The following is a 288,358-nucleotide window of genomic DNA, read 5'->3' as shown; positions in this document are numbered from 1 at the left end:
GCAGCGGCCGGTCCCGCTTCTGCCCAGACGAAAGGTTTTTGTGCTCCCTGACAAACGACACTCACATTTGCACCGACGGCTGCTTCCTGCTTTGTTTGATGGTTATGTAATAATAACATAACGTCTCCATCTCGAAGCTGGAGGCTGCACTGAAAGCTGCGGCAGAGCTGGTAAAATGCCAAAGACAAAGGATATTAAAAGCACTTCAGCTTATTCAGGAGCACCAACGACTCACACCTCCAACGACTTTTACTGAAAAGCAAACACAGTGTCCGAAACAGGCTGAACCTGGATCAGATTATAATAATGCAAACACAGTGTGAGTGTGGAAGGCTAAGTGACTCCAGCCTGAAAACTTGATCAAATCCTCCCTCACAGGATTAAAGGCTGTCAGCTTAACTCACCTGTGCAGGTTTGTTAAATATGCAGGCAGCGCTGAAGCTGACAGTCGGCCGGCTGTGATCTGCGCCCTGATGTGACTCAGGACATGTCTGATCAGCTAATGTTGCTTAAACCCTGTTTTTATACCAGGACAGATGACAGAGATGTAAAGTAGACTTTAGAATATTTTAACGTGTTTTTAGAGTTTGTGAGTCGATACAGTGCCTCTGAACCTGAGTGCCTGGTTTTGAGGCTGAGGTGCACACTGAAGGGGCTCAAATGGATATTTTGAAAATATGTTGATAAAAGTTAATACTTTAGTCCTGCATTCCTTGTGATGGTCAGCAGGGGGCGTTTCCAATGGTGGATATTCATTAGCATGGCCAAAGTTTCTAATAATGAAGCCACTGGATGAACAGCCTGCTCTGACACTCAGTTCCACACAGTTTTTTCTACTCTTTAACTGTATGATGTCACAGATGGGAGATATCCCAAGATCCACCCATTGGCCTTTTGGTTGCAATGGGCGGAACTAAAACAACCTGTTTCAGACAGAGGATGAACTGAGGGACCAAGGCCCAGAATCACATAAAGAAGGATTATTCTGAACTGTGAGTCATGCAAAGCTGCTCTGGCAAAATCTAAGAAAAACAAGATTTCACTATGAAAAAGCAAAGAATAGAAAAAGTCCAATGTCTGCAAACCTGCACTCTGCAAGAAGCTAAAGGAGCGACTTCAGAGCAGGAAGTGAACGCTCGGGTCTGCGTCCTCCTCATTTCTGCTCCTCGGGTCTGAGACTCAGGAAGGAAACGCCCCGTCGGCCTTTGTTGTTATGGTGAACTTGTCGGCTAAATGTAGATATTGATCGATTTATGCAACCGAGCGGGAGCGAGAGAGGCCGAGACCCTTCAGCTCTGAATCACAACAAACACAACGCAGGGAGGAGGAGGAGGAGGAGGAGGCGGAGCTATTCTAGAGCCCAAAATAAAAAAAGGTTCAACACGGGGCTCATGGTCCTCCCACACACACACACACACACACACACACACACACACACACACACACACACACACACACACAGTTTGGTTTGAAGCTCTTTATAATCACACCTGCAGGTCTGTGTGTGTGTGTGTGTGTGAAGGCCTCCACCTGCCGATCTCTTTTAAAAGAAGCACCTCATCTCACACACACTCCTGACTCCAGCATCCATCACAGTTTTCCTGTGGAGGCTAAGCGCCCCCCCACAGCCACTGACCAACACATGACCTGTGTATCACTTCCTGTTTTCACACATGTCCACAGGTTGGATGAGTGCAGCAGGTGCGACTCACCTGTTTGACCTTGCTGAGCTCTTCCTCCATCTGATGGTGGACTCTCTGAGACTCGACCAGCTGCTCCTGCAGATCAGGATGAACACATTACAATATTTAATGAAGCCGACTTTTCTTTGGACATGATTGAATTCTACAAAATGACTCAGGTGTGAGTTTACCTGCAGCCTCTTGATCTCCCTCAGAGCCTCGATGTGCTCCTTCCTCAGCCGCTCCATCTCCTCCAGGTCCTCCGAGTCCGACAGTGACGGCTGCACGAACACACAAACACATCAGAAACATCTGGGACAGAAAATGTCTCGTTAGCGTCTCGTTAGCGTCTCGTTAGCGTCCCTCAGGTGAGTGTCAGGCTGAAAGTGCCATAAATGACGAAGAGTAAGTGAAAGCAGCACGTGGAGGCTCGTGTGATGATGACCTGAACATGTATCACGCCTGTATCCTCTCAGAGACGCAGCTGCTGCTGCTCTCAAGTCCATCGACCCTGTGTGACCCCATGTGACCCTGTGTGACCTGTGTGACCCCATGTGACCTGACCCTGTGTGACCCCAGCACAGCACACGCTCTACTGATAGGACCCTCCTGTTCAATGACAGCGTCCACAGTGGAGCGGACGTGGAGTCATTACGTGCTCCTGTTCACTTAAACCTGGATGATCCTCAGTCTGATTCATTCACTTTACTAAGATTCCACCTGCTGATTCCAGGTGATCTCAACCACACGCAGCAGCCTCATCATCACAGACTGGGCTGAAGGTCCCAGCATGCTCGGGCTGGTAGTTCAGCTCCACATCTGTGTGCTGAGCATCAAAAACATCTGGAACAAGCAGCAGAGTGGGACACTGGGAGCTGTTCTTAGCTTCACTGTGGCTGTTAAAACAAGCCTGTGGTTCCTCTGACGTCCACCAGAGGCAGCAGTGAGTCAGTCCCCATAGACTCCCATATTAAAACTTTACAGCAGTGTTTGTTCTGTTGGAGACTTTTGGAGCATTTTTAATGACATCATCTGATGACATCATCAATCATACTGCACTAACAGACTTATAAATATAGTGACTGCTCACCATGTCTGCGTTTTTCACAGACTATAACATACTACAATATTCGACATATCACTGTTTGCACTGCAAAACTGAAACTGTGTATTTAGTACAGTGGCTGCATATACCTGCAGACATCCAGGAGGAGTCACTCCTCCTCTTTTCTATGAGTTTAAAGTAATCTACAGTAAAAAGGTGTTTTATAAAGCTCAGTAACTGTGTGACATCAGACGTGTGCGTTGTGCTGCACGCTCCTACCCTCGGGTCGCTGGGCGACTCCAGCAAGCTGAACAGGTCGTCGGACGTGAAGCGAGACCCGGGCTGGGTGACGCCCAGCTCCTCCAGCTGAGGCTTGAACAGCTCCTGGATCAGGCTCTCGAAGTCTGGGAACAGAAAACAGACACGAGCGCTCAGCAGGAGGCAGAACGCCGACCCGAGCCTGAATCTGCAACCACACCTTCTGTTTTTTAACAGTGAGATTAATGGATCGCCTCTTTGTGTGATGGTGACGACCTGGCGGCTGCACAGAAGAAAAACCTGCTCAGAAGAACTTCACAGTCACATCCAGGACTTTTAACTGGACTCGTTCAGCTCGAGCACCGTCTGCACGGATGACTCGATCTCAGGTCACATCGGGAAACGCTCTGATTCTGAATCATTTCATGGAGGCTGTTTAACCTCAGTTCAAACAGCTTTTCTACGTTTCTACTCTGATGTCAGGCAGCAGACGAAGACATTTTATTTACTCTACTGAAGCTCTCTGCTTTTCCTTCACTTTTTCAAACAAAGCAGAATAAAAGCACTAAGTTAACACAAGTGAGCAGATAGTCTGCAAAGCTCGAGTCAAGTGAAGGGAAACTGGGAACGACACAGGTGAAACCGCCGAGGGCACAAAGGAGGAAAGGAGGCGAGTAAAGCCGAACGCAGGAGAAACAGAACTCCAGATAAAAACCTCAGAGCTGCGTTTAAAACCTTCAACTATGAAAAGAAACACGAGCTAAATACAAATAAAAGAAGATCAAGTACTTCAGTAAGTACTGCAAGTACGTTTAACTTTCACTCCATATGATGTACTGCACAGGTGTGAGGATGAGGGACACCTGCAGGCGGACAGCCACAGGTGAGCTGAGCGATGATGTCTTACCTGTGAAGGCCACCGTCCCGGCCGGATCAGCTCGCAGTCTGGACCGGAGCGCCTGCCGCTGAGCGTCGGAGGGCTTCAGGCCAATCAGCTCCAGAGCCTGGACACACACACACACACACACACACACACACACACACACACACACACACACACACACACACACACACACACGCTCGGATCGATACACAGCTCACATGGGGCAAACACACACTGACAAACAGCCACTGACCAATGAGAAGAGAGTGTCGGCTCATGAATTTGATTGGTTCATGAAGGCCAGCTGATGTGACCTGGGCGATGTGATGTGATGAAGTACACAAACACATTTTGTGTTCTGGTTGGATTTGGAACAAAAAGTTTTTTCCTCTGATCCCATGAAGCTGAATGATGTTGCTGGCGTTCCCGTCAGCGTGCAGGTAAATCATCACCTGATTCTGTCACACTGAATAAAACCTCAGAGGGTCTTGATGGTTTCTGTGCAGATTTACATGTTTGGCTGTTTTCTTGCCTGCTGGTTGGTTCATCCTGCTGACTCTGCTGGTTCAAAGGTACGAATCACAAACACTCACCTGCTCCAACCTTTCTATCTTGAGGCGGCAGCTGTCGCTGAGGGAGCTCTTCCTCTGAGGAGGCTGACTGCTCGGAGACTCTGGAAGCAGAGGAACACACACGGCTTTTTCTCTTTAGTCGACGACAATGAAGGTGTGCAATGATTGCAAAGAAACAGATGACAACTACACACCAAACAACTACAAGGACCCAACAAATGCTGATGAAACGGCAGCACACACAGAAAACAGGGAGAGAAGGACAGGAAAGACGTCAAAGTCCACAAAGGCACAAAAAAAACTCCAAAACAGAATAAAAATACACAAAATATCCACAAATCAACTACACAATGATGCGAAATGACCACAAACTGTGACAGAGAGACACAACAATCACAAAATGTTCAAAAATAATTACAAAAAATATTTAAATAAACAACACGAGTGAACATGAGGAGCCAACGAGTATAAGAATCACATGTTTGCTACCACATAACCACAAAAACAGGAAATCTGAATTTGAAACAATTGTGTAACATTATTTATCTACACATATTTAAGCACTTAAATGAGGAGGTAACAATCACAAAGAAATCATGAAGTCATGTTAAATATTGAAAGAAACAATTAGATTGCAAGAAAATGTAAGTTCTGCCTAAATTCTGTGTATTTTACAGGAAAGCAGACACGAATTATACTTTAAATAACTGTAATCACTGTGCAGTGTCATGATAATTTTGCAGAAAACAATCTTGTGCTCTCTGTGCGACTGTTTTATGGAGGTTTTATTTTTCCTTTTATGTTCTGTTGTCCTTTTATTTTAGTCTTACTCACTACTTACATTTGTTACAGTTTCATTATTATTATCATGAATTATTTCTTGTATAAACCTGATTGTGCCAACCTTTAAACATTTGTAGGTAAATATAATTTGTAATTTTAAATAAAGTACCTTTAAATTCTGTTCATTGCAGGGGAGTTATGCCTCAGTAATCGCAGATAAATAACAGAACACAACCTTCCTGTGTCTCTGCAGGTGGTGTTACAGGTGTGTTAGCTTTGTGACCCTAACAGCGTCTTCTTCAGCCTCAGACATCACCATGGAGACGCCACAGGTCAGACTGGTTTGCTGGGACAGCTGGAGCCTCAGGTCGTCCATCTGTCCTGCCTTCAGGCTTTAAGGGTGACGACGAACAGAATGATTTCCCACATGGACAAAGACCTCAGCCCTCCTTAAATACAGGAACCCAGCGATGCTCCGCACCTCTTCAGCCAGTCACAGGCCAGACCTCCACTTACCTCACTTCCTCCTGTGACAGGAGAACATGAACGCGCCATCTGCCCCCCAACCCGCCTTCCAGACATTTATTAACAGCTCACGGCGGCTCGTCTGTGCACACACATTTGCCTGCATATGTTCACATTCTCCTGATGCTGCTGTACGATTTCCTGACATCGCAATTAGAAATGATGTCACAGATGTTTTGCACCACACAGCTGGATTTTTGAGGTTAAACTGTTACTGCATGAACTTCAGGTCTGAGCTACTTTATGCAAATCAGAGCTGTCGAGTGTCTGGAAACTCCTCCAATGTTACCTTCAGTTCCTAAAACTACTGAAAACCTCTGATGGTCTCCGTCCTGCGTGGTGTTAAACGCTGTCACAAGGCTGCAGCTGAACAAAGCAAATAAACCAGACGTCTGACGTTTGAGGCTTTTGTGTTTCCTGAGCGGTGGATACGTACCGGGGTTCGTCTCAGGCAGGCTGTGACTCTCCGGAGGCGAGGACACACGTGTCTGCTCTGCTCTGCTCGGAGACACTCGCACCTGCATTCACACATTAACACAGCATGTTAATGACTCTGTGTGTGTGTGTGTGTGTCAGATATGCTGCTATATGATCAATGAAAAGTTTTCTGTGTTTTTAACGTGTTGTCTGTAAATCTGTGATCTCAGCTGTAGAGACGACACGCTTCTCCAGGCCACGCTGAAACACCTGCACAGACAGGTGAGGGGTTATCATAAACTATGTAACAGACTCTTGTTAGTGTCTGACTTTACGCTCAGTGCCACCATGAGGCTGAACTGATACGGTTCTTTTGTTAAAGCGGTCTGAGACGTCCTGCTTCCTCTTTAATCTAACCTAACTTTAGAGAAGGGAGAGCTCAAATCCGAGTTCTGTGTTTGAAAGAACTTTTATTTGGCGCTCCGAGTCGAAGCTCTGACCTGTGTGACGTTGACCGACGGCAGGGTCTCGCTGGCGGGGTTTCGGCTGGAGGTGATCTTGGTAACCACGGCCGGCTGCTGAGGCACAGTGCCCAGCGCCGGGGCCCTCATCTGGGGTCCACCCCCACCACCGGACCCCTGCAGGGAGATGGGGCTGTGGGGCCCGCTGCTGGAGCTGGAGGATGACCTCCGCCTGATGAAGGCAATTTCCACGGTCGGGTCGGGTCTAGAACACAAGACTGGTTCTGAGTTAAACGTCTGGATTTCAGTGATCAGAGACGACCTCCAGTTTATGTTTCTATTCAGTTTTCATCTTATGGTTTCTGAATATTAAACAATGCTGCATCTTTGAAAAGCACCTGAAACAACAGCTGCGCCGTGTCTTTATGTCCTTGCTGTGTGCTATCCTGTCATTTGCATAATGTATGTTTGGTATCAGGTGTGCCGTACCTGAGTTTGGTACGTGTCAGGATGCCCCTGGCCTCCTCGTATGTCACTCCGATCAGCGACTCTTTGTTAATGGACACCAGCTGGTCCCCAACCTGCAGCCTGCCGTCCTGAAGCAGCACAGTCAGACAGGAGCAGTGAGGCCGCATGCTCAGCAGCATGCTCACATAAGCATTATTAATATAAGTCGGTATGATTATTATTAGATGAGCATAAAACGAGTGCTGTAGTCTGGCCTTTTATTGGCATGAAGCTGAGTCTGCTGAGGACTGACATGTCACCTTATCTGTTATCAACCCACTGAATCACCAGAGGATCAGTTAATATCAGATACATTTAGTATCTGCTGTAGGCACAGCAGGCTGCCCAGTGGGGTTCTCACTGAATCCAGAATGATCGGAATCAAACCACCGGACCACAAAGATGCTGACCTTCTGGCAGTCTCCTCCAGGCACGATTTCCTGAATGAACACCATTGGTCCTTCGGCACGGTTGGCTCCGCCCTTGATGATGAGCCCCAGGCCTGTTCCCTTGGCGACACATATCAACTGAATGACACTGTCACTGAGGACACAGAGAGAGAGGCGGTATGACACTGAGCGTGATTAAAAAGCACGCTGTCATAATCTCTAACCCTCCTCCAGCTTCGAACTGCTGAAGAGGCTTTTCACTATTTTTAGTGGCTGCTGGTGTTTCCATGCAGCTGAATCATAGTTTATTATATAACCGCCGTCCAATAACAAACTGCCTGGAACCACTGAATGTACTCGTAGTTAAAGTACTGCAGTACAGCAGTATGGATGTCAGTACTGCGCTCTGCTAACATGTTATAACTACAGCAGGCTGCCTGTATACTCAGGCTGGAACATTAAACTGATATATACCATCATTAATCAATAATATGATCCAGTTCCATCGTGGACAGGCTCCATCATCGCGAGTACTTTTACTTTCAGGACTCTGCTGTCTTGTTATTTAGTTTGGATCAGTTTCACTTTTACATACTTTTTTATTTCTGTCTCTCCTTCTTTAAAAGATCCTGTTTTAAACATGGCTGATCTCTCCTTCAGAGAAAACAAAAGTCCTTCTAACTGGACGATGTTGTCACGGTCCTGGGACGGTGACCCTGGATTTCAGCGTTGCTGTCGTGTCTCTAGTGAAGGTTTAGTTCTGTGTTCTCGTTCTCCTTATTTGTCTCTGTGATCGTTCCTCTGTGCTCCATGTTCATGCATCTCCTCTCTCCTCCGTCAAGTCTGCGTCTTTATGAATGTCATGCTTCCTGTTTTATTTTGATAGTCCCTTTCCTGTGTGCAGTCTATCTAGTTTTGCTCCCCCTTGTCTCGTTAGGTCTCATTTGTCCCACCTGTTCACGTCCTCTCATTGTTCTGCTTGTCTTTCCTCGTTAACCCTCATGTTCCCTCTCCGCTGTGTACGTTTCCTCGTGGTCCCAGGTTTCCTGGCTCCACGTTCCTTGTCCCTAGTTTCTTAGTGTTGTCTAGTTTTGTTTTTGTATTCAACGTTTTTCTCCAGTGAATAAAGCGTTTTCAGTTTAACCTTTCGTCCTCGTCCTGCTGCCACGCAGCGCTACATGACAGATGTGACGCAGGGGCAGCATGTAAAGAAGGAGACGCTCTAAAACACCAACAAGTGGCAAAGAAAGGACTTCACAGATTAACAGTCGTGTTGGTTTCTTTACAAACTCTGAATAAATCAGCTGGAAAGTAGAAATTACTCATGAAAACTCACTGCAGGATGGGTTTAGCTCTCTATGTGTTTTTATGTCTCTGAGACTTTTTGAAAATGCATTTTAATAATAAATATAAAACAGCCAATCAGAATCTGTGTTGAATGTTTTGTGGTTTACAGGAAAGTGAAGGCATCACTGTGAGAGGGAGTTATTTCTGTTCTTTAGATCCTACCTGAAGGCGTGCGCAGGTGTGTGCACGGCGTAGGCGGGGTTAGCGGGGTAAGGGGCGGTGTGGGTGTAGGCCGTGACCCCCTCTTTAGGACTGAGGAGCTGGGGGCTCTCGGACCGGGAGGAGGAGGAGGAGGAGGCCGTGTCCGTCAGCTTCCCTTTAAAGAAACAAGAGAAGAAGAATGAAGAGAGGTGAGGTGGGAGAGAGAGAAGAAAAGGAATGAGAGCGGGAGACGGGGGGAGATGGGGGGAGGCGGCGGGCCGGAGAAAAACTGGAACACGGGATCAATTTAGTGACTCAGGACTGAAACTCGGATTTGCACTTTGTGAGGACGAGACTGACGTGAGGAGACTTTATTTTGGAAAGTGAGAAGATGTTTAGAGCGTGAAGATATTTTTGGAAAATTTGGACATTTTTGAGAATTGTTGATGTTTTGGAAAGTCGGAACACCTTTGTGAAATTATGATTTTTACTTTTTTGGAACTTGGGCACATTTTTGGGTCAGAACATATTTAGTGAGGATGTTTGGAAAGTTGGGACGTTTTGGGAGGTGGGAACATCTTTTAGAAACTGGAGACATCTTTGGATTTTTTACACAGTTCTGGGAAACGCAGACACGGAAGTGGAAAGGTAAACTTTAGTAATGGAGGACTTTTTTTGAAAAGTACTGTCAGTTTTGGAAAGTGACCATAAAGCGATTTTGTAACATGCTGTGAATTTTAAGGCATTTAAGCCGTTGGAGTTGGGACATCTCCTATCTGAGGGTTCGGTTTGTTCTGGGTCGAACGTTCATGTCCAACGTGATGGGGGGGGGGTTACCTGTGGAGAGCTGCGTGGGAGAGACTCGTCCTGACGCTGTGATGTGGTTGGAGCTGTACTTCTCCATCAGCTCAGCGAACTCCCTCCTGAAGGACACATGAACACATCACAGCGCCCTGTTTCAGATTCACTTCTCAAAGATCCTCGTCCTAACCTCAAACCCAGTCCTTGTGGTGAAACTGAAGGAATTAAGGACATTTCTGTCTTCTCCAAGACTTTAGTTCACATGTAATAAGCATAAAATAACTGCTAATAACTGTTAAACCAGCATGGATGTCTATGCAGTTTATTTCACAGGCCTGGATTTAAAATATCTGTTTGTCATTAGTTCATGAACACGAGCTTTTCTTAAGCTGCAGATTCCAGGAAAAAAAATGGGTTCCAAGAATGTCTTGATTGGACGATAAGTGAGAACTCAGACAGAGTCGGGCTTTCCTGGAAATATGAAGAAAAGCACTTAATGATGATTGTTGGAGGCTGTGAGCTGACATACATTAAAGATGTGCTTCATTTAAATGATGGTCCTGCTGCGTGCTGAATGAGCTGCAGTTCAAAGACATCGTTTTTCATGTCTTTCACTTTGGAAACACGGCGGCCTGCGCTGGACGGCGTTCAGCACTGAGGCGTTTGAGGTTTGAGGCGAGCGAGCTGTGAGATCTGTGAGAGTTTGTCTCCCTCACATGGACGCTGAGGAAACCGGACGTCAGTCTCACTCAAACCATCAGCCATCACGGTCTGATCCGAGCCTGATCTGATCAGCTGTTAATGCCTTTTTAATGGGATCTGCACGATCATTGAGAAAAACCATTCAGAGATCAGACGTCTGTGGTTCCATCCAACCTCAGCTTTCATTCAAACAGCTGTTGGAAAAACTGGAATTCTTTAAGTATGTTAAAAAAAACACAGAAAATGTTAAAGCCAGAAGTCTAAACTGCAGCCATCCACCATTTCCTTTTACACCACTAACCAATCACATGAGAGATCACCTCGAGGCAAACCTGGAATAAAAAGACAGAAAGTATGTTATGAATCAGCAGGTCATATGACTCTTCACCCCGACGGGACGACGGAGCACGTAACACTGTTTGTATCTGTGAGAGCTTCAGTGGAGACCAGGATAAAGTCCAAAATCAAATGTATTTGAAGGATGGGGTCAAACGTGGAGCGTCAGGCAAAGCAACCAGGAAGTATCGCGTAACGGTCAGAGACCAGGACGCCGTCCTGAAGACCTGAAGGTCATAACCTCAGAAAAATGATTCTTCACCCTCAATAAACACAAATCAATCATTCAGAGTGAAACTGTGCTTGGAATAAACTTAATTTACCAAATTTCATTTGACCAGATTCCATTAAATGTAACAGTTTACTCTGCAGTTATAAATATGTAGTTACTACAATATGGAAAATATTGAAATAATATAATAGTAAGTTAGTCACAGTCAGCGTTTTAGGGCAGTTTTATTTTGAGTGTAAAGGGGGAGACGAAACAGGAATACAGACGCTGGAATGAAACATGAAAAGAAACAGTGACAGGGAAATGTCACATGTGTGGAGGAAAACTGGAGGGAAACTAAGAAAATGAGGCGGTCGAGGATCAACGGAAACGTGAAACCCAGAAGCCGAGAGTTCCCATCAGGATTGGAACCAGCTCCACGATGAGCTCGTGAACAGCCAGCCTGCAGTGGGACAGCTTAAAGACCTCGAACAGGAAGCCAAGTGAACGACTCGGAGCTAACGTTTAGCTTCTTCTGTGGGGGGTGGGGGTGGGTTGGTGATGGGGTGGTCATAGACTGCAAAAACCCAGAGACCTAAATGAACTCAAAACATGAAAGAAAGAGAAAAACTCATCAGATCAGTGATCGATTTTTAAACGTGTCCTCGAACCACCCGAGGATCCGCCCCCCGACCGTCTGCACAACAGCTTAAAAATAATCTTCCACAATATTCCCTCCAATTCAAGCCTCCATCAATGAGCTTAAACTCCACGCTTGTTTTTCTGGTTTTCTCCACCGAACCTGCGAGGACACCAAATCCACCCGCCCCTCCCTCCTCCCGCCTGATTGCATCACGGCGTCCTCAGCAGCGACCCGCCGTGCAGCTGCAGATAATCATCATCATTAGTTTTAGGTGTGAAACAAAAGGCGGCAACAATGGAGCTCGAGCTGTGAGGCAAGTATACACACACACACACACACACACACAAACACACACACACACACACACAGAAACACACACAGACGCACACACACACACAAACACACACACACACACACACAGAAACACACACAGACGCACACACACACACACACACACACAGACGCACACACACACACACACACACACACACACACACACAGAAACACACACAGACGCACACACACACACACACACACACACACACACACACACACAGAAACACACACAGACGCACACACACACACACAGACACACACAGACACACACAGACACACACACACAGACACACAGACACAGACACACACACACAGACACACACACACAGACACACACACACACACACACAGACACACACACACAGACACACACACACACACACAGACACACACAGACACACAGACACAGACACAGACACAGACACACACAGACACACACAGACACACAGACACAGACACAGACACACACACACACAGACACACACAGACACACACAGACACAGACACACACACAGACACACACACACAGACACACAGGTTTCGTAACAATAGGGATGAAAATGAAAGGACTCTGTGCCAGAGGTGGGACGACCTTTCGTCTGCAGTCACAACAACGCGTCACTTCCTGTCAGCGGCTGTAAGCTGCTGATCTCTTTGTTGTCTTTAAATCAGCTTCTGTTCCTCCGCGGGCTCTGAGCCTTGCCGAGGACACCGGTGATGACTCCTGACCCGTCCCCATGGCCTCTCTGCTCATTTAAAATGAACGTGTGGTGATCCGAGACTGAGGTCAGAGTTATGTTAAGGTTAGCAGTGTGTATTTATAATTGTCTGCCCCAGGGCAGCTGTGGCTACAACTGTAGCTTGCCTTCACCGGTGTATGAATGTGAGAGTGAATGAATAGTGGTGTTGTAAAGTGCTTTGAGGGGTCCCGAAAAGCGCTATATAAATGCAATCCATTATTATTATTATTATTATATAGATGTTGCTGTTAATTTGTGAAATACAAATAAAATCATTTATAGTTTTATTTTAACACCGATCTGTCCCCATAGATTAGCTGCACTCAGCCAATCGTATACAGCAGAGGTGTCCAACTGGCTGTGAGGAGGCGGAGCCTGCAACATCGTCGACCTCTGAGCTCAACCTCAATACTGCTGATTTCAAAGTGACTGCACAGGTCGTCCAGAGTGACCGCAAACTCAAACAGATCAGCAAAGGTCTGCAAATACCTGCAATCAGTCTGAGTCAGTCTGCAACAGGAGACGCAGCTCACCTGTGTTCTGGTTGTGATGTGGAACACCTGTTAAAGTGTTCCAGTTAAATCCTGCAGCACTACGCCACTATTTCTGTTTGACCTTTGAACATTTGTTTCAAACCTGTGAGCTTCTGGCTGGACTCAGAACGTAAGGCGTTAATATGGTGCTTTTCAAATCAAACACACATTAACACAAGTGCTGTTTTAAACACAGTGATGCAGACACACACTCTGATGGATGGAACTCAGGGTTCAGTATCTCAGCTGAGGATCAACAACATGCAGGCTGGAGTTTTGTTAAAAAAAGCCGTCAGTACGTCAAAGAACCACCTTACCATCACCTACTGGATTTACAAGGCTCCTTTTTGGAGTCCATTTTGGTTAATTTAATATAAAATGCTTATGCAGCTAACATTAGCAGGCTTGGCTGGAAAACTGTGTAATAAACTATACTACTGCTCCACAAAGCAACAGCACCTGTCAGTCAAATAGGCCACACCCCTAATGATGCAACTTTAAACCTATAAACAGGCGAGCTATTAAACATGTTATAACTATGTTTATTTCTTCTGTAGAGCTTTAACATGGGCGTCTATGAGGACTGACTCGCTGCTGGAGCCTCTGCTGGATGTCAGAGGAACTGCAGTGTTAATGACATTTTTCATGTTTGACCCTTGAAGTGAATCCAGTTCATAAAAACAAATAAAACCTGTATCTTGCTTTCACAGACTGACGGTACAGTTTCATGACGTAACTGTCTCCCCACAGAGAAAGGCGGCGGTCTGCTGAGCGCCCGGTGCAGCAGGATGTCACCGAGGCGGTCTGATTCCCGGTCATGTCTCTGTGCTGAGCAGCTGCAGCTCTTTCCCAGAGCAGAGACCCTGTGGACAGACAGCCCCGTGTCCCTATTGTGTCAGGCTGTGTTTGAGCTGACGTGGAAAAGCACAGGGGCCAGCAGAGTGCCAGGTCAGTTTACCTCACAGCTCGCTGCAAGGGCGAATCAAACCACTGACGAGCCTCGTTTCCAGGAGCACAGAAAGCTAAAAGCCCGTCCTCGGAGCTGCAGAACATCAGCGTCGTCTCAGTGGGAATAAAAGCAGATTCCATCTTTATGAAGAGCCACTTTAGAAAAAGCTTAAAACCCGACTTTTCCTCCACTCACACTGAACGAGGGAGCGTAAGAAGCTTAAATGCTCCATTCAGTCATTAAAAATGTGACTGGAGAAGTGTCTGCATACCTGAACTTGTGACCCTGAACACTTTAACGCTCTCTTGTCTGTCCACCCTCTGCAGGAATATAACCCTGACTGTCAGCATCTAACCCCCGGCCTGGCAGTCACCCCTGCAGCTCAGCTCAGATGTTCTGTTTTTAGATGACTTTCAATCAGCTGCTCTGCTGATCACAGATCATCACGGTCAGACAAACCGAGTTTGTCCTCAGATAACCTCAGAAAACTTTAAAACATGCTCAGCTGAGCCAAAGAGAGAAAAAGCAGAAAAATCAGAGGGATAATTTCAGAATAAAAGCACCTCCTTACCTGGATTCCTCATCTCTGGCGATCAGCAGGGACATGTGATTGGAGAGCGAGGCCGTCCTTAAGATCTCCACCGCCCTATCAGGAAGCAGAATTGAGCAGTAAACATTAACAGCGTGTGATGGAAGAGAAAGAGTACATGTGTGAAACTCAAGGACATCTCTGCCCGGTGGAAACGTCCTCTGTGGAGCTGTTGGACAAGTAGACTGCAGTACCACCGACAGCCACTAGATGCTGACAGCAACTGACTCCAGCCCAAAAGTTAACAGTAACCTAGTCATCATGAACTAACCTCAGTCCTGCAATAAGTGTGCTGGTTGTTATTTTAGACATTTTTTGGGCCTGTTAATAGACCTCTCTGCATCGAATCATATCTGTTATTAATCTCTGTCTCTCTTCCACAGCATGTCTTTATCCTGTCTTCCTTCTCTCACCCCAACCGGTCGCAGCAGATGGCCCCGCCCCTCCCTGAGCCTGGTTCTGCCGGAGGTTTCTTCCTGTTAAAAGGGAGTTTTTCCTTCCCACTGTCGCCAAAGTGCTTGCTCATAGGGGGTCATATGATTGTTGGGTTTTTCTCTTTATGTATTATTGTAGGATCTACTGTACAATATAAAGCGCCTTGACTGTTGTTGTGATTTGGTGCTATATAAATAAAGTTGAATTGAATTGAATTGAACTATTTAAAAGTTCGAAAGGACTTTAGTATCTGTCATGTGGCCGATGATCAATAGCTGTAATTGTCGTTACATCTACGACTTTCTGAGCTTCTGTTTAAAGAATAAAACAGTTTAACCGGAACTGTGATACTTGGTTATCATCAGTGTTTATGACATTGGTGTCTTCAGCTTATAAAAACCATACTCCAGCAGGTAGGCCGACTACCATCCAGTGTCAGTTTTGACCAGTAAGTTTCATCAATGACACTTTTTCTGATGAAAACAAGATGATAACAAAATAAAATCTAATCACAAGGACACAAACTGTGATGAAATGCATCAACCTTTGTCAACGAATAAAAACGAGATGAAAATATTCTGGAGAAACGAGATCCAATCAAAACTAAATAAGCTGAGCAGAAAGGCGGGACGAGTTTGGAAGTTATCCAATGAGAAGTAATCTCCTGGTGCAACGAGGTTAGACGTGCCTTTGGACTTTAGTCAGCTGAAACAATTTTAGATTTAGTCTGCTATAAACAAAGTTTGCACTCTGAATGAACACTCGGGCTGCAGTTTAAATTACCTGCAGTGCTTTTAAAGTGAAGGTGAGATTATTGTCTGTCATAGACAAAAATCGGGATCAGGAAACTGCTGCGTTTAGCGGTCGATGCTAAACATGACATAAAAAACAGAAAACAGAAAACTTTCTGTTTTCCTTGTTTCCTGCACATTAACTGCAGTTTCTCCCTTTATAAAAACACTACAGAGGAGAATGTTTCTACAGATCACCTGTTTAAATTGCACTAAGGCTTGTAGTTTGCATCATTAGGGGTGTGGCCTCTTTGAGTGGCAGGTGGATGGTGACACTGGCGGCCGTAGCTGCTAGCCGTCTGCTTGCTTCACCTGAACTGGACCGTGTTTGTGCTGTTGGAGCCTTTTTAATGACATCATGTGACCAATAACGTGGCTGGTGTGAGGTCACTGTACTAACAGCTTTGGTGCAGTACGAGTTTATTTTGATGTTAGCAAGATTAGCAAGTATCTGTGTCTGTGCTCCCATACACTAACTTAGGTTCAAAGGGGAGTTTTTCCTTCCCACTGTCTCCAAGCGCTTGCTAATAGGAATTCACGTGATTGTTGGTGTTGTTTTCTCTGTATTATAGTAGAGTCTTAGCTTTATAAACTAAAGAGCCTAGAAAAGACTGTTGTTGTGATTTGTAGCTATATGAATAAAACTGAACTGAATTAGCTAAAGTAGCTGATAACACTCCACGCTCTTGTCCAAATATGGTCACTTTTACTCAAAAATGCCGACATGTTGAAGACCTTAAAGCAGATGTTGACGCTGCAAACGTGCAGCATTCACATAAAGTGTGATGGAAACCAACACTCTACAGTCCGTGCAGCTTCACAATTCAAACAGTGCAAATAAACAAGTGATGTCAGACCGCCGTGCTGCATTTTCTAAAATACCTCAACAGTCAGACTCACCTTTCATTGGTCACCCCTATCAGGCTGATGTTATTGACATCCAAAATCAGGTCACCTGACTTAAGCCGACCTGGAACAGAGTGACAGACAGACGGACTGAGAGAAGGCAAAGTGAAGGAGGATAACAGCGTCTGTAATAACCGATCCACAAAAAATACCAGAAGAATAGCTACCATCCAGAGCGGCCAGCCCACCAGCGATCACTCGCTTTATGTAGATGCCAAACTCCTCTCCTGTCAGCTCTCTGTAGCCCCCAATTATTTTAACACCTGTGAACGCACACAGATGAGCTCCAGTTAAAAAAGAGCCTGGCTTTGGAGTCGATCGCAGCATTTTCAGACTCTGAGCTGCTGCTGAAGGAGGAGTGGTTAATAAGGATTCAGAGGTCAGTAAGGTCGAGGGAAAGATGCTCACCGAGTCCCTTCTTGCAGTCGCAGAACTCCAGCCTCTGTACGGCTCGGCTGATGCCGTGCGGGCCCATGATTGTCCTGGCAACAAGCAAAAACACAACAGATTTAAACACATATCAACATCCTCCCTCAGCCAAAGCCCCTCTCACTCTGTTTCCTCAGAGCGCCGCTGCACAAAATAATCAAATCATCACAGGATTTTGGCATTGTCTCCCTCCCTCCCTCCCACCTCCACCCGGCTACATTCAACCAATAAAATCTGTTGCCTCCTAAACGACGAGGCGGTTGAACCATGTGGTGACCTGGATGTTTGGAGGCTCGGGCGAACACAAACAGTGATTAGAAATAATCAAAGGAACATTACGGAGCAGTTATTTTGTGCTCCTGCCGAGAGATTTGTGGGTGAGAAGGTTTCAGATTAAAGCTGAAGAGAGTCCTCGGACGTGGTGAACATGATCTTGCTGTCTGCTGGTCGTTCTCGAGTCTCAGCTCAGAGGCAGTGCAGAGTCGGTCTGAGCGGCAGTTTGAGTCACATGCTGATGTCTGAGCGTTTCAAAGGTTCGTGTAGAGGCAGCAAAGCCTGTCACAGACAGACTGACATGAATACTTGAAGCTGGGCGCAGAGGCTTTTTAAAAAAATCTTTGGGCTCTAAGCTCAGTTTGATGCCTCCCTCAAACGCCCACCAAAGACATCGAAACAGATGCTGTGTCAGTTTTATGGGAGTAGCAACAAGAAAGAGCTGATCCTTTAATTTTTGTTCACCTACACTCAAAATAATCATGCTGACCACTTCCAAAAATAGCGAATCAAAGGTCACACCGTGCATCTGCTGTTCTCTCTCTCTCTCGCTCTCTCTTTAGTGACACATATCTCTGCACAGATGACATGTTTTTTCATACAGCGGACATGAAAATGATCCAGTTAGTTCTTTGTGTATTATATTGCCCCCTTGAGGACTGACAATGATCACTTCCACCTAAAAGTCTTCAGAGGTCCACTGGATTCAAACCAAGCACCAAATAAATTCTGCAACTTTACCTATAAGCCCTTTCTTTAGATTAGGAAAGGTTTAGGACACCGTGCTTCGACCAGCTGCGATAGAAAGCTTTTCATATATATGTTGATTTAACAGTCATGTTTGCAGTTCAGATAGTTAGGTTAGGATGGATGGTTGCATGGTTGGATAGTTGCATGGTTGGATGGTTAGGTGGATGGTTGAATGGATGAATGGATGGTTGGATGGATAGTTGGACAGTTGGATGGTTGGTTGGATAGTTGGATGGTTAGGTGGATGGTTGGTTGGATAGTTAGGTGGATGGTTGGATGGTTGGTTGGATGGTTAGTTGGATGGTTGGTTGGATAGTTTCATGGTTGGATGGTTAGGTGGATGGTTGGATGGATGGTTGGATGGTTAGTTGGATGGTTGGTTGGATAGTTTCATGGTTGGATGGTTAGGTGGATGGTTGGATGGAAAGTTGGATGGTTGGATGGTTAGGTGGATGGTTGGTTGGATAGTTGCATGGTTAGGTGGATGGTTAGTTGGATGGTTGGTTGGATAGTTTCATGGTTGGATGGTTAGGTGGATGGTTGGTTGGATAGTTGGATGGTTGGATGGATAGTTGGACGGTTGGTTGGATAGTTGGATGGTTAGGTGGATGGTTGGTTGACTAGGTGGATGGTTAGTTGGATGGTTGGTTGGATAGTTTCATGGTTGGTTGGATGGTTAGGTGGATGGTTGGATGGTTGGTTGGATAGTTGGATGGTTAGGTGGATGGTTGGTTGACTAGGTGGATGGTTGGTTGGATAGTTGGATGGTTGGATGGATGGTTAGATGGTTAGTTGGATGGTTGGTTGGATGGTTGGATGGATGGTTGGATGAATTGATGCTTGGAGATAAAACAAACAACAAAGATCCAAAGCAGCGTTTGCTTTTGGAAGCTGTTGCTGTGAACCTACAAGCTGCAGGTAAAGAAGCTCCCAGAGCAAGAGGAACAGGCAACACTGAAACTGTGCAACCAGAATGTGTCACGGCCAGGCGGATCAGCTGCACGCTGATCAGCACTCTCTCTTCCTCTCTCTCTCCTCTTCTCTCTAAGGTGATCAGCACTTAAGCCAGGAGGTGACTGCTGTTCGTCGCTGGATCGTTGTCTACCACGCGTTAGTGAAGCCAAGCTACAGCAAGTTAGTTAAGAGTGTTTTCCTGTGTGTGCGTCGTACTTAACCCTGTCTCCCTGTCTACAGAGCTCCCTGGATTTTCCCCCCGTGTGATTCCCGTGTGGCAGTGTCGGAGTGTGAGCCTGTGATCGTGTGAGTGGATATTCTGAAGAACGCGTGCTTTCCCCTGGACTTCCCTGGAGACCCCTTCTCCCCTCACTCAGCTGTATATAGCACCCCCCCGCACATTCTTGTATATACACCTGGTGCATTGTAAATAAACCCTTCTTGTGAGCATCAGAACAGGAGTCCTGCGCTTGAGTCCTCCTCCAAACCGTAACAATAACGATCCAGCCATCATGGACTCAGCGGACTCAAATCCCACCCAGCAACCCGTCCTCACCCCGGAGGCAATTCTGGAACGCCACGAACACATGCTCTGGCACATAAATCAACAACTGGCTGCACTCACTCAAGTCCTAGCTCAACATCTACCGTTGGTAAGCCCACCCTCACCTCCTCCGTCTGTTTCCCCTCAGCTATCGGCCCCGAATCCATCTGCAGCCGCTCCACCTGTTCCCCCTGCACCGGCTTCCACTGAACCTCCAGAGCGATCGTTACCGGCGCCGGAGCCCTTCTCGGGTGAGTTCAATAAATGTGGTGGATTTTTGACTCAGATCACGCTGCAATTCCGTCAGTTACGAAGAACGTATGAGACAGACGGGGCCAGAATCGCCTTTATGGTTCAACTGTTACGTGGGCAGGCATTAAACTGGGCGCAAGCCGTTTTAAGAACAGCCCCTGAGATTTCTTACGAGGACTTTCTCACCAAATTTAAAAGTGTTTTTGAGAGGGGCACCGGAGCGGAGGCGGCCGCCCACAGACTGTTAAATTTGAAGCAGGGGAGGCGGAGTATGGCGGAGTTTTCGGTCGAATTCTGGACCTTGGCCGAAGAGACTGGGTGGGGGCAGTCGGCATTGATAAGTACTCTCTTGAATAATGTTTGTGATGAGTTAAAGAGAGAATTGATGATGAGGGATGTTCCTAAGACCCTGTCTGATGTGATTACGCTATGTGTGAAGATAGATGAGCACCTACGGGCGCGCCGGGGAACCGGAAACTACACTTCCCAGAGGCCCCCGGGGCGCATGGAGACGATGTCAGGGGGAGGCGCGCTTAGCGGCAGCCACGCATCGGACAGCATGGAGGAAGGTGAACAGCCCATGCAACTGGGCCGCTCCAGACTGTCACCCGAGGAGCGGTATCGTCGCTGGAGAGCCGGTGAGTGCTTTTATTGTGGCCGCAAGGGCCATATTGCCATGGATTGCCCGGCTCGGCCAAAAGACAGCGCCCGCCAGTAGTGAGGAGTGTACGGGTGGGCGAGGTCACCTGTTCTCAGTTACCTCCTCGTCTCATGATTGCAGCTAAGCTAACGGTTCGTCTCAAGACTCATTCTCTCGACGCTCTGATCGATTCCGGGGCAGAACAGAATTTTATTGATGCCTTGCTGGCGCTCAAATTAGGTTTTATCACGGAGCCTCTGTCTCATTCACTCCAAGTCACAGCCCTTAGTGGCCAGCGTCTTCCGGACATTACTCATGTCACAGAACCGGTTTCCCTGACTCTTTCTGGCAATCATGTTGAAGCCATACAGTTGTATGTCTTTAAAGCCCCGCTCACGCCACTAGTCTTAGGCTATCCCTGGCTATGTTTACATAACCCTGTGATTGATTGGAGGAAGGAAAGTATTTCGGGGTGGGGGGAGGAGTGTCACATGTCCTGTTTAAAAGCCGCCACCCCCGCCATGAACCTATCACCCAGTAAAACTATTTCGGAACCGCCTGATCTGTCCTCCATACCATCTGTTTATCATGACCTGGCGCAAGTGTTTTGTAAAGATAAGGCACGCTCCCTCCCTCCTCACCGGCCGTATGATTGTGGGATTGACCTCCTCCCAGGCGCGCCACTCCCGACCAGTAGGTTGTACAGCCTGTCTCGACCGGAGCGGGAAAGCATGGAAAAATACATCAATGAGTCACTTGCCGCCGGTCTCATTCGCCCCTCGTCCTCACCTGTTGCCGCTGGTTTCTTTTTTGTCACCAAGAAAGATAAGAGTCTACGGCCCTGTATTGACTATCGCGGTCTCAACTCCATCACAGTTAAAAACAAGTATCCCCTCCCTCTGCTAAGTTCCGCGTTCGAGCTTCTCCAGGGTGCCACCATTTTCACAAAGTTGGACCTGCGCAACGCCTACCATCTGGTGAGGATTAGGGAGGGAGACGAGTGGAAGACGGCTTTCAATACTCACCTGGGCCATTTTGAATATCTTGTAATGCCTTTCGGTCTCACCAATGCTCGAGCTGTGTTTCAGGCTCTTGTGAATGATGTGCTCCGAGATTTCATCGACCATTTCGTTTTCATCTACTTGGACGACATCCTCATCTTCTCCCGCTCCGTCGCCGACCACCAACGCCATGTCAGGCAAGTCCTTCAGCGTCTCCTCGAAAACCGTCTCTTTGTTAAAGGGGAGAAGTGTGAGTTTCATGTCTCAACTGTTGCCTTCCTGGGCCACGTCATCGATCATGGTAACCTCAAAACTGATCCTGCAAAAGTTCAGGCCGTTGTTGACTGGCCGACCCCTTCCAACCGTAGACAGCTTCAAAGCTTCCTGGGGTTTGCCAACTTTTATCGTCGCTTTGTTCGCGACTACAGTAAACTTGCCCTGCCTCTGACCCGTCTTACTTCTCCCAAGGTTCCCTTCCGCTGGGATGAGCTGGCTCGACGAGCATTCGCCCATCTGAAGGACCGCTTTGCCTCGGCGCCCATTCTCGTCCAACCTGATCTCGACCTGCAGTTCATTGTGGAGGTGGACGCCTCGGACGCTGGAGTGGGGCGGTGCTTTCCCAGCGGCAAGGAGGTAAGCTGCACCCCTGTGCCTACTTTTCACGCCGTCTCTCCTCCGCAGAGAGCAACTATGATGTGGGAGATCGAGAACTACTAGCCATCAAGCTAGCCCTGGAGGAGTGGCGCCATTGGCTTGAGGGCGCTGCCCAGCCGTTCGCGGTCTGGACCGATCACAAGAACCTGGAGTACATTCGAGCAGCAAAACGCCTCAACGCCAGGCAAGCCAGGTGGGCCCTGTTTTTTACTAGATTTCAGTTCACGATCACTTACAGACCCGGTTCCCGTAATGTCAAGCCAGACGCCCTCTCACGCCAATTTGCCGCCTCCGAAGACGCAGCTCGGGACTCTCCCATTCTACCGCCCACCTGTGTAATCGGGGCTCTGACCTGGGAGATCGAGTCGGCCATTCGAGAGGCTCAACGGACAGAACCAGACCCCGGAACGGGACCTCCAGGGTTGCTCTTCGTCCCCTCCTCTGTAAGGTCACGAGTGTTACATTGGGCTCATACGGCCAAGTTCACCTGCCACCCAGGGGTCCACCGCACTATTACCTTCCTTCAACGTTTCACCTGGTGGCCTTCCCTTGCCAAAGACGTCCGCGAGTATATTTCCGCATGCTCGACCTGCGCTCAAAACAAGAGCGTCCATCAACCACCGTCTGGCCTCCTCCAACCTCTGCCGACTCCGAGTCGCCCCTGGTCGCACATCGCTGTTGACTTCATCACTGGTCTGCCCGTCTCATCAGGTAACACTGTCATTTTCACCATTGTGGACCGTTTCTCCAAAGCTGCTCATTTTGTCGCCCTCCCTAAGCTCCCCACCGCTCTAGAGACCGCCCGGCTACTCACGGACCACGTTTTTCGCCTCCATGGAATCCCCACGGACATTGTGTCAGACAGAGGACCGCAGTTTACGTCACGTGTCTGGAAGGAGTTCTGCAGTGCCCTCGGAGCTCAGGTCAGTCTCTCCTCTGGCTTCCACCCACAGACCAATGGCCAAACGGAGCGTGCCAATCAGGAGCTCGAAGCGGCTCTCCGGTGCCTGGTATCCACTAACCAGTCAACTTGGAGCGAGCAACTGTCATGGATTGAGTATGCTCATAACAGCCTTACCTCCTCTGCCACCGGTGTGTCCCCTTTCGAGGCGTCCATGGGCTACCAACCGCCACTCTTCCCAGCCGTCGAAGGTGAGCACTTTGTTCCCTCCGTCCAACAGCATCTTCGGAGGTGTCGGCGCGCCTGGAGAGTGACTCGGGCCGCCCTTCTCCGCACGGTGGAACGCAATAGGCGCCTGGTGGATCGCCACCGGACCCCTGCTCCCACCTACGCACCTGGACAAAAGGTTTGGCTGTCCACCAGATTCGTCCCACTCAGGTCTGAATCCAAGAAACTGTCTCCCACTTTCATTGGTCCCTTTGAAATCGACTCTGTGATTAACCCTGTCTCTGTCCGCCTCAAACTGCCCCGGAATATGAAGATCCATAACACCTTTCACGTGTCACAAGTGAAGCCGTGCCTCTCTAGTCCTCTGTCCTCCACGGTATGGTGCGGGCGTTCCATGCGGCTCACCCTGACAAGCCTGGGGGTCGCCGGGAGGCTCCCGTCGGGGGGGGGGGGGGGGGTACTGTCACGGCCAGGCGGATCAGCTGCACGCTGATCAGCACTCTCTCTTCCTCTCTCTCTCCTCTTCTCTCTCGCCGGGGCGGAACTCACTGTGGGTTCACGCCCTCGGCCCACGCCCTCGGGAGATGAGACACCTGGGTCTCGTTAAGGTGATCAGCACTTAAGCCAGGAGGTGACTGCTGTTCGTCGCTGGATCGTTGTCTACCACGCGTTAGTGAAGCCAAGCTACAGCAAGTTAGTTAAGAGTGTTTTCCTGTGTGTGCGTCGTACTTAACCCTGTCTCCCTGTCTACAGAGCTCCCTGGATTTTCCCCCCGTGTGATTCCCGTGTGGCAGTGTCGGAGTGTGAGCCTGTGATCGTGTGAGTGGATATTCTGAAGAACGCGTGCTTTCCCCTGGACTTCCCTGGAGACCCCTTCTCCCCTCACTCAGCTGTATATAGCACCCCCCCGCACATTCTTGTATATACACCTGGTGCATTGTAAATAAACCCTTCTTGTGAGCATCAGAACAGGAGTCCTGCGCTTGAGTCCTCCTCCAAACCGTAACAGAATGAGGTTCCTACAACTTGGAACTAAAGAACACACAGTTAATATCATTGATGGAAACAGGCCTCAGAAGCAAGACCCAACCAAGTGAAGCCTACTCTCCAGGAAGTAGACATATCATTATCCTAGTGTAAAGAGAAGACTTCCTGAAAGAAGAGTGTCCTACAGTTTGACAGATGAAAGTAAAACCATCCAGCAGAATAAATAGAATAAAGCAAAACAACTTTAAGGTTTTGAGTGGATCATGATCAGAGTTACAGAAAATCATTCCAATGACACTGAGTCACTGCTGTTTATAGATGAAAGGAGTGAGTGTAGTTAGAGTGCATTCAGATTACCTTTAGCTGCTCTGATACAGCGCAGGGAATAATAATTTCATCTCCTGCTGAATCTGTTTTTTTCTCTAATTTTTATGGTAGTTTTATTTTAACGGTGTGATACAGATACAATCAAAAATCCAGAAAAAACCCCCACATCACATAAAAGTTATAAATTGCTTTTAATGTCATTGAGTCAAAGACGTATTTGATCTCCAAGCAAAACATGAGTACTTGGTGGAGAAACAGCTGCTTCTGCACAGGGGTGTGATGTTTCTTGTAGTGGGTCTCCAGATTTGCTCACATCTCGGGGGGGAGACAGGGTCAACTTGTCTTTACAGAAACTCTCTGAATCCTTTAGGTTTCTTGGTTGCTGCTTGGAAACTCGAAGCTTCAGCTCCATGCACAGATCTTCTTTAGGACTGAGCTCTGGGGACTGGGTTAGTGGTAATATTCTTCTTTAGCCACTCCTTTGTTCCCTTAGTCGTATGTTTGTGTCATTTTTATGCTGGTGAATAAAACCAACCACTATCCATCTTCAGTGTTCTGGCTGATGGTACATGGCCTTGTCAATTGGCTCCTCAATGTGGTGAAGTCACCCTGCAACCTTACCATGTCTCTTCATCCAAACTCAGCGGGTAGAGTTGATGCCAAAGAGCTTGATTTTGGTTTCATCTGACCGCAGCACTTTCTCCGAAGCCTTCTCCGAATCGTTTAGATGGTCACTGATAGACGTAAGACAGGCCTGTACATGTGCCGTCTTGAGTGTGGGTACTGCAAGACTTTAGTCAATTATGGTGCAGTGTGTTACCAATGATGTTCTTGGCCTTCAGATCATTACCAGATCCTCCTGTGTAGTTTTGGGCAGATCCACCACCCATAAGATGAGATCTTGGATGGAGCTCCAGAGTATGATGTTCATTTTATATTTATTCCACATCTTCACATGTTGGCACCACTGCACATATAAATATAAATTTGCTGCACATGTTGTTATTGTCAGTATTGCATGTTGTCTATTCTGTAACATACGCTGAGAGCAAAGACATGCTCAGAGCCCAGTTCCTTGGTCAATAATAAACTCTCATTTCTACATTTCTCAATCAAAGGAATTTGGAAAGAAAAGCGTCTGGACTTCTTTGAGTTGCTTGAAGACGTTTCACCTCTCATCCGAGAAGCTTCTTCAGTTCTAAGGTCAAATGGCCGAGAGTCCCAGATTTAAACCCAGTGGGAGTATCCCCCCAAAGAGGGACAAAGGACCCCCTGGTGATCCTCTAATCACATGAGCCAAGGTGTGAAAGCGGGTGTGGTACCTAATCAGCCAGGGTTTCGGGTGAGCTCATTGTGAAACCTGGCTCCACCTTGTCATGTGAATTCCTGAGGTCAGATGGCCCAGGATATGTAGCCGGTGTATCAGAGAAACTCGGGAGAGTTTTCTCCAAGCATGACATCCCAGTGTACTTCAGACCCAGCAACACACTCAGACACAAACTGGTTCACCCGAAAGACAAAACTCCAAAACACAGACTGAACAATGTGGTGTATGCTGTACAGTGCAGTGAGGAATGCCCAGACCTCTACATCGGAGAGACCAAACAGCGACTTCACAAGCGCATGGCACAACATAGAAGAGCCACCTCCACAGGACAAGACTCAGCAGTCCACCTGCATCTTAAGGATAAAGGTCACTCTTTCGAGGATGCCAATGTTCACATATTGGACAGAGAGGACAGATGGTTTGAAAGAGGAGTGAAAGAGGCCATCTATGTCCACTGTGAGCGACCATCTTTGAACAGAGGTGGTGGTTTACGACACCAACTGTCTGCCATCTATAATCCAGTTTTGAGTTCCCTCCCCAGACGCCTTAACGCCCACTCACATCCTGGGCCATCTGACCTCAGGAAATCACATGACAAGGTGGGGCCAGGTTTCACAATGAGCTCACCCGAAACCCTGGCTGATTAGGTACCACACCCGCTTTCACACCTTGGCTCATGTGATTAGAGGATCACCAGGGGGTCCTTTGTCCCTCTTTGGGGGGGAAACTCCCACTGGGTTTAAATCTGGGACTCTCGGCCATTTGACCTTAGAACTGAAGAAGCTTCTCGGATGAGAGGTGAAACGTCTTCAAGCAACTCAAAGAAGTCCAGACGCTTTTCTTTGCAAACTCCTTTGACTACGATGACCTGGATGACTGAGAACCTTCACAGACATACATTTCTCAATAATCCATCAACAGCTGTCACCAGTGAGCTGTCACGTTCTTACTGGGTTTCGTCTGCAATCTTCTCCCTGATGTCCTTTAACAGCTCTTTGGTCTTCTCCGTGGCTCCGAGGTTAGAATGGATCAAACTGATTCTGTGGACAAGTGTGTGTTATACACACCAATAGTGATTTGGGATCAGGAGTATCTGTAAGTGACTGATTGATTGAAGTCTGTGTGCCACATGGGTTAACAGGCAGTCTGTAGGAACCTGAATTCTGGTTGGTTTATTTCACTCACTGACATCAAGTCATTATATAATTTTTATCGAATGCCTTTCCTCCATCAAAATGAAACTACCATAAAAATCTGTCTGTGAAGGTTCTCAGTCATCCAGGTCATCGTAGTCTTTCCAAGATCCTTAGACTACCATAAAAATCAGAGACTGTTCATTTTTCTGCAAGTGAGCAAACGTACAAACTCAGCAGGGATTAAATACTTATTTCCTCCACTGTATGTGCTGAGAAGCATTTGAGGATGTCTACCAGGTGCTGAGACGTCGTGTGAGGGCAGTTTCAAAGCTGTGATATTATCTCAGTTCTTCAGAAGCTTTGAGCAGTGCGGCTTTCAGGGCGACCCCACATATACTGTGTTATGTAAGGGATAATGTACAGTGAAGTCAAGGTCACACTGTGAAGAGGATTAGTTTGAAATCATAATCCATCTTAAGGAACCAAATATATTGTAAGAAGACCCGATGCACGCACATCATACAGCCGGACAGTTTTCTAAGCAGCAAACGTCAGTCGAGCAACCAGTGACTAATAATCACTTCTACATACGCTAACCAAATATTTCCAGAAGATTCATCAACAAAGTAGATCAATAATCAGCAAAATAAATAAATCATGTGAAACCAAATGGCTGATAATTGAGATTCTACGTTTGTCGAGTTACTCAGCTTGAACAGAAACCGACCAACACGTTGGGGCCACAGGCTCTTTCCCACCATCCCAGATGAGTCTGTTTATTTCTTTGTTTATTGTACTGTTACTGTTAGATGTTACCTGAGGGTCATATTGGAGTCTCCACCTTTCTCACAGGTCATCATTTTCTTTTTCCAGACTTCACAAAAGTTAGCACAAAGCCACAGAAAACATGGAAACCTCTTCAATATGACAGCTAAACAGAAACAGAGGTCATTTCTCAGCAGCTGTTTCATAAACTGAAATAAACTTGGTGTGTGTGGCACTCTATCGAGAAGCTGTTAACGATGAAGCGTGAGTTGAGCACATTTTTCCAATCAGTGCTTAGATCAGGTGACCAGCAGGCTTCGTTAAAAAAATTAAGCCAGCGTGAACGTGCCCAAGCCTGCAGCTCCTTTAAAGGCCACTCAGTCATGTTAAAATGTCCAACCATTTGGCTGCTGTATGGCTAACAGCTCCAGTTTTGGTGCACAGTGAAATTCTGTGTCCTAAAGATGGTGTGGAGTCTCCTTTTATTCAGGTTATAGGTTTCCATTATAGTTCATTTATAGTTTGATTTTTCTTTTGGCCAATGAGAATCTCTCCTGGCTAATACATCAGTGCACAAATGAACTCAGATCTAAATGCTCGGACTCACTCGGGTACTTGATGCATTCACTGTAAGCCTGGATCAGTACAGCGAGACGCTGCCAGATCTGATCACTCTGTGTAACCTTTGGCTTCCGCCTGGCCCCGGCTCAGCGATGAAGAATCATTATCGTGAGTTTATCTACTGCACGTAAAACAAACGTACCTTTCCACATCCGTAACCTGACAGCAGCAGCTCCCCCAGCCCCACAAACAGACAACAGCAGCTGACAATGTGCAGCAAGCCAACTGCTGGGACACAAGGGAGCAATTAAACTGATCACTTAATACCTGATAATCTGCACGACCTGTCGCAAATGATTAACATCGCACAGAGGCCGGGCGCCAGCGAGGACACGCTAACACTGCTGCAGAGCCTCTGGACCACCATCGCCTACACCTACGCACCTCATCTGTAGCTTTAGCTGCAGAAGAAAAAACTTTCCACTTAAACCTGCAGTTTAGTTTAGTGGCTGCATCATTGAAACTGAAAGAGATGTCCCCGAGGATTTGTGCTGTTATGTAGATATTAAACAGATCCATGTTTCACAGTTTCACACGACCTTTTTCTACTTTTAGTAACTGGTCATTAATGAAATAATGGAACTTTCACCAGTTTAATGTTGTTGGTTTAAAGGGATCCATTCAAAGCTAACAAAGTTTTACCTTAACTGAGCCCACCTCAGGGCCTTTGTCCACAGGCAGCTGTTTTCGCACAGATGACTGAATGTTTTACCTGATGGTAGGTTAAAGTCTTCTAGCACTTCCTTCACAGTCTTCATCAGCTCTTTGTCCACTTGGGAAAAATGTGTGTTCCTGGAGTGGTTGTGGATGGTTTCAGGAGGCTGTTGGGTGAGATCGGTTGCACCAAAAACCTGGTTGCAACTGCTTTGATCAGAGGCAGACTGCTGCCAGCAGCTGAAGTTTTTAATGGACGATGCAGACCTTTCTGCAAAATATTACCATTTACACTCTGAGGAAAAGTGTAACTTGAAAACATGCAGTGGTGGAAAGGTGGAACTTTTACTTTGAAGGGGAAAGGTCTCCAGTTTGCGTCAGCATTTTCACAGTGTCACTAGCGCTTGGTGAATTATTCTTCCACGTGAGCAACATGTGATGCTGATTCTGCTAGAGACCAAAGCAGCACTGTGCACCTCTTTGCAACCAGCTGGAGAGTTACACCAACTTGTATCTGACACCTTAAATCCAAAAACCAATGAGGACTGAGAACTGAAAGGTAAAAATCGCCGAATTCTTATTTGTCTTCTTCTTGATTAGCTGCATCCTTGGACTGCATGATTTCATCACACAGACTAATTCCACTTAGTGAAGTCTCCTCCAAAGTTTGGGAAAATGACCTCAGCTGGTTTAAGTTTAGATGTTATTGCTGCTGTGAAGTCGGACATTTAAACTGAACATCCTTTATGTGGACATTAAAAGAATTGCAGTTTCTGGCTCACTTCATTTTTCAGCCCTTGAAGTTGCTGCTTGAGCGTAACCCCACCAACAGCTTTGAATGCCAGGATTTAATTTCATTCAAATGTTCCAGCAAAGAGAGGATAACATGAAAATGAAGGAAGTTAGCTCAGGTTTGAATATTTGCTTTCAGTGTTGTGTTAAATATCTGTGCAGCCAAATGAACAGATAACTTCTTTTATTGAGTCCAAACTGATGAAAATGCACGCTGATCCGTGAGCTATGCAAATCTGCAGAGAGCTGCACAGCGTGAGGATTACTGTTTGGTGTTTGCATATTTAATCTGTTCCTGTCTGTTTGCCGTCTTTCTCTGTATGTTCAAGTATCAAATAAAAACACGAGAGGGGGAACACAAAGAGGAGACTCCCTGCGGTGAAGCGCAGCAGATGTGTTCACCGGCATGAGTGATGGGGATGGATCCATACGCTGACAGGTTATTACCAGACACAGGAAGCTGTGCAGGAAACCCGAGCTGCTGGTTCACGTTTCACTTTCATGTCTCATTCACAGCCAGTACATAAAAGGAAGTAATGGAGGTTTATCGTGGAGTGTGTTTGTTTGATTTCCAGGAGTCATGCTGTTTAATACAGTCAAGCTGAATACTTCATAACACTTGGAAAACTGCAGTTCCTGTTTTGTTTTGTCCAACATTCATATCGCTGAATCAGGATACGGGGAGACACCAAAACAGTGAACACGTCAATATGTTTCCAGCACCTTGTTGAATCTGTGCCATGGAGAGTTAATGCAGTTCTGTAGCCCTAAAACTGGACCTAACATGCTGTGTATAATAACGGTGAGTCTACATTAGAGCTGCTTAAAGGTGCTCAGATGACTGAAGCAGAAAGTTTACATTTGTAAAGCTGCGTCTGAACAAAGCAAGCATCTGCGTCTGCAGCAAACAAGACCAGAGTGGAGATGTTTGTCCTTAATGCACAGCAGCATGTTTGGATAAAACCAAACCTCATACCGACCGTGAGCACGGTGGTGGAGGGATGATGATCTGAGTGCACCGTAAACTTCTCTGTATACCAAAGTATTCTAGAGCCAGTGTGAGGCCGTCTGTCCCACAGCTGAAACTTGGACCAAACTGGGTCATCAACAGCACAGCAGCAGATTTCCAACAGAACAACTGAAAAAGAAAAGAATGGAGCTGCTGCAGAGCTCAGAGAGCTGTGCATGAATGAATGCTGCAAACCTCAATGAAATGAAGCAACACTGCAAAGAAGAGTGGACCAAAACTCCTCCACAACCCCCTGGTGTACTGATGAGATCACACAGAAACTATCACTGCAACGTGTTACTGTTGAATCATGGGATGGACTCAGTTTTTCACAGGACAGCAGACTGTGAAGAGTTTCTTTCTCTGAGGAATGTAGTTCCTCTCTGTGGAGACCTGGTGTTGTACTGTCATTGTTCTCTCAAATACTGTAATATACTATCAGTCGATCTGAGCTAACCAGGTGATATCCATGTGTTTACACCTAACCTGGCTAGTCTGTCCATCAGCAGCAGCTCCCTTTACAGCCGTGCATTTTTATTTCTTTCTAAACCCAGAACATGTTTGTTGTTTACTTCAGTTCCAGCTAAAATAATGGAGGTTAACAACGTTCATCCAGAGGAGGCAAACCGAAGCTTTCTGTAGGTGAAAACGTGGAACGACTGTCACTGGATGTCTTTTCATCAGGGTCACTCATGGTTTGGTGGTTTGATCCCTCGATGTTCCACTCTGCATGCCAAAGTGTCCTTGGGCCAGACACTGAACCCTGATGGACTCATCGCAGTGTGACTGTGAATGTGTGCCTGCATGTTTTAGACAAGACATCGATTCAAATGTGCGTGAGAGAAGTACTAAGGATCAGTTAGAGTAGAAAAACATTACATAAGGACCGATCCTGAGGCACGTGAGCGTGCTGATCCCTGGACCTCTCTTCACCCCACTGCGGAGGTAGACCGGCAGGAGGTCCGGACTAATTCCTGACCCTATGTCAACTTTTAATGCCTTTAATTTAAATTATCCTTCCACAACTACAGCTGATATGATTGTTTTCCTATAATCAAGCAGCTGTCGTGTTGGAGGGGTGATGACGCGTTAAGTTGTAAGTCTGCGACCTGAGGGATGGTTGTCAGAGATGGACCATTTTATAGTAGCAGCCCATAATCTCAGAGTCCGTGCAGGTATTCGTTTGTTCATTTTAGAATAAATTCTCTGGTTTGAGCTTCTCGGCTGTTATTAACGCACGTTTTGTTAAACTGTGCAGTTCTAACTTGGCCTATCGAAAGCTTTCACGCATGCAAAGACATGCAAAGACGAGTAACAACAACAGAGAAAATTCACAGGATTAAAACATCATCTGTACTTGCAGCCAAACTTAGGTTCTCATAAGCTAAGAGTTCATTCTGCTCGCTCTTTCACCCAATGACAGCAGTACTGTTTTATCTGAAATGTGTGACCTTCAGGTGCAACATGAGTAAATCGGAGCACTGGGTTAAAAAAGTATGTGCCACTAAAATCTGGTGGAAGGCAAAACATTAGAATAAGAATGGAAATCTGTGCGGAGCAGCGAGCGCTGCATTGTCCTTTAAAGCGTCTCTGACCCAGAACTGCGTACAAGCATGTGGACTTAAACTCCGCGGCATCTGGCGCCAAGCAGCCTGTAAACCTGCTTCACCTCTGAAGTCTGCGACCCACATGAGCAGAGAGCGAGAACGAGGCAGAAAAACAAAAGCACTGAAGCATGTACAGGAGACAAGTTTCTCTATTAAAACAAAAAAAGAGAGAGGATGGAGGAGGAGGAGGAGCAGAGGAAGAATTAGCTTACCAGTAGAGTAGAGACAGCCCATCGAATCGCTCAGCGTCCTGGGGGAGGAATGGCATCGCACGATGGCCTCAGACAAACAAATAAAGAGCTCTCACACAAACACACACACAAAGAAAAAAACAGGAGTGAGACGGGCGGCTGAGAGGAGGAGACGATGAGATGAGAAGAGACGGCGGCGGCGGTTCAAACCGGGACGGTGTGTGTGTGACCGCACAGAGAGGAGAGGAATGGAAATCCGCCTAGACAGGGAGAGACACGCTTACCTTTACTCACTAATCCGCGCTGATACCCGTCCCTCACACACACACACACACACACACACACTAACCAAACTTTAAAGTTTCCTTCAGCTGCAGGATGAGAGCATTAAACAGGAGATTAAATGTGTTGAAATGTAGCCTCTGTGGGTGAAGATCACCTGTAAGCAGAGACAGGAAGTTCAGTTCAGGCTCACATTTAACCTCCAGACAAATGCTGGAGACTAAGAGACCCGGTAGGATGCTCTCCTGGTTCATACGTCATCACAAAGTTTGATCTCTTTAAACCACTGCAGCTGAAATCTATGCAGCTGCTTACATCAAACTAAAGTGTCAGACGTGCTTAATGTCTCATTCTGCTGCTGAACAGCGACTCTGCTGAGCCTGATACTCAGATCATGACTTTAAAGCAAAGACTGGACTTGCTTTCTCCTTTTAAATGTACGTAGTTTGTTACCCAAGATGGACTTTTTTCATATTTGGGTATAATCTATGGCTCAACACATTTATCACTGACAAAGAACTTAGCATTGAAGCCAGGACACCCTGGAGAGATTATATCTCTCGGCTGGCCTGGGAACGGCTTGGTGTTCCCCCAGACAAGCTGGAGGAGGTGGCTGGGCAGAGGGAGGTCTGAGCTTCTCTGCTTAGGCTGCTGGCCCTGCGACCCAACCCCAGATAAGCGGAAGAAGATGGATGGATGGCTGGATGGGTATAATGTATATAACACACTGTGTCATTGCTACAAATACAAAGATAAAAATTTAAAAACCAACCCCTGAATTATTATTACGTTTTAATTGCTCATGATCTACATCTTTTTGAGGTTTGATCATTTTCTGATCTTAATTCCTTGACGTGATTAAAGGTGTTCCCCAGGGTTCAGTCCTGGAGCCAATATTATCCATCGGATATGTTAATAATCTTGATCAAGGAGTATTGAACACTAATTTCCATTTTTATGCCGATGACACTGTGATGTATTCCACAGCTCAGCAGGCACTTCATCAGCGCCAACAATCCTTCAATACTGTTCAGTAAACTTTGTGCCGTTTTCATTGCTAAAAAAAAAAAATCATGTTGTTTCCAACACTAAATTAAATTCTTTGAATTTTCCATCTATCACAGCTCTTCACATGTATCTCTCTTCTCTCCAAGTCTCATATTGAACAGTTGGTGTCATGAACGGCTGCTGCAGGCAGGACCCAAATGCAGATCTGGATTCAAATGTTCTGTTTGTTGAATTATTTGATGACACTGTTTAACTTTTTATTTATATTTTTGTGATCACTGATGTTTCATAATTTGTAAATTTTATATGTGTTGTATTTTTTGTGCTGTTTTTTTCCAGGTCACCTTGTAAATGAGATTTTAAATCTCAGTCGGTCTTTCCTGGTTAAATAAAGTAGTAATGATATAATAAAACATTTATGACATGCTTACATTTCAGATTTGTTATGAACTCTTAAACATCCAGCATCTTTGTTTTCACTGAGACTGAAAGCTTGGAGTGATTTTTAATGCTGCTCTTTACAGACGAGTTCAATGAGACGACAGAAAAGGACACGAGTGTTTTACAGCTTCACCATCTTTCCTTTATGATTTTACGGCTTTATTATCAGTTTCTGTTTGAGCAGCAGCTGAGTCGTCTTTTATTTTCAGCTCTTATTCTGAATCTTATTTCCTCTGGTCTGGTCAGTAACGGAACAGTTTTTAGTTCCTTCCTTAATGCAATATGAAATATTTCCAGTTCTGAGCTGTCAGGGTTCAAAGTTTAGCTGATATTTATACAATCAAACACTCATCTGTGTGAGTCACGGGAAATCTAAAGCAGGAGAAAACTCCACACCTCTGTGGAGCCGCCAACCCACAGCTCAACAGAAACACCAGTAAACCCGAGATTTCAACACTTCCTCATTCTTCATCGTGTTTGTCCCCACAGAAGGAAACAAGTTTCCCCCTCAGGTCATCAGCAATGACGCATCAAAGACGACGGCTGGCGAGAATATCAGTAAATGTGACGAACTCTGACCCAGAAACGCTCGCTAAAACCACAAAGGTCTGTTCGTTACCTGGTTCCATGGTAACCAAGCAAACTATTAACAAACCTGGACTGTTTATGAGCGCAGATTCACGTGTCAGGGAAGTGTTCGCTGTCTTAAACACTGATAAAGCTCACGTATAAAGAAAGCTTTTTTTTTAATATATCTAACTTTATAACAACATCATGAGGTCAGAATCATGGAGAGCAGCTCTGATGGAGTCCCAGAGAATAATAAAGAGCAGTAATGCAGTAAAAAGCAGAACAGGCTGTAAAGTTTTCAGTAACTTGGACGCCTGGAAAGGATTCACTGAAAAATCTAAATATTTGTATAACCAGTTAAATGCTGCTGTTAAAGTATGTCATGTTACTGGCAGCACTCTTGGCTGAGTAGTTTTCTTCGGCCCCCTCAGTTTGTGAAATGTGTTGTGAAATGTTTTTGACTCTGTTCACACTCTGTACCAGCCTCTGTGGGGCAACGGGCTGACGAGGAAGATCCTCCCGCGGGAGACATAAATACCCGACAAAGATCATTCCTCCTCGGACACTTTATGAATGAAGGTCTCGCGTCGGGACTGGTGAGTACTGGATTAATCTAATCTCCTCTGATTCTCTGGATCAGATGTGGAAACAAACACTGTCCTGTTTAATCTGCGTGTGCTGACATATATTCTCAGTGTAAACTCTTTAAATGTGCCACATGCAAAAGCCAAAAACATTTTTAAAATGTTATTTTTCCTGATACAGCTGTGATGATATGATTGAGCTATCTGTGTTTATTGTAGTTTAATAACTGAATCCTGTAGCTGGGAACTTCAGGCCATTAAAACTTCATGTTGATTGAATATTATGTGGCACGATAACACAGTAATGGCACACTCCTTCATTAAATCAGAATCAGAATACTTTATTAATCTCTGAGGAAACTGTGGGTTACAGTTGCTCCAAGACAGTAACAGTAACAGACTCAGCTGTTTAAATATGTTACAGAGTTTACAAATGTAAGAAATAGCACTAATATAAACAAATCACTCAATTATAAATATCAAGAATATTACAGATGTGAGAATGTATGTGACTGACATTTGACTCTAACTTGTGAACTTTGTCATTTGCTGTTTCACTGTAAATGGAAGTATTTCGATTTCATTAAACATTGTTTTAGGTCTTTCTTCTGTTTGTTTAATATTTTGGATCCCAGCATGTCTAAGACTTGTGAAAGAGTGGAAGTGATTCATGTCATCTTTGATAAAAATCTAAATTCTGCTGTTTTAAAACAGACCTGTCTGCAGAACAAAAGGAAGAACGTGAAAAGAGGAAGTTTCAAATTTCAAGAGTTTGGAAACTTTCCACGGTGTGGTCACGCAGACTTCCCCCCTCGCTCTGATTTAACCACCAAACCCACAGATATTTTTAACAGTCAAACTTAAGAATAATCCTCAATAAACTTCAAGGTTTTTCTGACCGAGTCACCAAAATGACCTCAGAGCCAAACTTCACCGCCGCCTTAAACCTCACCAGCCCCACTGCCGATGGTGGCTGCCCACCTGTCGGTATTGGGCTGGAAGGTAAGATCATGCCACCCGTCCTCATCATCGACGTCATTCTGGGGCTGCTGGGAAACCTGGTCGCTCTGTGGATCTTCTGCTTCAAACTGAAAGCGTGGAACCCCAACAGCCTCTTCCTCTTCAACCTGGTTATCGCAGACTTCCTCGCTCTAGTGAGTCTACCTCTGAGGATCGACGCCTTGCTCAGGAGTCACTGGGTGTTTGGAGACGGCATGTGCCGGATCAACCTCTTCCTGATGTTTTCCAACCGCTCGGCGAGCATCGCACTCATGACCGTGGTGGCAATTTATCGCTACTTTAAGGTGAGAGAGTCCTCGTGGTGATGGAGTTGTAAAAATGCTTAACAAAGTTTTTTGTTGCACCTCGTTGGGCCATATTCCTGGTAAAGAGAACAAACCTCTGACTGCATTTCTAATATTTTTGAATCATGGAGTCCCAACACGGGAAACTCGTGTGCCGCAGGTCTATTAAAGTGATACAGGTTGTTTTTATTCATGGGGCTCCAAACAGGGAAAAGTTGGTAGTAAAAAAGTAAAAATGGAACAAAAACAAAAGAAACCACGCCCTCCTTAAAGCAACCCTTCTCTTGGTGCATCAAGGTACCGACACCAAAACATACCTTGTGCAAAAAATTGTTGTCTTAATAACCAATAAGCCTCTAGATACAACACTACAGCTCAAAGTGTCCACTAGCCTAGCTTGATGACATAACTGGGTAAAACTAACGGAGATATAAGCCAACATGGGTAAACAGCTGGTATGGCTAGGTAGCGGTATAAAGAGCAGCCCATTCAGCTAAATTAATGGATAAATAGCTGTAATCATATTCTACAAGTAATTTATAAATGAAGCCGAAGGAAGGAAGACTGAAACTGTTTTAGGAAGTTAGGAACTTTACTTGATCGAGCTCTTTGAATCCATCCATCTATCACCTGACACTGTGACACGAAAACTGGTTTCCTGTTTAAAAATGGTCCAATAACGCTGCGGGAACAATAATGATTGGCCAATCAGTGCCATGTGCACAATTAATTTCACCATCAAACATTTTCAAGATTCAAAAGATGATTTAAACAGAAACTGCAGCTTTAGTTTTGGCACTATCCAGACATACCAAAAAGAGGAACATGTTTTGATGTTCTTCTGCCCCTAAAACCCAGGAAAACCCATCAGGTGACGGTGCAGGCTGTGCCAAAATAACTTCAGGTGTGGGTCTACCAACTGGCTAGAGAAATGTTGAGCTAGTTTTTAATTTAGTCCCAAATCTGATTTTTTGTGTGTCTACTGGAGGAGACACCAAAGTAGATGATGGAGAACAGAAACAGAAACAACAGTTCCTACTTGTTTATCCAGGTTAATGTATTCAGGTGGAAGTTTCAGAACCAGTGTCATCAGTGTTGTTTTCTTCCAGGTGGTCCATCCTCACCACCGCTTCAACCGCATGACCAAGCGACAGGCGGTGTTCGTGTCGCTGTTTGTCTGGCTGCTGGTCATCACCCCCCGGGTTCCTATGCTGGCTTACAACCACATCAAGGGCAGCGGCAACACAACCCAGTGCTTCTTCTTCACGTCTTACAAAGAGGCGTCGCGGGCCATCATCATCCTGGTGGCCATGCATCGCATCCTCACCGTGCTGGAGTTCATCTTCCCGATGGCCATGCTGCTGTTCTGCTCCATCCGGATCTCCAGCTTCCTAAAGGAACGACGTATGGGCAAACCCGACAAGGTGCGCAAGGCGATGCGAGTGTGCATCGCCATCGTTGCAGTATTCATGGTATGCTTTCTGCCCACCACGGTGACAACCATCGGAGTGTGGATCATCCGCTCGTACCGCCCGTGGGACTGCACCAGCTTCTACAGATTCACCCAGCTCAGCATCGTGTCTCTGGGGTTGAACTTCTTGAACTCGGCCCTGGACCCCATCATCTATGTCTTCTCCAGCTCCATGTTCAGGACGGCCCTGGTGGGTGCGTTGCCCCGGGCACTGCGCTGTGGGCAGGAAGCCGAGGACAACAATACGTCTTCTTCGGGAACTCAGTCGACCACCCAGGAGGAGATGAAATCCATGAGGCCTGATAGAGGAAGCGAGGCGAAATAGTAAACTGCTCCTTGCTAATAAAGACTAAACCAAGCAGTGAAAACTTTTCCCTGCTCTGATTTCCTTTATTTTTGTATAATTTTGCATAAAGTTATATCTTTGGCTTGTTTTCTGATGAATCTGAAAATCTGTCGCATAACCATGTAAACATATATTCAGTCAAGTTTGAAATATTTTTCCTGTTGAACTCTTTAAATGTAAGTGTCTGGTGCTATATTTTTTATATGTTTTTTAAAATTTTGATAAAATAAATTACATTAAAAACAGAAATAAAAAAACATCACTGAGGTCTCAAAACCTGCAGTTCCTCTGACGTCCTGCAGAGGCTCCAGTAGTGAGCCAGTCTCCATGGAGTCCCATGTTAAAACTACAGCAGAAGAAAACATGTTTACAGCCTGACACTGAAACTGTTTTGGTCTCTGCATAAGTCAGCTTAAAATGTTTTTATAATTTACGTGTTTGAATTGAATTAAGTATATTCAGTAAAATTTTTTAGGTTATTTAATAGAAAAAAGGATTCTGCACTCCTAAATATACAGAATCCTGTTGTTCTGATTTGCTGCTATATAAATAAAGCTGAACTGAAATCCTGCAGCTTTCAAAGGCAAACAAACACTGAGGCTTAAACACCAGTGACCAGAAGTTTGCATTTTTCCTGTTTGGATTTTACATACAATTTATTCCCACCACATAATGGAAACCAGTGATCAGTTCATTTTGAAAGAACACATAGCAGGACATAGTGCCTGCAGACAACCTTTTCTCATCAGCAGTCCTAAAATATCAGAGTTCTGCAGAGGCCTCGTATCACCCCGTATCTCAGCCTTCAGGTCCTCTTCTTTGGAACCAGTTTGGATTCAGGACACAGACACACTCTCAACTTTGATATTAGCCTTAAAACTTTCCTTTTTAAGAAAGCATATAGCTGCTGTCAGCATAACTGACAAGTCACGATTTACTCAGCTGCGGTCAAAAATCATATGACAGTAAATCAGTAACTCTTCAGTGAGCTCAGTAAACGGTTAAAAACTGCATCAAAGATTCATTCATGCATTTTGTTATAAAGGTAATAATTTTCAATATTAAATCTGTATCTGTTATCATTATGGTGTGCTATAATATTAATATCTGCCATAAACTATCATCCAGCATTCAGATATTTTTATGCAGAATCCCAGCAGATCGCAGCCAGCAGCCAATTATCTTTGTTCCTCATTCTGAACTTCAGCAGGTCGCCATGACCGTGTCTACAAGTTTAAATGCACTGAGCTGCTGCCATGTGATTGGCTGATTAAATATCTGCATTCATAAATAAAGTAAAAATGAACCCTTTCATGCATAGTGGTCACTACAGTGGACAGCTATTCAAAGGCTGCTTGTATTTCTATCAATGTTAATGGTATACTCAGGATTTTTTTTTCTTAAGTATTTTTATTCATCTTTTTAAAAATACTTAATAAATAATAAGAAAAAAATCCTGATTGAGGTTGTCATAATTCATGCATGAAAGGGTTAATAAATAAAGAGTCTGGCGATTGGTCTACAGCAGCAACATCAACATGTAGTTTGTGTTTCTGCCTCCTTCTAGTGTCTGACTGTGAAAAGTGTTCACACATGGAGGCAGTGAGTGTTAGTCCTGTGCTGCAGGTCTAAAGTGACCAAATTACAAAATGTTTAAAAAATATTAAATATAATCCTCTTTAATATAATATATGGAAACTGGATATTATTAAAAGTGTGATTCACCCTGAGCTATCATTAAATGTTTGGTAGTAAAGCCTAACATCTACTGTGACATCGTTTTATAAAGGACATGCAACAGTTGTGAGTTTTGCATATGTGGTCTCTGCAGTCGTGACTGGTAGAGAGACAGAGACGTACTCGTACACTGTAAAACATAACTGTGCTTCATTAAAAATATGAAGTTAGCACTCAGTTTAAGCAAGTTATCAGTAATTTTAGTTCAAAAAGCTGATCCACTCAGTTTAGTCGCCTTAAAATAATAAAACTAAGTAAGCTGGTGGAATGTAAATAAGTACATTTACATAGTTACATTCTATTGGATTCCATCCACAATCTGACACGTATCCTAGGGTTGCGACAAATTGTTGGTATGTTACGTGTCGGGAATAACAACGTGAACCTCCGCCCCAGTCTCAAGTCTTTTGCAGACTCCAAGAGGTTTTCTTCCAAGATTGCCCTGTATTTGGCTCCATCCATCTTCCCATCAACTCTGACCAGCTTCCCTGTCCCTGCTGAAGAGAAGCACCCCCAGAGCATGATGCTGCCACCACCATATGTGACAGTGGGGATGGTGTGTTCAGAGTGATGTGCAGTGTTAGTTTTCCGCCACACATAGCGTTTTGCATTTTGGTCTCATCTGACCAGAGCACCTTCTTCCACATGTTTGCTGTGTCCCCCACATGGCTTGTGGCAAACTGCAAACGGGACTTCTTATGGTTTTCTGTTAACAATGGCTTTCTTCTTGCCACTCTTCCATAAAGGCCAACTTTGTGCAGTGCACGACTAATAGTTGTCCTATGGACAGATTCCCCCACCTGAGCTGTAGATCTCTGCAGCTCGTCCAGAGTCACCATGGGCCTCTTGGCTGCATTTCTGATCAGCGCTCTCCTTGTTCGGCCTGTGAGTTTAGGTGGACGGCCTTGTCTTGGTAGGTTTACAGTTGTGCCATACTCCTTCCATTTCTGAATGATGGCTTGAACAGTGCTCCGTGGGATGTTCAAGGCTTGGGAAATCTTTTTGTAGCCTAAGCCTGCTTTAAATTTCTCAATAACTTTATCCCTGACCTGTCTGGTGTGTTCTTTGGACTTCATGGTGTTGTTGCTCCCAATATTCTCTTAGACAACCTCTGAGGCCTTCTTCTTCTTCTTACATTTGTATTGGCAGTTGGCAAACAACTGAAAGGTGCATTACCGCCACCAACTGGTATGGAGTATGGTCTGGAACGACGCTCAAAAAAAAAAAAAAAAAAAAAAAAAAAATCCTGCCAAACAGGTTCCCCTCTTTTAAAAACCGAAATACGGCCTGATAACTTTTACTTCCCGATTCCTTTTGCAACAAATCAACAAGATCCAGTTTGATTTTCAGGTTACTGAGATTTTGAATCAATTGTCTCCTCTCAACTTGATACCTCTGACACTGCAACATGACATGTTCTACAGTTTCCTCTACCCCACAGTAATCACATTTTCCGGTACTATGTTTCCCTATCAAGAATAATGTGTCATTCAAGCCAGTGTGTCCAAATCTCAGTCTGGATATGATCACCTCCTTCCTCCTAGTCCGTCCTGCGTTTCTCATTCCTCCCACCCTCCTTTGAATCTTATACAACCATCGTCCTTCCTTTCCTCCTCCCACTGCTTTTGCCATCTAGCTCTCATAACTTGCCTTATCATACTCCTTATCTCTGCTTGGCCAATACTAACAGCCATGTCAACCACCCCGTGCCTTACGGCCTCCTTTGCAACTCTATCTGCCTGTTCATTTGCCCATACTCCACAGTGCGCTGGAACCCATAAAAACACAACAGCAAGTCCCATCATGTGTAGCCGGAAAAGTGTCTGCTGAATTTCCCCCAAAACATCTGCCCTACTGTCTGAGTGACTATGCAGTAAACTGACTAATGACGAACTTGAATCTGAACAAATGACAGCATGTAATGGCCTCACGTCTTCCACCCACTGAACAGCTAATAATATTGCGATCATTTCCCCAGTGTATACAGAAAGCCCATCACTAATCCTGTTACCCATTTCCACCGAAAACTCTGGGACCACAACTGCAACACCGGTTTGTCCGGTTGAGTTCTTTGAGGCGTCTGTATATATTTGAACATAACTATAATATTGGTCAATGTAAGCCTGTACCGCATGAGAGTTCAAAGTAAATGCCTTACCCTCATTCTTCTTGTTCAACAATGTTAAGTCTACTACAGCATCAGGAAGTAGCCATGGAGGCACTGCTGGTAACGGCACTCTGTGACTAATGTTCAACTGATCCAGATTAAATTCTGTTGCATGTCTCCCCACAATCCACCCAAAGCTCTTCGTTTCCCTCTTTTCTTTCTCCCAGCAAGGTTTAAGTACTTCATGCGTTGGGTGATCCTGCCCGTGGCCCTGTAAATTAGCCCAATAATTAAGTGTGAGCTGCTCCCTTCTCAGTCCTAATGGCATCTCTCCCATCTCCACCTGTAAAGCTGCTGTTGGAGTTGTTTTAAATGCACCCGTGCAAATTCGTAGTGCCTGATACTGAATATGGTCTAACTTTACCAGAGCTGTGGCTGCTGCCGAGTTATATGCTACACACCCATAATCCAACAGTGATCTGACCAACCCAGTGTATATGGCCCTCAAAGACTTCCTATCCACTCCCCAGTCCCTCCCAACTAAACACCTCATTATATTCAACACTTTCTTACATTTGTCCACCACCTTCTGAATATGTGCAGCCCATGTTAACCTTTCATCAAACCACAATCCAAGAAACTTAAAGTTACTCACCCTTTCTAATTCTTCATCATACAACTTAAGCTTGATGTCCTTACCAACTCTCTTCCTTGTAAAAAACATCACCTTGGTTTTATCAACTGAAAATTTAAAACCCCACTTATAAGACCACTCTTCGACTCTTCTAATTGTTCCCTGCAGTTTCTTCACAACCTCTGAGGCCGTCACAGAGCAGCTGTATTTGTACTGACATTAGATTACACACAGGTGCACTCTATTTAGTCATTAGCACTCATCAGGCAACGTCTACGGGCAACTGACTGCACTCAGACCAAAGGGGGCTGAATAATTACGCACATAGTAATTCTCTTCACTCTGCTGACCCATGACAAGAGATTCAACCCCCATTATGAGCACCTTCTACAGAGGCACCATTGAGAGTATCCTCACCAGCTGCATCACTGTGTGGTATGACTCCTGCACTGGGTCCTGCAGGAAAGAAATGACAACAGGTAGTGAGAGCAGTGGAGAGGATTGTGGGGACCTCTCGTGCCTCCCTCCCCAGGAGATCTACTGTGCCTGCCTCATCTGGAAGGTTCTCTCCATTACAGGTGACTCCACTCATCCCTTCAACAGCTTCTTCAATTTGCTGCCATCAGGAAGGATACTGAAGAGCCTCCGGACCAGAACCCACAGACTGAGAGACAGCTTTGTCCATATGGCTGTCAGGATGCTGACCATCTCTGAATCGAGAAGGGGGGCCCAAGGGTACATCTTTCACCATCTTTCAACTCTCTGTGAATGGTACTCATTGCCATTCGAGAATCTGTGTCTTTGATTAGTTGTCATTGATCAATGGTCATAAGAATTTGCATACTAACAATCATGGAACTAACCCCCCAGCACATTGTTCATTCAGTGGTGCTAGTTTCCTTCGCTGTGCAAATGTACTGTTTATAAGGTTGGAGAAACCTGCAGTCAGCTGAGACTGAAGAAGTCACTTGGATGAGTGACGAAACGTTTCCTCCCACTGAAAATGTCCAGATGAACAGAATCAACCTTTTGGGATTTACTTACCTGGATGATTAAGCACGCATCAAGACGTTATTTTATTAATATTTTTTAAATGATAGTAGCACAAACGAAAATTTTTGCAGCACAAACCAGCACAAATGTTTGACATGATTTTTATTTGATTTGGGTAATGTGGGGGGGCTGGTTGACCTTTTGACCTTTACATTTTCGTTAATATCTTTAAAACAGAAGCAGCACAAATGAAGAATTTTGCAGCACAAACGTAGCACAAACGTTTGATACCACTTTTGTTGGATTTGAAGAAGGTGGGGGGGCAACTTCACTCACATGACAGTGTGTGTCTGTTGTAATGGGGGAGGAGAAGAGAACGGGATGGAGAGATGCACGAGGATTAGCATAATAGTGATGGGAATTCCGGCTCTTTTTAGAGAACCGGCTCTTTTGGCTCCCAACCGACTCTTCAGGTTGTTTTGTTGCTTTAATTTATTTATTATCAACAACAATATAAAATTATTGCCAAAATGAATTACTAATGTTAAAAAAAACATGTTTTTTATTTATATGTTTATATATAAATATGCTTTTATTTATCCCTTTGAGACCTACCATAGAGCCAAGTCCACCAGAGCTTATCTTTATATTTGTATATGCTGTAGTGCCATATTTTAATAATATGTATGCAATAAGTCCATAGTAACTACATAAATTTCACATAAAAGAAATTTCAGAGGTTTACCCTCAAAACTGTAAATACAAAAAAGTTAGAAATTTATTTGGAGTGTTTTCATAGTTTTATTTTTGAGATATACCATTTTTTTTTTCGGAAAACCGAAAATAAATATTATAATGTAAATTTGCAAAAAAGAAAAAAAAAAAAAAACCCAGCATGTGCATCAAAATAAACTATTTCCAGCATTGCAATTTGAGTTCTAAGCATCCCAGAAACTATTCAGCAAAGCATAAAGTCAAACATGACTTTTAAAAACACCAGTATAGGCTCATAAGGCCCTGAAGGTAAACCCCCCCCGAAAAACCTACATTTTGAAAATGACGTCACTTCCGGTTTGGGGCAGACAACATGCGATAGTTCACACTGATGTCTATTTAAACGTAGAAAGTGTTATGAACAGCTCATCGGATCGGCAAAGCGCGTTTCTGGAATATTATGTTTTTGTTGCTGCAAGTGGTTTAGAAAGTCACAGGAGACTAGACAAGGACATGAGGAACAAGATAGGGAAAAGATGTGACCGCCTTCGCCAAGAGCAAAGAAAAAGACCATGTCTATTAGATTTGTCACTGAATATATTTATTAAGTAACTCTAGAAACTCAGTATTTGTATTTTTGCCCCTGAAGAAGGTGAAGCTGTAGTTTATGACTGTAAACACTAGAGGGCAGTAGAGAAAGACTGAGGAAGCACAGAGAGCACATCAGCTGATTGCTTCTCCTTTAATATCAGGATGCATCAACCATTGGATATCGTGAGGTTTTTTCCACACAGCTGCTCGATCAGACTCTGACTGCTGTTCTGAAATATTCATGTCATCTACTGATTTTGAAATTATTACACAACAGAGGAGAGAAAAAAGAGAGATCAACATGTGATGTTCTGCTGTGTTTGTCCTGCAGATTTACTGCACAGGACGGATCTTCATGCTGATGGTCTTCAGGGAGTAGTTATGACCTTTCCACAGTGCCCACTCCACTCCGACAGCATATAAAGTGCTGTCAGCTCCCCAGCGATAAGCTCCATTGGGGTTTGCTAGGTGACAGCTGTTGTACCAGAACGCTCCCTGGAAACTTTTGGCACAGTTTCCTGGCCAGCTGTCCTGGTCTTTGTCAAACGTAGTGAACTTCTGTCCGTTGTGATAACTCAGTCCGTCTGCTACAGAAACACAGATGTACAATCACAACATTACCATTTATCCCAGTCAGACTGATCAGCAGGTGTACTGGGAGTGTTTTCAGTGGACTACTTTTGGACCAGCCTCCTGTATTTGAGCTCCTTTCCCCAGGCACTGATTCATGACCTGCTGTTCCCACAGACTCTCCACAAGAATCCAGCACAAAATGTCACTTTAAACTTACTTAAATATGTATTCACCCACCTGCCCCTCCATCAGTGAATCCAGACACATTCAGCCTGTAGCCGTCAGACTCTCCATCGATGGAGAACGAGGAGTAACGAGCAAACACTTTGTTTCCATCAAAATCTTCCATGTTGACCATCAGCTCGTACCTTTTTCTCTGCGTTAGGTAGAAAACATTTTCCAAACCTGGAGAGAATCAAAAACATTTTAAACTTGTTGATCAAGTCTTTATGCTTATACCACTACCCCTGAAGTCCCATAAGAGGTTCTACTTTATAAAGAGAGAACTTAATGACTGATAAACAGCACCCATTCCTCACCGAGCCAGTACTCTCCTGCAGCGTTACCAAAGCCCGTCTTGTACTGATCCCAGGGTCTGTAGAAGTTCACCGAGCCGTCCAACCTCCTCTGGAACACCTGGGGAGGAGGCAGGAAGGTGGTTAGTAAACTCTAAAGAATGATCCATGAGGTTAGTAAGGAAAATATTAAGTGTGTTTTTAACATAAGAAATTTTGTTACAACTGTGGGTTTCTACAGATGTTGTTGTGGTTTTAAATTGATGCATGTTGATGTTTAAACCAAAGGGCTAGTTCACTTTGAGGATAAAACTGTTTAACTAGCTAAAGGATGTTCTGTAGACGTGGGCACATTGATCCAAATATTGACAGTATTGATTTGGTATCTACACTTTGCTTCTATTCTCTTAGTTCAGTGTGTAGCCCAATGAATTGTGTTAAATCAAAAAGTCAAATTACTTAACATTAGCATATGAAAGCTCAGCTACTGTTGCCACTGTTTGTGCACCATTTCTGTCTATTGATGTTTGGGTTTAGAAAGTTGGGCCATCTTAAAACAGTTTAAATGCTTATTTAGTTTTGTTTGCTTGTTTTTTTTAACAGTATAGTTTAAAAGGTTTGAAATGTTCTTGCAGTATAGTTTGCCTTAAAAGTTTGCATTCTGAAAAGAGACAGATAAAAGAAAAAGTACATTAAATACATAAATACATTCCAAAATGATTGTGTGCACTTTAGTTCTGAATTACCCAAAATTCAAGCTTGTGTAATTTAGACCAAACTTTGGCTAGTTTTAAAAAATGTGAGTCGTAAAAGCTGCAAATTTGAAACACAAAGAGAGACTGATGTCTTACTACATTATACATTATGTTACATTACAAATTTAGACATGGCCATGCAGGGGAATATCTCCCTTGTCTTTATTAGGGGTGTTACTGCTCATTTAAAATTTAAGGTTCTCTGCGAACAAAAGAAGTCTGTAAAACAGTGACATATGGACAAGTTCATGTTGCTGTTTAAATAATAAATTTATGTAACAATGTACGTGGACAGTTTTTAGCAGGAAAAAAATTAGAATCTAGAATAACTTAAATTTAAATAATTTGATCACTTAATATCACCAAAACTTTTCACTGAAATTAAGTTGTTTGACCTTAATTAAGCCTTTAGAAGAAAAAGTAAATCATGTTGTTTGCAGCAGAGTAATTATGTTAGGCTAACTAAAATTGTCTAATTGGATTTACTCAGTAGTGGCTGAGGTGGAATTACTTAAAAACATCAATGAAAACTGCTACCTGTTTTTTTTTTTTAAGTTTAGCCAGCGTATTATTTTTTTAGAGTGTAGTTAAAAACACAACAATAAAAAAATAAATCAGTAAATATTTAGTATGAAATGAGAGACTGAAGGTGGCATGATGACAGTCGCCTCACAGCAAGACGGTCCTGGTTTTAATCCATGTTCTTCACTTTCTCTCCAGGTCCTCCGGCTTCATCCAGTCCAAAGACATGCAAGTAAGGATGGGAAGTAATACAAACCGATCGTTTTGATTCTCTTATTGATCTTTCTGAGTTAACTTCAATAATTACTTCCTCCAAACCATCAACGTGTCTTTTAGACCCCATTCCTACAAAACTGCTCAAAGAAGTCCTGCCATTAATTAATGCTTCAATCTTAAATATGATCAACCTATCTCTAATAATCGGCTATGTACCACAGGCCTTCAAGCTGGCTGTAGTTAAACCTTTACTTAAAAAGCATCTCTAGACCCAGCTGTCTTAGCTAATTATAGGCCAATCTCCAACCTTCCTTTCATATCAAACATCCTTGAAAGAGTAGTTGTCAAACAGCCAACAGATCATCTGCAGAGGAATGGCTTATTTGAAGAGTTTCAGTCAGGTTTCAGAGCTCATCACAGCACAGAAACAGCTTTAGTGAAGGTTACAAATGATCTTCTTATGGCCTCTGACAGTGGACTCATCTCTGTGCTTGTCCTGCTAGACCTCAGTGCTGCGTTCGATACTGTCGACCATAATATCCTATTAGAGCGATTAGAACATGCTGTAGGTATTACAGGTACTGCACTGCAGTGGTTTGTATCATATCTATCTAATAGACTCCAATTTGTACATGTAAATGAAGAGTCCTCTTCACACACTGAGGTCAGTTATGGTGTTCCACAGGGTTCAGTGCTAGGACCAATTCTATTTACATTATACATGCTTCCCTTAGGCAGCATCATTAGAAGACATAGCATAAATTTTCACTGCTATGCAGATGACACGCAGCTCTATCTGTCCATGAAGCCAGGTAACACACACCAATTAGTTAAACTGCAGGAATGTCTTAAAGACATAAAGACCTGGATGGCTGCTAACTTTCTGCTTCTTAATTCAGATCAAACTGAGGTTATTGTACTCGGCCCTGAAAATCTTAGAAATATGGTATCTAAGCAGATTCTTACTCTGGATGGCATTACCTTGGCCTCCAGTAATGCTGTGAGGAACCTTGGAGTCATTTTTGACCAGGACATGTCCTTCAATGCACATATTAAACAAATATGTAAGACTGCTTTCTTCCATTTGTGCAGCATCTCTAAAATTAGAAATATCCTGTCTCAGAGTGATGCTGAAAAACTAGTTCATGCATTTATTACTTCCAGGCTGGACTACTGTAATTCATTATTATCAGGATGTCCTAAAAACTCCCTGAAAAGCCTTCAGCTGATCCAAAATGCTGCAGCAAGAGTCCTGACAGGGACTAGAAAGAGAGAGCAGATTTCTCCTGTTTTGGCTTCCCTTCATTGGCTTCCTGTTAAATCCAGAATTGAATTCAAAATCCTGCTCCTCGCATACAAGGTCTTAAATAATCAGGCCCCATCTTATCTTAATGACCTTGTAGTACCATATCACCCTATTAGAGCACTTCGCTCTCACACTGCAGGCCTACTTGTTGTTCCTAGAGTATTTAAAAGTAGAATGGGAGGCAGAGCCTTCAGTTTTCAGGCCCCTCTTCTGTGGAACCAGCTTCCAGTTTGGATTCAGGAGACAGACACTATCTCTACTTTCAAGATTAGGCTTCAAACTTTCCTTTTTGCTAAAGCATATAGTTAGGGCTGGACCAGGTGACCCTGAATCCTCCCTTAGTTATGCTGCAATAGGCTGCCGGGGATTCCCATGATGCATTGAGTTTTTCCCTTCCAGTCACCTTTCTCACTCACTATGTGTTAATAGACCTCTCTGCATCGAATCATATCTGTTATTAATCTCTGTCTCTCTTCCACAGCATGTCTTTATCCTGTCTTCCTTCTCTCACCCCAACCAATCACAGCAGATGGCCCCGCCCCTCCCTGAGCCTGGTTCTGCTGGAGGTTTCTTCCTGTTAAAAGGGAGTTTTTCCTTCCCACTGTCGCCAAAGTGCTGCTCATAGGGGGTCATATGATTGTTGGGTTTTTCTCTGTATCTACTGTACAATACAAAGCGCCTTGAAGCAACTTTTGTTGTGATTTGGTGCTATGTAAAGAAAATTGAATTGAATTGAATTAATTATCATTTTGCTGTCATACCATCACTAAGCAGTTTAAGCACTTCAGACAACAAGACATGGAGCTGGGAGTTCAGATACTCACCGTCCACTGTCCTTGTGAGTCCATGTCACAGTATACCTACACACACACACACACACACACACACACAATGATTACAAAAAAGTGAAAGATAAATACATCAATAATACACATGTGATAATACATTATAACGTGATACACTAAATCAAAGTGCCCCCTTGTGGTGAGTGAATGTGCTGCATGTTGGCTGGAGGAGGTTTCGTCTGGAGAATGAAATGTAATGATTTTGGTGCATTTTTGGCCTGAAGACCAAATGAATCAATGAAAACAAGGAAATGAATCTTCTGCATCTTTGGATGGGTCATGATGGTCTGGAGTTTAAAAATGGCAACACTAAAGAATCAGCTTATCATTAGATTAAATAGCTCCAGTCTACCAGGACAGCAGACGTGGCTCCAATGGGATAGATGGTGTACACTCCACTGGTTCGACTGGTGTCTTGGTTATAGACATCGCTGCAGTCCAGTGGAAGGATGAAAGGTTCACAGCAGGTCAGCAGAGGAAGCAGGAGGAGGATGAAGGCTGACAGCAGCTGGAACAGAGGAGGTGTTCTTATTTTACTTCAGTCAAAGCTTCATGTAGAGCTGTAACGTTTGTGACTGTCAGACTGTGGTGGTGCCACACAGACACAAACTATAGAGGTTTTGTATCATGCGTATGTCGCTCAAGAGCTGTCCGCCATATTGGACTTGATAAGTGGTATTGATCACGTCCGAACATTCATACCAGGTTTACATAGAAATGATCACTATTGTCCCCCTCACAACGCTGGTATTCTGCCGCGGGGTCGAGTGCAACAATCATAAAGGACAGAAAGAGGATCTTTTTTAATCACTTTCCTGTTTCAGAAGAATCCAAAAAAATAACTGATACAGGCATCAAATACTATTACAGTATAACAGTTACAAGTTACAATATTTGACCTTTTTACATTTTAATTTTCTCTTTCTATTTTTTTCCTCCTCACCTGAAGCCTCACTCCTGAACTGAAGTTAGTGTTCTAACATAAGAAAGCCTACATGAACATCTCACTATTGTCACAATTATTTATCAGCAGGAGATCAGACATGTGACCCTCTGCTCACGTTAGATTCATTTCAAAAAAGTTTCAGTAACAGCCTCGAATAGCAGCGAACAGGAGCTAACAGCAATGCTTACTGATGGAAAATTACAGATATCCTCAACAATTCACTTTAGTATCCCTTTAATTAATCACGAATGAGCTACGCTGACTCATTGACAGTCTAATGGATAATGCAAAGAGATGTGTCAATGTCAAAATGTGATTAAAATCAGGTAAATACCTGAGCAGGGACCGAGTCACAACTTGATTCAGTGACTACAGATCCAGGCAGAATCCAGTTTGATACCCATCTTGGCATAAAATCAGGGAGACATTGTTAATCCCAGAGGGAAATTGAGTGAAAATACTGATAAGCATTCAAACTTTTGTAGCCCTCCAGATCTTGTCCATTATCATTTGAGAGGTTGTTGATAAGATAATGATATTAATTATATGGTGTGAAATCAGAGAGAGTGCCAGGGTTACTCTTCACAACAGTAAACACACTCTGAGGGTGTGTTAACAACCATCTTCACCCCTCCCACATAACAAGCAAGATGCTAGTCAGGAAAGTGTTTTGCTTCCTCTGAGAGTGTATATACACTAGTTTGTTTACTCATAGTTTATCTCATCTACATAATGTTTAGCAGGTTTTTCATTATGTTTTGGGATTATTATATGTTCAAAATGGCTGACAAGTTGTAAGCGGTCACATGTCTGCAAAACCTCTATAGGACTGATATATATTCAGTCAGAAATGTAAAGATTTCACTTACCTTCATCATTGCAATTCTGTTGAATTGATGTGATGAAAATCTGATGACTCTGAGCTGTAGTTATAAGCAGAAATCAATAATTACTGATACAATACAAAAGTGTGGTTTAAAGTAGTTGCATTAGAGCATGGAGACAGATCTCTATAACAAAGCAACAGATCCCATCTCTTCTTTTTGCAGATGATGCGGTTCTCTTGGCTTCATCAGGTGATGGCTTCCAGCTCGCACTGGACGGGTTTGCAACTGAGTGTGAAGTGGTAGGAATGAGAAATCCTCCAAATCTGAGGCCATGGTCCTCAGTCGGAAAAGGGTGGATTGCCCACTCCGGGTTAGGGTTGAGGTCTTGCCCCAAGTGGAGGAGATCAATTATCTCAGGGTTTTGTTCATGAGTGACGGAAGAAGGGAGTGGTAGATCGACAGACGGACCGGTGCAGTGGCCGAAGCGATGTGGACACTGTACCGGTCCGTCGTGGTGAAGAGAGAGCTGAATGTAAAAGCGAAGCTCTCAATTTACCGGTCGATCTACGTCACTACCCTCACCTATGGCCACGAGCTGTGGGTAGTGACCGAAAGAACGAGATTGCGAATACAAGCGGCAGAAATGGGCTTCCTCCGAAGGGTGGCTGACCTCTGGCTTAGAGATAGGGTGAGAAGTTCGGCCATTCGGGAAGGGCTCAGAGTAGAGCCGCTGCTCCTCCACATCCAAAGGAGCCAGCTGAGTGGTTCGGGAATCTGATAAGAATGCCTCCTGGACGCCTCCTGGGTGAGGTGTTGCAGGCATGTCCCACCAGGAGGAGGCCCAGGGGCAGACCCAGGACACACTGGACAGATTATATCTCTCGTCTGGCCTGGGAACGCCTTGGTGTTCCTCTGAGCAGGAGGAGGAGGTGGCCGGGGAGAGGGAGGTCTGGGCTTCTCTGCTTGGGCAGCTCCTCCTGATCTCCACATGAGTCTCAGTCCTCAGGACCTCACACAGCCCCAGAAGTTTCTAATTTAAGTTCAACCTTAAAGGAAACTGATTCTCTTTCAACCTCCTCCAATTCAGCTTAACTGCCACAATGTTTTCAGAGAGAGACATTTAAAACCTGCAAAACAGCTGTTGTATTACTTTTGTTGACATAACTTGCTCCCTCATCTGGTGTGCTCATCTCTGGGCTACTAATCTGTGCTGCTCTTGGTCGGTACTTATTGAGATGAAATGACTCCATCTTTGTCTATAAATTAGTGCACTGATAACTCACCCAAAGACTTTCCACTGCTGTGGGCACATTTCTGCCAGTGCATTATCAGGCTAATTTGTCCTCTGGTTTTCAGTCACTGTGCCTCTTCAGTAAACCCCAACAGCAGTGTTTTGATGCCAAAAGGTTCTATGCTGCTGTAGACAGTTACTACATGTGGCCCTGAATATAACGACAGCTTTGGCTGAACTTTCTAGCATGAAATGATCCTGTAGCAACTCCTTTGTTTTCTAGCAGGAATACATACTCTGAGGATGAGTAAGGCATTAAGGCAACACTTGTTGTATTCATGTTAAAGGAAAATTGAGAACACACACACACACACACACACACACACACACATACACACACACACACACACACATACACACACACACACACACACACACACACACACAAACAAACATTTTCTAGAGTCATCAAGACAAACTAAACTTGCTGTGATAGTGACTGAAGCCTTCTAACACTAAAAATAGATTTAAATACTTTGTCAAACAGCTGTTGGAAAAGTTTCAAATGAGAAAAGGAAAAAGGAAGCAATCCCTTTTTTTCAGTTTACTCTTACTTCGACAGATTTCTTCTCAGCTCCACACCAGGATTCCACCTGCAGCACAGACTCAAACAGGGCGAGGAAGGCAGAGGCCACATTTACTGGAAAAACAACAAGAGTGACTCCAGGATCTTCACCGTTCAAGGCTAGTGGGTTCAAGGGTCTGTTTACATTTGACCACAGGGAGATAACATGACTACGAAATATCCAGTTTTATTTATACAGCACCAAATGACAACAACAGTCGCCTAAAGGCTCTTTATATTGTCAGGTCGACCCTACAATAATACATACAGAGAAAAACCCAACAATCATATGATTTCAGCCTGGGGCTCGGTCACTCTGGCACAGCTGGCTGTCGGCGGAGCTCACGGGCACGTCACTGCAACCCCCCTGGCTTCTGCTCCGCGGCTGCTGAGTGACCCCTCATCTGGGACTCTCCTCAGCTCTTTCTGGGATAGTGGCGCGGCTGCCCCTCTGTTGGTCTTCCTTGGTCTCTTGTGCTCTGAGGGCCTCTGGATGTCTGGAGTCTTGATCTCCTCCATACCTGCTTCATGCCCTGGAGGACGGGGCAGTGGCCCCCCACACCCTCTAGCAGTTCATTACATGAAGGAACCTTTTAAATACAAGCGCGTTCATGCTCACAGGTGTACACACGGGTGCTCACACACACAAACTACACCCTTTTTGGCTCCTACCTCAAAGCACACTGGTTAATATTACGGAGATGAGAGTAGGAAGACCGAGTGATATTATTTATATGTGCTGTGAAGGACAGAGTGCTATCTATACCCTATATATATACACTATACGGCCCGATGCTCTGATGCGACCTGAGTGCTCACACTGTGCCTCCATAAAATGAAGGTTATAACAGAAATTCTGTCACTCGCTCTGCCTCTCTGTCTCTCACTCACACAGACTCACACCACCATCAACTTTGCTAAATTGCTAATGAAAAACATTGATCAGGCAGCTGTGATTGAGCAGCAATGTAGATCCAACTATTTTCACGGTTGTTGTGGTCGTGATAATTTTGTGAGGCCACATCGAAAAGGCTCGGATGAGCTTTCCAAAGTCCTACAAGTTGTGCCTCCATCGCTTGTGTCCAGATCACACGCTGCACAGCCGTGCTACTCCGTCTTTTTCACCCACATTTTTGTGTTTGCGCGTGCGCAGTGTGAGAAGCTGCGGTGACACCCTCACGACGGTTGTGAGGATTTCAAACGACCAAGCGATTGATGATCGGGAGCTGGTTGTGAGGTGTTAATCGCATCTCGTTACCCCACGTATACTACACGATGCACGACGCACGATGAAGGCCAAAATCGGGCCGATCACCAAATCGGTCGCACGACTGAAAAATCGTCTCAAAATGGGCCAAAAATCGCACAGTGTAAGCTGTGTATGATTTTTCCCTTTGGAGAAACAAAATGAAAAACTGTAAGATGCATCGGGCTACGAGTTACTTTTCCACTAACTTTTTGTCAGAAAAATGTAACACACAGGAAAATTCTGAAAAGGTCTAACATAACGAAAGTAAAAGAAAATAAATGAGGTAAAATGTTTCTAAAAAATGAGAGTACATAAAATAAACACATTATATGATTTGTTTAGTTTTTTTTTTAAACTTTATTAAAATTAAACAGATTTACACAAGAATTCAAATGTCAAATGTCTGAATATCAATCAAATTAGCAACAAAGATCATTTATTATGGAAAGAAATATGAAAAGTCAGCTCCAACGATAAAAACTTCAAATATAAAACAAAGGAATAAATATCTTCTAATTAATCAGCTGATCAAATGCAACAAGTTAAAATTAAAACATCGGAAAAATTATTTTAACTTCCACTCATTCTAATCTCAGGAAGAAAATAATACAAAGAAAAAGCAGAATTCATCAAACCATCACCAAGAAAAAAAGAAGAAGGAGCTTGAATTAACAAATCATGAACTATTTAAAGGCTTTAATCAGGATTAAACTGCAGGATCAATGAAAGAATAAATGACAAAAAAGAGAAAAGGATCACTTCAATCAATCTGAGGGTCAAACAACACAACACAAAAGCTGCTTCATGCAGGAAACCATGGAAATCTGCAGGTGAGGCCTTAATCTCCTAGGACCTGGCATCCACATATGTGGACATCACATTTTGGGTTGTCTAGACCAGAATAATAATATATATGGCTCTACAAGGGCCTGATATCCACTTACAAGGACATTATGCCACTGTTCTATCGAAGTTTTAAACAAATGTCCTCATATGTAGATCTCATTTTTCTCAGAAACATAAATCAGGTAAAACAAAAAAGAATCAGGTAATTATTATTATTTTTTTGTTTTTTTGTTACATTCATCAGGTCCCAAATAGCAAAGAGAAATTCAAAATGCATGCAAAATGAAAGAGTTCGGGTCTTGGGAGGTTAATGTGGGGCCCCATTTATGTGAACACAACTCCAAATATATCTAGGAAAAACAATTTCAGGAAAAGATGCTCTAAGTGTCTGTAAGCTGTGATCATACAGGCTGATTGGTTGTATAACTAAATGTGACCGACATGATGGCACATTTATACAGGGAGTGCAGAATTATTAGGCAAATGAGTATTTTGTCCACATCATCCTCTTCATGCATGTTGTCTTACTCCAAGCTGTATAGGCTCGAAAGCCTACTACCAATTAAGCATATTAGGTGATGTGCATCTCTGTAATGAGAAGGGGTGTGGTCTAATGACATCAACACCCTATATCAGGTGTGCATAATTATTAGGCAACTTCCTTTCCTTTGGCAAAATGGGTCAAAAGAAGGACTTGACAGGCTCAGAAAAGTCAAAAATAGTGAGATATCTTGCAGAGGGATGCAGCAGTCTTAAAATTGCAAAGCTTCTGAAGCGTGATCATCGAACAATCAAACATTTCATTCAAAATAGTCAACAGGGTCGCAAGAAGCGTATGGAAAAACCAAAGGCGCATAATAACTGCCCATGAACTGAGAAAAGTCAAGCGTGCAGCTGCCAAGATGCCACTTGCCACCAGTTTGGCCATATTTCAGAGCTGCAACATCACTGGAGTGCCCAAAAGCACAAGGTGTGCAATACTCAGAGACATGGCCAAGGTAAGAAAGGCTGAAAGACGACCACCACTGAACAAGACACACAAGCTGAAACGTCAAGACTGGGCCAAGAAATATCTCAAGACTGATTTTTCTAAGGTTTTATGGACTGATGAAATGAGAGTGAGTCTTGATGGGCCAGATGGATGGGCCCGTGGCTGGATTGGTAAAGGGCAGAGAGCTCCAGTCCCACTCAGACGCCAGCAAGGTGGAGGTGGAGTACTGGTTTGGGCTGGTATCATCAAAGATGAGCTTGTGGGGCCTTTTCGGGTTGAGGATGGAGTCAAGCTCAACTCCCAGTCCTACTGCCAGTTTCTGGAAGACACCTTCTTCAAGCAGTGATACAGGAAGAAGTCGGCATCCTTCAAGAAAAACATGATTTTCATGCAGGACAATGCTCCATCACACGCGTCCAAGTACTCCACAGCGTGGCTGGCAAGAAAGGGTATAAAAGAAGAAAAACTAATGACATGGCCTCCTGGTTCACCTGATCTGAACCCCATTGAGAACCTGTGGTCCATCATCAAATGTGAGATTTACAAGGAGGGAAAACAGTACACCTCTCTGAACAGTGTCTGGGAGGCTGTGGTTGCTGCTGCACGCAATGTTGATGGTGAACAGATCAAAACACTGACAGAATCCATGGATGGCAGGCTTTTGAGTGTCCTTGCAAAGAAAGGTGGCTATATTGGTCGCTGACTAGTTCATGCATTTATTACTTCCAGGCTGGACTACTGTAATTCACTATTATCAGGATGTCCTAAAAACTCGCTGAAAAGCCTTCAGCTGATCCAAAATGCTGCAGCAAGGGTACTGACAGGGACTAGAAAGAGAGAGCATATTTCTCCTGTTTTGGCTTCCCTTCATTGGCTTCCTGTTAAATCCAGAATTGAATTCAAAATCCTGCTCCTCACATACAAGGTCTTAAATAATCAGGCCCCATCTTATCTTAATGACCTTGTAGTACCATATCACCCCATTAGAGCACTTCGCTCTCGCTCTGCAGGCTTACTTGTTGTTCCTAGAGTATTTAAAAGTAGAATGGGAGGGAGAGCCTTCAGTTTTCAGGCCCCTCTTCTGTGGAACCAGCTTCCAGTTTGGATTCGGGAGACAGACACTATCTCTACTTTCAAGATTAGGCTTAAAACTTTCCTTTTTGCTAAAGCATATAGTTAGGGCTGGACCAGGTGACCCTGAATCCTCCCTTAGTTATGCTGCAATAGACGTAGGCTGCCGGGGATTCCCATGATGCATTGAGTTTTTCCCTTCCAGTCACCTTTCTCACTCACTATGTGTTAACAGACCTCTCTGCATCGAATCATATCTGTTATTAATCTCTGTCTCTCTTCCACAGCATGTCTTTATCCTGTTTTTCTTCTTTCACCCCAACCGGTCGCAGCAGATGGCCGCCCCTCCCTGAGCCTGGTTCTGCCGGAGGTTTCTTCCTGTTAAAAGGGAGTTTTTCCTTCCCACTGTCGCCAAAGTGCTTGCTCATAGGGGGTCATATGATTGTTGGGTTTTTCTCTGTATTTATTATTGTGCTATCTACTGTACAATATAAAGCGCCTTGAGGCGACTTTGTTGTGATTTGGCGCTATATAAATAAAATTGAATTGAATTGAATTGAATTGAATTGATTTGTTTTTGAATGTCAGAAATGTATAGTTGTGAATGTGGAGATGTTATATTGGTTTCACTGGTAAAAATAAATAATTGAAATGGGTATATATTTGTTTTTTGTTAAGTTGCCTAATAATTATGCACAGTAATAGTCACCTGCACACACAGATATCCCCCTAAAATAGCTAAAACTAAAAACAAACTAAAAACTACTTCCAAAAACATTCAGCTTTGATTATAATGAGTTTTTTGGGTTCATTGAGAACATGGTTGTTGTTCAATAATAAAATTATTCCTCAAAAATACAACTTGCCTAATAATTCTGCACTCCCTGTACAGCTCTGGTGTAAAAAGCTGAACTGAATTATGTGGCATCAAGTTTACAGACAGAGCAACACGGAGCTGTTTTTGCTGCAGACCTTGAAGGCTGGAAAAACGGGCTCAGAGAATTTGGTCCTGAAGGTGTGAATGTGACTCAGTTTATTAAATGAGACTGTGTAGTAGGACAGAGTCCCTGCAGGCCAATCCAGAAACACTCCCAGTCGGGTGCAGCCAGAAGGTGGAAGTGGGTGATAAGTGGTCTTCCCATCATGCTCTGCATAGTAATTTGGGTCTGGGTCCCATTTAAAGCCCAAAGACCAGGAGATGTTATTCCACCCGAACCCAGTCAATCTACCTCGTCCCTTTCTCTCTAATTTTCTGTAGCAAACAGCAGCAGCAGCATCTGCACCTTTGTTCATATTCAGCTCCACCTCCCAGTAATGGCGCCCAGTCAGAGCCTCTCTGCACAGAATGTGAGGCCAAACATCAAATCTCTCAGGATGGTCGGGATACGACTGCGACTCTCCGTTTATCACCTTCTTGTTTCCTTCAGACAGGATGAGGTTGTTGTTTACTGTGTTTGGATCCAGGGTGAGACCACAGGCATCTGATGGAAATAACGAGACCTGATCAAATTCATTCAATTCATTCATCGATCGATCCATCCATTCGCTTCCGCCTATCCTTTTCAGGGTTGCGGGGCGCTGGAGCCTATCCCAGCTGTCATAGGGCGAGAGGCGGTTTCCACCCTGGACAGGTCGCCAGTCTGTCGCAGGGCTAACACACAGGGACAGACAACCATTCGCACTCACATTCACTCGCACATTCACACCTATGGGCAATTTGGATTAATCAATTAACCTATCCCCACAAGCTGCAGGTCTTTGGACGGTGGGAGGAAGCCAGAGTACCCGGAGGGAACCCACGCAAACACGGGGAGAACATGCGAACTCCACACAGAAGGACCCGGCCTGATGGTGGAATTGAATTCAGGACCTTCTTGCTGTGCGGCAACAGTGCTAACCACCGTGCCACCGTGCTGCAATTCATTCATTCAATTATTTGTGATGATGTCACTGACTGAATCTGTCCACTGCAGATGTGCAGGCTGTTTTTAACACGTCAGATCTCTGTCCTCAAACCTCAGCTTGTCTGAGTTTGATTATGATGATGGATTTTATCTGCATGTTTCTCTGATTCTGTGTTTCACACTGTGCTGCCTTTGAGAGCTGATCAGAATCACAGTTCAGCCTAAACATTAAAAGGCTTTATTAACAGAAAGTTACTGTTGTTAATAAATGCAACAACATGTTTAAGAACCTAAACCAATCAGACTGACCCACTGACAGCACTGCTTTAATAGCTCCTGTCCTGAAATCCATTAATCTGGTGGCAGGGGAGAATGCTGGACAGGCCTGGCACACCCAAACGTACAGTGAGGGTGTGCTGGGAATGCCTAGAACAGGCCCTAGTCCGCGAGATCTTCAATGCACTTCTCCAGCAGAGCTTCAATAGCATTCTGAGGGAGACTGGGGACATTTAGTTCAAATGGACCATGTTCAACATCTCCATTATCGAAGCCGCTGCCCTGAGCTGCTGACACAAGGTGGTTGGTGCCTGTTATGGTGGTAACCTCTGAGCACAATGGTGGACACCAAAGGGAGAGGGAGCCAGAGGGTGTGTTTCTACTACAGGTGACCCACAATCTTCAGCCTCCCTGGGAAAGTCTATGCCAGGGTGCTGGAAAGGAGAGTCCCTCTGCAAGTTGAACCTCAGATACAGGAGGAACAATGAGGTTTTCATCCTGGTCATGGAACACTGGACCAGCTCTTTATCCTCTCAAGGATACTTGAGGGTAAATGGTAAATGGTCTGTATTTATATAGCGCTTTTACTAGTCCCTAAGGACCCCAAAGCGCTTTACATATCCGGTCATTCACCCATTCACACACACACTCACACACTGGCGATGGCAAGCTACGTTGTAGCCACAGCCACCCTGGGGCGCACTGACAGAGGCACACATTGAAAGGAGCCAGTTGAGGCAGTTTGGGCATCTGACAAGGATGCCTGCTGGGCGCATCCTGCGTGAGGTGTTGTCCCACGGGGAGGAGGCCCTGGGGCAGACCCAGGACACGCTGGAGAGATTATATCTCTCAGCTGGCCTGGGAACGCCTTGGTGTTCCCCCAGACAAGCTGGAGGAGGTGACTGGGGGGAGGGAGGTCTGGGCTTCTCTGCTTGGGCTGCTGCCCCGACGACCCAGCCCCAGATAAGCGGAAGAAGATGGATGGATGGCTGGATAGTTGAATCAATGGGAATAATTTCACTTTAAACAGTTCAGATAATTTTAAGATGAAAGAGTATTATTTTGTTAGTACTTACACCACATCAGGACTCCTCTGTTAATTATGTTTTCCACATCAGTGACATCAGGTCCTGAGAAATAATCAGTGACCAGGTTTGTGTTCCTGTAGTGGTAGATAGTTGCTCCTTTGTATTTGTCATTTTCTATGGCTGTTATAAACAGTCTGCTGCAGTTCTTCACAGCTTCTGCCTTTTCTTTCATTTTGGCTCTAACTTCATCTGAGCGATACCATTGGTCCTGGGCAGGTGGAGTGTTACCATCAGTACCTTGCAGTTTCTTTTTCTCCAAGTAGTCAGACATGTTCTGCAGATATGGGTCAGTGGATTTCAGGGAGGTGAAAACAAAGCAGAGAACTTCCTCTACTCCTGGTTTAAACACCTCTCTGTCCAGCTCAGACTGATCTGAGATGATCTTTGTTCCCTCCATCATGTCTACAAAGTACCTGATGATGGTGACTTCTCTCTCTTCATCTTTGATCCACTTGGTTAATCTCTCCTGACTGAACGGTGACTTGTCTCGGTCATCAAGCACTTTCGCTAATTCCTGCTCATCTTCCTCACCTGCCCTGATGGAGGGAAGTTTCTTGGCCATTTTCTGCTGGAGTGAAGATCTAAAATCTATGCAGAGCTTTTTGAGTCTGCTCAACTTTTCTTGTATCTGTGGAAAGCTTCTCACCACTCTGTCCTCCAGCAGATCATTGCATCTTATTTCCATATTATCAAGGTCCTGTAGGGCATCTTCAACCTTTCTAACAAGTCTGGCACAGATCTCTTTCTTCATCGCAGCAGCTTCTGGATGTAATTTCTTCAGAGGCATCAGTGTGACCTTCAGTGGAACACAGTTTTTGCTGTTTTCTCCCAGTAGTTTTGGAAGTTGGATGTATGTCTTCACTGCGTCTTCAAATGTTCCAGGGTTGCTTTCAAGAATGAAGTCTCCATAGAACTTACAGGTGAATTTATCAGTCACAGCTTTTTCTTCATGACTCAGCTTGATGTCAACTTTCCCTTTACCTTTGAGAATCTTCTCTATCACTGCTTGCATGCTGCCCTCGATGACTTGAATGCTGCTATCATCTAACTTCTCACTGTCAAACACAAAGAAAGCATTTGCTCCATAAAGGATTCCTGTGACTACATGTGTCGCCAAATTCTTCACATCTTCTGCTTCTTGAGTGTTCTTGGTTTCATCAGGAGTCAACATCAGCTGTTTGAATTTGGTGGTAGCTTTGTACTGAAGCGTGACTCGACTCTGATGGTGAGATTTCTTCTTATCATTCAGATATTTGGCTGATCCTTCAACTTCAATGAGTCCACTCATTAAACTGGCCTTCAAGGAAGCATTAACATCCAGCTGAGAGGATTTGTTTTCAGTGGAATCAGACGCACTGACTTCAAACTTACTGGTGTTTTGATTATTCTCCACTGACTTCTCCTGCAGCGTTTTAGCATCCCACAGTGTGACACCTTTAAGACATGAGATCAACAAAATGGTTGTAAAATATAATGAAGAATAAGAGCAGCAATTTCAGGTTAATCAGGATTTTATTTCAGGTTACACAGTTTATTTACACATACAAATCTAAATTTCTTAGTTAAGACACATCTGAAGTAATTCAATAAGTTTCATAATTGTTTTATATGCTAAGTAGTTGCCACACAGCAACATATCATAGTCATAAATATATGGCCTGTAAAGAAATTTGCAATTTTAAACATTTCTAAACACTTAATCCTGAGAATGTTACACATGTTATTTAATTTAATAAAGGTGATAATCACAGAGTGCTGAACAATTACACTCCAATTAAAAAAAAAAAAAAGTATTTCTGTGATTTATTTTCAACCTGTGTTTTGCAGCCAGGATTATGATCTGAATATATTGCCAAGCTTTTCCAAGGTGATCTTTGTAAATTCTCTATAGACTCCTCTTCTTTGTGTGTTTCTTTTTTCTGTTTATTCATTAACTTGGTTACAAGATATATATGTTGTTAGGTCTAATTGTTGAATGTTGCCATTGTGTTTCTTAAATTTGTACAGTCTTATTTCAAGCAGTAGGATCAAAGCCATTCCTTTGATCCTGAACACCTCTAACCACTTTGTGTTGGGGGAGGTTTTATTGTAGATACATCCTATCTGAAAGATCTGTTTCTTGTGTTGTAAGCTTCCTGCTTTTATGACCCTTTTGGTCATCAGGAGGTCACACAAACGCACCCCCAAAACACACACACACACACACACACACACACACACACACACATTCTTACTTACATACAGAAGTTCACACATATACATACAAAGCCTTGTCTTAGAACCATGTGGGCGTTGCTTTGCTGTGTGAACTGTCTCTCAATAAAAGGCAGCAGGAGGAGGCCATCGTCGGGCTCATTTTCGTGCTGGACACAGACAGGCCTCCCTTGCGCAAGTAATCGATCGATCGCTGACTGTCTTGTTTTCTTTCATGATGAATAAGTCTCTAGAATTAGCGGGTTTGTGGGAACAGACCCAACATATATATATATATATATATATATATATGTTGTGGCATGCAGAGGAATCTCAACAAAGAAGCTCACAGAGAGATTGCAGTTCAACCCCAAACTGGTAGGGGGAGCTCTTTATTAAACACTTCTCTGTACCACACTGTGCTTCAGAGGGTCAATAACCACAAGCCTGAACTCACTCATGGTACTACATTCTTTCATCAAATAACTGTCATTGAAATCACTACAGCATAAACACAACATTCAATGCAACAGCCAAAAGCATTGGAGCAAAAAACAAGGAGCACAAGAGTCCAAAGCAGTCCAAAAACATGAAAACAGTTCAAGAACACAGGAAAACAGATCAAAACCAAAACCAAACTAGAGCTCAACAAGAGTCCATAACAAGGTCAGGGGGTCGGCCACGCACACGGCAATGGGCAGACAGTTCAGGGGGCCGACCGTGCACACAGCAACGGCGGCGACGGGCAAACAGTTCAGGAGGCCTACCACTTGGAAGGCAGTGGCGGCCACTGAGCAGATCCGGAGGTCGGCTGCGATGCCAGCAGCGGCGATGAACCCTCTCCGGAGGCCGGCCTCGACGGCCATAACGCCCAACTAGAGGCCTAGAAAGCGGCCAGCAGAGGCGAGGCGGAACAGGACGAGCTGGGTCCCATGACAGTGTGGCAACCGCAGGGCCAGACGTGGACGAGGCAGGGCCAGACGTGGACGAGGCAGGGCCAGACGTGGACGAGGCAGGGCCAGATGTGGACGAGGCAGGGCCAGACGTGGGCGTGGATGAAGGTGGAGCAGGAGCCGGGCCAGACGTGGGCGTGGATGAAGGCGGAGCAGGAGCCGGGCCAGACGTGGGCGTGGATGAAGGCGGAGCAGGAGCCGGGCCAGGCGTGGGCGTGGATGAAGGCGGAGCAGGAGCCGGGCCAGGCAAGGGCGTGGATGAAGACACCGAGGCCGGGCCAGGCGAAGGCGTGGATGAAGACATGGAGGCCGGGCCAGGCGAAGGCGTGGATGAAGATACGGAGGCCGGGCCAGGCGAAGGCGTGGATGAAGACACGGAGGCCGGGCCAGGCGAAGGCATGGATGACGGCAGCGGGACAGCTGCGGAACCTGACGGCAGCGGGACGGCTGCGGAACCTGACGGCAGCGGGACGGCTGCGGAACCTGATGGCAGCGGGACGGCTGCGGGCGGTGATGATGATGCTGCAGGAGATGATGCTGCAGAAGTTGCGGGGGATAGTTCAGCAGGTGACGGCTGAACAGACTTCCCCGGACCGTCAGCTGACATGAGGATGTGCTGGGTGGGCTCCTCGGACCCACCAGCAGACGTGGCATGAGGCTGGGTGGGCTCCTCGGACCCACCAGCAGACGTGGCATGAGGCTGGACGGGCTCCTCGGACCCACCAGCAGACGTGGCATGAGGCTGGACGGGCTCCTCGGACCCACCAGCAGACGTGGCATGAGGCTGGACGGGCGACTCGGACCCACCAGCAGACGTGGCATGAGGCTGGACGGGCGACTCGGACCCTCCAGCTGACGACACTTGAAGCTGGCTGGGCTCTCCCGAACCCTCAGCTGACGAAACTTGAAGCTGGCTGAGCTCTCCCGAACCCCCAGCAGACGAAACTTGAAGCTGGCTGGGCTCTCCCGAACCCCCAGCTGACGAAACTTTTAGCTGGCTGGGCTCTCCCGAACCCCCAGCTGACGAAACTTTTAGCTGGCTGGGCTCTCCCGAACCCCCAGCTGACGAAACTTTTAGCTGGCTGGGCTCTCCCGAACCCCCAGCTGACGAAACTTGAGGCTGGACGGGCGACTCGGGCCCTCCAGCTGACGACACTTGAGGCTGGGCGGGCGACTCGGGCCCTCCAGCTGACGACACTTGAGGCTGGACGGGCGACTCGGGCCCTCCAGCTGACAACACTTGGGGCTGGCTGGGCTCCTCAGGCCCTCCAGCCGACGAGGCAGGATGCTGGCTGGGTTCACCTGAACCCCCAGCTAACGTGGCTTGAGACTGGACGGGCTCCTCGGGCCCTCCAGTGGAAACTGACACTGAAGCAGCAGGTACGCAGACCTCTGCCAGTGTGGACACTGGCTGGGACTGAGCAGCACAGTGGCTAGACTCAGGCAGCAACAGTGGGATGCAGTCCTCAGAGAGCTGAAAGTGTTCCCCAATACACTCAGCAGAGGACGGAGGCAGACGGGTGAACTCACTTGACCTTACAGTGGGTGCTGAGAGCCGAGAATGTTCTGGTGAGTTCCCCGGTGAAACTGCTGGCGCTGGCGTCTTGACCTCTAGGGGTCCAGAGTTGGCTGGTGACTGACACCCAGCCTCTGGGGAGGCCCTAGAGGGAGTAACTGTCTCTGAGGTGACCAGCTTAAGAGAACCAGCAGATGTTGTGGTGAAGTGTGTTCCCTGCTTAGAATGAGACAGTGAGGATGGTGGCTGAATGGGTGAGTGAGCAGACAGATGAACAAGTGGCAGCTGAGCTATAGGCAGCGGAGCGGCTACAGACTGACCTACAGGTAGCGGAGACGACTGTAGTGGAGGCGTAATAGGTGGTGGAGAGGCTAACTGAACTGAGGGCAGCAGAGCTGCTGACTGAACTGAGGGCAGCAGGGCTGCTGACTGAACTGAGGGCAGCAGGGCTGCTGACTGAACTGAAAGTGAGGATGGGACAATATGGCCAGAAAAACCTGTTTCAGAAAGGTTTATTGCCTTCCCTGAAGGAGCTGACGGAGACAAGAAAGCTTCCCTGACACTTACATTCCCTACGTTCGTAGTGCTAGGCTCAGTTACTCCAGGCTTGGAAACAACAGCATGAACACAGTCATTAACCCCGAATGTGGGCTCAGCAAAGGCAGTCTTTGGAGCAATGGCCATGGGTGAGACGGAAAAACCACTATTACCCACAGAAAAAACAGTCACAGAAGCAACAGAAAAAGTGTCCCTTTCACTCACCACAGCCGGCTGCTTTGACATCCTGGAGTCCGGCTGTGGGGTGCCGCGCCGGTGCCGCGAACGTCGTTTCCTCCGTGGAGACGGCTCCGATGGGCCGGGTAACTCCTCATCCGGCTGTTCGGATGGCACGTCCTCCATAGAAGCGAGCGGGGGAGCGGTAGCGGCGGGGGGTGAAGGTGTAGTTCGTGGAGAATGAAATCTTGTATGAGCGGGTGCAGTGAGTCCAATAGCCAGGGGTGACCGGAAATAAGGTGCTGTAGCTTAGCCTCCACAGAGCTGAGAAATTCCTCTCCCTCATGCTCCAGCCATAGGCTAACTAACCTGGAGGCTGCGTCAATTATGACCTCCTGGAGCTCCTTGGGAGGGGCGAATGCCGCTGGATCCATTTGTGGCTGGTCCGTACTGTCACGGCGAGTGAGATGGGCCGTGTGGAGATGATAAAGGAGGATCCAGTCGCAGGCACTCGTGAAGGTGAGAAGGTGGTTTATTGAATACAAAGCAAATAGAGAAACGGCAAACGGGACAGGAGAGTATCTAAACTGAGAACAACTAACCTACTGAACACAAACCAGGGCATGAACATGAAAGGGGATGGACGGAGGTAAATGACGGTTGACAGCAGGTAGAACACACAGAAGAAGCATGGTGGGTACACAGATGAAGCAGGGTAGATACGCAGACGGACCAGCAACTACAAACACAGAAGACGCAACTTAAATACACACAGAGAAACACAGGGAGATTACACACAGGTGGGGAACACAGCTGGGAATAATCAACAAGACGAGACAGGGGTAAAACTGAACACACTCACATGAGACGCGGACCTTCACAATAAAACAGGAAACGAGAACACTACACCAAGACGCAAACCTGACACAGAGACAGACAGAAAATGACACATGGAACTAAACCCACACAAAACATGAGAACACAAATCCTAAATACCAATAAACAGAAACATGGAACTCCAATAACAATAATCATCATCACCATCACCACAAAATGAGAAAACAATCCAAAACACCAAGATAACTGAAACACAAAGTGCCAGAGAAACAAAGAACAATCCATAATACAAAAGTAAACCAAAATATAATAAACTCAAAATACTGGGTCCAAACTGACCCCGAACTGTGACAAAAACAAGAACATGAAAACAGCAGCACATGTCCCAAGGCATGATGGGAGAGAACCAGCCTCTCCCCCAACATGCCACACAGCCCCCACCTGAGTGGTTAGCTGTCCCCAGCAACCGGCATGTCCATAGCAAAGTCTCTGAGGTGTTGGGGAAGGCGACGGCGTCGTTGAGGACGTTCCGTGGGTCCCCCAGCCGCCTCTGAGGCCAGGTTGGGGGCCTGCAGTTGAAGCTGGGACCCTGGCTCCTCCCTGGGTGGACTCAAGGGCTGATAGGGCGCCAGGCGATCACGATGGAGTACGACCACCCTGTTCCGTTTGACCAGCCGCACCCTGTAGACCACGTCGGACAGCCTCTCGAGAACAGTGCAGGGTCCAACCCACTGGCTCATCAGTTTGGGGGAAAGCCCTTTCTTCCTCTCCGGGCTGTAGACCCACACATGCTGACCTGGCAAGAGTCCTTCACCCCTGCAGCGGGTATCATAAGCTCGCTTCTGCCGGGAGCCTGCATCTCGGAGAGCCTGCCTGGTCAACTGGTGCACCTCCCGTAGCCGGGCGAGGAGGTTGTGGAGGTAGCCCAACCCGGGGTCCCCGCACACTTCCTGCTCGGGGGGGGATCCAAACACCAAGTCCACTGGGGTACGAAGCTCATGACCGAACATCAAGGCCGCTGGAGTGCACTTAGTAGATTCCTGGACTGCAGAACGGTAGGCCATTAGGACCAGGGGAAGGTGTTGATCCCAGTCACGCTGCTGGCGGGAGGTCAGGATGGCAAGCTGGGTGGCCAGGGTGTGGTTGAAGCGTTCCACCAACCGATCGCTTTGGGGGTGCAGTGGCGTCGTCCGGGTCTTCCTGATACCCAGCCGCTGACAGACCTCCTTGAACACCGCAGCCTCAAAATTCCGGCCCTGGTCGCTGTGCAGTTCCTCTTGTACCCCGAACCGGCAGAACATCTCATTGACCAGACGCTCAGCGGTGGTAACAGCACTCTGGTCAGGGACTGCATAGGCCTCAGGCCACTTAGTGAAGTAGTCCATGGCAACCAGGACATAGCGGTTCCCCTGGTCCGTGGTGGGGAAGGGTCCCAGGATGTCCACACCAACCCGCTCCATGGGAGCCCCCACCTGATACTGCTGTAAGGGGGCATGAGAGCGTTGGGAAGGCCCTTTCTGAGCCGTGCAGGCATCGCACCGATGGACATGGAGCTCTACGTCCTGGCGACATCCGGGCCAGTAGAACCGAGACCGAAGTCGCCGCAGAGTCTTGGTAACTCCAAAGTGTCCTGCCCCCGCCGCACCATGGACCAGCTGGAGGACCCTGGACCGCAACTGTTGTGGTACCAAGAGCTGGAAGACCTCACGTTGACCCCCGGGAGCCTGCCAGCGGCGATAGAGGAGGCCGTTTCGGCTTGTGAGGTTGGCCCATTAGGAGTAGAGAGCCTTGGTCTCGAGGTCCAGTGCAGATACTTCTGGCCATGATGGTCTCTGACCGGCCCCAATCCAACACTGAACCCGGGAAAGGGCAGGGTCTTGGTTCTGGTCGTGTTGCAGCCGTTGGGGATCCATGGCCTCCAGACCCTCGGTATCCCCTGCGGTGGACTGGACCTGAAGACTGCTACAATGCCCACCCGGAACAGAGTCATTCTCATGGCCGCCCTGTGGTGACGCGATCACTGAAGTCATGCCCTCCCGGTCCTCCAAGCGTTGGCAGTACCTGCACTGTTTTTCCTCACAAGGGCGTCGGGAGAGGGCATCTGCATTGGTGTGGAGATGTCCCGCCCGGTGACAAACCTCAAAGTGGTAATCTTGCAACGTCTCCAACCACCGGGCTAGCTGTCCCTCCGGTTCTTTAAAGCTGAGCAGCTGTCCTCTCTGGGGACATCTCAGGCCCTCCAAGGTTTGGAGGCCCATCTCCCCCCACCACTTCCCCTGCCGGTGGCAGACGCCCTCAGACATCGGTGCATTGGTGGTTCTTTGTGTCCGGGGTGGGCGCCCAGGTACCCACCGGCTCACTCCTTGGCGGCTGCTTATCGGGGCATGGAGCCTGGGGCTCGCTCGAGCCACTTCGGGGATGGGGTGCCCTCGGCCTCTCGGCCCGGGGCTTGGTCACTCAGGCACAGCTGGCTGCCGGCGGAGCTCACGGGCACGTCACTGCAACCCCCCTGGCTTCTGCTCCGCGGTTGCTGAGTGACCCCTCATCTGGGACTCTCCTCAGCTCTTTCTGGGATAGTGGCGCGGCTGCCCTCTGTTGGTCTTCCTTGGTCTCTTGTGTTCTGGGGGCCTCTGGATGTCTGGAGTTTTGATCTCCTCCATACCTGCTTCATGCCCTGGAGGTCGGGGCAGTGGCCCCCCACACCCTCTAGCAGATCATTACATGAAGGAACCTTTTAAAAACAAGCGCGTTCATGCTCACAGGTGTACACACGGGTGATCACACACACAAACTACACCCTTTTTGGCTCCTACCTCAAAGCACACTGTGCGCTGTCGATCTTACGTGCTGCACAATAATGTTTAATATTTAGTATTTACTGTCATATTCCCATATATCATTGTGATCTTGTTTATTACTCTCGTCTTCTTCTGCTTGCTTTCTTTTTTCTTTCTCAACAGGTGATCCAGGTGATCGATATGTATTTTTTGTCTGCTTATTCTGTTGGTTTTTGTTTTTTGCCCTTTTTCCCCGTCCCTCTTCTCAGGTTTATTTTTTCTTTCCCTCTTTCTTTCTCCCCTTTCTTTCCACCAGTCAAGTCTGTCCCGTATTCAGTAAGTGAAAATAAAATAAACAATAAAAGGTGAATCAGATGGACCATTACGGCAAGGCTGGGATGGTCCATTTGGTAAAGTAAATCCGTTGGGCATCTTTCTTCGCCTTTAGACAACAATTCTGATGGCAAAAGAACCAAACGGGACAGGTTAAAAAAAAAAAAAAAAAAAAAAAAAAAAAAAAAAGCTGAGCAGCTAAGTGAGGGACGCATGGTCTGTGCGCAGGAGGAACTTCTTACCGTAGAGGTAGGGTCTGAAATGGAAGAGACCCAGGATGATGGCCAGCAGCTCTCGACGGGTGTTACAATAGTTCCTCTCCGGTCTGCTGAGGGAACGGCTGTAGTAGGAGATGACCCGCTCCCCTCAGGCCTTCCTGCGACAGTACAGCCCCCACACCCGTGTTGCTGGCATCGGTGTCCACGACAAAAGGAAGCTGCAGGTCTGGGTAGGCCAGCACCGGTGCCTCAACCAGTGCAGATCGGAGCCGATCAAATGCCACGGCACAGTCCCCACTCCAGCGGAACTCCCGGCCCTTCTGTGTGAGCTGGTGCAGGGGGCTTGCAATGGTAGCAAAGTCCTTGACGAAACGCCGGTAGTATGATGCCAGGCCAAGGAAGCTCCGCAACTCAGCAGTGTTGCCCAGAATGGGCCAGTCCTTCACAACAGCCACCTTTGCAGGGTCAGTGGAAACCCCTGCTCCGCTGACAACGTGACCCAAGAAGGTCGTCTCCTTTCGGAAGAGGTGGCACTTTTTGGGGTGGAGACGAAGGCCAGCCTGGCGGATAGCATGGAAAACCGCAGTCAGGTTAGCCAAGGCTTTCTCGAAGTCTGTCGCGTGGACGAGGAGGTCATCCAGGTAGACCACACAGCGGTCGCGGGGAATGTCAGCCAGAACCCTCTCCATTAGGCGCTCGAATGTGGCTGGGGCATTGCAGAGGCCGAAGGGCATCACCTTAAACTGCCACAGTCCCTGGCCAATGGAGAAAGCAGTCTTTGGGCGGGCCTCTGGCGTCAGCTCCACCTGCCAGTAGCCACTGCGCAAATCGAGGGAGCTGAACCAGCAGGACCCAGCAATGTCGTTGAGGGCATCGTCAATCCGGGGCAATGGGTAGGAGTCCTTGCGTGTGATGCTGTTGAGTAGACAATAGTCGACACAAAACCGCCAGGTACCATCCTTTTTCCGAAGCAGTACGGCTGGGGCTGCCCAGGGGCTGTTTGAGGGTTCTATGATGCCTGCCTCTGCCATTTCCCTGACCTTCTGCTCTGCTGCGGCACGCTTGGCAAGGGGAAGGCGACGAGGGCGGAGGCGGATGGGCCGTGCATCCCCAGTGTCAATGTCGTGTTGTACCAGGCTGGTTTGCATGCAGTCCTCATCCTTGGCTGCAAAGATGTCGGCAAACAAGTCGAATATCTCCCGCAGCTGCCGTTGCTGATCAGCCTGGAGACCCTCGCAGCTCCTCTGGTATAGGTCCTCAACAGCTAGCTTGGTCTCTGTGGACAGTTGCTGTACCGCTGGTGAAGGAGAGGCCCCTTCCACCGCCAGTGGTGACAGGTCCTCAGGCTTCCTGACGCTGGCTGAAAAAGTGGAGGCAGGCAGCGGGACTTCCTTGGTGGTGTGGAGCTTCACAGCCTCCGTGCCCAGGTAAAGGATTGCTCGGGACACGTCCACTGTGGCCTCCCATTTGGCTAACAGGTCCAGACCAATGATGCATCGGTCCTGGATGCTGGCTAGCCAGAACTGGTGGTCAACAGTGCAGTTAGCCACAGTCACCGGGAGGGATCTTTCCCCCTTAACCTTGGCACGCTCCCCCGTGACTGTGGTGATGTGGAGCTGAGTAGGCTGCCAACCCTGCGGTCTTGGGCCGTCAGTACCAGGGAGGACTCCGGCCTGTACCAAGGGAAGCGTGGATCCAGTGTCTATCAGGGCTCTACAGGTGGTGCCGGCAAGGTCACAGTCCAGATACAGTCCCCGTGCCTGGCCGAGCCGGCCAACCCGCAAGTGTGATTCGGAGGGCAGAGTGGTTGCAGGGGGCAGTTCCTCCGTTGTGCCACCCCGCCTTAGTTTAACGGCAGCTGGGGTGCCAGGCTTTGTGGGATTGGTGCTGGACAGTAGCATGCGATGTGGCCTGGTTCTCCGCACCGATGGCAGTTACCCCTGGATTGGCCTCCTGCTCGTCTATTCCCTCGCCGAGATCGCCAGGGTGGTGTGTCGGTGGTTTGGCGGGCCTCCTCCTCCTGGTCGCTCCTTTTGTAGTCTGTTTGGCGCACTTGGTGACTTATGCCAGGGCTGCGTGCACCTGGGCTGAGCACATGCTCCACTCTTTCGGCCTCAGTTAGAGCTGCCGCCAGGGTTTCTGGTGCATTCAGACGGATGTGCTCTTGTAGTCGTTTTGGCTGGAGACCCCGGACAAAAGCCTGGAGAGCAAGCTCTTCTTGTGCTGCAGCATCAAAAGCAGGGTACCCTCTACGTGCATAAAGACGTAGGTCAGCAGCATAGGCACCCAGACTCTCCTCTTGTCTCCGTGGGCGGCTAGCAAGTTTATCTCGGGCATCATCTGCATGTGTACGGAGGCCAAACCTGCTCTGCATTGCTCTGGCAACAGCAGGCCAACTTAAACGCTCTTCTGGCTGAAGATCTGTGAGGATCTGCAGTGCCCTGCCTTCCAAGGCGAGGGCGACTTGAACAGCTGTCTCCTCTGTTGACCATCCATTTAGCTGAGCAGCCAGCTGTACCTGGATAAGGTAGGTCTCTGGAGGTGCTTCCCCATTATAGCGTGGCAGCTTCATACTCCCCCGGACAGGAGCCCCCGATGGCAGCGGCGGCTGCACTGGGTCCTGGAGACAGTTGGCGTTGTCCCCCTTGGCTGCCAGCAGTGCGGGTATGCTGCTCCCCGGCATCACCATGAGTGGAGGCTGGCTGGCTGCTCGTGGTGTTGGAGCCTGCAGCATGCCTTGGCGGCTCCGACAGCTTCCCAGTGGGCGGGGCTGTGAGGTTCCATCTGGTAAGCCCCATAGATCTTTCACTGGCTGGCTTGCTGCTGCCCGGAGCTCCCCCTGCTTCTTCAGTCGGGCTCCATTCACCGCTTCCAGGCGAGTGATAAGCTCCTCAATCTTCCTCACCTCCTCTTCCTCTTTCAGAATAGTGGCCATGCTCTTGGAATCCCACTTCTGACACCAATGTGGCATGCAGAGGAATCTCAACAAAGAAGCTCACAGAGAGATTGCAGTTCAACCCCAAACTGGTAGGGGGAGCTCTTTATTAAACACTTCTCTGTACCACACTGTGCTTCAGAGGGTCAATAACCACAAGCCTGAACTCACTCATGGTACTGCATTCTTTCATCAAATAACTGTCATTGAAATCACTACAGCATAAACACAACATTCAATGCAACAGCCAAAAGCAACGTAAACATAAACAACAAAACAAGAACATGAAAACAGCAGCACATGTCCCAAGGCATGATGGGAGAGAACCAGCCGCTCCCCCAACACGCCACAATATATATATATATTCTTAATGCTTATTTTCTGATTATATTGTTTTATGTATTTTAATAAGAGAGGCCTTTAGAAACCCAGAACCCTTAGAAGCCCAGATGAGACAAAAACAAGGTCAGAGGGTGACAGGTCGCCCTGGCAACAGACTTTAGAAAGGGGAAGTTTAGTGCAGAGCTGCACAGGAAACCAGACACAAAAAGCAGAACTAAGTAAACTGTCTGTGTGACGTAGTGCAGAAATATATATATGGATTTAGCTGCAGAGAATTCAGACCTGAGCATATGTGTTCGTGTGGCGGGCCTCGATTTCCGGAAATGTAAAATAAAGATTATTTTTTGAGCTTGACCACTCTGAGTCCAGTCTTTCTCTGTCGTCAAAAGAATTCAAAAGAACAGAATTTAATAACTTCCATTAGTTTTATTTCTGTTATTGCAGCACATGTGTATTTTGACAATGTCAAGGTCAAAGGGAAGATATAAAAAGTAAAGAAAAGAATGACAGAAAGACAAAATAAAGGAAAGAAAATAGGAGAAAATGTAATAAAAGGATATGTCTGTGAAGGTTCTCAGTCATCCAGGTCATCGTAGTCTAAGGACCTTGGAAAGAAAAGGGTCTGGACTTCTTTAAGTTGTTTGAACATGTTTCACCTCTCATCCGAGAAGCTTCTTCAGTTCTAGGGTCAAATGGTGGGCTACATGACAACAACGAGAGAAGAGGGAGGGGGGAGGCCCATCTGAAGCGCCGACAGCCAGAGGCCAGCTACCTTGGCATGAGCTGAGACCAGGGCCTCATATTTTATTACAGCGATCACATCATGTTGTAGATATTGAAGATATATACATGCTTCCATTGGACAGTATCATCACAAGTCATAGCATACATTTTCGCACATGTCCTTCAACGCACATATTAAACAAATATGTAAGACTGCTTTCTTCCATTTGTGCAACATCTCTAAAATTAGAAATATCCTGTCTCCCCCCTCCCTCTCCTGTTGCTACTTCAATCATGAAACTGATCAATGATCAGCTGATCGGCTTTTCTCTCTTGTTTGTTTATCGCCCACTTTGCGCCAGAAAGAGGAAATCAGCGGATGTCGCGCTAAACAACAGCAGCACGTTTAAGCTTGATCAGCTGTTGTTAGAATTTATTTAATATTAATTTCTAGTATCAGCTGATGTTTGCTGGAGCCACAGCTGTAAAGCTGCTGGTCATGATATCGGTTTGGATATGTGGTGAGAGGGAAACATGCAGATGAAACCAGGAGATGTCCTTACTGAATCATCAGAGCTGAACAGGTGATGGAGAAACAGGTTTACCTTTTAGGTCACATGGATGAGTTGAAGGGAAGTTATGAACTGTTTCTGAGAGACAAATAACACCAGGATCCTTTTCTAAGTAGCTGACAGCTGGTAACTGTGCAGGGGCGGGTCTAGTAAAGCTTTGCCAGGGGGCCAGGTAGGGCATTAACAGGGAAAGGGGGCCACAAAGGAATACTTTTCTCTGGGGCGATCGTGGCTCAAGAGTTGGGAGTTCGCCTTCTAACTGGAAGGTTGCCGCTTCGAGCCCCGGCTTGGATAGTCTCGGTCGTTGGGTCCTTGGGCAAGACACTTCACCCGTTGCCTACTGGTGGTGGTCAGAGGGCCCGGTGGCGCAAGTGTCAGGCAGCCTCGCCTCTGTCAGTGCGCCCCAGGGTGGCTGTGGCTACAATGTAGCTTGCCATCACCAGTGTATGAATGTGTGTGTGAATGTGTGGAGGACTGAATGTGTAAAGTGTTTTGGGACTAGTAAGGTGCTGTACAAATGCAGGCCATTTACCATTTACTTTTGTTTCTTATTATGTGTGCCTATGCCAGGAGGCACACATATTACTATTCCTCGGATTTATTATTATTATTATTATTATTATTATGTGTGCCTATGCCAAGAGGCACACATATTACTATTCGTCGGATTTATTATTCTTATTATTATTATTATTATTCTCCATCTTCCGCCTAAATTTCGGCACGTATCACGCCCCGCAGTTTTGAGAAAAGCTTCATATATGTTACCTCATTTTGTGCGGCTGGATCTGGAATGGTGTGCTATGACTTTTGGTGTTTATGACTATTATAGTTTTTTAAATATTAATATTTTAGTGAAAATTTTCCCGCGCTCCTCTGCCAAACAGTTTTGACAATAGGGGTACATATGTTACATCATTTTGTGCGGCTGGAGCTGGGCTAGTATGGTGTGACTTTTGGTGTTTATAACTTTTATAGTTTTTGAAATATTTAGATTTTAGTGCAAATTTAGGCGAATTTCTAGGCTCCTGAGAAAGATTCTGCTTTTGGCACCATAGAAACAGACTTCATTTGTGGTGTGTTGGCTCTCTCTAGTGGTATACCGGGAGAAGTACGGCCTAAAGGGTGCCATGCTTGGTGAAAACTACATATCCCACAATTCATAGCATGCCTCTACCGAGTCAAACAATGGCGGACACCACTTCGTTTTATATGTCTTTTATTCATGTTTCTAGGTCACAAAATACACTTTTAAGATATTTTCAGGCGAGAATGTAGGTGTGTAAACTTCAAATATCTGCTCGTTTTATCAAGACATCCCATATTAGCGACAATTCTCTTAAGTGTTGCTGATAGCCGGCTAGCTAGCTAGCGCCGCTAGCTTAGCTAGCTAGCGCCCCTTCGTGAAAAACCACCCAGGCTTGGCTGATAGTGAGGTGGCTAAAATTTGTTTAATCGCCCGATCGCTCGGCAAGGGTCTGTGTCTTAGCTGGACTTATTTTTCGTTTATATGGGCCGATGATGCTGGTCGATGTGGAAAAAATAACTGAGTTGTTTGGTGGTGGAGCTACAACAGAGGGCAGCTATCCACCGGTGTGTGACAGAAAGGACATGCCGCGAACGAGACATACAAGGCGGTGAGGCTACCGCCGATCGTCCGGTGTTTGCTAACGCGGAGGTCAATCGTGGATCAGGGAAAGCGAAGGCAGGAGCGTGAGGTGAACTGAATTTCAGGTAAGAAGTTATGACCTGCACTCTATTTGGGTCAGATATAAATCGAGTTTAGGTGTAGTTTATTTAGCAACAGTTCTCTTACGTGTTGCTGATAGCCGGCTGGCTAGCTAGCTAGCTAGCGCCGCTAGCTTAGCTAGCTAGCGCGGCTAGCGACCCTTCGGGAAAACCACCCAGGCTTGGCTGATAGTGAGGTGGCTAAAATTTGTTTAATCGCCCGATCGCTCGGCAAGGGTCTGTGTCTTAGCTGGACTTATTTTTCGTTTATATGGGCCGATGATGCTGGTCGATGTGGAAAAAATAACTGAGTTGTTTGGTGGTGGAGCTACAACAGAGGGCAGCTATCCACCGGTGTGTGACAGAAAGGACATGCCGCGAACGAGACATACAAGCCGGTGAGGCTACCGCCGATCGACCGGTGTTTGCTAACGCGGAGGTCAATCGTGGATCAGGGAAAGCGAAGGCAGGAGCGTGAGGTGAACTGAATTTCAGGTAAGAAGTTATGACCTGCACTCTATTTGGGTCAGATATAAACCGAGTTTAGGTGTAGTTTATTTAGCAGCAGTTCTCTTATGTGTTGCTGATAGCCGGCTAGCTAGCTAGCTAGCGCCGCTAGCATAGTTAGCTCGCGCCGCTAGCGACCCTTCGTGAAAAAGCACCCAGGCTTGGCTTATATTGAGGCGGGTGAAACTCGTGTCAGCACCCGGTCGCTCGCCGACAGTATGTGTTTTAGCTGGACTTATTTTTCGTTTATATGGACCGATGATTTATTTATTTATTCATTTTAGTAACGGTATAAACAGTGAAAGGTGGTGGATTGGCCAGATGTAAACTTCAAATATCTGCTCGTGTTACCAAGACATCCCATATTAGCTCTGATGTTTTCGGTGCCTGCAAAGAGCTAGACAGGTAGCTAGCTAACCCGAGCTGGCTGTCTTTTTGACTCAGGGTCATAGCTGGACTTATTTTTCGTTTTTATGAGCCGATGAGGGTTTTTTTAGTAACGGTACAAACAGTGAAAGGCGGTGGATTGTCCAGATGCTGGTCGATGTGGAAAAAATAACTGAATTGTTTGGTAGTCGCTGACGCGGAGCTACAACCGAGGGCAGCTATCCACCGGTGTGTGTCAGAAAGAACATGCGGGGAACGAGGCGGCGAGGTGACCGCCGATCGACCGGTGGTAGATCGTGGATCAGGGAAACAGAAGGCAGGAGAAGCAGGCGGCTGCCGGTCGGAGCGTGAGGTGAACTGAATTTCAGGTAAGAAGTTATGACCTGCACTCTATTTGGGTCAGATATAACCGAGTTTAGGTGTAGTTTATTTTCGTTGTGCTGACTTTTTACAATCAGTTATAATAACTCGTACTGCGTGGTAGCTAGCACGATGGAGTTTCTATACAGCTGTGTGCGCGCTAAGTTACTGATGTTGAACTTTATGACAGCCTCCCCTGTCATTCTCTCGCCTGTTCAAACTTCAGTCATGAAACTGATCAATGATCGGCTTTTCTCTCTTGTTTGTTTATCGCGCTAAACAACAGCAGCACGTTTAAGCTTGATCAGCTGTTGTTAGAATTCATTTGATTTTAATTTCTAGTATCAGCTGATGTTTGCTGGAGCCACAGCTGTAGAAGCGGCTGGTCGAAACCAGGAGATGACCTTACTGAATCATCAGAGCTGAACTGGTGATGGAGAAACAGGTTTACCTTTTTTTTAGGTGACATGAATGAGTTGAAGGGAAGTTATGAACTGTTTCTGAGAGAAATAAACACCAAGCTCCTTTTTTTATTTAGCTGACAGCTGGTAACTGTGCAGGGGCGGATCTAGCAAAGCTTTTGCCAGGGGGCCAGGTAGGGCATTAACAGAGAAAGGTGGACACAAAGATATACTTTTCTTTCTTACTCTCATACAGGGAGTGCAGAATTATTAGGCAAGTTGTATTTTTGAGGAATAATTTTATTATTGAACAACAACCATGTTCTCAATGAACCCAAAAAACACATTAATATCAAAGCTGAATGTTTTCGGAAGTAGTTTTTAGTTTGTGTTTAGTTTTAGCTATTTTAGGGGGATATCTGTGTGTGCAGGTGACTATTACTGTGCATAATTATTAGGCAACTTAACAAAAAACAAATATATACCCATTTCAATTATTTATTTTTACCAGTGAAACCAATATAACATCTCCACATTCACAAATATACATTTCTGACATTCAAAAACAAAACAAAAACAAATCAGCGACCAATATAGCCACCTTTCTTTGCAAGGACACTCAAAAGCCTGCCATCCATGGATTCTGTCAGTGTTTTGATCTGTTTACCATCAACATTGCGTGCAGCAGCAACCACAGCCTCCCAGACACTGTTCAGAGAGGTGTACTGTTTTCCCTCCTTGTAAATCTCACATTTGATGATGGACCACAGGTTCTCAATGGGGTTCAGATCAGGTGAACAAGGAGGCCATGTCATTAGTTTTTCTTCTTTTAAACCCTTTCTTGCCAGCCACGCTGTGGAGTACTTGGACGCGTGTGATGGAGCATTGTCCTGCATGAAAATCATGTTTTTCTTGAAGGATGCAGACTTCTTCCTGTACCACTGCTTGAAGAAGGTGTCTTCCAGAAACTTGCAGTAGGACTGGGAGTTGAGCTTGACGCCATCCTCAACCCGAAAAGGCCCCACAAGCTCACCTTTGATGATACCAGCCCAAACCAGTACTCCACCTCCACCTTGCTGGCGTCTGAGTGGGACTGGAGCTCTCTGCCCTTTACCAATCCAGCCACGGGCCCATCCATCTGGCCCATCAAGACTCACTCTCATTTCATCAGTCCATAAAACCTTAGAAAAATCAGTCTTGAGATATTTCTTGGCCCAGTCTTGACGTTTCAGCTTGTGTGTCTTGTTCAGTGGTGGTCGTCTTTCAGCCTTTCTTACCTTGGCCATGTCTCTGAGTATTGCACACCTTGTGCTTTTGGGCACTCCAGTGATGTTGCAGCTCTGAAATATGGCCAAACTGGTGGCAAGTGGCATCTTGGCAGCTGCACGCTTGACTTTTCTCAGTTCATGGGCAGTTATTTTGCCCCTTGGTTTTTCCACACGCTTCTTGCGACCCTGTTGACTATTTTGAATGAAACGCTTGATTGTTCGATGATCACGCTTCAGAAGCTTTGCAATTTTAAGACTGCTGCATGCCTCTGCAAGATATCTCACTATTTTTGACTTTTCTGAGCCTGTCAAGTCCTTCTTTTGACCCATTTTGCCAAAGGAAAGGAAGTTGCCTAATAATTATGCACACCTGATATAGGGTGTTGATGTCATTAGACCATACCCCTTCTCATTACAGAGATGCACATCACCTAATATGCTTAATTGGTAGTAGGCTTTCGAGCCTATACAGGTTGGAGTAAGACAACATGCATGAAGGGGATGATGTGGACAAAATACTCATTTGCCTAATAATTCTGCACTCCCTGTATAAAATATTTAGCTTTTATTAAATAGTTATCTGAATCTTACAACCAAAGTTTGTATAATAATACACAAGATTGGCTGTAGACCATTGTTCATCATTCAGAACACTGTGTAAAAATAACAAAAAACAAAAAGTGAATGCAAAAGTGCATAAATATTTATTTTACGTGTTTGATATGTGTGGCGGGGCGTGGTCTGCAGTGCCGCTGCAGGGGAGGTGGACCCACCTGAGGGGCATCTGCAATCACACCTCTCGGGCGTAGTCTGTGCTCTCTCGGCTGTTTTTTGGGTGTGTGTCGGGCTGTGAGTTGAAAAGCTACAGCTGGCTGGGAGGGTACACCAACCATGTGTGAAAAGTGGTCCATAACGTACTGGTTCAAAGTGTGTTCGTGCAAACATTGTCGGGGTCTGCCGTGGTACAGAGGGACTTCTGCTTATGAACCTGTGTGCACAGCGTCTGCAAATCGGGGCTGTACAAAGTGACCTCATCTTTACCCAAAACTGTAAGCTGTCATCTGTGAGGCGCGAGCGGTGTTTGTTTTTACCATAATTCATGGTGGAGAATGGCTGCTCTTCTGAGTTTGCTGTCTGTAGCCGTATGAATGGAAAACTACACAGATTAGCAGCGGCATAGGCACACATAAAATTTCTTCTGAAATTTTCGCTTTCTAGTTATTATTATTATTATTCTCCAGTTTCCGCCTGAAATTTTGCAGCGAAACTCACCCCGCAGTTTTCAGACAAGCTTCATATATGTTACCTCATTTTGTGCCGCCGGATCTGGAATGGTGTGCTATGACTTTTGGTGTTTATGAATTTTATAGTTTTTGAAATATTAATATTTTAGTGAAAATTTTCCCGCGCTCCTCTGCCGAACAGTTTTGACATTAGGGTTACATATGTTAGATCATTTTGTGCGGCTGGAGCTGGACTATAATGTCATGACTTTTGGTGTTCATGACTTTTATAGTTTTTAAAATATTAATATTTTAGTGCAAATTTAGGCCAACTCATCTTTTGGCGCCAAATAAACAGACTTCATTTGTGGTGTGTTGGCGCTCTCTAGTGGTATGCCGGGAGTGGTACAGCCTGTCTACCCTTATTTGGATTACCGTAATGATGACAATTTCAACGGTGCGCACAGCGTCGCTGCTTTCAGGAGCCATTGGAATTTTTAAGGTTGTGCAAATCATTCAAAAGTTACGGTAATGCTTGGTGAAAAACTCAATATCCCACAATTCATAGCACACCTCTGCCAAGTTGAACAATGGCGGCCACCACTTCGTTTTATATGTCTTTTATTAGTGTTTCTAGGTCACAAAATAAACTTTTAAGATATTTTCAGGCGAGAATGTAGGTGTGTAAACTTCAAATATCTGCTTGTTTTATCAAAACATCCCATATTAGCGACAATGCTCTGACGACCTCGGTCCTGCCTGACAGCTAGCCGGCTACCTAGCTGCCACACTTGGCTGCAAATGGACAGCGAGGGGACTCTCTCTCTCCTTTCACCTCCCCGGTCTCTCGCAAATGCTCGCACAGAATCGGAGTTACAGCTGGATGTGGAAAAAATAACTGAGTTGTTTGGTGGTGCTATAATGCGGAGCTACAACAGTGGGCAGCTATCCACCGGTGTATGACAGAAAGGACATGCCATGACCGCAGATCGACCGGTGTTTGCTAACGCGGAGGTCAATCGTGGATCAGGGAAAGCGAAGGCAGGAGCGTGAGGTGAACTGAATTTCAGGTAAGAAGTTATGACCTGCAGTCTATTTGGTTCAGATATAAACCGAGTTTAGGTGTAGTTTATTTAGCAGCAGTTCTCTTACGTGTTGCTGATAGCTGGCTAGCTAGCTAGTGCCGGTAGCATAGTTAGCTCGCGCTGCTAGCGACCCTTCGTGAAAAAGCACCCAGGCTTGGCTTATATTGAGCCGGGTGAAAGTCGTGTCAGCACCCGGTCGCGCACTCTATTTGGGTCAGATATAAACCGAGTTTAGGTGTAGTTTATTTAGCAGCAGTTCTCTTATGTGTTGCTGATAGCTGGCTGGCTAGCTAGCGCCGGTAGCATAGTTAGCTCGCGCCGATAGCGACCCTTCGTGAAAAAGCACCCAGGCTTGGCTTATATTGAGCCGGGTGAAAGTCGTGTCAGCACCCGGTCGCTCGCCGACAGTATGTGTTTTAGCTGGACTTATTTTTCATGTTTATATGGGCCGTTGATGGTGGAAACCGAAGGCAGGAGCGTGAGGTGAACTGAATTTCAGGTAACAAGTTATGAACTGCACTCTATTTGGGTCAGATATAAACCGAGTTTAGGTGTAATTTATTTTCGTTGACCTTTTACAATCGTAATGCCACGGGAGTTTATATACAGCTGTGTGCGCACTAAGTTACTGACGTTGGACTTTATTTTATTCATTAGGGTTAGTTCATAGAGTTGCCATGCAGTACAAACGGAATCGTCCCACATTCAGAGAAAACATTATGATTTGTTCTGTCGTTACGAAGCCTCCCCTGTCATTCTATCGAGTGTTGAAACGTCAATCATGAAACTGATCAATGATCGGCTGTTCGCTCTTATTTATCGCGCTAAACAACAGCAGCACGTTTAAGCTTGATCAGCTGTTGTTAGAATTCTTTTGATTTTAATTTCTAGTATCAGCTGATGTTTGCTGGAGCATGAAGATGAAATCAGGAGATGTCCTTACTGAATCATCAGAGCTGAACTGGTGATGGAGAAACAGGTTTACACTTTAGGTGACATGAATGAGTTGAAGGGAAGTTATGAGTTGTTTCTGAGAGACAAAGACCAAGCTCCTTCTTTGTGTAGCTGACAGCTGGTAACTGTGCAGGGGCGGATCTAGCAAAGCTTTTAGGGGGGGGGGAGCTAGGGCATTAACAGAGAAAGGTGGACACAAAGATATACTTTTCTTTCTTACTCTCATATAAATATTTAGCTTTTATTAAATAGTTATCTGAATCTCACAACCAAAGTTTGTATAATAATACACAGGATTGGCTGTAGACCACTGTTCATAATTCAGAACACTGTGTAAAAATAACAAAAAACAAAAAGTGAATGCATGTGTGAAAAGTGGTCTATAATGTAATGCTTCAAAGTGTGTTCATGCAAACATTGTCGGGTCTGCCGTGGTACAATGGGACTTCTGCTAATGAACCTGTGTGCACAGCGTCTGCAAATCGGCGCTGTACGAAGTAACTTCATCTTTACACAAAACTGTAAGCTGTCATCTGTGAAGCGTGAGCGGTGTTTGTTTTTACCATAGTTCATGGTGGACAATGGCTGCTCTTCTGAATTTTGCTCTCTGTAGCCGTATGAATGGCAAACTACAGTGATTAGCAGCGGCATAGGCACACATAAAATTTCTTCTGAAATTTTCGCTTTCTAGTTCTCATTTAAAATGTCTCGCTTTTAATAATTAATTATCTGAATCTTACAACCAAAGTTTTTATCTGATGTAAAATGTATAGAAATCATACATTTACCAACAAGACAGTGTACATCACTGTCACAACAGCGTTTGTTTTCATTCAAAGGCTTTATGGCTTTAGTACCTGGTGGGCCGGTCTCTAGTCAAAATGCCCGGGTTGATTTTTTGTCCCAGTCCAGCCCTGGGCACGACACGCAGTGAATTAATCTGAGAAGCTGCATTAAAAAATAAATGGCCGGGTGTTGAGTTTGAATATATAATTTTAAATGCTAATACGCTGATTATATTGGTTTATATAATAGAGGCCCAACTCTTAGTACAGTTTGTGCCGACAGGACTGACAGGAAACCACATGCTTTTGCAGGCCAAAGTGAAACTAAACAGAGTGTTTGATCGAAACGTAAAGTGTGTGTGACGTCAAGATGGAGTATATAAATATAACTAGGCTTCCTGTTTGTGCTTGAGACCTGAGGTTGTGTTCGTGTGCTTGGGTCTCCATATTCCGGAATATGTAAAATTAAAGATCATTTTAAAGTAAAAGACCACTTTTGAGCTGTGTCTTTTTCGCCGTAAAGAATCTAAAGAACCGGATTTAATACGGGCCAGCGGTGCACATCGCAAATTAGCTCGCATACACACATTAGTTGTGCCGCTTCTTAATGACGGTATCTTAGCTAACAAACCCAACTTCCAGATTCAACTTGTAACTGGCTAAAAATAACTTAGCCTACCGGTGAGAGGGACGTTGCTAGCTAGCATTTTTTTCAAGCGATGTTGAAATTTCCACATTCCAACACTTCAAATGCTTCAGGAGCTGCCCGCTCAGCGCAGTCTGAGCACCACGGAAATACACGGATACATCCGTAGACTCAAGACAGATCAAACCAGAAAGCTTTAATGAGCAGCTAGGTTTGTCTCGCATTAACTGGCTGAGTTAATGCCAGTTAATGCAACATCGAAGCAGCTGGAATCCACAGCTGTGCGTGTTCATGGAGCTTGCATTTTCACCTGCTGGACATCACTGCCTGACAAGTTTAACTGTCTTCAGAACATTGCAGAGGCCTTATTGACAGTATTTGGCTCTACATATCTGTGTGAGCAGATTTTCTCTCACATGAGTGTCCTCTGGTAGCCGTCTGAATACTGGACACTCGGAGACCTGTGTCTCTGAGTGGGAGACCAGAGATCACATTAACGTGTATCTCTGTATTAACAAACATGCCATATTGGCCAAGTTTATTTTTCTTATCATTGTTGTGGAGACCATAAATAGCATTTGCATTTTCTGTTGTACAGTTCATTTGCTGTTATGGATAAAAAGTCTTTTTTCTTTCAAAATAGCTGATAACTATTCGCTGATAGCTGCCAACATCTGCGAACAAATATAATTCTATAAAGTTGTTCTATATAGTGTGTAACTGTTAATATAGAGCGTTATTAAATTTATTGCTAATGCAGTCATATGGCACATTGACCTCTGAGGAAATTTTAGATGGCACTCGTCATCAGAAAGGTTGCCGACCCCTGTGCTAAAGCATATAGTTAGGGCTGGATCAGGTGACCCTGAATCCTCCCTTAGTTGTAGGCTGCTGGGGGATTCCCATGATGCATTGGGTGTGTCTTCTTCACTCACTATGTGTTAATAGACCTCTCTGCACTGAATCATACTTGTTATTAATCTCTGTCTCTCTTCCACAGCATGTCTTTATCCTGTCTTACTTCTCTCACCCCAACCAATCACAGCAGATGGCCCCGCCCCTCCCTGAGCCTGGTTCTGCCGGAGGTTTCTTCCTGTTAAAAGGGAGTTTTTCCTTCCCACTGTCGCCAAAGTGCTTGCTCATAGGGGGTCATATGATTGTTGGGTTTTTCACTGTATGTATTATTGTAGGGTCGACCTGACAATATAAAGCGCCTTGAGGCGACTGTTGTGATTTGGCGCTGTATAAATAAAATTGAATTGATCATTGATGGTTTGGAGAAAGTCATTATTGAGGTCATCGCAGAAAAATAAACTAGAGAAAAAGAGTCCAAAGAAATATCTAGCATTGCAACAGCTGTCCATAATGGTACGTCTGTAGTTGGTCATGATTTTTTTTTTTTTTGATGTTTAAAATTTAATTTGTGAAAAAGATTTTTATGGCTTAGCTTGGATACAGCTAAGCCATTAATACCACCATAACTGGTTGGGTTTGCATTGTTCTTCACTGTTTCAGTCACTGTTTATAGTATTCCCTCGCTACATCGCGGTCCACCTTTCACGGACTGGCTACATTGATTTATCTCTAAATTTCTTATATCACAGGTTTCCGCATCCTATTTATTTTCTTTTAAAGTTGAATTATTTTTGCAGTAAAATAAGCATTTTCTAATTTGCAACAACATAAATACTGTCTTAGTGCTGAACACCACACTGCTGATCTAGTCTGTGGATCAAGGTGTTATTATATTAAGGCGTTTTACATGCGAAATGCCCCGCACCGCCTGGTTGTGGCTATGGACTCAAACGATAGCTTTTCCCTCAACATGTAAGGATGTGTCTCAAACGTGTGTACAAAGGGTCTATAAGAGTTTGAGGAGGGGTTTTATCACTTAAAATGTTAAAAACAAAACCCAAAACAAACATAGTTTCTACTCAACAGAATTCCACCTATGGCTGTGGTTCCTGGAACGTATCCCCTGTGATAATTGAGGGAATGCCGTACTTTCACATTCATCAGAGAACTTTACTGTGTCTTGATTTTCTTAAATCAGTATGAATGTGATGTCCCACCTGCCCAAACAAGCACCAAAAACAGAAAAACCAAAAACCAAAACTTGGGTTGGTGACAGTTTGAACAACAACTTTGCAAGTCCCATTTTACCTGGGATAAGTCTGTCGCTCCGGGCATCATAGAGCATCCCTAAAGTGAAAGGTCGACCCAGAGCAGCCACCTCCATAATGTCTGAGGCCATGTCTCCTATGTGAATTAAAATATTCAAACACATGGGTTTAAAGAAGAACAATGAGGAACAAGATGTAAACATAACAAAACAAGATTCTGCAAATAAATCTCTGAAAAGCATTTTAAAAAACAAAAACATTCACATAAAAAAGAGGATCAACATTAAATTAAATTAAAAAATAGTGAATGAAAAGAGGTGTGTGACACTTTGAAGCATGTCAATATATATTTTCATAATTTGTTCCACTCGATGTTCCCCAGGTTGATGCATGTTGCTCTTTTTGTGGTTTCTAACCTTACAAACCCCCAGGCAAGCACATATTTCCATAGACCTCTGGCATCTTCTCTCACTCAGAGATGCATAAAATGATACATAGAATGAAGTGTGCTACTTCTTTTTGTAAGGGAATTTGACACACATATAGACAATAATTGATATTTCATAAAACATTAATGATTAACCCTTTAAAATTCAATAAAAGTGAAACTTAATTAAAAACATAGGTTTTAATTTAACAAACAAAACAAAACAAACCCCAACCATTGGTAACCTGGTTCAAATAGGAATGAATGTCCTGGTCCTTTGAGCTGTACTGAGGAAGGATAGGTCTGACGCTTAGAGGAACATTAGAAGGGGAAACATTACTTTACCTTTTTTACCTTTTATGATGAGCCGCGGCACCTGAGAAAGTTTTAGGTCTGTAAGTTCAAAAGGATGTCAGTAGATTAGACGTTAAGAGGAAAGAACTGGAGCCACAAAGGTCGCACACCCTGTCTGAGCCTGTTTTATACCACATTGTTATGTGACATTAGGCACATAATGTAGCAGCACAACATGTCCTGTGTTTTCATTTTCTCTGCTCTAAGCCCATATATGGAGCAAACACAAAATCACGTATGAAGAAAAGATGCTGACTGTGGTGAATGGGGAGATGTTGCATGTTTTATCCCCTGGGGTCATGGTCAGCACTGACGTCACAACATTAGCTCAGACATGGAGTCTTATGTTTCAAAATGTAAGTGTTTATTTCCAGGTGTATTATTTAATCCAAGTAATAATTAAACTAGTGATACATTTTATCAGGAACAATTGTTTTTCTGAGCAGCATACAGTGTCTACATATGTGTAAAAGGCTGTTATTTGTTACTGTCAATGATTTCTTCTTTTTTTTATCTACATGACCTCCTTTTGGTTTCTAGATGAACAAGCTAGAAAAGAGGAAATGCAGCCTGTGGTAGAAGCCGAAAGTCTATCATTCAGCAAATGTCTTGTTTTTTGTTATCAGCACACAGCAGAGAGTTGCAGACAAAAAAAATGTTACTGTGATCTGTGTGCATGACACATTTTTACACGATCTACCTGTAGTGGGTCAGAGTCCTATGTTTTGGGCTATTTTAAGGTTTCATATTTTAACTATCCCAACCAACCAATACATACTTATTATTATTACTTACTTTTTATATTTTTAAGCACTTGGATTATTGTAACTCACTGTAGCACTGCAGCATCGTCTGTCTGGAAATGTGCTATATAAATAAATTTGACCTTGACCATGACCTACTGAAACTTGTATAGCAATATATAAGTAACAAATAAGCTACAAACAGGCAGATACATCATAATAGCTTTCCCCTATTACTATTGTTGTCACAAAACAAAACCAAATTTTAAAAAAGATCTTGATGCATGCTCAATCATCGAAATCCCCAAAAGTTGATTTTGTTCATCTGAATGTACCGTTTCCTGTAGGAGAAACATTTCGTCACTCATCCAAATAGCTTCTTCAGTCTCAGCTGAATACAGGTTTCCCAACTTTATTAACATAACATTTGCAAAATGACTGAAACTCGCACCGCTGACAAACAATGGGCCGTGAGTGGCGGCTCACATGACTCAGTTTGCTACAAATCACCATTAACTGCAATGATGATTGGAATTACAAAAAACCTATGAGGTTTTTAACCCTATTTTAAGGTATCAGTAAGATTGTCCTAACTAACATATTCTGCAAGAAACATGATCTTACTCTGCCCATATTTTCAACCTATTTTCTGGGAGTTTGGAGTCTAGACACCAGTTGCTAAGGCCTCTTCCAAAATTCAGTAGTTGATTTGGCTTCATTGTTTTAGGATCCGTTGAGTATGAAACACATCTTATGTCCAGTCTGCTCCACATCACTTTAGCATGAAAGAGGGCATTGACTGCACAGAATCAGGGCCAGAACTCTGATTAGGGGGTTGACTTAGGCCATGTTTTCAGCATTACTGTGGTTCCAGTGGTTCGGGCGAATTCTCCTGGTTGGAGAGTTGATGACATGTGGAGTGGTCATACACCAGGAAAAAGCATGCATAAAGCCCATGAAACCGTTTACTGCCTAGCTTCTAACTGTCCATGGTTGGCGGTTCTGGCACACTGGGAGCTGTACTTAAACCATCTGTAGACTAAGTGCTCTAGATGCCTTGCTCACTTACTGTCATATAATATGCACATTCAAATGGGGTAGTAGAAGAGGTCACACAACTCTGAGCATATTCCACCCAACCAAGCTGCAAACTGCTAGTTGGCCCGCTCTGCATGGCCGTTGGTCTGGGAATGAAAACCTGAGGAAGGGTCACTTTAGTACTGCAAGCAGAATATAATTCCTACCAGACCTGGGAGCTGAACTGAAGGCCAAGTTGGAGACTATTTCAAGTCGGATGCCATGGATATGGGACAGATGGCTGGTGAGATACTGAGGAGTTTGGATGAGGAGATGAAATGAACTGTCCAGGAGAATCAATCAATACGGCTAAGTATTTCTGTGTTACCAGAGGATCCGGGAAGGCCGGTCACAAAATCAAGGGCACTCACAGATCATGGACGACTTGGAATGGAAAGAGATCTGAGCTGGCCTGCAGGTGCAGGTTTTAGTGAGTAAAAATCTATAAGAAACAGTCGAAAAATCCTTTGCAGTTTTTTGGTTGCAGAACTGTATAATTATTACATAATTATTATAATAATTATTATGATAATTATTAATACAACTAAACAGAGAGATCATTAATGCAAAGGACTGCAGCAGCTATCCTTTGCATTAAAATCTCCAACAGAGAGATTTTCACTCTCTGCAGGAGTGTAGATAAAATTCATTCCAATTTTTTTGCCTTTGCTTCAGTTAAGATGTGTCTTTAAATATATGATACCTTTTTTTGTTCACATAGTTTATTCACAATAGTTTAAAGACATTTTCTAAAATAAAGCATATCATCATCCGTTGTTTGTGAAAACTGCAGGTGTCAAAAACAAATCAGCAGATCCATCACAAATGATAGATACAGACTCTTTTCAGAGATAGAGGTACACTTCATGTACTGATTAACATACAGTTCAAATACATTCATTGGGGTGCACACTTGGACATGTTTTATTTAGCATGGTTATACCATTGTGAATTTTGCTATATAAATATACTCAAGAGTCTGTCATATGTTTGACATCGAGCTGAAAGCTTAAAAATATACATGTAGCGTCCCTGACTCAGTACTCCACTTTAGCCGGGTACGCCCTGAGCAATGTTCCCTCTAAGCTGCGCACGTGCGCAATTGCGCACTGTTGGCACGGTCTCTGCGCAGAGAAAATCTGTGTTGCGCACACAAAAAGAATTCTAACCTGAATTGAAATTAAAGTAAATATGTGCCGACACCGGTGTTTTAGCTAGCAAAGCGGCGTGGCTGATGTGGAGTGAAGCCACGTTAATGACAACGTGTCCAACCATTGGAGATGTGAGCAGGACAGACGGAACAATTGACAGAAAAAGTGTGGAGTTTTAAAATTGTGTTGATAGGCCACGTTAAACCAGAGTTATGATAAAAATATCTGCAATGTTTGGTTTTCTTCCTGAATACTATCGTTGTTTATATTTACTGCGGGAAGAAACGGTAAAAACGGCGTTTTATAAGGAAAACGCTCGAAAGCGCTCTCCACCTGTGAGCAAAAACAAAACCAAAACCCCCCACCCTTTCCTACTGGTCGAAAAATGTACCATGTCGACCAATCAAAACATGGCATCTAGTTGTTAAGAAACGGGGGGAAGTTTAAGGAGTGACGGCGGTGTTTTGAGATGTGAGAGATTTGAGACGTTTAGCGCAAATCTTGTGTAGTTAGTGTGTAGTTAGTGTGTAGTGTAGTCAATAGTTTTGTTGTGTGTGTCAGAACAATGAGGCGGCTGCTGAATGTTACAGGTGTTACAGCAGTGATACATCTCCTGTTGTCAGGCCTGCAGGTATCAGGCTGTTGTTCTCCTTTATCTCATAGTGGACAGACATTATTTTTTGGAGTGGCACAAATAATTTGTGTGGCATCAGATTTGATGCAGAACAGCTGATTGTTCTGTAAATAGTTTGAAATGTTTATTTTAAAAAAACGCCTTGGCTGCATTTTTAGGTAAACAGCTGCAAAAAACTTTGTTTGCAAAACTCAGTAACTTTTTTGAAGAAGTAACTATATAATTGATTGCCCAACATTGGTCATTATATACTGTATTTTGCAGACAGAGTTACAGGACTCTCTCCCAGACCACAGACTCATAATACAAGTCAGAGCTTTATAAAAAAAGAAAAAAGAAAGAAAGAAAGTTGTGTTTTCAAAATTGGAGTTCAAGTTATTTTTACTTCCAATAGTGTTAACATACTACACAGGTCATGAACAGGATTTTTTAAATTTTCACTGTAAGTGGGCTAAAGCAGTTAATTAAAAGTGGTCTAACATAAATGTAAATGCTGTAATTTGATTATTTTAATAAACCATGTAACTTGGATGGATTAGATGCTGGCGTGACCAAAGTGCACACGTCTGATGTCGCTCACAGTGGTCCAAGGGACGCTCAGGGAGTTTGTGTGTTCGCTCAGACACATGAAAAATTAGAGGGAACATTGGCCCTGAGTTCTAATTACCTTAAACGTACCCAGTTGCCCTCATATACACGTATAACACCTTTATCTTACTCTGAACTATATATAAGAAACAGTACAACACACAAGATCTTCCGTTTCAACTAAGTGGGTTTACTGAATGGATTGATAACAACCCACAAAATCAATAAAGTAAACAGTCTCTTGCAATGATAAGTTATAACAATAACAACAGTCAAACAGTTACCCTAATGGGTCCCACACACACACATACTCTCTCACACCCCCGATTCCCAAGTCCCCTTGGTGCAGGGCTGGATCGATGCTTGTGTGCGTAGGAACCAACGGTCCTAAAAGAAAACAAAATGGTGCTCCTCCCTGGAACTCTTAGGTCGTGTCCAAATTCATGGGCTGCATCCTCCTGAGGCCGGAAGTAAACGGCTGTGGAACTGGACGGTCTAGCCTTCTGATCAGCGTCACCGCTGTCTTGGTGGAGTTAATAAACTCGGCCGTCTGCTCCTTGCTATCTAAAATATAACAGGACACTGGCGTAAATTCTCAACCATCTCACACTTCTGTTTAATCAGTTTTCTGTTTGATGTTTAGTCAGCTGTGTGAAAACCAAGGAGGAACCCACCCGGGGGATTAATAAAGTTTTATCTAATCTAATCTAATATCTTTAATCTCAGCCAAACCGATTTACTCACGAACAAATAAAACACTGAAAAAGCCCAACAATAACATTTTTAGGTTGTCTAAGTGACTTATTGATAGGTTTATAGCTTAACCCTATTCGCTGGAACGTTGAAGACAATGTAATTACACAGCAAAAGCATTGAACACCAAGTAGGCAAAGTTCGTACTCATGCATGAGGGAGACCGGACCGGAGCCAGATGTCGTTCCGCCCTCTTGGCCTCCGTCGGACTCTCAGCCAGGTTCCCCATAGCACTCCTTTTATTGTGGTTACATGAATATGCATAGGTTCATTAACATATAACGGCTTACATAGGTATGCATGTGAACAAAGAATACCTTGTGTGTGTGTGTGTGTGTGTGTGTGTATGTGTGTATATGTGTGGGGTCAAAATGTGACCCCGTGAAGACTCCCCAAAGCTGGTGCCAGGAGTCTAGCGGTACATCTGAACAAAAGGCTCTTACACTCAAACAGATATACGTGTGTTTGCTATACCATATATCAGCAAGAGAAGATACGACCTGTCCTAGGAGGTGTGTGATCTATGCCAGAACACTCTGAAGAGGAGTGAACACACTCCCCTCTTCATGCTACACAGCGTTGTTACAGACTATTAAGGATCAAACCTCCTATCACTACACAATCGATTATATACTTCTAAGCATATATGAGTAAATATTTCTAAGCATAAATGGCAATAAACAATACAAATCTAACATTTCCCCCCTTTTGACAATTATGCTAGAAAAGTCCCCAGTTATGATCACGTCATGTCTGACAGTGTCAATGCAAACATTTTTATACTCAGCATATGTCAACGTACACAGTCTGACAAATGTATTAGCAGTTATCCAAGTTCTCATTGATCTCATTCAATGGTAAACTGCATCCTACAAGCAAACAAATGAATTGTTAATAGTCAAAAGAGAAATTAACATTTTCAAAAACACTCCAGCTTGGTGGTGCTCCTCTGCAAGACATGTAAATCACACGTCTCTCTGCAGAGCGGTTTAAGTTCTGCAGGGCGTCATAAATGTCTCTTCCAGTTGTTTCCATCACTGTTCATAGGACCAGAGTCCAAATGTATGTAGAATAGACATTCAGACATACCAGTTGAGTTTGTTGTTTGTCAACATCGTGAAAGCTGCAGACCTCTTCAGCACTTTAGTTTTATGGCCTCTGTCCTGTGGGGGATATTTATGACTCCTCCATTGTCCATCCTCTGCAGGAAAAATCCTCTATGGAAAGGATGCTGGATCCAGTTATCTTACTGCTGTTATGATCCCAGCAGTCTTCAGTGTGTCATCGTATGCACAGTATAGTGACACAGCATTAGGTGATGTTCATAGGAAACTGCTGTCATCACCACCATAGCTTCTGGCTCCTGTGCTTTTCACAGAATCATGATGCCATCCTTGGACTCCCCCTGCGTTGTCACTTTTGGAGCTTGGCACGCTCCCTTCATCCTTCAGGTGCCCGTCTGTTGTCCACAATCTCCTCTGTTGGCCTCTGGAAAGCCCCCTTGGCACAGCTCTCATTCCAACGCAGCTTCATGGTCCTTGCTGTGGCTCAGGAATCTGATCCCATGGTGGGCCCCAAAAAGCTTGACCTTTGACCTCAACCACTGCCTTGGCTGTCAGCTATGCCTGGAATGGGTTCGCTTCTCACTGGGCCTCTGAAGATTTTTCAGGCGATTCCTTTCAGCAATACTTTAACTGCTGCACCTGTATTTCCTTGCTAGGAGGAAAAACTCCTACTTGGAAAGCATGTCAATCATCATCAAACCACTTTGCATAGGTTTAATACCCGTAAATGAACTGTTAATCACACAAAAATCATAAAAACATAGTTTAGATGTAATTCATGTAATTCTGGACCCCTCCTCTTGACGCATGGACACTCCCATGAGTCAACTCATCAAAACCAGATTCCTGTCTGAAAGAAAAAGGTTAGCTAGATCATGTCCCAGGCAACATCAGGGCATCTCCCCCTCTGGAGTAGCTCCGTAACCCTACAATAAAAGATGTTAGTGTGTTTTGCATATTAAGTTTGCTTAAAACCTGGCTCTGTCTGGAGCCATCATACACACCATCATGGCCTGGAAAACAAGATCTGGAAGTGAAATCAAACTTCACACTTATAAACAATTGTATCATAAGAGTAATAAAGCATTCAGCATCAACAGGACAAGTATCATGTGCAGGTTTTCTCAAATCAGCAAACTACAATTATTGCCATAATTTGCCTCAGACATGGATCATCCCATGTACTCAGTTAACATTAATGTAATGGGTGACTTCCCTTAAGCAAAGTCACTCCATGTATTTAACACTAGGAGCTCAGTAGTGGCCAGCTAATGAGCCCCATATCAAACTATTCCACAAACACTGCATCTCTTATTTGCTGCCTTATGTTACTTGCCCATCTCTGCTGAATCCTCTACATGCACTCTTAGAAAACCAAACATTAGCAACACACATGGACAATCCTGGAGGTCAGGCACAAGTTGACAGGTTCCAGAGGTGCTGTAAAAAGACCATAAAGTTAGCCATCCATAGCTGTGGAAAGAAGTGACACTAGTTTCAACACAGGAAATGTCTCGCATGTTATTCACATCGTCAAAGTAACCTTTAACATTTCCCCTACAACACAGTGTAACAGCATCACCAACTCATAACCTGTAAACACAGTTTTCTTCACTCATGCACCCAGAAATCCTGTCGTAAAAAAACATCAACCAGCTATCCTGGTATAAATCACATGATCAAATCACGTGAAGAACTGTAATGCTATAGAAAAGTTAGCACTGCGCAGGTGCATACACACTTTCTCACAGTTACCTCTGTAAGCAACACAAGGTAGTGGATAACACCCCTGATAGATGCACAGACACAGAAAGTGGCATTTAAAAGGTTAAATCGGTACAGCCAAAGCTCACGCAACCTCGAATGTTGTTGTCATCTTTCTGCTCCAATAAAAAGAAACACACATAGATTCATCTGCACCTTTGTCAGGTGGGGGTTAACTTCGCACAGTCGTGTTACATCAGTAAAGTCTTGTCAGCTTTTGTCAGCTGTTGTCAATCAGTCAGTTTTATTTCTCTTACTCATTGTCATTCACTCATTCATTCATTCTTTCTTTGCTGATAGTGGAACCTATCGTCGCATTTAGTTTCCACTCATAGCAAGATGACGTCATTTCAAAAAGAAAAGAATTTAGACTGGATTTTCTCGTTGAATCCTTTTGGACTGGAACTTGTTTCCTAATTGTCCCAAATAAGTGACTTTCTCCTGAGCCCATTTTAATGTGGAGAAACTCACTTGCAACAATTTTCTCGACGACGCGTCGTATAGCGCTTCTGTTGTAATCGTGCAGATCTGCTCAAACAAGATCATCAAACAAAACTTTCAGTGCACTGTGAAAGTATCAAAATAAAAAGGCCTCGTTAAGTCATGACACACGCTCCTCATCTCAGGAGGGTAAATCATACCATTAGCATGGTTTATCATACCATCATACTAATTGGTAGGCTCAACTTCACAACAAAAGACAAATCATCAGCTAGATAAACTCCAACCCAACCATCAGCCGCACAACACACAACATAAGCCTCATGTCTTATTAGCTATGAATTTAATCTGCCCAGAACCCTATTACTCTTTCTCTGGGCCCCTGGAACACTCTGCCCAGGTCAGATAGCCTGGGAGGCCTGTTCTACCTGGTAATTGGGGTAGATGTGTCAGGAACCGATCCAATAGGGGTAGTTAGAATAAACCTAGTACATACCGAGTCCAAGCCAGGAATAAACATGACTAACGATGTAGCAATCTCTGTCACAAACATTACAGGAAAAGGAGGGAATGGGTCGTCAACCGTCACACCAGAGGAACATGAACCAAAAGGCAGACGAGTCCTGACGGTCGATTATACTAGGCTGAAGCCTCAGGATTTAATTGAGCGCGCCACCGGTTTCAGTGACAGTAACCTCTGGCTGGACTGGGTGGCCCAAAATGCTAAAGAACAACAGGTATCCAACTGTGTCGCTTGTGCTTCAGCTAGGCCGTGGTTGTTTACAGAGCCCGCACCACTGTATCCAGAGGACAAGTGGGGGTACGACTGCATGCTGCGACTTACTAGGGAAGCGGTGAGTACTGGCAACTGTTCAATCTTGGCCAGCCTCTTCCCGCCAATTGACAAGCAAACCCAGGTAGGACCATTCATGACTAGAAAAGATAACTACACCTGCTTTAAGTTCTCTACAGATAAGATGAGATACAAGCTGGGAGAGATTGACCCTAGCTGGTGCTCTGTGACACTCACAGGGAGGACCACTAACATTAGAAAATAGACTCGAGCACGGTAATTGGAACATGGGCAAGAAGTGGGTTATATTATTATTGTGGGCAGAAAACTATTTTGGTTCGTGTTCCTATGGGAAGTGTTGGGACGTGCGCAATGGTGAGATTAGGAGCTCCACTGATGCTAATTGGAAACAAAATAAAAGTCATACCACAAAGAAATACACGCACATTGGCAGCCAGACGTAAGAGACACATTCTGAGAAAGAGAGGGACTCAAGGGACACATGCATACGACCCTAGAATGAATTCACCTACATGGATTGACTCCATAGGAGTGCCCAGGGGGGTTCCAAACGAGTATAAATTAGTGGATCAAATAGCAGCTGGCTTTGAAAACTTACCAATAATTTCTGCTCTTTTCCCAGTGACCCCAAACAAGAATGTGGACAGAATAAACTATGTTCATTACAATGTGCTGAGACTCTCAAACCTAACCAGAGACGCCGTGGAGGGATTAGTGGAGCAATTGGGCCCGACCTCATTGATGGGGGTCCAAAATCGCATGGCCCTTGACATGTTGTTGGCAGAGAAGGGAGGCGTGTGTGCCATGTTCGGTGACCAGTGCTGCACCTTCATCCCCAACAACACTGCCCCAGACGGCTCAGTTACCCGAGCCCTGGAGGGCCTTAAAACTCTGTCCAAAACCATGCATGAAGACTCAGGGATTGAGAATCCCCTTGAGGGCTGGATGACATCCGTGTTCGGGCAGTGGAAAGGGTTTATGATTTCTGCAATGCTTTCTATCGCAGCTTTTCTAGGAATTTTGGTCACCTGTGGGTGTTGTCTCATTCCTTGTGTCAGAGGATTGTTGGAAAAAGTAATCACGAGGGCAGTGGACCCCGGGGCAGTGACCCCGGTGTCCATGATGCCATTGATGGACATGGAAACAGCTGAGTGGGCCGAGGAGTGACACAACACACGGTACGGTGACCTCTTGTGGTCAAGAGGTCAAAAGGAGGAATTGTGGAATTAAAGAAATTGTTTTACTGCTACAATATATTCTACAATATTAACATCGCATTAATAATATCACATATAGCTTTAAGACAGCATGGAGACATTTAAACATACTGACACCATATTAATCTTTATTGCAGGTGCAGTTATAACCATTTTATATTGTTATATCTCTATACACACATTGCAGTTCTGTGCTTATAAAAGAGTTGAAGCTCCCCCAGGTAATTAAAGGTCAAAAGCTTCGTTCGGCGCGAGGTCCGGACGATCCATTGGATAAGAGGCTGGGAGCTGAAGAAAGATCGCACACACGCTTACAAAACACATATATACCACATATAACCTAGAAACGGACCTGAGCAGAGGCCTGAATGTATTCAGCAACATGTTGCACTAGAGTTTACTTGACAACAGGTGACAGAAGGAGAGGACCAGCCCATGGGGACCTCAAAGGCCTGAGACCATCGCCTTATTTGGAAGAAGATGCCAGAAAGAAGAACTCCTGGGTCTGCATTTATCTCTTAAAATAGATCACTGTCTGTAAAAGAGGCAAATAATGTTCTTAAGATGCAAATTATGTACTTGTAAACGTAAGAGGGGGCGTCATAATACCCTGATATTATAAAAGCAATCTGAAGTGTATTTTGGGTGGAGATCCATGCTGATTGTGTGCAGTAATTATCTCCCCGCGCGTGTGTTCAAATAAAATCATTGTTTTGACCCAACCCTTCTGGACTATCATTGTTTTGTACTCTTCCTCAATATTTGAATCCGCAACAACTCCAACCCAACCATCAGCCGCACAACACACAACACAAGCCTCATGTCTTATTAGCTATGAATTTAATCCCTATGTCTGTGCTCTTCACTCATTTAGGCCACAAATTTTATTTAATTTTCCTTTTTCCCCGTCATCATAAAACATGTGACATGTTGTCATGCATTTCACAAAAGAAGTTTGTTCATATATATTCAGAGTTGTGTATCTGGGTGCAGGATTCACTCGCACATCACAACAGGAAACTCAGTGTTTTAGAGTCTCCATTCTAACAACCTCCAACACATCCCATTCACTCGTGCTAGAATTCAATCACCTTTCATCAATCTAAGAACGATCAACTAATTTGCATATCAGCTATTAACCCACTAAGTTGACAGGACAACAGAAATGCATGTTCAAAATATTATCACAAAAATAGAATTTCCTCATACAGTAAATTACTTGTGCTGCATCAATCAGGCAGAAAACATCTCCCAATTTACTATATTAACAACTAAATTTATTGTCTCATCACTGGTTGGTCAAACCAGAATCTTTTTTCCCACAAAAGTTAAACTGTTGTCCTGCAACCTAGAGAGTTAACTGTCAGCATTGGATAAATTCAGCATTTGATAACAAGTGTCTGTTAAATTTACACTATTTTAACACTGATGAGAGACAACAAGCTGATTTTCATTGCATGTGTGTTTGTTATTAGGCAGGTTTAATGGATGTCTGTGGAGCTGCATCTCCAGCAGGGCATGTTCTTAAAGCTGCCTTTCCTACACACTTCTCTGCTATTATTTGATCATTTTTAACTAATGTGCTATGAGTCCACTGATCTTTGCATCACACAAGGTGACAAACAGACTCACATGCTCAAGATGGTGTCTAATCTTCATGAGCTCTCTTGTGTTTGTGTTAGTAGTGTTAATGCATGTTCTGCTTGTGTGTGTGATTTTGTGTATGTTTCTTTTTGCAGTGGTTCAGATTCCTTCACAATTTTCCACTTAAGCAGTCAGTTTTCTTTTTCCCAGGTTTGCTAACCCAAATTTTGATTTCCCACATTAAACACCAGCATTACCTCCTCTCACTCTGTTGTCCTCTCCCACTTCAACAGTCCAACAGCCGGCAGTTCTTCTTCAGCTTTGTCCTGTGTTCCACTGTCTCTTCTTGCCATTTTACTCCGAAAGTGGCAAATGTCAACCTCCAACAGTCTCCTCAGTTCTCCTCAAATGTTCTTTTCACAAGCACAGTGACTTTGCAGCTTGTTGGAAACACAGTGCCATTCATCCAATCAGTCAGGATGATGGTTTGCTCTTCTTCTCCACTGCTGTTTGTCCACACTGCTGCTGCTTGCTGGGACTCTTTGCTCAGGACTTTGCTGCTGTTTCTTTATCTGCCATGTTATTGCTCTTGGAACTGCATTCCTTGTCTTCAGGGAGGAGTGAGAGCTCGCTTGTGAGGTTGAGGGACACATGGTGCTGTAAATAAGTTAGCCAGAAACTTGGCCTGAACGTTTCCAATGATATTAAACTATAACTTTCTTCCGACTGCTGCATGTGGAAAATCGATCCAGGTCTGCTTTTCATCTGAAAGTGACAAAACTAAGACATTTTTCATTATTATCATCACTGTGTAACCAACACACATCTCTCTCTGTCTTTTTTTTTAACTCTCCTTTCTTAAAAGCAGAAAATGAGATTGTAGTTGTTCTTGGCTAATAAACACAAAACCTTTTCCCTATGATTTTTTTTTTTTTTTTTTTTTTTTGCATAGTGACCTGCAGAATCACCGTTCTCACAATTGGAGGCTTAAAAGTTACTTTTACACAGCGTACACACACACTGCGACGTCAGACACATTCACACTCACTTTTTCATCTGCATAAATAAATCATATGACTGATGATATGTGCCATGGTGATCCATAAGTATGATCACAAGTTTATCTAGTTAGTTTTCAACCCAACAAAACAAATAAACAAAAACATGATGCTGATGCTATAAACACTCTACACACATGAGTCAAGATGCAGGAAAACTGCTGCGCATCTGAAAGAACTCACGGAAACGCTGCACACTCCAGTTATCATAATTATCATAGTTCTGTTTCTCTCTCTTTGATGAGTTCTCAGCCAGCTCCTGATCTGATAATGTGTAGCTTGCTCATCAGCTCAGAAGAGACAGCAACACAACCTCACACAGTGGTTGCGTGCTTTGCCCACAGTGGCAAAGACTTGCACTTTCATATTCAACTCAGCTTCTCCATCATGTAGTTTTCAGCTGCTTCATACAGGGTTCAGCATATTAGTTGTTTTCACAGGCGTACTCTATATCTCAACAATGGCTCATAATAAGACGACAGTCTTTCAAACAGGTCAAGTGCCTCTATGCACTTCATTAGTTCAAATATTTACCTATTTTACTTCATCTCATATGTCATTGTACTGTATTTGAGCAACCTTAAGCTTAATGCAGATTACTGTTAACAACTGGTTAAATTAATGGTCTGGAGCACAGGCTGTTGTTGATCAGGGCAATCTAAAGAATCATCTAAACATTTTGTGTCAGCAAGGGGTGGGGAAAGCCATTCACCAGAGCATAGCTTAACTGCTGCTGATGTGGGCTGGCCTTCTCCACACGCTCTTCAAGGCTGCTGTTTTCCTGAAAACTTCTAACATTTGAATCTAGACATTTTACAGCAACCAATTTACCCTCAAAAATCACAGTTTTGTATGAGAATATAAATATCTCGTGATGTGTCGTCTCCCTGTGAGGCAGTCTTACTTGCTCGGGAACCCATAATAACAACAACAGCTGACGTCACAGACCGCAGATCCCACAGATGTACACAAACAACACAAATAGGCCTATAACTTTCCCCAGCCTGTGTGAACCCGCACGGCCGTTGAGCTCCTGGACTCGCGTATACCCGCGCAGTCACTGAGCTGCACCTGCCTGCGTGAAACCGCACGGCATAGGTCCGCGTGAAACCGGCGCGACCGTGCTCGCGTGAACCCGCGCAGCTACAGCGCTCTCCTTTGTACAGTACTTACTTGGTGTCGCTCTTGCATTAATCTCGAATCCCGTCAATCATCATCCATCAATCATGCTCTGCGCACCACCGGGGCGGAGTTCTCTGTGAGCTCCCGCCCCTGGCTCCCACACCTGCAAACAATCTCCTGTGATCAGCGCTCACTCTGGCTCGGTACTTAAGGAGGTGGCTGGAGGTGCCTCATCGCTGGATTATTGTGTAACACTCGTCAGTGTCATTGCAAGTCTAGCTATCTCTGAGTTTTATTCGTGCCGCAACTTACCTGTTCTCCTTTCTTGTGCCAGACTTCTTGCCAGCCCGAGGATCGCCGTTTGGTGAGCCAAAGCCTGAGTCCGAGCTAAGCCTGAGCGTCCGTGGAGGATTGTACATAGCCCGTGTGTTCCTTCCCCGTGCCTGTGTTCCTGGAGACCCCCCTTCCCGCGACCCTTACCCCCACTTGTATATATTCGCACCTGGTGTCTGTTGTAAATAAATTGTGAACTTTTGAGACGGTCTGCCTCTGAGTCTCTCCCCAGCCTGACAGAAACGCCTCTAAAAGCCGCTTAAGGCCGGTTCTAAAAACAAGTCAGTCCCTAAAGGCTATTTGTCCCACAGATGCTAATTCAAGTAAGACAACTCAAGTCTGACGGAATGTGTATAGAAGGTTTTGGGATTGGACCTCTGTCTCATCTTCAAAAACTAACTTGGTTGTTACATTACAGTAATATTGAGGAAACAGTCAACATATATAGCAAGAGAGAGGGAGAGATAGATAGATATGTTTTCTTAGGACCATGAAAAATGAAGAAACAGTACAAGTTCATGGAAAGTTTATAATCTCATTGTAAGTGTTAAGAGATGCAGTATTGTGCAAAAGTCCTAAGCCACTCCCTATTTCTTCATATTTTGCTTCTAAGGAGCCAGAATTTCTTGTCTTTCTCCTTATTTCTGCTATATATATTGTATGCATGCTGTTAAGGTTCAAAAATTGGAGAAAAGAGTACGGAGGTTTCTCAACATCAAATGACGACACTGGTCCAGAAGGTATGATCAAAGCGAAGATTTATTGATTACACGCGCGGAGTTCAACACTGGGCAAAGTCAGCGATTGAACTAACTTACAATAATTAGACAAAGGTTTTATAGGGGTAAGACAACAAAGCCCCCTCTTTTGCAAAGCAGACACAATACAGCTTACGTCAACCTAAACCACAAAATGTTCCGTTAACTTTTATCATAGTTTAAAGTACACCACGTCTCATCTCCATCCCGGTGTCGCACCATGAACGCATTCTTATCTCCCAGAACATCTGGTGCACTTCCTGTAACCATCTGACAATATGCCGGCACAGTTTGCAATTGCAGCAAAAACACATCTTAACTTCTTACCTACTACAGTGAATCTACTATGGTGTGTACGTGTGTGTGAGTGTGTGGGTGTCTGCTGTGTATGCTATGTATGTGTCCTGACCTCTCCTGCACCCCGGCTCACCTCACACCTCTCGCCCTAGCCAGACATAAGGCCTGCGCTCCTACACAGCTAAACTATGCGTGACTTCTAGACTAAATGTCACACTCAAATGATGCTACTCAAACCATGAAGGAAACTTACTTAAAATGAACATAAATGAAACTTAAAACTTACTCAAACGGCTATAAATGATAAATGATAAAACTTAAATCTTAGCTCTAAAGGATATAAGTAATAAAAGATAAAAATAACTCTAGGCGTATGTCATGTAAGCAGGTGTGTTGCAATTCCTTTCAGAGCTCCTGTCCTCCTCACCGTGTATTGGCTGATCATTAACGCCTGCCAAGAGTTTCTGACCCTCACTTGACCAGGAGCCACAGCTCTTTAATATGCTCAAATGCAATCATGTATAAAAGATTAAAATCATTTTCATAACACAGGTTTTTCCTTCTCAGATCTGCCAATATGTTTGCTCGTCTCTATTACAGTTTAATCATTGAAAATCACAGTGATCAGCATACTATGTGGAAGTTACAGATTACATAATGGCAAAAGCATTCTGTCAGACCCCTCAATGCCTAACTGTCTCAGTAAATTACTTCTCCATTTTCCTGGCAAAATATAAACAAATTTGGCTCAACAGTACTGTACACGTCTTGATGCATTCTCAATCATCCAGGAAAGTAAATCTCTAAAAATTGAATCTGTTCATCTGGACGTAGCGTTTTGTGGGAGAAACGTTTCGTCACTCATCCAAGTGACTTCTTCAGTCTCAGCTGACTGCAGGTTTCCCCAAACCTTATAAACAGTACATTTGCATAATGACTGAAACCAGCCCACTGAAGGAACAATGGGCTGTGAGGTCAGTTCCTTAATCATAATTATGCAAATTCCCATGACCATTGATCAACAATCACTGACCAAAACCCACTGATCAAAGAACACTGATCAATGGCCATGAGTACCATTCACAGAGAGTTGGGGAATGGCTGCAATCACAGCATTGTAAGATGGCGAAAGATGTACCCTTAGGCCCCCTCCTCGATTCAGAGATGGTCTTTCCCTTTTCACGTAAATGGCCTCCTTGACTCCGCGCTCAAACCAGCGTTCTTCCCTGTCCAGGATGTGTACATCCTCATCGTTGAAAGAGTGTCCACTGGCCTGTAGGTGTAAATAAACTGCAGAGTCCTGGCCTGATGAGGTTGCTCTTCTGTGTTGTGCCATCCGCTTCGCTAGAGGTTGTTTGGTTTCCCCGATGTATAAATCCTGGCAATCCTCCTGGCACTTAACAGCATACACTATGTTACTCTGTTTGTGTCGGGGGACCCGATCCTTGGGGTGGACCAGTTTTTGGCGCAGCGTATTTTGGGGTTTAAAAGCCACAGAGACCCGGTGTTTAGAAAAAATGCGTCTCAACTGTTCCGATACTCCTGACACATATGGGATCACTACAGGTTTTCGCCTGGGCAGCGGTTGTCCGTCTCTCCTGGATCGGCTGGAGCTTTCTTTAGGTGCCTTCCCAGCTGTGACAAAAGTCCAGCTGGGATAACCACATTTACTCAGGGCCTTCTTGATGTGCTGTTCTTCTGCCTCCCTGGCCGCTGTGTCAGTGGGGATGGTGTTCGCTCTGTGTTGTAGCATCCTGATGACACCCAGTTTGTGCTCCAGTGGATGATGAGAGTCAAACCTTAGATACTGATCCGTATGCGTAGGTTTACGGTACACGTCAGCTTTTAGATGTCCCCCATTACTGATGGAAATCTCACAGTCTAAGAAGGCTAACCTGCCACTTTTCATATCCTCCCTGGTGAATTTGATGTGTTGGTCCACCGAGTTAATGTGATCCGTGAAATGTAGTATGTCCTGAGATTTGATTTTCACCCAGGTGTCATCCACATATCTGAACCAATGGCTTGGTGGTGTTCCAGGGTAGGATAGCAAAGCCCTCTTTTCCACTTCTTCCATGTACAAATTGGCCACGATGGGTGAAACTGGGGAGCCCATGGCACACCCATGTTTCTGCCTGTAGAACTGACCCGTGTATGTGAAGTAGGTGGAATGAAGACACAGTTCCAAAAGCAAACACACTTGGTCGATGCTGAGAGTGGTCCTGTTGCTGAGGTTGGTGTCATCCTGTAATCTCTTACGGACTACCTCCAACGCTTCCGTGACTGGGATGCAAGTGAAGAGAGATGTAACGTCGTACGAGACCATGGTTTCATCTGCCTCCATAATGACATCTCTCACCTTCTCAACAAAATCCAGGGTGTTCTGGATGTGGTGTTCAGAGCTGCCCACCAGCGGGTTGAGGATCGAAGCCAGAAACTTGGAGATGTTATAGGTGACCGAGTTGATCATGCAGACAATTGGTCTTAAAGGTGCACCCTGCTTATGTATTTTCGGTAAACCATACAGACTTGGTGTAGACTCCCCTGGGTACAGCCTGTGGTATGAGGTCCGGTCGATAGCCTTGTCTTGTTCTAACTGCTTCAGACAGTCTATGACCCTCTTCCTGTAGCCACTTCCTGGGTCTTGTTTCAGGGGCTCATAAGTATTTTCATCACTGAGTAGTGTACACATTTGCCAATTTCTTGACTGGATGAATGCCACAGTCAGCATGTTCCACACTCAAAAAATAACTATTTGAATGAAGATAAAAAAAATAATGGAAACGTGATTAAATTGCTTCAGTGTATGGAATTCTGTTATTCCAACTTAATGCAGTTGAGTCCAACTTAATTTAACTGATTTGAGCCAACCCATGCAATTTACCTAAGTGAAACAAAAGTACTTAATGTTAGCAGAAAGCCTGTATTTCCTCCAATTTAATGTATTTATAACAAATTTCACATAGCTGCCACTCCATCCATCCATCCTCTTATCCTTATCAGGGTTGCAGAGGTGGTTAGAGCCTATTCCAACTGTCATAAGGTGAGAGGTGGGGCACAGCATTGACAAGTCACCAAGCACAAGGCTAACAGAGAGAGACAGACAACCATTCACACTTATGGGCAGTTTAGAATCATCAGTTAACCTAACACCACTAACTGCATGTCTTTGGACTGTGGGAGGAAGCCAGACTAGAGAGAACCCACGCAAGTATGGGCAGAAGCTTCTTCAGTTCTAAGAGCAGTTGGTGGAGACTCTCCACCAACTGCTCCTTAGATAATCATAATGAAGCAGTTCATTTTAAGCTGTAGATTCATCTGGCCATCAGCTGTCACAAGAGAGGACTAGTTGCAAAGCTTTGAGTAATGAACATTTTTTTAATACAAGCTTCAGAAAGCTTCATTTGGCCATCACTAGAAACTGTACAAAAGTAAATAGGCAGTTCACCCCTTCTGCTTCAGTGCTATTTACAAGAGTACACAACTTTTTACAATACTATATACAAAAGCTAGTTGTTCTCAGGACACACACACACACATACACACAGGATTAAATACTACGAGTTTGGAGGCTGAGGATAGGTGTTGCTGTCAGTTGCTGCCAGGGGAACAGCTGCTGAAAACAAGTGGCCAGTTGATAGTGGGCCAATCAGCAGCTACAATGTCAAAACCAGCCAAAAACAGCTCACCCAATCAGAAGGAGTACCTGCAGACTCTTAAAGGTACAGAACGCACACACGAAACACAGTCCAGACATACTTACACACACACTGAAGGGGTGTCCAAATTCATAGGCTGCATTGTCCTGAGGACCTGGCCTTCGCGGTCTTCGTGGGCCGGGTCCTCCAAAGGCTGGGTAGGCCGGAAGTGAGCGGCTGTGAAATTGGACGGTCTAGCCTTCAGTGTTGCGTCACCGCTGTCTCGGTGGAGTTTAATAAACTCGGCCATCTGCTCCTTGCTATCTAAAATATAACAGGACACTGGCGTAAATTCTCGACCGTCTCACACTTCTGTTTAATCAGTTTTCTGTTTGACGTTTATTCAGCTGTGTGAAAACTACAACTTTAATCTCAGCCAGACCGATTTACTCAGGAACAAATACAACGCTGAAAAAAACCAAACAATAACATTTTTAAGTTATGTAACTGACTTATATATCATGTTTAACCTGAGTAGCGAAAGACCGCAGGGGGTGTGAAAACAATGTGCCGGGAGTTCGCTGTTATCGCCCCGGCTAGCTATCGAGCTGATGGGTAACAGACGTCTCCAAAAACATCGGAGCGCTTTTGAAAATATGTGATGTCTTCATAAACGGAGCAGATATTTGAAGTTTACACAGCTACATTCTCGCCTGAAAATATGTTAAAAGTTTATTTTGTGACTCAGAAAGAGCAATAAGAGTAATATTAAAACTAAGTAGCGGCTGCCATTGTTGGAAACTGGAATTGGTTGAGCGGCGCTATGAATTCTGGGATATGGTGGGCCACGAAGGATACACCCGACCCATCCTTCAAATCTGGGGAAATGAAGGACGCATTTGTCGGCTGCATTTGTCGGAGTCTACGAATTTGGACAACCTTAGTTGCGTCGCTGTGACGTAAACGGCCGTCAAATGCGTCCTCAGGAGGATGCAGCCTCTGAATTTGGACACCACCCTGGATTGGATTAACAAATCATGAAGTATTTAAAGACGTTAATCAGGATTAAACTGCAGGATCAAAGAAAGCATAAATGGCAAAAACAGAGAAAAGGATCACTTTAATCAATCTGAGGGTCAAACAACACAACACTGCTTCATGCAGGAAACCATGGAAACCGTGGAAGTGTGCAGGTGGGGCCTTAATGTGAGGCCCCATTTATGTGAACACAACTCCAAATATATCTAGCAAAAACAATCTTTTAATTTCAGGAAAAGATGCTCTAAGTGTCTCTAAGCTGTGATCATACAGGCTGATTGGTTGTCATATATTAAATAACTACATGTGACCGACATGATGGCACATTAATACAGCACTGGTGTAAAACGCTGAACTGAATTAAAACTGAATTATGTTTCATCAAGTTTACAGACAGAGCAACACGGAGCTGTTTTTAGTCCATAACTTGAAGGCTGGAAAAACAGACTCAGAGAAATTGGTCCTGAAGGTGTGAATGTGACTCAGTTTATTAAATGAGACTGTGTAGTAGGACAGAGTCCCTGCAGGCCAATCCAGAAACACTCCCAGTCTGGGGCAGCCAGTAGGTGGAAGTGGGTGATAAGTGGTCTTCCCATCATGCTCCGCGTAGAAAGTTGGGTCTGGGTCCCATTTAAAGCCCAAAGACCAGGAGATGTTATTCCACCCGAACCCAGTCAATCTACCTTCTCCCTTTCTCTCTAATTTTCTGTAGCAAACAGCAGCAGCAGCATCTGCACCTTTGTTCATATTCAGCTCCACCTCCCAGTAATGGCGCCCAGTCAGAGCCTCTCTGCACAGAATGTGAGGCCAAACATCAAATCTCTCAGGATGGTCGGGATACGACTGCGACTCTCCATGTGTCACCTTCTTGTTTCCTTCAGACGGGATGAGGTTGTTGTTTGCTGTGTTTGGATCCAGGGTGAGACCACAGGCATCTGATGGAGAGAACGAGACCATTATTCATGATGATGTGACTGACTCCTCCCTCATCTGTCCACTGCAGATCTACAGTCTGTTTTTAACATGTCAGATCTCTGTCCTCACACCTCAGCTTGTCTGAGTTTGATTATGATGATGGATTTTATCTGCATGTTTCTCTGATTCTGTGTTTCACACTGTGCTGCCTTTGAGACCTGATCAGAAGCACAGTTCAGCCTAAACATTAAAAGACTTTATTAACAGAAAGTTACTGTTGTTAATAAATGCAACAACATGTTTAAGAACCTAAACCAATTGGAGTGATCCACTGACAGCACTGCTTTAATAGCTCCTGTCCATGCTGCTCCATACAGTGACATGGACACATGAAACATGCTGGACCCAAATTTTTACTCAAAGACAAATTTAACCTAAAGAAGAGAAATTTGAGACATTTGAATTATTTTCAGAATGCAAATCTTTTTGGGCAGTTTTAAGAGGAACAATTACAGCAACCAGTATGATTTTATGAAGGAGGTCATACTATTATCTATTCTGCAGTGTATTTAAAGAAATGACAATAATTTCATGTTAAACAGTTCAACTAATCTTAACATAATAATACTCTTTATTCCTAAGTACTTACACCACATCAGGACTCCTCTGTTAGTTATGTTTTCCACATCAGTGACATCAATGAAACGTGAGAAATCATCAGTGACCAGGTTTGTGTTCCTGTAGTGGTAGATAGTTGCTCCTTTGTATTTGTCATTTTCTGTGGCTGTTATAAACAGTCTGCTGCAGTTTTTCACAGCTTCTGCCTTTTCTTTCATTTTGGCTCTAACTTCATCTGAGTGGTACCATTGGTCCTGGGCAGGTGGAGTGTTACCATCAGTACCTTCCAGTTTCTTTTTCTCCAAGTAGTCAGACATGTTCTGCAGATATGGGTCAGTGGATTTCAGGGAGGTGAAAACAAAGCAGAGAACTTCCTCTACTCCTGGATTAAACACCTCTCTGTCCAGCTCAGACTGATCTGAGATGATCTTTGTTCCCTCCATCATGTCTACAAAGTACCTGATGATGGTGACTTCTCTCTCTTCATCTTCGATCCACTTGGTTAATCTCTCCTGACTGAACGGTGACTTGTCTCTGTCATTAAACACTTTCACTAATTCCTGCTCATCTTCCTCACCTGCCCTGATGGAGGGAAGTTTCTTGACCATTTTCTGCTGGAGTGAAGATCTAAAATCTATGCAGAGCTTCTTGAATCTGCTCAACTTTTCTTGTATCTGTGGAAAGCTTCTCACCACTCTGTCCTCCAGCAGATCATTGCAGCTTATTTCCAGATTATAGAGGTCCTTCAAAGCATCTTGAGCCTTTCTCACAAGTCCAACACTGATACCAGTCATCATCTCAGCAGCTTCTGGATTTAAAATCTTCAGAGGCATCAGTGTGACCTTCAGTGGAACACAGTTTTCTCTGTTTTCTCCCAGTAGTTTTGGAAGTTGGATGTATGTCTTCACTGCATCTTCAAATGTTCCAGGGTTGCTTTCAAGAATGAAGTCTCCATAGAATTTGCAGGTAAATTTATCAGTCACAGCTTTTTCTTCATCACTCAGCTTGATGTCAACTTTCCCGTCAACATTAAATGAGGGGATCTTCTTTATCACCGTTTGCATGGTTCCCTTGATTTCCTGAATGTTTTTAGGATCTAACTTCTCACTGTCAAACACAAAGAAAGCGTTTGCTCCATAAAGGATTCCTGTGACTACATGTGTCGCCAAAGTCTTCACATCTTCTGCTTCTTGAGTGTTCTTGGTTTCATCAGGAGTCAACATCAGCTGTTTGAATTTGGTGGTAGCTTTGTACTGAAGCGTGACTCGACACTGATGGTGAGATTTCTTCTTATCATTCAGATATTTGGCTGATCCTTCAACTTCAATGAGTCCACTCATGAAACTGGCCTTCAAGGAAGCATTAACATCCAGCTGAGAGGATTTGTTTTCAGTGGAATCAGACGCACTGACTTCAAAGTTACTGGCGTTTTGATTATTCTCCACTGACTTCTCCTGCAGCGTTTTAGCAGCCCACAGTGTGACACCTTTAAGACATGAGATCAACAAAACGTGGTAAAATTTAACAAAGAATAATAGCAGCAGTTTCAGGTTAATCAGGATTTTATTTCAGGTTACACAGTTTATTTACACATACAAATCTAAATTTCTTAGTTAAGACACATCTGAAGTAATTCAATAAGTTTCATAAATGTTTTATAAGCTAAGTAGTTGCCACACAGCAACATATCATAGTCATAAATATATGGCCTGTAAAGGAGCCGGAAATTTTAAACATTTCTAAACACTTAATCCTGGGAACATTACACATGTTATTTCATTTAATAAAGGTGATAATCGCAGAGTGCTGAAAGAGTGCAACTTTTAAAAAAAAGTGTTTCTGTGATTATTTGTTTTTCAACCTGTGTTTTGCAGTTATGATCTGAATATTGTGCCAAGCTTTTCTCTATAGGCTCCTCTTCTTTGTGTGTTTCTTCTTTTCATGTTTATTCATTAACTTCTATTAGTTTTATTTCTGTTATTGCGGTGCATGTGTATTATAACAATGTCAAGCTCAAAGGGAGGATATAAAAAGCAAAGAAAAGAATGACAGAAAGACAAAATGAAGGGAAGAAAATAGAAAAAACATAATAAAAGGGTAGTGCATAAAAAGAATGGATGGTTAAGTGCTGCACATGTAAGAAACAACAGAAACAAGCACAGAAACATAAATGAATATTTTTCTTGTTTTTATCTGTGTGTCTTTGTTTAGAATACATTTTTGCTGCTATGCAGATAACACCTAACTCTAACTATCTGAGCACATTCTCATTCCCGACTCGTAACATACCGACGATTTGTCCGATCCCGAGGCATCCCATGGGAACGCGAAAGGTGACCTTACGCATTCCAATGATTCGAGCCGGATTGTGGATGAAATCAAATAACACTCCCACGGTAACACATATTCCAGCTGTGTATTGCATCCCTAACTCTAACCTTAATCCTAACCCTAAGCATAACTTTATCCCTAACATTAACCACAACCTTAATCATGTTAGATAGTGTTTTCCAAAGTGATTCATGATGAGAAAGTAAAATGAATGTACATGTGTAGATTTAGACAGTTCTCATATTTCCTCCTGTTTCCAAACACGTAACATAGAGACGATTTGTCACATAGCGTAACATATTACGCTTTGGGATTGAGAACGTGTTGTCTGTCCATGAAGCCAGGTAACACACACCAATTAGTTAAACTGCAGGAATGTCTTAAAGACATAAAGACCTGGATGGCCGCTAACTTTCTGCTTCTTAATTCAGATCAAACTGAGGTTATTGTACTCGGCCCTGAAAATCTTAGAAATATGGTATCTAAGCAGATTCTTACTCTGGATGGCATTACCTTGGCCTCCAGTAATGCTGTGAGGAACCTTGGAGTCATTTTTGACCAGTTACATTTGTGCAGCAGCTCTAAAATTAGAAATATCCTGTCTCAGAGTGACGCCGAAAAACTAGTTCATGCATTTATTACTTCCAGGCTGGACTACTGTAATTCATTATTATCAGGAAGTCCTAAAAACTCCCTGAAAAGCCTTCAGTTAATCCAAAATGCTGCAGCAAGAGTCCTGACAGGGACTAGAAAGAGAGAGCAGATTTCTCCTGTTTTGGCTTCCCTTCATTGGCTTCCTGTTAAATCCAGAATTGAATTCAAAATCCTGCTCCTCACATACAAGGTCTTAAATAATCAGGCCCCATCTTATCTTAATGACCTTGTAGTACCATATCACCCTATTAGAGCACTTCGCTCTCACACTGCAGGCCTACTTGTTGTTCCTAGAGTATTTAAAAGTAGAATGGGAGGCAGAGCCTTCAGTTTTCAGGCCCCTCTTCTGTGGAACCAGCTTCCAGTTTGGATTCAGGAGACCGACTGTGATGGTTCTGGGACATTTTGACCCAGTATTTTTGAGTTCTTGTGTTTTGGTGTCATTTTGTATTATGGTTTACATTGAAGGTTCATTAGCAATCTTCAGGTTAGTCTGCCTTGAGTTTCTTATATTCCTTTTTGGTTCCTTGTGCTTTAGGTTCCCCTTGTGCCTCTGCCCTCTGTATCCCTCTCTGTGTGTTTGTGTGTGTCCTTGTGTCTTCTTTCATACCTTCTCGTCATGTTTATTCCGTGTCTCCCCAGCCCGTCATGTCTCTTTGGTAAATGGTAAATGGCCTGTATTTGTATAGCGCTTTACACAACCAGTCATCCACCCATACACACACACATTCACACACTGGTGATGGCAAGCTATATTGTAGCCACAGCCACCCTGGGGCGCACTGACAGAGGCGAGCTGTGTTTTTTGAGTGTGTGTCCTGACTGTGAGTCTGTGCACAGCCAGTCTGTGACACAGACACAATCTCTGATTTTAAAATTAGGCTTCAAACTTTCCCTTTTGCTATGATAATCACATGAGCTTGTCACGGTTCTGGGTCATTTTGACCCAACATTTTGAGTTTCTTATGTTTTGGTTTATTTTTGCATTATGGATTATTTTCTGTTTCTCTGGTGCTTTGTTGATTTTTATGTTAAATCTATGTTTCAGTTATTCTTGGTGAGGGATTAGTTCTTTGGTTGTGTCTCGTGTTTAGTATAGGTTTAATTCAGTGTCAAGTCTGCGTCTCTGTTTCTTGTTTCCTGTTTTATTGTGAAGGTTTGTCTCATGTCAGTGTGTCTAGCTTTGCTCCCCCTGTGTCGTTAGCCCTAATCTCTCCCAGCTGTGCTCCCCTTCTGTGTCTCGTGCCCTCGTTATCCCAGTGTGTATTTAAGCCCTGCGTTTTCCCTGCTCTGTGTTGGGTCATTGATGTCCACGTTCTCCCTGTGCTGTGTTTGAAATTCATTCATGCTCTTAGTTCTTGGCTCTGTTCCTGTGCGTTCTCTTGTTTTAGGTTCCGGTGTCCAGTCTAGTTTCGTGTTCACCATTTATTGGTCGTGTTTGGGTAATCTTTATTTCTCTGATGAGTCATCCCAGTGAATAAACTGCACTTTAAGTTAACCTCTTGGTTTTGAGTGCTGCGTGTGGGCCCTCCATCCTACCTGCATCACAGCACACTACGACTGCTCCGTGACAGAGCTCATCCGAAGCTCACCTGAAACCTTGGCTGATTTTGACCTACACCCATTTTTACGCCTTGGCCTGTGTGATTAGGTAGAGGACCATTAGGGGGTCCATGTCCCTCTTGGGGAGGACAATCCAACAGGGCTTAAATCTGGGACTCTCCACCATTTGACCCTTGAACTGAAGAAGCTTCTCGGATGAGAGGTGAAACGTCTTCAAGCAACTTAAAGAAGTTCAGACACTTTTCTTTCCGAGCTCCTTAGAATACCAGAGTTTTCTTACTATTGTGCCTGGATGGCTGCCCCAGAACACACATTACAAACTACAACCACAAGAGTTTTCTGGCTCTTCTGATTTGTCGAGGTCCAGTTTCAAAGGTTGGAGTCTGTACATTCATGTAACTCTGGGTCAAAATGGAGTGGGGCTGCTTTGACCTGTTTGTACTGGTGTGATATTATAGTTATTATTATTAAAATAATTATTTTTAAATTGTTGTTAAAGTACATGTGGAGGCTGTTTGTTCCCCTTTATGATTAGTTCCAATTCTAGTTTTGTTTTGCTCCTGTTGTTGCAGTTTATCATGTATGAAAACATTTAGTTTTACTTTAGTTTTGAATCGTTTCACTAATTAACCTTTGGTTTAATCCTGGTTAACTGCTCGCCTTGTTAAAGGAGAAATATACCAAGCTAAAAGTGGCTGAGTCACAGTGAAGGAATGAAAGCAAGACATTTCCTGTTTGTTCTTTCAAGATTTTAGTTTAGGGTTTTTTTTGGTTTGTTTGTTTTAATTTTATTTAGGACAGTGCATGTTAATGAACATACATGTAAAAAAATTACATGAATGTAAACATACCAGATTATAGCCAAGGGCTAATTTCCATCTGTTGTCCATAAAACATAAAAAAATAGACATAATAATTCATAATTCATTCATAATAAAAACTCCATCACCAAACTCACACATACACACCATTCTGTTCGCAAATAAAACATTAAAACTATACAACTTATACATGATCACACACTTGATTTGTCCATAACCAGTTTTTAACTTTTGCCTCAAACAAGTTGAATGTCGAGCATTTTCTAATGGGTTGAGGAAGACTGTTCCACAGACGGCCACCCTGCACAGAGAGGACGTTCTGCCCACATGCTGTCCGTCTGTGGGGTGTAAACAAGTCTCCTCGGGTTGTAGCTCGAGTGGTCCTGTCTGAGCTTTCGGTTAATGTCAGCAATAACTAATAATAACTCATAATAATATCTGTACAAACAATATATAAAATAATAATTATGTGGGAAGTTAAGGTTTCTATGAAATCTGAATACAATCTGAATCTGTCAGAAAAACAAAGACTGGTTTGGTAAGTTTGGACAGTTGACATTTACCTGGGATCAGTTTGTCTCTCCGAGCATCGTAGAGCATCCCTAAGGTGAAAGGTCGACCCAGAGCAGCCACTTGCATGATATCTGAGGCCATGGCTCCTAAACCCAAACACACAAGTTAAAGATGAGATTCAACTTTTTTTTCTACTCAAACAAAATGCAAAAATAGAAAAGTATTTCTGTTTTCTTCTGTCTGTTACTTTGATGACAGTACAAATGTATGTATTAGTCCTGATCTTGGTATCAGTTACTTCCTGTTTTATTTTGATAGACCCTCATCTCATGACACCATGTTTACTTTTGCTAAACATGCTACAGCCAACAGTGTAGATTTGAGTCCAGGACCTTCTTACTGTGATGCAGTATCACTACTCCCCACATCACTGTGCTGCAGTTTGGATTAGGTGATATTTTGACTTCCACACTTTTCTGTTTAGAGAATTATGGATACTTGCCAACAATGTAGCCAGCAATTTTATGAAAGTGAATAATTCAATGACCACAAACGTCAGACCCAACCTTTCTCTATAGTAGTTCATATAAAACTGGTCACAGTTGCTACTTTCACACAATTTGCTGGCACAAAGCAAAACTGCATTAATTCTTAACTGCATTACTGAATGTGCAAGTTAAAGTCCCTCATGTGTAGTTGATGCACTGCAATGTAAAATCTCCACAGAGGTTCACAAAAAAAGAAAGGGGACGCCTGAGTATAAGCAAGACCACAGAATGACTGACTCTAATTCACTAACCTTTGCTCAGTGCTGGAAAGAAAACTGGCCTGTATGTATGTTTCAGGAATTGTTTTATTTTTGCACAGGTTAAGAACATTTCCACTGAAATATCAGAGAATGAGACTGAATGAGAGCTGTGAGACTGAACCATTCAATGGGCACAAGAGGATCAAACCACCAACCTTCCGATTGGTAGGTAACCTGCTCCACCTCCTGCGCTCCACCAGGTACTTGTACTGCATTTGCTCCTACATTTTTAACCAAATATCTGTACTTTCTACTCTGAGAGATCAAACAGACTAGAACTTAAGAAAACACCAGCAAACAGAAAAACATGGCAAAAGCACAGAAAACACAATGGAAATAGAAACGAAAAGAAAAGAAAATAGAAAAAAAGAAAATGGAAATAGAAAGCATGCTGCAAAAACTAAAAGCAAATAAATTATACAAGATAAAATCAGAAAGAAAACAGAAGTGTTTCTGGGGACACAATAACTTAACAGACCAATGTGGAAGTGTGGTGGTGGATCATTTTTTAATGGTGGAAGGCCCAAGTGGGACGACTGAAAAGGAAACCTCTGAAAATAAGTACTGAGTTTTATCCCAATGATTTATGTAGTGATACAAATGTTCCATAACAAAGAACATGAAAACTTTACTTCTGGCCAAAGGTTGGCAAAGTTACGTGACATTAGTGACCATGACACTCAGCTGCAGTGGTGGCCCTAGCCTGTTTGGTGCCCCGGGAGAATCCCCCTCTGGAGCCCCCCCCCCCTTACCTCTAGTCCTAAAGTGTATATTTATTTTCTTACTCTTCTTATATTTATTGTTTGTTTACTTGCACTGCAGTAACTGGAGCCTCGTCGTCTCATCTCTCTATATATTGGACTGTAGAGATGACAATAACTTTGACTTCAGCAGCAGCAGGCGCACCGAGGGCTCTCACGCTCACTTTATAGAATTTCTAAAAAACATCGGTGCAAATTATAAGTCTGTATCATAATATCTGGTGTTTCGTGTTTGCTGGTTTGTTTTTATTTTGCGAGTTGGTTATTAGATGCTGCTCCAGCCAGCCAGAGAATCCCCCGCCGCCCCGCCCTCTCCTCCCTGTGCCACAGGCAGCAGGCGCACCTCGCAAACGGAGGGCGCCCTTTCTCCCAGCAAATGGGCGATAGAAAACCGATTGGTGTCTATGACATATCCAAAATGTGCTGGCTGATGTCGGGGCAGCATGAGTACGAGCAACTTTTTTTTTTTTTTGGAGATGCCCGTGATGCCGCCCTGGGCAACTGCCCATGTCGCCCCTATCAAAAACTGCTACTGCTTGCATCCATCCATTGACAGCCATTTCATTTCGTACACATCCAGCCAGCTCTTCCAGGTTTGTGTGTTTTTTACTTACCTTTCTGCACCATCTCTTCAGTGTCCTCATGCTGATCACCACACTGTGTTTAATTGCTAAGAGAGAAATAATTGCCTTCTAACTAAAACTGATTCTGAAGTTTGATATCACTAACTCATGTATTCATGGCATTTTGAGCGCACATTTTAACTTTATTCTCAAAATCATCATAATTTTTCTTACTGTGTCCCTAATAGTCGTATATTGCATGCCTCTACCTACCCAGATCTTGCTGGGTCTAGCCAGCACGCTACACGGGTGCATCTATTCAATAATCTGTGTTTCTCCTCACCACTGACACAAACAGCTGACAGTGTGAGTTTTAAGGGGAGCCAGAGTGCTGAATGGACACGAGTCATAAGTTATGGGGATTTACCAGGTCAGCAGTGGAAGAGGAAGGGTACATGATGCTAACAGACGAGTTTGAGGTTCTAGAAGGAAACAGATGCTGTAGGTGAGATTTTGACAATTCCAGTATAATGTTAAATAACAAAAGCTTATGAGCTGGGGAACTCCACAGCATTAAAATTCAAAGATGAAACAGCACTAAATCCAGGATGTGGCCTTTACTGAAGGTGGGAAAGTCATAAAATAAGAAAGATCAAATATATCCAGGAGGGAAAGAAAATCCTGAGTAAGAATATCATCAGTTTTGTCCTGATGGATATTAAAACTCTTAATTAAAATTACATTTAGGAATATTGCACAAAGATCATCTAAAATCAATATGAGCTCTCTCTATATTTATCTAGACAGATAAATAGCTGACACCTGCCTTTGAGAATCACCTGCTAATAAGAATTTGCTTCTTAAATTACTAATTAGTACTTTCACAGCAGCATGTTGGGAAAGTGTCCCTTTAAAAAATTAGATTTCTCCAATTTGTGTGTCTCCATCTCTTTCATTGTTTTACCTGTAACAGGAAAATCATTTTTCCTGCTCCATATTGAAGGATTTATCAGTAACCAAAGATCACCGGTTAACAAAATGACTTAATTATGCAGCAGTGTCACATCCACATAGAATCTGTAATATATGTGTCTGTCCTGCAGTGAGTCTTCTATAGAGACACATGATATAAGTGCTGAGTGTCTTTATATCATGTTACTCTGAGCCCACTCTGTGCTGCAGAGCCACACCCTGGTGACTCAGCCTTCCCATAAACACTATGTCATCACATTAGGAACCATCAATTCACTCTCTAATGCTGCTATTCCAAAGATTTCTTACCTTCAGGCAGCGAGGAACAGCAGCTGGTTCAGTCTTTGAGCAGAAACAAAGAGATTATTTCAGTCTTGTAATAAAGCTCGAGTACAGCTGATGGTAGGAAAACAGACCCTGCTTCTTCCTGAGTGTCTGCTGGGATGGAGTGGTGGAAAAGCTCAGAGAGAGAGGAGGGGTGTAACCGACCCAGAGTTTGGGCCGGTAAAACAGATTAAATGTTCCTGCAAAACAGGGAAATGATGAGACAGAGACGACTGGTGAAGTCGGAAATAAGAATGCAACCATCTATATGTTCAAGCTGCAATACCACGATCTTTACATGGAAAACAAAAATACTTCATGTGTAGTGACCTTTAAATCATCTACTCAGCTATTCTCTCTGAATGACAATTCAAAACAATATGAAATGCATGTTCAAATACATTTTTACCTCTATTCAACTTTTAACCCAAATACCAGTGCTTGGTCTTAAACCAATTTAGCTTAGTAGCTCACAAATACATGAAAGAAGCATGTGTATGCTGGCAGGCCTAGCTTTAGCTTTAACATTCTCAAAATCACTTTTCAGAACCAGTAAACAGTCATTCTTCACTGCCAACAGCATATTAACATTCATATTCACAATATCAGGATACTACAGGGAGCTTATTCAGCTAAACATCCTGAAATAAGTGTAAAATGGCGCCCGCGGCTGGCTGGGCTTCGGCATTTTTCCAGTCCTTCTACTTCATAAAACGTAACAAATAACAGGGTTTACCCACTGATTCTTACCCCCACATTTAGCTGTGTTTCTTATCAATATTTTCCAACCATTTTAATATAGTTTTACCGGTTACTAGTGATGGCTCGCTTGAAGCTGACGCTCCGGTGCGTGTGTCAAAAAAATCAACACACTGCTTCAGAAGCACTGTGTCGAAGCTTGATTCGTTTGGCCAGAGTCACGTGATCAGTGACGTCCGAAGCTTCATTTAGAACGTGACTGCTTCAGTGTCTCATTCAATGGTTTATAAGGAAGTGAATCATTCACAGGATTTGTGGAGTGTTTTGATGGTGACAGATAGCAAACCACTGATATTTCTACTGAGAGATATAGAGCCAGCGAGGAAGAGAGGAGGTTCTGTTGTGTGGGAGTATTTTGAGTAGATTTTGGTCATTCGGGTGGGTTTTCCAGCTTTGTGTTCTGGCTGTTTGCTTTTGTTTTGTGTGTGTTTATTTTATCTGAAAACGGGAAAAACTCAAAATGTCAAAAACTGTTTTTCATAATATAAATATTATCAAATAACTTTAGAAAAACTTACATTTGACTCGTTACATTTAATGTTAAAATATATATATTTTATTTTTCAATTAATCTTAAAATGTTAGTCTGCCAAATGTGCAGCAATTTAATGTATTTATTCTCTTTAGCTGATAGTTTGTGGGGCCCAGGTAGGTGTATAACTGCATCTCTACCAGTTTCTCTGCACTCCAGCCTCTTCTGTGCCATGTGAGGGGATTGTCCTTAATGCAGGAGAAATTATCTCCCCGAAAGAAGAGGTTCGGCCATCGCACAGTGGAACACATTCTCTTCTTAAATAAAAATGAAAAAGGGTTACCTTAAATGCATCATGTTTTTAATTTGCAAGTTCATAAGCATTTTCCCTTTCCATTTCACAATCAATTCTACCCCCAGGTCAAAAATAAGTATAGTATTTCCCTAATATAATATTATTGATAAATACACCCATCTTGCAATTAATTGCATAAGTGCATGGAGGCAGGACCTCACAGCAGAAGCATACTCCATAATGTGTTGTACATTATTATATGTATATTATATGTAACATGGTGTTTTCCAAATATTGTATTTACCAACATCAAGAAGTGAAAAGCAAAGAAAGACCACACAATAGAACATGTTTAAACAAGGAAAATTTGCTGGTCAAAATTATTTATTAAACAAATAAACCACATTTTTTTAACCCCCAGAAAATACACGTTCAAAGCAACACAACAGCAGCCCAATATCAGACAGAATTCCACTCTGTAGAGTGGGCTATCATAATGAAGCAGTTGGTTATATTGTGTGGAATCACCTTGACTTTGTGCGCATGCGCCAACCAGCGTGCAGCCTGTTACAGTCGCTCCTGCCTTTTCTCTTAGTTTAGCTCTTTTTCTTACGTATTCTTTTTTTTCTGACTTGTATTTTCATCCGTTTATTATCTTTTACTCAATCATGAGGATTGAGAGAGTTTTTGTTCTTCTGGTAGCCGTGGAACTGTTACTTTTATCAAGGAACGGGACCGCGGCACAACTCCTACACTCACGGACTGTTTACTCCAGAGATCAGCTGATCGCCCTGATGCTGGCCGTCTCGCTGGCCAGGGCCGCAGAAGTACCAGCTGAAATTTGGAGGAAAACACATCGGGGATGCAGAGGTCAAGGACAGAAGAGAAGAAAGAAGGAGACGGTGAGACAGCGGAGGCTCGAAGCGAGGAGGAGGTATAAACCGTGTCTGCCGTCTATCGTGATGGGAAATGTGCGATCGTTATCAAATAAGATCAACGAGCTCTCAGCACTGGTACGGAGTCAGAGGGAATACCGAGAGTGTAGCCTGATGTGTTTCACCGAATCATGGATGCACCAGGACATTCCCGATGAAAATGCTTCCGTGGAAGGCTTCCACACTGTTCGGGCGGACAGGGACAGCACCGCTAGCGGTAAGCGGAAAGGAGGTGGGCTTGCTGTTTTAGTTAACAACCGGTGGTGTAACCCTGCCAACATAACAATCAAAGAAAGGATTTGTTGCCCGGACATTGAACTATGTGCTGTTGGACTCAGGCCGTATTATTTACCCAGGGAATTCTCTCACGTCATCTTGGTGGCTGTTTATGTCCCTCCCTCTGCTAACCCCACAGCTGCATGTGACACTATCCACTCGGCCATAGCCCGGTTACAGACTCAGCACCCGAGTGCCTTTATTGTGATCTCGGGTGACTTCAACCATGTATCACTGGACAATACACTACCAACATCCAGACAATATGTGGACTGTCCCACCAGGGGAGAGAAAATTCTAGACCTTCTGTATGCTAATGTAAAGGATGCATACAGCTCCTCCTCCCTCCCCCCACTTGGTAGGTCAGATCATAACCTGATTCACCTCACCCCCCGCTATGTGCCAATTGTGAGGAGGGAACCTGTGACCACGAGGAGGTGGTCAGAGGAGGCCTTAGCGGAACTACAGGGCTGTTTGACCGACTGGGAAACACTCTGTGAGCCTCACGCTGAGGACATCAATGGGCTTACTGAGTGTATCACAGACTACATAACTTTCTGCACCGACTCCATTGTTCCAGCTCAGACTGTTCATTGTTACCCAAATAACAAGCCGTGGGTGACTAAAGACATCAAAGCTCTCCTCAATGACAAGAAGAGGGCTTTCAGAGGGGGCAATAAAGAGGAGGTGAGGAAGGTCCAGGTGTTACTAAAGGACAAGATCAGAGAGGCTAAGAATAATTACAGGAGGAAGCTGAAGTGGAAACTCCAGCAGAACAGCATGAGAGAGGTGTGGAGGGGCATGAAGACCATCACTGGATTCAGGCCAACCAACAGCAGGGGAGCTGAGGGAGGTGAGGACAGAGCTAACGAGTTGAATCTGTTTTTCAATAGATTCGACACAATAGTGTCTGCTCACACCCCCTCAACCTCACCTGTAGTCAGCCTGGAACCCAGAGCCACACCACTGTGCCAGCCTCTCTCTTCACATGGCGCTGTTGCCTCCTGTGGGATTCCTGACACCCCTCCCCCACCCATCACCTTCACTCAATACCAGGTTCAGATGCAAATGAGGAGACTTCACTCAGGCAAGTCTGCTGGACCAGACGGAGTGAGTCCCCGCGTCCTCAAGGCCTGTGCCCGCCAGCTGTGTGGAGTCTTTCATAAACTGTTTATGCTGAGTCTGAGTCTGCAGAGGGTACCAGTGATGTGGAAGACATCATGCCTCGTCCCTATTCCAAAGACGCCACGTCCCAGTGGCCCCCAGGATTACAGGCCCGTGGCACTGACCTCCCACGTCATGAAGACCCTGGAAAGACTCATCCTGGACCAGCTGCGACCCATTGTAAGACCACATCTGGATCCCCTTCAATTCGCTTATCAGCCTCGTCTCGGAACAGAGGACGCCATCATCTACCTGCTCGATCGTGTCTACACCCATCTGGACCAGCCAGCGAGCACTGTGAGGGTCATGTTTTTTGACTTTTCCAGTGCTTTCAACACCATCAGGCCGACCCTCCTGGGTGATAAGTTAGCAGCGATGCAGGTGGATCCTTCTCTGGTGTCCTGGATTGTTGATTACCTGACAGGAAGACCACAATATGTACGTCTCCCACAGTGTGTGTCGGACAAGGTGATCAGCAACACAGGGGCACCACAGGGGACCGTCCTCTCCCCCTTCCTCTTCACCCTCTACACCACAGACTTCAGCCACTGCACAGAGACCTCCATCTTCAGAAGTTTTCTGATGACTCAGCGGTGGTTGGATGCATCAGCAGGGATGATGAGTCAGAGTACCGGGCTGTGGTCGACTCCTTTGTCACGTGGTGTGAGCAGAATCATCTGCAGCTCAACGTGGCAAAGACCAAGGAATTGATCGTGGACTTCAGGAAGACCAGGAAACACTTGACCCCTGTTTCAATCCAAGGGGTCAGTGTTGACATTGTGGATGACTACAAATACCTTGGAGTACACATTGACAATAAACTGGACTGGGCTAAAAACACCAAAGCACTTTACAGGAAGGGCCAGAGTCGTCTCTATTTTTTGAGGCGACTGAGGTCCTTCAACATCTGCCAGAAAATGCTCAGGATTTTCTATGAGTCTGTTGTGGCCAGTGCGATCCTCTATGCTGTGGCATGCTGGAGGAGCAGGCTGAGGGTCGCAGATGCCAACAGACTCAATAAACTGATCCGTAAGGCCAGTAATGTTGTGGGGATGGAGCTGGACTCCCTCAAGGTGGTGTCAGAGAGGCGGATGTTGTCCAAAATAAAGACAATGTTGGATAACACCTCCCACCCACTCCATGACATGCTGGTCAGTCACAGGAGCACGTTCAGTGAGAGACTGAGAGTACCGAAAAGCACCACTGAACGACACAGGAAATCATTCCTGCCTGTGGCCATCTCCCTGTACAACTCATCCACTTAACACACTGGTTACTGCTACAACTACATGTTTCTTTCCAGCTATTTATTAATGTGTGACTTATGTATATATATATATATATATGTATATTGTACTATTCTTAGTTAGCGTGTTGTCTGTTTTGTTAATGTTGGTTTATAATGGAGCACTGTAACAAAAAATAATTTCCCCCAGGGATCAATAAAGTATTCTGATTCTGATTCTGATTCTGATTCAAGCTGCTCTTCATATTTTTGGCCACCAGATGTCACCAGAGAGGACTGTGTTGAAAAGCTTCGAGTAATGAACCGTTTTTCAATACAAGCTTCAGTGTTTCAGAAAGCTTCATTTGGCCATCACTACTGGTTACTAACCTGCAAAACAGGGAAATGATGAGACAGAGACGACTGGTGAAGTTTCTCTTTGCCTCGCTTCTGCTATATTGGAGAGGAGGACCTATGACCTCGCTATTCTGTCTCACTGAGCAATGCGCCACCCAGAGGCCGGGGGGTGCAACTACCTCTTACACATAGTTCACTTCGGTGACAAATCTCTCATTTTTAACAAACACTACTTCTGATGGGATCACACATTAGTGTGTCACAGGGGATTAAGAAAGACAAAGTCAAATTTTTTGGTGCAGCTTTATTGATGCCAACATTTCAGAGGAGATCACATCATGTAACATTACAGGACATAAACAGATTTAAAGAAAAAGAAAAAGATCACTAATCTTTCTCTCTCTCGTAATCAAAGTTTAGCCATCCTTTGCTTTGATTGCTGCTTTGCACACTTTTTGACTGCTGTTGTTAAATATTCATGTCACAGATTTGTTTGTTCTGCAGATTTACTGCAGAGGGCGGATCTTCATGCTGATGGTCTTCAGAGAGTAATCATGACCCTTCCACTGGTGCCAGGACACACCAACAGCAAAGATAGTACCATCAGCCCCCCAACGATAAACCCCGTTAGGATTTGCATGGTGACAGCTGTTGTACCAGAACGCCCCCAGATATGTTTTTGCACAGTTACCTGACGAGCTGTCCTGGTCTTTGTCAAACGTAGTGAACTTTTGTCGATTGTGAGAATTCAGGGCATCTCCTGCAGAGACACAGATGAACAATCCCAACATTACCTTTAATCCCAGTCAGACTGATCAGCAGGTGTACTGGGAGTGTTTTCAGTGGACTACTTTTGGACCAGCCTCCTGTATTTGAGCTCCTTTCCCCAGGCACTGATTCATGACCTGCTGTTCCCACAGACTCTCCACAAGAATCCAGCACAAAATTTCACTTCAAACTTACTTAAATATGTATTCACCCACCTGCCCCTCCATCAGTGAATCCAGACACATTCAGCCTGTAGCCGTCAGACTCTCCATCGATGGAGAACGAGGAGTAACGAGCAAACACTTTGTTTCCATCAAAATCTTCCATGTTGACCATCAGCTCGTACCTTTTTCTCTGCGTCAGGTAGAAAACATTTTCCAAGCCTGGAGAGAATCACAAACATTTTAAACTCGTTGATCAAGTGTTTATGCTTATACCACTACCCCTGAAGGTTCTACTTTATGAAGAGAGAACTTAATGACTGATAAACAGCACCCATTCCTCACCGAGCCAGTACTCTCCAGCAGCGTTACCAAAGCCCGTCTTGTACTGATCCCAGGGTCTGTAGAAGTTCACCGAGCCGTCCAACCTCCTCTGGAACACCTGGGGAGGAGGCAGGAAGGTGGTTAGTAAACTCTAAAGAATGATCCATGAGGTTAGTAAGGAAAATATTAAGTGTGTTTTCAACATCAAAAATGTGGGTTTCTACAGGTTTTAAATTGGTGGATGTTGATGTTTAAGCCAAAGGGCGAGTTCACTTTGAGGATACAATTGCTTAACTAATCGAAGGTAATTCTGTAGAGGTTGGCGGCTCGATCCAAATACCGACAGTATTGATACCAATACAGGTGTTAGTATCGGATTGATACCAGTGCAATAGAACCGATGGTTTGTTTCTATTCTCTTAGTTCAGTTTGTAGCCCAGTGTACTCTGTTAAATTAATAATTTTTTTGGTGGGGGGGGATAAGAAATTATTTGTCAAACATGGGCTATGAAAATTGTCAGGCACAGCACATGTAGACATCAGATGTTTACCCAAAGTTCTTCAGAGAGGCACATCCTGGGTCTGTGTTTGGGTTTAGATGGTTGGGCCATCTGAAAACAATTTAGCTGCAGTTCTAACAACGGCTTATTTATGCGCATGCTTACTTATTTATTTCTTGTTTGCTTGCTTGTTTTTTTTTAAACACCATAGTTAAAAAGGTTTGAAATTTTCTTTCAGTGTTGTTTGCCTTAAAATTTTGCATTGTGAAAAAAGAAAAACAAAAGAAAAAGCCACGACTGTGCAGTTTTTCTGGTAGCATTTATTTTCTTACACATAATAAAAAAACCAAGTCCTGTCTTTTAAATGTCCATGTTGCTCTTTACATAAACAAATCTCCACAGGAGCAAAATAATTTGAGCACATTGTCATTAAATACAAACAAACAAACAAGGAACTGTGTTGTTTTTTAAAACTGTCTTTTAAAATATAATATTTATGGGACATGTGCCTCTCACAAATGAGCAGTTTATTATTTGGTTAAAGATGTGAACGTACTGGAATACATGAAGCCATCAGTGTGCTTTTGCTTAACAGCAGCTTTTCAGAGTGTGAACTTCTTTCTGTCCTCTGCATTAATAATGTTTTAGTTTCTGGCTCAAGGACAACTTGTTGGTAAAAGCCTGCAAGTATTTGTATCATGGTCCTGGGTCGGTGACCCAGTGTTTTTGGTTTTGTACTTTTTCTGTTGATTTTATTATGAAGTATGGCTGTCTGTTTTGGTTCTGTCCTAGCATTTCAGCTTCCTAGTTTGGCAGTGCTTCCTGAGGTCTTGTTTTTAGGTTGTATTATTTGGTTTCCCGGTGTTTATTCTGTGCTCCCTCTTCTCTGTGTTCCTTCTGTCTGTCCGTGGTGTTATTTTGTCTGCTCATGAGTCTGCGTCTGTTTGTTCCGTGTCTCGTCTGGATCGCTCTGTCTGTCGTGTACTTCCTGTTTTACTTTGTAGGTCTGTGCCTTATGTCTGTGCGTTCAGCTTTGTGCTCTCCCTGTCTCGTCAGTGTAATCAGCGTCAGCCGTGTCTCCCAGCTGTTTCCTCTTAGCTCTGTTCACCTGACGTCCGAGCTCCATAAATCGGTTGTTAAGCTTAACGTGGGAACGCTTTACAAACATTCAGAGATGAACTTACACACCTGCTTTACTTCTCTGGGATTGCTTGCTCGTAGATGAAATGCCTGTTTGGCAGCACGTAGTGAGGATTTCAGTGTGAACTCCAGACCGCCGAGAGGTCTCGCACACAACAGCTGCTCTATCACGTGACGCATACTGCCCTGACGTGCCAAGGTCATGAGCTGGGTTACTCCACGTCGCAGGTTTGTTGAGGTGCTTTCCCGATATTTAATGAATTTTTTATTTCTCCCTGATATCCGATCCAATAATTTAGCTCGGGATTGGACCCATACTGATACTTTATATCGGATCATCCATCCCTAGTAAGTAGGGATGGGAATTTATAAGAATTGATCATTTTGATTCTCTTATCGATTCTCATTGGGCTCTCATACCATCACTAAGCAGTCTAAGCACTTCAGACAACCAGACATGAAGCTGGGAGTTCAGATACTCACCGTCCACTGTCCTTGTGAGTCCATGTCACAGTATACCTACACACACACACACACACACACACACACAAAATCATTAGAAAATAGAGAAAGATAAATACAATAATAATACACATATGATAATACATATTAACATGTGATACACTATATCAAAGTGCCCCCTGGTGGTGAGTGAACATGCTGCAGGTTGGCTGCAGGTTGGCTGGAGGAGGTCTTGTCTAGAGCAGTGATTCTCAAAGTGGTGAGCGTGCCACCTGGGAGCAGGTTTTTGACGGGGCTCCCACACAAAAGCAAAGCAGAAGATAAACCATCGCCAAATATGCTTCCAAACCAACTTCCTCCCAGCCAAAGACTAGAACACATGATGAAGCATATCTTGCCTTTGGCTTCACCTGCACAACGGTGGTGCCAAGGTAGGTATCCCTGACAGAATTTGGTTCCCCTGCGTTGGGAGCACGCGGTCGGCTGTCCAAATTAAAATCAACAAACAAACAGCCTCCCACAGTTGTTATGTTTTTAAAACATTTGAAAAATGTGTTGATAACAATGTTGAATATTATTACACAGTAAAAAAAAAACTACACCTAAAATAATTACACCGTAAAGATGTTTTGTTGTTCTGTTATTTAAAAGAGGTAGTAGTTTATTTTATTGCTACCTGTAATTTATTGCAGTTTACTTTTATTTGTTTCATTGTTTACATTGTTTGAGGTGTAAAATGATCTGCAATGAAGTTTGAAAACAAAATATGGTGGGTGTGCATGGTTGGAGGATGTGTTTGTGCCGGGGGGGGGGGAACAAAGAGGGTCTAACAAAAAAAGTTTGGGAACCACTGGTCTGGAGAATGAAATGTAATGATTTTGGTGCATTTTTGGCCTGAAGACCAAATGAATCAATGAAAACACAAAGGAAATGAATCTTCTGCATCTTTGGTTGGGTCATGATGGTCTGAAGTTTGAAAATGACAACACTAAAAAAATCAGCTTCTCATTAGAGTAAATAACTCCAGTCTACCAGGACAGCAGACGTGGCTCCAATGGGATAGATGGTGTACACTCCACTGGTTCGACTGGTGTCTTGGTTATAGACATCGCTGCAGTCCAGTGGAAGGATGAAAGGTTCACAGCAGGTCAGCAGAGGAAGCAGGAGGAGGATGAGGACTGACAGCAGCTGGAACAGAGGAGGTGTTCTTATTTTACTTCAGTCAAAGCTTCATGTAGAGCTGTAACGTTTGTGACTGTCAGACTGTGGTGGTGCCACACAGACACAAACTATAGAGGTTCTGCACATGACATCATACACATGTCACTCAAGCGCTGTCCACCATATTGAACATGATCAGCGGTAGCGATCACTCCTGAACTGACGTTAGGCTTCTAACATAAGAAAGCTTACATGAACATCTTGAAATTGTCACAGTTAGTTACAGTCAGCAGATCAGACATGCTGGACCGCCGACAAGAGCTGGGGCTAACAAATTTCAATTTTCAATTCAATTCAGTTTTATTTATACAGCACCAAACCACAACAGTCGCCTCAAGGTACGAGCGAGATGCTAGTCAGGAAAGTGTTTTTGTCATGAAACGACTGTCTGCAGCCAGGCGAGGACCCAAATGCAAACTCACAGGAAACAAAACTTAAGCTCAAAATGAAGCTTTATTTACAGAACGGCAAAACAAAAACTAAACTGGGAAATATTAAAGCTAACTCACAAGGAAACACAGGGAGACGCACACAAGGAAGGATAACGAGGGCGTGGGAGCACACGGGAACACTGATAATCATAAGACAGGGCAGGAGCAAATACAGCATGACGTAGACCGACGGGAGACTATCAAAGTAAAACAGGAAGTACACAGAGACGCGGACTGGGGGAGGAGAGAACATGGGGCGAACACAGACATAATGGGCTGGGAAGGCACGGAATAAAATACAAGCAGGAGGAAAAGACACGAGGGGAAATCTAATAAATGACATCTAAACAGAATAACCTGGGAACCTTTAGAATAAACAATGGACCTAAAACGTAACACCAAATGACAAAAATACAAGAGAACACAAAACACTGGTTAGAAGTCTTAGAAGTCCCAGGACCATGACAGCTTTGCTTCCTCTGAGAGTGTATATACACTAGTTTGTTCACTCATAGTTTATCTCATCTACATAATGTTTAGCAGGTTTTTCATTATGTTTTGGGATTATTACATGTTCAAAATGGCTGACAAGTTGTAAGCGGTCACGTGTCTGCAAAACCTCTATAGGACTGATATATATTCAATCAGAAATGTAAAGAGTTCACTTACCTTCATCACATCAATTCTGTTGAACTGATGTGATGAAAATCTGATGACTCTGAGCTGTAGTTATAAGCAGAAATCAATAATTACTGATTCAATACAAAAATGTGGTTTAATGTAGTTGCATTAGAGCATGGAGACAGATCTCTATAACAAAGCCTCAAATGAAGGCTGCAAAACAGAACACATCTTACTCAGCAGCTCTACTCAGTGATATGTTGTTAAATTTGTAGTCAGTCCAGACTCATTCTGGTCTCTTTGTTTTACTTCATTTCTAAAGTATTTTCTGTCAACTCTGGACCTGATTTGCTGAGGTGACTGCACGGATGTCGCAACAGGATTGTTTTGGTTGTAATCACTGAAGCAGATTGTGGACACTGCAGGTGAAGGAAGCTGTTAAGTCGAAAAAGTCCAGTCAAGGTTGGTTAGCCTGTGGGACTGCAGAGTTAGCTAACAGCTAATGGCACACCAAGTGGAATGTAGCTCTTTAGTGGCTGAAGCAACAACTCGGGTGTGGGAGGAGTTTGGTGAAGCCATGGAAAAAGAATTTGGCCTCATATCAATTCGGGCAAACTGTCAGGTGACTCAGGAGAGCAAAGCAGTGCTCTACTCACTGTTTAGTGGGGGTGGGGTGCTGGTGACTTCAAAGGAGGTTACAGTCAGGCAGTGGAAGGAATACATCTAAGCACCTCTTTAATCCCACGCACATGTTTTCTGTAGAGGAAGCAGAGTCTGGGAAATAAAGTTATGACTCGCCCATCACTCTCCTCAGTGATGGGCGAGTCAGCACTGAGGTAGTTAAACACATTCTTGATTTCCGGTGGGTATTGGACTCCAGCACAGCTGCCCATTGTTACTGATTCAGTTTGTAGATTTTATGCACAAAATTTCTAGAGGTAGAGGAAGCAGAAGTGTCAGAACGTTTTGTGGAATGCTGGGCCGCCTTTTCACGGTGGCCTCAGAATCCCATTGCTTCTTTTTGCAGATGATGTGGTTCACTTGGCTTCATCAGGTGATGGCCTCCAGCTCGCACTGGACCGATTTGCAGTTGAGTGTGAAGTGGTAGGAATGAGAAATCCTCTGAAACTGAGGCCATGGTCCTCAGTCGGAAAAGGGTGGAGTGCCCACTCTGGGTTAGGGTTTGGGTTAGGTCTTGCCCCAAGTGGAGGATTTCAAGAATCTCAGGGTCTTGTTCACAAAGGAGGGGAGAATGGAGCGGGAGATCCACAGATGGATTGGTGTTGCAGCTGCAGTGATGCGGACGCTGTAGTGGTCCACCGTGGTGAAGAGAGAGCTGAGTGTAAAAGCGAAGCTCTCAATTTACCAGTCGATCTACGTCACTACCCTCACCTGTGGTCACGAGCTGTGGGTAGTGACCGAAAGAACGAGATCGCGAATACAAGTAAAAAAGCTTTCTATGAAGGGTAGCTGACCTCTGGCTTAGAGACATATTGAGGAGTTCAGCCATTCGGGAGGGGCTCAGAGTAGAGCCGCAGCTCCTCCACATCCAAAGGAGCCAGCTGAGTGGTTCGGGAATCTGATAAGAATGCCTCCTGGACGCCTCCTGGGTGAGGTGTTGCAGGCATGTCCCACCAGGAGGAGGCCCAGGGGCAGACCCAGGACACACTGGACAGATTATGTCTCTCGTCTGGCCTGTGAACGCCTTGGTGTTCCTCTGAGCAGGAGGAGGAGGTGGCCGGGGAGAGGGAGGTCTGGGCTTCTCTGCTTGGGCAGCTCCTCCTGATCTCCACATGAGTCTCAGTCTTCAGGACCTCACACAGCCCCAGAAGTTTCTAATTTAAGTTCAACCTTAAAGGAAACTGATTCTCTTTCAACCTCCTCCAATTCAGCTTAACTGCCACAATGTTTTCAGAGAGAGACATTTAAAACCTGCAAAACAGCTGTTGTATTACTTTTGTTGACATAACTTGCTCCCTCATCTGGTGTGCTCATCTCTGGGCTACTAATCTGTGCTGCTCTTGGTCGGTACTTATTGAGATGAAATGACTCCATCTTTGTCTATAAATTAGTGCACTGATAACTCACCCAAAGACTTTCCACTGCTGTGGGCACATTTCTGCCAGTGCATTATCAGGCTAATTTGTCCTCTGGTTTTCAGTCACTGTGCCTCTTCAGTAAACCCCAACAGCAGTGTTTTGATGCCAAAAGGTTCTATGCTGCTGTAGACAGTTACTACATGTGGCCCTGAATATAACGACAGCTTTGGCTGAACTTTCTAGCATGAAATGATCCTGTAGCAACTCCTTTGTTTTCTAGCAGGAATACATACTCTGAGGATGAGTAAGGCATTAAGGCAACACTTGTTGTATTCATGTTAAAGGAAAATTGAGAACACACACACACACACACACACACACACACACAAATAAACAAACATTTTCTAGAGTCATCAAGACAAACTAAACTTGCTGTGATAGCGACTGAAGCCTTCTAACACTAAAAATAGATTTAAATACTTTGTCAAACAGCTGTTGGAAAAGTTTCAAATGAGAAAAGGAAAAAGGAAGCAATCCCTTTTTTTCAGTTTACTCTTACTTTGACAGATTTCTTCTCAGCTCCACACCAGGATTCCACCTGCAGCACAGACTCAAACAGGGCGAGGAAGGCAGAGGCCACATTTACTGGAAAAACAACAAGAGTGACTCCAGGATCTTCACCGTTCAAGGCTAGTGGGTTCAAGGGTCTGTTTACATTTGACCACAGGGAGATAACATGACTACGAAATATCCAGTTTTATTTATACAGCACCAAATGACAACAACAGTCGCCTAAAGGCTCTTTATATTGTCAGGTCGACCCTACAATAATACATACAGAGAAAAACCCAACAATCATATGACCCCCTATGAGCAAGCACTTTGGCGACAGTGGGAAGGAAAAACTCCCTTTTAACAGGAAGAAACCTCCGGCAGAACCAGGCTCAGGGAGGGGCGGGGCCATCTGCTGTGATTGGTTGGGGTGAAGGAAGGAAGACAGGATAAAGACATGCTGTGGAAGAGAGACAGAGATTAATAACAGATATGATTCGATGCAGAGAGGTCTATTAACACATAGTGAGTGAGAAAGGTGACTGGAAAGGAAAAACTCAATGCATCATGGGAATCCCCGGCAGCCTACGTCTATTGCAGCATAACTAAGGGAGGATTTAGGGTCACCTGGTCCAGCACTAACTATATGCTTTAGCAAAAAGGAAAGTTTGAAGCCTAATCTTGAAAGTAGAGATAGTGTCTGTCTCCCGAATCCAAACTGGAAGCTGGTTCCACAGAAGAGGGGCCTGAAAACTGAAGGCTCTGCCTCCCATTCTACTTTTAAATACTCTAGGAACAACAAGTAGGCCTGCAGTGTGAGAGCGAAGTGCTCTAATAGGGTGATATGGTACTACAAGGTCATTAAGATAAGATGGGGCCTGATTATTTAAGACCTTGTATGTGAGGAGCAGGATTTTGAATTCTGGATTTAACAGGAAGCCCTACATGTCAGCTATGCTTTGGTCACCTGAGCTTGGTTCAATGCTTGCTTCAAATGTGATATGATAAGTGATAATTCAGTGTTAAATGTTTGTTCTTGGAATGTAGGAGGTATACATAGCCCTATCAAACGGAAACAAATATTGAGTTTTCTTAAGAGGGAGAATGTCCATGTTGCCTTGTTGCAGGAAACTCACCTGTCTCCTCAGGAGCACCTAAAATTAATACGCGATTGGGTCGGTCAAGTTTTTAGTTCCTCCTTTATGAGTAAGAGCCATTGCCATTTCTGGTCCCGGTGCAGCCATTTTAATATATAAACACCTACCGCTGACAGTTGACCAAACAATTTGTGATAAGTCTGGTAGATATGTTTCCTTAAAGGGCACCCTAAGTGGTCATGCAGTGTCATTTCTGAATATTTATTTTCCACCAGTACAGTCTAATGACTTTATTGCTCATGCTTTCTCTTCCTTTTCTGACTGGGTTTGTGATAATTCTATGATAGCTGGAGATTTTAACTGTTATTTTTCTACAACTAAGGACAGATCCCCTCCCAAACAAATTCAAATGTCTACAAGGGCCACAGCACTTTTAGATACTTGTAACGAACCTGATTTGGTTGACAGCTGGCAGACTCTTCACCCTAACCATAAAGAATTTACTTTTTTTCTGGTGTTAATAGAACAAGTAGTCAAATTGATCTCGTTTTCAACCCCAAACAACCACTGGGAAACATTTTGAGATGTACAATAGGCGATATTATTATATCAGACCATGCGCCGGTTTTTGTTCTGCTAAGTGATCTAAATCCTGCCCCTCGGTCTCATAACTGGAGATTTAATAATTTTTTGATTCACGACCCAAAATTCAAAATATTTTTAACTGATCAGCTCGAACATTTTTTAAAGGTTAATGCAACCCCTGAAGTTTCTCCAGGCCTGCTTTGGGACACCCTGAAGGCTTACACCTGTGGGCTGATTATATCATATTCAGCGGGCCTGAAGAAGAAAAATCAGATGGAGCCACAAAAATTAGTACTACAATTGCATGAACTGCAGGCTAAACACAATGAATCACTTTCTGAGCAACTAAGGAATGAAATTCAGGTGGTTAACTAGATTTACTAAACCTGCGCAAATTTGCGTAACTTCCCTAAACCCAACACCTGCTAGAATTACTGGGTTTTTTATTTTCTGGTGCAAGTCCCGAGGTGTTAAGCACCCCTGCTGAGATTTTCACAGGTTGTCAGCTCGTTTCTCCTCCAGTTTTTGTTGTACAAACCACCCATTATCCTTGAGGCCTGGCACATTTGCATTTGTTCACTCAGAGTTGCTCAGATCCAAGTCAGGCCAAACCTCTGTGTTACAACTTTCAGAAATGCCTGCTGTACCTATACAAAATATCCCACACATTGACTGACCTGCAAATATAAAAGACACACATTCACACCTTCCTTGACTCTCAGCACAGATCTTCCATTGTTCCATTGTCACTGTGTATGTGAGGGAGTGGCATTGCTTGACTACAGCACAGTGCTGTGCATAAAAGCAGACCGACCCAGGCGGGAGAATCATTTCTTGTTCGCATTTCTGAGAACGCACATCAGGATGGCCTCCATATCACTCCCACGCAGGAAGAACCTCTCTGCGCAACAGGCTTTGGCCTTGCTTCAGGAAATGGACGAAGTAGATTCTGATGGAGGAGAGGTTTAATTTGTCCAGCAGGCCACTGATACCTCATCAGAAGAATCTGAAAAGGAGACGGAACAAGAACCCAACATGCACGGAAGAGGCCCCGTGGTACTGGGAAGCCCAGCCAGAGCCACACGGCAAAAGACGGCACTGTGTGGGTTGAGGAGGACATTGGAATGCCCACTGCAGTAGCAAATCGTTTGTGCTTCACTGCGCAAGCTGGACCCACAGAGTCTGCTAATGTTTGTCACTGCCATAGTAGATATGATATTTATATAAACCCATTTAGAGTGAGGTTCATGTAAATTTACCATTCTCTATTTGTTTATCTTTCGACAGCATAAGATTACAAGTGTGCTCCAAAGCTTCCTTTGCCTGTTAGACGTGGGAATGCTGCAGACCATCAGAGAGTGCACGGTACATCAAGCCCGCAGAACAGAGCCGGACTGGAATTTGTCAGTTCATGAACTGATGGCATTCATTTCAATCCTGTTTGTAAGAGCAATCATGTGTCCTGTTGGTGCCATTCTGGATTGCTGGTCAGAAAGATTTCTGGTGCCAGTAATCAAAGAGACAATGCCCCGAGATAGATTCATTTCAATTATGCAACACCTTCGATTTGATGACAGGGACACGTGGGCAGAACGGGTGAAAACAGACAAATTTGCGGCGATCTCCGACATCTGGACACGCTTCAACGAGAACTGTGCTAAGAGTTTCACTCCTGGAGAACACATGACCATAGATGAACAGCTGTTCCCTACCAAGGTTCGTTGTCCATTCACACAGTATATTGCAACCAAGCAGCACAAGGAAATATTAGCACAGAGGCAGGCAGCTGAAGCTGCTGCAGCTGCTGTGCCAGGGACTGTAAAGACAACGCAGTGCCAGGTGCAAGAGAGCTGCAACAGGAATCACAGCAGGTTTACCTGTGCAACATGTCAGAAATTCACCTGTGCCAAATGCAGGGACGATGGACACTGGGTCTGCAAACGCTGTAAAGTTTGAAACACTTTGGAATAAAACAGACCTGTGTACCCATATATTGTGAATGTCTGTCTTTTGTATCGATACAGCAGGAATTTCTGAAGGTTGTAACACAGAGGTTTGGCCTGCCTTGGATCTGAGTAAACAAATGCCAATGTTGCACACACACACACACACACACACACACACACACACACACACACACACACACTCACACACACACACACACATGTCTGGTTTGCTATCCTGGTGGGGACATCCCATTGACATAATGGTTTCCCTAGCCCCTTACCCTAACCCTAACCATTAAAAATGAATGCCTAACCCTAACCCTTACCCTAAACCTAACCATAACCTAATTGTAACCCTGACACTAAAACCCTATTTTCAGTGTGAAAATTGCTTTCAACCCCGAGGGGACCTGGATTTTGGTCCCCACGGTGCAGAAAGTCCCCACCAGTATAGTAAATGTCAGATTTTGGTCCCCACCAGGATAGTACGAACCCGTACACCTACACACACTCACACACACACACACACACACAGCAAATCTGCATTTATTTGTCCCACAAGTGGAAAATCTGCATTGTCATTGCAAAAAAGTGGACAGTGCAAGACAAAAGCAGCTAAATAAAAACTGTACAAAGAGCACGGTATAGAAAGTGCACTATACAAACAATCTGGAAACATAAATATGGACATGTGTATTCAAAAATATTGGTGTGTGTATACACACACACACACACACACACACACACACACATCTATCTATCTATCTATCTATCTATCTATCTATCTATCTATCTATCTATCTATCTATCTGTCTGTGTGTGTGTGTGTGTGCATGTATGTATATATATATATATATATATATATATGTATGTGTGTATGTATATGTGTATATATGTATACACACACACACACACACACATATATATATATATGTGTGTGTGTGTGTGTGTGTATAACTAGACTTTATGCATATTATATAAGGTGTGGCTATATATATACAACTCTGTGTATATATGTTTATGGACAGGCATGCAATGTAGTGACAAGGATTGACAAGAACTAATATTGCATATGAGAAGAGAAATATTGCACATAGAAACTACCATGGTGTATAGTACGCTGCAGGTAAGGAAGGAAAGACCTGAATCTCTCATGGTTGGGGGTTGGGGGAGGGTGTGTTTGCACAACAAAAGCAGGAGAACAATGGAGCTGAAGACCTGTGAAACTCTCAGCGGGGTGCCAAGAGGTGTTAGGGTCGGGGGAATTTACGCAAATTTGCGCAGGGCTAGTAAATCTAGTAGTAGGGACTTGCACCAGGGGAAAAAAGGCTCAGTAATTCTAGTGTTAAAACAGCTTTGGAGGGACTGTTGACAATAAAGGCTGAGAAATCCATATTCTTCATGAGGCAGAGTTTACATGAGTTTGCTAAGAAACCTAACCGCTATTTGGCTAATCTTCTTCGTAATAAGGGAGCTGGTTGTAATATCCCATGTGTTAGAGACTCATCTGGTTTACTTAAATATGATAATTTAATTATTAATGACACTTTTAAAACTTTTTAAAAGCAGTTATATACCTCCCAGTTTAAATCAACATACAAACAAGGTATGCAGCAAAGCGAAAATTTGAAGGTCATTCAGATGCTTCCAAATGACAAAGCTCCAGGTCCTGATGGGTTCACGGGGGATTTTTTTTTAAAAATTCAGTAAGATTCTAACTTCCCCACTGTATAAGATGCTTCTGTCCTCTTTTGAGGCAGGCACTCTCCCCCCCTCCTTAATGGAGGCTAATATTTCGCTAATTTTGAATAAGGGGAAACCTCCTGAAGAATGCGCTTCCTATAGGCCTATATCTGTTTTAAGTCTTGATTTAAAGATACTTGCTAAGGTCCTAGCTATACGTCTTGAGCCAATACTATCTTTGATTGTTAAGAATGATCAAACTGGTTTTATACGGGGGCGGTATTCCGCACATAGTGTGAGGCGCCTACTTAACATCATTCAGTACACATCCTTGTTTAACCCTGAGGCTCTAGTCATCTCACTTGATGCTGAAAAGGCCTTTGACCGTCTGGAATGGCCGTTTCTTTTTTTTTTTTACACTTCAAGAATTTGGTTTAGGTGACAACTTTGTTAAATGGATCAAGATCCTTTATACGTCGCCTCTTTCAGCAGTAACTACCAATGGTTATAGGTCGGGTAATTTCAGTATTGAGAGTGGCAGTCGGCAGGGCTGTCCGCTGAGCCCTTTGTTATTCGCCCTAGCTATGGAACCCCTTGCCACAGCCATTAGGAAGGATGCTGCTATTGAAGGACTCTGCTTGAACAATTCTCAACATAAGATTTCACTTTATGCAGATGACGTTTTAATTTTTCTAAATTCTCCAGCTCACTCAATTGCTAGATTAGTTTCGTTAATTTCCCAATACGGCTCCTTCTCGGGCTACAAGATCAATTTTTCTAAAAGTGAGGCTATGCCCCTCTGTTCTAAATGAGGTTGATCCAAACAGTTCTCAGCCTTTTTGTTGGTCTCCCTCCAGTTTCACTTATTTAGGAGTGAAGATTTCACCAAATCTAAAAGATCTGTATAATCTGAACTACACCCCTTTAATTCAGACCATCAATCGCGATTTGGATAGGTGGTGCAGCCTCCCTCTGTCTCTTTTGGGTCGTATACATCTGGTCAAGATGAATATCCTTCCTGGCCTCTTGTATTTATTCCAGATGTTACCGCTTGAACAGACCTAGATTGAGATACAGTTTTCTCTGTTTACCTGTTCAGAAAGGCGGTCTTGCTGCTCCCCCCCTCCCACAATACCTCTTGGCTGCACAGTTTAAATTTCTTATAGAATGATTTATGGACGATCCGGATTCCATTTACCTCAACGCTGAGTCCACTCCTTTAAAGGGGATTCCGTTGCGGAACCTGCTATATATTTCCTCAGGTAAAGCCACAGTTCTTACACAAGATAATATGGTCTTAAAAAATATGCTCACTATTTGGCGCAAAGTTAGGCGCCTGAAAGGATATTATAATTGTTTCTCCCTTCTTACTCCTATTCATGAAAACCCTGACTTCTTTCCTGGTCTTCGGGCTGGTTTTGCGGACTGGTCTCAAAAAGGTATTAATACAGTGGGTGATCTTGTTCATGAGAACTCTCTTCTTAGATTTAATTAACGGAAAAGCAAGTTTGGTCTGACCAATAAGGATTTTTTGAAGTATTTTCAGGTAAAGCACTTTATTACTTCTAAATTGAAGGATTTTAATGGAGGGTTTGGTGTCTCTCCTACAGAATCACTTATGGTAAAAACTACCCAACTAAAATGTATAACTAAAAAGATTTATAACATTCTCTCTGATCTTAGAATGGATAACTCTAATAAAATCAAAAGCCAGTGGGAATCATATGTAGGCATTATAGATGCTGAGGCTTGGGATGAGTTGTGTTGTCGACCTTTTAAAGCCTGGGCATCCAATTCTATTTGGGAGAGGCAGTTTAAACTTATACATAGGCTTTATATTACACCTGAGAAGAGGCACACAAGAGGCAACAAATGTCTGTCTGCTGCTGGTTCCTTTCTTCATTGTCTGTGGAGCTGTCCTGTTATCCTACAGTTTTGGAGATCACTCATAGACAAGCTATGCATTATATTTAATTGACGACTGCATCTGGGTCCGAGGATTTGCTTGTTAGGACTAAATGATAAGCTACCTGCCGATTTCCGCAGCAAAGATCTCCATATTGTTACACTACGCTCGAAAGTGCATTGTGGTACTGTGGATTTCTGATAAGGCTTGTTATAGAAAATCTTGAATAATACTGCAACCACCAGTCCTTTGAAAATGTGTCCGCAGAGGTGGCTCTCATAAGGATCAGCTTCCGCTCACCAAGCAATTCTTCTCACACAGTCATAGATATGTGTCTTTCAGTGCAAACTTCACTCATACATTCAAACAGGAACTCGAGTTTTCCTTTTTTGTCTCCACTCATTCAACTAATTTGCATATTGAATCATATCTCAAGAAGTTGCCACGACAACAGAAATGCATATTCAAAACATTACCACAAAATTAAATTATCTTTATTTTTTCTTTCTACAGTAATCACTTCTTTTGACCTCGTCAAACACCTCAGAGTAAATCATATCACAGAATATGATGAGCTTATGTTGAGACGAACTGAAGAGGAGGAGAGGGACAGGTGCTGCTAGGGCGAGACAGACGTCTCTCACGGAGTCCTTTAGTGCTGCAGGCAGGCAAGGCGTTCAAATAGCGCACAACTTCAGGTTTTTCATTTCTATATGATAATTCTGCATTATTAAGTGATAAGAACAAGTAATCTGATGCCCTGTAATTAATGATGACGCTATAATTTGAGATACAATAAAAGATACAATAAATAAGTTTTTGTACAAAGTATCGGTATCGGATCAGTATCGTCGATGCCACCCTGAATTTTACTTGGTATCAGATCGGAAAGGAAATCAGTGGTATCGCACATCATTACTGTGAGGCTGTTGTAAATGTGTTGCCTTTAAACGCATGTGTGTGCGTGATCGTGCAGACTGAGCATGTAGAAATAGAGGGTGTTGCGGGTTCTTATCTGGTGTGCGGTCAATACAGCCACAGAGTGGTGCCGGGGTCGCAGTAGAGCTGTCCGTCCACGTAGAGCTGGTCCACGGCGTTGACAGCCTGGGAGCCTTTCTGGATAAAACTACGTCGGACTGGGAACAGGATCTTCTGTCCTTGAGTTAAATTCCGGGTTGCGTCGTTCCAGGATCTCTCTGGGGAACTGGTCATTCATGCTGAAATCCATTCCTTTCAGCTCTCTGCCACGACTCTTCACCTGCTCCTTCTGCTTGAAGTGGCCAAATTTGGCCACAATAGGCCGTGGTCTCCCGCTTCCTGTCTTTGGAGCCCCGATGCGATGCACTCTTTCACAACCTATGTTTTTCACCGTGCCCTCCGGCAGCATCAGGTGGGTTTTAATGAAGCTTCTCACAGTCGTTTCCGCGTCCTATCCATCAGACTCTGGAATACCAGAAAACACAAGATTATCTTGCTACAGGCTTGCAGATCTATAACAGTCTCTTTTATTTTGTTATTTTCTATGTTTAACTGGGTCACATTTTCGGTTAGAGATTTGACCGAGTCCCGTAGCTTGGCGTTTTCCGCAGCAAGTGTTTCGACCTGCTGCTGGCTGAACTCCAAGGATTCCTTTAGAGTGTTAAATTCCGGGTGTAAGATCTCCACCAGGGACAGCCTCACATCAAAACTGGACAATCGCTTATTGATTGACTCCAGGATGTCTACGATGTCTTTGCCGGCAGGCGATGTTGTGCCGGGGGAGTCTTCCGGGCGACATCTTTTAGATGACGTTGTCTCAACTTTGGCCGGGGAAGATGCACTCTGGGCCTTCTTCATTTGTAGGTCGTGGAAGCACAGGTCGATCAATCAATCAATCAATCAATCAATCAATCAATCAATCAATCAATCAATCAATCAAAGCTTTATTCGTCACATGCAGGTTGCCCTGCAGTGAAATGGGACCCCCCCGACCTTACGCATACAACACAGACATTACATGGGGATACAGGTCGGAGATTGGTAGCATTAGAGAAAAAAAACATTGAAATGTACATTACAATGGGAAAGTACAAGAGGAAAAAAAGAGACCCCTACTCATGCTGTGCTTCCATGGTAGGACAGCATGAGAACAGGAAACAAAAAAACTCCTCTGCACAAAAAAACACATGAATGTCCACAGCACAATATTATGAAGGACATGACAAGCCATGGGGTTGGGTGGGGGGTGAGGAGTCATCCGAAGCGAACACAGCAGCCGCCCTGCACAGCGCTATCATTCCAGCGCGGCACATAGACCCGCCGTGTTCCCCCGCAGGAAACAAGCATCGAAGGCGTTTGGAAAGGGAGGGGGGATGAGTGTATGCTTATCAGTGTAAGTGTATGTGTGTGCGTGTCCATAGTTCAGCGGATGAAATCTTGGAGAGCATCTAAACTCTCCTTGTTGTTCTCCAGCCTCCAGTGTGTTGGAGATAGTTGGACAGATGTGGTTAGTTAAATGACAGTTCATTAGTGTATTTGGAATACTTGAAGTTTAAGGCATTTTTTAAATTCTATGCTACCATTTACTTTTTTCCGCCAAATATCCGGCGTCTGACGTCACCTACAGCATAATTCGCTTACCTTCTCCCGTCACTTCCGGAGGTAAGATTATTGACAAGATAATCGACCTCTGTTGGAGTAGCGTTCAGATAGCTGCTCTGCTCTATGTTGGTACAGGGCACTGAAGATGATAACAGTGGGTGGATTATATTCTTAAACTTAGTTACAGCACTTTCAGAAAGACATCTACTGTGATAAAGTCTACTCTCCACTGCTGTGTAATCAATTATTGTAAATGTAACTGTTATCAGGAAATGATCAGACAGCAGAGGGTTTTCAGGAAACACTGTTAAATGTTCAGTTTCTATGCCATATGTTAAAACAAGATCTAGAGCAGGGGTGTCAAACATATGGCCCGCAGGCCGGAACCGGCCCGCCAGGGGGTTTAGTCTAGCCCGGGGATAAATTTGCATTATTAAAAAAAAAGAATAAACTTCATTATCTTTAAAATCTGCAGTTCCTATGTTGTTCGCTAGGGGCGCTGTGTTTTAGTCAGTTCAGTCACTTTACCCGCTTTTTCTCTTGGAACGGGCACCCTCGTCAGCGAAATGTCTTTGTCAAAAAAGAGAAAAGTGGACACAGAGTGTCGGATTTTTCAAGAAAAATGGACTTCTTCCTATATGTTCACGGAGGTGAATGGGAAACCCGTGTGCATGCGGCAAGTTTCGGTGCTTAAGGAGTACAATATTCGGCGCCACTATGAAACTCAACATGGTGAAAAATACAACAGCTTGCATGGAGAACTGAGAAAACAGAAGGTAAATGAAATGTTGGTTGGTCTGAGGAAACAGCAATCTGTTTTCACCCGGAGCCGAGAGGTCAGTGATGCTGTCACAGAGGAGTTTCTTGAGTTGGTGCCTATGACCGACACCACAACAGCTGAGGACATTTTCCGCTCTGTAGTTGGAGCACTGGACAGGGTCGGGGTGGACTGGTCCCACGCCATAAGCCTGGCCACTGATGGTGCGCCGTCAATGATTGGGAAAAAAGCAGGTGTTGTGACCAAGTTCAGAGAGAAAGTACAAGCCGAAAATAGAGGGGGTGATTTTTGGACATTTCATTGCATTTTGCATCAGGAGACATTATGCTGCAAGTCCTTAAAAATGGATCACGTCATGGAGGTGGTTGTCCGAACTGTAAATTTCATCCGAGCCAGAGGTCTCAATCATCGTCAGTTTGACAGCCTTCTCAGTGACTGTAACATTACCCATGGTCTGCCATACCACACTGAGGTAAGATGGTTAAGCAGAGGTGCTGTGCTGAAGCGCTTCTTTGATCTACGTCAGGAAATTGGACAATTTATGGAGAAAAAAGGAAAACCTGTTAAGGAATTACAGTGCCCACTTTGGCTGCAGGACCTTGCATTTATGGTTGATATTACAGAGCACTTGAATAATCTCAACAGAATGTTGCAGGGACGCAAAAAAATTGTAACACAGTATTATGACAGCATACATGCATTCAAGTTAAAGCTCACGTTATGGGAGACGCAGATAGCAAGCGGAGACCCTGCTCATTCTCCCTGTCTCCGAGATGTGTGCGCAGCAAGTGTTAATCCTGACGTGAAACAGTACAAAGACAAGATTTCAGGGTTGCTGAGGGAATTTGAGAAACGATTTCAGGTCTTTAGCGAACTCGAGACAGAATTCGCAGTTTTTCGCTCACCATTCACAGTCAGAACTTCTGATGTGCCTGTTGACATGCAACTTGATATCATTGATTTGCAGTGTGATGTAGAATTGAAGGACAAATTTGCCTCTGTGGGCTTGGACACATTTTACAAGTATCTCCTACCACGCTATCCTAATCCTAAGTTTTCTCACTCATGACCATTAATAAAACAAAGCTACGCTCAAAGCTCACGCATAAGCACTTAAATGAGATTCTGAAACTGGCTGCTACTCAGGATATGATGCCTGATATTGATGCACTTGTGCAGGCTAACAGATGCCAAGTTTCAGGGCCAAATACTGAGCAAGACTAAATTCTATGGAATGCTGCTTTGAACGTTGCACTATAAAATAAACAAATGTGAATATTTGGTCTTGTAATTGCTGTGAAAGTCAGTGGTAGTCAGAAACAGATTTACAAGAGAAGACTATTGTTAAGTAAAATATTATGTCTTATGCATGCCACATATGTTATCTATGTGAGTTTTTTTTGTTTACATTTTATGCATTAACAAGGAAGGGGCCAAATTTACTTCATCAAATGTCTGTTTAAAACAGCTACCACTTAAGATTTCAAGTGTGTGGCCTCAATTTATGTGTTCAGAATTGCTTCCTAGATGTGGAAAATGGATTTTAAATTCATTCATTTCTAAATTTAGATGTATTTGATGTATTTTAACATGCAGGGCAGTGTTTTTAAGTTCCACAAAACTGTTTGTTGACTAAATGTTTTAAAACATTGTACAATCACTGTGATCAGATTTTTATGTATTATGCACTTAAATAAATGTTAAACTGAGTAAAAGTGTAAAAGGACAATTAATTTAATGTAAAGATTTTTATAATTTATTCCTTCTTTGCACTAATACAAAGAAAAAAAGTGGACTTACTGTTAGTTCTATGTAATTTTGGAATGAGTTTACTGGTCTGGCCCCCTCGAGATCAGATTAAGCTGTATGCGGCCCCCAGACCAAAATGAGTTTGACAACCCTGATCTAGAGTGTGATTAAAGTGGTGGGTGGGTTCTTTTACATTTTGAGAGAAGCCAATTGAGTCTAATAACAGATTAAATGCCATGTTGAGGCTGTCATTTTTAGCATCTACATGGATGTTAAAATCACCCACAATAATTATTTTATCTGAGCTGAGCACTAAATCAGATAAAAAGTCTGAGAAATCAGAGAGAAACTCTGTGTAAGGCCCAGGTGGACGATAGATGATAACAAGTAAGACTGGTTTCTGAGTTTTACAGCTGGGGTGGACGAGGCTAAGCATCAGGCTTTCAAATGAATTAAAAGTCTGTCTTGGTCTTTCGTTAATTAATAGACTGGTGTGAGAAATTGCTGCCACACCGCCCCCTCGGCCTGTGCTTCGAGGTTTCTGGTAGTTAGAATGACTCGGGGGTGTTGATTCATTTAAACTAACATAATCATCCTGCTGCAACCAGGTTTCTGTAAGGCAGAGTAAATCGATTTGTTGATCAATTATTAAGTCATGTACTAACAGAGACTTGGAGGAGAGAGACCTAATATTTAATAATCCACATTTCACTGTTTTACTCTTTGGTTCAGATGTGGATACTGTATTGTTCTTTCTTTGTGATTTTTTATGTTTAAGTTGTTTATTGCTGGTTTTTAGTTTGTTTTTTGTCTGTTTGGGAGCTGACACAGTCTCTATGGAGATGGGTTTTTGGGGGGGTAGCAGGAGGAGAGAAGCTGCAGAGAGGCGTGTAAGACTGCAACTCTGCATCCTGGTCCCAACTCTGGATAGTCATATTTTGGGGGGTTTAATAAATTTGTCCATATTTCTAGAAATGAGAGCTGCTCCATCCAAAGTGGGATGGATGCCGTCTCTCCTAACAAGACCAGGTTTCCTCCAGAAGGTTTGCCAATTATCTATGAAGCCCACATCGTTTCTGGGACACCACTCAGACAGCCAGCAATTTAAGGAGAACATGCGGCTAAACATGTCACTCCTGGTCTGATTGGGGAGGGGACCAGAGAAAACTACAGAGTCCGACATTGTTTTGGCAAAGTTACACACCGATTCAATATTGATTTTAGTGACCTCCGATTGGCGTAACCGGGTGTCATTACTGCCGACGTGAATTATGATCTTACTGTATTTACCTTTACCCTTAGCCAGCAGTTTTAAATTTCCTTCACTGTCGCCTGCTCTGGCCCCTGGAAGACAATTGACTATGGTTGCCGGTGTCTCTAGCTTCACATGTCTGAGAACAGAATCACCAATTACCAGAGTTTGACCCCCGGCGGGTGTGTCGCCGAGTGGGGAAAAACGGTTAGACACATGAACAGGTTGATGGTGTACCTGGGGCTTCTGTTTAGGACTATGCTTTCTCCTCACCGTCACCCAGCCGCCCTCTTTCCCCAGCTGCTTGGGGTCTGCCGGGGAACACCTAGCGGGGCCTACGCTATCTTCGGCTGCACCAGCTACAGGGGCCTGGCTAGCTACGGGTGAATGAAGCTGAAGCTGCCTTCTCCAAGCTTAAAGAACTGTTCACGTCTGTGCCAGCATTGCTCCATCACGATCTCAGCATACCTGTGTTGTCTCAGTCTGTGGCCCAGCTGGAAAAGCTTCAACCTGCGCATTTTTTCCCGTCGCCTCTCCCCAGCGGAGAGGATTTATGATATGAGGGATAGGGAATTGCTTGCGGTTAAGCTGGCGCTAGAGGAGTGGCGGCATTTTCTCGAGGGGGCAGAGCATCCATTCGTCACTTGGTCTGATCATAAAAACCCCACCTACCCAAAAGGCTGAACTCACGTCAAGCCCGTTGGTCCATGTTCTTCAATCGATTTAACCTTTTGATTTCCTATCGACCAGGATCCCGCAATGTCAAACCGGAAGCCCTGTCCTGTCAGTTTGATCTGGCGAATGAGCCGCCTGATGCTCACACCATCCTGCCGCCCGGAGTCAGAGTTGGCCCAATCACCTGGGAGGTGGAGGAGGACATCCGCCATGCACTGGAGACGGAACCGGACCCTGGTACGGGTCCTTCTAACCGGCGCTTTGTTCCAACAGCGGCTCGTTCTAAGGTGATTGGGTCCACAAAGGCAGAGTCGCCTGTCACCCAGGAGGCGGGAGGACCAGCTCATTCATTAAAAGGTATTTTTGGTGGGAATCTCTGGATAAAGATGTCAAGAAATATGTAGCCGCCTGCCCTATCTGCGCTCGTAATAAAGCAGACTCACGGCGCCCAGCTGGGTTCTTACAACCCCTCTCGATACCTCGTCACTCCTGGTCCCACATCTCCTTGGATTTCGTTACTCGTCTCCCTGTGTCTTCCCTTGACACAAGGGATTCCTGACTCTTCTTATTTGTCAAGGTCCAGTTTCAAAATATGCTGGAGTCAGTGCATTCATGTAACTCCAGGTGGAGTGGAGTGGGGCTGCTTTGACCTGTTTGTACTTGTTTGATATTCTATTGGTAATTATTATTAAATTATTATTTTCAAATTATTAAAAAAGTACATGTGGAGGCTGTTTGTTCCCCTTTATGATTATTTTCAATTATAGTTTTGTTTTGCTCATGTCGTTTGGAGTTTATCATGTATGAAAACATTTAGTTTGGCTTTACTTTTGTTTTGTTTTGGGGTTTTTTTGTTTTTTTTTGCCTGTCCCATTTGGTTCTTAAGCCGTCAGAATTGTTGTCTGAAGACCAACAAGGATACCAAATGGATTTATTTTGCCAAATGGATCATCATGGCATTGCCGTATTGGTCCATTTGATTAAACTTTGTTGTTATTATTTATTTTATTTTCAGTTGTTACAGATGGGACAGACATGACTGGGGGATAGGAAAGGGAGAAAGAAAGAGAGGAAGGAAAAGAAAAACAGAAGGGAAAAGGGACAGTGAGAAAGGGCACTTACAAAGACAAAGAGAAAAAAAAAAAATCTCCTGGATCACCTGTTGAGAGAAAAAGAGAAGACAAGCAAAAAAAAAAACCAAACAAAAACAAAGCAACATACTAAACACAACACCATCACGTTAATCTAGCTAAGTGTGAACAGCAGTAAATACTAAATATTGAAAGTTGTTGTGCAGCACGCAGGACAGACAGCGCACAATGTGCTTTGAAGTAGCAGCTAAGAAAGGTGTAGTTTATGTCTACGAACAGTGAACACCCGTGTGCACACCTGTGTGGATCAGCGCGCTTGTATAGAAAAGGTTTCCCCATGTAACGGTCTGCTAGAGGGTGTGGAGGCCCATAGCCCCGTCCCCCAGGGCATGAAGCAGGCATGGAGGAGATCCAGGCTCCAGACATCCAGAGGCCCCAGAGTGCGAGAGCCCAAGGAGTACCACCGGAGGGGCATCCGTGCCACCCTCCTGGGAAGGGCTGAGGAGATCCCAGACGAGGGGGTCACCCAGTAGCCACGGAGCAGAAGCCAGAGGGGGCTGCACCGGCGTGCCCGCCGGCTCTGCCGGCAGCCAGCTGTGCCAGAGTGAACCGAGTTGCAGGCCCCGAGGCCGGAGGCCCGAGGGCCCCCTTTGCTCCGGAAGAGGCCTGACCGAGCGACAGGCACCAGGCCCCGCCAAGTAGCCACCGGGAGTGAGCTGGTGCATACCTGAGCGCCCAGCCCCGGACACCAAGAACCACCAATGCACCAACCCCTGAGGGCATCAGTCACCAGCAGGGAGTGTGGTGAGGGGAGATAGGCCTCCACACTTGGAGGGCCTGGGAGTACCCAGGGAGGTGGAGTCTAAGACCCGACCTGACATATAGACACAGACAAACAGGCACACACAGACACAAACATGCTTTCCCACCCTCATGCACACATATACAAACACTCAGCACTCACCCAATGTAGGGACAGACATACATAGACATGTACACACAATCATACTCCCCAAACATACTCTATGCCCCGGGTCCAGGTACCCTCGCCCCCAGAGGGGGAAACGGCACCCAGACCCAAGAGATGTGACCCTTTCCCCCGGGGTGGAGGCAAGCAGACCGCCCCAGGCTCCGCAGCAGAAGGGAGGCCAATCGGACAGCCAACACCTCCTCCCAGCCCCCCGCCCCGATGGCTAGTAGAGAACGGGGGTGTGTGAAGACCCCATACCTCCCTCCTCCCGCTCATGTGTAGTGTTGCTGCGTGTTGTTCTGAAGTGCATTTAAAACAAGGGAGGGCATGGTGCTGCTGCCAGAGAGCAGCAGGTGTTAGCACGGCCCCTCCCGAGAACCCTCAATGTCTACATGGATTTAAAATTGAGAGGTGGGCACCGGCGCCAGAGGTAGGGTTGAATACGCAGGCCGTCCTCTGGACGCCGTTAACGTGGACACCCTCAAGGCCCTATATATATGTGTGTGTGTGTGTGTGTGTGTGTGTTATGAGAGTGTGAATAATGTGGATGTCTAAGTTGTGAAATAAAATTGAGGCACAGGTGGCCAGAAGGGGACAGAGGGGGGGGGATGCCTCCCCTGCACCCTGGTGACACACCCGCACCCCAAGGCCCTACCTGTGTGGGTGGGTGTGGTGGAGCGGGAAGAGGGAGGCAGCTGGGGATGGGGAGGAAAAGAAGGGCGGGGCAAGATGCCCCTCCTTAGGGCCAGCTCCCCGGCTGACCCCAGTAGGCACCCCCGTCCTCTAGTACCCACCAAGGCAAGGGAGCCCAGGCCCATCCATACCGGGGCCTATGGCAGCAGCACCGCTAAGCCCCACAGGACCTGGGGAAGCCCACCCCACCCCACCGCAGAGGAAACTATACCCACCCCAACATTCAATCATCTCCAGACTACACAAGACAACAGACACCCAGGTTAGGTTTATTCTCCACCTCTCCTGTGTCTCTCCCCCACCTGCAGAGTGGACTTCTGCAAGGATGGAACAACCTCCCTGCCAGTTGAAGAGCCCCCCAGTTAGGCCGATGCACCAGAGGCCCCTGCGCCAGGGCTGAGCCCCCGTGCACCCACCCGCCCACAACCTCGGCGACACACCGACGAGGACCGAAGCCCCCAAGGCCCAGCCAGAGCCCCATCACGGAGACGAAGCACCCCCGAACCCCAAGCCCCCCCGCCTGCCCCGGATCCACTCAGGGGCAGCCAGGCTACCAGGCCAGTAACCTACGTCCGCCAGTACAGACCATCCCCCAGCCCCGCTGCACGCAGCCACGAGGAGAACACCCTCTAAGAGCGACCAGAGCCACTCACCAGGTTATGACCACAATCCCCCGGGTTGAGCCCTCCAGGGATAACGTCTCTAGGGGTTCTCCTGGCGCCCTAAGCCCATCCCAACCTCCACATCAACCACAATAGCGAAGGCAGGACCAAACCATGACCCCCACCCCCACTAGGTGATGAAGCCGATCAAAGGAGCCCAAAGGGATTGATCAAATGTGGTGGCAGAGGCTGTATCAAGACTAATGTGATCTATTAGATGGTTTTTATATTGATTAGAATTAAGATTATTTTTATTTTTCCAGTTAAGGAGGACCGTTTTCTTGGCAATGCATAGGGCTGTAAAAACAATGTGGGCTGTGTTTATTTCTGCAGTGACCTCATCCAAGTTGCTCAGCAAGCACACTAAAGGGGAGGCTGGAATGTTACATTTCAGACACTTTGATAAGTCTTCACATATCTCACGCCAAAACTTCTGCACTGGTGGACAGAACCAAAGGGCGTGGATGTAATTGTCTGGTGTATTGCCTTGACAGTGTGAGCAGTTGTTGGAAGATGTAAAGCCCATCTTGAACATCCGATGACCAGTATAGTGCACTCTATGTAGTATTTTGTATTGTATTAATTGCAGACTGGGATTTTTAATCAGTTTAAAGGTTTTTAAGCATACCTGAGACCAGAAGTTTTGGTCTAAGCTTACTGATAAATCTGCTTCCCACTTTGCAATAGGAAGTGATATTGATTCATCTATTTTAGAAAGTGTTCTGTATATTTTAGATAATAATTTGGGGGATTTAAGAGTAAGAAAGTGTACCGCACTTGGTGGTGTTTGTAATTCAGCTTGACTGAGGTTAAATCTCTTTTTTACTATGGATTTAATTTGTTGATATTCTAAAAATCTTTTCTTGTTGATCCCATATTGTGTAACTAGTCTGTCAAATGGAATAAATTCTGTTCCCTCTAATATATGTTCTAAGTATTTAATTCCTTTACAACTCCATTCTGGAAAATTAATCATATTATTGTTTTGTAATATGTCAGGGTTATTCCAGATAGGTGTACGTTTGCATGGGATTAATGAGGACGCTGTCATTTTTAGAAACTCCCACCATGCTGTCAGAGAAGAGCTGATGTTGATGCTTTTAAAGCATTCATGTCTTTTGATGTTTGAGCTGATAAATAGTAGGTCTGAAATTTCTAGATTATTACATAGTACCTGTTCTACATCTAGCCAGGGCTCATCTAAGAAGCTGTGTTTAAACCATCTAGAGATGAACTGAAGCCTGTTGGCTAAAAAAATAGTGATTAAAGTTAGGCAGATCTAATCCTCCTTTATCCTTGGTCCTTTGTAATGTTTTTAAGCTGATACGTGGGGGTTTGTCTTTCCAAAGGAATTTAGAAATACATGAGTCTAGAGATCTGAACCAATCTTGTGATGGCTTATTTGGGATCATTGAAAACAAATAGTTTATTTTTGGCAAGACCATCATTTTTATAGCGGCAACCCTTCCCATGAGTGATATGGGTAAAGATTTCCATCTAGCCAGATCGCTTTCTACTGTCTTTAAAAGCGGGATGTGGTTTAATTTAGTTAATTCTGAAAGCTTAGGAGAGACATTAATACCTAAATATTTTATATTTCCAGATTGCAGTGGTGTAGGAGAAGAATTATGGAAGGAGCAATTAATCGGAAGAACTGTAGATTTTGACCAGTTGATTGAATAATCTGAGACTCTTGAAAAAGAATTCTTTTTCAAGTTTCGCTTTACTTTTGAATCATTTCAATAATTAACCTAATTAACCTTTGATTTAATCCTGGTTAACTGCTCACCTTGTTAAAGGAGAAATGTACCTGAAGGTTGCTGAGTCACAGTGAAAGAATGAAACCAAGACATTTCCTGTTTATTCTTTCAAGATTTTAGTTTGGGTTAATGACAATAATAACTAATAATAATTAATCATAACAGCTGTACAAACAATATATAAAATAATAATTATGTGGGAAGTTAAGGTTTCTATGAAATCTGAATACAATCTGAATCTGTCAGAAAAACAAAGAGTTGTTTGGTAAGTTTGGACTGTTGACATTTACCTGGGATCAGTTTGTCTCTCTGGGCATCATAGAGCATCCCTAAGGTGAAAGGTCGACCCAGAGCAGCCACTTACATGATATCTAAGGCCATCGCTCCTAAACCCAAAAACATGGGTTAAAGATGAGAATCAACTTTTTTTTTCTATTCTATTCTAAAATGGCAAAAATAGAAAAGTAGTTCTTTTTACTGCCGTCTGTTACTTTAATGACAACACAAATGTATGTATTAGTCCTGATCTCTGTATCAGTTAATTCCTGTTTTATTTTGATAGATCATTGTCTCATGACACCATGTTTAGTTTTGCTAAGCATGCTACAGCCAACAGTGTGGATTTGAGTCCAGGACCTTCATACTGTGATGCAATATCACTAGTCCCCTAATCCAAACTGTGCTGCAGTTTGGATTAGGTAATATTTTGATGCCCACACTAAGCATCCACTTTGCTGTTCTAGGGAATTATGGATACTTGCCAACCAGTGTAGCCAGCAATTTTATTAAAAGTGAATAATTAAATGACCAAAAACATCAAACCCAACCTTTCTCTATAGTAGTTCATATAAAAACCCTCACAGTTGTTGCTTTCCTGGCAAGGTGTGACACACAAGTCTGGGATTTATCAATATTATTATTCCTGAATTACACAAGGTTGTTGATTTCGGTAGTGATTACACTCTTTTGTGAAAACGGAAACTATATGGCCAAGCAGTCATTTCCACTAAACGTCTATGAAGTCCCTCATGTGTAGTTGGTGTACTGTAATGTAAATTCTCCGTAGAGGATCACAAAAAAGAAAAGAGACGTCTGAGTATAACCAAGGCCACAAAATAACTGACTCTAATTCACTAACATATGCACAGTGCTGGAAAGAAAACTGGCCTGTATGCAAGTTTCAGGAATTTAACTTTTTAATAAGGCATTTTGAGCGCACATTTTAACTTTTTTCTCAAAATGATCCATAATATATATTTTTTTCTTAATGTGTCCCCAATAGTAGTATACTGAGTGCCTCTTCCTACCTACCCAGTACCCTAATTCTACCAGGAACATGATTGCAGCTTGTGATTTTTCTTTGCCCATATAAGTAAGCTTTCAGATAAATGTAGTGTTGCAAGATATAAAGCGATATCAGATAGAAATTATTGCACCTTTAATGTTTACTCAAGCTCAGTATTTGAAACTGACTTAAATTTGACTTCTGCAATTTTCATTAAATTCATTTAATTTATTAATACAATGAACGTAATGTTAGACATGTTACATTTAATATGTCCAACCAAAGTGTAGATATTTCTATCATTTCTCTAATTTCACTGCAGGTGCAAACTTTGCATGTGACAAATAAAGGTTTGATTGATTTGTCTTATTTTGTTTATTAAAGTTTTATTAAAGTATTCTATCATTCTACAGTGTAGAATATAGGAGTGGTACATGTCCCAAGGCAGGTGTCAAGGTTCAAAAATATTGAGGGGGAATCTAAAAATAACCACAGATCCAGCCTGGTGCAATTAGACGGCATTTTAATGAATTACACATGTGTGAGTCCGACCGCTGTGCAGATTTCAGCGTCGAACTAAACTTACAATAATTAGACAAAGGTTTTATAGGGGTAGGACAACAAAGCCCCCCCCTTTTGCAAAGCAGACAAAGTACAGCTTACGTCAACCCAAAACCACAATGACTTTTAACATAGTTTAAAAGAACATCATCTTCGCGTCGACGGCAGATGCTTCCTGTCTCCATCCTCGGACGCTTATCTTCTGGAACATCTGGTGTACTTCCTGGAACAGACTAACACGTACGCCTCGACTTTGCAGCCATAAGCAAAACGTATTTCAACTCTTGCCTACTAAATGAGTCTATCTAATTTGTGTGTGCGTGCACGTGCGGGGGCGCGTGCGTGCTGTGTACTGTGTACGTGTCGTGACCTCTCTCACTATATGTGTCTGTATGTGTATGTCTCGTCTGTCTGTGCGTGCAGAGTTTGCATGTGCTCTCTGAACCTTAGTTGACCTCAACTTAGGCAACCAGGCTAAGGCCATCCTGTGTGTACCGATCTTGACTTATATATAAAATGTATAAAACAACTATTTCAATCTAACACAACTACTCAACGCTTACTCAAAGCTAGATGCATAATAACAATAGCCTACTCTTTGGCTTGCACTCACTCTGCTTTCGGTTTCACTTCTGCAAAAGCATGCCCTGCAGAAGTGTTTCCTGTCTCTGCCCTCTACACAGAAACACTGAGATTATAGAAGCATTAAAAACATTTAAAATTATAGATTCAACTCAACAGTTTGAAGTGGTTCTTACTGGACTTGTAATAAAGACTAATATAATACCCATATATTTGAACATCTGAATGCATCTGAAATGCAACATCACTCTCAATCATGAAATGGTAATGATGATTATAAAAATAGCAGCAAATAATAGCAGTAAAGCATTTCTCCTCTTGACACAGGTTTTCAGTTCAGCATTGAATTGAGGTAACTGGGGTTTTGTATTAGACCACTTACACTTAGGAATGTAACATTTTCCAAATAAAATTTCAAAATATCAAAATAAAGGAATAAGTATTCTGGTTATTTTTACCTTTAAAAAAAAAAAAACCCTCCTTATATTGTAACTTCATTCTCATGCCACAGTATAGTTGAAATACATGTTGATTGATAAGTGGTGATAAAATACTTTTCATTGTAAGTCCATATCAGTGACCAATTAAAATTGGTGAAGTTACTGTTCCAAAAAACTCACAATATACTAATGCCATTTATGGGAACATCTTTTTTTCACAGGTACCTGTATGTTTAGTTCATTTCTGTCTTGTAGCAGCCTCACAAAACCAAAAACTGAAAACTGTTTATAAGGTAGCAAACCTGCAGTCAGCTGACACTGAAGAAGTCACCTGGATGATGATGAAACGTTTCTCCCACTGAAAACGCTCCGTCCAGATGAACAGAATCAAGTGTATTGAAGTTTATTGAAAAATCAGCTATAATTTCATATCTTGTGACAAAACATACATCTCCTGTACTGCACGAGTGTATAACCATCAATATCCTTGCATCCATCCATTGACAGCCATTTCATTTCATACAGTCTGTCCCAAAGTACAGATTCTGATTCATCATGATGGTGAGAAAAGCCAGTGAAAATTTCAAGCTTTTGTCTCTGTAAATTTAGAACGTGTAAAACATGTAAACTGAATATTTTGGGATTTTTCCCTTTGGTGAAACAAAATGAAACACTAAGTTGCAGTGGACTCCAAGTTACTTTTCTATTAACATTTTATCGGAACAATCACACATTAGTCACAAAATTCTGAAAATAAAAACATCTGAAAATGTCTAAAAAAAAAGGGAAGTAAAGGAAAATAAATGAGGTAAAATTTATCTAAAAAATGAGGGTATATGAAATAAATGCATTCATATGATTTGTTTAGTTTTTTTTAACTTTATTGAAATTAAATAGATTTACATGAGAATTCACCGTGCAAGTCAAATGTCTGAATATCAATCAAATTATCAATCAGACCATTTATTATGTGAAGAAATATGAAGTCAGCCACAACAATAAAAAATGGTTCAGATATAACAATGGAATAAATGTCTTCTAATTAATCAGCTGATCAAATGCAACAAGTTAAAATTAAAACATCAGACAAATTATTTTAACTTCCACTCATTCTAATCTAAGGAAGAAAATAATACAAAGAAAAAGCAGAATCCATCAAACCATCACAAAGAAAAAAAAGCTTGGATTAACAAATCATGAAATATTTAAAGGCTTTAATCAGGATTAAACTGCAGGATCAATGAAAGCATAAAGCACAAAAAAAAGAGAAAAAGATCACTTCAATCAATTTGAGGGTCAAACAACACAAATGCAGGAAACCATGGAAATCTGCAGGTGGATAAAAAAACCCATTTCTATCTCTTAATGTGAGGCCCCATTTATGTGAACACAACTCTTTTAATTTCAGGAAAAGATGCTCTAAGTGTCCTTTAGCTGTGATCATACAGGCTGATTGGCTGTCATATATTAAATAAACTAAATATGACTGACATGATGGGACTCTACACATTTAACACAGCTCTGGTGTAAAAAGCTGAACTGAATTATGTGGCATCAAGTTTACAGACAGAGCAACACGGAGCTGTTTTTGGTGCAGACCTTGAAGGCTGGAAAAACAGACTTAGAGAAATTGGTCCTGAAGGTGTGAATGTGACTCAGTTTATTAAATGAGACTGTATAGTAGGACAGAGTCCCTGCAGGCCAATCCAGAAACACTCCCAGTCTGGGGCAGCCAGTAGGTGGAAGTGGGTGATAAGTGGTCTTCCCATCATGCTCTGCATAGAAATTTGGGTCTGGTATCCATTTAAAGCCCAAAGACCAGGAGATGTTATTCCACCCGAACCCAGTCAATCTACCTTCTCCCTTTCTCTCTAATTTTCTGTAGCAAACAGCAGCAGCAGCATCTGCACCTTTGTTCATATTCAGCTCCACCTCCCAGTAATGGCGCCCAGTCAGAGCCTCTCTGCACAGAATGTGAGGCCAAACATCAAATCTCTCAGGATGGTCGGGATACGACTGCGACTCTCCGTTTGTCACCTTCTTGTTTCCTTCAGACAGGATGAGGTTGTTGTTTGCTGTGTTTGGATCCACGGTGAGACCACAGGCATCTGATGGAAATAACGAGACATGATCAAATTAATTATTCGTGATGATGTCACTGACTGAATCTGTCCACTGCAGATCTGCAGTCTGTTTTTAACATCTCAGATCTCTGTCCTCAAACCTCAGCTTGTCTGAGTTTGATTATGATGATGGATTTTATCTGCATGTTTCTCTGATTCTGTTTCACACTGTGCTGCCTTTGAGAGCTGATCAGAAGCACAGTTTAGCCTAAACATTAAAAGACTTTATTAACAGAAAGTTACTGTTGTTAATAAATGCAACAACATGTTCAGGAAGCTAAACCAATCAGACTGATCCACTGACAGCACTGCTTTAATAGTTTCTGTTCATACTGCTGAATCAGACATTAATAAAGTGATTTCAGTGACATGGATACAATCTGCAGTTCATTGTTCTTCACCAACATTATTTTTCTGCATTTAAAGAATTTTGTTTCTGAATGAAACATGCTGGACCCATATTTTTTATTCAAAGACAAATTTAACCTGAATAAGAGAGACCTGAGACATTTTAATTATTTTTGATGTGCACATCTTTATGGCCAGTTTTAAGAGGAAGAACAATTACAGCACCCAGTATGACTTAATGAAGGAAGTCATCCTGGTATCGATTTTGCAGTGTTAAATTAAAATAAATGGGAATAATTTCACTTTAAACTGTTCAGATAATTTTAAGATGAAAGAGTATTTTATTATTATTATTATTATTTTGTTAGTACTTACACCACATTAGATCTGTTCTGTTTGTTACGTTTTCCACATCAGTGACATCATATCCTGAGAAATAATCAGTGACCAGGTTTGTGTTCCTGTAGTGGTAGATAGTTGCTCCTTTGTATTTGTCATTTTCTGTGGCTGTTATAAACAGTCTGCTGTAGTTTTTCACAGCTTCTGCCTTTTCTTTCATTTTGGCTCTAACTTCATCTGAGAAGTACCATTGGTCCTGGGTAGGTGGAGTGTTACCATCAGTACCTTCCAGCTTCTTTTTCTCCAAGTATTCAGACATGTCCTGCAGATATGGGTCAGTGGATTTCAGGGAGGTGAAAACAAAGCAGAGAACTTCCTCTACTCCTGGTTTAAACACCTCTCTGTCCAGCTCAGACTGATCTGAGATGATCTTTGTTCCCTCCATCATGTCTACAAAGTACCTGATGATGGTGACTTCTCTCTCTTCATCTTCGATCCACTTGGTTAATCTCTCCTGACTGAACGGGGATTTGTCTCTGTCATCAAACACTTTCACTAATTCCTGCTCATCTTCCTCACCTGCCCTGATGGAGGGAAGTTTCTCAGCCATTGTTTCCTGGAGTGAAGATCTGTAATACTCACAGAGCTTCTTGAATCTGCTCAACTTTTCTTGTATCTGTGGAAAGCTTCTCCCCACTCTGTCCTCCAGCAGATCATTGCATCTTATTTCCAGATTATAGAGGTCCTTCAGAGCATCTTGAGCCTTTATAACAAGTCCAACACTGATACCAGTCATCATCTCAGCAGCTTCTGGATGTAAATTCTTCAGAGGCATCAGTGTGACCTTCAGTGGAACACCCCTTTCTCTGTTTTCTCCCAGTTGTTTTGGAAGTTGGGTGTATGTCTTCACTGCATCTTCAAATGTTCCAGGGTTGCTTTCAAGAATGAAGTCTCCATAGAATTTGCAGGTAAATTTATCAGTCACAGCTTTTTCTTCATCACTCAGCTTGATGTCAACTTTCCCGTCAATATTAAATGAGGGGATCTTCTTTATCACTGCTTGCATGCTGCCTTCGATGACTTGAATGCTGCTATCATCTAACTTCTCACTGTCAAACACAAAGAAAGCGTTTGCTCCATAAAGGATTCCTGTGACTACATGTGTCGCCAAAGTCTTCACATTTTCTGCTTCTTGAGTGTTCTTGGTTTCATCAGGAGTCAGCATCAGCTGTTTGAATTTGGTGGTAGCTTTGTACTGAAGCGTGACTCGACTCTGATGGTGAGATTTCTTCTTATCATTCAGATACTTGGCTGATCCTTCAACTTCAATGAGTCCACTCATGAAACTGGCCTTCAGTGAAGCATCAACATCCAGCAGAGAGGATTTGTTTTCAATGGAATCAGACGCACTGACTTCAAACTCACTGCTGTGCTGATCATTCTCCACTGACTTCTCCTGCAGAGTATTATTATCCCACAGTGTGACACCTTTAAGACATGAGATCCACAAAATGGTTAAGAGGGGAAAAAACGAGTCCTTAGAAACATCAGCACCAGAGTATACACTGTGTTTTAATTTTACTTAATGCAGTACATTTTATTTACATATATACTCATATTTTTTCATTAAGATGCGTCCACTACAGCCAGAAGAAGTTATTTGGTTTATACTGAATGTAGCATCCTTTATACTTCAGTTTTGATTGAAATACTACAACTGCTACTAATATTAATAATAATAATTCTAAACTAACAAAGCAAAGCAGAATTTTAGATGCCAGTAAACTGTTAAAAGTAGAATCCAGCTGACTCTGTCTTGTATTTTAAAGAGTTACTGCAGCTGTTGAAAGATTGATGAAAAATTTTCTCCCTCTTGTAGGAATGCAGCTGAATAACATTTTAGGAAATTAGAAAATGATCCTGGTGTTATTTGTCTCTCAGAAACAGTTCATAACTTCCCTTCAACTCATCCATGTCACCTAAAAGGTAAACCTGTTTCTCCATCAGCTGTTCAGCTCTGATGATTCAGTAAGGACATCTCCTGGTTTCATCTTCATGTTTCACTCTCACCACGTATCCAAACCGATATCATGACCAGCAGCTTTACAGCTGTGGCTCCAGCAAACATCAGCTGATACTAAAAATTAATATTAAATAAATTCTAACAACAGCTGATCAAGCTTAAACGTGCTGCTGTTGTTTAACGCGACATCCGCTGGATTCCTCTTTCTGGTGCAAAGTGAGCGATAAATAAACAAGAGAGAAAAGCCGATCAGCTGATCACTGATCAGTTTCATAACTGAAGCAGCAACAGGAGAGGGAGGGAGAGAATGAGAGAAGAAGAGGCAGCTGTGCCGCAAAGACAGAATAAATCCAGCTTTGTGTCTTTTTCCATTCTAGCTGTAGTCCGGGACAAACTGTTCCTTTTCACCTCAACACGAAACGCGTAATATTTTCTCTGAATACGGGACAATTCTGTTTTTTACAGCAACTCTACTAACTAACCTTATGAATAAAACAAAGTTCAACATCAGTAACATCACAGCACCCACCCAGCTGTATAGAAACTCATCATGCTAGTCATGCTAGTCATGCTAGCTAGTACGCAGTACGAGTTATTGTAACTGACTGTAAAAAGTCAGCATAATGAAAATAAACTCCACCTAAACATGGTTTATATCTGTCCCAGATAGACTGCAGGTCATAACTTCTTAACTGAACTTCAGTTCACCGGACACTCGGACCGGTGGCCACATCGGGTCTGCTTCTCCTGCCTCCCCTTCTCTCACCCACCTGCTGGCCTCTGTGGAAGCTCCGCCATAACCACCACCAAACAACTGAGTTATTTTTACACATCGGCCAGCATCTCGCCAATCCACCACCTCTCATTGTTTATACCGTTACAAAAAAAAATCATCGGCCCATAAAAACGAAAAATCACCATCGGCCCACCAGGCAAATGCCTGATATGCACGATGGGCAGTCCAGCTATGTCTGCACGGCATCTACAATCACGCCTCGCCAGCTTGAAACCTGTGCTCTGCTTGTGTTGTTTTTGTTGGTGGTGATGTGCACGGCTGGCAGCAGGAGAGCTGCAGCCGTTTAATGTACTGTTACAGCAACTGCGTGATTATCATCCGGTCTGCCGTGGTGGTTTACAGTTATCAAATTTTTTTTTCTTAGAAAAATGTTAAAGTGCACACAAATCAGTAAACAAATTATAACAAACAAGTACTGTTGAGAAACTATATTACAAAAATTACAATTAAAATTCCCAACAACAAAAACAACTACTGAAAATATAATATGTAAACAACTAAACAACCCTCAAAGCCTCTAAGTCACGTGACTTGACAGCGCAACACCTAAACACGAGCGCCGAGTCTGGCGACCTGGCTCTTTTCTCTTTGCCGCAAGCACAGCATTGCAAACAAGAGCGGAACTTAAAGTAAAGAATAGATCTCGGGGGCTTCCGGTGGCGCGTAACTTCGCATGGCCGCATAGAGAGTGACCTCCGGCACCAACCGTGTATTTCCCCGGACTCGAGAGCTGTATTAGGGCTACATTGCCATTTTTCGACACAAGAATGAGCGGGGATAAATCTAAAAAGGGAGGATACGGACTACGAAACATCCTTGACTGTGAAATGGAGAAGGACGCCGCGGCTAGTGGGGCAAGCCTCGCATCGGGACAAGATGGCAACCGAGGTGAAGGTCTGGGTTGGCTTCGGGATGCTGTGAGTAGCGTAATGGTGGCCGAAATGGCTACATTGCGAACCGAATTGAAAAATGACTTCAAAGCATTCGGTACGGAATTTCGGGAGGATATAAAGAAGCAAATGGCCGAACTCTCTAAGGAATTGAACCAAAGATTACACGAGATGGCGGATCAGGTGGAGGAGATGACTGGCCGGCTAAAGCACGTCGAGGACAACATGGCTGACTCGGAACGCTGGGACATTGGTGTTAGGGATACACTTGTGCAGCTGTTGGAAAATCAACGGGCGCTTCAGGAAAAGGTGTCCGATATGGAGGGCCGCGCTAGGCGCAAAAACATCCGGATTTACGGTGTACCGGAAAACTCGGAGGGCTCGTCGGTGACTACCTTTGTTGAAAATCTGATCAAAGAACACCTAGGCGAAGATTTCGGCCAGGACCGTGCCCTCGGCATTGAGCACGCACACTGCGCGCTGGGACCAAAACCACCCCCAAACGCCCCACCACGCTCAATAATAGTGCGCTTCCTCTGGTTCTCCGTTAAAGAAGAGATTCTTCGCACGGCATGGAACAAAGGGGTACATATCCAAAACAAACGGGTGTATTTCGATCATGACTACTCCCTGGAAGTGCAGAAAAGGAGACGGGAATATATACCAGTTAAGAAGGCTCTGAAGGACAGCGGGATTCGCTTCCAGACACCACTAAGTAAGATGCGAGTGTTTTATGCGTCAGACACTGTCCTATATAATACCGCGACCCAAGCTGCCGAGGATTTAAGAAAGCGGGGAATAGCTGTGGGTAAGATCACCTTGGGGAACCAAACCAGCAGGATGACAGAGGACACGATAAGGCAGCTACTTCCTTGGGAGACGCAGACAGCACACCGCGGGGGCGGCTTCCAGCAGCACGTTTGGGAAAAACTCCAAGCATTCCGGAGGGAGCAAGAAAGAGTGCCAGCAGACGAGTGAACAGCTGATGGCGGGACAACGGTGAGACAGCTGGCGGTAGAGTTTTGATAATCTAACCGCGGGAACACTGACTTTCGTATCCTCCAGAATTCATATTTCTTTAGGTTGGTGCCTACGGACATGGTTAGAGAATCACCATGTTATTTCTAATAGCGATAAGAAACTGTTTTTGCTTATTCTTTGCCTTTTTTTGTTTTTTTTGTCGGTCACCCCCCTCTTGTTGGATGAGGGGCCCCACCTTGTGGCCAATCCCCTCAATGTCAAAGGACACTCTTATATCCTTTGTATTGGAAGCTCTTGTTAATGTTTGGTGTGTTTGCTGTTCAGTGAGTTCTGGTTGTGATGTTCTGAGGTCTGGGTTGATTATGTTGTATTCCGCATGTCCACTTGATGGCTTATAATTTCTATAAAATGCTGTCACTAAATGTAAATGGCCTGAATAGCCCTATTAAAAGAAGCAAACTACTTGCCAAATTGAAAAAGGAGACAGTAGATATAGCATATTGGCAAGAAACTCATCTAGACAATGCAGAACATGAAAAATTAAAAAAGATGGGTTTCAGACATACATTCTATTCCTCGTATAGGGCTGGGAAAAAACGAGGAGTAGCTATCCTTATCTCAAATAAAATAAAATTTGAACATGTATCTAATATAAGCGATAAGGAAGGTAGGTTTGTTTTAGTAAAAGGTAGAATAGAAAATAAGGCGGTCACACTATTAAATGTCTATGCACCCCCAGGAAGCAACGCAAGCTTCTTTAAGAAGATATTTGATTTGATCTCTAAGGAAACGGTGGGAACTCTTATTTGTGCAGGAGATTTTAATTTACTGTTAAACCCCCGATTAGACTCAAATAATAGGGACAGGAAAAGCACGTCTGGAGGGAAACGGGTTAAAGGAATGTTAACGGAATTAGGACTTATTGATGTGTGGCGATCTATCCATGGGTCAGCGTCAGGGTTTACTTTTTACTCTGCTCGACACTTAGTGTATTCGAGGATAGACTACTGTTTTATGTTTAATAGGGATTTACACAGGATAAAAGATTGCAGAATAGGTCCAAGAGATTTCTCTGACCACAGTGGAATTTATATAATGTTACATTTGGATGGGATACGGAAGACAACTTTGTGGAGACTAAATACCGGTATGTTAAATGACCCCGCTTTTGTGAAACAAATGACAGCCGATCTTAACTTGTACCTGCAGGACAATGATAATGGAGAGACAAATCACAGTATTGTATGGGAAAAATAATTGCGTGGTCGACCATGCTTAAAAAGAAAAAGTCACAAGAACTGTTTCAACTGCAGGATAGATTAAGGGCCTTGGAACAGTCAGGCCTGAAGGATAAAAATACCACAGTAACCCACCAGATCAGACAGATTAAGCAGGAGATAGATAAGATATTGAGCGAAGAAGTAGAAAAAAACATAAGATTTATGAAACAGAGATATTATGAGGCGGGGCCTAAGGCGGCGAAGCAGTTAGCGTGGCGGATCAGAAAACAGCAAGCTGAAAATAATATTTACAAGATCAGAGATCCAGTTGGTAACAAAGTTGTAACTGACCTGGATAAAATTCAAAAAGCGTTTGAAATGTATTACAAATCGTTATATAGTCAATCTACTCAGGGTGATGTAAATAAGATAACTGACTTTTTGAATTCCTTAGACCTGCCTACGATTGGTCGAGAAGCAAATAGTAAGTTAACGTCCTTAATATCTCGGGAAGAAATAAGTAAAGCTATTTCCAGCCTTAAATCCAATAAATCACCAGGTACCGACGGGCTCCCTGCCGAATGGTACAAAACCATGAAGGAAAGCCTTCTTCCCCTCTTGGAAACTAGTTTTAATTATATTTTGGAAGGAGGTCTGGTACCTCCCTCCTGGAAGGAGGCCTTCATATCTGTTTTGCCAAAGGAGGGACAGAATAGACTAAACTGCAAATCTTATAGGCCGATAAGTGTCCTGAACTCAGATTATAAACTATACACGACTATTTTGGTGCGAAGAATGGATGCCATAATGCCTTCTTTGATTGATGAAGACCAAACGGGTTTCTTGAAAAACAGACAAACCCACGATAACATTAGGCGAGCTTTACACATCATCGAACACATTGATAATAAGAAAAATAGCTCAATTATTCTTAGCTTAGATGCTGAAAAAGCTTATGATTCAGTGAATTGGGACTTCCTCTTCCTAGTGATGAAAAGATTTGGTTTCTGTAGTGAATTTATAAAATGTTTCCAAGCTCTTTATTCTCTCCCTACTGCCAGAATAAAAATTAATGGTAGCCTCTCCGATACTATCCTTTTGGAACGAGGATGTAGACAGGGGTGTCCAGCAAGCCCTTACCTCTTCAACTTGTTTATCGAACCTCTAGCCCAGGCTATACGTCAGGAAACGTCGTTGAAAGGGATTGTAATAGGAGGGGACGAGTACAAGGTGTGTTTATACGCAGATGATGTCTTGGTAACAATTACGGATCCCAGCTCAGGTATACCAGTATTAATGGGGATGTTGGAAACATATGGCCTGTATTCAGGGTATGTTCTTAATGTCAAAAAAACTCAAGTTCTGACATTTAATTTTTCTCCAGATCAGACACTATTGTCAAAATTCAAGTTTAACTGGGAGGCAACTGCTATCAAATACTTAGGAGTGTTTCTGCCTAAAGATCTAACACAACTGTATGATATTAATTACAGTCGTATTAATAGAGAAATATATAGCGATCTCAACATTTGGGCCTTGCTCCCTCTCGACCTTGGCAACAGGATACGGATAATTAAAATGAGTATTCTTCCCAAACTACTTTATCTTTTTCTTGCTTTGCCTATTCAAATTCCAGAGAAGCAATTCCGGGAATGGAATAAACAGATTTCGAGATTCATTTGGCTTAACAAAAGACCTAGGGTGAAGTTCTCTACTTTGCAGTTGCCGAAAGAAAAAAGGGGCTTGGCTCTACCTTCATTAAGGGATTACTACTTATCTGCTCAGCTAAGGTCTTTGGTGTGTTGGTGTAACCCATCTTTTTGTGCGAAGTGGAAGACAATTGAGATGTCTCTCTCGGACACGCCAATCCAGTCTAGACTTGGTCACGCAGCTTCTGATTTGGACGGTACCTTGACCCCCAGCCGCTGGGTTACTTTTACATTAAAAATATGGAGGGGAGTGGTCAAGCAGGCACAACTACATGAAGAGATAAAACTTCTGAAGTGGCCAGCTTATGACCCTGATTTTTTACCTGCTTCCCACGATAGTAGATTTAGACAATGGGTGTGGCGTGGAATCACTGCTGGGTGTTCGGTTATTGTAAAATCTAAAATTATGGCTTTTGATACCCTATGCAAGACTTACGACCTCGAGAAACAAGACTTTTTTCGATACTTGCAACTCCGTGACTATATTGGCAAAAGACTAAAGAGCTGTGTTCGTGGAGACTTCTCGATTGTTAATATTTTCACTGATGCTTATGACTCTGGGAGTAACAGAGCCTTGATAAGTAAATTGTATAAATGTATGACTAAGCTCAAAGGGGTCTCAACGATTTACATAAAGCAGAAATGGGAAAAAGAAATGGACATTGTGATTACAGAGGATGGGTGGGCATGCATCTGGGAGACACAGTTTGCCACAACTAACTCCAACATGTGGCGGGAATTCTGCTGGAAGAACATTATACGCTTTTTCATAACACCTAAACAAAAGTCTAAATTCAGTGCTACACCTGCGTTTTGCTGGAGGAATTGTGGGGAAGACATGGCTGATTGCGGTCATATATTCTGGTCCTGCCCACTCATACGACCCTTCTGGACGGAAATTGTAAAGATAATTACAGAGGTGCTGGGATTCCACGTGTCTTGTACATTCACTTCATTGTACTTGGGATATTTTACAGACGATTTAGTTGCAGATGATGTTTATCTTCTGAGAATTCTCTTGGCGTCTGCGAAGAAGGCCATAACAAAACGCTGGCTCTGTAAAGACCCTCCCACTGTATCACTTTTTACCTCTATAGTGGAAGACGTCAAATTGATGGAATGTATGACCTTCACTCTGCGACTGCAGGGAGACTTGGGAAGGAGAAGATGGAGAAAATGGCTGGACTTTACAGCTTGTGACAGCACCCTTTAATGCATAGAATTAGTAATGCGGACTTGCTGACGTATGTATGTGTGGATGTGCAGATGTATATACAGGCATATGTTATCCTCCCATGACCTCATGATGTTTCTGTTTTTTGTTTTTCTTTTTCCCTCTTTTTTTATTGTTTTTTTTATTTTATCTTGTTGTATAAAAATGTTCCTAAATAAATAAAAAGTGTTAAAAAAAAAAAAAAAGAATAGATCTCACCAGGCTTGTATCGAACCGATACCGACTTGGTATCGATAGAATCAATATTTGGATTGATCCGCCCACCGCTAGTCTACAGTCCAGAGCGATCAATTTTGTGAGAGAATATATCAGTTTGTCCAATGCTGACTTATTAATTTTGGTCCTGAAGCCAGTCATTTCATCAAGTTTGGGCTGCCAACACGTTTTGTTGTTACTGGGACTGCTAGCGCTAACAGCTCCCACAGTTTCTCTGCTCACTGCAACATGTTTTGCATTTGGATGGTACTGTACGGTGCTTTTATCAAGGCTTCCGTCGGTTAGTCTTTTGAAATAAAGTTTGCCTCCGATCAGTCCTAGCAACGTGCTTTCTGATTCTTCCATTTTTGTAGTTCTGTGCATCAGTATAATCGATATACCAGGAAATCATGCATTGACAAAAGTTCCCCTTTGCTTGGATTGCAAAGGGTGATTAAATGTGTACATTTTTTAACGCATTTTTAAAAGATTAATTAATTGCGATTAACGCGTTAAATTCCCACCCCAATTGTATGAAGTTCAATCAGAATTTTTGCTTCTCACTTTTACAACGGTTCAATAAACACATTGTCCTGATATTTTGGAGAACAAACTGTACCTACCTGTGCTCCACCTTTGAATTCACATACAGTATGATTATAATTCACAACCAAAAATGGAAACCAGATGTTATTGTGGATGTTTGAAGTAATTGAATGTCTGGAAATTTCTCTCAGGTCAAACTAATCAAAACAAAAATTACACTTCAATAAACCTGGTATTTTTTCCAATGTCAGATGTGAACTTTTGATTATAGAATGAAAACTGAGTTCAGGGGTGAGTAAAAGAAGACATGTCTTTGATAAAAATGTGAGATTTTGCTGTCCAGATGTTCTAAAATCAGTGTGGATACAGTGGATATAGACTGAGAATCTAAACATGTCACACGTTACCTGGGATGAGTTTATCGCGCCGGGCATCATAGAGCATCCCTAAGGTGAAAGGTCGACCCAGAGCAGCCACCTCCATTATTTTTGAGTCCATGTTTCCTACATAAATAAAAACATGCAGACAGTTTTGTGGAAGGCACAGCAAAGTTAATCCTACTGTAAACGATAAAGTGCAAATTAATCAATTTGAAAATAAAACAAGTAAAAAAAAACAGACTAAGACCACCAGGTACCAGAACAGCTTCTTCCCTACAGCCATCAGACTCCTGAACTCTGCCTCCTGACATCTGACCCACATTAAGCTCATGGATTGAACACACACACACAACCACCTACAACTGAACTCACACAATACACAAAACAAACAAATGGCTGGCTGTACCCTCATACACACAATAATAACATGGACTGAACCACCACTTACAACCACTAGAACTTCATATAACCACTGTAGAAATTAGCCACATATCTGACTGATCTAAACTGCACTACTGTAAGTACGTAAAGTAAGTAACATTTTATTTATATGGCACCTTTCGAGATAAAATCACAAAGTGCTTCACATAAGCTAGAACATAAAACAACATCAACCAAAGGCAAGTTGAAAAAGATGGGTTTTTAACTGTTTTTTAAAAGAACTGACAGAGTCTCAAACTCAATGGTAGAGAGTTCCAAAGTCTGGGAGCCACAGAAACAAAGGCTCTGTCACCTTTTGTTTTTAATCTAGTGTGCTGGACAACCAGCAAACCGTGGTCACAAGACCTCAGGGACCTGCTGGGAATCCCACCGACTCTATGGGAACATTACACAGACACTGATACCTGTTAATAAAGTGTGATGGAAGTTTTTAAATAAACTGCAAACACTTGATGAGCATCTTCTGATCTGGCTTAATACTATGCTGCAGCAGAGAGAGCACTCTGATCAAACGCCACACTGGTCTCTGACCATGGGCGCTGGCTTGTGGCTTATATACACAGTGAAAACATACACAGTCAAACAACATTCCACAGCTCTTACACACTGCCACATCTCATGGGAGTGGGATCTATGCCTTCAGAGAGAGCGAGAGAGAGAGAGAACCTTGTCATTATTTTAACCTTCACCTAGAGATTTACTCCCTGAATCCTTCCCCCTCCTCCCAAGGATGAAGAGAAACACTCTCACTATTTATCTCATCTCCCACAGTCAGTGGCAGTCCCAGCCTGTTTGGCGCCCTGGGCGAACACCCCCTCCGCCCCCGCCCACCCACACACACACACACACACACATGAAGAGAGAGAGAGTATGCATAGTATGCAAACGTCTACTAAACAGACATCATAATTCGTCATGCAATGAGAACAGGAAAAATCAACAATTGACACTGACTAATTAATATTAAAATCTGTAACACAATGTATTGTTTGGAGTTTAGTCTGTTACTGTTACTATTTTTACCATTTCTTCTTGGAGGAACTGTAACCCACATGATTTCCTTAGGGATTAATAAAGCATTCTGATTCTTAATGTTTTAGGATACATGACCTGCCATTATCCAATGACACATCTGCTTACCTGTGTCTTTTGCTCGTTTCTCCTTGTAGGAGCCATAATTAAATGTATTGAATTTTAATGATCACTGGGTTTTCATTTGTTTGGTTGCTATGGTGATGTGTAACGGGAGTCACGTGGGTGCTAGCGGTGACATTAAGAGGGCGTTGTCAGTCTGTCATTCACTGGTTTGATTTTGACAGAGCAGGGCTGGGTAGCCGTAGTTTTTGTTGACCGCAGCACAACGAGTTTCCCTTTGTTGCATTAGAGCCTGTGATGTTTTAAGAGTTTGAATCGCGAGCCGATCACATTGCTCGGTAAACTTTTCAAGCACTTAAATAAACAAGCAAGCAATTCCACCTCTCGCATTATTGCGTAAAGTTGACAGCGCGTCAGGCAAATAGGCAGGCTCCATCCCCGGCCTCTAGCGACTGTGGAAGTCGCTACACTCCTCCTCTTCGTTTCTCTTTTTTTTAAACTTTAAAAACGGGTTGTGTGTGAGACTTTAAATCAACAAAATATAAAATATACATTTTAAATTGTTATTGATCCCTTTACCCCGAGTCCTAAAGTGTATATTTATTTTTTTACTCTTCTTATATTTATTGATTGTTTACTTGCACTGCTGTAACTGGAGCCTCGTCGTCTTGTCTCTCTATATACTGGACTGTATGTAGCGGAGATGACATTAAAGTTTACTTTGACTTCAGCAGCGAGCAGGCGCACGGAGGGCTCTCGCGCTCACTTTTCGCATATAGAATTTTGAAAAAACATCGGTGCAAATTATAAGTCTGTATCATGATGTCTGCTGTTTTCGTGTTTGTTGGTTTGTTTTTATTTTGTTTTATTTTGCGAGTTGGTAATTTTTGCTGCTCCAGCCAGCCAGAGACTCCCCCGCCGCCCCGCCCTCTCCTCTCTGTGCCGCAAGCAGCAGGCGCACCTCGCAAACGGAGGGCGCCCTTACTCCCAGCAAATGGGCGCTAGAAAACCGATTGGTGCCTATGACATTCCCAATATGCACTGGCATGATGTCGGGGCAGCATGAGTACGAGCAACTTTTTTTTTTTGCCGATGCCCGTGATGCCGCCCCCCACCACGATGCCGCCCCGGGCAACCGCCCATGTCGCCCGTATCTAAAACCGCTACTGCCCACAGTGCCTTTATGCCCCAATCTAACTTACAATACCCCTGTGTGTGTGTGTGTGTGTGTGTGTGTGTGTGTGTGTGTTTGTGGTGTGTGTGTGTGTGTGTGTGTTTGTGGTGTGTGTGTGTGCGTGCAATAAAGCATGAAACACACATATGATGCAATTCTATATGTAATAACTAAGTGACACAAAGTGATATTACCATTACTAAGGTGATATTGTTAAAACATGTGATCGATACTGTGGAATTACAGGGATTATTTTACATAACCATCATCTTTATCATTGCAGTAATTATCATTTCATCCAAGCATTTATTGAAGTTGTTGGCATTATGTTATAATTTGTATTACAGGGGTTATCAGAATCACATATTAACATGTTTAGGCTGAGCAAAGGCCTGAGATCATCACCATATTTGGAAAGAGGATGCCAGAAAGGGGAACTTCTGTGTCTGCACTTATCTCTTAGAATAGATCATTATCTGTAGAGGAGACAAACAATGTTCTTAAGATGCAAATAATGTGCTTGTAAACGCATGAGGGGGCGTCATAATACCCTGATGTTATAAAAGCAATCTGAAGTGTATTTTTGGATGGGGATTTACAACTGATGGTTTCCAGTGTACGTCTCCCCACGCTGCGTGTATTCATTAAAATCAATTGTTTGATCGACCTCTTCTGGACCATGATTGTTTTACTCTCGTCCTCAATTTCGGACCCGTAACATTTGGTGCATTGGCCGAGGGTTGAGGGGAGAGACAGTTGGAGATTGAGACCGAGAGGGTCCGAGGCGCTCGAACGGGCAGACACGATTCAGTGGTCGAAGTGAGTGGACATAAGCCGGCTTATTCAAAGGTAAGGCACTACCTGTTGAATTATTTCCAAAATGTGCCAGATTGGATATTCCAAATTAAAAGTTTACTCACTGAAATTACTGATAAAGGTCTGTTTTGATTTTGGTGAAAATCTCATGAGAATTGAAGTTGAAGTACTGATAATGAAACGTTGAAAATAAGTAAAGAGAATAAGAGAAAATAAGTAAAGAGTAAAGAGAATAAGCGTATTTAAAGCAGTTGGACTGTTAAGTGAATTTAGAAGAATAGGTAATTGGTTATTTTTAATTGGTGAGACGGTTGGACCGGCTTCGGTCATATACTTAATGTGAAGTTATGATGGTTGTTTTAAATTAAGGTAAATTTCTGTAGAACGGCAGTTGGACTGCTAAGAAGTGCTTTTCTCGGAGGTGACGCTCCAAATTTCCTGGCGACGGTCAGGATTTTCCTTGGGAAGGGATAGTCCGATTGGCAATCGTGGAGAACTTGGGAACCTCCAAAATAGCTACTGATTGGATCAGTTTACCGTTTAGAACGGTATTTGCACTTTTTTGGGTAGTAAAGCTTGGAGCTTGGGCGTTGGACGCTTTTAAATTGTGTTAGGGACCTTAGGGATTCGACCAGATACAGTTTAGAACTGATACTGTGTAATTGATAATAAAAAACTTGGAGTTTGTCCCTTGGAGGGTTAATTTAAATTTGTCAAAATTCTGTAGGTTGTGCAATCTCAGGCCTGATAATTGTTGTTATTGTAATTATAAAGACGTCTGTGTAAAATTGTGTGTGAGAGGAGTCTGTGAGTCAGGCTGGTATTATTTTTAGACTGTGTGTGTGTGTGAAAATGCAAATGAGGCAGCTTCAAGGTCCTTAGAGTTTTAGGAAGTTATAGAGACTGTTACACATTGCTGAACGCCTGTATTTAAGACGCTGGTTTTGTTTATTACAATACTGTAAGTAAAGTTTTATTTCTTGCCATGACTGTATGACTGTTTGCTGGGTTTTGAGATAGGATATATAAACTGTTGATACTTATGACCATTATTTGGGGTCTGAAAACTGAAATTGACTTTGAAACAATTTCATTAATACATATGTCTGTAAGTGATGTCTCTTTTGGTGTGTTCAAGTAAGATGTTTTAGGATTTTTAGATGGGTTTTGTTTCAGTTTGAGATATATACACAGTTACATTTGGTGTTTCTAATATATTGTTGTTGACTTTGAGTGATACATATAGGTGTAAGTTGCTTGATGTTTGTTGGGCTAAGGAGGGGCTTAGCACATTGTGAGTGGTTTTTCTTCCAGTTCCATAATATATAAGGAGTTATATTTGACAGACCGTTTAAATTTTGGCTTTATGTTAATATAGGTTGCAGCGGGCACAGAGGAAACACAGCAAAACATCTTAAGGGTTTAAAATAATAATAAATAAATGAATGAAGTTAAATGAATGAAGTTTCTTATGGGTTTTTGTGTGTGTTTTTAGGGATAGTTTTTTGTGGGTTTTTAGGGGGAGTGTGTGTTTGTGTGTGTCAAACGGGAGATAACATGAAAACGGAGGAATTAGAGACTAGAATGTCCTAGAAGCCAATAAAATGCAAATTAAGAAGCTGTGAACGGGTTAAACCACGGTTGGTTTCACAAATAATGCTGAATAGAAAGTTGAATGCATGTGTTTAAGATGCCATTTTTGTTTATTAGAGGACATGAATAAATAAATAAAGTTTTGAGTTGCTGTAGTGGATGTATAGTAATTGACTGAATTTTGATAGATGTATATATTTTGAGCCATAAAGGCTGGTGTGTTTTATCTTTAGTTATGTGTGTGTGGTGAGAAGCTGTGAGGATGATGAGAGGTTTCAGTTTTTTTCATTTTTCTTTTTGACTTGCTCTTTCTGATTATGGAAGGCATGTCCAAAATACTCGTATGAAAGGGTATTTTGTGTGATTTTAACCGTGTGAATGCTGTCAGTATTTGATTTGAGTGACTCTGCGTGAGTTGTCTGAGTGAGAGAAAAGGCAGGGTGTGTGAGATGATTCATGGCGTCTGAAAGAGGTTAGAACATTTAAAAGTGTGTATGAAATAATGGTATGAAATATATTTCTTTTGTGATGTAAAATAGGATGTTTTAAAGTTTGAAAGTGCTTTTAATTCAAGAAATGCATGAGTGATGGTATGAGAGGTTGAGTTTCTTTTCTCTCAGTTCAAAAACACATAAGTATATACACTTGGTTAATTGTTCTGATGTTTGAAAGAGCTCTATTTAAATGTGTGTGAGTGAAAATGAAAGTGTACTGTTTTAGATCAAGATTTAGTAGAATTAAAGAGGGTTTTTAGACTATAAATACAAAGAGAACAGGAAATATGGCTTTGTGTGCCGGGGCTGTGCGACAGGAAATAGTGAACAGGAACTTTGCATGCCCATAAAAGGAACTGAGTGTGTAAAGAAAGAACACAGAGAGACAGATGAGTTACCTCTAGGCACATAAAGCAAATGAAGCCTTTAAGAAAAGAAATGAATATAATACTAATTGTATGCTTTAGTGTGCCAATACAGGTGGATTTCTCTCAACATTGGAACCTTGAGTGCAGCGGCAGAACAATAGATTAACAGAATTGGGAGAATAAGCCAGTCTTTGGCTCGAAATTGTGCAGTTTGATCTCTCACTTTGTCCTTGACCCTGAGAAGAAACTCAAAGGACAGTCAAGGAAAGTCAAACTCCTGATGAAGACCGACAGAACATCGTGGACTTGAAGAATTAACTGAAGCTAAAAGACAGTGCAAGCGAAGGCAGTAACACTGACGACGACTGGTGAGTCCAGCAGTATGAAAGCACGTGACGCAACATGCATGCTGGTGAAGAACAGTGTGATGTGTCTGCTTGAAGGCACTGACTCTCATATTTGATGAATGGAGAAGAAAACAGAGCAAATGAAAATAAGACTGAAGGCACTGAATGTGATACTTTGCCATGCTGGGACTTGACCTGAAAGAAAAGACTGTAAAGAAACAGAGAAGAAGACAACGGCTGAGTTGAGACTGTGTTTGTTGGAGCTTGGAAGCCCGAACAGGACATTGTGCAGAGAAGACCAGTGAGAGATGAAGTTGGACGAGTTTGACTGCGAGAATATAGGATATAATTGGATTGGAAAAATTGAAGCCAGAATTCATGAATGTTTAGGGAGGTCCACCATATCACGTTTTAAAAGAGGTAAACACAAAATGAAAACACACATACACAAATTGTTACATGCAAAATTATCTTTGAAATGAATCGGAAGTGAGATAGTTTGAATCTAAAGCTCAGTGAAAAGATGCATAAGTTAAATATGAATATATAGGATGCAATGAAGATGCAGCTTACACTTAATTAAGATGATCACCTGGCATGCAACGAAGAACACAAGCTTACACTCAATTAACATGACATGCAACTAGTAAAACGCTTATATTCATATTCATGACATAAACATGACATAATTGGTATTTGTGACAGGAGAGAGAGAGAAGTGGGTCATTTAAACACTCGTGATAATAATGAAAATGTCTTAGTTTGTTATTTTCAGGAGTAAAGCAGACCCGGACCAACTCTCCAGATGCACCAGTAGGAAGGAAATTTTAGGTTAACATCAATGGATATGTTAAGGCAAGTTTCTGGTTGAATTGTTCACAGAATGATGTGTCCATGAACCTGAAAAGCAAGCCCTAACTCCTGGCTGAAGACCAGGAGGGATTTTATTTTAGGTGGGAAATTAAAATTTGGGCTAGTAATTCTGGGAAAGAGAAAACTGACTGGTTAACTGGAGAATTGGGAAGGAGTTTGAAAGACTGCGAAGCCATAGATGCAAAAATAACACACACAAACAGAAAATGCATTAACCTTACAAAGACAAGCTCATGAAGCTTGATGCATAGAGATTGATTAAAAACCTGGCTAAGAACACAAGCATATGCAATGAAGATCAGCTTGCTACTTGTATGAGTGAGAGAATGGTGTGAATGTTTAATAAATTAGACTTAAAGTTTGAAGTTGAAGTTGACTCAAAGAAGTTAGACCAAAGGGGAGTGAGTTATGGGAAAAACAAAGCAAAAGAGAAGTTATTAAAGTAGTTTTTATAAGAGTGCCTTAGGAGTGCTCTCCTACTGAGTGATCAAAGTAAGTGATTAGTATAGAAAGAAAATGAAAGTAATTCAATAATGTGATAAGGTTTAAACATGTATTTCTCTTGTCAAGTTAACTTGTTGAGATGTCACTCAGTATGCAAATTAGCTGGAGTGAGCAGTGTCAGAGGAGCTTCCTGTGTGTGTGTGATTGAGGCCTTAAGGAAGGGAAGCAAAGTAGACTGTTCAGAGGTGCAGATTTGGACAGGAAATTTATAATTTAGTGTTGACACATTGTTATAACGTGTTTATATTTTAGGCTGAATCTAAGTAGGGTGAAGTGTCAAAGGGGACATGGTTGTGTGTAAAACGGTGCAGCTTTTGACAAGGTTTTCAGTGCGTTGAATGGGTGACATTTAAGATTGTTTAAGATTTTTTGGGGCTGTTGTTTTTCATTTTAATAGAGGGAGTTTTAATAAACATGGACATGTCTAAAAGGGCCCATAGTTTTTGTAACAGTGCACTTAAAAGAACCTGTCAGGTGATTTTGTTTTGTACTTTGATGAGCTAATAATCAGCTCTCTTTTTTTCTCATTTTTGTTCTAAGCAGGCCTGCAAAAGAATGAATAACAGCGCTGACAAAAGTCTCAGGAGAACAAAAAATAAGGTGACCTTTTCCAGATTACAATGGGCGAAGGAAAGAGGCCACGTGTGGGGATCTGATCAGATTGTGAGTCCCTGTCTAAAAGGATTGCAGCGAGCCAATCCAGTCCAAAAGTATAAAGAACTATTCTCCTAGAAACAAGTACAAATAAAATAAATGATTATATAAATAAACTGAGTTTGCTGAAAGTGGAAAATCTGATTATTTGTGCGGAAGTCTACCAACACCCGATGTTAATGCGTGTGAGTGAATGTGTGGGAATGGACAGGTGAATGGACGGACCAGGCAGACCATAGGTTGGACCGACTGGACACTGACAAAAGACTGGACTAAGGTTGGACACATGACTGATAATTGTTCTGTTTTAAGTTTTCTTTTATAACACAGGTTGGATCATAAGTGGGGAAACTGAGTATGAATTGCGAAGTTCTGGTTAACACACAAGTTTTTGTTTCTAGGACGTCTCAAGGATGCAGGCTGTGGATGGAGCCAAGAAAAGATTTGACATGATGATTAATTTGATTTCATTCCTTAAACACAGGTTTGAAGGTCCGGAGCATGTACCTAATATGATATGACTAACCTTTTCTTTTAATTCCCTAACCTGAGTGAAGGATTTTGAGTTTGTAACACATGAGATGTGTCACAAAAAGGGGGGAGTTACAGGATTTAAGGTTTAATTTGAAAGGGGTTTTAGGATTACTTGATGACATTTGGGGTTTTTTGATAATTTAGGTATGGTAAAACTGAGGCAGAAAGTGTTATTTTCAGGTTATTTTTGATTTCTAGAATAAGAGGTTATAATTTAGGCGTGCACATACAGATATGTCAAAGGAAAATTGTATATATGTGATTAGCTACATGGAATGTGCTCTTTTAGGGTTACTAAGCAAATGTCTACGTGACTTTTTACCTAATAACCTTTGTGATGATAAACTTCTTTACCGACTAGCAGCTTGCTCTCTTCTAGAGCATACAGACTTAGGAAAGGGGAACCTCAGCTCTGAGTTCTGAGAATAACTCTGGTATCTTTGTAAGTTGATAGGAAACGTCGAGACAGCCAGATAGGGCAAATGTGGTAGAGTTTGTAATTAAATGTGGGCTTGAAAAGAGGAAGCAAATTTGGTACAGGACATGCTTGAGATGATCAGATGAAAGAAGGGGAAGGTCAGGAATAGTTTAGATTAAGATTGAAAAATTAAATTGGGTGAAAGGGGGTGTAGCAAGTAGATTCAGGGCAGCTCACAGCCCGGCGTAAACGCAAGGTGCTGTCACACAGCTTAACTTATTTGTTTGATTTATTTTATGACAAAATAATAAGGAAACATTGAAAATATACAACCCGTTGAGGAGACAGATAGGGTTGGCCAATCGAAAGGTTTTGTTTGTTTAGCATAATCTCTTTTGTTATATTTTAGCGTTTAACATGGAACATGCCTCTCTGGAGCTTCTCTCCTGATGCTACCCCGCCAAAGACGCTTATCCATAGAGACTATGTCAGCTCCCAAACAGACAACAACAAACCAAGACTAGCAATAAACAATCTAAACATAAATAATAACAAATAAAGAACAATACAGAATCCAAATCTGAACCGAAGAATAAAATAGTGAAATGTGGATTATTAAATATTAGGTTTCTCTCTTAAAAGTCTCTGTTAGCTGACGCTGCTCATTATCTTGTTTTATGTATTTTAATAATGAAGGCTTGTAGAGTAAGGCCACCTTTTACTCACAAACAAGTGCTCAGCCAGACTGAAAAACAGGAAGTTTTAGTGCACAAGGCATATTAATAGATATAGACACAAAAAGAGGAACTCCCCATATAAACAACGTGCACATGTAGTGAGAGAACACTCACTAAAAGTTCTGACTACACATAGTGTGGTGGCTTATGTGAACTCGCAGGCATTCACTATGACATCATTAGCACAACAGAGACTGAGTAAAGTTTTAGACGCTCCAAATCTGACATTTACACATGAAGGAATCAATATGGCAGATTTAATGGGATCAGGAGAACCTCATGATTGTACTAAGAAAGCAGAACTTGAAGGGAAAGTCAGGGAAGATTTAAAAGCAGAACCTGTTGGGATTTGGGATTTAGAGATTCTTTTATTGCTATCATATAATCTGCCTTATGATGACTGCATTAATAACATGTTGTACAGTATTATTTTAATAGTATTGAATATGTTTGTCATCACAGTGACGTCTCTATTTATAGGGTGAGTTCATTTTATACACAATGCATATCTGTGCTTGTTTAGAGTTCATGTTCCGTCCAAAAGGGTTTTAAGCTTCACTGGTGAGAGTGTCCAGGTGATACATGTTGAGGGAAGATGAGAACATAGCAGGTTAATTGCATGCACGCTTACAAACACACATGATTTAAATATCGGCGAGGCCAAAGGCCTGGACTTGATGTAGCTTCTAACTTTACAGCTCCTAACTTGCAGGAATGGCGTGGAGTGTAATGAATGAATGCAAAATATGCTTACAGACACAAACATGACAGGGGTTTATTTTATAGGGTAAAAGGTGGACCACATGTTGCTTTGTTTCTGCTTAGCAACTGATGAGGTAAAAGGTGTTAAAGATAAATATGCAATAAGTGAACAGGAAACGTGTGAGGGTGAGACGGGTGAAACAAAATGTTGTAGATAATGGAAACTTGTCTAACTGGCATTAACAGTAACGTTTGCACACACGGACCAGTACCTCCTCTTTGATTCCCATCATCCTCTGAACCACAAACTTGGAGTAATCAGGACCCTACAACACCGGGCAGAAAATGTTCCTCTAAGCCTGAAGGGGAAAAGAGGGAACAAATACATTAAAAGAAAGCTCTTAAAACATGTGGTTATCCTAAATGGGATTTCATCAAATCCAAATCCAAATCCAATTTATTTATATAGCACATTTAAAAACAAAAGGTTTGCCCAAAGTGCTGTACAAAAACAAAGTGTAAACCACTGACACTTACATAAAACATAATAAAACACAAAAACTATCAATATAAACACAACACATATACAAATATCAACTCACGCCAGTCTGAACGCTATCGAAAAAAGGTGTGTTTTCAAAAGCGTTTTAAAAACAGGAAAGGAAGATGCCCGTCTAATATTTAAAGGCAGCATATTCCAAAGTTTTGGGGCCATGATTGAAAAGGCTCACTCTCCTCTGCATTTGAGCCTTGATTTTGGGACAACCAACAGCAGCTGGTCAGCTGATCTGAGGGTCCGTGAAGGAATATAAGGGTGAAGTAACTCGGAAAGGTATGAGGAAGCGAGACCATTAAAGCATTTATAAACCAGTGTTAGGACTTTGAAATTAATTCTGTGATGAACAGGAAGCCAGTGAAGAGAAGACAGGATAGGTGTTATGTTAGATTTGTATTGTTTATTGCCATTTATGCTTAGAAATATTTACTCATATATGCTTAGAAGTACATAATTGATTGTGTAGTGATAGGAGGTTTGATCCTTAATAGTCTGTAACAACTCTGTGTAGCATGAAGAGGGGAGGGTGTTCACTCCTCTTCAGAGTGTTCTGGCATAGATCATACACCTCCTAGGAGAGGTCGTATCTTCTCTTGCTGATATATGGTATAACAAACACACGTATATCTGTTTGAGTCTAAGAGCCTTTTGTTCAGATGTACCGTTAGACTCCTGGCACCAGCTTTGGGGAGTCTTTACGGGGTCACATTTTGACCCCACACATATACACACACACACACACACACGGTATTCTTTGTTCACATGTATACCTATATAAGAGGTCATATGTTAATGAACCTATGCATATTCATGTAACCACAATAAAAGAGCAGTGTTACGGGAGAGCGGACGAGAGCAACTGGGGTCAAGCGAAGGAACGGCGCCTGTCCAGTTCTCTCCCCGTGCACGTGAAACATAAAGAATGTTGCCTACTCGTGTCTTGCTTGCTGTGTAATTACATTGCCTTCAACGTTCCAGCGAATAGGTTCAAGCTACAAACCTATCATGTTACATGTTCATTCCTGTGGGTACCAGTTAAGTACCCACAGGTACAAGTCAGTAAAGAGGCACAGAAAAGAAAATCAGACACCAGCTAGGGAGAAACAGGAAGACACATGCAACAACATTATAATGTGTTTGAGAATTATACCACGGAGTCAGGTACTTCTGATTTGAGACCTTAGTTTTCACAGGAGCTACAGTATCCAGAGTCGTACGTAGTGAGGAGGTAAAATTATTAACAAGATAATCGACCTCTGTTGGAGTAGAGTTCAGGTAGCTGCTCTGCTCTATGTTGGTACAGGGCATTGAAGATGATAACAGTGGGTGGATTATATTCTTAAACTTAGTTACAGCACTTTCAGAAAGACATCTACTGTGATAAAGTCTACTCCCCACTGCTGTGTAATCAATTATTGTAAATGTGAATGTTATCAGGAAATGATCAGACAGCAGAGGGTTTTCAGGAAACACTGTTAAATGTTCAGTTTCTATGCCATATGTTAAAACAAGATCTAGAGTGTGATTAAAGTGGTGGGTGGGTTCTTTTACAGTTTGAGAGAAGCCAATTGAGTCTAATAACAGGTTAAATGCCATGTTGAGGCTGTCATTTTTAGCATCTACATGGATGTTAAAATCACCCACAATAATTATTTTATCTGAGCTGAGCACTAAATCAGATAAAAAGTCTGAGAAATCAGACAGAAACTCTGTGTAAGGCCCAGGTGGACGATAGATGATAACAAGTAAGACTGGTTTCTGAGTTTTACAGCTGGGTTGGACGAGGCTAAGCATCAGGCTTTCAAATGAATTAAAAGTCTGTCTTGGTCTTTGGTTGATTAATAGGCTGGTGTGAAAGATTGCTGCCACACCGCCCCCTCGGCCTGTGCTTCGAGATTTCTGGTAGTTAGAATGACTCGGGGGTGTTGATTCATTTAAACTAACATAATCATCCTGCTGCAACCAGGTTTCTGTAAGGCAGAGTAAATCGATTTGTTGATCAATTATTAAGTCATGTACTAACAGAGACTTGGAGGAGAGAGACCTAATATTTAATAATCCACATTTCACTGTTTTACTCTTTGGTTCAGATGTGGATACTGTATTGTTCTTTCTTTGTGATTTTTTATGTTTAAGTTGTTTATTGCTGGTTTTTAGTTTGTTTTTTGTCTGTTTGGGAGCTGACACAGTCTCTATGGAGATGGGTTTTTGGGGGGGTAGCAGGAGGAGAGAAGCTGCAGAGAGGCGTGTAAGACTGCAACTCCTGGTCCCAACTCTGGATAGTCATATTTTGGGGGGTTTAATAAATTTGTCCATATTTCTAGAAATGAGAGCTGCTCCATCCAAAGTGGGATGGATGCCGTCTCTCCTAACAAGACCAGGTTTCCTCCAGAAGGTTTGCCAATTATCTTTGAAGCCCACATCATTTCTGGGACACCACTCAGACAGCCAACAATTTAAGGAGAACATGCGGCTAAACATGTCACTCCTGATCTGATTGGGGAGGGGACCAGAGAAAACTACAGAGTCCGACATTGTTTTGGCAAAGTTACACACCGATTCAATATTGATTTTAGTGACCTCCGATTGGCGTAACCGGGTGTCATTACTGCCGACGTGAATTATGATCTTACTGTATTTACGTTTACCCTTAGCCAGCAGTTTTAAATTTCCTTCAATGTCGCCTGCTCTGGCCCCTGGAAGACAATTGACTATGGTTGCCGGTGTCTCTAGCTTCACATGTCTGAGAACAGAATCACCAATTACCAGAGTTTGACCCCCGGCGGGTGTGTCGCCGAGTGGGGAAAAACGGTTAGACACATGAACAGGTTGGTGGTGTACCTGGGGCTTCTGTTTAAGACTATGCTTCCTCCTCACCGTCACCCAGCCGCCCTCTTTCCCCAGCTGCTTGGGGTCTGCCGGGGAACAGCTAGCGGGGCCTACGCTATCTTCGGCTGCACCAGCTACAGGGGCCTGGCTAGCTACAGGTGAATGAAGGGTGCGAAGCAGAGTCTCCAATTCAGTAATCCTGGCCTCCAGAGCTGCAAATATGCTACATTTGTTACAGGTATCATTACTGCTAAAGGAGGCCGAGGAGTAGCTAAACATCTGGCACAATGAGCAGGAATGTGCAGGAGGGACAGGTGAAGTAGCCATGGTGCTAACGAGTCGGCTACGAGCTAAGCTAAGCTAGCGAAACAGTACAGAGACAGTGAGTGAATACTTTGGCTATAAATTAAGTAGTGAGTACACAGAGAGTGTGCTTCGGATGAAGCACGTGAGGATTATACTATGAAAAAAGAATGTATTTAAAAGTTTTTAATTAAATTGCTACGCAGATAAGCTACTCAGAAACACCACTGTGTGTTTGAGCAGGAACAGGAAGTGATGCTCTACCGCAGAGAGAGCGAACACCAAGTGACAGCACCCAAGCGAGGCGGTTCCTGCGGTTGGCGGGCTACTACCGCTGGTTCATTCCGGGGTTTGTGGACCTGACTAGCCCCTTAGACCATTGTCGATCTCCGTGCCCTCTCTCCTCTACAGTACAGAATCGCTACATCGATCCCTAGCAGTGTGACTCTGAAGTGCTGTACTTCATGTTTGTAAGTTTTCTCCCCAACAAACACAACAATGTCAACAAAACGTTTTGCACAGTCAAAGGCACCTGCGGTAGTTCCCAAAAGGCAGAGGAAGATGCTAACCATCGCACAAAAATTTGACTTGTGATTCATTAATGTTGAATTCTCATGCAGCTGCTCTATTCCCATGTTCTGGACCTGAAAACAGGGTTTCATTCTATAATACTGGACTTATTTTTCTACAAAGGTTTTAACTTTGAGTGTTTTTAAACAAGAGAGAAAAGTGTGAAAATGTTCATGCCTCTATGAGAAAAGTGTATAAAGCGTGTAGTGAAGGGTTTTACAGCCTTAAAATATCTATAATAATTGTAAAAAATGAAGTTGGCTACTTTATGGATTTCACCTATCACGGATTATTTCTAGAACGTAACTACTGCGATAAACAAGGAAACACTGTGTACAAATACTGAGAAATATAAAATTTGTGTACTTTCTCTGTTTTGCTCTGAGGCGCGGGGGAAGAAATATCGACAAGTCGATGATCTTCTACAGATATATTCGGTAAATGCCCAAGACATCTTGAGAAATGTAAATCGCCACTTGATTCATCCATTTGGTTGACTTTTTGGAAAAGCTGACCGTAAAAAGGAGCGAATATCACACCGAAAACGAAGCGCTATACAGGAGTTTCCCCACCAGAAGTAGCACATGCTAAGGCGCTCAAAGTCTATTGTCATCAATCTTTCCACACATTTTTCTTTATTATTTAAATACCTGTCCTGGATCACGGTGACATAATTTACATGAATGCCCCTCTCTCGCTCCATCTGTTGGATTCTTACGATCATGGTGCATTAACATTTATAACTGGGTATAAACCTTTAACACATCACTCTATATTTTCTGGTTGACTGGTCCTTATTGGTCTTACGTGGGATGGTTCATTGGTGTCAGTTTATCAATAAATCTACTTCTGGTTTACTGCAGTCCTATTTATCAGAGTACATGTTACACAAACAGTTTAGTCAGACCCTGCGCTCTCAGGACATCGTTACATTCACTGTTCCATCAGCTATAGAGCTCAGGAAGACGAGTTCTCCTTTTCTGACCCATCTTCTTGGAATACATTGCAAAAGGATTTGAAGCGCTCTCAATTGATTTCACTTGCAGACTTCAAAAGATGTACTTTTTTTTGGTGAAATCATCTCTGGGGACTTGTTCTTGTCTTTGATATGACAGTGTGTGTTAGACAAATTATGTTATTTTGTTCATTTCATTGTTGTAATTTTATTGTTTGTCTATAACAAGTCTCTCTTGTGAATGAGACATTGAGACTCAATGCGACTACTGGTATAAATAAAGGTTAAATGAAAATAAATAAAGTCTTATTTTGCAATGTAATAAAAAGTTTATGAAGTTAATATGATGATATGAAGTTTTTTTTTTTTTTTAATATGGCACAGCCGTATGTTTATGTATTTATGTATGTCCCAAATTAAAGATTCTGATCAAGTTGATGATAAGAAAGAGCAGTAAAAATGTCAGACTTTATCCTGTATTTTCGAGATATTCATGTTCAAACATAAATGAATATGCTGAAATTTCACACATGCTTAAATTTTGGATCATAAAACTTGGAAACTTTGGAAATTGGGAAGCAAAAAATTGATTTGAGATGAAGTGACCCATGTCTATAAATGAAAAAATATTCACATATTTACCTTAATTACTTTCTGAATTATAATTAAAAGTGCCACATGAACACTATTTGGACTGAACAGTCTACTAATATTTTTGTTTTTGTGGTACCTTTTATAATATTTGCCAAATCCATCATGAAAGTTTAATGAACACTTGATCAGCACTACAACATCTCTTATCTACTTCATTTGTCAATATTGAGGGAACAGACCTCAACTTCAAAAAGCTGCAAATGGAAGTGAGCTTGTTTTTTGAAGTGAAACTTAAAGTGACGAGATATATTTTTGTGAAACTCACTTCCACTTGTTGTTCTTGCTGGGTGTAAATGTAAACACACATGTATGTAATAGGAAAATATTAATTTCAAAGTATTCTTCAGCCACTAATTTAAATGTATAGTTTTTAAAAATGTAACACTTACCCAAGGTGGAGTCTTTCCCTTTTTTGAAAAGCTCTGGTGAAGTCGAGAGAGGGTCCTCAGGCAGTTGATTTGAGCTCCTTTGCCTCTGTGAAACATGGGAGTTTTATACTTTTCATTGACCTCTATGGACATCCCCTTCTCTGTTACTGGTTTACTATATGTCCTATTCTAATTTGGGCACTTCTGCCATCACTGTGCCCGCCTATCTGGTAGGTTTTTATATGACCTAAGACACAAATATATTCTTTAGTACTTTAATTATTACAATTATTTGAAAAAAAATAAATCTTTCAAGCTAGTTGTTTCATGTAGATTTCACCTAAAGGTCACCTTTTCTAGGTAATTCTTGCATTCCACCCGAGCTGTCAGATTAATCGAAAAAAGAGCACAAATAACTGTCGTTTTGTATCTTATGTATATGGATTTTTAACCTGGGGAATTCTACAATTTTCTTCCAACACATAATTTTAAAACTATACAAGCTCATGGAAAGCTTATGGTCGAATTCTAAACTGTGACTTGCTCTTCAAATGCTTGGACTCAGTTCCTCTTTCTGATTCTGTGAATTGTGAAGTCAAATTTATTTATAAAGCACATTAAAAATAACTGTTGACCACAGTGCTTTTCATTTAAAACATGTACTATGATGGTTCAGAGAAGCAGCACACAGTTTCAGAGTGGCATGTGACACAAGTGACATTTAAAAACAAACGTACACAGTAAGAGAAAACCCAACATTGAGATTAAAGCAACATATAATGCACATTACCTACTACTGATAACTAAGTTTGTTTGTACATACGATAAATAACCATGCTGACAAAACAATGTTTCTGTGTTTTTTAGCCATTTTATGTCAAATGAGAATTTTGGTAGAAAGTATGAAAAAAAAACTATAGAAATGGGACATTTTTATGGATCAAGTGACTAATTTTTACAAAATATAATCAGTCATTTAAGTTTACGTTTTTCCCTTGTATAGATGCTGGGTTTTTCCCAAAGGTGTTTGGCCACTGTGAGCGGGAAGACATTTCTGCCCGATCCCACTGACCTGACAGAAATGTTTTCCCAATTGTTAAGGGTTAGCTTATTAGCGGTATTAGTGTAACACAACCAATCTTCCACCAGCAAAAGACTAAAATAACTAAAATAACTATGTGTATATATATATATATATATATATATGTATATATATATATATATATAACACCCAGCACGCCCCTGCGGGCGGTTTATCCTTCAAGCTCGGGTCCTCTACCAGAGGCCTGGGAGCTTGAGGGTCCTGCGCAGTATCTTAGCTGTTCCCAGGACTGCGCTATTCTGGACAGTGATGTCCGATGTTGTTCCCGGGATCTGCTGGAGCCACTCGCCTAGCTTGGGAGTCACCGCACCTAGTGCTCCGATTACCACGGGGACCACCGTTACCTTCACCCTCCACATCCTCTCGAGCTCTTCTCTGAGCCCTTGGTATTTCTCCAGCTTCTCGTGTTCCTTCTTCCTGATATTGCTGTCATTCGAAACAGCTACATCGATCACTACGGCCGTCTTCTCCTGTTTGTCTACCACCACTATGTCCGGTTGGTTAGCCACCACCATTTTGTCCGTCTGTATCTGGAAGTCCCACAGGATCTTAGCTCGGTCATTCTCCACCACCCTTGGGGGCATCTCCCATTTTGACCTTGGGACTTCCAGGTAATACTCGGCACAGATGTTCCTGTACACTATGCCGGCCACTTGGTTATGGCGTTCCATGTATGCCTTGCCTGCTAGCATCTTGCACCCTGCTGTTATGTGCTGGATTGTCTCTGGGGCATCTTTACACAGCCTGCACCTGGGGTCTTGCCTGGTGTGATAGACCCCAGCCTCTATGGATCTTATGCTCAGAGCTTGTTCTTGTGCTGCCATGATAAGTGACTCTGTGCTGTCTTTCAGTACAGCTTTGTCCAGCCACTGGTAGGTGAGAAGAGTAGGAATATTTTACTGCTATTATTTGCTGCTATTTCTATAATCATCATTACCATTTCATTATTAAGAGTGATGTTGCATCCAGATGCATTCAGATGTTCAAATATATCTGTATTATATTAGTCTTTATTACAAGTCCAGTAAGAACCACTTTAAACTGTTGAGTTGAATCTATAATTTTAAATGTTTTTCAATGCTCCGATAATCTTAAATGTTTCGGTGTAGACTGCAGGGACAGGAAATACACTCTGTGCCAAAATAAGACAGGAAGTTACATGTTTTTGAAGTTGCATGCTTTGCAAAAGTGAAACCGAAAGCAGAGTCTGAGTGCAAGTACTGTGAGTAGGTTATGAAACTGTAGTATTTTATTATGCATTTATATCTTTGGGTTAAGCTTTTAGTAGAGGCTTTTGATTAAAACATTTATTCAGTAGATTACATATATAATTCCAGTTAGGTTATTACATGTAAGGATGAGCCTCTGTTCTGGTGAAAGGTCAGAGGTGCAACGGGTGAGATGAGAGAGCATTTAAGGACGAGACACACATACACACACACATATTAGGTAGACTCATTTATATAGGTAAGAGTTTAGTCTGCAAAGTTGTGCCTGCCTATGTGACAGTTTGTGCAGAACGTGGGCCTGATGTTCCAGAAGATAAGCCTGGGCAGGATGGTGACAGGAAGCACCTGGGGTCGAGCCGAAGACAATGTTCTTTGTTAAAAACTGTGTTCAAAGTTAACTGAACGTTTGTGGTTTTGGAGTGACGTATGCTTTGTTTGAGTCTGCCTGGCAACATAATAGAAAGTCTTTGTTCTGACTATTGTAAGATAGTTCAACGCTGAATCTGCGCAGTGTTTTGGACTCCGCACATGTGTACATTAAAATCTCCGTCTAATTGCACCAGGCCGGATCTGTGGTTATTTTTGGATTCCACCTCAATATTTTGAACCATAACATAGGATTTCTGGATATCAGCCACCTCCTCTATCTGCCGGTGGTACATGCCGTGCAGGGGCCTGTCCTTCCATGATGGTTCCTTGTCTCCCTCCTCTTTCTTGGGTTTCTGCTGCCTGAGGTATTCACTGAGCACGCTGTCAGTTGGGGCCATCTTCGTGATGTATTCGTGGATGTTTCTTGTCTCATCCTGGACTGTGGTGCTGACACTCACCAGTCCCCGGCCCCCTTCCTTCCGCTTAGCGTACAGCCTCAGGGTGCTGGACTTGGGGTGAAACCCTGCATGGATGGTAAGGAGCTTTCTTGTCTTGATGTCAGTGGCTTCTATCTCCTCCTTTGGCCAGCCTATTACCCCAGCAGGGTACCTGATCACGGGCAGGGCGTAGGTGTTAATGGCCCGGATCTTGTTCTTACCGTTCAGCTGACTCCTCAGGACTTGCCTGACCCTCTGCAGGTATTTGGTGGTTGCAGCCTTTCTAGCGGCCTCTTCATGGTTCCCATTCGCCTGCGGGATCCCCAGGTACTTGTAACTGTCCTCTATGTCTGCAATGTTGCCTTCTGGTAGTTGAATCCCCTCAGTTCTGACTACCTTCCCTCTCTTTGTTACCATCCGACTACACTTCTCCAGTCCGAATGACATCCCGATGTCATTGCTGTATATCCTGGTAGTGTGGATCAGTGAATCGATGTCTCGTTCACTCTTGGCATACAGCTTGATGTCATCCATGTACAGGAGGTGGCTGACAACTGCTCCGTTCCGTAGTCGGTATCCGTAGCCAGTCTTGTTAATGATCTCACTGAGGGGGTTCAGGCCTATGCAGAACAGCAGTGGGGACGGAGCATCTCCTTGGTAGATCCCGCACTTGATGGTGACTTGTGCTATGGGCTTGGAGTTGGCCTTTAGTGTTGTACGCCACATCCCCATTGAGTTCCTGATGAAGGCTCTTAGGGTCCTGTTGATCTTGTACAGTTCTAGGCATTCCAGTATCCAGCTGTGGGGCATTGAGTCATAGGCCTTCTTGTAATCAATCCGGGCTGTGCACAGGTTGGTCAGTCTGGTCTTGCAGTCTCGGCTGACTGTTCTGTCTACCAGTAGCTGGTGTTTTGCGCCTCTGGTATTCTTGCCAATCCCTTTCTGTGCCCCGCTCATGTATTGACCCATGTGCCTGTTCATCTTAGCCGATATGATGCCTGACAGGAGCTTCCATGTAGCTTCATATATATATATGCATATATATACTTCATATATGTATATATATGTATGTATATATATATATATGTATATATATATATATATATATATATATATATATATGTTGTTATATGGCTAACCAACCAGACATAGAGGTGGTAGACAAACAGAAGAAGATGGCCGTAGTGATCGATGTAGCGGTTCCGAATGACAGCAATATCAGAAAGAAGCTGGAGAAATACCGAGGGCTCAGAGAAGAGCTCGAGAGGATGTGGAGGGTGAAGGTAACAGTGGTCCCAGTGGTAATCGGAGCACTAGGTGCGGTGACTCTCAAGCTAGGCGAGTGGCTCCCTGACGAGAAGTGGGCTACTGGAACAAGAAGGCATCGGTGGGCAAGAGACGAAAATAGGGCGTTGCTGGAATGCTACTACGCAAGTAACCCTGGCGGAAGGGGTTACCTAAATAGGATGAGGGGACCTATGGATTCTTCAATACCCAACATCCGCAATGACGGCGAAACAACTAGTAGCTAAGTGTTCGAACATTCGAAAGAAGGGACTGCTCTGACAGCTACAGATTGATGAGGTACAACATAAATGCTACGGCAAGGGGGAGCCAGGACCCCAGGTCAGGGGGGGAGATATCACCTGTGCCGAGTATGGTCTGGAAGTCCCGAGGTCAAAATGGGAGACGGTGGTAAAGAATGACCGAGATAAGATCCTGTGGTACTTCCAGATACAGACGGACAAAATGGTGGTGGCTAACCAACCGGACATAGTGGTGGTAGACAAACAGAAGAAGACGGCCGTAGTGATCGATGTAGCTGTTGTGAGTCTTGTCTGTGTTTCATTCCTCCAGTCCCAAGTGTTAAGCTTATCTGTCTTGAGTTCAGTCTGTGTGTTTCCTGTTTTACTTTGATAGTCGTTGTCCTTTGTCAGCGTAGTCTGCTTTGCTTCCTGTCTCGTTAGCTCTGATTTATTACAGCTGCGCTAACACCTGTTTTCGTCCTCTCGTCAGTAGCGGTTTTTGATACGGGCAACACGGGCGGTTGCCCGGGGCGGCATCGTGGTGGGGGGCGGCATCACGGGCATCGGCAAAAAAAAAATTTTGCTCGTACTCATGCTGCCCCGACGTCAGCCAGCGCATTTTGTGAATGGCATAGACACTGATCGGCTTTCTATCGCCCATTTGCTAGGAGTAAGGGCGCCCTCCGTTTGCGAGGTGCGCCTGCTGCTTGTGGCACAGGGAGGAGAGGGCGGGGCGGCGGGGAGTCTCTGGCTGGCTGGAGCAGCAAAAATTACCAACTCGCAAAATAAAACAAAATAAAAACAAACCAACAAGCACGAAAACACCAGACATCATGATACAGACTCATAATTTGCACCGATGTTTTTTCGAAATTCTGTATGCGAAAAGTGAGCGCGAGAGCCCTCGGTGCGCCTGCTCGCTGCTGAAGTCAAAGTAAACTTTAATGTCATCTCCGCTACATACAGTCCAGTATGTAGAGAGACGAGACGACGAGGCTCCAGTTACAGCAGTGCAAGTAAACAAACAATAAATAAAAGAACAGTAAGAAAATAAATATACACTTTAGGACTCGGGGTAAAGGGATCAATAACAATTTAAAGTTTATAATTTACAGTTTGATAATTTAAAGTCTCACACAACCTGTCGAAAGGGGAGGAGGGTTTCCAAATAGAGCACATTTCATTCATAATGTTGTAAATCCAAGCCCATTATGTATTCATGATTTGAATCCTGGGTTGTGCAAAATCCCAGAAATACACCTTAGACAAAGTGAATCTGTGAACTAAGGTGTAGGTCTGTTAGGTTATGTTGTGGAGATCCTCGGGTTGGGGGATGGGTGTTCATACTGGAGTGCAAAATTAAAACCAATGGAAGATGGACAAGAAAAGTTCAAAACCATCAGGCGCTCAGTATAGAAAAAAAGAGAAAAGAAGAGGAGGAGAAACGAGCCAAAGATACAGGTAAGCAGATGTGTGATTGGATAATGGCAGGTCATCCTGAAACAATCAGAATCAGAATACTTTATTAATCCCTAAGGAAATTATGTGGATTACAGTTGCTCCAAGAAGAAATAGTAAAAATAGTAACAGTAACAGACTAAACTCCAAACAATACATTATGTTACAAATTTTACACATTTAAGAAATATCACTAATATATGCAGATCACTCAATTATAAATATCAAGGATTAACAGAGGTGATAAAAAATAAATATCAAGAAAATTGACAAGAATATTCCAGAGTAGAAAAGAATGTGTGTAAAAAGGCTGTAACTATTGCAGTGTTCACAGTGTGTTAGATGGAGGAGTTGTACAGGGAGATGGACACAGGCAGGAATGATTTCCTGTGTCGGTCAGTGGTGCATCATGGGTAATCTCAGTTTCTCACTGAATGTGCTCCTGTGACTAGCCAGCATGTCATGGAGTGGGTGGGAGGTATTATTGAACATTGTCTTTATCTTGGACAACATCTGCCTCTCAGACACCACCCTAATGATGTCCAGCTCCATCCCCACAATGTTACTGGCCTTGTGGATCAGTTTATTTAGTCTGTTGGAGTCTGTGACCCTCAACCTGCTGCCCCAGCATACAACAGCATAGATGATAGCACTGACCACAACAGAGATACAACAAATGATAACATTAATTAGTAGTGATAGTGAAAACGTCTGTTTACATTTGTTAGTCACTTGGCTATGATAGTAAACAGTAGACACTGATGTAGCTGACTGAATCTTTTGGACTGTTTAGCACAATATTAATTAGTCATTGTCAATTGTTGATTTGTCCTATTTCATTGTATGATGAATTATAATGGCTGTTTGGTAGCTGTTTGCATACTATGCATACTCTCTCTCTCTCTCTCCCTTCATATATGTGTGTGTGTATGTTTCTCTGATGAAATTCATTATTGTTCCGACAACAGTTTTATGTTAATGTACAATCCTTAATATGTTTTATGGGTGTCTGTCTGTGTGTGTGTGTGTGTGTCGGGAGGGGGGCGCCAGAGGGAGTGTTCGCCCGGGGCACCAAACAGGTTAGGACCGCCACTGCCTCTCATTGTCCTGTCTGTGTATTTAAGTCCTGTGTTTCTTTCTGTCTGTGTTGTGTCGTATCCTCACCATCCTGTGTGTTTCTTCCCTCAGTGTTTCGAGTCTATTCCTAGTTTTCAGTTCCTGGTTTATTTTCTAGTGTTTTAGTTTGAGCTTTTTGTTTCTAGCTTCACTTTGTATTTAGATATGAAGTTTTGCAGCATTAACTGTCATGGTCCTGGGCCACGTTGGCCCAGTATTCTTAGTTTTCATGTATTTTGTTCCTTATTTAGGCCATGCTTCCTGAGTTGCTCTGTTACGTTGTTTCCTTATGTGTTTTTTCCCCTTGTGACTCTTACCCCCTGTGTGCCCCTCTGTGTATCTGAGCCCTCGTCTCTCCTTGTGTTTTATTCCATGTTTTCCCCAGCCCATTATGTCTGTGCTCTCCCCGTGCTCTCTCTCCTCCTGTCTGAACCTCTGTACTTCCTGTTTTACGTTGACAGTCTCCCGTCAGTGTTGCGTTTACTCCTGCCTTGTCTTGTTATGATTATCAGTGTCACCTGTGTTCCTCGTGTGCTCCCACTTCCCTCGTTAACCCTCTGTGTATTTAGGTCTGCGTCTCCCTCAGTTCTGTGTCGCGTTCTCCCTCATAGCTGTGTGATTCTCCCTGTGGCTCCTTGTGCTTTAGTTTTCCCAGTTTAGTTTTGTATTGTTTTTCGTGCTAGCCTGCAATAAAGCAGTGTTTTGAGTTCACTTTTGTCTCGGTGAGTTTTGCGTTTGGGTCCTTCTCTTGCCTACACACAGCCGCACTGTGACAGAAGAACGCGACCACGACATGGACCCAGCAGCTCACAATCCCTCCGCTGAGCTCCGTGAGGATTTAATCTACACAGTGGAGTATCACTGTCAGGAGTGGGCAGCGCTGCCAGGGGAAGAGTATCGGGAGATCGTAGCCATTCGTTTACAGAGGATGGTGTCCGGACTCCCATGGCTATTCGGCGCGCTACACCCCCACATCCAGGATTTCCTCGTCTCCACCGTACGTATCCGCCCGGAGCTGCCTCTCCAGTATGAAGAGTCGGAGGATGTTCAGCCCGGTCCGCTGGAGGATTCGCGGCCCGGCTCGTCTCCTCCCTCTTCTCGACGAAAACGGCGTTCACGCCGCCGTCGCCCAAGTACAGCTGAGCTGGCTTCACCCGTGGGTGAGAGTGACTGTGCGTCACTCATTCAGCCTAAGTTTTCTGATCCTGGACTTCATGACTTATGCACTACTGTGAGTAACTCTGTTTTGCCCGCCATTGTGTTACCTGAATCGGATAACTCCGCCACTTTGTGTTTGAACTCTAGAGACACTATACAGCGAGGCACCTCAGTGTCAGATTATTCACCAGGTGCTTGCGCTAGTAATCTTTGTGTTTTTGAGCCCTCAGAGTCTTGTAATGCTCGCAGTGATCTCCTTGAGTTAGCCAGTATGAATGTTTCTCCTGTGGAGTTAGCTGAACCAAAGACTGTTATCTTACACCAGACTCACCTACATACTGCTACCAGCATTGTAGTCCCGCAGAACTGTATTAATCAGCCTGTATGTTCTGAGGTTTCCCAGTCTGAGCTCAGCCACACACCACCACCATCGGTTCTAGATGTAACCGTGCATGATGAGCAGCACAAACCATCTGAGACTGAGTGTTCTATAGCTGATGCTCTTTCAAATGACTGTTTCATGTTCCAGCCTGTTTTGTCTTTAGACATTTCTGATATTTCTCAGCCAACTTCTCAACCAGCCACTGCTCTCTCAGCTCCTCAAAGAGTTACTGTGAATGAGGCCTGTGTTGCTGAGCAAGCCAATTTACCGTGTACTCCTAGCGTTCTGCCTGAGCCAGGTGACACAGAGACTATTAGCCATTCCTCTGCTATGAACAGTTTACTCTTTAAACCAGCTCTTGTATCTGTGACTCCCAGTGTTGCTCCGTCAGTTTCTCAGGCTGTGGTTTTTTTCTGTGCCACAACTTGAAAGTGCTAACTCGGACGCTACCTGTGAAACCTCACCTTCTCCCGTGCCTGCTAAGCAGGAGACTGTTTCTGTTTTTCCTCATGGACTCCTTGCAACTGTGTATTCAATGCCCGCTAAGGTTAAGAGCCACAAGGTGTCATCTGCTATACATAGACTGGCAAAAGAATTTAGTTTGAGCACTGCAGAGCTGGTTGCACAGGTTAACTTTTCTGTTCCCCGGTCATGTCAGTTTAACTCTGTGCGCCATGCTTTTCGGCCAAGTTTCATGGACTCTGTGTGTACTACGTCTCGAGCTACATCCTGTACAACTGTGTGTAGTGTTGCTTCACACCCAGGTTATCCAGACACTACTTGTGTGAATTCCCCAGTACCTGTGACTGCTCCTAAACTCACTCTTCCTAAGACTGCTAATTATGACAGGGACAACTTAAGTACAGCAGAGTTGCTTGAACCAGCCCACCATAAGTCGCGGTTTGCTGAAACTGTGTTTGGCACCATTAACCCAGTTTACCCAGTGACTGTTACTGTTCCTGTGCTTCGCTCTCCACCTCCAGTTCCTGTACCCAGGGCAGCTCGGGCCCAGCTTTCCCTTGCACCCGTATCAGTTCCTCGGGTGGGGGTAGCTGAGGTCCAGCTGGTCCCTGCTTCTGTCTCCAGCCTGGCAGAGGATCCATTCATCCCGGCACCCGTACCTGCTCCTCGGGTGGGGTTGATGGACACCCAGCCGTTGCCTGCACCTATTCCGGCTCCCGGGTTGAGGTCAGCTGTGACCCTGCCGACTCCTGCACCCATCTCAGTTCCTCGGGTGGGAGCGGCAGAGATCCAGCTAGCTCCTGCACCTACACCGGCCCCCAGGGTAAAGGCAGCCAGAGCCCAGCTCGTCCCTGCACCCGTATCTGTTCCTCGGGTGGGGATGGCTGGTGTTCGGCCAGGCCCTGCACCCGTTCCTGTTCCCCGGAGGAGAGCAGCCAAGAGTCAGACACCTGCTCAGTCACCAGTTCAACCACCTGCTGACCCACCATCACTGCAACCACCACCACAGCTTGCACTTCTGTCCATAGCGCAGTCATTATCTCAGTTATTAGCCCAGTTTCCTGTTCTGTCACCAGTTCAGTTGTTAGCTCAGTCACCAGCCCTGTTAAAAGCTCAGCAGCCCATTCAGTCACCACCAACCTCAACTGGAAACCTTTGTGAGCTTACTCAGCCAGCTGAGGACTGCGTGGTGCTGACACATCTTGGACAGACTGTTTACCCCGCACAGCCCCAGCCGTTGCATCCCAAGCCGACTGCGTGCCCTGTGCAGCTACAGTTAGCGTCCGCTGAGCCCGAGGTCTCCACACCTGCTGGCTCTGCATCTCTTCTCGCTGGCGGTTCAGGAGAACCGCTCCAGCCATCCCTCGTTTCCGCTGGGGGTTCAGGAGAACCGCTCCAGCCATCCCTCGTTTCTGCTGGGGGTTCAGGAGAACCGCTCCAGCCATCCCTCGTCTCCGCTGGGGGTTCTGGTGAGCCCGGCCAGCACTTCCTCGTCTCCGCTGGGGGTTCTGGTGAGCCCGGCCAGCACTTCCTCGTCTCCGCTGGCGGCTCAGGTCAGCCCGGCCAGCACCTCCTCGTCTCCGCTGGGGGTTCAGGAGAACCTCTACAGACGTCCCTCGTCTCCGCTGGCGGCTCTGGTCAGCCCGGCCAGCACCTCCTCGTCTCCGCTGGGGGTTCAGGAGACCCTCTCCAGCCGCTCCTCGTCTCCGCTGGCGGCTCTGGTCAGCCCGGCCAGCACCTCCTCGTCTCCGCTGGGGTTCAGGAGAACCTCTCCAGCCGCTCCTCGTCTCCGCTGGCGGCTCTGGTCAGCCCGGCCAGCACCTCCTCGTCTCCGCTGGGGGTTCAGGAGAACCTCTCCAGCCGCTCCTCGTCTCCGCTGGAGGGTCCAATTCACCGTCGCCTGGTCCAGCCTCTGCTTCAGCTTCGCCGTCGCCTGGTCCAGCTTCTGCTTCGCCTACGCCGTCGCCTGGTCCGGCTCCATCGTCGCCTGTGGCTGCCACGCCACCGTCTGGTCCAGCCTCTGCTTCAGCTCCGTCGTCGCCTGTGGCTGCCACGCCACCGTCCGGTCCTACCTCGTCTGGTCCTGTGCCCACCAAGCCTCGACCAGTACGCCCGACGCTTGAGAGCCGCCGTCTTCCACGCGGCCGGCCTCCGGACCCGCTCTGCTGCCGCCGCCGTCTTCCACGCGGCCGGCCTCCGGACCCGCTCTGCAGCCGCCGCCGTCTTCCACGCGGCCGGCCTCCGGACCCGCTCTGCAGCCGCCGCCGTCTTCCACGCGGCCGGCCTCCGGACCCGCTCTGCAGCCGCTGCCACTTCTCACGTGGCCGGCCCCCGGAACAGCCGGACTATGAACTTTTGTGCTGTCACCCCCCGGGTCGACCTTCTGCTCTCCATGGACGCTGTTTCCCTGGACTCCAGCATCTTCTGTTTTGGACTGTTTTTGTTTGTTTCTGGGCTCGGTTTTGGTCTCATGCTCCTTGTGTTTGGTTTGGTTTCGGTCCCTCCGTCCTGGTCCCCCGCCTCCCGCCCTGGTTGGGTTGTTTTCCGTTTTCTTGTCTTTTGGTTCTCGGGTTTGGGCTGCCTGGAGTCAGCCCTTAAGGGGGGGGTACTGTCATGGTCCTGGGCCACGTTGGCCCAGTATTCTTAGTTTTCATGTATTTTGTTCCTTATTTAGGCCATGCTTCCTGAGTTGCTCTGTTACGTTGTTTCCTTATGTGTTTTTTCCCCTTGTGACTCTTACCCCCTGTGTGCCCCTCTGTGTATCTGAGCCCTCGTCTCTCCTTGTGTTTTATTCCATGTTTTCCCCAGCCCATTATGTCTGTGCTCTCCCCGTGCTCTCTCTCCTCCTGTCTGAACCTCTGTACTTCCTGTTTTACTTTGACAGTCTCCCGTCAGTGTTGCGTTTACTCCTGCCTTGTCTTGTTATGATTATCAGTGTCACCTGTGTTCCTCGTGTGCTCCCACTTCCCTCGTTAACCCTCTGTGTATTTAGGTCTGCGTCTCCCTCAGTTCTGTGTCGCGTTCTCCCTCATAGCTGTGTGATTCTCCCTGTGGCTCCTTGTGCTTTAGTTTTCCCAGTTTAGTTTTGTATTGTGTTTCGTGCTAGCCTGCAATAAAGCAGTGTTTTGAGTTCACTTTTGTCTCGGTGAGTTTTGCGTTTGGGTCCTTCTCCTGCCTACACACAGCCGCACTGTGACATTAACCCTCTGGGGTCCAGGGTATATTTGGCCGTTTTTGACTACATTTGATTTTACTTCTATATTTCACCTTTAAAAACTGTTCATCTTGCCTTGTTTGGTATCATTATTTTCAGCACAACCTCAAATATCTGAAATTGGAGTTATTTTTTTCATTTTGACATACTGAATTAGCACAATTGATCTAAATTCAGAAGAAAAATTAAAAATCCGAGTATAAAAAAGTTATATTTTTCATTGTAAAAACCACAAACATGTTTAACAAATCATTTTCATAACTTTAAATACAAACAGAAATTGTACATTTCTAAAAATTATGCACAAGTTTTGCAAACAAAGTTATATGGTACTATTCAACTGAAAATGCAGCCAAGGCCTCAGGCGTTTTTTATAGCATAGAATAGAATGCCTTTATTGTCACTATACGGTTGTACAATGAGATACAGAGCATCTCCTACTCAGTGCAAACATGCTGGGGGGGGCTGCAGCACTATATACATATGGACAGTATTAACAGAGGGAAAAAAAGTGTGTGTGTGTGTGTGTATATGTGTGTGTGTATATATATATATATATATATCGTACATGTATACAAGCTGGGGTTTTTTTAAAAAGTAATATGTAATAAATAGTGTTATGTATAGTTGGGTTATTGCACAGTGGTGGTTCATAGAGGAAATGGGAAGAAAAAATTGTGTGTGGCGGGGAGGCTGTGTTATCGGTGCATGTGTAAGTTCAGGGTGGTTATGGCTTTAGGGAAGAAACTGTTCTTGAGTGTGTGGGTTTTTGTGCAGATGCACCTGTAGCGCTTCCCTGAGAGAAACAGGCCGAACATGTTGAAGCCAGGGTGGGAGCTGTCCTTGATGATGTTTACTGCTCTGCTGAGGCAGCGGGAGGAATAAATGTCCATCAGGGAGGGGAGAGGGCAGCTCATGATCTTTTGTGCTGTCTTGACCACACTTTGAAGCCTCACTCTATCTGCCTTAGTGCAGCTGCCGTACCATACCGTGATGCAGTAGGTTAGCAGGCTCTCAGTGGACGAGTGGTAGAAGGTCAGCAGCAGGTTGGAGTTCAGCTTGTACTTCCTGAGGACCCTCAGTGGAGGAGAGATGAGGGCCGAGTCTTACAGTCTGGGGCCGGTTTGTGAGAAAGTCCTTTATCCAGGCACATGTGAGAGGAGGGAGGCCAAGAGTGACCAGTTTGGTGATGAGGATGTCCGGGATGATTGTATTAAAGGCTGAGCTGTAGTCCACGAAGAGCATTCGGACGTAGCTCTGCCGCTGTTCTAGGTGACTCAGCACAGCGTGGAGGGCTGTGGCGATGGCGTCTTCTGTGGATCTGTTTGTGCGGTATGCAAACTGGTGGGGGTCGAATTCTGGGGGGAGGTAATCCTTGATGTGCTGTAGGACTAGTCTCTCAAAGCATTTCATGATTACCGGTGTGAGGGCCACAGGGCGGTAATCGTTCAGGCTGCTGATGGGAGACTTCTTCGGCACTGGGATGATTGTGGGTGATTTTAGACAGGATGGGATGGCTGCCTGATCCAGTGAGAGGTTGAAGAGTCTGGTGAAGATGAGGGTGAGCTGGTGGGCACATGCTCTTAGCACCTTGCCAGGTACTCCGTCTGGACCGGCCACCTTCCTGGGGTTCACTGCTAGGAGCACACGTCTGACATCGTGCTCCGTTACAGTGAGTGGAGCAGTGCAGGAACCAGGTGAGGATGAGGATGGGAGCAGGGCTGAGGCAGATGAGTGCTGCTGTTGTGGTGTTTCAAAGCGGGCGAAGAAGCTGTTTATTTCCTCTGCCAGCTGCATACTCAGGTTTTCTGTTTTCATAGTGCTGCCTCTGTGGTTGATGATGTCTTGTATTCCCCACCACACCTCCCGTGTGTTGTTGCTGGACAGCTGGGACTCGATGTTTCTTTTGTGGTCTGACTTGGCTTTTTAAATCCCCCTTTTCAGGTCAGCTCGAGCAGCCCTGTACAGAGCTCTGTCACCTGACCTGAAGGTGGCATCACGGGCTTTGAGGAGTAAGCGGACCTCGCTGGTCATCCAGGGTTTTTGGTTTGGGAAAACCTGAATGCTTTTGTCCATTTAACCATTTAAACTATTTACAGAACAATCAGGTGTGCTGCATCAAATCAGAAGGCACATAAATTATTTGTGCCACGTCAAAAAATAGTTTCTGTCCACTACAAGACAGAGGAGCACACCACAGGCCTAAACCCTGCAGGTCTGACAACAGGAGGTGTATCAGTCCAGTTTTTAGAGCAAATGTGACATTCAGCCAGCATAACTGACACACAGAACAAAACAATGACTAAACTACGCACTATTTAAAAAACGTCGCATGTATTTTTTTAAATTATAACTCTGGTTTTACGTGGCCTATCGAGACAGTTTAAAAACTGGTATATAGTTTGAAGTCCGCACTTTTGACCCACACTGAAATGGAGACTCTGGGTCCCTGCATCTTGTTGCTGTGTCGTCTTAAATTGGTCATGTGATTTGGATGCGCCGGCGCATCTGTCGACCCCAGAGGGTTAAAGCAGCCATTTTGAGTTTACTCCTCCTACATCCTGCCTGCCACGCAGCTAAACCATGACACCAACCATGCAAAATATGATTTTTTTTTTTTTTTTGCCATCTTTGACGTGGTCTTAAACTTTTGATTGAGACTGTATGTGAAACAGGTGGAATCAGTGGCGGTCCTAGCCTGTTTGGCGCCCTGGGTGAACACTCCCTCTGGTTTTGAACTTTTCTTGTCCATCTTCCATTGGTTTTAATTTTGCACTCCAGTATGAACACCCATCCCCCAACCCGAGGATCACCACAACATAACCTAATAAACCTACACCTTAGTTCACAGATTCACTTTGTCTAAGGTGTATTTCTGGGATTTCGCACAACCCAGGATTCAAATCATGAATACATAATGGGCTTGGATTTACAACATTATGAATGAAATGTGCTCTATTTGGAAGCAGCCGGCCCCTCCCCTTTCGACGGGTTGTGTGTGAGACTTTAAATCATCAAACTGTAAATTATAAACTTTAAATTGTTATTGATCCTTTTACCCCGAGTCCTAAAGTGTATATTTATTTTCTTACTGTTCTTTTATTTATTGTTTGTTTACTTGCACTGCTGTAACTGGAGCCTCGTCGTCTCGTCTCTCTATATACTGGACTGTATGTAGCGGAGATGACAATAAAGTTTGACTTCAGCAGCGAGCAGGCGCACCGAGGGCTCTCGCGCTCACTTTTCGCGTACAGAATTTTGAAAAACATCGGTGCAAATTATAAGTCTGTATCATAATGTCTGGTGTTTTCGTGTTTGTTATTTTGTTTTCTTTTTCTTTTATTTTGTGAGCTCCAGCCAGCCAGAGACTCCCCCGCCGCCCCGCCCTCTCCTCCCTGTGCCACAAGCAGCAGGCGCACCTCGCAAACCTCCTTACTCCCAGCAAATGGGCGATAGAAAGCCGATCGGTGCCTATGCCATTCCCAATATGGGCTGGCTGATGTCGGGGCAGCATGAGTACACGCAATTTTTTTTTTTTTTTGCTGCCCCCACCACGATGCCGCCCCGGGCAACCGCCCGTGTCGCCCGTATCAAAAACCGCTACTGGGTGGAATAAAGACATTATTCCAAAGTGCACCAAGCCAAAAAAATTGTTATCCTTCATTTAAGAAACAGACAAATCTACAGAGAAACAACAGGCCAGGTCCAGACAGCAAAGACTAACAGAAAAGGAGCAGGAGATGCATGAACAGGAAGCCAAGAAAAATGAAACGTCATTTAGCAAAGCTTTTAACTCCCGGAAGGAGTTTGCAAGAGGGATTTGAACGTATGATTTGACCACAAGAGCCACGCGCATCAAAATAAAGAATTCTGTGTTTAAATAATGAATTGTAGAATAAATTCTGCATTTGTAAATTCAGTTTTGAATTCCAATTTAATGAACTGATTTTTAAAATGCTTTTTAATAAACTTCATTTCAAAAAACATTTTTAAATTGCACTTTAGTAAACTTCATTTCAAAATCCATTTCCCTTTCCTGTTCGCTCAGGGATTAACTTTTGGATTAGCAGTTGGATTAACAACTTCATTTTAAAAATGAAGTACAAGCACACACGCTACGAAGCGTGTGTGCTTGTACAAAGGCCGTTCAGCCTCGGGATTTACACTCTTCTCAACACGGATATGTGAAGAATGAAGGGACCCTGCAGCGAAACGGAGAGCCCAACCCCTGACTGAGTGCCTGTTTAGATAACCTACAGTATCTACACCTGAACTCTTTCAATGATGAGGATGTGCACATCCTGGACAGGGAGGAACGCTGGTTTGAGCGCGGAGTCAAGGAGGCCATTTATGTAAATGGTAAATGGCCTGTATTTATATAGCGCTTTACTAGTCCCTAAGGACCCCAAAGCGCTTTACATATCCAGTCATCCACACATTCACTCACTGGTGATGGCAAGCTACATTGTAGCCACAGCCACCCTGGGGCGCACTGACAGAGTCTTTCCCAAATGTGAAAAGGGAAAGACCATCTCTGAATCGAGGAGGGGGCCTAAGGATACATCTGTCACCATCTTACAATGCTGTGCTGCAGCCATTCCTCAGTGTCACACACCACTGTGAAACTGTGTGCAGCTTCTCTGAACCATCATAGTACATGTTTTAAATGTACAGCACTTTGGTCAGCAGTTATTTTTAATGTGCTTTATAAATAAATTTGACTTCTCTGAATCATCATTCTAGGTGTCAGTTTCACAATTCACAGAATTAAAAAGAGGAACTGAGTCCAAGCATGTGAAGAGCAAGTCACAGTTTAGAATTTGACCATAAGCTTTCATGAGCTTGTATAGTTTTAAAATTATGTTTTGGAACTAAACTGTATAATTCCCCAGCTGAAAAAAGTCCATATATACATTTACATGCTAAATATGCAGAGCTTAAATTTATTAGACCTTTGGCTGTTGTAATTATATTTTTAATGCTAAAATATAATTATTGTTGTTATCCATGCCAGCCACACTTTGAATGAAGCACAAAGAAATTACTCCACCACAGAGCAGGACTGTCTTGCTTATGTCTGGAAAATCATATTATTACCTGGAAGAAGGCTCTTCACTGCTGTTTCCAACCATTCTTCCCTTTTCTGGGTTTTCAAGACCCAAAAAAACGAGTACAGGTTTGATCTGCTGGACCCTTTGCTTTCAGAAGTTCTAATTTACAGTAAAGTACCATAAAGGCTGATATAATACAGTGCCAGATGCCTTCTCTAGAGCAGCAGTGAATAAATCACAATGCCTCATTTGTGCTCTGGTACTCCCCTTCAAACACACACAAATCACTGACCCAGACATCTTCGAGGCAAAATAGGAAGATCCTGCGGCCTTTGGATAACAAGCGCTAGGCGCACTTGTGTGACCTTGACTCACCTGCATCCTACAGGTAATGAACTTAAGCACATTGCTACCAGTAACATACACTGTGCTAAAGGTTCTGTGGAAAGGTTAAAGAGGAGTGGGGAGAGTGGGCATCCCTGTCTTGTTCCGCAGAGTATATTAAACATAGATGAGGAAATTCCACCAATACAGATACTGCCCAAAGGCTCAGCATATAAAATTGTTGTCATCTTAACAAATTCTGGCCCAAAGTTCAATTTTTCCAATACTTCTCATAAAAATCTCCACTCCACTCAGTCAAATGCATTTTGGGCATCCAGAAAGAAAAGTCCAATCTAAGAACGGACTTCAGATTCATCAGTAACACAAAGGCGTCACCTTATGTTGTCAGAAGACAATCTGCCTTTCACAAAGACTGTTTGGTCACTGTGAATCAGCTTGCCTAACACTTTCTCAAGGCGTACAGCTACTATCTTGAGTTATAATTTAATATCTGCATTTATTAAGGAAATGGGTCGATAGTTACCGCACTTGGGGGAATCCTTACCAGGCTTTGGAAGATTGTTATTAGGGCTGTATTAAGGGTTTTTAAAAATCCATCCTTATCAGTAGCCTAATTCACTGCCTCTTGCCAGAGTGGCCCAAATGTTTCTCAAAAATGCCAAATTTATACCCTTATTGATGATAAGGGTATATCATCAATACCTGGTGAGCGATCTTTATTGGTAAGTAAGAGGATGTCATGTAGTTCTTGTAGAGCAATGGGAGCATCTAGAATTTTTATGTATTCTAGAGAGAGAGTAGGCAGGGTAATATAGTAGAGGAAATCTCCCAGTTCTTCCTCATGAAACAAGTTTTAATTGTGTGAATGTGAGGAAATACAACGCTTTGAGTACGTGAAACAGTGACTATATACAATGGTGAGGTGGAACGCCTAGACACACTTACATGAGTGAACAGGGCAGGGGCTATGTACTGGAGAAGAGTCGAATTTCAATATAACTATGAACAGTGAAAAGACACCAATGAGCATGCCTGAGACATGAGCAAAACACAATGACTATACACACTATGATGGTAACTAGAATGGTACAAGAACTTGGAGAAAATGCTATGACTGGAAACACTGATCCTGGTGCATGTCATGGTCCTGGGTCGGTGACCCAGTGTTTTTGTTGTGTACTTTTACTTTTGATAGTTTTGTATTATGACTGTTTTTTTGGGTTTCCTAGGGTTTAGTTGTGTTCCCTCTGTTTGGTGTCTTCCCTGCTTGTGTATCCCCTTAGTGTAGTAGGTCTGTGTTTAGTCCGCGTCTCTGAGTCTGTGTCATTACGTGTATGTGTTTCCTGTTTTACTTTGAAGGTCTCTGTCTTATGTCAGTGTGTTCTGTTCACGTTTCCCCTGCCCCGTCAGCTGTTATGTTTCCCAGGTGTGTTCCCCTCCTGTTTCGCTTCCCCTGATTCCTGGCGTGTGTATTTATAGTGTGTGTTACCTCATCCTCGTTGCTGGTTCGTCTGTGTTATTTGGTGTTTTCGTGTCTGTGAATCTCCCGCTGTCATCCTGTGAATTCTCCCTGCAAGTGGCTTTCTCTCGTGTTCAGGTTTGGTGTTTAGGTTTTAGTTTTCCCAGTGTAGTTTATGTCTATGTTCGGTTTTTCGTCACACTCTCCTTTTGTTTGTTATCATTCGGGTTCTGTGTCAATACAGCCCTCTCACTTCACTGCATATCCGCATCTTGGGTCCTTTGTTAAATTCACACGGCTTGCCCCGGCAGCCCATGACAGTGCGGGATTAGTTTTCTGGGAGCTTGGGGCATGACAATGGGGTCCAGAGCTGGAAGTGGGTGTGACAGGAATATTTAATGAGGCCATTAGCGAGTGGTCAGAGAGACTGCAACAGAGGAGAGAAATATCAGTGTGGAGTACAAATTGGTTGCAGTGAAAATCCAATGAAACTGATCTTGTGGCAGCTCGCAGGTAGTGTGAAGAGGAGGTAAGTTCAGAGAAGGTCCGGGTGAGTTTGAGGTGGTCCAATCCGAGAGAGTCTGACTGCGAGAACAGGGAGGTAGGGAGGCGGAAGAGAAAGGAGTCTATGCCGGAGCGAAGGTGGGGAAGGCTGCAGTAAGTTCAGCGACTGGGTGGGGAGTGTAGAAGGTGGAGTGAGTAGTCCGTGGACACAACTGAGCACAAGAGGAAACAAAGTAAGTAAGAGCATGAGGTTCAACATATACAGTGGTCCCTCGCTATAACACGGTTCACCTTTCGCGGCCTCACTGTTTCACAGATTTTTTTTGTGGCGTTTTTTATGCTTTAAAAAAAACTTTAAAAAATAACAGCACGTTGTGTTCTGTGTCCTGATTGGCTGTAGAACATTGTCAATCAATCTCGTGCTGTGTCTCCTGTACAGTACAGAATACGTTCAGCATTCAAATTTACATCAATCTTCCTCTGTGTGACTCTGAAGTGCTGTGCTGCATGTTTGTAAGTTTTCTCCCCAACGAACACAACAATGTCGACGAAACGTTTTGCACCATCAAACGCAATCGCGGGTTCCTTTTGCTTCATTCTATAATACTGGACTTATTTTTCTATGAAGGTTTGAACTTTGTGTTTAAACAAAAGAGAAAAGTGTGAACATGTTCTTGCCTGTCTGAGAAAAGTGTATAAAGTGTGTAGTGAGGGGTTTTTACAGCCTTAATACATTTATAATTGTAAAAAAATAAAGCTGGCTACTTCATGGATTTCACCTAATGCGGGTTATTTTTAGAAGGTAACTATCGCGATAAACGAGGGATCACTGTACATGAATTGGCCTACACTAATGCTGGTTAGCTAACGTTCTGGCGGAGAGTCGTTGTCACGGCTGGATTTGTAGTACCATATGACCCCAATCTCGCACTGCAGGCTTACTTGTTGTTCCTAGAGTATTTAAAAGTAGAATGGCTAGATCAGGTGACCCTGAATCCTCCCTTAGTTATGCTGCAATAGGTGTAGGCTGCTGGGGGATTCCCATGATGCACTGGGTGTTTCTTCTTCACTCACTATGTGTTAACAGACCTCTCTGCACTGAATCATACCTGATATTAATCTCTGTCTCTCTTCCACAGCATGTCTTTATCCTGTTTTCCTTCTCTCACCCCAACCAATCACAGCAGATGGCCCCGCCCCTCCCTGAGCCTGGTTCTGCTGGAGGTTTCTTCCTGTTAAAAGGGAGTTTTTCCTTCCCACTGTCGCCAAAGTGCTTGCTCATAGGGCAGAGGTTCCCAAAGTGTGGGGCAGAGCCATTGCAGGGGGGGCGCGGTATGAAAAAAAACATTTTTCTTGTAAAAAAAAGGGGGGCCTGGCAAAAAAAGTTTGGGAACCACTGTCATAGGGGGTCATATGATTGTTGGGTTTTTCTGTGTATGTATTGTAGGGTCTACTGTACAATATAAAGCGCCTTGAGGCGACTGTTGTTGTGATTTGGCGCTGTATAAATAAAATTGAATTGAATTGAAGAAGGCTTTCCTTTGTTAAATCAAAAAGCTTTCTTATCATGACTGCTTCTGATTACTTTGAATTCACTAAGCTTAGAAAGTTAATAATGTGTCCGATAATATGCATAACATGTGGAGCAATGTGTATTTCATCTGTCAGTTAAACCTTTGACGTATATACAATGTTACAAGAAAAAAGAGTCTGAGTAGAAGCAACAGGACGACTGCAATAGTAGCTGACATTAACAGGTTATCTGGAAGTTACAAAGAGTAGCTGACCTACATTTGCTTGCTTTTTCAAGACCCTGTCTAAATAACCATGGTCAGAAGTTTACATCATGGGCGTAAATGTCAAATCTTATGCTTTTGAAAATTTCTTTGAAATGCTCTTTTTGGAAGAATACAGCAGTCTAGCTAGAATCAGGAATCAAGCAGAGCAATGTCAGTCTTGTCAGGTCCTGATTTAAAGTTGCCTCCTCCAAGCTCCACCCTCCCTCTCAGCATGAACATAAACATTTCTTTGCACGGATGTTCGGTCGTCCGACTCCTTCTTGACCCGCGGTGTGCATAAAACAAGGCCGTTTCCCTCGTTTCACTGTAATTTTCTTTTAGGGTTGTGTTCTTGTTTTTCTGTCTATTGAGCGTTTCTGCTAATGAGGAAACCCGTCTCCCTGTTGTAAAAGTACCTCTAAAAAACTAAACTCACTTAACATCAGTCTAAGAGGGGGCTGCACAAAACCAAAATACCTCATCCGGGGTGAAATTGTTTTAATAAAATTATTTGGGACGATAAATAGGACTGAGTTCTGAATATGTGTGCGGTGCTTTTTTTTTACTCGGGGTTAGGAGTTAAGTCGGGGCCGTGTGCATGTATGAAAAATAATTCTTTGCACGAGCATCAATACTTGCTAGGTTACAAGTACAGCATCTTAAACATTAGCTGAACAATGAGAAAAATCATGCTCACAGTCTCTTGGATAATCTTAAAGGTTAAAATCTCATGTGAAGGTCTGAGTGTCTGTAACAAGGTTATTATAAGAAAGTAAAATAAATCTAAATCCGCTATTGTAAAAAGAAAGAGATAGCCTTCAGTTTCAGTCATTACCAAAAAATGGTTACATTTGTAGGTGAAAAAGGTTATCAAGGTCTCTACATGACTACTCACCATCTTTGTCATAATATTCATACTAATCATAGTGACTGAAAAAACTAAAACATTTGTTGATGATACACCCTCTGGTGCACCTGGACACATCATCAGTGATGTAACCTGGGGTCATTGGGGGTTTCGGGTCTTTCAACAATCAGACCCCCTCTCTCAGGCGACCCAGCCAGGGTTGATCAAGCCCCAGCTTGTGTCCAGGTAGCGCTACCCTACATGCCATTCCTCTCCTCTTTTGATCCACAGCCACCTCGACGCTGCTTCTGCTGCGTTGGTGGCCAACTTGATGGCTCTTCCTGGTTAGCCCCTGTGATGCCTAGCATTTTATATGCCCTGCAAAGGGATTGACCCGCGAATCCTCGACAACCCACTTCGATTGGTTGGCATCTTGCCCGCCAGCCATTACTCCGACACTCCTCCACCAACTCTGAATACTTTGCCCTCTTCCTCTCATGGGCTTCCTCCATACGGTCTTCCCAAGGCACAGTAAGCTCTAGAAGGATTACCTGTTTGGAGGCAACTGAAGTAACTACGATGTCTGGCCTCAGCGTTGTCTTGGCTACCACTTCGGGGAACTTTAACTCCTTTGCCAGGTCAACTCTCAGCTCCCAATCGTGCGCCGTTGGCAACAGGCCAGGTGAGGTGTTCCGGAATGGTACTGCTAGCTTCTCCCCAGCTTTTATAAACGTTATCTTGTTCTTAACTGGGCAGGTGCTCTTGTTGTAACTGATCCCGCTGCAGATCGAATCCGCTACGGCCTTTAGGACTTGGTCGTGTCGCCATCGATATCGCCCTTGGGCCAGGGCTTTTGGGCAGCAACTTAAAATGTGCTCCAGGGTTCCTCTTTTCTGACAGAGAAGACAGCCTGGTGTCTCAACCTTCCCCCAAGTGAAGAGATTCGATGGACTTGGTAGTACATCGTACACTGCCCGTATCAGGAATTTTATCCGCTGGGGTTCTGCTTTCCACAGTTCATTCCATGTGACCTTACGCTCTACAGCTTGCTCCCATCTTGTCCAAGCCCCCTGCTGCCTCAGTTGCACTACTTGGCTGGTTCGTTTCTCCTCAACTCCTGCTCGCACCTCCTCCAGGATCAACGACCGCTTCTCTTTCCCCTGTGCCTTATTGTAGTTCGGTGTTCTACTGCTACCCAAGCCCGCTCTTCCCTGAGCCACTGCGCCCACTATCACCCTTTGCTGCAGCCTTGATACTGCAATGTCTACAGCCTCAGCAGCCCTCCACTTCCGCCCAGTCCTAACCTCTATTCCAGCCAGGGCAACCCGGGGGTCACTGGACTCCCGATATTGGAGTAGCTCCCTGGACCGGCTCACCATGAACTCCTCACTTAGGCTGCTAAAGGGGAGCTTCAGCTTGTTGTTATGACCATACAGAGCGATGCTACTCAGGCTTCGTGGCAGTCCCAACCACCTGCGCAGAAACCTGCTGATCCTCATCTCAAATCCTTCCACTGTTGAGATGGGAACTTCGTAAACTAGGAGGGGCCATAGAATCCGGGGCAGAATTCCATGCTGATAAATCCAGGCTTTAAACTTGCCAGGAAGGCCAGATTTATCCACTTATTAGAGCCAGGTCTCCAGGTCTTTGTTGGTCGCTTGTATGGAGGCTGCATCTTTCAGGCTGCTGTCAAATACCTTACCCAGGCTCTTTACGGGTGCCTCAGTCAGTGATGGTATCTTGATGGTGCCTAGTGAAAACAAATATTTCTCAGCAACCTTTCCTCTCCTCAGCACAAGCGACCTCGACTTGGTAGGCTTGAACTTCATGCGTGCCCAAGAAATCATCTCATCAAGACCCTTCAGTATCCACCTGCACCCTGGAACAGATGTAGTTGTCACTGTCAGGTCGTCCATGAAAGCTCTGATGGGTGGCTGTCTGACTCCAGACTTGGTGAGTGGCCCTCTACACTGGACTTCTGCAGATTTGACCAACATGTTCATAGCAAGAGCAAAAAGGATGGGTGAAATTGTGCATCCAGTGATGATCCCCTTCTCAAGCTTCTGCCAGTCGGAAGTTGTTGTTCCAGAAGAGACTCTCAGGTGGAAGTCGGCGTAGTAATTCAGGATAAGATTCTTGAACTTCTCTGGGATGTAATACCGGTTCAATGCCTGTTCTACCAGCTTGTGGGGTATAGATCCGTACGCATTTGCGAGATCAAGCCATAGTACTGCCAGGTCCCCTCTGTTCTCCCTGGCTTCCCTAATGAGCTGTGTGACCACGCCCGTATGCTCCAGGCACCCTGGAACTTTCGGGATCCCTCCTTTCTGGACTGAGTTATCGATGTAAGAGTTTTTCAGAAGATACTCTGTCAGTCGCTTAGCGACAATGCTAAAGAAAATCTTCCCTTCAACACTCAGCAAAGAGATGGTTCGAAACTGCTCGATGTTCTTGGACTTCTCCTCCTTTGGAATCCACACCCCCTCCGCTCGTCTCCACTGGTTTGCTACCTTGCCCCTCCTCCAAATCACCCTCATGATTCTCCAGAGTCTGGTGCGTAGCCTCGGGCAGTTCTTGTAAACTTTGTAAGGTACTCCACTGGGCCCCGGAGCGGAGCTTGCTCTTGCTCTCTTTATCACCTCCTGGATCTCCTTCCAGCTAGGCTCCTCCCCATCAAATTCCTGCTCTGGTGCAGATGGATTGATCAGGGCTTGACAGGGACCAAGATCTTGCGCTCTACTCTCATCGCTGTAGGTCTCCTTGAGGTAGTGGTCGACCTCTTCTTTGTATTTAAACTTTGTATACTAAACAAAATTCAAACTATGAGTTTAACTCTTGTCTGTTTAAAAAAAAAACAGGCAGGCGAAAACTAACTGCTGTGATCATTCTGTCTCTCTATACAGCCGTGTGTAACCCTGGAGAGTTACTAAGGGTTTTAGTGTGTTATGAGCGATGTTAGTATTTAGTTTTATTAAGTTAAATTATTTTGTTGAGAATTAATAAAACAGAAGATGTCTATAATGTCCTGATGGTCCTTGAAGTATACAGGGGGAAGTACCGCCTCCTGCCGTTCACTGCGTAGCAGCTACGGATATCAGGAAAAAGGGAGAGGAAGAAAAAGTCCGTTTTTTCCAAGTGGAAAGCCTGGTTGCTTTATTCAGTCGGATTGTACGGTGGAAATAAACTAGCTGGAAATTGTTGTTAACCAGAAAGGAGTTTTGTTACTGCTCGGATTCTTCTGGGTGAGTTAATTTGTTGTGAACAAGAATATTGTGAGTTTAAGCCACTAACGATGGCATGCTAGCGGCTATCGCTATTAGCCATGTGGCTGTACATGTATGATTTTAAGGATTAAACTGTATGTTAGAGTTTGTTAACTTCCTATGACGCTGCATGTAAAGACTGTAGGTTATATGTATGGTGATAGAAATATTTTACTTGTGAGTCAATTATCATTAAGGAACTGACTTCCCAGCCCATTGTTCCTTCAGTGGGCTGGTTTCAGTCATTATGCAAATGGTAAATGGTCTGTATTTATATAGCGCTTTTATGGTCCCTAAGGACCCCAAAGCGCTTTACATATCCAGTCATCCACCCATTCACGCACTGGTGATGGCAAGCTACGTTGTAGCCACAGCCACCCTGGGGCGCACTGACAGAGGCGAGGCTGCCGGACACTGGCGCCACCGGGCCCTCTGACCACCACCAGTAGGCAAAGTGTCTTGCCCAAGGACACAACGACCGAGACTGCCCGAGCCAGGGCTCGAACCGGCAACCTTCCGATTACAAGGCGAACTCCCAACTCTTGAGCCACGATCGCTGTACTGTTTATAAGGTTTGGGGAAACCTGCAGTCAGCTGAGACTGAAGAAGTCACTTGGATGAGTGACGAAACGTTTCTCCCACCAAACGCTACGTCCAGATGAACAGATTCAACTTTTGGAGATAATGGTCAATTATTTTCTTATAAAGAATTTTTGTCTGTTTATGATTTTCCCGTCACTCCAAGAGAATATGCTGTAGTTTTTGATGCAATACCAGATGGGGTGAGAAGGTTATTGGTGTCTGCTCCTAAAGGTAGAAATTGTATTATTCCAGAACTAAATCCCGCTAGCATATACATCGGTAACATCTGTCCTTTATTGAGTGATAAAGCCACAAATCAATGTATTAGACAAATCATTCAAAGAGATATCGTTTCCAAACCTGCAGCTGTATTTTACTGGAACAATATTTACAATGATATAGACTGGAAAAACACTTGGATTCTATCAAGGAAATTTATTATTACTAATAAGATAAGAGAAGTTACTCTCAAGTTGCAAGGCTTGCAAAATTTCAAAATCTCTGGTAGCCCTTTGGGCAGGCACTCTTCAGCTTTTGGTAGCCCAAAATAAATTTAAGTAGCCCGAATAAAAAAGAGAGCAATTTTTTAATGTTTTGTTTCCTTTACAATATTATACATTAAAGCAGGGGTCACCAACCTTTTTGAAAGTGAGAGCTACTTCTTGGGTACCGATTAATGTGAAGGGCTACCAGTTTGACATACACTTCTCAAATAACAAATTTCCTCATTTTAACTTTAATTATGTGTTATCATTAATAATTAATAATATTCATCTATGTAAAGACACTAATTATTTTAATTATTTTTCACCATAATTATAAAGAATGCAAGTAGGAATCAAGGTAGGAAACAAATATCAATATGCAACGCTTTATTTCTATATATCACTGCAAGTATTTACATTTGAAGTGATCACTTCTACGACATTTTCACTTACCACTAACAAATTTTAGGAAATTATGCACTGTTACATACAAAAATAATGTATGTATGTAACATACAAAAATCAACTTTCAAATTTTACAGAACTTTTCACCAAATTGGCAGCATTTTAAAACAAATTATCACATGTCACACTTAACAAACACAATTGTTTTTCAATAATTAAATTCAACTTTGACATGACACTGTAATGTTGCCACTGAGAACACCTGTTATGGCTTTCTTTGTCTGTTAGTGGGAAACCTGGCATTGCATGCTGTTCACCAGTGTGTTGTAATCTGGGGTATAACTTGACACTGCAACTCTGAGTGAGTCTTGCAGATGTGCATCAGAGAGGCGTGTTCTGTGTTTGTTCTTGATGAAGTTCATGTCAGAAAAGGCTGATTCACAAAGATATGTTGAACCAAACAGGCTGGCAACCTTCATAGCTGCTGTGCATACACCACTGTACTTTTCTGTGTCAACAAGGCACCAAAAGTTTGGTGCACCCTGATAGGCTTTGAGGTGGACGTCATTTTGCAATGTTACAATTTCGATTTCCACCTGTCCAGCATCCAAGCTGAACATTGAACTTAGTTGCTCAGCAATGCATGTTGTGTCCACATTCATGAAGGGAATGGAAACAAATGATACACATGGCTCAAGCTGATCAAGGTCACAAAACCTGTTCTCAAACTCTTGACCAAGTCGGTTTATGACTTGAGTGTACTTTTCTGCAACTTTGTCAAAAGTCTCAGATGCAGAAGCATTGTCTTTCAGCACCATCTGCACAGAGGGAAAGTGCAGCACCTTTTTTCTCTGTAAATGCACAGAGAAGATGCTCATCTGGGCTTTAAATCCATTTAAAGCACTTATCATGTCAGCAACAGTCTTACCTTTGCCTTGCAGCTCACAGTTCAAATGGTTCAGTTTCCCAGTAATGTCCGTTAAAAACGCAAGGTCAAGTGTCCACTCAGTGTCCTCCAGCGTCCTCCAGCAGAGATGTGTCTTCCCCTTTGGATTGCATGAACTCTTTGATTTCACCCAAAAGTGACAAAAAACGAAGCAAAATCCGTCCCCTGCTGAGCCATCGGATTTCCGTATGTAGTAGCAGGTCACCATATTCAGCTGACAGCTCCTCCAATAGCACCTTGAATGTTCTGTGCTGTTTAGCTCTGGAGCGGATGCTGTTTATGATCTTCACGACAGGAGTCATGACGTGCTCGAAGCCGATCACCTTTGCGCATAGCGCCTGCTGGTGAATGATGCAGTGGTAATGCATGAAGTTTGGGAACTCTGTGTCACCTTTACAGTGAGCGATGAATCCTGTATGTCGGCCGATCATAGCAGGAGCCCCGTCAGTAGTCACTGATACCAGCTTTTCCAACGGTACCTTTTTCTTCGCGAAAAACTCCTTCACCGCGTTATAGATGTCAATTCCCTTTGTAGTTGTCTTTAGCGGCAGTAGTGTCAGAAGTTCTTCTTTTGTGGAGAAACCATCAAATACCATCCGGATAAAGACCATCAGCTGTGCTGTACTGCTGCTGTCCACGGACTCGTCACACTGGATGCTAAACCACCTGCACTTTGACAGATCCTGATCCAACTGATCGGCCAAGTTCCCGGACATAGCCGACACTCTTCTAACAATTGTAGTTGCCCCCAGCTGGACATCGGAGAGAGTGGAGATTACATCGTTTCCATATTTCTCGTCTTTAAGCACAGTTTTTGCAATTATCATCATTGCTTCTTTGAAAACCTCTCCATCTAAAAATGCCTTCTTTTTCTTAATCATGAAATGTGTAGCTCTAAATGAGGCTTCGGTTGCTTTTTGGGAGCTTTTCACCGGTCTCGTGAAAAAAGACTGCTGTTTGCTCAAACCTGCCTTTAACTCGCGGGCCTTTTCCGCTCGCAGTGTGCTGCCCTTTGGGTAGTTAGCATGGTAGCTTGTGTGACACATTCGGAAATGTCTCTCCACGTTGTGCCGCTTTGCCGTTGCCACAGTCGCCCCGCAAATGAGACACACGCATGAATCTTTCACAGTGGTAAAAAAGAACTCTTCCTCCCATTCACTGTGAAAATGATATGTTTTCTTTCTTTTTTCCGCCATGTTTTCCTCATCTCCTCACCTTTGCTGGTCTTCACGACAACTGTTTCCGTGGAGACCAGCTAACGCTGATCTAATATTTGATAATATTTTTTTAATATATTGTCTCTAACAAATTGACACCAATGCAATTGTGATTTAAAAAAATAGCAAGAAAAAATAAAAATAGATGCAGGTTACTGGTAAGTTGTTATGGTGAGCTATTTTTAGAACAGGCCCGCGGGCGACTCATGTGGTCCTTGCGGGCGACCTGGTGCCCGCGGGCGACCTGGTGCCCGCGGGCACCGTGTTGGTGACCCCTGCATTAAAGTATAATATTGTAACGGAAACAAAAATTAATCAGAAAGTTGTTAAAATACAAATCACAACAACTGTATAAAAATCACAGTCATCAACTCAAATACTTGGTTCTAATTGAACAGAAATTTCTATGAACTTGTAAGAACTGTGTAGAACATGAATCAGTCTGTGTCAGATCCTGAATCTGAAATTTCCACTGAAGTCAAGGGTAAGGGGTAAGTGGAACCAAGATCGAGGCCATTTGCTTTTTGAAGTTTGCATAGACTGCTAAATTTTGACAATGGTGGTTCACTCTTTGCAACATAGTACGCTTTTGAAAGATTTTTCAGGACTTCTTCTTGTGCTTGGTTTATTTTTAGTATGTTTTTTGCAATTGCTGTTTGTTCTGGGAAAGATATTGCAGACTGGGCAATAATGCATTTCTTGCATTTCTCATAGGTTCTGATGGGGTCTTTCTTAAAATTACTGGTCCCAGTTACAAAGGCACTTGTCGACTCAAATGAAATGAAACTCACAACACACCTGGCAGAACATCATGTTATTTAGCTTGTCATATTCCAACCACATAAATTCTTTTGTCCATGAAACCAAAAAAGCTGAGCTTTCTTTTTGCCTCATAGTCTGATTTGTCACAACTTTTCCGTTTTGTGGTAGGCTTTTATTTGGCTGCCCCTTCTTCACCCTGACCTGTCTTATTTGGCTCAGCAGAACTAAAATACCGGCGTAAATCCTGCTGCTTTTACACACGTACTCACATAACGGTCAGCGATTCTCTGCGCAATCAACCTCTCACATGTTTAAGCTTGCTGTGGGAGATTTCACTTGTCACGTTTGAATAGTAAGCTGATGAGTGATAGGATGATGTCAGAGGAATTGGTGCGCAATTAATCGTCACTCACCAATCAGTGCTGCCGCTCTCTACATACCGTTCGCGCGATCGCAAAGTGAAAGTGAAAGCAAAAAACAAGCACAAATTCAAACGCGATTTCAATATGTCACATATTGGCAGTGGCTCATCGATGCCAATGACATAATTACACAGCTACATTTTCGAAAGAATGCAAAAGCATTGACATATATTTTCCCTTCCTATGATAGCCCGACGGGCAGGGCTGAGATAGATTTTGGTAGCCCGACTGGAAAAATCGCTAGCCCCGGGACGTCGGGCTAGCGATTTTGCGAGCCCTGAGTTGATCCACAGATGTTATCCGGTAAAGACATATCTGGTTAAATTTAAAAAAAATATTGATACTCTTTGTACTTTTTGCAGCAATGCAGAGGAAACAATGTCATTTATTTTGGGAATGCACTTATACACATGTATTTTGGATTGATCTAAATAATTTTATAAACACCAAAATTGATCCCTCATGTAAACTGAAGTTTCAGCATATTCTATTTGGCCTCTCACATACCGATAAAATAATTCCAGGAAAAAAATATACTATTAATCTTCTGATTATTTTTGCCAAATTTCACATACATTGTACAAAATTTTCTCAACAGCGTCCAAACATATTTGCTTTTAAAGCCCTGTTTTCCAATTATCTGGAGAATCTTAAGAACAGTACTAACTCCAAAGCATGTAAAACACAAGAGCTGTGTCGAATGTATAGTTTCACTTGACTTACATGTTGTTTATTTATACCTTGAGCACTTTTTTTTCAGTTACTTTCTTTATCTGTTTTCTCCTAAAGTATACCTTTTTGTTTACGTACTTGTATTTGTATACATAACTTGTTGAAGATACTGTAAGCTGTGGAATTTTTCATACCCTTTCTATATTCTACATTACTATGTATGTTTATTGTTCAATTGTCTAAATAAAAGGGGAAAAAAGGAAAAAAAAATGTATGCTGTAGATGTTGATATGTTCCTTAGTTGTGTTCATTGTGAGGTGAATACAGTTTAAAGAAAATGGGGTTATGTTTCTTTGTAGTTGTGCTACAACGCTGCACCATCGCCATTTTGAAGCTCCAGGAGAGCCCATTTGTTGGTTACTTTGGTAAGAAGTTATCATTGTCTATCATGTTTTGGAATATTCTGTCGTTCTTCCTGTATACTGGAAAGGTAAAATGCAAATTTGTTAGTATGTATGAACGAAACATAAGAAAGGATATATGTATAAATGACTAAATATAGATTTTTGAATGTTATTCTGACTGTATTATACAGGTCAGGGTTTTTTTGGGGGGAGTACAGTTCGGTGATGATCCAGTCCAAAGATGGCGAGCCACCCCTCCAGGATCCTTGAGATGATTGTTTTAAGAAGAGAACTAAATTCTTTGGACGAGCCGTGAACTGTACAAATTCTACTTAAGTGGTAGGACAGATTTGCACCTCATTCCTCCTTTGCACATCCTGCAAGGAGAATCCTCATTGCTGGACTCACACTTACAGTGGCTTGCAAAAGTATTCGGCCCCCTTGAACTTCTCCACATTTTGTCACATTACAGCCGCAAACATGAATCAATGTTATTGGAATTCCAGGTGAAAGACCAATACAAAGTGGTGTACACGTGAGAAGTGGAACGAAAATCATACATGATTCCAAACATTTTTTACAAATAAATAACTGAAAAGTGGGGTGTGCGTAATTATTCAGCCCCCTGAGTCAATACTTTGTAGAACCACCTTTTGCTGCAGTTACAGCTGCCAGTCTTTTAGGGTATGTCTCTACCAGCTTTGCACATCTACAGACTGAAATCCTTGCCCATTCTTCTTTGCAAAACAGCTCCAGCTCAGTCAGATTAGATGGACAGCGTTTGTGAACAGCAGTTTTCAGATCTTGCCACAGATTCTCGATTGGATTTAGATCTGGACTTTGACTGGGCCATTCTAACACATGGATATGTTTTGTTTTAAACCGTTCCATTGTTGCCCTGGCTTTATGTTTAGGGTCGTTGTCCTGCTGGAAGGTGAACCTCCGCCCCAGTCTCAAGTCTTTTGCAGAGTCCAAGAGGTTTTCTTCCAAGATTGCCCTGTATTTGGCTCCATCCATCTTCCCATCAACTCTGACCAGCTTCCCTGTCCCTGCTGAAGAGAAGCACCCCCAGAGCATGATGCTGCCACCACCATATGTGACAGTGGGGATGGTGTGTTCAGTGTGATGTGCAGTGTTAGTTTTCCGCCACACATAGCGTTTTGCATTTTGGTCTCATCTGACCAGAGCACCTTCTTCCACATGTTTGCTGTGTCCCCCACATGGCTTGTGGCAAACTGCAAACGGGACTTCTTATGGTTTTCTGTTAACAATGGCTTTCTTCTTGCCACTCTTCCATAAAGGCCAACTTTGTGCAGTGCACGACTAATAGTTGTCCTATGGACAGATTCCCCCACCTGAGCTGTAGATCTCTGCAGCTCATCCAGAGTCACCATGGGCCTCTTGGCTGCATTTCTGATCAGCGCTCTCCTTGTTCGGCCTGTGAGTTTAGGTGGACGGCCTTGTCTTGGTAGGTTTACAGTTGTGCCATACTCCTTCCATTTCTGAATGATGGCTTGAACAGTGCTCCGTGGGATGTTCAAAGCTTTGTAGCCCAAGCCTGCTTTAAATTTCTCAATAACTTTATCCCTGACCTGTCTGGTGTCTAAATCCAATCGAGAATCTGTGGCCAGATCTGAAAACTGCTGTTCACAAACGCTGTCCATCTAATCTGACTGAGCTGGAGCTGTTTTGCAAAGAAGAATGGGCAAGGATTTCAGTCTGTAGATGTGCAAAGCTGGTAGAGACATACCCTAAAAGACTGGCAGCTGTAATTGCAGCAAAAGGTGGTTCTACAAAGTATTGACTCAGGGGGCTGAATAATTACGCACACCCCACTTTGCAGTTATTTATTTGTAAAAAATGTTTGGAATCATGTATGATTTTTGTTCCACTTCTCACATGTACACCACTTTGTATTGGTCTTTCACCTGGAATTCCAATAACATTGATTCATGTTTGTGGCTGTAATGTGACAAAATGTGGAAAAGTTCAAGGGGGCTGAATACTTTTGCAAGCCACTGTAAGGGTGTCGGCTGACACGAGAGAGAGACTGAGTCAAATCCCCCAGGGGTGTGTGTGTGTTTTGTTTATTATTTTTCCGTGACTTGGGCCCAATTTTTCCTTTCATGTACTGTTATTGTTTTCATTGTATGTATATGAGATTCTTTAATTGTGAATACAAATCGATCAAACCAAGTTCTCTGAGCGTTTCATTACAGGGAGTGCAGAATTATTAGGCAAGTTGTATTTTTGAGGAATAATCTTATTATTGAACAACAACCATGTTCTCAATGAACCCAAAAAACTCATTAATATCAAAGCTGAATGTTTTTGGAAGTAGTTTTTAGTTTGTTTTTAGTTTTAGCTATTTTAGGGGGATATCTGTGTGTGCAGGTGACTATTACTGTGCATAATTATTAGGCAACTTAACAAAAAACAAATATATACCCATTTCAATTATTTATTTTTACCAGTGAAACCAATATAACATCTCCACATTCACAAATATACATTTCTGACATTCAAAAACAAAACAAAAACAAATCAGCGACCAATATAGCCACCTTTCTTTGCAAGGACACTCAAAAGCCTGCCATCCATGGATTCTGTCAGTGTTTTGATCTGTTCACCATCAACATTGCGTGCAGCAGCAACCACAGCCTCCCAGACACTGTTCAGAGAGGTGTACTGTTTTCCCTCCTTGTAAATCTCACATTTGATGATGGACCACAGGTTCTCAATGGGGTTCAGATCAGGTGAACAAGGAGGCCATGTCATTAGTTTTTCTTCTTTTATACCCTTTCTTGCCAGCCACGCTGTGGAGTACTTGGACGCGTGTGATGGAGCATTGTCCTGCATGAAAATCATGTTTTTCTTGAAGGATGCAGACTTCTTCCTGTATCACTGCTTGAAGAAGGTGTCTTCCAGAAACTGGCAGTAGGACTGGGAGTTGAGCTTGACTCCATCCTCAACCCGAAAAGGCCCCACAAGCTCATCTTTGATGATACCAGCCCAAACCAGTACTCCACCTCCACCTTGCTGGCGTCTGAGTCGGACTGGAGCTCTCTGCCCTTTACCAATCCAGCCACGGGCCCATCCATCTGGCCCATCAAGACTCACTCTCATTTCATCAGTCCATAAAACCTTAGAAAAATCAGTCTTGAGATATTTCTTGGCCCAGTCTTGACGTTTCAGCTTGTGTGTCTTGTTCAGTGGTGGTCGTCTTTCAGCCTTTCTTACCTTGGCCATGTCTCTGAGTATTGCACACCTTGTGCTTTTGGGCACTCCAGTGATGTTGCAGCTCTGAAATTTGGCCAAACTGGTGGCAAGTGGCATCTTGGCAGCTGCACGCTTGACTTTTCTCAGTTCATGGGCAGTTATTTTGCGCCTTGGTTTTTCCACACGCTTCTTGCGACCCTGTTGACTATTTTGAATGAAACGCTTGATTGTTCGATGATCACGCTTCAGAAGCTTTGCAATTTTAAGACTGCTGCATCCCTCTGCAAGATATCTCACTATTTTTGACTTTTCTGAGCCTGTCAAGTCCTTCTTTTGACCCATTTTGCCAAAGGAAAGGAAGTTGCCTAATAATTATGCACACCTGATATAGGGTGTTGATGTCATTAGACCACGCCCCTTCTCATTACAGAGATGCACATCACCTAATATGCTTAATTGGTAGTAGGCTTTCGAGCCTATACAGCTTGGAGTAAGACAACATGCATGAAGAGGATGATGTGGACAAAATACTCATTTGCCTAATAATTCTGCACTGCCTGTAGTCATCCACTTTGCTCCAGTAGTCGAACCTCAGCTATTGGCCCAACACATAGGTAACCATTTAAATCTGTATCCCAAGTGTTGAAAGGGGTGTTACAGGGGTGCGCTCTGATCTCCATCAACTCATCAGAAATCTGTTGTATTGCCCCCGAACTTTCCACATTGCAATTCGTAACACTTCTCACTTCCAGAAAGGTCAAAAGGTCAGAGAGAAAGTACCGGACACAAGGTCAAAGGTCATCAATCAAACTCGCATTCCTGAGTGACACAAGCCATATAGCCAAAACTACTTTTCTGCTACCATTATGGTGTGCTATAATATTAAAGTATGCTATAAACTGTCATCCAATATTTTTATGCAGAATCCCAGCAGATTGAAGCCAGCACACCAATTATTTTTATTCTTCATTCTGAACTTCAGCAGGTCGCCATGACAGTGTCTACAAGTGTAAATGCACTGAGCTGCTGTCGTATGATTGGCTGATTAAATATCTGCATTCATAAATAAAGTAAAAATAAATTAATAATGAGTCTGGTGAGTGTTTGGTCTACAGCCGCGACATCAACATGTAGTTTTTGTGTTTTTGCCTCCCTCTAGTGTCTGACTGTGAAAAGTGTTCAGATGTGGAGGCAGTGAGGTCTCCTTCCTCCTGTGCTGCAGGTGTAAAGTGACCAAATTACAAACTGTTTAAAACAATATTAAATACAATCCTCTTTAATATAATATATGGAACCTGGATATTATTAAAAGTGCCGTTCACTCTGAGCTATCATTAGTAAAAGCCTTGCATGTACTGTGACATACCTTTGTAAAGGATAGGGATGGGTATCGTTTAGGTTTTATCCGATACCGGTGCCGGTGCTTAAACGGTGCTCAAACCGGTGCTTAAAGAATGGAGAACACAAACTTTGTCCAAAAACCTCTCATGTTCAGCTGTTTTTTTGTAAAAAGATAACAATGTTAGCCTTTTCTGCAGCTATAGGGCATATATGGTATCACTCTTGACTGGAAGTAGTGCTTAAACAATGGAAAAAACACAAACTTCCCATATGGAAAAGAAATAGTAAAAACTTATACAAGACTTGCATAACATGTGGCCTACTTCATATAGTGAATCAGTTAAGGCTTATATGATTCACTCATGAAAGTGGCCACTTTCTCATTACTTTCATATATTGTTTTAGTAAGTATCCAAAACATACAAGTTTCATTGTGTGGATGCCCTCAAAGGCCTTCCACACTATTGAGTTCTTGTTTCTCTTTATTCTTTATTCCACTATTTACTAGTTGCTTCCGTACATTTTTTGGCACTTAACTACTGCCTCAGTTTTCAGCCGATTTTCTCCGTTCAAACTCTAAACTGTTCTGCTCTTTCTGCTAATTCCTGCTATGACTTTTGGTGTTTATTACTATTATACTTATTAAAATATTACACTTTTTTCCTTTAATTTGTCCTATTGAAATGAATGGGAAACTTCCACAATTCTGCTAAAACTTGCTTGTTTTTGAAACTTAACTACTTCGTCATACTTTCACCTAGAAACTCCATTCAAACTTTAAAATGTTCTCAGATTATTGGGCTATTCCTGAGTGATTCAGCTTTTTCAGATCTTCTACCGTTTTAATTTTATACCTCTTTAAGTTTTCAGTTGCAAAATTGTGATTTTTCAGAAAATACATGGTATTAGTGACAAATTTTAATATTTGTGCCCAATTAATATTTCTGATATGTTATAGTATTATTACTGAGTCATAGAATTTCTGTTATGTTATAGTATATCTGCTGAATATAGTGTATGTGCCAAATCATAGTATTTGTGCTAAAACATAGTATTTCTGCTATATTGTGGTATTTGTGCAAAAACATAGAATGTCTGCAAAATCATATTATATTTATTATGTTATAGTATTACTACTAAGTCACAGTATTTCTGCCAATTCGTAGTATTTGTACTAAATCATAGTACTTGTGTCAAATCATAGCATTTGTTGCAAATCATAGTATTCTAACCAAAACATAGTATTTGTACGAAAGCATCATATTTGTACGAAGTCATAGTATGTCTTCTAAATCATAGTATTTCAGTCAAATCTCAGTAGTTGCGCTAAAACGCAGTATTATTGCCAAACATAGTATTTGTACCCAATCATGGTATTTTTGCAGAAACAGTATTGCTGCAAAAACATGGTTTTATTTCAATTTCATAGTATTCGAGCAAAATGATGTGATATGTGCAAAAATATAGTATGTCTGCAAAATCATAGTATTTTTGCAGAAACATAGTATTTCTGGTAAATCATAGTATTTGTACTAAATCATAGTATTTCCGCCAAATCATAGTATTTGTACTGAAACATAGTATTTCTGCCCAATCGTAGTATTTGTGCAAAAACATAGAATGTCTGCAAAATCATAGTATATCTGTTATGTTATAGTATTACTACTAAGGCATAGTATTTCTACCAAATCATAGTATTTGTACTGCAACATAGTATTTCTGCCCAATCATAGTATTTGTACTAAATCATAGTACTTGTGCCAAATCATAGTATTTGTGCCAAGGCATCGTATTTGTATGGAGTCATAGTATTTCTTCTAAATCATAGTATTTCAGTCAAATCTCAGAAGTTGTGGTAAAATGCACTATTTCTGACAAATCATAGTATTTGTACCCAATCATAGTATTTCTGCCATATCATCGTATTTGTGCCAAATGATGGTATTTTTGCCAAATGATGGTATTTGTGCCAAATTATAGTATTTGTGCCCAATTAATATTTCTGTTATGTTATAGTGTTATTACTGAGTCGTAGAATTTCTGTTATGTTATAGTGTATCTGCTGAACATAGTATATGTGCCAAATCATAGGATTTATACCAAATCATAGTATTTGTGCTAGTACATAGTATTTCTGCTATATTGTGATATTTGTGCAAAAACATAGAATGTCTGCATAATCATATTATATCTATTATGTTATAGTATTACTACTAAGTCACAGTATTTCTGCCAATTTGTAGTATTTGTACTAAATCATAGTACTTGTGCCAAATCATAATATTTCTGTTATGTTATAGTATTACTACTAAGTCGTAGAATTTCTGTTATGTTGAAGTATATGTGCTGAATATAGTATATCTGCCAAATCATAGTATTTACCAAATCATAGTATTTGTGCTAAAACATAGTATTTCTACCATATTATAGTATTTGCTTAAAAACATAGAATGTTTTCACAACCATCGTATATCTGGTATGTTATAGTAGTACTACTAAGGCATAGTATTTCTGCAAAATCAAAGTACTTCTGCTAAATCGTAATATTTTTGCCAAATTACAGTATTTCTACTAAAAAGCAGAAATAGTACCTTTTAGCAGAAGTTTCTGGTAAATCATAGTATTTGTACGAAATCATAGTATTTTTGCCAAATCATAGTATTTGTTTCACATCATAGTATTCGAACCAAATCATGGTATTTGTGACAAAGCATCGTATTTTTACAAAGTAATAGTATTTCGCTAAATCATAGTATTTCAGTCAAATCTCAGTAGTTGTGCTAAAAAGCAGTATTATTGCCAAATCACAGTATTTGTACTCAATCATAGTATTTCTGCTAAATCATAGCATTTGTGCCAAATCATAGTATGTCTGCAAAATCGAAGTATAACAGTTATGTTATAGTATTACTACTAAGCCATAGTATTTGTGCTAAAACGTAATATTTCTGCCAAATTATAATATTGCTGCTATTTCATAGTATTTGAGTGAGATTAGCGTTTCTGCAAAAACATAGTAACCCTCCAAGCAGAAATAAATACTGAAAAGGAAGCTAAAAAGAAATCAAAGCATACACAAGAGTTGTAATATTTTAAAGCATGGAAAGAGGAATGAAGTGGAATAAACAAAAGGTTAAATTAAGGTTAACTTAAATTAAAGCAATGAAACAAAATTGGGAAGATAACCAAGCTGAATGAATAGAATGCGTGAAACCAGATAATTCACACAAAATATATCAAATAAAAAAGAGAGATGCATAAGGCATATTAAGGCTGTGTCATTGTTCAGCCAAGGAAAATGTCTCCAGCTTGGGAAGGTGTGAAGCTGCAGATTCACACAGACCCGTGATGGATACATAATAAAATATAAACTAATATAATATTGTATATTAGTAGTAAAGTAGTGTATTGTAATATACTATTGCTGTTATAAAAAAGGAAAAACAATACAATGATAACATTAATAATGACATACTATTAATAGGAAGAGGCACCTCAGTCAGTTATGATGTGAGGTGGAAGATTGTTAAAAGTAGTCTGATTCAAGCTTAAGGTTTGCTCAAACTCAGTACAATGATATAGGAGATGAAGAAAATAAGGAAATAACTACACTAATCAGGTGCATAGAGACACTTGACCTGCTTGTAAACCTGTCATCTTAGATGAGACGTTGTTAAGATGAAGAGCAAACCTATACTAACAACTAATGAGCCAAACCCTGTATACAACAGCTAAAGCTACAGGTTTGAGAAGCTGAATTAAATATGTGGACACTACCAAGCTGATGAGGAGCGGTGACGCGCATGGAGATGCTGGTTTTGCTCACTACAATTGTATAAATAGAGTTTGAATTCATTACTGTGGATGTACAGTGAGTGACCTCTATATGTCTAGAAAAGCATGTCTGAAATACTCGTATGGAAGCATATTTTGAGTGATTTTAACTGTGTGAATGCTGTGAGTAGTAGGTTTTGAGTGATTGGGTGTGATTTGTACAAAAATAATAAAACATAAGTAATAATAACACTACAAAGGTTCATAGTAGAGTGAGTGAACAAGTGGAAGTTTGAGAGAAAAGGCAGTGTGTGTGATGATTCCTGATGTCTGAAAGAGCTCAATTTAAAAGTGTGTGTGAAATAAAGGTGTATCGTTTTTAGATCAAGGGATTTAGATTGTTTTTAGTAGAATTAAAGAGGGTTTTTAGACTATAATGAAAGACAGAGTTTGCAGAAACAGGAAATGTGTGCCTGTCGGTGACAGGAAACCGTGTGTGTGTGAGGAGATAGGTTGAATTTAGAACTCTGTGACACTTTCAGGTAAGTGACGGAAGTGACGGACAAGGTAAGCGTCACATGTTGTGACTGACGTCAGACGCCGGAGATTTTGGCGGAAAATTTAAGCGAATGGTAGTTTAGAACTGAACAAAGTTTCTTTAAGCTTTAGTATTACCAAATATACTAATCAATTGTCATATAACTAACAACATCTGTCCTATCATCTCTAAACACCCTGGAGGACAACGGGGAGAGTTTAGACGCTCTCCAAGATTACATCGACCGCTGTTTCCAAGATTTAGTCATGAAGAAGGCCCAGAGTGCATCCTCCCCGGCCAAAATTGAGACACCGTCATCGAAGAGATGTCGCCCGGCAGACTCCCCCGGCACAACATCACCTGCCGGCAAAGACATTGCAGACATCCTGGAGTCAATCGACCAACGATTGTCCAGTTTCGATGCGAGGCTGTCCCTGGTGGAGATTTTACACCGGGAATTTAAATCTCTGCGAGAATCCCTGGAGTTCAGCCAGCAGCAAGTGGAAACGCTTGCCGCTGAAAATGCCACGCTACGGGAATCGGTCAAATCTCTCACCGATAACGTGACCCAGCTAAACACTGAAAATAAAAAAATAAAAGAGTCCGTTATCGATCTACAAGCCCGTAGCATGCGTGACAACCTTGTATTTTCTGGTATTCCAGAATCTGCCGGAGAGGATGCGGAGGCAACGGTGAAAAGCTTCATTAAAATCCACCTGAAGCTGCCGGAGGACACCGTAAAGAACATTGCCTTCGATAGAGTGCATCGCTTGGGGGCCGTGAGGACGCCGGCCGGGAGACCACGTCCTATTGTGGCCAAATTTGGCCACTTCAAACAAAAGGAACAGGTGAAACGCCGCGGGAGGGAATTAAAAGGAACGGACTTCAGCGTGAACGACCAGTTCCCCAAAGAGATCCTGGAACGACGCAGGGTCCTCTTCCCAATCCGACGCAGCTTCATCCAGAAGGGCTCCCGCGCTGTCATCGCTGTTGACCGGCTGTACGTGGACGGACAGCTCCACCGCGACCCCGACATCACTCCGTGGCTGTATTAACTTCACACCAGATAAGAATCCGCTACACCCTTTCCCTATCCACTCACACTAACTTTCATTAACTTAACATTAACATCTGTTTAACTTACCAGTATCAAATCGCATCTTAAGTGTGATTTCATAGCAGAATTAACACCGTCACTCTCCGTCAACGGTATGATTGGAATATTTCCGGGTTTTTTTTTTTTTTTTTGTTGTTGTTGTTTTTCTCTCCTTCTCGTTTTTTTTCTCTCTTTTTCCCCCTCCTGTTTTTATGCTGCTCACCCTTGTCCTTGGTTTCTTTCTTTATTTCTTTCACTGCTTCGATCACCTGCTTCCAGACTCATCCACAAACAACATCCTTTATTTCGACACATACGTACAGCACGATCACGCACAATCATGCGCTCAACGGCAGCACATTTACATCAGACAGACAGCGCACACAGTCGTATAGGATACACACACTTAAGTCAAGCGTACTACTCATATTAGTAAATATGCACACACATAGTCAGACTCAGGGAGCATCTCGCCACACATTTCTTCTCTCTCTCCCTCTCTTTATTTATGAACAGGTGATGTATTCTCTCCACCTGTCTAAGCCACACACACAGCATACACCCCTAGTTATACAAACATATCTATGGGTGCACTAAGATTCGTTACATGGAATGTAAACGGAGCTGGCTCCAGAGAAAAGAGGTTAAAAATATTTAACCAACTCAAAAAACTACAGGCAGATGTTGTCCTTTTACAAGAGACCCACAGACCTCTTAAAGGTTCGAATGAACTTAAAACACCTGAGTTTCCTAATGTGTTCTCAGCTTGTTATAATTCTAGACAAAGGGGAGTAGCAATTTTAATACATAAAAATATTAATTTCACAGTACTTGATACAGTTATAGATCCAGAGGGCAGATTCTTAATCATTAAACTATCTATACTTGATAAAAAGCTATGTATTGTAAGTGTATATGGTCCAAATGTTGATGATCCCTCATTCTTTCACGGTTTTTTCAGTGCACTCTCTGAACACTTAGATGGCACACTTGTTCTTGGAGGCGACCTCAACCTTGGACTAAATGAAGAAATGGATAGGCTCAATACAGCAGGAACTCAGCGTAATTGGCTGTCCACAAATATAATCAAACAGTATATGAGCGACTTTGGTCTTTGCGATGCATGGCGCTCCCTTCACCCCACCAGTAAAGAATATACTTTCTTCTCACATGTTCATCACTCCTACTCTCGTCTGGATTATTTTTTGGTCAGCAGCTCACTGCTGAGTGACATTTCAGACACTGAGATTCACCCTATAGCTGTCAGCGATCATGCTCCTGTATCTTTAACACTAATGCACAAGAATAATACTACGCCAAGTAAAAACTGGAGATTTAATACATCACTGCTTAAAGATGAAGACTTTATTAAATACTTTAAAAAAGAATGGACTTTATATTTAGACTATAATGACACTCCCGGAACATCAGCTTCTGTTTTATGGGAAGCAGGGAAAGCTGTGATGAGAGGTAAAATAATTTCTTTCTCATCACATAAAAAGAAAGAAGAAAACAAAAATATTCAGGAATTAGAAAAAACCATCAAATCCCTAGAAGAAGCCTACGCGTCCCACCAAGATCAAGAAACATTGAACAAAATACGCAAAACAAAACTAGAATTAAATGAGATAATTGATAAAAAAACAAAATTCTTAGTACAAAGACTACGCTTACAAAATTATGAACATAGTAATAAATCCGGTCAATCTCTAGCAAACCAGCTAAAAATAAATAAAGAAAAAACAACTATATGTGCTGTTCAAGATTCATCTGGGAACACAATATATGACCCGAAACAAATAAACAACATTTTCAGGGATTTCTATAAAACGTTGTATTCACCACAAATAAACCCATCTAAAAAGGAAATTGATCAGTTTTTAGACAACATAACTCTCCCAAAATTATTAGACACTCAAGCAATGGCACTGGATTCGCCACTGACACCAGGTGAACTCCAGGAAGCCCTGATAAGTATGCCCAATAATAAGGCTCCAGGTCCAGACGGCTTTCCTGCAGAATTCTACAAAGAATTCTGGACGATTCTAGCACCAGTTTTTTACAGAACGTTGTTGGAAATCAAAGAAAAGGGCAGACTTCCATCAAATATGAATTCTGCAAACATAAATCTCCTGCTAAAACCAGGCAAAGACCCTGTATATCCCTCAAGCTATCGTCCAATATCCCTTATAAATGTAGACCTCAAAATAATCTGCAAAGCTCTCTCAAAGAGACTAGAGAAAATAACCCCCCTCTTAATTCATCCTGACCAAACTGGATTCATAAAAGGTAGGCACTCATCAACAAATACACGTAGATTACTTAATTTGATAGACTACTCATACAGTAAAAACCTTGAAACTACAATATTATCTTTAGATGCAGAAAAAGCGTTTGACAGAGTTAACTGGAAATTTCTATTTGCAACTTTACACAAATTTGGTTTTGGATCTTCTTTCATCAACTGGTTAAAAATATTATATAATTCCCCAACAGCTTGTGTCAGAACAAATGACCAGACATCCTCCAGCTTCTGTCTCCTGAGGGGCACCAGGCAGGGATGCCCACTCTCCCCTTCACTGTTTGCAATTTTTATCGAACCACTAGCAGCAGCAATTAGACAGAATTCAGTAATTAAGGGCATAAAATGCAAGAACATGGAACATAAAATCAGCCTTTATGCGGATGATGTGTTACTCTTTCTCCAAAATTCACAAACCAATATCTCTGGGGTGAGTGAACTGATAAAATCTTTTGCAAGAATATCAGATTACTCAATTAACTGGTCAAAATCCACAGTCCTTCCGATTAATTGCTCCTTCCATAATTCCTCTTCTACTCCACTGCAATCGGGAAATATAAAATATTTAGGTATTAATGTTTCTCCCAAGCTTGCAGATCTAACTAAATTAAACCATATCCCACTTTTAAAGAAAGTAGAAGGTGATCTGGCTAGGTGGAAATGTCTACCCATATCACTCATGGGAAGGGTTGCCGCTATAAAAATGATGATATTACCAAAAATAAATTATTTATTCTCAATGATCCCAACTAAACCGCCGCGAGATTGGTTCAGTTCTCTAGATTCATATATGTCCAAATTCCTTTGGAAAAATAAGCCCCCACGTATAAGCTTAAAAACACTACAAAAGACCAAGGATAAAGGAGGATTAGAACTACCTAACTTTCAGCACTACTTCTTAGCCAACAGGCTTCAGTTTATCTCAGGATGGCAAAAACATACCCTCTTAGATGAACCTTGGCTAGATGTAGAACAAGCACTTTGCAATAATCTAGAGATTTCAGATCTACCATTTATCAGCTCAAACATCCAACGACATGAATGCTTCAAAAGCATCAACATCAGCTCCTCTCTGACAGCATGGTGGGAGTTTCTGAAGCTGACTGAGTCTTCATTAATCCCATGCAAACGTACACCTATCTGGAACAACCCTGACATATTACAAAACAATAATATGATAAACTTTTCAGATTGGAGTAGTAAAGGAATCAAATATTTAGAACATATACTAGAAGGAACAGAATTTATTTCATTTGACAGACTAGTTACACAATATGGGATCAACAAGAAAAGATTTTTAGAATATCAGCAAATTAAATCCATAGTAAAAAAGAGATTTAAACCAGGTCAAGTTGAACTACAAACACCACCAAGTGTGGTTCAATTTCTTACTCTTAAAACCCCCAAATTACTATCCAAAATATACAGAATGCTTTCTGAAACAGATGAATCAATATCACTTCCTATTGCAAAATGGGAAGCGGATTTATCAGTTAACTTTGACCAAAACTTCTGGTCTCAGATTTGCTTAAAAACTTTTCATCTAATTAGAAATCCCAGTCTTCAATTAATTCAATACAAAATACTACATAGAGTGCACTACACAGGTCATCGGATGTTCAAGATGGGCTTTACGTCTACCAACAACTGCTCACACTGCCAAACCAACTCACCGGACAATTATATCCACGCTCTTTGGTTCTGTCCACCAGTTCAGAAGTTTTGGCGCGAGATATGTGAAGACTTATCAAAGTGTCTGAAATGTAACATCCCAACTTCCCCTTTAGTGTGCTTGTTGGGCAGCTTAGATAATGTCACTCCGGAAAAGAATATAGCCCATATGGTTTTCACTGCCCTATGCATAGCCAAGAAAACAGTCCTCATGAACTGGAAAAATAAAAATAATCTTAATTCTAACCAATATAGAAATTATCTATTAGATCACATTAGTCTTGATACAGCCTCTGCCACCACATCAGATCAATTGCTCTGGGCTCCTTTGATCAGCTCCATCACCTAGTGGGGGTGGGGGGTCTTAGTTTGGTCCCACCTTCACTGTTGTGATTGGTGTGGGGGTAGGGACAGGCTTAGGGCATCGGGGGGTTCCCCGGGAGCATCTTCCTTGGGGGCTCAACCCGGGGTAGCGGTCATGGCCAATTAGGGGCTCTGTTGGCTCTTAGGTGACGGTTTCCTCGTGGCTGCGTGCAGCAGGGCTAGGGGAGGGTCTGTGCTGACGGACGTGGGTTACTGACCTGGTAGCCTGGCTGCCCCTGGGTGGGTCCGGGATGGGCGTGAGGTTCTGGGGGCACTCCGTCTCTGGGCTGGGGCCCTGGCCTGCCTCAGGGGCTTGGGTCCTGGTTGGTGTGTTGCCGGGGTTGTGGGCGGGTGGGTGTATGGGGGCCCAGTCCTGGCGCAGGGTGCCGCCTGTGCATCGAACCACCTGGGGGGCTCTTCGACTGGTGGGGGAGGTTGTCACATCCTGCAGGAGCCTTCCTCTCTTCAGGAACTCTCTCTGCAGGAGGGGGAGATACAGGAGAGGTGGAGGAAGATCTCAGCCTGGGCGTCTATTGTCTTGTGTAGTCTGGAAGATGAGTGGATGATGGGGTGGGTGCAGTTTTCTCTGTGGTGGGGTCAGGTGGACTGTCCCGGGCTCTGTGGGGCCGGGCGGCGCTGCTGCACTGGGCCCCGGTCTGGATGGACCTGGGCCCCCCCCTTCCCTGGCGGGTTGCAGAGTATGGGGGTGCCTACTGGGGTCAGCGGGGGAGCTGACCCCAGGGAGGGGTCACTTGCCCCTCCCTTCCTTCCCTCCCCATCTCCAGCTGCCTCCCTCTTCCCGCTCCACCACAATCACCCACACATGCAGGGCCTTGGGGTAGGGGTGTGTCACCAGGGTGCAGAGGAGACATCCCCCCCCTCTGTCCCCTTCTGGCTGCCTCTGCCTCAATTTTATCCCACAACTTAGACATTCACATTACTCACACTCTCATTACACATACATATAGGATCTTGGGGGTGGGCACGCTACACGGATTCCAATCACCACCAGGGTGTACACCTTACCCCTGGCGTCGCTGCCCACCTCTCAATTTTAAATACACGTAGACATTGAGGGCTAGCAGGAGGGGCTATACGCTTACCTGCTGCTCTGGCAGGTAGCTCCATGCCCTCCTGGGTTTTAAATGCACCTTAGAACACACATACATCAACACTACATATGAGCGGGTGGAGGGAGGTTTGGAGTCTTCCTACACCCCCGTTCTCTGCGGCCTGCTGGAGCGGGGGGGCTAGGAGGAGGAGTTGGCCGTCCGACTGGGGTCTGGAATGTGGGACCTCCCTGCTGCTGCGGAGTCGGGGCAGTCTGCTTCTCCCCACCGCAGGGAAAAGGGTAACACCACCTGGGTCTGGGCGCAGTTTCCCCCTCCAGGGGCAAGGGTACCTAGACCCGGGGCCTAGAGTACGCTTGGGGAGTGTGATTGTGTGTACAGTGTCTCTCTGTCTGTCTCCACGTTGGGTGAGTGTTGAGAGCATGAGGGTGGGAATGGATGTTTGTATCTGTGTGTGCCTGTTTGTCTGTGTCTATATGTCAGGTTGGGTATCAGACCCCACCTCTCTGGGGACATCTCAGGCCCTCCAAGGTTTGGAGGCCTATCTCCCCCACCACTTCCCCTGCCGGTGGCAGACGCCCTCAGACATCGGTGCGTTGGTGGTTCTTTGTGTCCGGGGTGGGCGCCCGGGTACCCACCGGCTCACTCCTTGGCGGCTGCTTATCGGGGCATGGAGCCTGGGGCTCGCTCGGGCCACTTCGGGGATGGGGTGCCCTCGGCCTCTCGGCCCGGGGCTCGGTCACTCAGGCACAGCTGGCTGCCGGCGGAGCTCACGGGCACGTCACTGCAACCCCCCTGGCTTCTGCTCCGCGGCTGCTGAGTGACCCCTCATCTGGGACTCTCCTCAGCTCTTTCTGGGATAGTGGCGCGGCTGCCCCTCTGTTGGTCTTCCTTGGTCTCTTGTGTTCTGGGGGCCTCTGGATGTCTGGAGTTTTGATCTCCTCCATACCTGCTTCATGCCCTGGAGGTCGGGGCAGTGGCCCCCCACACCCTCTAGCAGATCATTACATGAAGGAACCTTTTAAAAACAAGCGCGTTCATGCTCACAGGTGTACACACGGGTGATCACACACAAACTACACCCTTTTGGGCTCCTACCTCAAAGCACACTGTGCGCTGTCGATCTCACGTGCTGCACCATAATGTTTAATATTTAGTATTTACTGTCATATTCCCATATATTATTGTGATCTTGTTTATTACTCTCGTCTTCTTCTGCTTGCTTTCTTTTTTCTTTCTCAACAGGTGATCCAGGTGATCGATATGTATTTTTTTGTCTGCTTATTCTGTTGTTTTTTGTTTTTTGCCCTTTTTCCCCGTCCCTCTTCTCAGGTTTTTTTTTCTTTTTTTTTTTTTTTCTTTTCTTTCCCTCTTTCTTTCTCCCCTTTCTTTCCACCAGTCAAGTCTGTCCCGTATTCAGCAAGTGAAAATAAAATAAACAATAAAAGGTAAATCAGATGGACCATTACGGCAAGGCTGGGATGGTCCATTTGGTAAAGTAAATCCGTTGGGCATCTTTCTTCGCCTTTAGACAATAATTCTGATGGCAAAAGAACCAAACGGGACAGGTTATAAAAAAAAAAAAAAAAAAAAAAAAAAACTCTGTGATAAGATGCATGAATTAAACCGTATTGTAATAAATACTTGCAATGAAGAAAGCAGCTTACACTCAATTAATATGAACGCAAAGCCTTGATGATGCCATAGGCAATTTGTTTTATTTTTGTTTGTTTGCTTAGTAAGTTTGGAAAATAAATTTGTGATCATACTTGTGGATCACAGTGGCACATAATGATTAGGCATATGATTTACTAATGCAGATGTAATAACTTTATTCTAAAATTCAAGGAGAACAAACAAGAACAACACCTTCAGTTGTGTCTTGTTGTTGTTCTCTGTGTAGTGTGCAGCACATCAGAAGAATGACTATGAAATTACAAAGGGAAACAATTTTACTGACAAAGGATGAACAAAAAGCAGCTCCCACAGCTGAACAAAAGAAATGGCTGAAATGCGGAGCGCAACTAAGAGATGACTTGATGATTTGTGAAGGAAAACCAATACTTCCAAAATCTCTACACAAAACAGCAGCCTTAGTGACACATGGAGTTACTCTCCATGTGTCAACAGGAGGGATAGGTGATATAATCTCCAAAACACTTTTACACTCTAAATTTCGAAACTTCAGCAAAAGAATTTGTCAGAACATGCATGATTTGCCAAAAAAACACAATGCACAAGGGAATCTCAGACCAAAAAGAGGTCATTTTCTCATACCACCTCATCCTTTTCACACAATTCACATGGATTTTATTGAACTAAATGAATGTCAAGGCTCAAAATACGCTCTAGTGATCATAGACGTATTCTCAAAATGGCCAGAAATCTACCCAGTAAAGAAAGCGGATGCCATTTCAGTAGCAAAATGCTTATGTAACCATTTTATTCCAACATATGGCATCCCCACTCTGATAAGATCAGATAATGGGACACACTTTGTCAATGAGGTAATCAGCAAAGTCTCTGAAGCACTAGGATTCAGCATCAAAAATCACTGTGCTTATCACCCGCAAAGTGCAGGATTAGCGGAAAGAACTAACGGCACAATAAAACAGAGACTTAGAAAATGTATGGAAGAAACAGGGAGACCATGGCCTGAGTGTATAGGCCTAGTAAAAATGTGGATGAGACTAACACAGAGTTCTCAGAAACTCACACCTTTTGAAATCATTCATGGCAGACCATTTCCACTGCCAATCACAAGTGAACCTTTAGATAAATCAATCAGAGAGACCACACTAGCAGAATGGATGTCGAAACTACTAGAAAACAAAGATATTGTTTTGAACAATAAACTGCCTTCTGAATCTTCTCCAGTATCTTGCAGGTTGAAGCCAGGTGATTGGGTCCTGATTCGAGTTCTCCATAGAAAGAATTGGAGCTCGCCCCGCTGGGAAGGCCCATACCAAGTGCTTATCACCACACCAACCGCCTGTAAGATAGCAGAAAGACCATCTTGGATTCACCAAAGCCACTGCAAGAAAGTGAGTGACAGCCCAGACTCATAGACTCCAGCACCCCTACCTTCTGGTGATCTACCTGGTGAAGAGAGGGCTGATTGGGTATATCCCGCCCTCTACTTCTCGCCAGTAGTCTACTCACCCGAGGATCTAGGTGTGTTTGGCTGTCATGAAGACACTCGCCGTCCTAGCAGCTGTCCTCCTGCTCCTAGCAGGACTCCTCGCACTTTTCGAGGACAATAAAGAACAAAACACAAGCCAAACGTGCCGCCAGCTTTTCGGGCGTTGGCTATCAGCATAATAAAATCATCATCAACGAGACAAGCTCATCTACCATCTACTCGCTTAACTTCCTTAGTATCTTTCAGGGACCACCCCAACACGAGATAATCACCATTGAAGACGCTGGACTTGACAATGGAACGTGTGACCAACTTTTCTGGATCAACTTCAACGTGACGAATCGGAACACGTCCATTCACTTCCCAGTGTTCTTGGACCAAACCCCAGGGAAGAACCACTCCATGTGTTACCGACAAGACAACGGTAACAGACCCCTAGGCAACACCACCAACTGTAACCAAACCGCTGCCAGCGGAGAGGGCGCACCTGTAAACACGTCCGCGCCCAGCAACGGCACCTATTGGGTGCAAGGAATGGCCTGGCTGTGTGGACAACGTGCCTACTTCATACTGCCACCCGGATGGACGGGCACCTGTGCCCCAATCTTCATTTCAGATCACACCTTCAGGATGTCAGCTGTAAATAGCTCTCAGACTACAAGACTAGGGATGGGTACCGGTGTCCGGTGCCATGATGGCACCGGTTCTGACATAAACGGTAGTAACCAGACCGAAAAGCAGCGCACATTTCGGTGCTTTATTTCGGTGCTTTTTTTTTCTGAGCCAATTCTAGCCAATCATTTTACGTTTCCGAGGATAGTAGGCGGGGCCAGGTACGTACGTTCTTTCAGAGCAGAGCTACAGATTAAAAATGCCCAAGGAGAAGCGGTCAAAAGTCTGGCTGTACTTCACAGCAAAAGGTGCAAACTCAGCAGCCTGCAACAAGTGCTTTAAGCTGATACTGTGATACTGTCAAAGGAGGTAACACCTCAAATCTGATGAAACACCTGGCGACGCATAGCGTTTTTTTTTTTAAAGCCGAGAAATTTGCCGTGTTTGATAGCTTGCTGCGAGACCTCACACCGTGCACATCTACTGCGGGTGTGGTGCCTGTTAGCGGACCTGGAGTTAGCAACATCCCCCCAAAAGAGGAGAGTCCTGGCCCCTAGCCCTGTCAGCGTAGCAGAAATGATGACGGATGACGATGCAGCAGCAGCCGTTCTTCTCTGCGTGAGTAGCTTCATGTTGTTCGTGTGTAATTAACGTTGAGTACGCTAACCACGTTATTACATTAATGCATGTAAGGTGAACTAGCAAACACCGTCGTAGTTACATGCGGCTGTCTTCTTGTTTGATGGCAGATACTCCCTTCACCCTGGCCAAAAAGGCTAAAATGACCAAAGAAAAAGTGGAAAACAGCTAAACATGAGAGGTTTTTGGACAAAGTTTGTGTTTTTTCCATTGTTTAAGCACTGCTTCCAGCCAAGAGTGAGACCATATATGCCCTATAGCTGCAGAAAAGGCTAACATTGTTATCTTTTTACAAAAAAAACAGCTGAACATGAGAGGTTTTTGGACAAAGTTTGTGTTCTCCATTCTTTAAGCACCGGTTTGAGCACCGTTTAAGCACCGGCACCGTTTCAAAAGTACCGGTTTGGCACCGGTATCGGATAAAACCTAAACGATACCCATCCCTATACAAGACGACGACGAGACGTCTCCGCAGTGCAACCACATGACCCCATCTATGGCAGTGATGTGCCAGAGGAATTTAAGCTTTGGACCACCGGACAAAAGGTCCTCCACTCACTGTTTCCATGGGTGGGCACCGGAAAGAACATGTTAAGAATTGAAACTTTGGACTACCGCTTTGGACTGTTCCTGAATGCCTCGTGCAAAATCAACAATCAACAAAATGAAGAGATTGATGCCCTGCGCATAACTGTGATGCAACACCGAGTCGCACTGGACATGATTCTGGCTGAAAAAGGAGGACTCTGTATACTCTTTAACAACACATGCTGTACGTACATTCCAGATAATGTTCACTCTTCCAACATGACCGACGCCTTACGCACGCTGAAACAACTCAGGGACGCTCAGCAACAGGACTACGTCACGAACACTGAAGATTGGCTTACCTGGCTGTTAAGTGGTTCCTGGAAATCTCTTTTAATAAAAGCACTGGTTTTTGTAGGAGTTCTTCTACTCCTACTCTGTTGTTTTACTTCTTGTATCTTGCCATGTGTACAATCAATGATTAATAAAGTTGTTGCAGTTCATGTGCAGGCATACCTGACACTGCCCATGGACGAAGATGATGATGATCCCCCTGACACTGAAATGCTGTGATACACCAATGTATGACGTGCTGATTAAAAATGCGCTGCAAGAAATCATGCACAGATAATAAACCAATGGTGTTTTAACTAGTGTGAAAGTCAAACAACAGGAGGGAAATGTGAAAAGATTTTGTTTATTCTTCAAATATGCTTTGCTTGTAATCGTGTAAACTTTGAATGACGATTCACCCTGATAAACATAAAAAACAGGAAACCTTGTCTATGCTTTATCAAATGCCTGTGAAGACAAGTTCCTGTGTAAAGAAGAACGGAAAGTTCCTCTTAAGCAGACGTTTAGTATAGTATGAACAGAATGTTTTAGCAAGATATGCATTTGTCTGTTAAGCAATCTACGTTCTGAGAATAGGCAGAGACTGCCTCCGCCCTGTTGTGTTAACCGCATGCCTATATAACCTACAATAAAGAAGCATACGGTGTGACTCTCTCTCGAGACGTTCACCCATGTACATGTGATTGATTATATTGTCTCACTGTGTCTCTGTTTTACTTGGCAGCCTTCTATTTGGGAATTTCCCCCGACACCCACCTTCAAATTCAGTGAGCTCTTTACAACAACCCATTCCTTCACAAGTGTTCGTAAAGGCAGACAGCACACTACGTGAAAGATTAAGAGCTGCAGTCCAGTACTTTTTTTTTTCTCCACGTAATTCTTTGTTTTATGCTCCTTGCTGTGTGCTCTGTTAGTTTAAACCCTGTGTGTCTGAGTGCTTTCATTTGTTTGTTCTCTCTCTGGTCTGAGTGATCGGCTTGTCTTTAGCTGCTTTTTATTTACCACTTTTTGTAGTTCCACCATGTGTTCAGCAGAGGGCGTCACTCAGCACAGATCACAGTGTTTGCTGCTGGGTTTTCTCTCTGATAAGAAAACGTTCATATGTGGAACTCCAGCTTTGTAGATTCCAGCTGGTAGACCGTACATACAGCCTGTGGAAATGCTGGGAGGTTTAACAGAACTGAAGGTTTATGTATTTTTCTCTTTTATTTGAAGAAGCACAAACACACAAACTGCTGCTGCTGCCACGTCCACACAGAACTCATGAAACATTTTCAGTCATTGTATTATCAACATGCAGCATTAATCTAGACAATATAGTAGACACACAGATTTGGATAGATACAGCTACACAATTTAAGGAAGGTTTAACACTGCAAAGATTTTTAAAACCCGTTTGTATTCACTGTGAACTGAACATCTTTGTGTTTTTAACTGTTAGTCAAACAACATGGTTCACTGATCGACGTCACTTTGAGCTACAATAAGTTATTATTTCTTCATTTTCTGACTTTTTATTTAAAAAAAATATCCGCAGTCAAAAGTCAGGTATCATGGGTATTCAAATAAAATGAATCAAGCAAAATACAAACATTTATCATTTTTCAGACATTTTAATTGATGTAAGTATGAGCATACATGAAGTGTAAATTATAACTGCATTCATTCATGTTTTTGTTTTTTTTAAATTCATGTTTCAATTGTGAGACAGTAAATGATCGATCAACCGGGGAAAAAATTACTCGATATTTAATCTAAAAATTAAAAATCTTCATATTGAATTATCAACAAAGTGGTTCTATTATGAAAACAGCAAATATGAAAAGGCAGAAGGCAGAAGCTTTAGATCAAATGAAATAAAAAAGCAAATATAAATGTTTGAAATTGAATAAATGCTTTCTAATCAATCAGCTGATCAAATGCAACCAGTTAGAATACAAATGATTGATTTTTACATACTCTTGGATTCTAATCTCATGCTCGAAGAAAATAATACAAAGAAAAACTCAAAACTCATCAAATCATCACAAAGAAAAAAAGCTTGGATTAACCAGTCATGAAACAATTAAAGGCTTTCATCAAGATAAATGTCAGGATCAAAGATGGTATAAATGACAAAAAGAGAGAAAAGAAAAGTTATTGCAAACCAGCTGAGGCTAAAAAAAACTTTACATAAGACGTATATAGTCGTCTGCCACAAACACCTACAAAAACAGTAGCAAAAAGAAAGGGACTCCACTGCATCTCCCAGTTACAGCGCCCAGTTAGCTCCTCTCTGCACAGACCCTGATGGATTGCATCAAATCTCTCAGGATGGTCAGGTTGCTGCTTCTCAACCTGGGATCTCACAGTCCTCTGATGGAGAGAATGAGACCAGATCAAATCATAGTTCGTGATGATGTCACTGACTCCTCCTTAATCTGTCCACTGCAGGTCTTTCAGATCTTGATCCTCAAACCTCAGCTTGTCTTTTTAAACTTCAATCAAATGAAGAACAACTATCAGGGGAACTAAATGGCAGATCTGAATAGATCTGATTATTATAATGAATTTTATTTGAAATTTTTTTTATTTGTATTACTCCTCATTTACATTAGCCTCATCATCTGAATTATGAAGCAGAAATAAAAGTTAAGGTAGTGCAGAGGAAAACTAATGTGGCAAAAAATAAATGCATATATTCAAAAAACAATAAATGAGAAACTAAAGGGAAAATTATTTAATACACTTAAAGTCTAGATGAATAAATAAGCAAATAAAAGCAAATAAGTTAGTTAATGGCAAATTCCATAAACTTGAATATATGGATGGATGTGTGGATATTTTTAATGTATTTTGTGTCACATTATTTATGGTGTTATGTCTTCTTTTAGATTTACATTGGTATGTTTAGTTGGCCTATATCAAACGAAAGAGCAGCATGTTCAATGTTTCTTTCTGAATAATGAAAACCAAAACTGTCTGGTTAGAAACTTCAAATGTAAAATCAGTGTTGTGTTCAGAAATATTTAACGCTTTTACATGTTGGAAGCATAAAATTTCTGCAAATACTTCATGCATCAAATATATATTTTTCTGACTCACCCATGTGTATGTGTGAGTGAGTGTGTGTGTATGTGTATACTTATATTCATGTCAATGTATGTGCATATGTACGTGTACATATATACCTTTACAAACAAGTGTATATAAGAGTCTGTTTGTGTGTGTGTGTGTGTGTGTATATATATATATGGATGTTCTGTCATGTTTTTACCTCATCTATTGTCTCTCTGTTTGGCTGACACTTGATGTCTTTTAAATGTGCTATATAAATAAAGCTGACTTGACTTGACACCTATTCTTAATAGTAATGAGTACACAATTTTACTGTATGAATTTGCAACCTTTATTTTTTGTAACAAGCTTGATTTTTCAGATTCAGATAAACAGATCTGGCCAATCAGAATACTGTGTTTGGCAACAAGTGTGGTTGTAGCACCATTTTTCTTCAGAAGAGAAAACAAATATATAAAAAAGTACTTACATCAGGGTGATACCAGGACAGTGTTCTTGTATGTGCGGAAAATTCCTCCTTCAATTTGTTCATCTGCAATGGCTGCTATTAGGAAAGAGCGTTTCTTTTTTTCCTTCTGCTTTTTGGCAAGCTTTTCGGCCTTTTCTGTCATCTTCTTTATCACTTCATCTGAGAAGTACCATTGGTCCTGGGCAGGTGGAGTGTTACCATCAGTACCTTCCAGTTTCTTTTTCTCCAAGTAGTCAGACATGTTCTGCAGATATGGGTCAGTGGATTTCAGGGAGGTGAAAACAAAGCAGAGAACTTCCTCTACTCCTGGATTAAACACCTCTCTGTCCAGCTCAGACTGATCTGAGATGATCTTTGCTCCCTCCATCATGTCTACAAAGTACCTGATGATGGTGACTTCTCTCTCTTCATCTTCGATCCACTTGGTTAATCTCTCCTGACTGAACGGGGATTTGTCTCTGTCATCAAACACTTTCACTAATTTCTGCTCATCTTCCTCACCTGCCCTGATGGAAGGAAGTTTCTCAGCCATTGTTTTCTGAAGTGAAGATCTGTAATACTCACAGAGCTCCTGGAATGTGCTCAACTTTTTTTTTATCTGTGGAAAGCTTCTCCCCACTCTGTCCTCCAGCAGATCATTGCATCTTATGTCCAGATTGTAGAGGTCCTTCAGAGCATCTTGAGCCTTTCTAACAAGTCCAACACTGATCTCCTTAATCCACACAATGGCTCTGGGATTTAAAATCTTCAGAGGCATCATTGTGACCTTCAGTGGAACACCATTTTCTTTGTGTTCTCCCAGTTGTTTTGGAAGTTGGGTGTATGTCTTCACTGCATCTTCAAATGTTACAGGGTTGCTTTCAAGAATGAAGTCTCCATAGAATTTGCAGGTGAATTTATCAGTCACAGTCTTTTCTTCATCACTCAGCTTGATGTCAACTTTCCCGTCAACATTAAATGAGGGGATCTTCTTTATCACTGCTTGCATGGTTCCCTTGATTTCCTGAATGTTTTTAGGATCTAACTTCTCACTGTCAAACACAAAGAAAGCATTTGCTCCATAAAGGATTCCTGTGACTACATGTGTCGCCAAATGTTTCACATTTTCTGCTTGTTGGGTGTTTTTGGTTTCATCAGGAGTCAACATCAGCTGTTTGAATTTGGTGGTAGCTTTGTACTGAAGGGTGATTCGGCTCTGATTGTCAGATTTCTTTTTATCCTTCAGATATTTGGCTGATCCTCCAACTTCAAACAGTCCACCAAAGAAACTGAACTTCAGGGAAGCATCAATGTCCAGCAGCGATGACTTTTTGTCGATGGAATCTGTCCCACTGACTTCAAACTCACTGCTGTGCTGATCATTCTCCACCAATTTCTCCTTCAGAGTTTTATCATCCCACAGTGTGACACCTTAAAGACATGAGATCCACAAACTGGTTTTAAAAAATCCTTAAGAATGTTATCGACAGAGTGACTTTATTTCATGCATTTACTTATACATACAAATCTAACTTTTCTTATATATGACATGCCTTCTAAAGTCTAAGTGATTTGACTCATAAGCTAAATATTTGTTTCCCATCAAGTGTCATATATTTATAACTTATTACATTATTTAACAATAGTTAAAACTGGTAAAATTGTTAAAAGCTACACACTTGGAAAGCTGCATAGATTGTGACAGAAAGGTGGTGATCACACTGTACTAAAGAATTACAGTCTGATTTCAAAAATGTATTTCGAGATTGGCTGAGGTGTAAATGTTGGTGTGAATGGATGCCTGTCTCTCTCTATTTGTCCTATGACAGAGGAACACCAACCATTCCTGGTTGTATTTTCAACTGAGAAAGACTCCACCCACGTAAATTAGAAATGTGTTTAAGAAAATGGATGGATACTATGGTAGTGTAAATTGTAGGTTGATTACATTTCCTTGTAGTTATAAAGCGGTAAGAGATTTTCAGGGCCTCCCATCATCCATCAGGATAATTGAAAATAGCATTAGACTGTTATTAACTGTCAGCATATTATCTGATTCTCCTGCTGTGCCACTGCAGAGCTGTTGTGCCGTGTTACTTTGTGCTTGTGATCAATTTGGGTTAACCCTTGAAACAAAAGCATTGAAGGGTGTTAATGCTAAAGAGCAAGACGCAGGTTATCTTTGGATTTGGCTTTAATAGCAAATGGTTGTGGTTTTATTATAATAGTGTAGCTTTGCTCTGAATTCTGGATGTGTATCTCGATCATGATGCTTTCAAGAACCAATTTCTTTTTATGCATGTAACATGGTAGTAACATAGTTTCATAACCCCAAAAGGTTGATTCTGTTCATCTGGACGTAGCGTTTTGTGGGAGAAATGTTTCGTCACTTATCCAAGTGACTTCTTCAGTCTCAGCTGACTGCAGGTTTCCCCAACCTTATAAACAGTACATTTGCACAAAAACTAAAACCAGGCCCACTAAATGAACTATAGGCTGTGAGGTCAGTTCCATGACCATTGATCAAAGACCACTGATCAATGGCAAGGAGTACCATTCACAGAGAGTTGGGGAACGGGTGCATTGTAGGATGGTGAAAGATGTACCCTTAGGCCCTTGGACGAAATCAAAATTCAATAATGATACAAAACTCAAAACACTGGGTCACCAACCCAGGACCATGACAGAGGGAGGGGGGGTACTAAGGGCTGGCTCCTGACAGCCCAAAACAAAAAATACTAAAAACAAACGAGAACAACTAGACCAGGGCAGGCGATCGGGGTCCAGGACGGAGGGGCTGAGTCCAAATCAAAATGTCCAAAGGCACAGGAGCGGAGGAAACAGTCCAAAACACAGTTCAGGAGCTGTGAGAGACGAAGCAGTATAGGTGTCCAGCCATGCAGATGGCAGCGGCGGCAACACTGATGAAGTATATCTGGAGGCCGGCCGCACGGAAGGCAGGGGCGGCTGAATTGGGTCAGCTCCCAGGCTTGGACTACCTCCTTAGCCTGGATCAGTGAATGGCTGAACTCCAAAGCTATGGAGAACTGGCACAGGTGAGGATTTCTTTCAAATATTGCACTCAATCCGACACTAAATGTTTACAAATCCGAGGCGTGGTTAATGTGATTCATCAGTCCGAGGATGCAAGCAAGGTCCACCTCTCTCTTGAGGTGACCTGAGTCTGCTGGGTCCATGTTGTGGTCACGTCCTTCTGTCACGATGAGCTGTGTGGCTGACAGTGGCTGGACGCAAACGCAGGACTCCGAGACAGAATAGTTGACTCAAAAGTGGCAGCTTTATTTGCTGGCATAACAAACTTGGCCACACAAAAAAACAAAACTCCAACTAGGAAGGTTAACTAAACCGAGAATACTTGGTGACTTGATATGATCCGACGATACAAGACGAGGGATACACACACAACTAACGTGGAGGATGCGACAACTGGCAGGGAAAAACACAGGGCTTAAATATATACTGAGGTAATTAGGGAATGTGAAACAGGAGGAGAGCACAGCTGGGACTCATCAGACATGACAAGACCAAGGGGAAGCAAAACTCAATACATTGACATAGGACACAGACTTTCAAAGCAAAACAGGAAATATGACAGAAGCGGACTTGACTAGGGGATACAACTGACAGGGGAGACAGCAACCAGAAAACACAGAAACAGAAACCAAAAGACTAGAAAAGGTAAACAAAATTCAATAATGACACAAACTCAAAACACTGGGTCACCAACCCAGGACCATGACAGGCCCGTTCCTTGATTCAGAGATGGTCTTCCCTTTTTCATCTTACAATGCTAATTATTTTGTGGAAAACAAGAGAAATGTTATTTTTTTTATGCAGGGCAATGTTAATAAACATCTAAATATCAGGACTGCTGCTGTTTTAGTGACTGTCTTGGAATTTGACATACATGGGTAAAAATCCAATTTGATTCAGGCCAAAAAAGTGATCTGGCAACAAATTTGGACAGGTCACATTTTACCTGGGATGAGTTTATCTCTCCGGGCACTGTAGAGCATCCCTAAGGTGAAAGGTCGGCCCAGAGCTGCCACTTCCATAATATCCGAATCCTTGTCTCCTACATCCAAATACACAGGTGTAAAGATGAGGTAGCATTTAACATTTTTCATTGAAGTTCCGTATTTCAAATCTGCAATCACATTCTGTTTTCTACTGTCAACTGCAAGAATAGTGCAAAAAATGAAAATTATACACACACACACACACATATATATATGTATATATGTGTGTGTGTATGTATGTATGTATGTGTGTGTGTGTGTGTGTGTGTATATATATGTATATGTATATATGTATATACATACATATACAGTGAAACCCCGACTTCCGAATACCCCGTTTCACGAAAAATTCAAGTTACGAAGGCACTGAACGGCAATATTTCTGCCCGTGTTGGCAAAATGCCCGGGTAACGAAATCCACTGGCTCTGATTGGCTGAGCTTACAATGCCCACAATGCCTTCCGAATCATGTGACAACCCCTTGGCTTCCGTACTTGCGCTTCGCTGTTCCACTTGAACAACATATTGTTGTTCTAGTTAGCATATAGCCTATCATTCAGCATCGCCTCACTCAAAACGCGCAATGGGTGCTTCGACTTACGAAAGACCCTCGGGAACGAATTAATTTCGTAAGTCGGGGTTCCACTGTGTGTGTGTATATACACACACACACACACACACACATATGTATATATATATATGTGTATATATATACACATGTGTATATATATATGTATATATGTGTGTGTGTGTGTATATATGTGTATATATATATATGTATATATGTGTGTGTGTGTGTATATATGTGTATATATATGTATATATATATATATATATATATATATATATATATATATATATATATATATATATACACACATGTATATACATTTATGTATATATATATGTATATGTATATACATATATGTATATGTATATACATTTATGTATATATAGTATATACATATATGTATATGTATATACATATACATATATATACACATTTATATACATATATATATATACACATATATATATATATATAGGTCCTATATACACAGGTCTGCAATGAAAAAAACTGCATAGGATATTTTGACTTTTGTTTCTTATTGTTACTCACTGAAACAAGGAAAAATTTTTGAAAAATTCCATCTTGTTTCCATCTTGTCAGGTTTTCTTGCAAAACTCATGCGTAATTAAGCGTGCAATTTCCTTTTCTAACTGAAATTTGGTATCCTATATTTAAGTCAAAAACCATATCCAATAATGATTGCTTACATTAATTTAATATTTCTAAAAGCGAGACTCAAGAGAAATACAAATAGAAAATGCGAGGAATTGAAGGGGGGTCAGTGGGGGGTGGGGGTGTACAGTGGGTTTGGCGGTGAGAGGAGCTCAGATGATCGTGTCCCAACAGATTTATTTTGTTCATAGCTAAAATTAATGAATCTCAGAACAGTTATGCATAGTTAATTATAATAAACTATTAATTAATTAAGATCAGAGCTGTGCAATTAAAAATGAAAATAGGAGGAGAACCTGAACACTAGCAGAGCTGACTCCAGCAGGAGTCGCCTGTTTCAGTGCAGTAGTCTCTGACACATTTGTAAGAATGACATCATATCATTAAAAATCAATCTAATACGGTCTATTCCAAAGAATTTTTTACCTTCAGGCAGCGATGAACAGCAGGAAATTCAGTGTGACTGTAGAAAGTACAAAGAGATTATTTAAGCTTTACTTTTAATAACAATCAACTAGCTGAAGATATGAAACCTAGAGCTCTCTGATCAGATGTACAGATGAAAATTTAAATTTAAAAAAGAAAATGAGGAACAAGCCTACCTCATGTACATTTCAGATAATGATGGGAACAAAAAGACTTTTTTTCCAACTGTAATGATGGCAACCAGTCATCATTCAACTTGAAACATGATTAATTTTAGAAAGAGGGAACAAAATATCTGCAAATTTGACTGTAAAAATATTATTTCTGTCATGGGCTGGGTCTTTTGACCCAGTATTTTGAATTTTGTGCCCTTTTGTATTCTGTTCTAGTTTATGTTGTACAGAGTTTAACCTTCTGTTATTTCTGTCTTAGAGTTCTGTTTCCCTATTTAGTTCTTGTCTGTTTAGGTTTGTCCCATGATGGTGTCTCCCCACTGTGTTGTTTATGGTGTCGTATCTTCAGTGTGCGAGTCTGTCATGTCCCCTGTGTTTAAGTCTCCCTTGCCCTTTGTGTCTCTGTGATGTCTTTGTCTCCCTTTGTGTCCCCCACTCCCTCTCTGCTTTTGTCTCATTCCATGTCTCTCGAGCTGTTATGTGTGTTCTCCCCAGCCCGTCATGCCTTCTATATATGTTCTGTAGTTATGTTTGTGTCTTGTTTCCCATTTTCCCTTCCCTGTTCCCTTGTTAAGTCAGAGTGTCAGCATATTTCCTGTTTTATTTTGACAGTCTTGTGTTCCATGTTTAGTGTGTTTACGCCACAGGGGAAGCAAGACTAAGGTTCATTTGTATCAGCAGTATTCTTCTTGCATTTCCACTTTCCTCATTACCCTCCTATGTATTTAAGTCCTCTGTTTCCCTTAGTTCAGGTCAGGTCATCTGTTGTGTTCATACCATGGTTCCATGTTCCAGGTTCAGGATATGTCATATTTATGTATGAGGATGATACGGGGTGAGAAGTTATCTTATTGTACCATATCACCCCATTCACTCTCACACTGCAGGCTTACTTGTTGTTCCTAGAGTATTTAAAAGTAGAATGGGAGGCAGAGCATCCTAATCATCCTGATCTAGTTGTGCTGTAAAGTGGCTGCAGTGACGAAAACTAGAAGTCATCTCAGCAAAAATCTTATTATTTATTTTTTTACTATTTGCTCTTTCTGTGCGTACAGCACAATGATATACTTGGTATACCAGAAAAACATTTTAGGAGTTACTTTCATCATCCAGTTCGGACTTTACAGCAGGTTGCGACATCATGGACGCTCCGGAGTTTTGAGCCGAACCCAACAGAGAAACAACAAACGACCTCTGCCCAGCATCCTACTCGCAAATGTTCAGTGTCTAGACAACAAACTAGACAATCTGCGTGAAAAAGACATAAGGAACTTCTGTGTTTTGGCATTCAAAGCGACATGGCTGGAGCCCAGTGTCCCCGACTGCGCCATCATGCTGGACTGGTTCACTGTTTACCAGGGAGACCGAACGAAGGACTCAGGCAAGAGAAGGGGAGGAGGTGTGTGCTTTATGGTTAACTTTTTTTTAGGCTATGGATGTGCGTATCTTAAAAACACACTGCTCTCAGACCCTCAAGCTGCTGACCATCAAAGTCGGACCTTTTTACCTCCAGTTCAGTTCTCCAGCTGTTTAACACCCCCCCCCAAACACTACCAACACATCTCAAAGGCATAAACAGGAAAAAACAGTTTCCAGGGACTTCTACAAATGGGACAGTGAGGCTGAGGGTTACAGGACTGCTTTGAGACAACTGACTGGCAGATATTTGTGGATGCAGCTGATGGCAACATCAATGAACTCACATTGGAGGATATCGTCACCAAAACCACTGTCCACAATTATCCAAATCAGAAACCCTGGATAAATAAAGACATTCGTGCTAAGCTCAAAGTGCGGACTTCTGTCTTTAACTCAGGGGATGCTGATAGATATAAAGCAGCCAGGTATGACCTCTGAAAGTCCATCAAAAAGGCCAGAAAGGACTACAGGGACGAAGTGGAGTCCAGTTACCACAGCTTTGACACCAGGCGACTGTGGAATGGACTGCTCTGCATCACTGACTACAAGAGGGAAAACACAAGCAGTGTTCAGCCCACTGCGTCTCTCGCAGACGAGCTTAACAACTTCTACGCTCATTTTGCTGCAGAGAACAAAGAGCAGATCCTCTACCCTCAGGAGGACAGTGAGGCTGTAACTTTCATAGTCAAAATGGAAGATGTGAGATGGTCTTTCAAAAAGGTCAATCCTCACAAAGCTCCGGGACCAGATGGCATCCCAGGCCAGGTCCTCAGAGCGTGTGCCGACCAGCTGGCGGGGGTGTTCATAACATCTTCAACCTCTCCCTGAGGCAGCCATTTGCTCTCCCTCACCAGTCCCTGGCCTTCTTCCTTCCGCTTAGCGTACAGCCTCAGGGTGCTGGACTTGGGGTGAAACCCTCCATGCATGGTCAGGAGCATCCTTGTCTTGATGTTGGTGGCTTCTATCTCCTCCTTTGGCCAGCTTATTATCCCAGCAGGGTACCTGATCACGGGCAGGGCGTAGGTGTTGATGGCCCAGATCTTGTTCTTACCATTCAGCTGACTCCTCAGGACTTGTCTGACCCTCTGCAGGTACTTGGTGGTTGCAGCTTTGCTAGCAGCCTCTTCATGGTTCCCATTTGCCTGCAGGATCCCCAGGTACTTGTAACTGTCCTCTATGTCTGCAATGTTGCCTTCTGGTAGTTCGATCCCCTCAGTTCTGACTACCTTCCCTCCATTTGTTATCATCCGACTACACTTCTCTAGTTCGAATGACATTCTGATATTATTGCTGTATATCCTGGTAGTGTGGATCAGTGAATCGATGTCTTGTTCGCTCTTGGCATACAGCTTGATGTCACCCATGTACAGGAGGTGGCTGACAACTGACAACTGCTCCATTCGGTAGTCGGTATCCGTAGCCAGTCTTGCCAATAATCTCACTGAGGGGGTTCAGGCCTATGCAGAACAGCAGTGGGGACAGAGCATCTCCTTGGTAGATACTGCACTTGATGTTGACTTGTGCTATGGGCTTAAAGTTGGCCTCTAGTGTTGTCCGCCACATCCATACTGAGTTCCTGATGAAGGTCCTTAGGGTCCTGTGGATCTTTTACAGTTCTAGGCATTCCAGAATCCAGGTATGGGACAATGAGTCATAGGCCTTCTTGTAATCAATCCAGGCAGTGCACAGTTTGGTGAGTCTAGTCTTGCAGTCTCAGCTGATTGCTAGGTCTACCAGTAGCTGGTGTTTTGCGCCTCTGGTATTCTTGCCCATCCCTTTCTGTGCCCCGCTCATGTATTGACCCATGTGCCTGTTCATCTTAGCTGCTTCCACATGGTACTGAGGCAGGTTGTTGGTCGGTAGTTGGACGGGACCAGTCCCTTCTGGGGGTCCTTGAGGATCAGAACTGTCCGGCCTTTGGTTAGCCATTCTGGGTGTCTCTCGTCAACTAGCAGCTGGTTCATTTGTGCTGCCAGACACTCGTGGAGTGCAGTGAGCTTCCTCAGCCAGTAGGCGTGAACCATGTTGGGGCCTGGTGCCGTCCAACCCTCCATACTGGAGACCCCCTCTCGGATGTCCACCACTGCGATGGCCACTGGACCCTGCCCAGGGAGGCCACTCTGGTCTGCCCCCAGATCCACCAGCCACTGAGCATCGCTGTTATGGGTTGCGTCCCCCTCCCACATTCCCCTCCAGCATTGCTCCCTCTCCAGCCTTGGAGGTGCTATTCTCATATTGTTCCCCTGCCACTGAGAGTACACCCTGGCTGGTTCCGTGGAGAACAGCTGGTCCATTCTCCTGCCTTCGATCTCTCTGGTGTACCTCTTCAAGCAGCTTGACAAGGCTGTCAGTCTTTGCTTGGCATTTTCCAAGGCCTCAGATGTGGAAAACCTGCTGTACTTCTTAGGCACCTTCTTTGTTGCATCTTTCTGCAGCTCCGATAGTTGGCAAACTCCCTCCGTGCTACCTTGATCCTAGCCTCTAGTCTCCCTCTCAATGGAGAGCATTGCTCGTTCAACTTATAGCCAAGCATATCACTGATCACTGCTGCCTTGGTGTAGATCAGCTTATTAGTTTCGGTAATGGCGGTGATAGGTATCATCCCTAGTGCCTATCGTTAGGTATCCCTAGTGATGATATCTCCCCCCTGACCTGGCGTCCTGGCTCCCCCCTGCCGCAGCATTTGTGCTTTACCTCGTCAATCTCTAGCTGTGAGAGCGGTCCCTTCTTTCAGATGTTAGAACACTGAGCTACCAGTTGTTTTGCCGTCAATCTGGATGTTGGGTATCGAAGATTCCATAGGTCCCTCATCCTATTCATGTAACCCCCCCTGCCAGGGTTACATGAAGGGTTGCCAAGTTTTCCACATCTGAAGTTTTTGCTAATGACCTAAGTGATCAGTGCATAATTGGTGCTGTGAGAAACACCAAAATCTCATGTTCCAAGCCCCGCATCATCACAAAAAGAAATGTAAAGCTTTTCAGTGAGCAAGCTTTTTTTCAAAACTTATTCAGTTTTAACAAGTGTCGTGTTACATTGACAATGTTAATTTAGCTTGCAAATATTTCCAGGAGAGTCTACTTTGTGAACAAACATGCCCCTTGTTGCCAGGTCAGAGTGAAAGGTTGGGGCAGCCCATGCAGCTGCCCAGGCCTGGTTTCTCTCTTGGAAGACAGAACCTGCTTCACCCTCAACAAGATTTGCACACTGTTAGACCTCTGCCTTACCACCACATATTTTAAATACGAGGGTTTTTACAGAAAAAAACATGGATTTGCCATGGGCTCCCCGGTGTCACCCATTGTAGCCAACCTTTACATGGAGGAAGTGGAAAGAAAGGCTCTTGGTTCCTTTAAAGGTAGAGCACCTAGCCACTGGTACAGATATGTGGGTGACACCTAGTGTTGGGCAGCAACGGAATACATGTATCGGCGTTACGTATTTACCCACACAGCAAAATTGGTATGGTCCAGATCTGGCCCACACAATGTGCCTACGCATGGCCCACATACCGCAAAGAATGACGGCATTTGGTGGCCCAGACCTGGTTTGCCAGAGGTGGCCAACACGTGGACCAGCACAAGGCCAGTTGCAGAAACACCGCTGGTCCTGTGCTGGCCCAGAACAGTTTCAGCTCTGGCCCCAGATGTCAGCCTAATGTGTACCTTAATCAAGCCATGTAATAACAACATGTGCCGAAACATAATAGTGCAAAAGTAACATGAAGAAAATCTGTTCAGAGAGTGAATGGACTGATTCTTATATAGTGCTTTTCTACTCTCTCGCATTACTCAAAGTGCTCTATATAACATGCCACATTCACACACTTTCTCTGAACTGAGTGCTTCCTAACTACATTCATGCTCTTGATATGCAGACCGGAGGAGCCAGGGATTGAACCACTAACCTTCTGATCAGTAGGTGACCTGCTCTCCCTCCGGAGCTACAGCCACCCAGTGGTAAACAGGAGTAAACCCTCACTAGGTTTTGGATAAAGTGTACACTCACAAACCTGTCAAACCTGCATTTGAAGCGTTGGCTACCATAGCAGTATAGCATTGCAATATGGCATTTGGGTCTTCTAACTTAAACTGGAAAATAGGAACATAAATAGTGCCATAATTGCCAGACCTGGCCCACATCTGGTTGACATACACCCTGCCATGACATCAGTCAGTCAGAAGCGCCAGTTTGATGCTGGATCCGGGCCAGACCTGTTTTCTATGAGCCTGGGCCACATAAACCAAACCATAATCGGGACAGATGTGGCATGCCATCACATAAACAGTGTCATCTACGCCAGGCCTGGCCCATATCTGGATGACATACCACTTACCATGCCAGAAGTCAGCCAGCAGTGCCGGCTTGACACCAGATCCATGCCAGACCTATCTGCTATGTGGGTAAAATACAAAATTTGAGTAACTGTATTCTGTTATAGTTACTGTTTAAAAAGGTAGTATTCAGAATACAGTTACTTTGTTGAAATAAATGGATTACACGGCGGTCTTTTCCTGTTTCATATGTTAGGCTGTCCCCTCTCTATTTTTGGTAATTCCACGCCAGTGGAAATTTCCCTGGAAACCGGGAAATTTCACCCCGTTTCCCACAGACACGACTGAGTGCGTACACCGCTTGCCTTTTTCCCTCCCCGTTAAGAAACGCTCTAGACAATGGGGAAAACGGAGCGGCGTCCGTACTCGCATCAAAGCCTACTTAAAATTACATGGAGTAATCAACTACCATTTCGGATATCTTTCAACCCCTATTTTCTTCTCATGACCAGCACACCATCAGACTATTCCGTCATCAATGGACCTGCCAAGTTGGACAACATGCTCACTCGGAGTTACCAGCCAATCATCTACCTACTAGAAGCTGGATGCGGGCTCGTGGAGGTGGCGTGAACCATAGCAACTTACGCCTGCTGAGGCGTGCTCCGAACAACAATGAGATCACTACGATCCAGATGGCTGTGCTTAATACCAGATCGCTGGCGAACAAGTCCTTCGTCCTGAATGATTTTTTTCTCTCATCCAAGCGGGACTTCCTATTCCTGACAGAAACCTGGATTCGCCCCGGTGAGTCAGTCTCTCTGTCGGAATTTCTTCCACCGGAATGTACCTGATGTACCTCACATCAGTGACCTCCTGACCCAGTATGAACCTTCCAGATCCCTCAGGTCATCTGGATCCGGTTTCTTATCAGTTCCCAGAGTCAGAACCAGACACGGAGAAGCTGCATTCAGCTTTTATGCTCCATATCTCTGGAACAAACTCCCAGAAAGCCTCAGATCAGCTGAAACACTCAGTTTATTTAAATCCAGATTGAAGACCCACCTATTCTCAGCTGCTTTTGAATAAATCACCAAATCCACACTTTTAAGCTTAAATTTCAAAACTTACATTTTAACTACTGACTTTATCTACTGTTCTGATTTTATCTACTGTTCTGATTTTATCTACTGTTTTGATTTTTGATTTTAAATACTGTTTTGTTTGTTTGTTTGTTTGTTTGTCTTAATCAATTTTAGATCATGCTTTTTATTTGTTTTTGTTTTTAATGTCTCTGTAAAGCACTTTGAATCACATGTTGTTGAATTGTGCTATATAAATAAACTTGCCTTGCCTTGCCTTGCCTTTTTTAGCACCCCTAGGACTTCGGGCAGAGGTGGAGGGCTAGTCACGGTTTTTAAAAATAAATTCCGTGTGCGACAGCTTCCCCCTGCCATATTCTCTAGCTTTGAGGTGCAATTACTTGAGCTAGTCTGCTCCTCCCCGACTCTCTGTGCGGTGGTGTATCGTCCACCGTAATTCAATAAGGATTTTATCTGTGAGTTCGCTGACTTTCTAGGAAACCTCTTTGTAAGTTATGACTGTATTCTCATCACTGGTGATTTTGATATCCATGTTTGTTGTGAGTTGGACCCGCTGGTCAAGGACTTTCTTGCCCTTATAGACTCTTTTAACCTTACTCAGTGGGTAAATCACAGCAAAAAATCCTGGCACAACTTCACCTGCTTCCAAGGTGCATGGAGAAGATGAGAGAATTAAAAAAAAACAGGAACTCCAGCAACACTTGAGGAAAGAAGAACAACTTTAATAATTGACCAATGCGTTTCGGCTTGTGGCCTTCATCAGGGTCATAGTAAAACATTGTAAAAAAAAATTGCTTAAATACAAGACAGGAAACAGAAAAAAATTCAAATTAACCAGTCAAAACTTCACAGATAGGTCAGCTGACATATAATAAGTAGGTATTGGTTAATTGGTTAAGTCACGCCCAAGTAAATACTGGACTAGAACATTAATGATGAGGAGGAGAGGGGGGTGACATAACCTCCATATGTCTGAAAATAATACATGCATGAATAGCATAAGAAGGATAGTATAAATATACACACAGGTAAAAAAAACCAAAAAAAACAACAAGGGGCAGTCTTTAATGGTAAAAGCAGGTTTGAATTGGAAAACAAGATTACATCAACACATGGGAACATATTTGTTAAAAAATCCTAATTTATGTCTCTAAAATTTAGACTTGAAGTGTAAATTTAACTGATAAAATTAGGATAAAAAATAAAAAATAAAAATAAAATTTATTTAAAAATCTGTAATTCATAAAAACTCATTGATAGAAAAATCCTCATTCATACCTCTGGGGTGCAGACTCTTCAAACGGAATATCCAAAATGCTTCTCTTTTTTTCTGGATAAAATTTATATTGCCACCTCTTTGGTTTAGTTTAATGGCTTCAATGCCTAGGAAAAATAATGGTGAATTGGGATGTTTAACATTGAAGTGTCTTGCAACAGGGCTGGTTAAATCATTCCTCTTGATCGAACTTCTGTGTTCATTAATTCGATCTTTAAGAGGGCGGGATGTTTCTCCTATATATATTTTATTGCATGGGCACTGTATCATGTAGATTACATTTTTAGTTCTGCATGTGATAAAGCCCTTTATGGCAATGGTTTTGTCACCTATAGGGTCTTTGAATGATTTAACATTTTTGGTGTATTGACAATTAATGCATGCCCCACACTTGAAATTACCATGTAGGTTATGGGTTATCAGAATCATCAAAAAGAGCCTCCCTGTAAGCCAATTGATTAGACTCAAGCGTATCTGTAAGATTCATGATGAATATAATGAGAGTAAAGAAGAGATGTTGAACAAATTCAAAGAAAGAAAGTATAAAGAGGACTGGTTAAGATCTGAAGAAGCTAAGGTGAGTTCAGTAAGTAGGGATGTCTATTTAACAACCAAGAAATCCCCAAAACTTAAACCTAACCTTATCTTCTGCACAACCTTTACGCCAAAAACCAGAACAATTAAAGAAATAATTCTAAAACATTGGCATATCCTTCAGAATGACCCAAACTTATTAGGTACCTTTAAAGAACCACCAATGGTAACTTACAGGAGAGGAAGGAAACATTAAAGATAGACTTGTTAGAGCTTGCCAGGACCCTATTACTCCAGATAAAACCCTGATAACCCATAACCTACATGGTAATTTCAAGTGTGGGGCATGCATTAATTGTCAATACACCAAAAATGTTAAATCATTCAAAGACCCTATAGGTGACAAAACCATTGCCATAAAGGGCTTTATCACATGCAGAACTAAAAATGTAATCTACATGATACAGTGCCCATGCAATAAAATATATATAGGAGAAACATCCCGCCCTCTTAAAGATCGAATTAATGAACACAGAAGTTCGATCAAGAGGAATGATTTAACCAGCCCTGTTGCAAGACACTTCAATGTTAAACATCCCAATTCACCATTATTTTTCCTAGGCATTGAAGCCATTAAACTAAACCAAAGAGGTGGCAATATAAATTTTATCCGGAAAAAAAGAGAAGCATTTTGGATATTCCGTTTGAAGAGTCTGCACCCCAGAGGTATGAATGAGGATTTTTCTATCAATGAGTTTTTATGAATTACAGCTTTTTAAATAAATTTTATTTTTTATCCTAATTTTATCAGTTAAATTACTCTCACATGAGTAATGTTTATTCAATTAATCTTGTTATTTCAGCCAAAGAAGGCGTAGCATTCTAGACATCTCATCTTTAGTCTACACTTCAAGTCTAAATTTTAGAGACATAAATTAGGATTTTTTAACAAATATGTTCCCATGTGTTGATGTAATCTTGTTTTCCAATTCAAACGTGCTTTTACCATTAAAGACTGCCCCTTGTTGTTTTTTTTTACCTGTGTGTATATTTATACTATCCTTCTTATGCTATTCATGCATGTATTATTTTCAGACATATGGAGGTTATGTCACCCCCCTCTCCTCCTCATCATTAATGTTCTAGTCCAGTATTTACTTGGGCGTGACTTAACCAATTAACCAATACCTACTTATTATATGTCAGCTGACCTATCTGTGAAGTTTTGACTGGTTAATTTGAATTTTTTTCTGTTTCCTGTCTTGTATTTAAGCAATTTTTTTTACAATGTTTTACTATGACCCTGATGAAGGCCACAAGCCGAAACGCATTGGTCAATTATTAAAGTTGTTCTTCTTTCCTCAAGTGTTGCTGGAGTTCCTGTTTTTTTAAACCTTACTCAGTGAGTCAGCAAACCAACTCATATTAAGGGCCACACGCTTGACTTGGTACTGTCCTTCGGCCTGGACATTTGCATCACGGACATTTACAACCCTGGGACTTCTGACCATTTCCCAGTTATGTTCAATGTCAAAACGTGTAATATGGAGCTGAAATGTGATGGTCCTGTGCAAAATGTGCATATGACTAATTCGGAGACTATTGCCCAGTTCTCTACGGCCCTGACCAACTCCGTCTTCTACGATGCTAACTGTAATACAGCTACACCAGTTAACGAACTCGTTAACTCTTTTATCGCCATTTGTACTTCTATCTTAGACACTGTGGCCCCCTTAAAGACCAAATGCCTCAAACCGTCCCGTCAATCATGGCTGAATGACTGCACCCGTACTCTCAGACGTGAATGTCGCCAAGCTGAGAGGAGATGGAAGAAAGACAAACTTCAGATCTCCTTGGACATTCTTCATAATTGCCTGAAGAAATATCAGAAGGCTGTTAAAACCGCAAAAGCCTCTTTTCTATCGGAGATCATTGCGACTAATAGTCATAAGCCACAGGTTCTATTTAAGATTTTTAACTCGCTGATAAATCCTCTCTCCATCACTCAGACTGAGATTTCTTAACTATTTTAAGATAAAATCACAGCACTAAGATCCTCATATTTACCCATTGTAGACAAATCTTCAACTTCTGAACCCTCAGCGGTCCTAGAACAGTTTGAACTTGTATCTTTTCTGACCCTTAAGGAAATAATGGGCCAATCGAACTCTAACTCTCGTCACGGTGTGCTTCCCTCTCGCATTATCAAAAATGTCCTGAACATTATAGGACCCTGCATCTCACTTCTAATGAATTCATCACTCTTATCAAGCTCCATCCCTGCTGCTTTCAAACATGCAATCGTGCAACCTGTTATCAAGAAAAGTAATCTTGATCCTAATGTCCTTTCAAACTATAGACCGGTTTCTAAACTTCCTTTTATGGCTAAAATCTTAGAGAAAATAGTTCTTAAGCAATTACAATCCTTCTTAGAGGCAAATGGAATCAATGAAAAATTCCAGTCTGGTTTAAAACCCCACCACAGTACCGAGACAGCCCTACTGAGAGTTTTTAATGACCTCCTCGTAACTGTTGATGCAGTTCTTCTAGACTTGTCCTCTGCCTTCAATACGGTTGACCACGACATCCTCCTTTCAAGGCTTGAACATGTAGTTGGTCTTAAAGGCAAAGTTCATGGTTTAAATCATACTTAACTGAGAGGTCTTTCTCTGTCTCTATGGGGAATCATTCTTCCTCCTCCGCACCCCTCTGCTGTGGTGTGCCCCAGGGGTCTGTGTTAAGTCCTACGCTGTTCTCCTTGTATGTGCTACCCCTGGGACAAATTTTCAGAAATCATAATATTTCTTTCCATTGCTATGCGGATGATATCCAAATCTATTTTCCTCTGGATTTGGATCTCCAGTCCCCGCTATTGCCATTGCTTAACTGCCTGCGTGATGTTAGAGACTGGCTACTGCACAACTCTCTCACCCTTAATGAAAACAAAACAGAAATTATCATCTTTGACAGTTACATGCCCTTGAAACAGCTATCGGATACCTTGGGATCCTATGCCAGTCATCTTTCATTTACTGTCAGAAACCTTGGAGTAGTGCTGGATAGTTCCCTCAAATTAGACAAGCAAGTGGCTGCAGTGGTGAAAACCAGCTTCTACCAACTACACCAAATTTCCAAGGCAATGCCCTACTTACGACATAAAGACCTTGAAAAGCTCATTCATGCTCTTGTTACTTCCAGATTGGACTACTGTAATTCTCTTTATTTAGGCCTCCAACTTTCCCTCATCCAATGCCTGCAACTAGTCCAGAATACCGCAGCACGCCTTCTAAGCGGCACCAGAAGACATGACCATATCACACCCACCCTCGCCAACCTTCACTGGATCCCCGTCAAATACCGTATCGTTTTTAAAATCCTTTTATACACTTTTAAAATTTTAAATAACCTGGCACCCAGCTACTTAATTGACCTCCTTGACCTATACATCCCCACGAGAGCACTCAGATCCTCTAACCAGGGGCTCTTAATGCAACCAATGTCTTGACGAAAGAGTAGGGGGGATCGTGCTTTTGCTTTTGCCGCACCAAAACTCTGGAATAGCTTGCCGATTGATGTCTGTGCGTCGGAATCCATCCAATCCTTTAAATCACGTTTAAAAACCCACCTGTTTAAGTTTGCCTTCCAAACAACTTACTTTTTAACTTTTCCCCGGTTCATGCTTGTTGCCACGTCACCATCTGATAACTGTATTTTCTTTTGCTGATAACTGTATTTTCCTGCTCCTCTTCTGCTGTAACTCCACAAATGCGGCTCATCTGTGAAGCACTTTGATGTACCTGGGTCTTTTAAATGTGCTATAGAAATAAAATTGAAACTGAAACCGAAAACATGGACCAGTACCTCCTCTTTGACTCCCACCAACCTCTGGACCACAAACTTGGAGTAATCAGAACCCTACAACACCGGCTAGAAAATCTTCCTCTAAACCTGAAGGGAAAAAGAGGGAACAAATACATATAAAGAAAGCTCTTAAAACATGCGGTTATCCTAAATGGGCTTTCATCAAGTCAGTAAAGAGGCACAGAAAAGAAAATCAGACACCAGCTAGGGAGAAACAGAAATACACATGCAACAACATTGTCATCCCCTATGTAGCCGGTTTATCAGAAAAACTCAAGAGGGTCTTCTTCATGCATGACATCCCAGTGTACTTCAGACCCAGCAACACACTCAGACACAAACTGGTTCATCCCAAAGACAAAACTCCTAAACACAAACTTAACAATATAGTGTATGCTGTACAGTGTAGCGAGGAATGCCCAGACCTCTACATTGTTGAGACCAAACAGTCTCTTCATAAACGTATGGCACAACATAGAAGAGCCACCTAAACGGGACAAGACTCAGCGGTCCATCTGCATCTAAAGGACAAAGGTCACTCTTTGACTCCACTTATGTGTGAGACACACTTTAATGCTCAATTGTTTTAACTAAAACTTTGTTACTTCTTGTGCTTTGTTTAGCTCAAAGCAGAGCAAGGTAAACCTCTTGCATGCAATTCTGCTAGTAGTTACAGCCCAGTTATGCTTATACCTTTTCCTTTACACCTTTCACGGTAGAAGATGCATGTAAGGCTTTGAAGAGCCTTAACACTAAGTCGGACAGTCCTAATAAATCTTTCTCCTTTCTTCTTTCACCTGGCTGCAAATATCAAAGCTGAGCCAATGCCTTAAAGTTTTAATCTTTCTATACAACAGAACACTTTACCAGAGATGTTGAAGTGTGTCTTTGTACTCCCCATTCTGAAAGGTGGTGATTCTTCAATGTTTAATAATTACAGACCAATTTCGAAACTAACTTCTCAGCTAAGGTTCTTGAAATGCTGGTAAATAATCAACTTAAAAGTTATCTGGAAGAAAATAGTATTTCCTCTCCTTTCCAGTGTGGTTTTAGGAAACTGGATCCAAAGAACTATTTTTATTGATCTATCAAAAGCCTTTGACACTGTTGACCATGGCATTTTATGTCAGACATTAATGGAAATAGGCCTTTCAGACCAAGCAGTTGGGAGGTTCTTTAATTATCTTTCAGACCTTAGCATTGCATGCAGCTTAGTGGTCTCTGTTCCAGATTTGTTTTTTGTTTGTTTCTTAAATGTCACTAAAGGACTGCTGCCGGGTTCTGTCCTGGGGCCCACATTATGTACTTATGTCAACAGTATGGGACAAAATCTAGATGCATCTGTTCATTTTTATGCAGATGGTACAATTATTTATTGTTGTGCTCGTACCATTGACGTGGTTTTCAAACAATTACAGCAAGCTTTTTATAGTATTCAGTCTGAGCTGGGTCAGCTCAAACTGGTTGTAAATGCAGATGTGGCGGGGGTGTGGTCTTTGGCCTGCTGCAGAGGAGGGGTGATGCAGTGAACTCACAGGGCGGCGCAGAGGCGGGGAGGAACAAGTGCACAGGACTGTTTGATGAGAGAGACCTTTCTTATGTTGTTGCAGTGAGAAGGAGCGAGAAACAAACTGGGAGTGACGGAGTGGCTGTGTCCGGGCTGATGCCAGAAACCGCAGGGGAAAAACGTTACATGAATAAAAGCACAATTATAAAAGCAACCCAGAAGTGTCTGTGTGTGGGTCCTGTGTCACAGCGGTGCCAAAACCCAGGCCTACGCAGTGATGTTGGGCCCTCTGCCGGGTCAGCCCACCACTCAGCCTGCCGCCCAGCCTGCTGCCCAGCCTGCTGCCCAGCCTGCCATCTAGCCTGCTGCTCAGCCATCATCCAGCCGTTACAGATACTGGGGCAGGTGATGCAGGATCTGGCTGCTATGTGGCCCAGGACCAACGGCTGACTTTGCTTCGCCAGCAAGCGGCACAGCAGACGGCGGTGCTGCAAAAGTTACTGGGAGGTCCGGCCACGCTGCCTCAGCCTCCCCCCGTCAGTGACGATGCACTGGATGGGTGATGGGGAGGATCCATTGACCTTCACAGAGACATTCCAGGCCACGGCGCTTGCCTGCCGGTGGCCTGAGGAGGCCTGGTTGGCCCCAGGGCATTGTTGGAAGCAGAGTGGGTGGAGGTGAAATGTGTGCACGGGGATATTCACAAGTATCCGGTAGTGTCGCTGCTGCTAAAATTCAGGGGCAAAATGCATAGGGTAAAGGCGCACCTGTCGCATTCCTTAATTTTAGGCATGAATTGGCTGGGGTTCCACAGCTTATAGGGGCAGTACGGGGGGATTCAATCGCGACCAGTAAATTTGTGTAATGTTTGCGCGGCACTCAGCAGTGACACGGGGTCGACCGACACTGACTCTGGGGGGGAAGAGGTGGCGGGGACCTCTACAGAGGGCCAAATGCCTCCCGTTATGCACCCCACGGAAGATTTTCCACTGGAGCAGGTGGACGACACCCTATGCTCAGCCTATGACCAGGTGATGGATATTGATGGTTGCTTGGTGCGCCCTGAAGCCGCGCGGACTTACCCCCACTTCCAGGTATGGAACGATCGGCTTTATCGAGTGAGTCGCGACACTCGCACAAATGAGATCTGCACACAGCTGTCGTTGCTGCAAAGTCGCCGGGAAACGATTTTCCAGCCAGCTCATTCAAACCCCATGGCTGGGCATTTGGGCATTATCTGCTTTAGGCTACGCGTTTGAGAATTATACCACAGAGTCAGGTGCTTCTGGTTTGAGGCCTTGTTTTTCACAGGAGCTACAGTATCCAGAGTTGTACGTAGTGAGGAGGTAAAATTAAAGGCGTGTAAGACTGCAACTCTGCTTCCTGGTCCCCAACTGTGGATAGTCATATTTTGGGGGTTTAATAAATTTGTCCATATTCCTAGAAATGAGAGCTCCTCCATCCAAAGTGGGATGCAGAGCTCGCAAAATCGCTAGCGCGACGTCCCGGGGCTAGCGATTTTTCCAGTCGGGCTACCAAAATCCATCTCAGCCCTGCCAGTCGGGCTATCATGGGAAGGAAAGATATTTCAATGCTTTTGCATTTTGCATTCTTTCGCAAATGTAGCTGAGTAATTATGTCATTGGCATCGATGAGCCACTGTCAATATGTGACACATTGAAATCGTGTTTGAATTTGCGCTTGTTTTTTGCTTTCACTTTCACTTTGCGATCGCGCGAACTGTGTATAGAGAGCAGCAGCACTGATTGGTAAGTCACAGATTAATTGCGCACCAATTCCTCTGACATCGTCTTATCAATCGTTAGCTTACTATCAAACATGACAAGTGAAATCTCCTGCATCAAGCTTAAACATGTGATAGAGGTTGATTGCGCAGAGAATTGCTGATTGTTATGTAAGTATGTGTGTAAGAGCAGATGGATTTACGCCGGTATTTTAGTTCTGCAGAGCCAAATAAGACAGGTCAGGGTGAAGAAGGGGCAGCCAAAGAAAAGCCGACCACAAAACGGAAAAGTTATGAGAAATCGGACTATGAGGCAAAAGGAAAGAGCAGCTTTTTTGGTTTCATGGACAAAAGAATTTATGTGGCTGGAATATGACGAGCTAAATAACATCATGTTCTGCCGGGTGTGTTGTGAGTTTCCCTCGATATCTGAGTCGACAAGCGCCTTTGTAACTGGGACCAGTCATTTTAAGAAAGACCCCATCAGAACCCATGAGAAATGCAAGAAATGCATTATTGCCCAGTCTGCAATATCTTTCCCAGAACAAACACCAATTGCAAAAAACATACTAAAAATAAACAAAGCATAACAAGAAGTCCTGAAAAATCTGTTTAGAACAGCGTACTATTGCGTTGCAAAGAGTGAACTACCATTGGCAAAATTTAGCAGTCTTTACAAACTTCAAAAAGCAAATGTCCTAGATCTTGGTTCCACTTGCCTCTTACCTGTGATTTCAGTGGAAATTTCAAATTAAGGATCTGACACAGACTGATTCATGTTCTACACAGTTCTTGCAAGTTCATAGAAATTTCTGTTCAATTAGAACCAAATATTTGAGTTGATGATTGTAATTTGTGTTTTAAATATTTTTAGATTCATGTTTTGTTTCCTTTACAATATTATACATTAAAGTATAATATTGTAAAGGAAACAAAACATGAATGAAAAAATTGTCCTCTTTTTTTTCATTTGGGCTACTTAAATTTATTTTGGGCTACCAAAAACTGAAGAGTGCCTGCCCGAAGGGCTACCAGGGATTTTGAAATTTTGCGAGCCCTGGGATGGATGCCGTCTCTCCTAACAAGACCAGCATTGAGTCCGGCATTGTTTTGGCAAAGTTACACAGTGATTCTATATTGATTTTAGTGACCTCCGATTGGCGTAACCGGGTGTCATTACTGCCGACGTGAATTATGATCTTACTGTATTTACGTTTACCCTTAGCCAGCAGTTTTAAATTTCCCTCAATGTCGCCTGCTCTGGCCCCTGGAAGACAATTGACTATGGTTGCCGGTGTCTCTAGCTTCACATGTCTGAGAACAGAATCACCAATTACCAGAGTTTGACCCCCGGCGGGTGTGTCGCCGAGTGGGGAAAAACGGTTAGACACATGAACAGGTTGGTGGTGTACCTGGGGCTTCTGTTTAAGACTATGCTTCCTCCTCACCGTCACCCAGCCGCCCTCTTTCCCCAGCTGCTTGGGGTCTGCCGGGGAACAGCTAGCGGGCGCTCAAAGTCTATTGTCATCAATCTTTCCACACATTTTTCTTTATTATTTAAATACCTGTCCTGGATCACGGGGACATAATTTACATGAATGCCCCTCTCTCGCTCCATCTGTTGGATTCTGTCTATCATGGTGCATTAACATTTATAACTGGGTATAAACCTTTAACACATCACTCTATATTCTCTGGTTGACTGGTCCTTATTGGTCTTACGTGGGATGGTTCATTGGTGTCAGTTTATCAATAAATCTACTTCTGGTTTACTGCAGTCCTATTTATCAGAGTCCATGTTACACAAACAGTTTAGTCAGACCCTGCGCTCTCAGGACATCGTTACATTCACTGTTCCATCAGCTATAGAGCTCAGGAAGACGAGTTCTCCTTTTCTGACCCATCTTCTTGGAATACATTGCAAAAGGATTTGAAGCGCTCTCAATTGATTTCACTTGCAGACTTCAAAAGATGTACTTTTTTTTGGTGAAATCATCTCTGGGGACTTGTTCTTGTCTTTGATATGACAGTGTGTGTTAGACAAATTATGTTATTTTGTTTATTTCATTGTTTGTCTATAACAAGTCTCTCTTCTGAATGAGACATTGAGACTCAATGGGACTACTGGTATAAATAAAGGTCAAATGAAAATAAAAAAGTCTTATTTTGCAATGTAATAAAAAGTTTATGAAGTTAATATGATGATATGAAGTTTTATTTTTTTTCAATATGGCACAGCCGTATGTTTATGTATTTATGTATGTCCCAAATTACAGATCCTGATCAAGTTGATGATAAGAAAGACCAGTAAAAATGTCAGACTTTATCCTATATTTTCGAGATATTCAAGTCTATAAATGAAAAAAATATGCACATATTTACCTTAATTATTTTCTGAATTATAATTAAAAGTGCCACATGAACACTATTTGGACTGAACAGTCTACTAATATTTTTGTTTTTGTGGTACCTTTTATAATATTTGCCAAATCCATCATGAAAGTTTAATGAACACTTGATCAACATTACAACATCTCTTATCTACTTCATTTGTCAATATTGAGGGAACAGACCTCAACTTCAACAAGCTGCAAATGGAAGTGAGCTTGTTTTTTTCTCTTATATGATTAATGTTTTCATGGACGGTCTCTGTCAAATAACAAAAGTGAAACTTAAAGTGACGAGATGCATTTTTTGTGAAACTCACTTCCACTTGTTGTTCTTGCTGGGTGTAAATGTAAAAACACATGTATGTAATAGGAAAATATTAATTTCAAAGTATTCTTCAGCCACTAATTTAAATGTATAGTTTTGAAAAATTTAACACTTACTCAAGGTGGAGTCTTTTCCTTTTTTGAAAAGCTCTGGTGAAGTCGAGAGAGGGTCCTCAAGCAGTTGATTTGAGCTCCTTTGCCTCTGTGAAACATGGGAGTTTTATACTTTTCATTGACCTCTATGGACATCCCCTTCTCTGTTACTGGTTTACTATATGTCCTATTCTAATTTGGGCACTTCTGCTATCACTGTGCCCGCCTATCTGGTAGGTTTTTATATGACCTAAGACACAAATATATTCTTTAGTACTTTAATTATTACAATTATTTGAAAAAAAAATAAATCTTTCAAGCTAGTTGTTTCATGTAGATTTCATCTAAAGGTCACCTTTTCTAGGTAATTCTTGCATTCCACCCGAGCTGTCAGATTAATCAAAAAAAGAGCACAAATAACTGTCGTTTTGTATCTTATTGTTTGTTTGTTTGTTGTTTGTTAATTTATTTCAAACATGTAAGTAATATACAGGTACATTTAGTAAAGAAAATAAGAGAGGAAAAAAATACTATACAAAAGTCAATACATTTCAATATTGCTACTGTTCTGATTCATTTACATGTTGAAAGGAAGTGGGAAGAAGTACACTCTTATTTAATCCCACCCCTTTGCCATAAGTTATCAGTTAATATTTAGTCAGTTTCCTTACTGATATAACCTGTAATAAAAATAGTGAACAGATTTCTGATATAATATATACTATAATATCACATCATGAATTTTTTTAAATAGAGACATTCACTTAATTTCAATATTTTCCCTTTCTTTATAGTTCGAGAAGATCATATTTTTATAACTCTTTTTGAACTGTTTTATGTTTGGACGTTGCTTTAATTCCATATTCAAACTGTTCCACAGTTTCACTTTTGTATCTTAATTTAAAAAAATGAGGTTTTACTTTTTTTTTTTTCAAAACAGGACTAGGGAGATAAACCTTACAACAGGCAAAGGTCTGATAAATTTAAGCTCTGCATATTTACCATGTAAATATGTATATGGATTTTTAACCTGGGGAATTCTACAGTTTTCTTCCAACACATAATTTTAAAACTATACAAGCTCATGGAAAGCTTATGGTCGAATTCTAAACTGTGACTTGCTCTTCAAATGCTTGGACTCAGTTCCTCTTTCTGATTCTGTGAATTGTGAAGTCAAATTTATTTATAAAGCATATTAAAAATAACTGTTGACCACAGTGCTTTTCATTTAAAACATGTACTATGATGGTTCAGAGAAGCAGCACACAGTTTCAGAGTGGCATGTGACACAAGTGACATTTAAAAACAAACGTACACAGTAAGAGAAAACCCAACATTGAGATTAAAGCAACATATAATGCACATTACCTACTACTGATAACTAAGTTTGTTTGTACATACGATAAATAACCATGCTGACAAAACAATGTTTCTGTGTTTTTTTAGCCATTTTATGTCAAATGAGAATTTTGGTAGAAAGTATGAAAAAAAATTATAGAAATGGGACATTTTTATGGATAAAGTGACTAATTTTTACAAAATATAATCAGTCATTTACGTTTACGTTTTTCTCTTGTATAGATGCTGGGTTTTTCCCAAAGGTGTTTGGCCACTGTGAGTGGGAAGACATTTCTGCCCAATCCCACTGACCTGACAGAAATGGTTTCCCAATTGTTAAGGGTTAGCTTATTAGCGGTATTAGTGTAACACAACCAGTCTTCCACCAGCAAAAGACTAAAATAACATATATATATATATATATATATATGTTGTTATATGGCTAACCAACCGGACATAGTGGTGGTAGACAAACAGAAGAAGACGGCTGTAGTGATCGATGTAGCGGTTCCGAATGACAGCAACATCAGAAAGAAGGAACACAAGAAGCTGGAGAAATACCAAGGGCTCAGAGAAGAGCTTGAGAGGATGTGGAGGGTGAAGGTAAGCATATCTGAGACCAGAAGTTTTGATCAAAGTTAACTGATAAATCCGCTTCCCATTTTGCAATAGGGAGTGATATTGATTCATCTGTTTTAGAAAGCATTCTGTATATTTTGGAAAGTAATTTGGGGGTTTTAAGAGTAAAAATTGTACCACACTTGGTGGTGTTTGTAGTTCAACTTAACCCAGTTTAAATCTCCTTTTTATTATGGATTTAATTTGTTGATATTCTAAAAATCTTTTCTTGTTGATCCCATATTGTGTAACTAGTCTGTCAAATGGAATAAATTCTGTTCCTTCTAGTATATGTTCTAAATATTTGATTCCTTTACCACTCCAATCTGGAAAGTTTATCATATTATTGTTTTGTAATATGTCAGGGTTGTTCCAGATAGGTGTAAGTTTGCATGGGATTAATGAAGACTCAGTCAGCTTCAGAAACTCCCACCATGCTGTCAGAGAAGAGCTGATGTTGATGCTTTTGAAGCATTCATGTCGTTGGATGTTTGAGCTGATAAATGGTAGATCTGAAATCTCTAGATTATTGCAAAGTGCTTGTTCTACATCTATCCAAGGTTCATCTAAGAGGGTATGTTTTTGCCATCCTGAGATAAACTGAAGCCTGTTGGCTAAGAAGTAGTGCTGAAAGTTAGGTAGTTCTAATCCTCCTTTATCCTTGGTCTTTTGTAGTGTTTTTAAGCTTATACGTGGGGGCTTATTTTTCCAAAGGAATTTGGACATATGTGAATCTAGAGATCTGAACCAATCTTGTGGCGGTTTAGTTGGGATCATTGAGAATAAATAATTTATTTTTGGTAATACCATCATTTTTATAGCGGCAACCCTTCCCATGAGTGATATGGGTAGACATTTCCACCTAGCCAGATCACCTTCTACTTTCTTTAAAAGTGGGATATGGTTTAATTTAGTTAGATCTGCAGGCTTGGGAGAAACATTAATACCTAAATATTTTATATTTCCCGATTGCAGTGGAGTAGAAGAGGAATTATGGAAGGAGCAATTAATCGGAAGGACTGTAGATTTTGACCAGTTAATTGAGTAATCTGATATTCTTGCAAAAGAGTTTATCAATTCAATTGCCCCAGAGATATTGGCTTGTGAGTTCTGGAGAAAAAGTAACACATCATCCGCATAAAGGCTGATTTTATGTTCCACGTTCTTGCATTTTATGCCCTTAATTACTGAATTCTGTCTAATTGCTGCTGCTAGTGGTTCGATAAAAATTGCAAACAGTGAAGGGGAGAGTGGGCATCCCTGCCTGGTGCCCCTCAGGAGACAGAAGCTGGAGGATGTTTGGTCATTTGTTCTGACACAAGCTGTTGGGGAATTATATAATATTTTTAACCAGTTGATGAAAGAAGATCCAAAACCAAATTTGTGTAAAGTTGCAAATAGAAATTTCCAGTTAACTCTGTCAAACGCTTTTTCTGCATCTAAAGAAAATATTGTAGTTTCGATGTTTTTACTGAATGAGTCGTCTGTTAAATTAAGTAATCTACGTGTGTTTGTTGATGAGTGCCTACCTTTTATGAAACCAGTTTGGTCAGGATGAATTAAGAGGGGGGTTATTTTCTCTAATCTCTTTGAGAGAGCTTTGCAGATTATTTTAAGGTCTACATTTATAAGGGATATTGGACGATAGCTTGATGGATATACAGGGTCTTTGCCTGGTTTTAGCAGGAGATTAATGTTTGCAGAATTCATATTTGATGGAAGTCTGCCCTTTTCTTTGATTTCCAACGTTCTGTAAAAAACTGGTGCTAGAATCGTCCAGAATTCTTTGTAGAATTCTGCAGGAAAGCCGTCTGGACCTGGAGCCTTATTATTGGGCATACTTATCAGGGCTTCCTGGAGTTCACCTGATGTCAGTGGTGAATCCAGTGCCATTGCTTGAGTTTCTAATAATTTTGGAAGAGTTGTCCAAAAACTGATCAATTTCCTTTTTAGATGGGTTTATTTGTGGTGAATACAACGTTTTATAGAAATCCCTGAAAATGTTGTTTATTTGTTTCGGGTCATATATTGTGTTCCCAGATGAATCTTGAACAGCACATATAGTTGTTTTTTCTTTATTTATTTTTAGCTGGTTTGCTAGAAATTGACCAGATTTATTACCATGTTCATAATTTTGTAAGCGTAGTCTTTGTACTAAGAATTTTGTTTTTTTTTATCAATTATCTCATTTAATTCCAGTTTTGTTTTGCGTATTTTGTTCAATGTTTCCTGATCTTGGTGGGACGCGTAGGCTTCTTCTACTGATTTGATGTTTTTTTCTAATTCCTGAATATTTTTGTTTTCTTTTTTCTTTTTATGTGATGAGAAAGAAATTATTTTACCTCTCATCACAGCTTTCCCTGCTTCCCATAGAACAGATGGTGATGTTCCGGGAGTGTCATTAAAGTCTAAATATGAAGTCCACTCTTTTTTAAAATACTTAATAAATTCTTCATCTTTAAGCAGCGATGTATTAAATCTCCAGTTTTTACTTGGTGTAGTATTATTCTTGTGCATTAGTGTTAAAGATACAGGAGCATGATCGCTGACAGCTATAGGGTGAATCTCAGTGTCTGAAATGTCCCTCAGCAGTGAGCTGCTGACCAAAAAATAATTCAGACGAGAGTAGGAGTGATGAACATGTGAGAAGAAAGAATATTCCTTACTGTTGGGGTGAAGGGAGCGCCATGCATCGCAAAGACCAAAGTCGCTCATATACTGTTTGATTATATTTGTGGACTGCCAATTACGCTGAGTTCCTGTTGTATTGAGCCTATCCATTTCTTCATTTAGTCCAAGGTTGAGGTCGCCTCCAAGAACAAGTGTGCCATCTAAGTGTTCAGAGAGTGCACTGAAAAAACTGTGAAAGAATGAGGGATCATCAACATTTGGACCATATATACTTACAATACATAGCTTTTTATCAAGTATAGATAGTTTAATGATTAAGAATCTGCCCTCTGGATCTATAACTGTATCTGTACTGTGTACTGTCAAATTAATATTTTTATGGATTAAAATTGCTACTCCCCTTTGTCTAGAATTATAACAAGCTGAGAACACATTAGGTTTAACACAACACGTTTTACAGTTTTTTCTGAATGCTTAAACCCTAACTGTGATTCTTATAGCACAATTTCTAAAACTATTAATACTTATAGCAAAACTACTCACTGAGTTTGCAAAACTAAAAGCACAAACACTGCTTTGCACTCAGTTTGCCATTTTGTAACACACACTTTGCAAACCTGTAGCTACAATCCACTGCACAGCACTCTTTTTCCAGAACTGTAAACACAACTCACAGCTTTACACTCAATTTCCAAATGGTCAACACACTCCTAGCAAAACTATACACATTTATGGCTATTATTTACATTATTTTGCCAACTGTCTGGCACACTGTCACATGTGAAAACTTCTTTAGATAATTAGTTCACTTTGCAATCAGCCTATGCACTATAATACAGGTAAGCTGTGTGTGTGGAGTACAGTGGAGGGAGCAGGAAGAGTGAGAAGTAGAGGAGGCCGAGGAAGAGGACGTGGAGGTGAAGAAGTAGGACGAAGAGGACGACAAGGACAAGGAGGAGCAAGAGGAGGACGAGGAGGGGGGAGAGGAGGACGAGGAGGGGGAAGAGGAAGGGTAAGAAGAGTAAGAAATAGAATTGCTGATGACATCAGAGCTACAATAGTGGACCATGTAATCAACCATGGAGTGACCCTGAGGGAAGCTGGCCAACGGGTTCAGCCTAACTCGAGCTGCTGCACTGTAGCAAGCATCATAAGGACATTTTGAAATGAGAATTGGTTAGTACAGTCACTCTGCACTAAGATTTGTAGCACTACCGTGCTAATGAGAAACACAACAATACCATAGATGTAAAATTCCAGAAGATATTTTCCCCAGTGCCTTGGACTAGAGGACATTTCATGTGATGTAGACAAAATTTTGTAGCCAGATCCAGAGAGACGACACGATGTAGACTGATTTCTTTTTTTTTCCTCAGTGAAATTACTATTTTGTTTTGACTTGGAAATAAACACTTGTGTTTGTTTTGATGTGTGTGAATAAACACCAGTACTTGAAGTTTGGATCCGTCTATGCTTACGGATCTATGACAAAAGTATGACCTCAATCTGACTTAGCCTACCTGGTGCACAGAGAAAGCAAAAGCCAGATGTGTTTTTCATTCATGCCATCAGTGTGTAGTTGGTGCATGGTGTGCTTATTAATGTGATGGCTTGTGTTAACTGTTGGATACCAAAATACCATTTTTACAAAGGTGTGGTGAGTTAAGCAAGGGTTATTCGCTTTTACAAGAAAACTACAATGTTTTGCTGATTGGGTGAAGAGTTTTCTTATTTGTGTGCAGAGTTTTGCAAAAATAGCCAATAGTTACAAAAAATGTGCTCAAGCCATCAGAAAAAACTGTAAGTTCAATCGAACCTCTAAGAGGTCTGTGGGTCTTTTGTAAAAGGACAACATCTGCCTGTAGTTTTTTGAGTTGGTTAAATATCTTTAACCTCTTTTCTCTGGAGCCAGCTCCATTTACATTCCATGTAACAAACCTCAGTGCACCCATAGATGTCTGTGTATAACTAGAGGTGTATGCTGTAGTGATGGTAAATTTGATTCTTTTTACTGAATCGAGTTTTAATGAGTCACTCACCAAAGTGAATCGGGTTTTTTGAGTCATTTGAGTCACTGAGTCAGTTGACCAGAGAGTGCAAAAAATGTACATTTTCACTCAAACTTAATTTGTTTCTCTTTTAATGTAAATCCTACTACTAAGATGAGTGATTCTTAAAGAAAACAACTATTTTATATAGCAAAAAAGAGCAAAAGAATTTCTAAAGGGAACATTTCTTTTGTTTATTTTTATTTTATTAGTATTTTCCTTACATGTGTCAAATATATATTTTCTCATCTAAATGTCCACTGAGCTGTGAGCCAGGGGGCGGTAGTGCGCCTTAACATTGGTTGCCAACCAAGAAGAAGAATAAGTAGCTGCGAGCCAGGAGGGAGGGGGTGAGTGAGTGAGTGATTCGTTCGCTCTATGATTCAGCACAGGAGGGAGGGGGTGAGCGAGTCATGAGTGATTCGCTCGCTCTATGATTCAGCACAGGAGGGAGGGGGTTAGTGAGTCCTGAGTGATTTGTTTACGCTACGATTCAGCACAGGAGGGAGGGGTTAGTGAGTCCTGAGTGATTTGTTTACGCTACGATTCAGCACAGGAGGGAGGGGTTAGTGAGTCATGAGTGATTTGCTTCCCCTACGATTCAGCGCAGGAAGGGAGGGGGTGAGTAGCTCAAATGTGCTGTTAGCATGTTAGCAGAGCGATGCTACTGTGAACCGAGGAGTAGGGCTGTGCGATATGACCAAAATCTCATATCCCGATATTAAGACATCTATCGTCCGATAACGATATAAATCACAAAAATGTAATATTTTCTGTAAATTCTGTGAATGTCGGGCAGCTCGACTTGCGTGAAGTGTTTCCAGCTGGGCGTCGTACCTGGAGTCCAGTGTTTTAACTGATGCATGAAAGATGCATTTTTAGACATAAGTTGTAACAGCCACCGTTTTCTTTGTATTTATTACACAGCGTGTTCTAACGTTTGAGTCTAAGGTTTATTTTTTAGCACCTGACGGCTCTTTTTTGCTTCTCATCCGTAAATACTCTGCATCTTTCACGTGATTCAGTTTATTTTGAAAAGTCTCAACAGGATCTTGAGCTTTATTGTGAAAGGTTTATGTGGAAAATAAACAAGCGGACACGAGGTGGTTTTACCGTCGTTGTTGCTAACGACAGCGCATAAAAACAAGCCCTTGTCCGTCTGTAGTGTGGTTATATTAAATATAAGAGAAAGAGAGAACTTTAGGAAATTAATATAGCCACTACAGTGACCATCAAAATAATGAAAAAATATTGCCGTAAACAGTTTATTTTTGCGACACCACGAAACAAACGATAGCGTAAAATGAAACGATAGACGTTTTTATATCGTCATCCGATAATTATCGTTATATCGAACAGCCCTACCGAGGAGCTATTGTCTTGATGTGAGCTTCTACTCAGGGTTTTTTCTTCCAGTTCAGAGCAGAAATGTTTTTGTTACGATACTGGATGTTGTGTTTTTCTTCACAATTTGAATTATAAGCTAGATATATTTCTACTAATGAAATTAGTTTGCTAACAGCGAGTCAGTGAGTCAGTTGTGCTTGTGAATCATGATTCACGAGTCAGTAAAGTGATTCTCGAGTATTGAATGATTCGTTCATGATTCGCGCATCACTAGTATGCTGTGTGTGTCGCTTAGACAGGTGGAGAGAATACATCACTTGTTCGTAAATAAAGAGAAGGAGAGAGAGAAAAAATGTGTGGCGAGATGCTCCCTGAGTCTGACTATGTGTTTGCATATTTACTAATATGAGTATGCTTGGCTTAAGTGTGTGTATCCTGTACGTCTGTGTGCGCTGTCTGACTGATGTAAATGTGCTGCCGTTGAGCGCATGACTGTGCGTGATCGTGCTGTGCGTATGTGTCGAAATAAAGGATGTTGTTCGTGGATGAGTGTGGAAGCAGGTGATCGAAGCAGTGAAATAAAAAAAAAGAAAAAGAAACCATGGACAAGGGTGAGCAGCATAAAATCAAGAGGGGGAAAAAGAGAAAAAAAACGAGAAAAAGAGAAAAAAAAACGGAAACATTCCAATTAAACCACTGACGGAGAGTGACGGAGTTAATTCTGCTATGATATCACACTTAAGATGCGATTTGATATTAGTAAGTTAAACAGATGTTAATGCGAGTTAGTGTGAGTGGATGGGGAAAGGGTGTAGCGGATTCTTATCTGGTGTGAAGTTAATAGAGCCACGTAGTGATGTCGGGGTCGCGGTAAAGCTGTCCGTCCACGTAGAGCCGGTCAATAGCGATGACAGCGCGGGAGCCCTTCTGGATGAAGCCGTGTCGGATTGGGAAGAGGACCCTGCGTCGTTCCAGGATCTCTTTGGGGAACTGGTCGTTCACGCTGAAGTCCGTTCCTTTTTTTTTTTATACTTTCTTTTTATTGTTTTTCTTTAGACATTATACAGGGGGGTAGGGGGTATGAAGTCCGTTCCTTTTAATTCCCTGCCGCGACTTTCAACTTGTTCCTTTTGTTTGAAGTGGCCATATTTGGCCACGATAGGACGTGGTCTCCCAGTTGCAGCCCGCATGGGGCCGAGGCGATGCACCCTATCAAAGGCGATGTTCTTCACCGTGTCCTCCGGCAGCTTCAGGTGGGTTTTGATGAAGCTTTTTACTGTAGTCTCCGCGTCTTCTCCCCCTCGGCTTCTGGAATACCAGAAAATACAAGATTATCACGCATGCTACGAGCTTGCAGATCAATAACTGTCTCTTTTATTTTTTTATTTTCTCTATTGAGCTGGGTAACATTGTCTGTGAGACATTTCACCGACTCCCTTAGAGTGGCATTTTCAGCAGCGAGCATTTCCACCTGCTGCTGGCTGAACTCCAGGGATTCTCGCAAGGATTTAAATTCCCGGTGAAGAATCTCCACCAAGGACAGCCTTGCGTTGAAACTGGACAATCGCTTATCGATTGACTCCAGTATGTCGGCAATATCTTTGCCGGCTGGCGATGTTGTGTCTCAGGTTTGGCCGGGGAAGCTGCACACTGAGCCTTCTTCATCACGAGATCCTGGAAGCACTGATCAATGTAATCTTGGAGAGCCTCTAAACTCTCCCCATTGTTCTCCAGGGTGTTGGAGATGATTTAGACAAATATTGTTAGTTATAAGACAATTGATAAGTGTATTTGGTAATACTGAAGCTTAAAGGAATTTGTTCAATTCTAAACTACCATTCACTTTAATTTTCCGCCAAAATCTCCGGCGTCTGACGTCATTTACAACATGAGTCGCTTACCTTGTCCGTCACTTCTGTCCTCCTCCGGAAGTGTTATGTATATACAGTTGGGTTATTGCACATAGAATTTGGTATTGCACAGTGGTGGTTCATAGAGGAAGTGAGAAGAAAAAATTGTGTGTGGCGGGGAGGCTGTGTTATCGGTGCATGTGTGAGTTCAGGGTGGTTATGGCTTTAGGGAAGAAACTGTTCTTGAGTGTGTGGGTTTTTGTGCAGATGCACCTGTAGCGCTTCCCTGAGGGAAGCAGGCTGAACATGTTGAAGCCAGGGTGGGAGCTGTCCTTGATGATGTTTACTGCTCTGCTGAGGCAGCGGGAGGAATAAATGTCCATCAGGGAGGGGAGAGGGCAGCCGATGATCTTTTGTGCTGTATTGACCACACTCTGCAGCCTCACTCTATCTGCCTTGGTGCAGCTGCCGTACCATACCGTGATGCAGTAGGTTAGCAGGCTCTCAATGGACGAGCGGTCAGTTTGTACTTCCTGAGGACCCTCAGGAAGTGCAGCCACTGTTGGGCCTTCTTAACAACTGCTGAGATGTTGTCTGTCCAGGAGATGTCAGCAGAGATGAGGACACCAAGGAACCGGAAGGTGTGGACCCTCTCCACACACTCCCCATTGATGTAAAGGGGGGCAAAGTCAGTGCTGTGTCTCCTGAAGTCGACAATGAGCTCAGTGTGCGAGTGGAGGAGAGATGAGGGCCGAGTCTTACAGTCTGGGGCCGGTTAGTGAGAAAGTCTTTTATCCAGGCACATGTGAGAGGAGGGAGGCCAAGAGTGACCAGTTTGGTGATGAGGATGTCCGGGATGATTGTATTAAAGGCTGAGCTGTAGTCCACGAAGAGCATTCGGACGTAGCTCTGCCGCTGCTCTAGGTGACTCAGCACAGCGTGGAGGGCTGTGGCGATGGCGTCTTCTGTGGATCTGTTTGCGCAGTATGCAAACTGGTGGGGGTCGAAGTCTGGGGGGAGGTAATCCTTGATGTGCTGTAGGACTAGTCTCTCAAAGCATTTCATGATTACCGGCGTGAGGGCCACAGGGCAGTAATCTTTCAGGCTGCTGATGGGAGACTTCTTCGGCACTGGGATGATTGTGGCTGATTTTAGACAGGATGGGGTGGCTGCCTGATCCAGTGAGAGGTTGAAGAGTCTGGTGAAGATGAGGGTGAGCTGGTGGGCACATGCTCTTAGTACCTTGCCAGGTACTCCGTCTGGACCGGCCGCCTTCCTGGGGTTCACTGCTAGGAGCACACGTCTGACATCGTGCTCCGTTACAGTGAGTGGAGCAGTGCAGGAACCAGGTGAGGATGAGGATGGGAGCAGGGCTGAGGCAGATGAGTGCTGCTGTTGTGGTGTTTCAAAGCGGGCGAAGAAGCTGTTTATTTCCTCTGCCAGCTGCACACTCAGGTTTCCTGTTTTCACAGTGCTGCCTCTGTGGTTGATGATGTCTTGTATTCCCCACCACACCTCCCGTGTGTTGTTGCTGGACAGCTGGGACTCGATGTTTCTTTTGTGGTCTGACTTGGCTTTTTTAATCCCCCTTTTCAGGTCAGCTCGAGCAGCCTTGTACAGAGCTCTGTCACCTGACCTGAAGGTGGCATCGCGGGCTTTGAGGAGTAAGCGGACCTCGCTGGTCATCCAGGGTTTTTGGTTTGGGAAAACCTGAATGCTTTTGTCCATTTAACCATTTAAACTATTTACAGAACAATCAGGTGTGCTGCATCAAATAAGAAGGAACATAAATTATTTGTGCCACGTCAAAAAAATAGTTTCTGTCCACTATAAGACAGAGGAGCACACCACAGGCCTAAACCCTGCAGGTCTGACAACAGGAGGTGTATCAGTCCAGTTTTCCATGTAGAGACAGCGTTTACACTGGAATCTGCCCTTGATGGCTTTTTTAGAGCAAATGTGATATTCAGCCAGCATAACTGACACACAAAACAAAACAATGACTAAACTACGCACTATTTAAAAAATGTCGCATGTATTTTTTTTATCATAACTCTGGTTTTACGTGGCCTATCGAGACAGTTTAAAAACTGGTATATAGTTTGAAGTCCGCACTTTTGACCCACATTGAAATGGAGACTCTGGGTCCCTGCATCTTGTTGCTGTGTCGTCTTAAATTGGCCATGTGATTTGGATGCGCCGGCGCATCTGTCGACCCCAGAGGGTTAAAGCAGCCATTTTGAGTTTACTCCTCCTACATCCTGCCTGCCATGCAGCTAAACCATGACACCAACCATGCAAAATATGATTATTATTTTTTTTGCCATCTTTGACGTGGTCTTAAACTTTTGATTGAGATTGTATGTGAAACAGGTGGAATCAGTGGCGGTCCTAGCCTGTTTGGCGCACTGGGTGAACACTCCCTCTGTTTTTGAACTTTTCTTGTCCATCTTCCATTGGTTTTAATTTTGCACTCCAGTATGAACACCCATCCCCCAACTCGAGGATCACCACAACATAACCTAATAGACCTACACCTTAGTTCACAGATTCACTTTGTCTAGGGTTTATTTCTGGGATTTCACACAACCCAGGATTCAAATCATGAATACATAATGGGCTTGGATTTACAACATTATGAATGAAATGTGCTCTATTTGGAAGCAGCCGGCCCCTCCCCTTTCGACGGGTTGTGTGTGAGACTTTAAATCAAACTGTAAATTATAAATTTTACAGTTTTTTCTGAATGCTTAAACCCTAACTGTGATTCTTATAGCACAATTTCTAAAACTATTAATACTTATAGCAAAACTACTCACTGAGTTTGCAAAACTAAAAGCACAAACACTGCTTTGCACTCAGTTTGCCATTTTGTAACACACTTTGCAAACCTGTAGCTACAATCCACTGCACAGCACTCTTTTTGCAGAACTGTAAACACAACTCACTGCTTGACACTCAATTTCCAAATGATCAACGCACTCCTAGCAAAACTATACACATTTATGGCCATTATTTACACTATTTTGCCAACTGTCTGGCACACTGTCACATGTGAAAACTTTTTTAGATAATTAGTTCACTTTGCAATCAGCCTACGCACTATAATACACGTAAGCTCTGTGTGTGGAGTACAGTGGAGGGAGCAGGAAGAGTGAGAAGTAGAGGAGGTCGAGGAAGAGGATGTGGAGGTGAAGAAGTAGGATGAAGAGGACGACAAGGACAAGGAGGAGCAAGAGGAGGACGAGGAGGGGGGAGAGGAAGACGAGGAGGGGGGAGAAGAGTAAGAAATAGAATTGCTGATGACATCAGAACTACAATAGTGGACCATGTAATCAACCATGGAGTGACCCTGAGGGAAGCTGGCCAACGGGTTCAGCCTAACTCGAGCTGCTACACTGTAGCAAGCATCATAAGGACATTTTGAAATGAGAGTCGGTTAGTACAGTCACTTTGCACTAAGATTTGTAGCACTGCCCTATGCTAATGACAAACAACAATACCATCGATGTAAAAATACTGAAATTGTTACTTTACAGAATTGCTAGACGACCAGATGCTGGGAGCAGAGGAAGCATGTTCACTGCAGACCAAGAAACCCATATAGTCAATATGGTGATTGCAAGTAATACTTGGAAATAAACAGTTGTGTTTGTTTTCAATTCAATTCAATTCAATTTTATTTATATAGCGCCAAATCACAACAAAGTCGCCTCAAGGCGCTTTATATTGTACAGTAGATAGCACAATAATAAATACAGAGAAAAACCCAACAATCATATGACCCCCTATGAGCAAGCACTTTGGCGACAGTGGGAAGGAAAAACTCCCTTTTAACAGGAAGAAACCTCCAGCAGAACCAGGCTCAGGGAGGGGCGGGGCCATCTGCTGCGACCGGTTGGGGTGAAAGAAGAAAAACAGGATAAAGACATGCTGTGGAAGAGAGACAGAGATTAATAACAGATATGATTCGATGCAGAGAGGTCTGTTAACACATAGTGAGTGAGAAAGGTGACTGGAAGGGAAAAACTCAATGCATCATGGGAATCCCCGGCAGCCTACGTCTATTGCAGCATAACTAAGGGAGGATTCAGGGTCACCTGGTCCAGCCCTAACTATATGCTTTAGCAAAAAGGAAAGTTTTAAGCCTAATCTTGAAAGTAGAGATAGTGTCTGTCTCCTGAATCCAAACTGGAAGCTGGTTCCACAGAAGAGGGGCCTGAAAACTGAAGGCTCTGCCTCCCATTCTACTTTTAAATACTCTAGGAACAACAAGTAGGCCTGCAGAGCGAGAGCGAAGTGCTCTAATGGGGTGATATGGTACTACAAGGTCATTAAGATAAGATGGGGCCTGATTATTTAAGACCTTGTATGTGAGGAGCAGGATTTTGAATTCAATTCTGGATTTAACAGGAAGCCAATGAAGGGAAGCCAAAACAGGAGAAATATGCTCTCTCTTTCTAGTCCCTGTCAGGACTCTTGCTGCAGCATTTTGGATCAGCTGAAGGCTTTTCAGCGAGTTTTTAGGACATCCTGATAATAGTGAATTACAGTAGTCCAGCCTGGAAGTAATAAATGCATGAACTAGTTTTTCAGCGTCACTCTGAGACAGGATATTTCTAACTTTAGAGATGTTGCGCAAATGGAAGAAAGCAGTCTTACATATTTGTTTAATATGTGCATTGAAGGACATGTCCTGGTCAAAAATGACTCCAAGGTTCCTCACAGCATTACTGGAGGCCAAGGTAATGCCATCCAGAGTAAGAATCTGCTTAGATACCATATTTCTAAGATTTTCAGGGCCGAGTACAATAACCTCAGTTTTATCTGAATTAAGAAGCAGAAAGTTAGCGGCCATCCAGGTCTTTATGTCTTTAAGACATTCCTGCAGTTTAACTAATTGGTGTGTGTTACCTGGCTTCATGGATAGATAGAGCTGCGTGTCATCTGCATAGCAGTGAAAATTTATGCTATGTCTTCTAATGATGCTGCCTAAGGGAAGCATGTATAATGTAAATAGAATTGGTCCTAGCACTGAACCCTGTGGAACACCATAATTGACCTTAGTGTGTGAAGAGGACTCTCCATTTACATGAACAAATTGGAGTCTATTAGATAGATATGATACAAACCACTGCAGCACAGTACCTGTAATACCTACAGCATGTTCTAATCGCTCTAATAGGATATTATGATCAACAGTATCGAATGCAGCACTGAGGTCTAGCAGGACAAGCACAGAGATGAGTCCACTGTCAGAGGCCATAAGAAGATCATTTGTAACCTTCACTAAAGCTGTTTCTGTGCTGTGATGAGCTCTGAAACCTGACTGAAACTCTTCAGATAAGCCATTCCTCTGCAGATGATCTGTTAGCTGTTTGACAACTACTCTTTCAAGGATTTTTGATATGAAAGGAAGGTTGGAGATCGGCCTATAATTAGCTAAGACAGCTGGGTCTAGAGATGGCTTTTTAAGTAAAGGTTTAACTACAGCCACCTTGAAGGCCTGTGGTACATAGCCGATTATTAGAGATAGGTTGATCATATTTAAGATCGAAGAATTAATTAATGGCAGGACTTCTTTGAGCAGTTTAGTAGGAATGGGGTCTAAAAGACAGGTTGATGGTTTGGAGGAAGTAATTATTGAAGTTAACTCAGAAAGATCAATTGGAGAAAAAGAGTTTAACTTAACATCGATGGTACTAAAAGTAGCTGTAGATAATATTACATCTGTGGGATGATTATTGGTAATTTTTTCTCTAATGATAAAAATTTTATTTGTGAAGAAGTTCATGAAGTCATTACTAGTTAACGTTAAAGGGATTGTTGGCTCAGTAGAGCTCTGACTGTTTGTCAGCCTGGCTACAGTGCTGAAGAGAAACCTGGGGTAGTTCTTATTTTCTTCAATCACATCATATTTGATGTGTGTGAATAAACACCAGTACTTGAAGTTTGGATCCGTCTATGTTTATGGACCTATGACAAAAGTATGACCTCAATCTGACATAGCCTACCTGGTGCACAGAGAAAGCAAAAGCCAGATGTGTTTTTTTATTCATACCATCAGTGTGTAGTTGGTGCATGGTGTGCTTATTAATGTGATGGCTTGTGTTTACTGTCTGATACAAAAATACCATTTTTACAAAGGTGTGGTGAGTTAACCAAAGGTTATTCGCTTTTACAAGAAAACTACAATGTTTTGCTGATTGGGTGAAGAGTTTTCTTATTTGTGTGTAGAGTTTTGCAAAACTAGCCAATAGTTACAAAAAATGTGTTCAAGCCATCAGAAAAAACTGTAAATTGTTATTGATCCTTTTACCCCGAGTCCTAAAGTGTATATTTATTTTCTTACTGTTCTTATATTTATTGTTTGTTTACTTGCACTGCTGTAACTGGAGCCTCGTCGTCTCGTCTCTCTATATACTGGACTGTATGTAGCGGAGATGACAATAAAGTTTGACTTCAGCAGCGAGCAGGCGCACCGAGGGCTCTCGCGCTCACTTTTCGCGTATAGAATTTTGAAAAAACATCGGTGCAAATTATAAGTCTGTATCATAATGTCTGGTGTTTTCTTGTTTGTTGTTTTGTTTTGTTTTTCTTTTATTTTGTGAGCTCCAGCCAGCCAGAGAATCCCCCGCCGCCCCGCCCTCTCCTCTCTGTGCCACAAGCAGCAGGCGCACCTCGCAAACCTCCTTACTCCCAGCAAATGGGCGATAGAAAGCCGATCGGTGCCTATGCCATTCCCAATATGGGCTGGCTGATGTCGGGGCAGCATGAGTACAAGCAATTTTTTTTTTTTTGGCGCCCCCACCACGATGCCACCCCAGGCAACCGCCCGTGTCGGCCGTATCAAAAACCGCTACTGGGTGGAATAAAGACATTATTCCAAAGTGCACCAAGCTAAAAAAAATGTTATCCTTCATTTAAGAAACAGACAAATCTACAGAGAAACAACAGGCCAGGTCCAGAGAGCGAAGACTAACAGAAAAGGAGCAGGAGATGCATGAACAGGAAGCCAAGAAAAATGAAACGTCATTTAGCAAAGCTTTTAACTCCTGGAAGGAGTTTGCAAGAGGGATTTGAACGTATGATTTGACCACAAGAGCCACGCGCATCAAAATAAAGAATTCTGTGCTTAAATAATGAATTGTAGAATAAATTCTGCATTTGTAAATTCATTTTTGAATTCCAATTTAATGAACTGATTTTTAAAATGCTTTTTAATAAACTTCATTTCAAAAAACATTTTTAAATTCCAATTTAATAAAGTTCATTTCAAAATCCATTTCCCTTTCCTGTTCGCTCAGGGATTAACTTCTGGATTAGCTGCTGGATTAACAACTTCATTTTAAAAATCCTGCGGCTGTTCAAATTAGCCACACCGTGGGATGTAAGGAGCTCTCTGATTGGTTTGAAAAAAACACACACTGTCTGCTCGGATTTTTCTAGCTCATAGCTTCGCCCTGCTAAGAAGCGTGTGTGCTTGTACAAAGGCCGTTCAGCCTCGGGATTTACACACGGGATTTACAGAATGAAGGGACCCTGCAGCGAAACGGAGAGCCCAACCTCTGACTGAGTGCCTGTTTACGCAGTCTAACGTGTCTAACGTGCTAACATGGCTAACGCTAGCATCACCTCACGTAGCCCCGTTATTTTAAGGTCATCTTAGCTTGTGAAAAGTTTACGTCGCAGCTGTACGAGCTCGCTACGTGTTTTGTAAGCTGCTGTGCTCTTCACAAATAAAGCTGGAAGCAGCTCAGACTGTTAGAACCAGCACTGAGGCCTGTTACATTTATACAGTGTTAGAGCAATGGCTGCAACCTACAGCCTTTAAACTAGCGATTACAATGCTGACAGTAAACTCGTCAGTCCAGATGTTACCACATTACTTTGTGATACTTAGAGTTAAAACAACTGAGACAGGCTGATTAAAATAACAGCTGTCAGTTCTCTCATTCCTTATATCAAGACTGGAGATCACACTACTGATTTCAGTTCATTTAATATGTGAGTGCACAGATTCATTCTCAACTGGACATAAATGATGATCAAAGGTTGTATATATGATGAATTCATCAAATCCCAGCCTCTAACACAGTGCGCTGAATCTTAGCTTTGAATGTCCAGTATATTCTAATCAGTGCAATTTAAGCATTCACTGAACCTACAGTATCTACACCTGAACTCTTTCAATGATGAGGATGTACACATTCTGGACACGGAGGAACGCTGGTTTGAGAGTCAAGGAGGCCATTTATGTGAAAAGGGAAAGACCATCTCCGAATCGAGGAGGGGGCCTAATGTTAGGATGCCTGGGTCGTTGACCCAGAATTTTGAGTTTATTATATTCTTGTTTTGCTTTATGGGTTATAGGATTATTCTTAGTTTAGGTTCTCTGGGTGGGTTTTGTTAGAGTTTTAGTGTTCTGGTTTTCTGTCTGTGATCCATAGTTGCTGTCTCCCCTGTCTGCTGTATCCCAATGTCCAGTCAGTGTCTGTGTCTGCCCTGGTCCCACGTCTCTGTTCCCTTTGTTGTAGTACCTGCCTGTGAGTCTGTGTCCGTAAGTTCAGTCTGTGTTATGTTTCCTGTTTTACTTTGAAAGTCTGTGTCTCATGTAAATGCATCTGGTTTTGCTTCCTTTGTCTCATTAGGCCTGATTTGCCCCAGCTGTGTTTCCCTCCTGTTACCTATTCCCTGATTGCTCCCTCTTTGTATTTAAGCCCTGTGTTTCTCTGTGTGGGTGTCGTGATCTACCCTCATCTTGCTGTGTGTTCTGTCTGCGTAAGCTTATTTTTTTATTCCTAGTTTTGTTACCCTTTTGAGTTTAGCATTAAATCTGAGTTTGAGTTCACATTTTGCCTCTGAGTGTCTGCACTTTGGGTCCTCCTACTACCGCTCCTGCCTGCACACAGCCTTCACATGACACCTAAGGGTACATCTGTCACCATCTTACAATGCTGTGATTGCAGCCATTCCTCAGTGTCACACACCACTGTGAAACTGTGTGCAGCTTCTCTGAACCACCATAGTACATCTTTTAAATATACAGCACTGTGGTCAAGTTATTTTTAATGTGCTTTACAAATAAATTTGACTTCTCTGAATCATCATACTATAGGTTTCACTTTCACAATTCACAGAATTAAAAAGAGGAACTGAGTCCAAGCATTTGAAGAGCAAGTCACAGTTTAGAATTTGACCATAAGCTTTCATGAGCTTGTATAGTTTTAAAATTATGTGTTGGAACTAAACTGTATAATTCCCCAGCTGAAAAAAGTCCATATATACATTTACATGCTAAATATGCAGAGCTTAAATTTATTAGACCTTTGGCTGTTGTAAGGTTTATGGCCCTGTCCTAAATCAACAGTATTGATAAAATCATTTTTAACAATTCTGTAATATTTCATATTTACCAGTACTTATATACAACTTCATGAATTAAAATGATATTTTTAATGCTAAAATATAATTATTGTTGTTATCCAAGCCAGCCACACTTTGAATGAAGCACAAAGAAATTACTCCACCACAGAGCAGGACTGTCTTGCTTATGTCTGGAAAATCACATCATTACCTGGAAGAAGGCTCTTCACTGCTGTTTCCGACCATTCTTCCCTTTTCTGGGTTTTCAAGACCCAAAAAACCAAGTACAGGTTTGATCTGCTGGACCCTTTGCTTTCAGAAGCTCTAATTTACAGTAAAGTACCATAAAGGCTGATATAATACAGTGCCAGATGCCTTCTCTAGAGCAGCAGTGAATAAATCACAATGCCTCATTTGTGCTCTGGTACTCCCCTTCAAACACACACAAATCACTGACGCAGACATCTTCGAGGCAAAATAGGAAGATCCTGCTCTTCAAAGCCTACAAGCCGACAAAATCATGGAAACAGGAAAAATCATTGAAAATCCTACAATCAAATTCACTGTTGTGGAATACAAAATCTACAAAGTGATCAAACTACCTCAGAAAAACCTATATCAGAAAAAGTGCTACTCCACCACTACCAGGACAATCCATTATTTGCCCACCTTGTGAGATATACATATAAACGGTTACAAGCACTTGTGTATTGGCCTATGATGAGTCTCGATGTGAAGAGTTTTGTTCAGTGCTGTAGAGGATGACAGCTTTACAAACCAGAAAGCCAGAAACCAGCTGGTAAACTGTTGAAATTTATTTTGATCTTTAAGGCTAATACCTCATCATTAGCATCACGCATGTGTTTTATCCTTTACTGCACACAGTGGATTGCAGAATAGTCTTGGATTCACTCTGATACTAACAGACATAAACAGGGAGAATAACATATCATCCTGAAACCAAGCTGACAATCATAACATCAAGGCCATATTTGCATCATATGTGAAAGAAAAACACAAAAACTGGGACAAGTACTTACCAGAGTTCTGGTTTGCACTCAGCTCAGTAGCAAATGAATCCACAGGAGTCACCCTTGCACAGCCTATCCTGGGCAGATCTTTAAAAGGGCCTTTGGATAACAAGCGCTAGGCGCACCTGTGTGACCTTGACTCACCTGCATCCTACAGGTAATGAACTTAAGCACATTGCTACCAGTAACATAGAAGCCCAGAAGAAACAAAAAACAAACAAAGAAAAAACATTACGATAAAGGAAGAAGGGAAGTCACCTTTACATTAAAAGATCAGGTTTCACTCCCCATTCATGCCAGCTCAAAAGGAGACTTGTCCTTGCATTATTTTCTGTCTTTCAAAACAAATGACACACTCGAATAACACCTCTTTTTAAAAAAGTTTTAAATCATACAGTGAGCTGTAAGACACAAGTCGAAGCAATAAAAACACACAGTATGTTTGAACGTACCTGTCAACTGTACACTTTTTGTATTTATACAATAAAGTGTAACTTCAGACCACACAAATCAGTATTTTTAAATGCTTTTCTGCTTATTTAACCATAATCATTGGTCTACTTGTGAATTACATGACTTGTATAAAACTCCTTATACTGATAGTATAATTCTTTAGAAATTGTCCTTAAACTATTTGTAGGCCATAGTAATTCCAGAAATGAGAGACAATGGGCATAAATTCAATAAATGGAATTAGTGCTGTCACCTTAATCTCCATAACTGCATTAATGTGGCAAATCTCCATTAGCGCCATTTCACCTTAGCACGAAATGGTGTTAACGCCATTTTAACGAGATTAACGCTGTCAGCACTAAATGGAATATAATAAACACTTACAAACAGGCATTATACACTAGCTAAAAATCTTAGAGTGCATGAGACTAATAAAAATTGTGGCTGCTTTAATTTTACAATTTGTAAATTAAGTAACATAAGAGCAGATTTTCTGAGGTTAATCTTAATGCCTGACAGTTTACTTAAAGTCCCTATTATGTTCATCAGCACGGGAAAGGACGACTGGATATTGGACGTGTATACTAAGGTGTCATCGGCGTATAATGAAATATGGTGTTTTGTACACGCTATGGAGACAGCAATAAAAGAGTAGTTTTGACGTATACACTGTGCTAAAGGTTCTATGGAAAGGTTAAAGAGGAGTGGGGAGAGTGGGCATCCCTGTCTTATTCCGCGGAGTATAAAAAATGATCCATAATATATATAATTTTTCTTACTGTGTCCCTAATAGTCGTATATTGCATGCCTCTTCCTACCCAGATCTTGCTGGGTTTAGCCAGCACACTACACGGGTGCAATTATTTAATAATCTGTGTGTTTCTTGTTGTGGAAGTTTTCCATTAAATAAAGCCTGCAGACGAGCGGTAGCTAACATTCTTTAATCAAAACACAAAGAACAGACAACCAAGTTGGTGGAGAGCCTACATGATCGCGGGGCAAACGGTCAGCAGAGTCTCACTGAGCCTAGCATGGCTCTCAGTTAAATACCTTCTTCAGGAACAAAAGGCAGTGCACAGCTGTTTCACACCTTAAGGTTCACACTCCCTTGCTACCTCCCAGAGTCCTCAAAGAGACAAAAGATTCTTCCTGTGGAGTTGTCTGCTTCCCCCAACTTCCTTACTAGACGCCCACCATTTGTCTTACTGTATGAGTGTGAGACATGTTAAAATCCAGTGGCACCAAGGCATTATACAATAAAATAATGTGATTAATACATAAGTAAAAGAAATTCCTATACATTCTCCTCACCAGTGACAGGAACAGCTGACAGTGTAAGTTTTAAGGGGAGCCAAAGAGCTGAATGGACGGGATAAGTTGGTTATAGTGTCAGCAGTGGAAGAGGAAGGGTACATGATGCTAACAGAGGAGTTTGAGGTTCTAGAAGGAAACAGATGCTGTAGGTGAGATTTTGACAATTCCAGTATAATGTTAAATAACAAAAGCTTATGAGCTGGGGAACTCCACAGCATTAAAATTCAAAGATGAAACAGCACTAAATCCAGGATGTGGCCTTTACTGAAGGTGGGAAAGTCATAAAATAAGAAAGATCAAATATATCCAGGAGGGAAAGAAAATCCTGAGTAAGAATATCAACAGTTTTGTCCTGATGGATATTAAAACCCTGAATTAAAATTACATTTAGGAATATTGCACAAAGATCATCTAAATTCAATGTGAGCTCTCTCTATATTTATCTAGACAGATAAATAGCTGACACCTGCCTTTGAGAATCACCTGCTAATAAGAATTTGCTTCTTAAATCACTAATTAGTACTTTCACAGCAGCATGTTGGGAAAGTGTCCCTTTAAAAAATTAGATTTCTCCAATTTGTGTGTCTCCATCTCTTTCATTGTTTTACCTGTAACAGGAAAATCATTTTTCCTGCTCCATATTGAAGGATTTATCAGTAACCAAAGATCACCGGTTAACAAAATGACTTAATTATGCAGCAGTGTCACATCCACATAGAATCTGTAATATATGTGTCTGTCCTGCAGTGAGTCTTCTATGGAGACACATGATATAAGTGCTGAGTGTCTTTATATCATGTTACTCTGAGCCCACTCTGTGCTGCAGAGCCACACCCTGTTTAATGACTCAGCCTTCCCATAAACACTATGTCATCACATTAGGAACCATCAATTCACTCTCTAATGCTGCTATTCCAAAGATTTCTTACCTTCAGGCAGCGAGGAACAGCAGCTGGTTCAGTCTGAGAGTAGAAACTCAATTCAATTCAATTTTTCAATTCAATTTTATTTATATAGCGCCAAATCACAACAAAAGTCGCCTCAAGGCACTTCATAGGTACAGAGAAAAACCCAACAATCATATGATGCCCTATGAGCAAGCACTCTGGCGACAGTGGGAAGGAAAAACTCCCTTTTAACAGGAAGAAACCTCCGGCAGAACCAGGCTCAGGGAGGGGCGGGGCCATCTGCTGTGATTGGTTGGGGTGAGAGAAGGAAGACAGGATAAAGACATGCTGTGGAAGAATTCACTGTTAACTGAACATCTTTGTGTTTTTAACTGTCACTGATAGATGTCACTCTGAGCTACAATAAGTTATTTTTCCCTCATTTTATGACATTAAGAAAAAAAATATTTATTAGTTAAATCAAACAATCAGCAGATAAAATGTCTAAAATCTTACTTTATAGTAGTTTAATATTTATTTTCTATATACTATATAGTAATAAAGAGGCAAACTCATTTTCTATACATTTTTTATTGATGTTAGAAATTTGAGGACACATGGATAGCTAAATGTATAAATAATATATGATTCCTGCTTGTTACATTTTTTATTTATGGTTAACT

The 288,358-nt window shown here is 43.0% G+C and overlaps 7 protein-coding genes and 1 pseudogene across 13 annotated transcripts in view; 1 reads left to right on the top strand and 7 right to left on the bottom strand.

Moving 5' to 3' along the window:
- stxbp4 (syntaxin binding protein 4) overlaps positions 1-33,336 on the bottom strand; it is a 47,554-nt gene extending 14,218 nt beyond the window's left edge. Inside the window, exons 1-16 of one of the 2 annotated variants that reach the window (XM_025909902.1) lie at positions 33,046-33,336; positions 17,391-17,464; positions 17,150-17,245; positions 16,977-17,046; positions 14,833-14,907; positions 9,848-9,933; positions 9,032-9,185; positions 7,544-7,676; positions 7,116-7,222; positions 6,666-6,891; positions 6,185-6,266; positions 4,462-4,541; positions 3,893-3,989; positions 3,007-3,131; positions 1,874-1,963; positions 1,713-1,778 (exon numbers count right to left, since the gene is read on the bottom strand). In XM_025909902.1, coding sequence (XP_025765687.1) covers positions 1,713-1,778; positions 1,874-1,963; positions 3,007-3,131; positions 3,893-3,989; positions 4,462-4,541; positions 6,185-6,266; positions 6,666-6,891; positions 7,116-7,222; positions 7,544-7,676; positions 9,032-9,185; positions 9,848-9,933; positions 14,833-14,907; positions 16,977-17,046; positions 17,150-17,245; positions 17,391-17,464; positions 33,046-33,101 — 1,617 coding nt within the window. In that variant the 5' untranslated portion in view covers positions 33,102-33,336. The remainder of the gene's footprint in view (positions 1-1,712; positions 1,779-1,873; positions 1,964-3,006; positions 3,132-3,892; positions 3,990-4,461; positions 4,542-6,184; positions 6,267-6,665; positions 6,892-7,115; positions 7,223-7,543; positions 7,677-9,031; positions 9,186-9,847; positions 9,934-14,832; positions 14,908-16,976; positions 17,047-17,149; positions 17,246-17,390; positions 17,465-33,045) is intronic. The other variant, XM_013273974.3, reaches the window with a different exon arrangement.
- A 1,959-nt stretch (positions 33,337-35,295) lies between these two features.
- Positions 35,296-40,928, top strand: LOC100694161 (hydroxycarboxylic acid receptor 2). Its single transcript, XM_003449445.5, has 4 exons — positions 35,296-35,313; positions 35,809-35,921; positions 36,624-37,213; positions 38,323-40,928. The coding sequence occupies exons 3-4, from the start codon at positions 36,821-36,823 to the stop codon at positions 39,007-39,009; spliced, it is 1,080 nt and encodes a 359-aa protein (XP_003449493.1). The 5' UTR covers positions 35,296-35,313; positions 35,809-35,921; positions 36,624-36,820; the 3' UTR covers positions 39,010-40,928.
- A 4,866-nt stretch (positions 40,929-45,794) lies between these two features.
- LOC100705158 (microfibril-associated glycoprotein 4) lies at positions 45,795-132,664 on the bottom strand. Of its 3 annotated transcripts, none has more exons than XM_025909911.1 (7): positions 54,135-54,242; positions 52,354-52,407; positions 50,891-51,046; positions 50,518-50,553; positions 46,919-47,015; positions 46,617-46,784; positions 45,795-46,393 (listed from the first exon to the last, which is right to left on the bottom strand). In XM_025909911.1, exons 2-7 carry the CDS (start codon positions 52,360-52,362, stop codon positions 46,140-46,142), a joined length of 720 nt encoding a protein of 239 aa, XP_025765696.1. In that variant the 5' UTR covers positions 52,363-52,407; positions 54,135-54,242; the 3' UTR covers positions 45,795-46,139. The 3 variants fall into 3 exon arrangements, with proteins under 3 accessions (XP_025765696.1, XP_025765697.1, XP_003449531.2); XM_025909912.1 differs by lacking the exon at positions 54,135-54,242 and adding an exon at positions 132,580-132,664 and having other exon boundaries at positions 46,140-46,393; XM_003449483.4 differs by having other exon boundaries at positions 46,140-46,393; positions 54,157-54,350.
- Positions 108,084-287,743, bottom strand: LOC100693624 (neoverrucotoxin subunit alpha). Of its 4 annotated transcripts, XM_025909905.1 has the most exons (6): positions 124,387-124,504; positions 118,974-119,070; positions 118,856-118,887; positions 115,493-115,588; positions 109,592-111,046; positions 108,084-108,962 (listed from the first exon to the last, which is right to left on the bottom strand). In XM_025909905.1, the coding sequence occupies exons 4-6, from the start codon at positions 115,581-115,583 to the stop codon at positions 108,415-108,417; spliced, it is 2,094 nt and encodes a 697-aa protein (XP_025765690.1). In that variant the 5' UTR covers positions 115,584-115,588; positions 118,856-118,887; positions 118,974-119,070; positions 124,387-124,504; the 3' UTR covers positions 108,084-108,414. The 4 variants fall into 4 exon arrangements, with proteins under 4 accessions (XP_025765690.1, XP_025765688.1, XP_025765689.1 ...); XM_025909903.1 differs by lacking the exon at positions 124,387-124,504 and adding an exon at positions 119,679-119,786 and having other exon boundaries at positions 118,856-119,070; XM_025909904.1 differs by lacking the exon at positions 124,387-124,504 and adding an exon at positions 119,621-119,755 and having other exon boundaries at positions 118,856-119,070.
- On the bottom strand, positions 124,718-132,708 carry LOC100693359 (microfibril-associated glycoprotein 4). Its single transcript, XM_019362394.2, has 7 exons — positions 132,580-132,708; positions 130,030-130,083; positions 128,741-128,896; positions 127,730-127,765; positions 125,628-125,724; positions 125,337-125,504; positions 124,718-125,113 (listed from the first exon to the last, which is right to left on the bottom strand). The coding sequence occupies exons 2-7, from the start codon at positions 130,033-130,035 to the stop codon at positions 124,860-124,862; spliced, it is 717 nt and encodes a 238-aa protein (XP_019217939.1). The 5' UTR covers positions 130,036-130,083; positions 132,580-132,708; the 3' UTR covers positions 124,718-124,859.
- On the bottom strand, positions 155,786-167,795 carry LOC100693088 (neoverrucotoxin subunit alpha). Its single transcript, XM_025909945.1, has 3 exons — positions 167,679-167,795; positions 157,714-159,165; positions 155,786-156,975 (listed from the first exon to the last, which is right to left on the bottom strand). Exons 1-3 carry the CDS (start codon positions 167,767-167,769, stop codon positions 156,428-156,430), a joined length of 2,091 nt encoding a protein of 696 aa, XP_025765730.1. The 5' UTR covers positions 167,770-167,795; the 3' UTR covers positions 155,786-156,427.
- LOC106098535 (uncharacterized) lies at positions 207,293-210,553 on the bottom strand (annotated as a pseudogene).
- Positions 238,529-246,110, bottom strand: LOC100692812 (neoverrucotoxin subunit alpha; the record flags this gene model as incomplete). Its single annotated transcript, XM_005471612.3, has 4 exons — positions 238,529-239,235; positions 240,407-241,816; positions 244,386-244,481; positions 246,095-246,110. Coding segments are annotated over 3 exons (1,521 nt in total), but the record flags the coding sequence as incomplete, so codon positions are not given.
- Positions 287,744-288,358: the final 615 nt, after the last annotated feature.

The sequence above is a fragment of the Oreochromis niloticus genome, linkage group LG8 (genome assembly GCF_001858045.2).
Source record: "Oreochromis niloticus isolate F11D_XX linkage group LG8, O_niloticus_UMD_NMBU, whole genome shotgun sequence".
NCBI lineage: Eukaryota > Metazoa > Chordata > Actinopteri > Cichliformes > Cichlidae > Oreochromis > Oreochromis niloticus.
Note: the sequence above shows the minus strand (reverse complement) of the source record. Positions and strands in the feature narration are given on the sequence as shown.

Coding starts and splice junctions, on each gene's coding strand:
- LOC100693359 (XM_019362394.2), bottom strand. Junction 125,505..125,627: donor TGCTGGAGAGTACTGGCTCG/GTGAGGAATGGG, acceptor GATTCTCTCCAG/GCTTGGAAAATGTTTTCTAC. Junction 125,114..125,336: donor ATTCACTGATGGAGGGGCAG/GTGGGTGAATAC, acceptor GTGTCTCTGCAG/GAGATGCCCTGAATTCTCAC.
- LOC100693624 (XM_025909906.1), bottom strand. CDS start 115,583: ATGGCCTCAGATATCATGCAAGTGGCTGCTCTGGGTCGACCTTTCACC. Junction 111,047..115,492: donor GAGAGACAAACTGATCCCAG/GTAAATGTCAAC, acceptor CATGTCTTAAAG/GTGTCACACTGTGGGCTGCT. Junction 108,963..109,591: donor CAGAGGAGTCCTGATGTGGT/GTAAGTACTTAG, acceptor TCTCTCCATCAG/ATGCCTGTGGTCTCACCCTG.
- LOC100694161 (XM_003449445.5), top strand. CDS start 36,821: ATGACCTCAGAGCCAAACTTCACCGCCGCCTTAAACCTCACCAGCCCC. Junction 37,214..38,322: donor CAATTTATCGCTACTTTAAG/GTGAGAGAGTCC, acceptor GTTTTCTTCCAG/GTGGTCCATCCTCACCACCG.
- LOC100705158 (XM_025909912.1), bottom strand. Junction 47,016..50,517: donor ACTCACAAGGACAGTGGACG/GTGAGTATCTGA, acceptor CCTCCTCCCCAG/GTGTTCCAGAGGAGGTTGGA. Junction 46,394..46,616: donor ATTCACTGATGGAGGGGCAG/GTGGGTGAATAC, acceptor GTGTTTCTGTAG/CAGACGGACTGAGTTATCAC.
- LOC100693088 (XM_025909945.1), bottom strand. CDS start 167,769: ATGGACTCAAAAATAATGGAGGTGGCTGCTCTGGGTCGACCTTTCACC. Junction 159,166..167,678: donor GCGCGATAAACTCATCCCAG/GTAACGTGTGAC, acceptor CATGTCTTAAAG/GTGTCACACTGTGGGATAAT. Junction 156,976..157,713: donor CAGAACAGATCTAATGTGGT/GTAAGTACTAAC, acceptor TATTTCCATCAG/ATGCCTGTGGTCTCACCGTG.